Source organism: Rhipicephalus microplus, chromosome X, assembly GCF_043290135.1.
Source record: "Rhipicephalus microplus isolate Deutch F79 chromosome X, USDA_Rmic, whole genome shotgun sequence".
In the NCBI taxonomy this organism is placed as follows: domain Eukaryota; kingdom Metazoa; phylum Arthropoda; class Arachnida; order Ixodida; family Ixodidae; genus Rhipicephalus; species Rhipicephalus microplus.
In genome coordinates this window covers 57864091-58152448 of record NC_134710.1, presented here as the reverse complement: position 1 = coordinate 58152448, position 288358 = coordinate 57864091, and the positions used below count along the sequence as shown (strand labels likewise).

General features: G+C 44.5%; 3 protein-coding genes and 14 long non-coding RNA genes across 60 annotated transcripts; 3 read left to right on the top strand and 14 right to left on the bottom strand.

Annotated features, from left to right (window-relative positions):
* Positions 1–57049: 57049 nt before the first annotated feature.
* Positions 57050–64908, top strand: LOC119183664 (uncharacterized). Of its 6 annotated transcripts, none has more exons than XM_075876797.1 (10): positions 57050–57377; positions 57443–57521; positions 57764–57832; positions 58053–58124; positions 58345–58416; positions 58637–58708; positions 58929–59000; positions 59221–59292; positions 59513–59584; positions 64705–64908. In XM_075876797.1, the coding sequence occupies exons 3-10, from the start codon at positions 57778–57780 to the stop codon at positions 64731–64733; spliced, it is 516 nt and encodes a 171-aa protein (XP_075732912.1). In that variant the 5' UTR covers positions 57050–57377; positions 57443–57521; positions 57764–57777; the 3' UTR covers positions 64734–64908. The 6 variants fall into 6 exon arrangements, with proteins under 6 accessions (XP_075732912.1, XP_075732916.1, XP_075732911.1 ...); XM_075876796.1 differs by having other exon boundaries at positions 57051–57377; positions 57761–57832; XM_075876801.1 differs by lacking the exon at positions 57764–57832.
* A 169-nt stretch (positions 64909–65077) lies between these two features.
* LOC119187918 (mortality factor 4-like protein 1) lies at positions 65078–130495 on the top strand. 15 transcript variants are annotated; one of them, XM_075876786.1, is made up of 10 exons: positions 65078–65634; positions 67885–67963; positions 72934–73109; positions 84217–84314; positions 85434–85574; positions 115053–115168; positions 121252–121354; positions 124896–124965; positions 126956–127040; positions 130363–130495. In XM_075876786.1, exons 4-10 carry the CDS (start codon positions 84312–84314, stop codon positions 130442–130444), a joined length of 600 nt encoding a protein of 199 aa, XP_075732901.1. In that variant the 5' UTR covers positions 65078–65634; positions 67885–67963; positions 72934–73109; positions 84217–84311; the 3' UTR covers positions 130445–130495. The 15 variants fall into 15 exon arrangements, with proteins under 15 accessions (XP_075732901.1, XP_075732902.1, XP_075732906.1 ...); XM_075876787.1 differs by having other exon boundaries at positions 72915–73109; XM_075876789.1 differs by lacking the exon at positions 65078–65634 and adding an exon at positions 66084–66157.
* Positions 130496–133799: 3304 nt separating this feature from the next.
* On the bottom strand, positions 133800–145353 carry LOC142775398 (uncharacterized). Its single transcript, XR_012886767.1, has 3 exons — positions 145261–145353; positions 141584–141798; positions 133800–135705 (listed from the first exon to the last, which is right to left on the bottom strand). It is a non-coding gene; the product is annotated as an uncharacterized LOC142775398 (long non-coding RNA).
* LOC142775397 (uncharacterized) lies at positions 144838–268011 on the top strand. The gene is made up of 3 exons (XM_075876757.1): positions 144838–145911; positions 147572–147597; positions 260816–268011. Exons 1-3 carry the CDS (start codon positions 145902–145904, stop codon positions 261710–261712), a joined length of 933 nt encoding a protein of 310 aa, XP_075732872.1. The 5' UTR covers positions 144838–145901; the 3' UTR covers positions 261713–268011.
* LOC142775396 (uncharacterized) lies at positions 169247–175317 on the bottom strand. 7 transcript variants are annotated; one of them, XR_012886761.1, is made up of 5 exons: positions 174891–175317; positions 172979–174651; positions 171070–172739; positions 169795–170830; positions 169247–169556 (listed from the first exon to the last, which is right to left on the bottom strand). It is a non-coding gene; the product is annotated as an uncharacterized LOC142775396 (long non-coding RNA). The 7 variants fall into 7 exon arrangements; XR_012886764.1 differs by having other exon boundaries at positions 169247–170193; positions 170413–170830; XR_012886762.1 differs by having other exon boundaries at positions 169247–170830; positions 171070–171465; positions 171704–172739.
* LOC142775395 (uncharacterized) lies at positions 185657–190163 on the bottom strand. The gene is made up of 3 exons (XR_012886759.1): positions 188896–190163; positions 186984–188656; positions 185657–186744 (listed from the first exon to the last, which is right to left on the bottom strand). It is a non-coding gene; the product is annotated as an uncharacterized LOC142775395 (long non-coding RNA).
* LOC142775394 (uncharacterized) lies at positions 193991–201983 on the bottom strand. Of its 3 annotated transcripts, none has more exons than XR_012886757.1 (5): positions 200989–201618; positions 199414–200769; positions 199096–199175; positions 198141–198857; positions 193991–194395 (listed from the first exon to the last, which is right to left on the bottom strand). It is a non-coding gene; the product is annotated as an uncharacterized LOC142775394 (long non-coding RNA). The 3 variants fall into 3 exon arrangements; XR_012886758.1 differs by lacking the exon at positions 193991–194395 and adding an exon at positions 201626–201983 and having other exon boundaries at positions 197816–198857; positions 200989–201406; XR_012886756.1 differs by lacking the exon at positions 193991–194395 and having other exon boundaries at positions 197816–198857.
* On the bottom strand, positions 203008–206242 carry LOC142776856 (uncharacterized). Its single transcript, XR_012887851.1, has 3 exons — positions 206107–206242; positions 205132–205230; positions 203008–204911 (listed from the first exon to the last, which is right to left on the bottom strand). It is a non-coding gene; the product is annotated as an uncharacterized LOC142776856 (long non-coding RNA).
* Positions 206827–210083, bottom strand: LOC142775393 (uncharacterized). Of its 5 annotated transcripts, XR_012886754.1 has the most exons (7): positions 209932–210083; positions 209294–209373; positions 208975–209054; positions 208337–208416; positions 208020–208099; positions 207682–207780; positions 206827–207461 (listed from the first exon to the last, which is right to left on the bottom strand). It is a non-coding gene; the product is annotated as an uncharacterized LOC142775393 (long non-coding RNA). The 5 variants fall into 5 exon arrangements; XR_012886753.1 differs by lacking the exon at positions 209932–210083 and having other exon boundaries at positions 209294–209625; XR_012886752.1 differs by lacking the exons at positions 208975–209054; positions 209294–209373; positions 209932–210083 and adding an exon at positions 208656–208968 and having other exon boundaries at positions 206827–207142; positions 207382–207461.
* LOC142775392 (uncharacterized) lies at positions 211467–217740 on the bottom strand. 5 transcript variants are annotated; one of them, XR_012886748.1, is made up of 12 exons: positions 217266–217740; positions 216309–217026; positions 215990–216069; positions 215672–215751; positions 215334–215432; positions 215034–215113; positions 214078–214794; positions 213759–213838; positions 212483–213519; positions 212164–212243; positions 211846–211925; positions 211467–211606 (listed from the first exon to the last, which is right to left on the bottom strand). It is a non-coding gene; the product is annotated as an uncharacterized LOC142775392 (long non-coding RNA). The 5 variants fall into 5 exon arrangements; XR_012886747.1 differs by having other exon boundaries at positions 214078–215113; positions 217266–217345; positions 217585–217740; XR_012886750.1 differs by having other exon boundaries at positions 214078–215113; positions 216290–217026.
* LOC142776855 (uncharacterized) lies at positions 219133–221399 on the bottom strand. Of its 2 annotated transcripts, none has more exons than XR_012887849.1 (3): positions 221093–221399; positions 220755–220853; positions 219133–220534 (listed from the first exon to the last, which is right to left on the bottom strand). It is a non-coding gene; the product is annotated as an uncharacterized LOC142776855 (long non-coding RNA). The 2 variants fall into 2 exon arrangements; XR_012887850.1 differs by lacking the exon at positions 221093–221399 and having other exon boundaries at positions 219133–220215; positions 220455–220534; positions 220755–220902.
* Positions 221569–223322, bottom strand: LOC142776854 (uncharacterized). The gene is made up of 5 exons (XR_012887848.1): positions 223005–223322; positions 222687–222766; positions 222368–222447; positions 222049–222128; positions 221569–221809 (listed from the first exon to the last, which is right to left on the bottom strand). It is a non-coding gene; the product is annotated as an uncharacterized LOC142776854 (long non-coding RNA).
* On the bottom strand, positions 223450–224587 carry LOC142776853 (uncharacterized). The gene is made up of 3 exons (XR_012887847.1): positions 224281–224587; positions 223943–224041; positions 223450–223722 (listed from the first exon to the last, which is right to left on the bottom strand). It is a non-coding gene; the product is annotated as an uncharacterized LOC142776853 (long non-coding RNA).
* LOC142776852 (uncharacterized) lies at positions 224757–226533 on the bottom strand. 2 transcript variants are annotated; one of them, XR_012887846.1, is made up of 4 exons: positions 226195–226533; positions 225556–225955; positions 225237–225316; positions 224757–224997 (listed from the first exon to the last, which is right to left on the bottom strand). It is a non-coding gene; the product is annotated as an uncharacterized LOC142776852 (long non-coding RNA). The 2 variants fall into 2 exon arrangements; XR_012887845.1 differs by lacking the exon at positions 226195–226533 and having other exon boundaries at positions 225556–226181.
* LOC142776851 (uncharacterized) lies at positions 227781–230177 on the bottom strand. Of its 5 annotated transcripts, none has more exons than XR_012887841.1 (7): positions 230021–230177; positions 229702–229781; positions 229383–229462; positions 229064–229143; positions 228746–228825; positions 228408–228506; positions 227781–228187 (listed from the first exon to the last, which is right to left on the bottom strand). It is a non-coding gene; the product is annotated as an uncharacterized LOC142776851 (long non-coding RNA). The 5 variants fall into 5 exon arrangements; XR_012887842.1 differs by having other exon boundaries at positions 227786–227868; positions 228108–228187; positions 229702–230175; XR_012887844.1 differs by having other exon boundaries at positions 229364–229462; positions 229702–230177.
* On the bottom strand, positions 231570–235595 carry LOC142775389 (uncharacterized). Of its 3 annotated transcripts, XR_012886744.1 has the most exons (7): positions 235443–235595; positions 234167–234884; positions 233848–233927; positions 233530–233609; positions 233192–233290; positions 232892–232971; positions 231570–232652 (listed from the first exon to the last, which is right to left on the bottom strand). It is a non-coding gene; the product is annotated as an uncharacterized LOC142775389 (long non-coding RNA). The 3 variants fall into 3 exon arrangements; XR_012886745.1 differs by lacking the exon at positions 235443–235595 and having other exon boundaries at positions 233511–233609; positions 234167–235204; XR_012886743.1 differs by lacking the exon at positions 235443–235595 and having other exon boundaries at positions 234167–235202.
* Positions 239176–240695, bottom strand: LOC142776850 (uncharacterized). The gene is made up of 3 exons (XR_012887839.1): positions 240546–240695; positions 239590–240307; positions 239176–239350 (listed from the first exon to the last, which is right to left on the bottom strand). It is a non-coding gene; the product is annotated as an uncharacterized LOC142776850 (long non-coding RNA).
* Positions 268012–288358: the final 20347 nt, after the last annotated feature.

Here is a 288358-nt window from a genome sequence, read left to right as displayed (position 1 = left end):
GTCGAACACACTTTTGACGTGTCATTCAATTTATTGTCTTGGAGGGTGCACTACATGTGTTGTCGGGGGAGGGGCTGTAATTGTAGGCGGAAGCGCTTTCGTGGTTTCCGTAGAAGGCAAGTGTTGTAGCTTCGGGGAGGGGGAGGGAGGCATCTATATGCTGATTTTTTGCCCCTTCTGCCTATTTTCTTTTGCCTGCAAAGATGGCTCTGGAGTTCCATGTCAAACACGTGTAGCCTTTTTTAAAATGGTAAACATTAGGAAGTACATTGGAATTCTATAATTTCAGGGTAAGGAACATATTAGTGAAACGTAACAACGCGCAGAGTTGACATATAGTGAGCAGACAAAGAATAATAATTAAGATAGATTTATTACCAGCGGCGCACTTTGAGTAACTTATGCCGTTCCCTCCGAGCATCTCTCTGTTTTTCGATTTCTTTAACAAAAAAAAACGAAACCTCAAGAGAACATAGAACTTGACAACAGCTGTCAAAGCTGCTTTTTCATGTTGTGGGCATTCCAGCTGAGGAAAGGCCATAATGTGCAGCTGGCTTGAAAATTCAACTTGGCTTGCTTGATGTGGCAGGTTTCTGTTAAAAAAAAACAGTGAAACGTCTTCCGTAGCCTCTACAGCAGTTGACAAGTTCGCACTAGGATAAACAAGGCCTCCATTGTAAAGATGTGTTGAAGTATGAAGCAGCGTCGGCACTTGCTTCAGTTTTACTTACACAAAGGCAGCCTACGCACATTGGATGTGAGTTTTTGCAGACGATCTCTCGAGCAACATAGCCTGCGACATAGTAGATAAAAGCACTGTTACTCTTTTTTTTCGGTGTGCGATTGTTGGTTACTAGTCAAAAGTGACTAGATAACACCCTGTGCGTCATTGATACTTCCATGGTCAAAAAGGCCATCTACCTTGTCGAAAAGGTTCATTGTATGCTGTACATACACCTTGTTTAACTCACCGTCGTCTCGTCCGCTCGTCTATGAGCTCTGCGCAGAAACAGTCGCGAGCTGAGAAAACTACGCTACCAAACGGCTGGTGACCTTCCCGGCAGAGTTCGAAGCAGTGGCACCTTCGGGACCGTGTTGGCGTCGCCGTCTTTCGTAACAGTGGTTGCAGCGGTGAGATTTCGTGGCGCACTTCGTAACGTCGTCAGAGGCGCGCTTCGTAACAACGTCAAAAGATATTTGAAGCCAAGCGCAGATGTCAAGTAGAACAACAAATCAAGGTTACCCTTTATGGTAACTTTTACTCCAGAAGCTGAGCTTTATGTAAAAAAACTACCACCGGCTGGTTCTGCATGCTGCTGCCACTCTTAAAAGTACTTAAGTAATCCTGTGAGATGGTGCATGTTAGGAGTGCCTCACTTGAGTGTTTTTTTGCTTGTTTGTGACGTCATGACCCGAATGAGGCCATTCATTGTTTCCGCAAAGTCTACAGTGAGATGAGCAGTCTGATAGAACACTGAATGCACTCCTTTTACACATAAATTCCTTTCATGACATGGTCGCTAAAGAGCTGAAATGTGATGTCTGCCTTCATTTTTTCAAGACAATTTAAAAGCATAATGTGAGCATTTGTAATGCTTAGAATCACTTTCAGCGTAAATGCTGGTGCACACCGGCGACTAGCAGCGGTCGCGCGTGCGACTGGCGACCAAAAATCGACTGATGTTCAAGGCTGCATGCGGGCGACCGGAAGTCGCAAAACCCCAAGCTGCCACAATTCGGAGAGTCACGTCCGGATCTCGTTATCTGCGAGAACTCTGGAGACCGGGGCCGATCGGCTGATCGCCGCCAGCTGAGTGAGTGGAGCAAACCGAGCGCGCCGCATTTATTGTTTTCGTTCGTTCTCGCACAGCGTTCCCAACAGCGTCAAGGAGCTCGATTCAAGCGAATAACAAGAGACTGTCAAGGTGCTCGTGGGCTGTGCCATGGTGTCAGCGCTGGCATCACAGATGCCTCCAAAGAAAAAAGCCGGTAGTAGATCTGAGACGACGAGGAGTATTTCCGAGAGTCGTACGTATTCAGAAACGGTCCTTGATTCAACTTTACTGGCCGTAGCCTACAATGCAGCACAAACGCGTCTCGAACGCAGTGTCCTAAGACGGTGCTAAGCCATGAAGCGCAAACGCGTTCCAAACGCGCTGCATTGAGGGCGGTGGCAGGTCAAGTTCAAGACAAAAAAACGTTTCTGAATACGGGAAAAAGATAGTGCACAATTTATTTTCTCTTTACTTTGATGGTGTTTAGCTCGTTGCGAATGCCGCAACGTAAATTCGATACTTTGCTCGAGCTGCTGCTCCCTGCCATTTCCAAGACAAGTATTCTGTGGTGGCCATGGTGCCACAGACCCAGAGGCACGCACTCGTTTGTATCTGGTGGCAGGAAGCAAGCGGAATGAAAAAAAAACAAAAAAAATTGAGCATTGCTGATTGGTTACAGGAGCTTTGCGACTGCAGTCGCACGACTGAAAAATCGGTCAGGACGCGACTAGCCAAAGCAGTCGCTTTGCGACCGTTTGCGACCGTTCCCGATTATTTGCGACCAGTCGCAAATGGTCGCGCGACCGCTGCTAGTCGCCGGTGTGCACAAGCCTTAACACTTTCCCGGTCTGCTTCAAAATCTATACTTGAATGATGCCACTGTAGACGTCTCTGGCTCGTGTGAGATATCCTTTTCCAATGAAATAATTTCTCGCGTTTTTCAGTAAGTGTGGAAAATCCGACACAATTAACAGCTGCCTCTTCGAATCAACTGGATGCTTGGTGCTGCTCCGTACATGTCTTGAAGAACCCTGTAAAAGAAATCCTATAAAAATCTACGCTATCACACTGCATCAAATAGCGTAAGAAAACATTGTATGTGCTTAGCTCGGCAAAAACGCCCTGCCTGTCACCTGGAGATCAGCGAAGAATCCCCCACACGCACAGAATGTTCTAAGTGGTTAAAGGCCAAACCTCATAAGCGCGAAAATGCACGCGACAGCGACAAGCGACGTGACGCAGATCGGCTTCGCGCGATCAGTCGCTAGCGCAGGCAAACCTCATTCACGCGACGGCTTCGGCGAGTGAATTCCACTGTTGCTGGCATGAGGCCGTCTACTCGCATCAAGAAAACCGCGTAGCGAGCGGTATGCAATTTAAAAATAAGATATATTGTTGTGTAATGAAACGGAAAGTGTTTATTATTGCCTTGCAGCACTTTTTTATATGCACATGCGTAATAAACATTGCGTTATTTCTTGTTGCGCATACGTGACTCGGGCAGGGTCACGTGCGCCTATGTAGTCTTTGTCTTTTCCGGTATTTCGCTATTGGCTGCTTGAGCCCAGCACTTCCTGGCGATGAGCGACGGTTTCCAAATCTGGAGAACCGAGTGATCGCGCGAAAACTAGCACGCGACACGTCGTCCGAACGCCCTGTTTCGTCGCTCATAGCGTCGCTCGTCGCTGTCGCGTGCATTTTCACGCTTAGGAGGTTTGGCCCTAAGTGTTTGACGCGACTAACAGCAGAATCGAGGAGGCAGTGCTGATGGTCTTAGATCTCGCTGAAGGCCGGTCAAGTACTGACAATTTCGGGGGAGGGGAGAGGGGGGACACTTTCGGTATTACGGTATAGACCGCTTACAACATAAGTCACGGGAGTCGTGAATATTCGCACTATAAGTGTTACTACACTATATCCAAAATGACCTTTTTTAAGGGCTGCAGTTCCGCAAAACGTGTTCAGCAAAGCATCGCGAGTGCGAGAATCGAAACATGCGATGCATGGTGCTTAAACCTTCTGAATTTCAGAATGTTAAAAAAATATCTAACGTCCAAAGACGCACGTTACCGACGAAATGAACAAGAAAAAAAAAGAGCGGGCGGTGCCTAACAAGAGAAACTACTATCGCGGGAATTTGCTGACTGCTTTTTAGACCACCTCGACTATGCGCATACACAATGTCGAATCACGTCCGGAATTTAACATTATGAAAGATGCCAATCGTTGGATTTCACGGGCGCGCACCCGGATGAAAGACGTCGCTATCGAATTGCGAACCACCATTCAAGTGCTACACGTGCCACGCTCGTTTTTATTAACAATATATATGTCCCTTCCCATCAAATGGTTGATTGATATGTGGGGTTTAACGTCCCAAAACCACCATATGAATATGAGAGACGCCGTAGTGGAGGGCTCCGGAAATTTAGACCAGCTGGGGTTTTTTAACGCCAACCCAAATCTGACCGCACCTTACCATCGAGTGCAACCACCGCAAACAGCTTCGTTGATTCCGCCCCAAACCGCTACCTCAAGTGCTCGCGACCGCTTCCGAAACGCAACCAACGCCGATTAGGCCTAGCCTGCTGTTCGGTATTACCTATTAACCTATTAAGCACCGCGCAAGACCACACTCAAGCACAAAATCAAGAACAGTGTGCGCGATACGAAGTTCGCGTTCGCGGCCGTGAAATCAACAATGAAATCCGAGCAAGCTGACGTAAGACGGTGCACAGGCAGCAAAGCTGAAATCTCGCGTCTCGAAGCAGCAAAATGCTTTGCATTTATGCACAAGGTAGCAAACGTGATCCCTGTAGCAAGCACGATAACGACTACGCTTAACTTTACAGGAAACTGTTAAGCGCAGTTGATAAAGATGGGATCCCACGTGAGCCGCGCGACCCGAACACACGCTAGCGACGCTTATCCGCGTCGGCTCGAAGTAACCGCCCTCGGCGAGTCGTTGCAGCATGCCGCGGTATTTTTTCCTTTTAGTTTTCTTTTTCTTCCTTTTGTTCACTCGGCGTCCCCTCCTCCTCCGTAACGACTTCGTCACCTGCTCCACAGGGGCACGCCCAGCACGCTCCTTTCAGAGGCGCACTCGAGTCACTAACCCGATAGTCACAAAGGTCGAAGAAACACTAAAGTGCCAAACATTGTGCACGCGTATGCTAGCGTCTACGCGTCAAAAGCGTCAAATGCGACTCTCGGCGTCGCCGTCGGAGGGGCATACGCGAGGAGGCGCGAGGGATCAAGCCGGGCTTGATATTTTTGTCACGCGTACGCTACGTCACCACGCGTACAGCGGCGCCAACCAACCAGGAGCCGCGCGCCAACCAACCAGAGGCCGCGATGACTCCGAATGCTGTGCCTAATGGACGCCGCTTTGAAGGCACAGCCGAGTGCTGAAAGCAACCATGGAAACTACTCCAAACGTTCCTGAATGACCGTTTCGTAATCTAGAACGACAACAAAACGACGAGCGACTGCAAGTGCTACCAGCGTGACGCGGTTTCGTGACGAGTTCGAGCGACGCCGACAAATCCAGCGAATGCCGGCCGGCTATGCTAGCGCCGGTCCCGTCTGCGATCGTCGACCGAGCGGAAGGAGCATGTCGGTGTTCTTGTGCTTTGATCTGTCACTTTCTGTGCTAAAAACGAGTGTGAACAGACTTCGGAGGTTCGAAGGTTTGAGCGTGAGCCCTCGCCTACCGCAGAGGCAATTCAGAGCGGTGTCATCTGCATCCAGCGCAGGCCTCTACCATCTAGTTCGTATGAACCAGCACATGCGAGGAACATCGGCTGAAAAAACTCTACGGTATTTTCTGTCGCAACATAGACACCATATACGACGCCCGAAATATCGCGTAGTTCATACGGAGGACTTTTTATCTGCAGTGTGTTTGTTTTCAACATCGGTATTCATCATCGCTGAAAGCGAACCTCGCACTAGCCAACACATTTCCGTGACGTGAAAACGCACGTACTTATAGAAGTGTATTCGCGGATTGTACGACGCTGAAACATTCGTTGGCTTCGGTGCAAATCGTTTTCGTGTGTTGCCAAGCTAATAACAAGCGTGCGCTGGTTGGTAGCAGTGTGAGGTGACTTGGTGTCGGGTACCACCAACGCTGAAACATTCAGCTGTCAGCGGTCTCATTTCGATTCACGTATAAGACAGAAACTCGAGCATGCGTTGCTGTGGTGATCGAAAAAGAAAGTTGCATGATTAAGTGCTGCTGGTATTGACTGCTATTTCACTTCTCGCTCTTTCTGCTTATCTGCCACGCTCAGTAGGACATACGTTGTTTGGAGGCATTCTAACACACACATTCTTAATTTATAGTTCATTCTGATACTCATAGCTATAAGCATACAATGGCGCTTCTCCATCGTTTTACAGTTTACTATAACATAACGTGCGTTCTGTTTACAGCTGGACAGATAACTGAAAACCTTGTGAGAAGCACCTGATTTGAAATCAGCTGCACGATGACACGATTGTTAGAAGAGAAGATCACCACATGTATGCACAGAATGAATGAAGGTGCACTAGTATGGTGCTGCACTTTGTATAGAAGAAATGCAAAAAGTACCTCATGTGACTTATGAGACCTTTCAGATGTGTGCATGTATTTATCTGTTCCTCCAGACTGTAATGAGCTGAAGATATTATTCGATGGTTCCGAACATTGACTATTTTTATGTGTTTCCAAGGTGTCCTTCATTTCTATTCAGTTTTTTAGTATATGCATTAACTTGGATTATATATATGCATGCACTTAAGCATATTCAGTTTAGTTCTGTTGGAAAACTTGCCAAAACTTCTGTACGGTGCTCTGGTGCAATTTTTTGATCGGTATCTGTCCCATCAAAAATTTTTGGCATGCTTTATTGCATTATAGGGTATTTTGACAATTGATGACAAGTGAAAGCCACAGTGCTTGGCTGTAATCTCAAAACCAATGTCTGTCTCATCAAGAAGTGTCAGATGCATTTTGTAGATGATAAAGGATACTTAAACTACCAGCAAAGTACTGAAGTCTTCAACACAGCACTGATCCGCAATCACCATCCAGCTTAGAAGTCATTTGTAGAGCTCTCTAACACGTTCAAATAAGGTTATCAAACACTGGATTGATCTACTTGGTTTGATTCCTAATACCAGTGTGTCTCACTTTTCGGAGGCACTTGTATTATAATAATGTCCTATTTCTCTCATTTATTACAGGGGTGTACTCAAGGGTAGTGATATTTGTTTGCCTTGGCACACTTAATGTGATATTATTGCTTAAATCCTTTCTATTTGTATATATGTACGCCACTTTCGCAGTAGCCTCACATTGAGCTGCCGTATTTTAAAATAAATAAATATACCATCCGAAAGTATTCCACGCTGTGCTCGGTTCCAATCTGGTCACTAATATCTGTTGCATGATTTGTCGGGTGTGTTTTATTGCATTGGAGAACATTTTTGCTGCCTTCCATGAAAGGTTCAGTTACAGTATTATGACCGATATCTGTGACTTCATGAAGATTTGGGCGTCATTTGTCGTTTTAGAGAATACTTTGACAAAAGACAACGTTCAGAAGTCTTCCATACAGTGTTCAGTTCCAATATTATGACCGATATTTGTGACTTCATAAACATTTGGGTGTCGCTTGTCGTTTTAGAGAATACTTTGACTCAAGACAACGTTAAGAAGTCTTACATACAGTGTTCAGTTCCAATATTATGACCGATATTTGTGACTTCATAAACAGTTGGGTGTCGCTTGTCGTTTTAGAGAATACTTTGACTCAAGACAACGTTCAGAAGTCTTCCATTAAGGATTCAGTTTCAATATTATGACCGATATTTGTGACTTCATAAACAGTTGGGTGTCGCTTGTCACTTTAGAGAATACTTTGACTAGAGACAACATTCAGAAGTCTTCCATTAAGGATTCAGTTCCAATGTTATGACCGATATGTGTGACTTCATGAACAGTTGGGTGTCGTCTGTCATTTTAGAGAAAACTTTGACTTAAGACAACGTCCAGAAGTCTTCCATTAAGGATTCAGTTCTAATATTATGACCGATATCTGTGACTTCATGAACAGTTGGGTGTCGTCTGTCATTTTAGAGAAAACTTTGACTGAAGACAACGTCCAGAAGTCTTGCATTAAGGTTTCAGTTCTAATATTATGACCAATATCTGTGACTTCATGAACAGTTGGGTGTCGTCTGTAGCTTTAGAGAATACTTTGATTGAAGACAACGTCAAGAAGTCTTCCATTAAGGATTCAGTTCTAATATTATGACCGATATCTGTGACTTCATGAGCAGTTGGGTGTCGTCTGTCATTTTAGAGAAAACTTTGACTGAAGACAACGTCCAGAAGTCTTGCATTAAGGTTTCAGTTCTAATATTATGACCAATATCTGTGACTTCATGAACAGTTGGGTGTCGTCTGTCGCTTTAGAGAATACTTTAATTGAAGACAACGTCAAGAAGTCTTCCATTAAGGATTCAGTTCTAATATTATGACTGATATCTGTGACTTCATGAGCAGTTGGGTGTCGTTTTAGAGAATAGTTTGACTAAAGACAACGTCCAGAAGTCTTCCATACAGGGTTCAGTTCCATTATTATGACCGCTATCTGTGACTTCATTTTAGAGAATACTTTGACTAAAGACAACGACCAGAAGTCTTGCATTAAGGTTTCAGTACTAATATTATGACCAATATTTGTGACTTCATTAACATTTGGGTGTCGTATGTCCTTTTAGACAATACTTTGACTAAAGACAACGTCCAGAAGTCTTGCATTAGGGTTTCAGTACTAATATTATGACCGATATATGTGACTTCATGAACATTGGGGTGTCGTCTGTCGTTTTAGAGAAAGCTTTGACTTAAGACAACGTCCAGAAGTCTTCCATTAAAGATTCAGTTCTAATATTATGACCGCTATCTGTGACTTCATGAACAGTTGGGTGTCGTTTGTCGTGTTAGAGAATACTTTGACTAAAGACAACGTCCAGAAGTCTTGCATTAAGGTTCCAGTTCTAATATTATGACCAATATCTGTGACTTCATGAACAGTTGGGGGTCATTTCTCGTTTTAGAGAATACTTTGACTAAAGACAACGTCCAGAAGTCTTCCATACAGGGGTCAGTTGCAATATTATGACCGATATCTGTCACATCATGAAGTGTGAGGCACAGTTAGTTGCATTAGAGCACATTTCGACTATGGAAAAAGCCCGAAGGCATTCTACGCAGTATTTGGTTCCTATCTTATGGCCAATATCTGTTGTATCAATAAGAACCAGGTGTGCTTCGTTGCATTAGAGAATGTTTAGAACACACACATCAGCTGAAAGCCTGCTACTCTGGCCTCAATTGTAGTCTTATGACTGACTCAAATCTGTCAGATCATGGAGTTGCAGGCATGATTATTAAGTTGACTGATATAAAATATGTTGTGTAAATATACTGAAGGTACCAGCATATTCAAGATATTGTTAGTAAATTCGGTAGTGCAGGTATAGAAACCCGGTGGTTTGTAAACCTGATCAGGAGGGCAGCCGCCGCCTCATTCAGCGCAGAGAGGAGGGGGGGGGGGAGAGCTCAATGTCAACTCTATATATTAACATAATAGAGAGGGTAAGTCAGCCCTAGAGAGGGGCACTGGGACAAACTTTTGCCCCCCCCCCTCCTTAAGGAGAACCCTACACACGCCTATGATAGACGTACAGTATGCTAGACGCGAATGTTCATTCGCGGGAGCGGCGCACGCACCAATGTTGATTTCTTGTGCATGCCGCTGTAGTTACTTTGGGCTTTGAAATGTCAATTACTTCTAAAGTAGTCTAAACTGTGGTGGGTGAAGCACTATCAATTTTTTAACTTGTTCTCATATCGTCTAATACATATAAACCCGCTCCAGTTCACGTGCCGTTCTGTGTTGAACTTGGACAGTTCTAAGCCAAAAGGTCAAGCAACATTGTGCATCGGCCTTGGACACGTGGGCGTTAACGCGGTTGACGCGTGTCAGTGGTTGCGCGCTCTTTTCCTCCACAGGCGCGACTAGACGCTTTTGACGCGTAGGCGCGTGCATACGCGTGCCAGTGGTTGGCACTTAAGGAACAGGTTGGCAATGCATGCACTGAATCCCTCGGCTGCCTCTCTCTCTCTCTCTCTCTCTCTCTCTCTCTCTCTCTGGCGCAGCAGCAGCGCCCTCTTTTCCACTGTCTCGTGTAGGGGTGACCTAAAAAGGGCGCAAGAGAGACTGGTGTGACATGGCGTGTGGCAGCCAACCGAAGCGCACTGGAAGCTTTTCTACCTTTCTGTCTCTCATCCCTGCTTCTCTCCCTTCGCTAAATGACGGCGAACCCGTCTGTTGCGTTTGACGCCGACGTCTCGTCACAATCGATGAAGAGATGGTTCTCAAAATGACGACCCGTTTTTACAGTGAAGTTTTTATTTAGGGTTAGTGCAACATAAAAGACATAACTTTGCGGTTTGGAAGGTCGGGTTATCAATGTTCTAGTTACCGGTTCAGAGTTTTCCTGGCACCTATTTATTTCGGTTTGAGTAGAGCGTTGTTCGAGTTACCAGGCCGTGATCCGCAGTGCAAGAATTATAATTAATGTAATTGGAACTTGAATGGTATTTTTCAGTTTCAGTCATCTTTAGATGGGCGCATCCATGCTAATCGGCACTTAAACATAACTAACGACTCTGCCACTGTGATCTTTACATAAATGCTTTGAATTCTAGAAATCGCCGAGCGTGGTCGTTTGTTTTGTATACACCTGTGCATTTTTTCTTTGCACATTGAAAACGCAATCGTGCACAACAGGAGACACTATGTGCAGTTGGGCTGAACTTCATGTCGGAACATGGCTATGTGTGCCATCCGTCGTCGTGCTATAGAAGTGTGAATTAGGCGTCGAGAGCGAGGCATTGGCCTGATATTGATCTCTGTATATGAGATGCTAATGTACGTGCCAACGGCAGGCTTTTTGCCATTTTATTATGAAATCCCAAAGCCCAGCGAAATTATAGCCCCTTGGTGCTGCTTTCAAGATGTTCCGTCTCAAAACAACACAAAAAAGTCTGCATGGTTCTTAAATATTATCATAATTATTTTCGCAGAGGAGAGCAATACATTATTTGCAGAGGCAGCGCATTTGAAAGTTACTTATTTATTTATTTATTTATTTCAGAATACTGCAGGCCCGACTGGGGCCCTAGCAGGAGGGGCAAACGTGTAATCGAAAAGGCAATACATAGGCACATTTGCATACAGTGCACTGAAAACAAAAGAAAGGCAATGTCTAATTAGTGCAGCAAGGCACGAAAATAATAACACTTGGAATATCTCAAAAAGTGTAAGAAAAAAAAAGCAATATTCGCACAAAAAAGGAACATAACTAAAACAACCTAACATCAATCCTGAAGACTTTCAGGATTGATGTTTTTATACTTTGCACTGCTGACATTGGCAGAGAGTTCCACTCGTTAATTGTGCGTGGGAAAAACGAGAGCTTGAATAGGTTAGTTTTTGTGCTTTACGGGGTTAGTGATTGTTCATGTAGATGCCTTGTAGGTCGTGACGCCAATGATGTCACGTAGACATCAGTTTTTTGCTGCGATTACACAAAAACTAGATTTGATAATGCCCTCGATTATGCCTAAAACTAGGCACAGTCATTACATCCTACTTATTTTTTTTTTGCAGCCATTGTCGTCTCCTCCATGATCCACTGCGGCTGTACAATTTCTCTGGACATTGTGCCGTTTGGAGTTGTCAAAGAAACCGTCAAAGTCTGAATATTTGGAACGGAATACTATAACACTACCCAGGAAAAAAAAGAAGAATCCGGTATGTAATATGGTTATGGGCTTGCAAACGTTGCAGTTTCGTGTAGATATCCAGCACCCTTACAATTCAAAGATTGTGCATGCAAGTATGGGACTGGCACGTTATGGAAACATCCCATGCAATGTGCGTGATATCAGTCGTGAGTAGGCTGCACACTACAGAGCCATTCCGCAGTAACAGCGAAAGTCTTGTAAACCCTCTTCTTTATGCCGTGTAGGTACATTCACCTTTTTGTTTTTTGTGGTCATACTTCAGGCAGTCAGGGGCACTTGAATATTTAAAATTCGTATGCCTCCTTCGGCCAGTCAGTGACGCTTGAGTCCTGTAAATGAAAAAAAAACATTTATTTACACTCGTTTTACATACATCCTCAGAACCACACAGGTCATCTGCAACATATTGGCTTAGACAAGTACAAAAAAAGAAGTCGCATACTCCCATACATAATCTTTGAATTGTAGAGGTGCTGTATATCTGCACGAGACTGCAACGTTTGCAAGTGCATAACCATATATATATGAAATACCGGATCATTTATTTTCTGTGGAGTTGTCACAAACGATTGCAATTTTCGTATCGTCCGAGTGCCCCATCGTCCAAGGAAGGGCGCTTTTGTGTTGGGAGGACGACATCCAGCGACTAACGACCCAGCGTAACACAGCGTCGTCTTCCCTGTCCCTGTACTGAAAGGGGCGCGTGCGGTCTATAAAGAAGGAAATGACCTCCAGATGAGACGGGAGCACGCGTACGCCCCTGAAGAAGTTTGGACTGCGTCGGAATGAGCAGCTGACGTACCGCCAGCGAGAAGTGCGGTCGTCGGTGTCTCACGTAGGCGGCGAGCATGGAGTGACCCGCGCAACGTATTGAGACGGCTGCGATTCCGGGCACCCTCGTCGTCTACCAAGCCGGCGAGATCTTCAGCGGCACCCGTCAACTCCCCTACGTGTATCGAGAGCTGGCTTGGTCCATATGGAACTTTTTATTGTGACTTTTTTAAACTGTTATTTTGCTATAATCAGCATTTTTTTAAATAATTCTAGCTAGCGCTGCGTCGCACATGGAAGCTTATAGAAGCGCGAGCCTGAGCTTTTTTTTCTTCTTTTTTTTCTCGCAAATTTTCCTTGTCACTACTGTAGTTCCATCCTGTTGTTGTTTAATTAATATTCCGCGTATTTGTTTTGGTCAGTATCTTTTGTAGTGGTTTTTGGGCATATTTTGTTATAAAGCTGTTCTTTCCATCGCACGTATTAGTGTTGTTTCATCTCTGCTATTTTTTGTATTCTCCTTGTCATTGCCCTATTTTTAATAAATGATTGCTTGCGTTTATTCCAATGTACGTGCCATCTTTATGAGTACGTTGGTAGGGCCCATACATTACCACATGTGCAACCCTGCACGGGTCAACCAACCTTCAAATAAATTTGAGATGTTCCCCTTCGAGGCCTTTCAGGCGTCGCAAGCCGAAGCGTGGAAGCCTGCGAGTCTCCCCCGCGTCGAATTTAGATTGGCGGGCTTCACTCGAGGTGTGTAACAGGAGTAATATAGTATTCCGTTGCAAATATGCAGACTCTGGCGGTTTCCTTGACAGCTCCAATCAGCACATTGTCCAGGGAGATTCAACAGCCGAAGTGGATCACGAAGAAGACGACAATAGCTGCGAAAAAAAAACGATAAATATGATCTAATGACTGTGCCTAGTTCTATGCATGGCAGAAGGCAATGTCAAATCTAGTTTTTGTGTAATAGCAGCAAAAAAACTTAGAAATGTGCTGCCATTGCAAAGAAATTATGGCTCTCCTAGGGAGAAAAGAATTATGATTATATTTACAAATCATGCAGACTTTTTTGTGAAATTTTGAGACGGAACATATTAAAAGCAGCACCACCGCGCTGGGCCTAGGGACTTTATAATAAAATGACAAAAAGCTTGCCGTTTGCACGTACATCAGCATCTCAGATACAGAGTTCAACATCAGGCCAATGCCTCGCTCTCGACGCCTAATTCACACTTCTATAGCGCGACGACGGATGGCGCACATGGCCATATCCCGACATGAAGTTCAGCCCAACTGCACAGAGTGTCTCCTGCTGAACACGATTGACTTTTCAATGTGCAAAGAAAAAATGCCCAGGTGCATACAAAACAAATGACCACGCGCTGCTTTTTCAAGAATTCAAAGCATTTATGGAAACATCACAGGAGTAGACTCGTTAGTTTTTTGAAGTGCCGATTAGCGTGCATGCGCTCATCTAAAGATGACAGTAACCAAAAAATAATATTCAAGTTTCAATTACGTTCATCATAATTTTCGAACTTCGGGTCATGGCCTGGAAACCCGAACAACGCTCTACTCAAACCGAAATAAATAGGTGCCAGGAAAACTCTGAACCAGTAACCAAAACAATGATAACCCGACCTTCCAAACCGCCAAATTATTTCTCTAATGTTGCACTAACCTTGACTAAAAACTTGTTCTTCCAGATCGAAGCTACTACTTTGCTTTTGAATGCTAAATCAAAGCGCATAGAGACACATTAAGACTTCCTGATCGATATATCCTTTAGACGACTTGGTCTCTTGATGTCCGCACAGCATACTTCTCGTTACGGCAGTGAATGAGCTCTCAAAAGTCTTACGCTCATCGTCTGACATCAGGTAGTCGTGGGAGGAGCAGTCTTCATGATGTTGTAACCCTTGGAGGTACTTTCCGATCACATTCTGTCGGTCAGAAGGCTCGTCATCGTCGTACCGCATCTCCGGCCACTACAGAAACAGCCCAACGCACGCCGCGAAAGAGTAGCGCTCGCACAGCCAGAGAGAGAGAGAGAGAGAGAGAGCAAAAAAAAAAGAAGCGTATAGGGTGATCTACGCACTGAACAGAGAAACAAAAAATGAAATGGTGCCTACGCCATCGAGGTGAGGCCCCGTCTTGCACGAATTTACTGTGAAAACAATCACACCACGCGCGTGGCATTGTCAACAAAATGTTGTTCTAGCTCGTTTTCGCTCAAACATTACGTATTTTTTCTCGACTTGTTCAAATACTACGCGTATGACAAGTTAAAGGTTCCTTGTTACTGCCGAAAACAATTCGTGCGGCACAACAACGCTGATGAATTATTTGAAGGGTTTTATAGTGACGGACATTTTTACTGTATGAAACGTGCAACACAAACAAGATGCTTTCTGGTAAAGTAAGTTATTGTATACTTTTGACAGCACGCAGATTCATTTCACCCTTCTAAAAAGCTCTTCTCGTTGCCCTGTGCGGGGCGTAGTTACCTTGGCGACGGCTTTCAGCTCTCCCATAGTAGAGTACCGTTTACTCTAAATCGTTAACCACCTTTTCTAAACACACACTATGTAGACGGTGGTGCAAGTGCTGGAACGGCTTTATGTTCTCCCATAGTAGAGCGCCATGTACTCTTAATCATTACATACTTTTTTATGAGCACACGCCCGCATTTCGGACGGTTCAATGATCTCCCCTAGTGGAATGTAAAATAGTCTAAACAAGGTCCATTTAAATAGGTCGCGAAGGCTCGGGCCAAAAGTGGTTCAGAAGCTATTGCCAGCGACATCAACATGGGGAGTTATGGCAGCTGCGATTGAAGCACGACTATGTGTGGAGGGAACAAACACTAATAGTGAAAAAAGAATTTTGATTCAAAGTCGAAGCAATTGAAGGTTTTACAAATGAGATTTCTTTTCTCCAACAATATTATGTAGCTGCAATGAGCAAAAAATTTAGGATGGTTTTTATTACTACAAAAATATTAGGTAGCCTTCATGTGCGTGCGTTTCCGTGTTTTAGAGTGTAGGGCTGTTGAAGGAAGGGCCACTAACCAGGTTTGACAATTTTAAGCTGACAAGCGCAATGCGTAGACGAGGCGCTCGTGATCACGTTTGCCAAAATTTGCAACGCTACGCACCGCGGAAGTGGGTAAATTTCAAGATGAACGCTGCTCCCCCTCCCCTCTGCCGGCGCACGCCTAGATATTGAGGGCATGACGTAGACGTATGAATGGCCCTACGTACACGGCAATGCAGTGACGTTGGTCCTCTACGTAGGCGACTCTGCTCTGACGTTGTCAACAGTATACCACGTGACATGGCAAAATTATTTAACACAGTATGCGTAGTTTATGTATTTGTTGCTTTAAGAGGTCAATAAAATTTGAAATAACTAATGAGATTCCATTAAAATTGCCCGCGTTTTTCTTTCAATTTTCCCGTCAAATGCTACGGGATGCGGGGCTAATGTGGCAGCGTTTCGCATGCATTCGTGTCCCCGCGGTCAGCGCATTGAGCAGACGACCGCCGTGGAACGCTCCTACGCGTTCGCGCACTCATTATTCTCATCTATATATACTCTACCACGTCTAAGCCAGCGTTTCCAAACCATCCCGCAGAAAGGGGCAGAATACCACAAAATCATCATCATCATCATCATCATCATCATCATCAGCCTGACTACGTCCACTGCAGGACAAAGGTTTCTCCCATGTTCCGCCAGTTAACCCGGTCCTGTGCTTGCTGCTGCCAATTTATACCCGCAAACTTCTTAATCTCATCTGCCCACCTAACCTTCTGTCTCCCCCTAACCCGCTTGCCTTCTCTGGGAATCCAGTTAGTTACCCTTAACAACCAGCGGTTATCCTGTCTACGCGCTACATGCCCGGCCCATGTCAATTTCTTCTTCTTGATTTCAGCTATGATATACTTGACCCCCGTTTGTTCCCTAATCCACTCTTCTCTCTTTTTGTCTCTTAAGGTTACACCTACCATTTTGCTTTCCATTGCTCGCTGCGTCGTCCTCAATTTAAGCTGAACCCTTTTTGTAAGTCTCCAGGTTTCTGCTCCGTATATAGCTAAGTACCGGCAAGATGCAGCTGTTATATACCTTCCTCTTGAGGGATAGTGGCAATCTACCTGTCATAATTTGAGAGTGCTTGCCAAATGTGCTCCACCCCATTCTTATTCTTCTAGTTACTTCAATCTCGTGGTTCAGCTCCGCGGTTATTACCTGCCCTAAGTAGACATAGTCTTTTACAACTTCAAGTGCACTATTACCTATCTCGAAGCGCTGCTCTTTTCCGAGGTTGTTGCACATTACTTTCGTTTTCTGCAGATTCATTTTAAGACCCACCTTTCTGCTCTCCTTGTCTAACTCCGTAATCATGAGTGGCAATTCGTCCCCTGAGTTACTCAGCAATGCAATGTCATCGGCGAAGCGCAAGATACTAAGGTACTCTCCATTAACTCTTATGTCTAACTGTTCCCATTCTAGGCTTCTGAAAACCTCCTGTAAGCATGCGGTAAATAGCATTGGGGAGATTTTTGTATCCCCCTACCTGACACCCATTTTGATTGGTATTTTGTTGCTTTCTTTTTGAAGCACTGTGGTAGCATTTGATCCCCTGTATATTTCTTCCAGGATGTTTATATATACTTCGTAGACGCCCTGATTCCGCAGTGTCTGCATGACGGCTGATATTTCTACTGAATCAAACGCCTTCTCGTAATCTTTGAAGGCTATGTATAGTGGTTGGTTATATTCTGAGCATTTCTCTATTACCTGATTGATAGTATGAATGTGGTCGAGTGTTGAGTAGCCTGTTCGAAATCCTGCTTGTTCCTTTGGTTGATTGAATTCTAATGTTTTCTTTACTCTGTTAGCGATTACCTTTGTAAATAGCTTGTATACTACAAAGAGCAAGCTAATTGGCCTGTAATTCTCCAAGTCCTTGTCGCCTCCTTTCTTATGTATTAAGATGATGTTAGCGTTCATCCAAGACTCTGGTACTCTTCCCGTCAGGAGACACCTCGTAAACAGGGTGGCTAGTTTTTCTAACACAATCTGTCCTCCATCTTTCAGCAGATCTGATGTTACCTGATCCTCACCAGCAGCTTTGCCTCTTTGCATGCTCTCCAAAGCTTTTCTGACTTCTTCTATGAGTACTTGTGGGGTGTCATCTGGGTTACTGCTAGTTCTTATAGTATTAAAGTCGTGGTTGTCCCGGCTGCTCTACAGATCTCTGTAAAACTCCTCCGCTATTTTAACTATCCTATCCATATTGGTAGGTATTTTGCCTTCTTTCTCCCTTAGTGCATACATCCAATTTTTGCCTATCCCAAGTTTCCTCTTCACTGCTTTGACGCTTCCTCCGTTTTTCAGAGCGTGTTCAATTCTCTCCATGTTATACCTTCTTACATCGGATACCTTACGCCTATTAATCAACTTCGATAGATCTGCCAGTTCTATTTTGTCTGTTGTACTTGAGATTTTCATGATTTGACGCTTCTTGATAAGATTCTTCGTTTCTTGGGAAAGCTTGCCAGTGTCCTGTCTAACTACCCTGCCTCCAACTTCCACTGCACACTCCGTAATGATACTCGTCAAATTGTCATTCATTGTATCTATGCTAAGGTTGGTTTCCTCACTAAGAGCCGAGTACCTGTTCTGAAGCGAGACTCTGAATTCCTGTACTTTCCCTCTCAGTGCTAGCTCATTGATTGGCTTTTTGCGTATCAGTTCTGTCGTTCCTTCCTCAAGTCTAGGCGAATTCGAGACCGTACCATTCTATGGTCACTGCATCGTACCTTGCCAACCACTTCCACATCCTGCACGATGCCTGGGTGTGCACTCATTATAAAGTCTATTTTGTTCTTATTTTCGCAATTAGGGCTCCTCCATGTCGACTTGCGGTTTCCTCGTTTTCGGTAGAAGGTATTCAAAATCCGTAAATTATTGCGTTCTGCGAATTCTACTAGTAGCTCTCCTCTGGCGTTTCTAGTACCGATGCCATAATCTCCTACTGCCTGGTCTCCAGCCTGCTTCTTCCCTACATTTGGATTAAAGTCTCCTGAGTATTTTACCTTACTCATTGCCGATTCCACGTCTTCATAGAAGCTTTCAACTGAAGCGTCATCATGGCTGGATGTAGGCGCGTAAGCCTGTACCACCTTCATCTTTTATCTCTTATTCAGTTTAATTACGATACCTACCACCCCTTTATTAATGCTATAGTATTACTCTATGTTGCCAGCAATGTTTCTGTGAACTAGGAATTCCACTCCCAGTTCGCTTCTGTCAGCCAAGCCCCGCATGCATACTTCAAATAACTACCTCCCACATGCATACGTCAAATAACTCACAGCCCTCAGTCCCCAGCAGCTGCGAAGCAACTGACCACGGCGGTGGTCAGATCTGCAACGCAGCAGAGGGTGCTAAGAATCTCTGGATCCGGACAGGCCGCTATTGGAACCTGAACTTGGCAGCGTTTAACGCTAGAACCATATCTAGTGAGGGAAGTCGAGCTGTACTATTCGAGGAGCTAGAGGGTGCTAAATGGGATATAATAGGGCTCAGCTAGGTTAGGAGGACAGATGAGGCCTAACGTTGCTACAGAATGGGCACGTTCTTTGCTATCGGGGCTCGACCACAAAATAACACTGGTCAACAAAGCAACGCTGCTCGGGTGCTCGGGGGTTGGACTTGTTTGGGCTTGTCATGCGCAAGCCACCTTACGGTCGGGTGCTGGAGAGGGTGGGGAAAAGATTTGGCTTGTGAAGCCTACGCGGAGGAGCGGCAAGGGTTTCGAGCTAGTCTCCACTCATCCTCGTTTCGCACCGCTTCAAAAAACCTGTTTTCTCTGCTCATGATGAACCGATTCGCAAAATTTTTGTAGCAAAGTGTTCCTCATCGGACACCCAACAACTTCCACTGTCTAACTAAAATTCTGTATGGGGCCTGTTGAGTGGCCCTTTAAAAAAGTCTTCTAGGTCACACACTCGATTTTTGCGTGCAAATGCGAATTACCCGCCGAGGAACTCCACAAATAACCATATCGCGCAAAATCATGCGGCCCTAAGTTCACAAGACGTTACAGACTAACAAACCCAACGCTTCTGCGGACAAATATAGCACAGTCTCCCGACTTTCCAACTGCGTGACTGACGCATACACTATATTCTTCACGATTCACTTCATTCGATTGGTCAGCTCCTCGCTTTCAATTTCGGTCACTTGAACCGCGGAAAAATCAATTTTGCTATCTAATGATCATGTGGCTCAATTGACATTGCCGCCTTCGCGCCGAAAGACTTCTTGTGTTAAGAGTTGTGATGTGTAGGGAATTTGTAACGTTCATAGCCACTCTAAGTTGAGTTTCTCTCAAATTAGTTGCTCACTTTAGTATGTCAAGCAGTCGAAACAGACCCATAGATGGTGACACATTTGATATTCATCACATATTTGGAGCAGCCACACACGAACAGCATGTCGTCAGGAACACTTATCGAGTGACCGTAAGTCAGCAAAGCAGAAAAAAAGGGGGGAGGAGGACAGAGCCCGCCGCTATGTAGCCGGGGGTGTTGTAGTCCGTCGAGCAACGTTCAGATTGGGCGCAGGTGTCAGGGACTGTCGTGGAGAGACTGCAGTCTTTGTGGGAGGTCCCCCGCTGCCTCCAGACGCACGAGTCAAACATTCGTCGCTCTCTTCTCGAGTCCTCTTTCCATGTCCACTGGCTGCTGTCATATCAACATCGGTGAAGCCAGAATTTTCCTCGCCCTTAGGCAAGAATACTTCTATGGGGTACTCGACGTGGTTTCCTTCAGCGTGTTTTCCTTCAACGTTTGATGCTGATGATTTGTCAGCCGTAGCGTCGGGTCCAGGGCCTTTCTTCGAATCTATTTTTTTGTCTTCGCACGGGGTGCACAGACGTATCAGCGCAGTCATCTTTCCCTCTTCGCTATGACCTTGCATGGTTTCTTCTGAATTAGCTGCATCCAATATGTGTTCGGACAATGCACCTTCCCGAATAGGGCCTGCCACGCTAGCATAGGAACGCACGCATCGGGTCTCGTTGAGGCCGTAGTGATAACACAGACCGCAACGTGGAACACGGCACTCGCGACGTATGTGGCCGATGCCGCGGCACCGGAGGTAGAGCGGGGCTCTACCTGGGACGTGGTCGAGTGTGACGTCTTCAGCGACTCGAAGATGATGTGGCAAATCATTGACAGTAACGGCCACATTGAGTTCCAAGGTTACTGAGCTTGTGGTCGACCCTTTATGCATGCAGCCTTTCACCCTCCATTTGTATCGTGAAATTTGTGTGACCTTTACGAAAGGTGCCAATGTCGTTTGTACGTCGTCATCGGGTACACCATGCAGTAGCCAGTACAGCTTTAGTCAAGCACCTTGGTCGCTAGGGTCAATGACCATGCAGCGCTCGTCCTTGACAGAAATGGATTCCGTTGAAAGCATTTTTTTCTTCCTTTCCTAGTCCCTAAATGTTACAGCCCACAGATGATTCATCTGGTACGCCGCGACGGCAACCACTCCTGAGAGGAGCGCATCTTGTCAAGAGTGTCGCGGTAATACTCCACGCAATAAGGTCGTGCTTTCAAGCAATTGTGCAAAAAAAAATGTTTTCAAACTTTATTCACCTGTGGGCAGATGTGGCAATACAATCTGATAATCTTCAGCCGGCTTTTCAGCAATCTTGATACCGCGGCCTTCGGCCGCTGTAGCCGCTCCGAGGGGGCACATCTTCACACGACCGTACATTACGGTGGCTGGAAATGGGAATCCCGCTACTAGACCACACAGCGTCTCATCTAGTGTCATTTGTCCCTACTACGACATAAAATAGTAACCATTCATTACACAATGCTGATTGGGCAACAAGCGTGTGGTTTACATTCACTGCAAAGTGCATTGCGATCACCTAAACGAAGCGTCAATAATGTGCACATAATATACTTTACCGACACGTGTGTGGAACGTTCTTTGCTTAACCGCACGCAGACGTATAATGGCGTTGTGAGTGCTGTTCTACTTCGCAAAACCAATGATTTATGGCATAGTAAGTACCATGCGGAAAGCGAAAAGATCAAACGCAGGTGACGTTGTCGCCACACTGTAGTGTAATAATTTTATTCTGTTTTCAAAAATAAATTCAAGTGCACGAAAAATCACCCTTTCGATAAGAACATAAACCCACAAGGAGGAAGAAAGGAGAGGGGGTTTCTAATCCACAACCATATTATTACGGCTAAGAGATAGGCTGGCTAACACTGCTAGGGATCGTACTCACATAAATACTAAACAAAGCAAACACGGGAGCGCCCTCCCTCGCTCCGAATGGCAGGGCGCTTTTGCCTAACTAAGCGCGCTGCCGCGTAATCAGATCTGTAATTCTAAAATTAGAGGTTCAGATCCCAGCGACAGGAAGGATGCTTTTTCGCCCCCTTCATCCATTCAATATAGGCCATATTCCCTACAGTGCAGTTAAAAACAAAAATGAAATTCCTATATTTTCTTGACTTGATTTTTTCTTGGTTTTCTACCAAACAAACGAGCGTAGCGAACAGTTACTTTGTTCAAAAAATGTTGATCAAGAAAGCTAGAAAAGAAATTTTCGTGTCAAATTAAATTATTGGGTTTTACGTGACACAACCTCACACGCCAAAGCAACCCAGAACGCACCAAGACATTTTGGTTCCTGCGATTGGAGAGACTTTTTTCGACTGAGATGGAATGTTTCATGGATCACGTCACCACGGCGCACAACTTAATGTTTAACAAGACGAAATGTCCAACCGAGACTGAATGCATGTCCAAAGAGACTGAATGTCTAACGAGTCTGAATGTTCAACCGAGACGGAATGTCCAACGAGACAGAATGTCCACTAGAGAATGTCCACTTTAGAGAATTGGCCAACGAAAGGCTGTGAGCTCATGACAGGGTGTGGACTGAGTCTTCCAGTGACCATCGGTGGACTGTTTGTGTCTGTGAAATGTAAATACAACGATGACAAGACAAAAGATACTCCCAAAGAAGAGTCGGCAGACCAGAATACTTGTTGCGTCTTTCTAGTGTAAGCGCAAATTTAGTGGGACAACTTTCAATTTCCAACACAATTTTTTTCTGTTAACTAACGCTTCAATAACTACTGCTCACATTCACATATACCAGCACGATTTTTTTTCAGTATGATCACAGATGGTCGAAACTTGACTGGGTACACTTGATATGTAAAGACCCCTCGCCCCCCCCCTCCATCAGAAACACACACATACACACACACACACGCACACACACACACACACACACACACACACATACGCACACACACACACACACGCACACACCCACATACGCACACACACACACACACACACACACACACAATCTTAATCACTGATTTGTTATAAATTTTCATTTCAATATAGGTATTATACGTACATTGAAGTTCTGGCTCCATCAATATTCCATATGAAATATTGGCCTCACTTAAATTTTTGAAATATTTTTTTATTGTTGCGTGTCCTACATCATTCTTGAGCGCGCACACAAGAGTTAATTAACACTTCATTGCAATGCCGCTTCGGAGATATTGTCGTCGGGAACGTGGTGCTAGATTTTGATTGCCCCTAGTTGAGCGGATTTATTCGAGTGTGCATTCAGATCTGCATGTTCATCAATATTTCACACAGAAATTCCACGCAGACGATAAGTCTCAACGCAGATGCTAGTTCATATGCGCTCGGAGAAGTGTCTTCCTCAATGGGCTGCCAATAAAAAACATCCTCAACCGCTACTTGAAGGGAAGAAAAAATGCATCCTATAGCACCAACTCTACGTTCAGTGCTTTTCCTTTGCTGGGCTAGAAGGCCAGATAGGCATATGAGAGGTAATAAAATCACCTAGCAAAAGGTTCTTCGTTTTCGCGTATATATGCCCTGCGCTTACTATAATTCGAAAAAGTCTACGAATAAGTTCTGAGCAAGAAAAAAAGAATGAGTTTGAAGCGAATTGAACCACATTTTCCTCATCTTTCCCTCTTTTTTTCATTATCACAGCCCTAAGGATATCGGCGCTGAGAAAAATTTTTACCTAACTTGCGTTAATTTTTCTTGATTTTCTCATGTAATAAAAAGACTTAGCTGCTGCTGAAGCCCGTGGAAACCTTTGGGACTCGTGCTACAGTTATCGACTAAATTCATTTTACCTTTTGTGTTTTATACTTTGCCTACGCAGCAGTCTACAGTATTTTAACCGCAGCCTGCCAGTTACCTCGCCAAGTGATGGTACACTGAGCCATATGAAAAAAAAAAAAAAAAAAAACTTCCCGAGACTACGTTGCAGTGCGCCTTTCTGTCATCAAAATTTTGATAAACCGTGGCAGTCAACCATCCTGATACGTGTGCCGGAGAAACCGATGCAGTCAGCTGCATTTGAGTTTTTCGTGTCGTTTTGCGTCTCGCCTACTAAGAGCAATAATTCGCAAAACACTTTATCATAATAATTATAGCCAGTTCTGCGAGAGTAATCAAACATCCAATATTAAAGGGCCTGAGGATAGGGCCACCACCAGCAGCAAGTCAGGCTGACAGGAGGGCGATGAGGATGCGCAAATGTTAAAACAATACATGCGCGAACAAAAAAAGAGTAACAATGACTGCATTGAGGCTCCAACCACCGACCTCATCAGTCCTCATTGTGCCGCTCTAGCCCACTATGCCACAGCTGCCAATCGGATGGGAACGATTAGCAAGCCGGTTTCATATTGCTGTCACGCTGGACCTAACTAACATTTTTTGGCTTGTACGTTTGGACGTAACTTTTACTGCTTCTATCACTACGTCTAGACGTACCGCTAACCACTCCGACTATTCAAACAAAGCGCCAAAGCGGAAAAGTGCCTGACGTCACTTCTGTGCGGCGCAGCAGCCGTTTCTGTGTGGGTGTGGCTCGTGCGCCGCGCAGCGCACCAGTCTCTGCAAACAAAAATTGCAGTAAATGGTAATATTAAGTTAAAAGAAATACATTAGGGCTGGAGGACAGTATGCACAAACTAGGATTTTGAGTTTTAATAAATGCTTTGATGAGACAATCTTGCAATCTTGGCAAGTTGTAGACATTTAGGCAAGGCAATTCAGGTGTTTTTTTTTTTTTTGCTCAGGGCCTCGAAAATGACATCTTAACGCATGCAAGACAAATCAATGAAAAGCCAACAACTAAAAGAACTTAACGGGACAGCTTGGTGCCCTCTCATAGTAGAGTACCTAGATCTCTTAGTCGTTACCCACTTATTCTACACATAAAGAAGAGCTCGAAGTAGTCTAAATCACGGACGACTTTTTCATTTCAAACAATATTAGACGCGACAAAATAAGACTTGTCCCTTGTTCTGAACACTGATAGCATAGGGTATTAAAAGTAAAGTGAGGTCACTCTGGCTGAAAGTGTTGCCGCTACGCAGTTTCACGCCGGTCGCAAGATGGCAACAGATAACTAACTGCTTTGAAGGAAACGTGCTTCCTAGATATTTATTATCTTTTTTGGTTTATTATACGTCTATGTGTGCTTGCAGCTGCGATTGTATCTTTCACTAGCTCACATTGCGGCTCGGAATCCGTCTTTATCGCCGTCGATTGTATGGTGTGATATCGTCGGGCAGAATGAGGCATGAACTTGGGTGCCAGAGATGTGCACATAGCGTCAACGCGACGGCGACGTTTTTGCGATGCGTGCACCGTGTTCATGAGCATATAAGGCAGTGAAGTTTGGGCAGCCACAGGGAGACGCAATCAAAGATGTGCCATAACATGCCCGGTGTGTGTCGTGGTCTTCGCTTGTTCGGCTGCTCCTAGGTACAAACGCCATAAACACTTTGTGAAGTGCGTATTGTATTTGTCATTGAAGCCTTAACCTAAGCATTCTCGCATCGTGCTGTTCGGCGCAGATATCTTTTTTTGTGATCTTCACTTCGCGTATTATTATTTTTGTGGATTGCTTAACGCGCAAAAAAAAGTGGAATTCTGTGCAGCAAGTTTGTGAGACAATCGTTTCCTAGCTCAAGAAAGTGGGTTGCCGCTCGCGTTTTTGGGTTTTCTTTGTACCGCTACATGTATTCGAATTCACTGCATGAGTGAGATTTTGCGAAAAGTGCAGCTATGCTTAATAAGGTTACCTGTGGCTTTCGCAAATTGCTTAGAGCTCAAACGAGCGCAATAAGAGAGAAGTGATGAATCTAGAAAAATGTTTATTGGCTAAATCTAGTACGTAATATTTAAGTAAACAGGACAACCTCGTCAACAGCTTTCATTGCATTTAAGTTTTCTTTGTTCTCGCTGCGCCAACAGCTTGTGACTATTTTTGCAAAGGACTGAAGCTGCGGCTGTGTTGTTCAAATAGATGAAAACTGCTAGGCCTTTCAATTTACTGCAATGCTGGAGTTGTATAAGTCGTGTTTGATAGTTGAACTGAAGTGTCGTCGACTCACCGCTGCGCATAGATAGTGTCCCATGCAAGTGCAGTATATTACATCGAGTTCACGTTTGTTCTTATTGCGTCTAGCAAAAACTCGCTGAAGTCAACTGCAAAAAGACGGTGACGCGAAGTACACGTACCGCCCAACTCTTCTGACTCGACTACAAAACAAAACATGAGGTGTGTTGGGTGCAGACCACTTGAACAGACGCACTTAGATTCACAGAAGACGAAACGTGAAGTGTTCCTCAGTTAATACTGTGCTGTTAATTTCATAAATATATATTACATACGTTCGAGGGCAAAACAAGAATGTTTGTTTTGAAATGTTGTAAAGAATAATTGCTTACATCTTGATGCCGAATCTGAAACGCAATGACAGAGCAATGCAAACCCTGGTGGGTAAATTTGTCCATGTTTCATTTATACCGCCTAGTCACAAAACCCTTTTGCAATAAAGTTTGCGTACAAAAAAAATGAAGTAAGTTTCAATTAGAGATAACTTCATATCACCTTTTTTTACACGGAGCTAGCAAGCGTCGCTAATCTCAAGAACGTGATCCATCCGAAGCAGATCCAAAGTCCATATACTTCCCATAATTCCCATGGGGGTACAAGCGCCGCTGAACGAGCCTGTATAGACACTAGCGCCAGATTCCCCTCTAGGTAATATTGTATGAAACTATGTTGGCAACCGTCGCAGCCTCAGAGATCGAAGTGCACAGAAAAAATGCCTCAATGTCCATTTAGTTGCGAGAAGGAATAATCTATAGTCATCGATACCACTTCTACGTGCGGGCTCCTATCTGAGGCCATACTTTTAATTACGCTTTGTTTGCATTCATGATGAGCTTCGTGTAAGCTGCACCGCCAGAGCGGCCAACACATGATGTCAATGGATGTCTATGCACACGTTTTAATTAAAACATGGGAATCACTTGACGAGCGAAAACTTTTATTTTCAAGTGGTATTCTTGGTAAGCACGTGCCCACTTTGTTAATGTGTGATGAACGCAGGCACGAAGAGAGGTTCATTGCACTGCACGACGCTGAAATGCAGCTACCATATCATTATTGTAATTTACACACAATAATTAAACATCTATACAATAATATAAAAACACCTGCTGAAGCGTAAAGCTGCAATAAACGCACACAGCTACACATACAGTGCACAACGCCACACAGCAGTAGCTGTCTCTGCACTTGACTTTGGAATGAACCGAAAAGAAGAAAAAAAAAGTCTTTGCTGCGTTTTTTTTTTTTTAGGGGGGGGGGGTCACCTTCGAGCTATTATTCTCCTGCACACTTTACCTTGCTCTTTCGCAAAACAACGATCACAAAAAGTTGCCGCAGCGAGAACAAAGCAAACTTTGATGTAATGTAAGCTGTTTACGAGGTAGCAGTGTTTTTCTGAAAATTACGTCCTAGCTTTAGCTAATAAACATTTTTATAGATTCATCACTTTTCTCTTATTGTGCTCGTTAGAGATTTAAGCTAATTGCGAACGCCAGAAATACAATATCAGGTATAGCTGCAGTTTTCACCCAATCTCACTCATGCAGTAAAATCGAATAAATGTAGCGGCACAAAGAAAACCTAACAACGCGAGCGTCAACCGCGACGCGAGCGTCAACGCGAGCGTCAAGTTTATTTGTATTGCTTTGTGCCTTCACCATGTAATAAAAATAAAATTAGTGTTATCATTTGCTTTGTATTCCTTGTTTTCTTCATTGTTGTGCATGCCCTTCCCCTCTGAAACGTACTGTGTACCCTGAGGGTAATATATATATATATATATATATATATATTGGAGGAGCGTTTGTCGCCGGATCCGGGAATAATAGGAGAATAAAAGGAGTTTGACTCACAAGTGAAAAGATTTTTTACTTGACGTTTCGACCGTGGGCCCGGCTGACGAAGGCCGGGCCCACGGTCGAAACGTCAAGTAAAAAATCTTTTCACTTGTGAGTCAAACTCCTTTTATTCTCCTATATATATATATATATATATATATATATATATATATATATATATATATATATATATATATATATATATATATATATATATATATATATATTTGTGTGCGTGTGCGTGTGTGTGTGTGTGCGTGTGTGTGTGTGTGTGTGTGTGTGTGTGTGTGTGTGTGTGTGTGTGTGTGTGTGTGTGTGTGTGTGTGTGTGTGTGTGTGTGTGTGTGTGTGTGTGTGTGTGTGTGTGTGTGTGTGTGTGTGTGTGTCTGTGTAATACCATTCCCATGGTGTCTCCTTCTTCAGCAGCGTCGTAAGTGGGAAAACTATGTCACTGAAGTGCGGTATAAACTGGCGGTAAACGTTCGTGGTGCCTAGAAAACGCTGAAGCTCTTTCAGGGATTTCGGTCTTCGGAATAGCCATACAGCTTCTATGTTTCTTCGTATAGGCGACACTGTACCGTGCGACACTCTGTGACCCAGATATTCAATAGAATCTTGGGCGAAATGGCCCTTCTTCAATTTAAGTTTTATATTCTCTATTTTTAGGGCATGCAATAGAGCTGGGAGGTGCTGTAGGTCTGTATATAGGTGCTGAGTAAAAGTGTCTTAGAAGACTACAATATCAAAATAATTAACAAAATTCTTCAAGTTATGTTTTCTGATAACTGATTTCACAGATCTTTCGAACGTAGCTGGAGCATTTCTCAAACCGAAAGGCATAACAAGCCACTCTTAATGGCCATTGGCATGACGAAAGCTGTTTTTGGGATGTCCTCTGGGTTCATTTTGACATGCCAATAGCCTGATGTGATATCCAATGTCGAAAAATATTTCGATTTTTCCAGGTAGTCTAGAACATCGTCTATACGCGGAATAGGTTGGTAGTCAGGCACAGTGACAGAGTTAAGTTTCAATAATCAATGCGTAAACGTGTGCATCTTTCACCGTTTTTCTCTCCAAGAATGACAGGAGCCGCGTATGGCGGAAAAGGTGGACGCACTACACCTCGCTTCAGAAGTAAGTCCACTTGCCTGACAATTTCCTCTTTGTCTGCGAGGGAGCATCGATACGGTGGTCTGTGGATAGGGACGTTGTTGCTGAGGGCAATGCAGTTTCGTTCATCCATAATACATCCGAAGTCCATCTCAGACTTTAAAAAAATTTCTTCGTAACTGTGAAGCACCTCTCTCAAAGCAGCTTGTTGCGATGGTGGAAGGTGCGTGACATCAACGGCTTGGAGAGGGGTTGTATCGGCGCTGAAGACACACTTTTGAGTTTGAAAAGATTTCTGCAGAGCTTTGTTGTTTGAAGTAAAGTCATCGTGTTTAAATCCAGTGACAGGTTGAAAAAGGAGGCGTTGTCCGGGCCTAGCAAGAATTCAGTCTTCATGCCTGGTAAAACGTGTGCTTGGACTGCCCGCTTTATCTTCCCTATTTCCAACTGTATGTGTACGCGGCCCAAAGTTTTCTGTGGTTGAGGTAACTTGTTGGACACTAATGCATGGATCCTTGAGCAACAGCTGCTTGAGTTTTTTTAACAGAACTTCATTGATACAGGTAATAGTCGCTCCTGTATCCAGAGTTGCGTTCACCATGTGTCCGTTCACAAGTGCACCAAAACGTATTGATGAAGCTTTGGGCCGCCCTTTTCGTTTTCTTGGTTGTCAGTTAGAGCAGGCACCATTTCACGACGAGCGCACTCATTGTGCCCGTGAAACTTATTCGGCAAACTAGCGGATGTACAATGTCGGCACTCACGTTGAGGGGTGCGCATCGATCCTGCAGGGAGCCATGGTCGCGTAGAATGAGGCTCTCGATGCATGAGCTGCCCTTTTGACGAGTGTTGGGAAGCATCTCTGTAAACAGAGCCTTCCGCTTGCAGCAAGCCACTTGGCCGGGGTCGTGAGCGTCAATCCAGCGAAGCGCCTTTCGATCTCCTCAGGTACACCGTCGGTCAATCCTGATACTATGTGAACGTCTTTCAAGTCTGCGAGGCGACCAAGGTGTGTCTTCTCTTCGTAGTAGTGCCTGATGCGCTGTTCTCTTTTGAGCCTGCAGTGTATGAATTGGCGGAAAAGGTCGCTAATGGTGCATTCAGACGACGGACCGAATTCGGATTTGTCGTGGACGCGAACAGCTAATCCGCGGATGGTCCGCCTGCAGGCGCATCCACACGACGGACGGTGGTGTCCTAGGGGAAAACAGCCGGATTACCCTCGACAGCAGATTTGGCGCTCACCTACGCCCGCTGGCAGCAGACCGGTTTGAGAGTATTCAACATGGATGCCAACAAGAAGCGAAGCTTGGCTGCGATGTCTGTCGTGTTGTGACAAATGAACGAGTAGTGTTATTCTTTCAGGAGAAAAGGGAGTTGCTAGCAGTATATTCTTTCAACTACATTATTCCCCACTTGTAGAACTTCTAAACGTGTCTCCCGCCTTTTTTTTTTTTAGAAGCGGCACGTCGCCGGTTGCAGAAGTTGGAATATTTCACCACCATGACGGCTAAGAATCTCGCGTGTTAAGCGACGGCGGCGACATTTCCCGAACCACCAAAAGTAATTTCTGCATATTTATTCACCTGAGAACAAAGTCTCCGGAAACTAAGTAAACAATGCTCAAGCGTAGATGATGCCGACCAGTCATGCAGCTGTCCGCGAGCCATGGAGGACATGCCGCGAGCAGACGAAAAATGTACTGGTTGCCACCGAACCCAAGCTATTCCGCTGAAGTACCGGCTCTCCCCCGCCAGAATCCCGATGTGAGAAACAGGTTGGGTTCATCCGTCCGCGAGCCGCGCGGACGAGTCGCGGACGAGGGGAATCGCTGATGTGAGGTCACGTGACGCGCCGTCCGTCCCGCCACATCGGGATTCGATCCGATGTGGCGGGACGATCCACTTGTATTGCACAGTCTTTTTCGTACACTAAGCATGAAGTTCGTCCTGACCTCAAGGTCGAACACATCTTGATAAAACTCATTCTGAACGCGCACCTCAAACAGTCGGTCTTTCTTCTTAACGTATACAGCTCACCTGCCGACAGCAGACAAACCTTCATAGCTCTCTTTCAGAAGGCATGCAAGATAGCAGGCGACAACCCGCTATTGATTGCGGGTGATTTTAACGCTGCGCACTCCGATCGTGGTTACGGATACCTCCACTCGAAAGGCAAAGCGCTTTCCACGCAGATAGCACACCACTGTCTCACTCTACTCACAGACCCCCGCGTTCTCTACACACACGGGTAACTCGATAATAACAGATACTACTCCTGACTTAACACTAGTGCGAAACATCCGCAACTCTACATGAACTAACACACAGGTCAACCTAGGTATAGTGATCACTACATCTGTAGCATCACCATAGCTGCATCCAGTCCACCACCGCGTAAATTCGAGGTAGTCGACTGCATGGGATCATTTTCGCACCCTTAGAAAGCAAGATGACAAAACCTACACCTGTGTTTGAGACCTTTTCGCTCGGTCACAAGAGGATGAAACGAGAGCCACAAAGAAAATAGAAACCACTCGCGATGTAGAGTGCATGGACAGCCGACTTGCTCCCCTCATCGAGGCGCAGCAAGCGTACAGGCAAAATGGAAATCTCAAAAGCTCAACCGCCGTCTTCGCAAAAAGATCGCGGAAGTAAACGAGCAAATTGAAGAGCACAGTCGCACTTTAGCTAGACAGCAATGGGACAAGGTATGCAACTTGGTAGACGCGCAAATGAGTAAAGGATCCAAATGGAACCTGCTTGAACATCTGTTGGGGAACAAACCCACGAAATCCAATCAGCAACTCACCATAGATCGCTTGATTCATAAGTTTCACAAGGAAAATTTTACGGACGAACAGATTACACACGAGCTCGCGTCGCTCAACCTCTGTACCGAATCGAGCTCAGAGTGAGTGAGAACAACTTTATTATAGACGGGATCACAAACAAACTACTCAAAAATCTAGCGGACGAGGACATAGACCTCCTCACTAAACACGTTAACGAGGTATTCAAGTCTGGCGAAATCCCACTCGAGTGGCGCGAAGCCACCGTCGTGCTCATACTTAAGCCGGGCAAACCCCTTGAGCTTGGCTCACTCAGGCCCCTCACCTCGTGTGAGGCAAGGTGGCTGAGCATGTCATTCTCAAACGGGCCACGAAACATGCGGAAGAGAAACACCTGCTCCCTTTTAATCAAATAGGCTTCCGCCCCTCCATGTCGACACAGGACGTCATGCTTATTCTGAAGCACAATATCATAACGCGCAAGGGACACCAGGGCCACTAGAATTAGAAAAGGCATTCGACAACGTTAAGCACTCACACACACTACAAGCGATTGCTGACGCTGGACTCGGTAAACGCTTCTATGCATACGTGCGGTCGTTTCCCAAAGACTGCATAGCCACCATTAGACTAGGCTGTTTGGGTTTCAAGACGTACGACTTGGGTTCCAGAGGCACGCCGCAGGGAGCAGTTCTCTCTCGATTTCTCGTGAACTTAGCTTTGGGTGCTCTCTCGAGAGAGAATTGAGCTCAATCGATGGCCTGGGCCACGCATTCTACGCCGATGATATTACCATCTGGTGTGAGGGCGCTAGCGACGGGGCCATTGAGGGCAATCTACAGACGGCGGTGGACAAGGTGCAGGCCTTCCTCCGACAGACGGGCTTACGGCTATCGGCCAAAAAATCTCTACTTTTACTCTACAGGCCGAAACTAGGCCCTAAATGGATCCCCAACTTACCCATCTCTGTAAACACAGAAGACGCTAAGAAAATACCACAAGTCACTTCGGTTCGTATACTACGAGTGATCCTGCACGAGAACGGGAGGAACGGACTCAGCATAGAGCGCACAGCAACTAAAGCAGACTCCACGTCTAAACTAATCAAACGCGTTGCCAACAAACGAGGTGGACTATTGGAAGAAAATCTACGGCGTCTCTTCCACGCTTTTCTCATGAGCCACATCAATTACGTAGCCATAGCTCACCCCTGGACTAAAGGAGATGTGAACAAGCCTAGTCTGATCATTGGAAAGAGTATCAAACAGGTACTTGCGCTCCCCATTCAAACCAACACACAGAAACCTATGATGCTACGCCTTCATAACACTTTCAGTGAGATTGGTAAGGCCGAGAAGCTAGCCCAAATTGCTCGACTCTCCTCAACTGAGGCGGGACGTCAACTACTGACGTACCTCAAAATAAGCTCTCCAATCATCAACCAAAGATAGTGCACGCTGCCGTCAGAGCTTCGCGAACGCCTCATCGTTTCCCCGCTCCCGCGTAACATGCACCCGCAATACAAACCCGGCCGACGTAAGGCTAAAGCAGCCGTCCTCCTCAAAACGGCTGCAGCAATGCCCGATTGAGTAGCTTTCGTGGACGCCACTCAATACGTTAATTCCAAGCACTTCGTAGCAGCCGTTACGTCGCTACAAGGTGAACACCTCACTTCTCGAACACTCCTCAACACGGATGCAGACCGCGCGGAACAGGTAGCTATATATATATATATATATATATATATATATATATAGCATAAGATTTGGCAACCATGCACGGATCGCAAAACAGTCTACAGAGACTCCAAAGCCACAGCTAGGGCCTTTCGTGCCGGCCTGGTTTGAAATAAAGCAGCCCGCGTGCTCTCGCGTGCAACGTGGGCCTATACTCAACACTTGATCTGGTTCCCCGGCCACGTGGGCCAAGATGCTCACCCCTCATCCCTAACGCCAACGAGCTAGCTCTCTTCCAGGCGCGAGACCTTACTCGCCACGTCAGGAGAGAAGGCGGCCCAAGGCCCAAGGGCGAGCCATATGGCAGCGGGACCCGCTCCTAACGTACAACGAAATTTGTCAGCGCTACCGCCTTGAGCACAGAAAGTTTCCTCTACCTCATCCTCATCTAACGAGACCGCAAACTCTCACTTTACGTCTGTTACAAACAGGTGCTTACCCTTCATCATCATCATCAGCATCATCATCATCATCATCATCATCATTATCAGCCCGACTACGTCCACTGTAGGACAAAGGCCTCTCGCATGTTCCGCCAGTTAACCCGGTCTTGTGCTTGCTGCTGCCAATTTACACCCGCAAACTTCTACCCTTCACCCTTCACCTATTTCTTATTCACGTTTTATTAGTGAAATAAAGCCGGGCTGCCTTCGATGTGGGCTCCCGAGATGCAATTTGCGACAATATAGCTTCTTTAGCGCTAAATGAATGCATTGACATCTTTTGTGTGCCTCTAGAAAAAATCTTCAATTTATCTTTTTATACGTCAACCTACCCCGAACTTCTTAAATTGTCAAAGATTATCCCGATATACAATGCAGGTGACAAAAACATACCAGAAAACTACCGTCCCATTTCCATTTTAAGTATCAAAAATATTGTGTTTGAAAAGTTAATAGTTAAACAAGTTACGTCTTTCCTAGAACACAAAAGTATTCTTACAACCTGTCAACATGGGTTTAGAAAGGGCAGGTCAACCGACACAGCTGTTTTGTCACTTTTCGAACTTATCAATTTTCACCTAGATAACAGCAGAACAGTGGCAGGTATATTTCTAGATATAAAAAAAGCCTTTGATACTGTCAATCACAACATATTAATAAATAAACTAGAATGCTATGGCTTTCGCGGAATGTGTCTTGAGTTCTTTAAAAGCTATCTGGAAAACCGTAAACAAACAGTGCAATTAGCCAACACTCAATCAGAGTTTCTTACTGCAACTATAGGAGTACCCCAAGGTTCTGTTCTTGGACCAATATTTTTCTCGCTGTTTATTAACGACTTGCCTAGCGTGGTACAAAACTTCTCCATATTTATGTATGCTGATGATACAGCTCTTATATGCGCTCAAGATTCTTTTAACCAAACCATAGCATCTGCGAACTCAGAGCTTGTTGATATTCACCAGTGGTTCTTTTCAAATAGATTAACATTAAATATACAGAAAACCAAGTACATTGTGTTTACTTCAACACGCAAAACCCTTGAGGAACACACATACACACTCACACTAAATAATTCAGTGCTGCAAAAAGTACATACGATAAAATACCTAGGCGTTACCCCTTGATAAAAATTTTAACTGGAAACCTCACATTGCCGAGGTCTGCAAAAAAATTCAGTAAAGCTTAATTTCTTTTACATAAATGTCGAGACCTTTTTGATTTACCGACTTTACGTGTAATTTACTGTAGCATATTCCATAGTCATTTTAACTACTGCGTTGTCACCTGGGGTCACACATACCGCACGTACCTAGAACCAATAATAAAACTTCAGAAAAGAGCAATACAATTTATAACGAATTCAGACTATATGGCACACACACTACCACTCTTCCAAAATCTAAACATCATGCCGTTCAACACCCTAATAGATTATAAAACAGCTCTCATGGTCAATTCAAATATAAACACTAACTATCCAGTTTCCTCAGCAAACTTTTCATGTTCTAATTATGAAAGCCGTAACAAAGTAAAAAGATAATACCTGACTCAGCAAACAAAGAACGTATACGGTAAAAGAAAACTTACTGCTAATGGAGTCGCCATGTGGAATAACCTTCCACAAGAAATAAAACAGAATAAGAATTTCTCTCTTGCACTAAAAAATATTTATAAATAAATTATAGACGCCCAATAATACAATGCTAGAAATAGTTATAATAAATACATTTTCAAAAAAACTTATGTAGCACACTACTACAATACTTACGTACACGCCTATCTGCATTTATATAATATGTATGTATACATTAGAATGTATTTTCCTTCAGTCCTTAATCAGTATTGTTATGCTGTACAGATACATATGTGATGATTAGTTTACATATATCACAATGCACTCAATTATTTGTTGTGAAGTTTGATATGTTCTCAAACGATGTCTTATATGTCTTTCTTTCTTTTTTCTGTCTGCATCCATGTTCATGATCATTCGCCAAGCACTGTAAATTCATTACGTTATGTTCAGTACTCCATGTGTAAAATACTTGCATTTGTAAACTTTCTTTTGTGTGTAAATGACATGCCCTTTTATAAATTACTTTTTTTGAATGAATCCCAACTAGCCTTTGGCTAGGGATTCAGATGCAGTTTTTTACACTGTTGTATACTGTACACTAATTTTATGTCAATAAAACTCAATTCAATTCAATTCAATTTGCAACATATGGCGTGGAAATGCCCCATGCTGCGCGCGGCTGCAGGGTCTCCAGCCACGGAGGAACAGTGGACCGCTCTCCTCACAAGTCCGAAAGAGGAAGATCAACTTCGGGCTGTCCAGAGAGCCCATGACCTGGCCGTCGAGTTCCACCTCCCGGTCCCGTCGTGGATGCGGCCCGTGGACGAGCCCCTTTAGGGGCACTTGTCTTCTCGTGAGAAAATAAATTACGCTTCAGTCAGCCCCCCCCCCCCCCCTCCCGAAAACATTTTCTGGCTACGGGTCCACCGCAAGCATATCAGGTATTACTTTACATTATGCACAACATCGGCCCAAGGGCGTACATATACACATGCGTTTTTTTAGAGAAACCGAGAAAGACATAGATTTTTCTACTGCAAACATCATTAGGCTTGCTCCAATAATTTGTTCGCCAGCGTGCCCATGTCTCCAAAATACCTCAGAATCTACATATATGCCCCACTATCGTCCATATTCAGGGTTAGCTTTGGATTTCACAGGGGCTTGAATTAGCCCGTAAGAAAGTATATAGCAGCGAATTAACGATATAGGTACAGCACAACTCTTCAGTCTTAATCATACGTATGGTTTTACGTTCCAAAACAACGATAAGATTATGAGGGAAGCCGTAGTAGAGGGTTCCGGAAATCTAGACCATATGGTGTTCTTTGATGAGCACTGACACCGCACAGCAGAAGGGCCTCAAGCATTTTTGCCACCATCAAAATGCGCCCGCCGCGGCTGGGATTGAACCCGCGACCATGGGGTAAGCAGTCGGGCACAATGACCGCTGTTCCACTGAGGCGGACCGTTGTTAATAATATTATCTTGGGTTTCACGTGCCAAAACCACAATTTAATTAAAAGCCAGGCCGAAGTCGATGCATGGCTAGCATATTTTGAATCATCTGGGGTTTTTTAATGTGCAGTGACGTCGCATCGTACACGGACCTTACCCCCGTATTCTTGAGAAAGCCTATGGAAGCGCCATCTCTAGGCTGGGAAAGTCACCGCATATCAGTGGTAATTTGCTGCTATTCTTGAGGAGCGCAGTGTCATTTTTATCCGAGCAGCGGCGCAGTGCGCAACTCTGTCAGGTGAAGGGTGAAAGTCGAGTCGAGGAGCGTTTGTGAATACAGGGGTTAGCCGCGCAGCCGGAGTAATCTTGTTTCCTGTGTTCGATGTATTGCTTGCGGTAATGTGTGCCCCTCATTTATAGACCACTAATCCAGCTGAAGTAATGCGATCTGTTCACGTGACCAAGACAACGCACTTATCTGAAACACGTGATACTGCCGGCGCAGAGAGCTCACTAGATACAACTGAAAGGAGCTTAGGGAGAAGCACCTGTGTCGCCTAGAGTTACTGTATATATACAGTAACTCTAATGTCGCCGATAGCTAGCGCCAAAGCCGATGCGGCGACTGGAAAGAGAACTAGCGCTCTCACAGGCGAAGAGGAGCATTCGGCGGGCCGCACCAAAGGGTGAGATCGAGCGGCCATGCTATGGTGGCTAGAAGGAAAGGTGTCAGCATCGGCACGCCGGAGAGCGAGCGAAAATTCATCCGGATGCGGCGACGCTGCGGTCGCTTTCGAGATGTCCCTCCTCGCGCCCGCGCGCACGTATCAGTTGTTTTTGGTTGCAAGTATTTCACGCTACCATGTGGATTACAACAAAGTCTAACGGTCACAATTTTAGCGGCGTGCTGCAAAGCGTCTATTGGCACTGAAAACTAGTGTTCTCAATTAACTTCGTAGTATATCAGCTACGAAGCTTAGACGATAGACAATCAAGTGACTTGCCGTGAGCTTGACACCAAAACCAAGTCTGTGCAGTTTTCAAATTTGATGCCGTAGTGTTCTCTGTGAAGTCTCAATGCACATAAAGGTATACCAGCAACCGTTATTTTTATGACTCGCGCAATCAAGATCTAATTTTACGAGCAAGACATTTATATTCTCGAGAGCACAAAACAACATGAAAAATAAACACAACATATGCATTAAGGTTGAAGAAAACTGCAAGTTTTATGAAACTCAGCTAAAGCAAGTGAAAAAGGCAACTAAAGAGAACAATAAATATACGATGATACAATGGGCATACGTATACACATGACATTGAGATCTCAATGGCAAACATTGATACAGTAACGAACCAGTACAAGAAAAAATTAATTTCTGCATATGTGAAACACAGTCAGACAGTGACATCACAGTTGTTAATCAAAGATTTATAACAATGTGAACAAGACCATAGTAAAATCACAAGAAACAACAAAGTGTGTGCAATGCATAATAACATAAAGTAAAACCTTGTTCGCTGAGTTAACACTGACAGTTAGGTCATACGTCTTAACGTCAAGAACTTCATTTTCTTTCTCTCTCTCTCTCTTTTTTATTGGACACATTTTGCCCAGCAACGAGAAAATGCATTCTGGTCAGTGTAAAGAAACTAATTATCTGATTTGTCACTTCCAGTTTGTGGTGTTCACAGCCGACCATATTTAACCTTTTCACAGAAAGACAACAGATAAGGTCTGTTATGCCGCCACTTTTCAACTTGTTGAAACTGAAGCAATACGTAAATGCATCTTCCATAGCTTTGAGCAGGTCTGTTGAGGACTCGGACGGGTACAGAAGGCACTACTCTGCCGGAAGCAAGCTGGAATTCTGAGTGTTGCAACAACCTGCTACATTCGTTGCACTTCGACTTTTTCATCATCTTCCGGGCCACGTAGCCACTGACGTAATAAATGATCAGGGAGACGCTTTTGCGTCCAATGAGATCCGTGCGGTCAGGGAGGGCTTCACAAGCCATAATAATTTTATGAACCTCATTGAGGAGCCCCACATCAAGCAGCTCATACAGCTTATCCTGCAATTTTATTGAATTATTGTGGATGCCAGGACATAGAATGCTGATCGAAACTCCAGAAGGTATGTTTCCTCTGGAGGGTGACTAAGCCAAACTGTATAAACTGAAGCAATTCACAGAGATCGAAAATTGTGTCGGCGAAGCGTGATCATCCGAGCCAGACATTTGCTTTAGAATTCCAAAAAGATTTTAAGTGCGTCTTGGCAGAGGCGAGATGTCATCAAGAATTTATAGCCCAAGGTTTCCGTGACATATTGCCGAATGGGAAGGGTTAGAGTGACGTGGAGTCCTTCGGCAGTTGATTCACTCCGGAACCCACCCTCCTTAGGCACAGCTTTTTCCGAAATTGCTAAGAACCCATTGATAGCATGCTTGTAGTTACGGACGATGAATCTTACGTCGTAATGAGCTTCGCACACAACGCAGTTCGTTTCGTGTGGTTTGTCAGCGTGATGAATCGTACGCTTCCAGGCCTTGCGCTGTTCATCGTCGGCGGAAGCACGGAATAGAGACGTTTTCTTCCCTTGTTTTCAGGCCGAAGCATATTCCGCATTGCATCCAGGTGCAAAGCAGTGTCTTGGCTGTTTACTCATTGCTGTTGCATGGTCACATTGGCACGTATTGATCCCGAACAAGTTCAAATAGGCAAAGCGCAGAAGTTCCGACTTGCGAGCACACGAGCAAGCGACTAAAAGTGCCGTGCTAGTGGCTGGTAAGCGCTCTCGGCCAATCACGGTGGCGACTTGCGCGCCGCTCCACGGCCGAATGAAATACCAGCACGCCTCCTTTCAAGGTGCGACCGGGATGATGTTGACAGATCTCATTCTAACTAGAGGTGTGCGCCGAGGCGATTTCGACCGGCGGTGGCTTGGGGGTCGTCCAGAGTGGGCGGCGGCGGCGTTGTCGGCGCACGCCGGTTTTTTCATCGGCGGCGGCGTGCGGCCAATTTTCGTCGGCGGCGGCGGCGTCGGCGGCGCAGAAACCGAAACTGAAAATTCAAAAGGCTCTTTTGCCACAGGTTACTCAATTCGTTGAAATTCAGGGATTTTCATCCAAATAGCATAAGTGACACTACACAGATGTATCGACATCCCTATGAATGGAAAGCGTTTGGTAAAATAGTTTTTATTTTGCATTCATAAAAAATAACGCGTATTTCAATATAAGTGCATGTTCTACCGTGAATGTGCAGCACTTTGCTTTTTTTTTAATTTAAGATGCAGCAGTTTGTTGCTGTTGTTGGCTACGTCATACTTTATGAAACCTTCTTTCATTGAACAATGAGCAAGCAGTGACGCACGTCACTCATTTCGCTTTTTCCGAATCCGATCTTACTTTTACACTGTACGCTGCACAAAAAAGAAGCACCTCTGCTTCGAGTTTTCTTATTGCGATTGCATGAAACCGATTTTTTGAGTATCTGTCATGCTTTGAATGTAACTTTCCTTCAAACGAATCAAAATACCTACTTTTCACAATGTGAGAATCTTTTATGCAGCGGTATAGGATGTGGAAGGAAACAAATCTGCGCATTTATTCAACTAGTTCTCAGCGCGGTGTTCAATGAATGAAGTGTAGACATGGGCGTGGGCGAGGCGGGTGGTGCAAAAAGGACACTTGAACCATTCAAGCTCCACCAGCACTTGCTACCCACTCTAGCGACACCAACACGACCTACTCCCTCAGTCGTGATGCAAGTTGAAAGAAGGGTTTGCATCCCCCCAAGACAAAAACCTGTCGATGGTCATATGTGCAGATGAGAGCAAATGCAATATTTGCTCAGATACACAACCCATACTGGTCACGAGCTAGGCGTCCGTTGACCACGCCTGCAGAAAACGTTGACTCCCCGACCCCTTGGTGTTTGGTCAGGGGAGGGAAACACCCCTTGCAAGTGGGCCCCATTAAAATTTCTCATAAAAACGTCACAAATAAGAATGCTTGATAAGTATGTATAAAACATTCAACTGTTCAATGCTTTTTTGTAGCGTATTCACGAGCTCAATACCCATCAGATGTGCGTGAAATCGAAATAGCAACTGCCACTCTCGACTTGTTCCGGAAAAAACACAACAGAACAATGCAATTACGAGTGCTGGGAACCTTTGTTTTTTTGTATATTTGATTTCTAGGCATGATTTGAATTCTTATATAAACAAAATGAAACCTGCAACATATTAAAAAAAGGCTGCTATTGCAAGATGTGTGTTGCAAGACGTGATTTTTCTAGACTTACGTCTCTGCAAGGCCCATCTGGTGTCACAAGCTTGTAAGTGTCCCCCCTTTTCCCCACGACATCTCCCGATCCCCCCCCCCCCTCTCTAATAAAAAGGCACCAATGTAGGCCTCCGTGATTGCCTACTGGCGCGCGGTGGGCCCTTCCGGTGGCTAGGTCCAACAGTGGCGATTTCGACTTGCTTTATTGGAGGTGCTGAAGGATCAAGAAAAGGCCGATATTTGTAAATTTCTTGAGAGTTCAGGGATAGTTTCTTCATGAATACCGTGGATTATTGGACCTCACTTTGTGTATAATGCTCCAATAAAAAAAAAATGGTTTCATCCTGTGTCACTGCAGAGTCAGAAGCCATCACATGTGCAGGCATCATTAAGCTTCTATATGACATTGCTAAGGTTCAGTACATTTGTACAAATAATTCTCGTTAACTGAACATTTTGAGTATAATCCTTGCTTGGGTTAGTATGTGTGAAACATAAATTTGAGATTTAAAATTATCATTGAGGGTTTCTGCAGCAAAGACACATTGATTAAAACTGATGACTCCGGAGCTACGGCAGAGGTAACATTCGTTCTGTTTTTTTCGGTTACGGTAACAGTAGTGCGTTTCCTTTTTTATGTATCTATATAACGTGGAGCCGTGAAACGTTCCCCTTTTTCTTATTTGAGTAACGAGTGAGGTATTTAGTTACTTTTTACTGTAACGGATACATCACTAAATAGACTTACAGGAGTGATGTCGGCCGACACCGTCAGTTGTTGCGGTCAATAGGCTGGCTGTAAACATTACATGGATATATTCCTTTCACCCAGCACGTGATAGAGAAGGGTCACTCACCATTAAGGACCTCGACCTTTGAGAAATACACAACAGCTTCTTAATGATATGCATATCATCCCACCGAAGCGTGCACTTCGTTTCATTAATATTTACAGTCAACGTGAGTGCTGTCGTCACGCCGTATGTTTTAGGTAGAAATTTATCCTACTCAAAATACCCAAAGACGTCGATCCACCTTGCAACGCGTGGCCACCCACTGACGGTTCTGTATGAAAATGGCATCCACAGTGAAACATGTTGCATCTGCTGAAATTTTATCGCAACATTTTTATACTGCCACGCTCACTTGTATTTTTATGTCACTGTCTTGCGCAAAGGCACTGCCGTAGTGGTTCAGTAGCAAAGGTACTCGGCTGCTGACCCGCAGGTCGTGGGATCAAGTCCCACCTGCGGCTGCTTTATTTTCGATAGAGGCGAAAATGCTGTAGGTCCATGTGCTGCGATTTGGGTGCATGTTGAAGAACCCCACGTTGTCAAAATTTCTGGAGTCCTCCACTACGGCATCTCTCATAATCATGTGGTGGTTTTGAAACGTTAAACACCACATATTAATCAGTTTCCTTTCGCAAAGGACGCTTGGCTGTCTGCGAAAACTCTACATTATTTTAGAATCTCCTGATAAGCTTGAGACACCTACGATATGAATGCTACGCGTATAAATGGCGACGTACCTTCGCGCAGATCATTTTACCGACGACCAATGCTCTAATACCGCTATCTGTGTAAAGCACGAATTTCTAGTACTTTGCACTTTCCTATGCACATGTTCACTCAATAAAATGTGTCGTCTTGAGCAACCCACGTACCATATTTTTTGCCGTCGCAACCACGTGACAATGCCGTAAGTGAAATGAGAACGCTGAAATGATCGATACAAAACAGTGAGATGGGGCGTAACTGCACGCCCAAGTTTGATTTGAGATGCGTATACCGCAAGCTATTTTCTTCTATAGAACCAATATGATGCGGATTAGTTAAAATACTGTTAAGTTGAATGTCAAGAAAGTAAGAACACCAACTTGGAAAGAGACAGTGGAGACGAAAAGTGATAGGTATTCACGTAAAGTTTGATCGGTCATTCCACTATCTCAGGTGTATTCGAAAAATGTCGCGCTGATTTACTCTATTCAAAGCAGTCTATTGTGAAAACGTTTTGCAGAGAAAAATATTTTTATAGGTGACCGAAATTCCGGCTATAGGATGGGCCCTATATCGAGTCATAAGATAAAAGCACATTTACTGAGTGGGTCTATGTGGGCTCCATTTATTTTGCCGACCTAGTGTTCCGAATATTTAAAACCTCTTGACGTTCCGGCTTGTATAGCCGAGAATTTTATTTTTCGAATTATAAGACTGTTACTATCTCCCCCCTCCCCGGAACTCGTTCTAGGGTTGGTCCTTTGATAAAAACCAGTCATATATCTTTAAAAAATGCTTGGATATTAACTATTCATAACTCTCATTTAAGGATGTGGAAATGAAATGACCATCACTAAATGACTGATGAGGTGAAATATTAACATTAAAAAGCATAGTAAACGTGACTAAAAAGCTAATTCTACAAAAACAATATAACCTGAACTAATGAAGTCACCATACATCTAAAACCTCATGCAATGTATATTGCATACCTGCAAGGTGCAGTTATTCAAGCGCTTTTTGCACTGAAATTTGGTCACGGAGTTAATCCCGTACACGGTGGTGCTATTTTTAATTTTAACGGTTGAATATCTAACGAAGCATTAGGAAATCCTTTGCATGAAACACGTATTTTTTTGCGATGTAATTGAGCATTGTATACATTGTGCTGACACGAAGTTTAATGCAGGTGATGTCTTTATATTGTACACCGTTCGGTGACTGTGGTAAAATAGAAACAGCAATTTATGTTAATTTATGCTACAAAACTCACGTGACCTGCTCCCAGAGAACAGAAGAATGCATAACGAAGTGCGTTACTAATGAACGGAAGAATTAAATAATTCTCGGTCTTTAATGTTGTTTCTGTAGTCCAATCTACAAACGTTCGTATTAAACGAGCATGACGGTACGAAGGCATGGAATTGGGTTCTGCAGCATGTTGTGACACATGTGGCACTGCAGGTCACATTTATTACGCGACATCGGAATCCACATTGAGCTTGATCTATGATTATCTACTTAATCAACGGAGTATGAGTGCTAAGCTCCGGTTTTATTATTAATGTGGCTTCAAGGACGAGAAAGCAGCACGATTCGCGAGCAATCGAGCCGCCATTCTGTCTTTCTATTGCGTTGAACTGCTTGTGTCATCAGATGCCACTTCAGTTTTTTCTTGAATAATTGTGGCGATTGGGAAAGTTGTGAGCGCCAAACAAGACGTTAACAAGAACGAGAGAGACAGGACAGATGCTTGTGAACGTCATGTGGAAGCATTAGTTTGCGCTTGAAATTTCCCGATAGCAATGCGCCATCTGGCTGAATTTCAAGTTTTGTTAAAATGTAGCAATGGCACAGACTATGGGCTTTTGTCGTGTCATTTGCTACCAGTTAAACAGCGGCGGCGTATTTTAAGGTATTATGAAAATTGTCGCGGTCATATTTCAAGAAGGAAGGAGGCAGAAACGCACCGTTCATGTCGTACGTGATCCTTTATCACTCGCGGAAATAAATTTATTGGTCGAAGAATTCTGTTACCTGGTCGAAGAATTCTGTTACCTCTCGGCAATCAGAGAGGCTTTTAATTCTCGAGTCTCTTTATGAGATATTGCTGCCATCTTTTTCCAACAGGCTTGCAATTCTGTTGTACTGATACAACATAGCAATGACCGTGTTTTTGTAGATTTTTTTTCGTTCCCATTTAGACACTTTTCCATTCATAGACATCTTTGAAGCGCGTAAGAACTTCCCGTCGCCCCTCACATGTCGTTGCATTCGTCCAGTCCACATTGCAAACGGCTTCATGGCAAAGTTGTTTCCACGCTCAGGTTTCTCGTACCGAAGCTTTCGCGCTCTTTGTGCACTTCAAGGAATGCAGAAAGACTACAAAACAACGCAACGAGCTCTACACCATGCCATGGGGACTGGTATGGGGCAAACTTGTTGCGAGTGGTCTCGCAGTGTTCTGCCATTGTGCTTCGTTCGCTGTTCCGTGAGCTCAAGTTTGGTCGACACGCGGCGTCGCTGCGGCGCCATTGGTGTCGTGTTTCCCGTGTCTTTTCTTATACACAGTGTTCTACGAAGAAATGCCTCTGCGTAGCCGCTGGTGCGGAGGTCGCGGATTACGTTTTTCCTTCTTTCCTTCCGCAGCTGTGGTGACAATTGGTGGTTAGATTATCGGTTATTTCTTTACTTATTTTAGTTTTTTCGTTTAGCTAGTTTTCTGTATTCTTGCCCAAGAAAGGTGATTCAGAACATTTTTTTCTCGTGGGAATGATTATAGGTATGTGCGTATGTGGTTGCAGCTCCACATTTCCAAGTCGTAGGACTCGGACTGCCCTGCCGACGGCCCCTATTCTCTTTCTGCTCTAGCAGCCATGGCCGTCACGTTCTTCCAAACCTTCTCCTCCTACCTACTTCTAAACTATTTTCTCCGCTCTCCCCTTTCCCTTCAAGCGACTGAGCCGTGGTCTCGCAAGGAAAGATAGTGTCTTTTTTTTTTCCTTTTCTTCAACCACAGACTCATCCATTCAGGGGAAGCTTGCATGCAGTAACTGGTTCGGAAGGCAGGTAAGGTTCGCGGAAACTCACCTCACCCTGAGCTACCGAGCACAATACAAAGCTTAGCCGAGAGTCATGAGAAGGCTAGATTACACAGCAAGATGAAAAGAGAAGATATTTTGCCTAATGAAGTATTGCGAAAGCCACTGGGGCCATTCTTTCCTTTACCACCATCCCCACTTCTATTCGTACATTGAAGTAATGAGAAAAGTCCAACCGAAACATACTTAAAAAAAACGACGTTTTGAAGCCAATCTCTCACCCCTGAAGAGGAAGCCGGACCAGCTTTGAAACATTGGGGTTTGTTTTTTCCTTAAATATATTTTGGTTGGAGTTCTCATTCCTTCAGTTTCTATCCAAAACAGACAGGCTTATGTCGAATGTTCACCTTTGATTCCAGTCGCATATCCTCGCTGCTCCTACAAACCCCCTCACACCAAAACATTTAGAGAAGCAATGACAGGTGCGCAACCGCAAACAGCCCCTCTTCCTTCTTGGACGCTTATAGCTCTCGTGTGCGTGTGTGTGCTGGGGGGGGGGGGGGGGGTAGAGAGAGGAGTACTGACGAAAAAAATGTTGCATCTTGGTTTTTTTTTTTTTTTTGCACCAGGTAGCTAACGACCAAGTCATTATTTTATATTCGAGCAAGCAGCATACAATCCAACACAATCATGCCCACCTAAAAAGACGCAAACACAGGCGCTGTATTGCAACAGATGAGGTATTGTCGAAAGACTCAGCTTATGTAGGATAACACGTACATGTGCACTAGCACCAGAGCATACAATGAAGACAAGTTTTTCTTGCAGTGTTTTGCAGGAAGACTTGATGAATGATGAACCATGAATGCACCTTACCTGATTCGAAATTCGGGACAGGTAACAGACGTTTTAAAGAACGCGACCCTGTCAAGTCATGGTTCTCAGATTTTATGCTGCAAAAAATTTATATTACACCATTCCGCACAATGACCAAATTACAAGCGTAGGCGAATGTATTGACCAGCATAGTATCACCAAATTTAAAAATAGCACAGGTATTTACAGCAGCCAATTCATGTAGTACTCATTGTATATAGTGCTATCAGCACTATATACAAGGTGATCCAGAATTTTTTTTTCTCGTGGGAATGACCATAGGTATCTGCGTACATGGTTGCAGCTCCACATTTCCAAGTTGTACGACTCGGACTGCCCTGCCGACGGCCCCTATTGTCTTTCTGCTCTAGCAGCCATGACCGTCACGTTCTTCCAAACCTTCTCCTCCTACCTACTTCTAAACTATTTTCTCCACTCTCCCTTTTCCCTTCAAGGGACTGAGCCGTGGTCTCGCAAGAAAAGATAGTGTCTTTTTCTTTTTCTTCAACCACACATTCATCCATTCAGGGGAAGCTTGCCTGCAGTAACTGGTTTGGAAAGCAGGTAAGGTTCGCGGAAAGTCACCTCACCTACCCTGATTTGTTCCGGGTCAACGCTCTCGAGGTGCGCCAAAAGAGGCGACAACACGAAAGTCATACTTCGAATTCTTTAGGGCTGTTGGCTCCCCTCGTCAAAAACTCTTTGGACACGCCTGACTGACTGACGGCCTAGGAAGAGCTGTCGGAAATCGAGGCAGCTTGATTTGTTCGACGTGCCACGAGACACGCTGAATAATTAGCCGAGAGGTTGGGATCCGTCGTCAGGTATGTTTCTCACACTCTGTGGTGCTTTCAAGTCTTCCACTCCCCCAGGCGCTAGCCTGCCTAGCGCTGCAGACCCTATTCTGCACTTGCGATGCAACGTTATTGCACTGTGCTGTGTTGTGCGTATTATTGCATTATGACCTACGTTGTGTTTCTCTCTCGCCGTGTGACGAACTGAACGTGCATCCTTTCTATTTCCTGGGTAGAAAAGAAGGCAGTGTTTGACTTTCTCTCTCTTTCTCGTTTTTTTATCTTTATTCACGGCGCCTTGCTCCCTGCTGGGCTGCAGAAATTAGGCACCTTCTTTTAACCACTACCTCCATCATTTGGGGGACGGAGATGAAGACGACAATTTCTTTGGAATGCCCCGGACTGAATGGACATGCAGTCTGTCCATTTACAGTGATCTGCAAGGCGGCTTTCCTGTAAGGTTTATTTTCTAGCCAAAAATTATCGTTCACAGACTGCTTTTCTTCCTCATTGTGTCTTTACCTCTTCGAACTCCAGCGAATGCACGCGAGCACGCGAGTACAACAAAATGTCACTTCTCCAAATTCCAGCAAAGGCACGCGAGCACAAGATCTCAAAAAGGTGAATGGCAAAAACAAAATGAGCGAGAAAAGTAGTCTGTGAACGAGAGTTTATGGTTGGAAAACTAACCTTACAGAAAAGCTGCCTTGCAGATTATTGCAAACTGTCTATTGTTTTCTCCTGCAGAGAATTTTAGGAAGACCACGGCTTAAAACGCGAGCACCGAGACGCTCTGAACCAGCTCTCAGAAGCTATCATCAAGCTTCCATGATGCTACCTTTAGTGTGTAAATAGTGAACATAAACGTTTCTCTTATCAGCCCCGGCTACTCTGCTTGACTTCTACCTGAGACTTGGCTAGCTCCTTCGAACACATCACGAGCAAGCAGAAGGGCACGGAGTTGTAAAGATGAAAATGTGCAACATCACATCGCTTTTATTACGTGACATATTCGTTCTCCGCCGCATCCGCCCGATCGGGTCCACATATAACTTTCCCGTTTTATAGCGACGACACACCGTTGATTGCGGTCACGTCATTGAATGTCATTTAAACAGCGGTTGCATTATTTATTTGCAAATTACTTCTTCATAAAGTATGGTGAAGTAATTTATTATTTGGCCACCTGAGGAGCTTTCTAACTTGACTTATTTTTTTATCAAGACTTGAATATAATGTTAAGTTTTATTTGGTTGACTCTGAGCATTACCTTCGCAACAGAAGCACATCTGTCAGTGACAATTATTCTTAACCTCTCCCAGTGCCAGTAGGTCCGTTCAAGTTACGTCATGAAAACCAGTTTGCTGAACTATGTCATATATGACATGTCGCTCAAATGTCGGTCTCTGCATTTTTGATGAATCCAGCCATCTTTTGTAAATTGTCTACTGGCAAGTTTTTTAAATTTTGTTTTGTTCTTTTTAAAACTGGTGGTCTCAGACAAGCTTATTACGCCTCTTCTCACCACTGGATAGCCGTTGTTACGCGCGGCGCCTGGGCCGACGGGGGAGGGCCGCGTTCTTTGTTCATCAAACAAGTCACCGAAGGGCTGCCAGCCTGCTGTCCGCCGTGTACTGTCCATCTTAGCCGGGAAGTGAGGTGGCATTCCGTCACCACAAGACGTTCGACGAGACGACCACAATGGTTTCTTGGTGTCACAGGTGGAGTGTGGTGGCCACGCCCCAATCAAAGACCTTGACTTGAGCGAGTGTGAGCGGCACCGTCAGAAATGGCGTGTGTGTCTCGTGATTCAACAGCGCATTCTGGACCCATTCCCTGATTAAGTCAAAACGTACACTTTATAGTGAGCCACCCAGCTCATTCGCAAGAGACCTCTCGCCCTGTCTGTACAGAATGTAATAAATACTCTGTTAAGTTTGCCATCTTACTCCTGAGTGCACATGCGTTTTCTTTTCTGTCTCTCTACACGCCCTTTCTTGCCCCTATTTCTCAACCCTCAGTGCTAGGCAGCAAACCGGATGCCAAGATATGGTTAATCCCCCAGCCTTCCTTTCTCTCTCTTGCCATCAAACTGCCTTGGCATCTTCATCCCGGGTATCCAATGTCTTAAAAGGCCGGTACAAACAGACAAGTTAAAGAATAAAACAGATGGTGAATATTTTCTGCAGCATGTTCAGACGCTGCATATAAGTGGTCATCCTCGAAAATTATCAACTTTAACACCGCGGACAGGTGCTGATATACCCTGAGTAGGTTCGAGCATGTATTATGCTTCGACGCTTTTAATCTTCATTAAACTTCTCCCTTTCGATTTCGTCCTTCGGTGTTTTGTGTAGTTCTTCATCTAACGCCTAACCTCCCTGTCCTTCCTCATTTATTCCTCCTCCTCCCTTCATCTAACGCGCTGCATTCGTTCGTGCTGCACTGCTACCACTTCAATTCTTCTTTATGTACGCCCTGTTTCGGGCACAATTATAGGCTGCCATCTGAGGACTGATAATGATGCCGTTTTCCATCCGTATGAATATTCGAATTGTGCTATGGCGAACTCGCACGCATCAAAACGCTGGGCCATTATATTCAACGTCGTATCACCATAATCATAGCTAATTACGACACAAAAAACAGCAAAAATTGCTTCTAAGCCTAAGATGGCAGTGTCTATGCTTTACTGTAACTGTTACATTTATTTTTTGTCAATTTGTCCAATATGTCATTTCATTCAGCGGCCGCCGAACTTGTTCCGCTGTTCATAGTGGTACTCTCGGTCTCTGAAGCTGGATTAAGATAACTAAGAAGCCTGGTTTTTACTGGCTACACAAAATGTGAAACGAAGCTATAAATCACGATGAAAAAGAAGACAAATTTGTGAAAAGTCAGTACTGGCGCATAAATGGCGCGCCGATTGCGCCGATGAAAAACGTCGGTGGCGGTGGCGGCGGCGCGCCGATCAGTTCGCGTCGGCGGCGGCGGCGCGGTGAAAACTATTGGCGGCGGCGCGCCGAGCAGTCGGCGCACACCTCTATCTGCAAGGCCGCTTTCCTGTAAGGTTTATTTTCTAGCCAAAAACTATCGTTCACAGACTGCTTTTCTCCCTCATTGTCTCTTTATCTCTTCGAATTCCAGCGAATGCACGCGAGCACGCGAGTACAACAAAATGTCACCTCTCCAAATTCCAGCAAAGGCACGCGAGCACAACAAGATCTCAAAAAGATGAATGGCAAAAACAAAATGAGCAAGAAAAGCAGTCTGTGAACGAGAGTTTATGGTTGGAAAACTAACCTTACAGAAAAGCTGCCTTGCAGATTATTGCAAACTGTCTATTGTTTTCTCCTGCAGAGAATTTTAGGAAGACCACGGCTTAAAACGCGAGCAACAAGACGCGCTGAACCAGCTCTCAGAAGCTCTCATCAAGCTTCCATGATGCTACCTTTAGTGTGTAAATAGTGAACATAAACGTTTCTCTTATCAGCCCCGGCTACTCTGCTTGACTTCTACCTGAGACTTGGCTAGCTCCTTCGAACACATCACGAGCAAGCAGAAGGGCACGGAGTTGTAAAGATATAAATGTGCAACATCACATCGCTTTTATTACGTGACATATTCGTTCTCCGCCGCATTCGCCCGATCGGGTCCACATCTAACTTTCCAGTTTTATAGCGACGACACACCGTTGATTGCGGTCACGTCATTGAATGTCATATAAACAGCGGTTGCATTATTTATTTCCAAATTACTTCTTCATAAAGTATGGTGAAGTAATTTATTATTTGGTCACCTCAGGAGCCTTCTAACTTGACTTATTTTTTTATCAAGACTTGAATATAATGTTAAGTTTTATTTGGTTGACTCTGAGCATTACCTTCGCAACAGAAGCACATCTGTCAGTGACAATTATTCTTAACCTCTCCCAGTGCCAGTAGGTCCGTTCAAGTTACGTCATGAAAACCAGTTTGCTGAACTATGTCATATATGACATGTCGCTCAAATGTCAGTCTCTGGATTTTTGATGAATCCAGCCGTCTTTTGTAAATTGTCTACTGGCGAGTTTTTAAATTTTGTTTTGTTCTTTTTAAATCTGGTGGTCTCAGACAAGCTTATTACGCCTCTTCTCACCACTGGATAGCCGTTGTTACGCGCGGCCCCTGGGCCAACGGGGGAGGGCCGCGTTCTTTGTTCATCAAACAAGTCACCGAAGGGCTGCCAGCCTGCTGTCCGCCGTGTACTGTTCATCTTAGCCGGGAAGTAAGGTGGCATTCCGACACCATAAGACGTTCGACGAGACGACCACAATGGTTTCTTGGTGTCACAGGTGCAGTGTGGTGGCCACGCCCCTATCAAAGACCTTGACTTGAGCGAGTGTGAGCGGCACCGTCAGAAATGGCGTGTGTGTCTCGTGATTCAACAGCGCATTCTGGACCCATTCCCTGATTAAGTCAAAACGTACACTTTATAGTGAGCCACCCAGCTCATTCGCAAGAGACCTCTCGCCCTGTCTGTACAGAATGTAATAAATCCTCTGTTAAGTTTGCCATCTTACTCATGAGTGCACATGCGTTTTATTTTCTGTCTTTCTACACGCCCTTTCTTGTCCCTATTTCTCAACCCCCAGTGCTAGGCAGCAAACCGTATGCCAAGATATGGTTAATCCCCCAGCCTTCCTTTCTCTCTCTCTTGCCATCTTACTGCCTTGGCATCTTCATCCCGGGAATCCAATGTCTTAAAAGGCCGGTACAAACAGATAAGTTAAACAATAAAACAGACGGTGAATATTTTCTGCAGCATGTTCAGACGCTGCATATAGGTGGTCATCCTCGAAAATTATCAACTATAACACCACGGACAGGTGCTGATATACCCTGAGTAGGTTCGAGCATGTATTATGCTTCGACGCTTTTAATCTTCATTAAACTTCTCCCTTTCGATTTCGTCCTTCGGGGTTTTGTGTAGTTCTTCATCTAACGCCTAACCTCCCTGTCCTTCCTCATTTATTCCTCCTCCTCCCTTCATCTAACGCGCTGCATTCGTTCGTGCTGCACTGCTACCACTTCATTTCTTCTTTATATACGCCCTGTTTCGGGCACAATTATAGGTTGCCATCTTGGACTGATAATGAAGCCGTTTTTCATCCGTATGAATATTCGAATTGTGCTATGGCGAACTCGCACGCATCAAAACGCGTGGCCATTACATTCAACGTCGTATCACCATAATCATAGCTAATTACGACAAAAAAAAACAGCAAAAATTGCTTTTGAGCCTAAGATGGCAGTGTCTATGCTTTACTGTAACTGTTACAATTATTTTTCGTCAATTTGTCCAATATGTCATTTCATGCAGCGGCCGCCGAACTCGTTCCGCTGTTCATAGTGGTACTCTCGGCCTCTGAAGCTGGATGAAGATAACTAAGAAGCCTGGTTTTTACTGGCTACATAAAATGTGAAACGAGGCTATAAATCAAGATGAAAAAGAAGAGAAATCTATGAAAAGTCCGTACTGGCGCATAAATGGCGCGCCGATTGCGCCGATGAAAAACGTCGGCGGCGGCGGCGGCGCGCCGATCAGTTCGCGTCGGCGGCGGCGGCGCGGTGAAAACTATTGGCGGCGGCGCGCCGACCAGTCGGCGCACACCTCTACTTCTAACCACCATAGCCATGCTCCAAAGCTCTAGTAGTATATTTCTAGACACTGTACTAGTAGAGTGGCTGGAATGGGAAGGTGTGAAAAGCGAGCCGTGTTTACCTTGCCGAGCGGCGAGCGGTGCCGCAGTGCGCGAGATCTCCGCTACGCCTTGAATTAGCGCGGCGATCGGAGGCACTGCTGCTAGCAGGGCCACAGGTACGGCTGCAGGTACAGTGTACGCCAATGGTGGCTACTGGTGACTCACGGCAAGTGCTTCTCAGCATCATTTGTGTTCCGCGTGGTGCGACGACTTTGTTGTGTTTCCCTTAAAAGACTAAAAGGCGCCTACAAAGAACAAGAAAAAAACACTGCGGGCTTGTTTTGTGCCTGGGTGCAACGCGGGATACAGATCGGGGGCTGAAAATTTTTGCCTTTCTTGTGCGTTCTGGCATGCAAAGACAGGTTAGCAAAATAGGAGCGCACCATCGCAAGCTTGGACAAAGCGCTCCAGGAAAATTCCACCGTCAGCGAAAAAACATTTTGACGCATGGTAAATGTATTGAATTTATTTAAGGGCAGAGAACACTTGTGTGCATGCGTGGACGGCATCGGCAAGTTAAGATATTGAACGCTTTGTGGTGCTCTTAACATTTCGGGCATTGCTTTTTTATAAATAGATTTATTTATCGGCAAGTGAGGGTATTGAACGCTTTGTGGCACTCTTAATACCTCGGGCATTGCTTTTCGATAAATAGATTTATTTACATGAAAATTATGTCTTCTCGCTTGCTTTCTATATTCAGCGCGCATATTGCATATTCTTGCATATTGTGGAAGGACAGAAAGAATGCAGCATGATAAGACAAGTTTAGGAGATAATGTGGTACCCAGCTTAATCCCAAGCCTGCCCAAATATATATCGAAGAGTTTGCCTAAAGAATGAAAAGCACGAAATGCTGCTTCATCGGACTACGTACCAGCAAAGAAGTGGCCCGATAACCCTAATTTGTTGGAGGATCGCCCAAATGACTCGACAAGCTGCGAAGGCAAGCGACTAGAAATTGGGATCTAAAGGGACTTCTGTATCGATCAGAGTCTCTGTAAAACCTGGTAGAGACTATGCAAACTAAGTTGACACATGTGTTTAGCACACTGCGCCTTTATTCAAATTTAGTAGCCAGTCTTCTACGATCTCTAAGTGGTTTCCAGAAATTGACTGCATTGAACATTGCAAAGAGTTGAACAAAGCAGTGGTCAAATTATTTTGCGCGACGAGAGTCTTTTTTTTAAGGGTCTGAACCAAGCAAAAAGCGAGAAAAAGGTTTCGGAATGCAAGCCCTGTGTCACGTAAAAAAAATGTCCGTTAGTGATTTACTGTATTAAATTTTGTTGCAGCAATGAAACTAAATGTTGTCTTAGTTTCTACGCATGTTTAAGAATACTGCCTCAGGTGTAATACAAGTCCAGCATTCATAAAATGGCAATGCGTAACTGCACTCGGTAAGTCGCACTATCCAGGCAGATTTAGCAGCAAATGTTGTCACAATCTACCGCGGGTTAGCACAAGGCAATGTTGGCAAACCAGCATCGTCAAAGATACCACGCTCCACTAGAGCAAGCTTTTTTTTTTGACTCCGTCAAGACGTATACTTCAATGTTATAAAAAATAAAACCATTTTGTTTTCACCAAGCATATAAAGAGTGGTTCTGTCGCAACGACCCTCTGTCGAAAACTTCGCTCTAATAGAATGTTCGTTCAGCGGAAGATGCGTGTATTCATAATTGGTGAAATTTCTGTTTGATTTTCACTTTGACAACACTCTTCTTCTGGCGAAAATCTCGAAATGACCATCGCGGGTGCGTTGCAACGAAGAAAGGTGGCAGCGCCTCCGACTACAGCTGCAGGCTTGCGAGCTGGGGCCACCTTGGAGCGGCTGCTTTTCACACCTCCCAATTCTAGCCACCTAGTGCTACACGGTGTAGTGGCAGTAGTGCTAGTTCTGCCAACGCCTCCTCTAGAAAGATGCCTGAGGAATGGCTCGCGCTACCAGCGAAGTTGACCTGCTTTCAGTTCGGCGCGCGGTGGTGCTTGCGACCGACACTAACATCCTCTCTTTAGTCAAACAAGGAAAACTCATTTATCAGGCCCTACCAGCATTAATGTACGCAGATGATATAGTGCTCATGGCCAAAAACAAGGAAGATTCGCAGAGATTGATGGACATCTGCTGTAATGAAGGAGATAGGTTAGATTTCAGATTCCGTAAGGAAAAATCAGCAGTCATGATTTTCAATGACAACGAAGGTAGTGAGCTTAGAATACAAGAGGTCACGCTAGAGATAACCGATAAATACAAATATCTGGGCGTATGGATAAGCAATGGGACCGAGTACCTGAGGGAACCGGAAATATACGTGATGACTAAAGGTAACAGGAATGCAGCAGTGATGAAAAATAGGGCACTGTGGAATTACAATAGGTATGATGTTGTGAGAGGAATATGGAAAGGGGTCATGGTTCCTGGGCTGACGTTCGGCAATGCGGTCTTGTGCATGAGATCAGACGTTCAAGCAAGATTAGAAATTAAGAAACGTGGAATAGGTAGGCTTGCTTTAGGAGCTCACGGGAATACACCAAATCAGGGAATACAAGGTGATATGGGATTGACATCATTTAAGGGCAGGGAAGCTAGCAGCAAGATAAAATTTGAGAAGCGATTGAGAGAAATGGGAGAGTAGCATTGGGCTAGGAAGGTTTTAAGCTACTTGTACATGAAGAATGTCGATTCAAAATGGAGGAAGCGAACCAGGAAATTCACTGGTAAATACTTAGAAAATAGCAGGTGGCCAAACCAAAAAGAACTATCGGTTAAGAAGAAAGTGAAGGAAACGGAGACTGACATGTGGAGAATGGGCATGATTAAGAAGTCCGCACTAGAGATCTATCGAACTTTTAAGCAGAAAATTGCCAAGCAAAGGATCTATGATAATACTCGGGGTAGTTCTCTACTGTTTGAAGCCAGGACTGGAGTACTGCGAACCAAGATCGATATATCGGGCCGAATTCGATGGGGTAGACACAGTATGCAGTGTATGTGGAGAAGAAGAAGAAAACTGCCGAACACTTGATAATGTTCTGTAAAGGGCTTCACCCTATAGTTCAGGATGATGGCGCAGAGTTTTTCAAAGCACTGGGGTTTAGGGACCGGGAGGGCAAAATAGACTTTAAGCGGGTAGACTTAACTAGACGGAGGTTATCTGATTAGTGGCTAAAGTCAAGGCACGAGTGAAAATTAAACTCTTCACTGCAAAGTACGAATCCTCAAACTCACTTTTTAAAGAAAAAAAATAAATCCTGTTTTTGGTTCATTAAGTATTACGGCTTGGGAGCGCTAGCCACCGCTCGATCTGAAGGGTACAGCCATATCCATCCATTCATTCATCCATCCAACATCACGGCGGCGGACGGTACTGCAGCAAAGCGTTTTTCACCTGCAGCCCATTGGGACGCGTCAGTCCAGAGTTGTTCAAGACCGGCAACCGTACATCACTGCTTCAGAGGCTATGCAAAGTCAAAGTGCTGCGTTGTTGCGTCGTCCGCCACAAGTGACGCTAGCGACTGACAACATTCTAGAATAAAGGAGGGAAACAGTGTGCCAGCTGCTTTTCTTCTCTTGCGGCGGGCAACTTTCTAGGGTGACACGAACACGTAGTGGCCGCCGTGTTGTGCCTCCGAACCGCCTGAACTTGTGATCTGCAGTGTCTGGCGTCCTCCGTCTTCCGTCTGGTCTTCTAGGGGGGACATGTAGAGGTCGCCACTCTTCAGCCATTTAGTTCTGCTGCCACTAGCATGTGGCGCACCTGAGATTGTATATATTCTGCCCCGAATAAGGTGGGGGGTGGGGGGGTGCCTTTTTGTTAGCTGGCGCCACATGCTAGTGGCAGCCGAATTAAATGACTGAAGGGTGGCGACCTCTACATAGGGGAGGCGTTGGTTTTGTTTGATAGCCCAGGGTAGCCATCATGAATAGTTCTCGTATTGCTAACAGTGGGTGAAGTTTCGGTGGCTCTTTGTTCTCGTGCGCGCGTGGTAGCTGTGCTGGTGCGCTCGCGGGCGCGTGTTTTAGAATGAATTTACGCTCGCGAGGTTGGTTCGACTGCCAGCATGCGCCATTAGGTCGATTAGATGAGGGCAGGTAGGCAGCAGGCACTATTCGAGAGGCTTGATCATCTTACGCGAAGAAAGCAAGACGCTTAGCTCAGACGATGCACTGAGTAGTACGGGAGACGCCAAACTACCGCAGGGCAAGAACAGTGGTACGAATTTTGTGCAGCTCTTTCGGGGCCACTGATGGAACGGTTTGTTTATTCGTTTCTTCTAGAAGCCTTAGATCAGACCAATACTTGGCTGCCTTGGATCCCCTGATGACGAAGCACTGCTGATCCGGCCACTGTCTTTTGGTAAGCAAGTTCCTCTTGGGTAAGCTTTGGAAATTCGCGATAGAGAGCTCTGGCAGCAGCACTCGGATGTCAATTTATTGAACGATTTTATTGGTATTCCGGGCATATCTTAAGGTGCTGTCGATGCACTGAGTAGTGCGGTAGACGCCGAATTACCGCAGGGTGAAAACACTGGTACGAATTTCATGCAGCTCTTTCGGGGCCACTGGTGGAACGGTTTGTTTAATCGTCTCTTCCAGAAGCCTTGGATCCACTGATGACGAAGCGTGGCGGATCCGGCCACTGTCTTTCGATTTGCAAGGTATTTTTAGGTAAGCTTTGGAAATTCGCGATGGAAAGTTTTGGCAGCAGCACACAGATGTAAATTTATTGAACGATCACATTGGTATTCCGGGCATTTCTTAAGGTGCTATCGATCGACTGAGTAGTACGGTAGACGCCGAATTACCGCAGGGTGAAAACACTGGTACGAATTTCGTGCAGCTCTTTCGGGGCCACTAATGGAACGGTTTATTTAATCGTCTCTTCCAGAAGCCTTGGATCCACTGATGACGAAGCGTGGCGGATCCGGCCACTGTCTTTCGATTTGCAAGGTATTTTTAGGTAAGCTTTGGAAATTCGCGATAGAGAGCTCTGGCAGCAGCACTCGGATGTCAATTTATTGAACGATTTTATTGGTATTCCGGGCATATCTTAAGGTTCTGTCGATGCACTGAGTAGTACGGGAGACGCCAAATTACCGCAGGGCGAAAACAGTGGTACGAATTTCGTGCAGCTCTTTCGGGGCCACTGATGGAACGGTTTGTTTAATCGTGTCTTCCAGAAGCCTTTGATCCACTGATGACGAAGCGTGGCGGATCCGGCCACTGTCTTTCGATTTGCAAGGGATTTTTAGGTAAGCTTTGGAAATTCGCGATGGAAAGTTTGGGCAGCAGCACACAGATGTCAATTTATTGAACGATCACATTGGTATTCCGGGCATTTCTTAAGGTGCTATCGATCGACTGAGTAGTACGGTAGACGCCGAATTACCGCAGGGTGAAAACACTGGTACGAATTTCGTGCAGCTCTTTCGGGGCCACTGATGGAACGGTTTGTTTAATCGTCTCTTCCAGAAGCCTTGGATCCACTGATGACGAAGCGTGGCGGATCCGGCCACTGTCTTTCGATTTGCAAGGTATTTTTAGGTAAGCTTTGGAAATTCGCGATGGAAAGTTTTGGCAGCAGCACACAGATGTCAATTTATTGAACGATCACATTGTTATTCCGGGCATTTCTTAAGGTGCTATCGATCGACTGAGTAGTACGGTAGACGCCGAATTACCGCAGGGTGAAAACACTGGTACGAATTTCGTGCAGCTCTTTCGGGGCCACTGATGGAACGGTTTGTTTAATCGTCTCTTCCAGAAGCCTTGGATCCACTGATGACGAAGCGTGGCGGATCCGGCCACTGTCTTTCGATTTGCAAAGTATCTTTAGGTAAATTTTGGAAATTCGCGATGAAAAGTTATAGCAGCAGCACACAGATGTCAATTTATTGAACGATCATATTGGTATTCCGGGCATATCTTAAGGTACTATCGATCGACTGAGTAGTACGGTAGACGCCGAATTACCGCAGGGTGAAAACACTGGTACGAATTTCGTGCAGCTCTTTCGGGGCCACTGATGGAACGGTTTGTTTAATCGTCTCTTCCAGAAGCCTTGGATCCACTGATGACGAAGCGTGGCGGATCCAGCCACTGTCTTTCGATTTGCAAGGTATTTTTAGGTAAGCTTCGGAAATTCGCGATGGAAAGTTTTGGCAGCAGCACACAGATGTCAATTTATTGAACGATCACATTGGTATTCCGGGCATTTCTTAAGGTGCTATCGATCGACTGAGTAGTACGGTAGACGCCGAATTACCGCAGGGTGAAAACACTTGTACGAATTTCGTGCAGCTCTTTCGGGGCCACTGATGGAACGGTTTGTTTAATCGTCTCTTCCAGAAGCCTTGGATCCCCTGATGACGAAGCATGGCGGATGCGGCCACTGTCTTTCGATTTGCAAAGTATTTTTAGGTAAGCTTTGGAAGTTCGCGATGGAAAGTTTTGGCAGCAGCACACAGATGTCAATTTATTGAACGATCATATTGGTATTCCGGGCATTTTTTAAGGTGCTATCGATCGACTGAGTAGTACGGTAGACGCCGAATTACCGCAGGGTGACAACACTGGTACGAATTTCGTGCAGCTTTTTCGGGGCCACTGATGAAACGGTTTGACTAATCGTCTCTTCCAGAAGCCATGGATCTGACAAATATCCTGGCTGCCTTCCGTACTAAAAAAACCTCTATAATTCCATGCATGATCTGTATGTTTCAAAAAAGGAATTACAGGAGGTAATACAGGAACTGTACAGGAACCAAATGAGGGTAGATAGGCATTGCACAGGACCTACATGGTGGTATGTAGGAGCTGAATGGGACCTGGGCAGGACATATAGTGGTATGTAGGAGCTGTGTAGGGATTATGGGTTCGGTATGTAGGTCCAATCTAGCACAATGTAGGAGCTAATGGGGCTGAATGGGGGCCATACATAGGACTTGCATAGGGCTCATTGTCAAACTTAATAGTCAATGCAGGACATGAATAAACTTATTAGACCAAATACATAGGGATGCATAACATTTTTGTTTTTTTTAGCATTGAGGGGCCTAAAATACTCAGTTTTTCAGCTCCATTAGTTGGCTGTACACAACCTCACGAAATAACCAATTTTAACTTGTACATATCATGAGATGCAATTATGTGCAAAAGTGTAACAGATAAGTATATCAGATAATTACCAAAGTACATTAATTTGATTTGATCACCATAGTTATACACGTGTTACATTTGCACAAATAATGCTGTGTAGTTTATGAAAAAAAAATACTAATTCAAATATTGCTTTTGTGCTAGGAATAATCTTCAATTAGAAATCTCTAATGGTATACAGTGATTGAGTAAGTTTTTATTATATGAACAATACACAAAAAGATAAAAGACAATTCATCCTTAGATTCAGGAGAGATCCACCAAGTCTCGCTCACGTGCTCTGTCATTGCCCCAAGGCACAAAGCACAAGGGGCTATGCAGCACTACAAAGGAAGAGCGCGAATGAGCTCTACGCAGCTTCGACCTCGAGGCACAGCCCTGGCCTATGCCTCGAGGCATAAGTGCACACAACACGGTCGAGGGGCAAGGCCTCTCTGTTCTGACATAGCAACTGGCTCTGTGGTCTAAACGGAAGCACTGAAAGATTTCAATAAAGTAATTAATCTATCCAAGTACAAAACAAGTATATAAAACCTCATTAAAAAAGGTTTCGCAGTACTGGTGTTGTTGAAACAAAACTACATCAAATATTCAGTTCAGTTTTTCATGCACTGCTCGAAATGGTCGATCTAAGAGTTTGGTTCGCTTGGCACAAGCTTGCTTACTTGTGAATGGTACTTGGCTGTGTTTATTCCTCAGAATCAAAATAAGAGCAAATAATTATCAAAATTTCATTTTGTGTGCTTCCATCTGAGCCTTTGAAAACAGCTTGCCGTACGTATGCATGAAAGCATCTTCCCCACTGGCCAATTAAGTATTTCTCATGGTACTCATATCTTAAAGCAAAATTGATTCAAATATTCAGTTTAAGTTTCAACACATTAGTACTTTATATAGTGTAATGAGTGTTTGGGTGGCACAAGCTTGCTTCCTCGTGAAATGTACTTAACTGTGTTTATTGCTCAAAAGCTGAGTAAGAGCAAATAGTTCTTAAGATTTTGTTTCGTGTGCTTCCATATGAACCTTTCAAACAGCTTGTTGTACGCATTCATCTACCGCATCATTCCAACTGAAAAGCAAATGGTGACGGTACTCATGTCGTGCAAACAAGGGTGGCTCAAGTTATTGTTTTGAGCTTCCATGTATTGCTTGAAATGGTTGACAAGAGTATTTAGTGGCGCAAGCTTTCTTGTTCCCAATACGTGGCTGTGCTATCACAGAGAAGGTGCACAATAGCAAATAATTCTCCACCCTTTGTTTTGTGCACTTCCATGGGAACCTTTGAAAACGGCTTGGTGTACACTTGCATGTACAGCATCATCCCCATTGGACAGCTATTAGTAATTGATACTCATGTCTTGCAAACAAGAGGGGCTTTTTTAGCTTTCACGTGTTGTTTGAAATGGCTGATGAGAGTGTTGTTGTGGCTCAGGAATTCTCGTCTGTGGTAAATGGTTGTGTTTATCACTCAGAAGGTAGACAAGAGGAAATAATTCTCCATGCTTTGTTTTGTATGCTTCCATGTGGACCCTTGAATACAGCTATATTTGTGTGCATTCATCTATCGCATTATTCCAATTGAACAGCTAATGGTCACGGTACTCATGTCTTGCAAACAAGAGTGGCTCAATTGGTTGTTTTCAGCTTCCACGCATTGCTTGAAATGGTTTATCAGTGTGTTTGGTGGTGCAAGCTTTCTTCTTCCCGATATTTAGCTGAGTTATCACAGAGAAGGTGCACAATAGCAAATAATTCTCCACGCTTTGTTTTGTGCACTTCCATCTGAACCTTTGAAAACGGCTTGTTGTACCCTTGCGTGTACAGCATCATCCCCATTGGACAGCTATTTGTAGTTGATACTCATGTCTTGCAAATAAGAGGGGCTTTTTCAGCTTCCACGTATCACTTGAAATGGTTGATGAGAGTGTTGTTGTGCCTCAAGAATTCTTGTCTGTGATAATTGGTTGTGTTTATCACTGAGAAGGTGAACAAGAGGCAATAATTCTCTACGCTTTGTTTCGTGGGCTTGCATGTGATCCTTTGAAAAGAGCTTGTTGTACGCATGCATGGAAGCATCGTCCTCACTTGACAGATTGTCACTGTACCTGTGTCTTGCAAACATAGGTCGCTCGAATTTTTGTTTAAGTTCTTACATTGTTTGAAATTCTTCAGACTGTTTTGGTGACAAAAGCTTTCTTTTTTGTGATTAGTACTTCACCTTGGTTATCACAGAGAAGGTGCGCAAGAGTCAATATTTCTCAATGTCTCGTTTCGTGTGCATCCATCTGAGCTTTCCAAAACAGCTTGTTACAGCTTATTGCACATATGCGTGAAACCTTTCTGCCAAGCATAGAACAATATATGTGTTGCAGTACTTGTGTTCTTGAAGCAAGATGAATACCTTAAATTTTCTGTTCATGTATTCAAGCATTGTTTTAAATGTGTCATCTGATTAAATGTGTGACACAAACTTGCGAATTTTCTGTTTGTCCGTTTTGAGTTTTCTTTAAAGGCCTAGAGAACGTCATTTGAAGACTTCTCTCTGATTTTATTGAGGGACGTAATCTTCCAATGCCATGCAAGCATGGTTTGAAAAAAAGTTGGTGTACTGTAACTGCAGAGCGAATTCATTCTCCAAAGAATTGAAGAGAAGTGTTAGCCTTCTTTATTTACTTTAAGTAAGTCTTACACTTTCAAAACAAAAGCAAGAAATACTTTCTGCCCAGCTTGAACTTCCGTAATATGAGGGCAATCGAGTCTTCTAACTTCTGAATTCTTGTGTGTCGCCTCAACATCAGTATGTAAATATTATTTAGCACTCACGAGAAACACTGGATCCCACGCTAGCTTTGAGTCACATAGGGAAGCATACTGGGTTGTTTTGTGTTTAACCTATTATTAACAAGATTGTCAGTATCTATTACTCATTTTGTTTTGCACACTTATGCATGGGCGTCGGTAGGGGGAACAAATGGGGTGTTGTCCCCCTGAAGCCTCACCAGCACTTGCACTCGCGCAAGCTGCACCAGTGCTTTCGCCCTACACCAGCCATTTGCACCCCTCAAGAGAGAATCCTGCCGATGACCGTGCACTTATGGCACCGATAATACAGTTGTGTTTAAGAGCTGATCTCTAGGCGTGTGCTCATGGGTCATGCGGCGTCGCCGTCTGCGTTGGAGGCGTAACCGATGGATCGAGGACGAGAGAGTAAACGCGGGGCCTGTAAATATCAAGAGCGACTGCAGCCTCGCCTTCTTCCTCAGTCATGCAGGCTGTCTCCCCACACCTCGCTTTCGTTCCTTATGGTCGAAGTTAGTGCGCATGCAGTGCGGCAGGCTTCAATTGTCGTAAAGTGGCATTAGGTGCTCCGCTTAGTTCGCGGCGCCTTCAACGCACATAGTGGTGTGCGTGAAGCTTGAGCACTGGCAGTTTTAGTGGCAACATGTAACGAATTAATGTTACGTTTCTACAAATTGCGGAGTGCATGTGGCTGCAGTTAGCATTGCTTCAACAAGAAGCTGCACGTAGAATTTGCGTTAGGATCGAAGTATCGTAATCTTCGTAGAACTTTTTTAGTTAGTAAAACTGGAGCGTGACTGGGGAAAGTGCACTAGGAATCATTGTGGCTAAGACGAGAGGGATCACTTTTTGGCCACGGGGTAAAGCATGTGCTATTAATGGAATCACTGACTTGCAGCTCTAGAAACATAAAAATAGTGCCAGCCATTTGAAACTCTAGTGTTTGGTTAAAAGAAAAGTTGCTGGGTGATGAGGCAGTCCAGGCTCGTGCGTTACGCTGTCTCAGGTTTTAATTGTTCTTCTTTCTAGCAGCACTTTAAAGAAGCTCCACGCTATTAAACAAAGAGCTTTACACATCATTTACAACTTAGCCAAAGATAATTCTTCTCCACAGACCAGCTGTTTTTACACTATTACTTACGCTGAGTTCTTGCTTATGCAAATACAAGATAAAGAATATATTAATGCTTACAGATATAGTAGGTCAGCGAATACTCGTCTATGTAACACTTACAGCTTGTGAAAAAAATTTGAACAACACCACACAATAATTACGGAGCCCAGACGAGAATATCTCTACCATTACCTTGTGTATTGAACGGAAAATAGTCAACATCTCGCAGATCTGCACTTTATGCTTTCGTCGTTAATCTAGAATAACATAGATAACTTTTATCTTTGATTTTTTTTTCTCTGTTGGTCTCCTCCAAGTTGGGTGTACTGGTCGCGTTCTTTTGGCGATTATGTATGTTTATGTACGCCAGTTAACGCATGCCGTCACGGCATGCTGCTGAACAATATACAGCTGGGAAGCTTAGTGAAGTTCACAAAAACTTTTTTGTTTCACATGCTCTCCACTGTAGGTAGATCCAGTTTGTTACTGCATCGATGAGAATCAACGGGATCATCGCAGAATGCTTAACTACCATTTGCATTTTTGCGCGACCGGATCACAGAACGACCGGATGTTTACAAGCCATATGTCCACCACACCTGACAGCCGCACTACGAAAGCCAAAATACAATTTTTGGTAGAGTGAAAAAAATAAATAAACGATTGAAACCAATCAAGCTTACTGCGTGCTTTTTACGTGTTCAAAAAAAGAAACGTGAGTTTATGAATTTGAAATTTTGTGAATGAGTTTTCTTTTTTTGCCAGCTTCAAGTTGTTTTTTTATGTGAACTTCGAAAGAGTCGGTTAACTCCAATCGGCCAAGACAAGCCTACTTTGAAGTCATTAGCGATCAATATGGCGCTTGTAGGTTGTTTGAGTGGTTTTGTTGGTAATCTTGTGCTACCGGGTTTATACGTTTTCTAAGTGCAGCCTCTATGCAGGGGCGGCGCCAGGGGGGGGCAAGGGTGGGCTGGAGCCCCCCCAAAATTCTCGCCTGCCCCCCCTATGCCCACCCAAGTGCCCGGAAGCATATATTGAAAACCTAGTAGGAGCCGAGCTAGCTTGCCCCCCCGGAGGAACTCGCTTTTCGTGGTTGCCCCCTCAGTATAAATATCCTAGCGCCGCCCCTGCCTCTATGCCTCTTTGAACTGTGCGGCAGGTGTAAAACAGATGTGGTTCAGTAAAACTGTGAAGAGTCATTTGAAATGTGGGGTGCAACAAAAGTCATGTTCGTCGTTTGCGGAGACGGTTACCGCGCCGTTGTGGACAACCTCATTAAAGGCTTCATTTCGCTGAGCGTTGCAGATATGGCGAAAAAAAAAGGGCCTTTATCGGCAAAGTTAGCAGAGTAAGGACACCAATAAAAGCTACTTTCACGGGGATGTCCACCTTCTTCGAGGTGAGTGGGATTTTATTTTCCATGACGTTTTCGCTGGCGTGCGTTTAGGCGAACAGAAGAAGGCACAACGAAACGGGTGTCTAGCGGTTATCTAGACGTAACGATATAAGCCGTTAAAGTAAGTAAAAAGTAACACGTGGATTTACGTCCAGCGTGACAACAATACAAAACCAGCTTGTTAAACCCACCAAACCAATCGGCAGCAGTGGCGTTGTGAGCTAACGCAGCATGTGCAGAAAAGTGCGGTCGTTGGTTCAAGCCCTAGTAGAAATTTTTCATGCATTTTTTTTTTGCGCAAGTATTTTTTGAACAGTGCAGCATTATTGTTCCAAAGGCATCGCTTATATATATATATATATATATATATATATATATATATATATATATATATATATATATATATATATATATATATATATATATATATATATATATATTCACTAAAGAAAATAGCCTTCGTGGCCGTGGCCGACGCGCAAAACCGCGTTGCTACCGCGCCGTACAGTTCTGCTGTAACAAAATAGTGAGTGCTAGCGACGAAAGCGCACCGCGAGATTATCCCAGCATGAGCGCTATTGGGAGCTTTTCCTGTAGAGAGTGTGTATTAACTCTATGAGTCGTAGAGTTTCTCACAGAAAACTATGGACTCAGTGACAATTCGTTTTGTGTTCTGGGGTGATCTTTTCATGTTTTTATCATTACACTCCTAAAAATATAGATATAATGAGTCAGATAGATGTCTTTTTGTTGCTGAACAACCACCGTAATCTATATTAATCTATATTGCAAGTGTACGTCTGATGTGACGCGATGTCTGATGTCTGCTGTGTCTGATGTGATGTATGTCTGATGTGACGCGATTGCACTGTTGTCAATACAAGCGTAAAACAGGCTTTCAGTGCTCAATATCAGTGCAAGATAAATTAGAGGTTCTGAAAAAATGTAAACTACACGGTCAATCAAGAATTATTCATGATAATGTATATAAATTGATGATAAATTCTTCCGAAATTGCTGCCGTCACCTGTAGCCTAATTTCGCGGCTACAGGCTGCTACAAGTGGTGATGCGCTACAAGTAGGTGGCGCAGGCCAACGTTTAGAGATACTTCCACAGAACACCTTTATAGATACTACATTGGCGCGGGCTGTGCCGTTAAAATTAGGCAGATGAGGTTTTCGGACGACGAGATATTTACATGTCGTGATGCGGGACAGCTACTACTGTTACCGTATGGGCGTAACCCTTGCATGCAAATCCTACTTGCATCCAGTTAAAGAGCCGCTGTTTACCACTAACCGCAATGTGAGCAGGGTTCCATCATGATTGCTCTCTTTGTTGACCACTTCATAGAAGCTAACGAAAGGCAGCACCCGATACAGTAGAGTGGTATCGGCAACGTCTTTTAAAAGTTCGTTAGCTGCTCTGTCTCAACAGAGCTGCTGATACGAGAAAAAGTCCGGCACAATAAACGACGTAGCTTTCAACACACAAGTGATTCCGGTAAATTGGTGAGTCCGAGCTTATGACCGCTTAATTCGGCGAGCAGCAGTGCCAAACGTTACCGTTCTGCTGCCGTAGCAGATGCAAACGTCACCGTGGGACCGTGAACCTAACACAAGCAGTCGCTGAAGTTATGTCTGGATGTAGCGCTATCGTTTGCTATAGTTATGGCTGGATGTAACAATAGCGCTGGCTATAGTTACGTCTGGACGTAACGATTGTGGTGGCTATAGTTACGTCTCGACATAATGATTGCGGTGCTTCTAGTTACGTCTCTATCCACACCGACAACGAGACATGTTTGAGTGTGTGTGTTTTATTTTTTATTTGCGACATTTTGTCCGTGTGTTGTGTATGTTGGCGTGCTGCACCTGATACCGCGCGCTCGCATCCCTCCCATAGGATCTTTCGATCGTGATCATGACGGATCTGGATTAAAATGTCTCTACTATGTGCGACTTCACAGCGACATATATTGTAGCTGCCACTGTTGAGAACATCAAAAAACCACATTCGGGTCAGCCCTGATGGTGCTGGAAATGTCCGGTGTGACACGAGTAGAGTTATTAATATATGAACAAGTCGACATCGCTATTCCTGACGACCAACCTGCATTACATTGCATTTATTTATATTTCGCATGTAATAGTCACACATTCTACGTTTTCATTTCTGTGTGGTTGTTTATTGTAGCCTGCTCTACAACTTTGTGTTCTCTGGTTAAACTATATTTACTGACCTCGTGCAGACGAAGAAAAAAACGACTCGCTGTGCAACACAATCTTTTCTACCAGAATGGCTGTGAAAGGAACGTCAAAACTTGAAAGGTAAATGTGCTTTAATAGTAAAACTTATTTTAACAACATATACAAAATGCTAACTTCCAATGTACTGGTTGCTTTCTCAAGCCGCACGTCTATACAATAGTCACTCATTCAAGTACATTTGTGCTAATTGGCTAGGCAAGGGTCACTCATCTTATGTTACATTTTTTTTTTCAAGTTCTGTTCAGTCGCAAAGTAGTAACCAGAGCGAAAATGAAGACTGCTTCATTTGAAACATTTACCTACATATACCAGCTACATCTCTACATATTTGTCATTTTGAGTCAGACATGTGTCAGTGTGTAGCACCAACTCATTTATTTATTTATTTCACTATACTGCAAGCTAGCATAGCCCAAGCTGTCGGGGAATTACAAGAAAGGAGAATGGTACAGAAATATTAACAATACTAGCACCACACACACGTACGTCAGTTTGGCCAGGATGATTCTTACAAAAAAAAAAGAACAACACTAATAGTTAGCAACCACACTTTTGACCTTGTAATGTAAGAATTTCAGTGGTTTAGTATTCAGCACAACAAATGTTGATAAAGGGCTTCGTTAGAACTGTCTGCCTTGCTACTTCCTTTACTCTCCTAGATGTTCAGTAAGCGAGTCTGCAGCAAGCAGCAGAGCGGAGAACAAGACTGGTGAAAGCACAGGCCTCCTAGCCAGCATTTTATGTTAGCAAAGATATGGTAATCACAGATGGCTAAGTCGAGTCTGTATGGTGATAAGTGACTGAAAACTTCCCCACTCCTTCCTCTGTGGCCCCTTGTTGTCATGGAAAAAAAAAAGACAGTGTCTTATGACAACATCTCTCTTTGCTTATTCTTAATTGGGCTCTGTAGGCATTTGAGAGTTAGAACTACAATGCTGCAGTGAGGGTTATGTCATGTCCCGTGAATAAGTGAGGCATAAACTTGCAAAGGCTCATAAGATGCACGCAGTCCACACCAGCTACCATTTCAATGGCTCTCCGTGCGCTGCATCACTCCTTGGGTATCGGCGTTTATCGGTGTCACTCGCTTTCTTCATGGTAACCCAACGCGTTTGCTGCTGATTTCTTGCACACTATAGCACGGCCGCACCTACGACTGACCACGAAAGAGAAGCATGTGTTGTGATTGCCAAATAATATTTTCATTTGAAGTGACAAACAACCGACTGTATGTGCTATCACAATTATGTGTTTTTTTTTAAGTGGCATGGCCTCGGTTGTCACGTGTTTCAACTAATTTTACACTTGCATATTAACGCACGTCACTGACTAATGTGCTTATTTTTATGTGTTTGCTTCAGTGAGGGCATTCAGCTGTTTTTGCATTTGCAGTTGCACCTCTGTCGCTGTCTCAGATTGTTGGGTATACAGTATCTTGTATCAATTCACCGTGTGCAATGGGTATCATATGTTATTAAAACTACGTATTCAGCGGTGACGGCCTGGCAAAATGTTCAAATGTTCGTGAATGACATCGACTAGAATGCTGTGCTGAAAAAGCTTCCAAAGCGAAATCTGTCTGCGGTAACTTTTTTTTAGTAATGTCGAGCTTCTTTGGCATTTCCGCTTTGCATCGTGTTGGTGAACAAGCTGGTCTAGGCGACGCTCACCTCACAGTCAGGCACCGTGCTTGTTAAGCCTAGTTACCTGCTCTGCTTGCATGTGCACGAGATCAGGTATGAATAAATTGACTGCTACATAATAAATGCTTAGAGGAACAGTTGAAATCACTAGTGACACATTGTATACCTGTTCTATAAGTAGAATAGTGGGGTGCCTTTTCTTGTCTGCATAGCGTTACTGACAGATCATTTTCTTTAACTGGTGCGAGGTCGTCGCCTTCTTAACCACTACTGATTGTGTATACATCGCTGCAATTGGTGCCGTGGATTCCACGGTGTCACCCCTAGCATGATGTCAAGGGGCTGTTGGCTGCTCGATCTTGCTATTTTCTGTATCAAGCTCAGAGCTGGCTGCACTTTGCATGGCGGCTGTGGGTTTTAGGGCAAATGCCATATGCTTGTTGTAGCTGCGTAGATAGTGATTGTGGTTGTACTGATGAAAACTACACTTCTAAATGACTTTCGTACTTCAGTCTTGACGCCCTAGATTCTCTTTCGACGTGCCGATATGTTGATGGCACGCAGTCAACCTGCCATGGAGCACCTGTAGGTAAATACCGAATGTGTCAAACGAAACAATCCATGCAGGATTTTGGATAAATATTGCCCACCTGACGCTAGGCATCCAAAGGCTATACCACTCACCATGTCTCTCCACAAAATCCACTTCAATTTACTATCTTCGTTCTAAGGGAATCTGAACATTTTTTCCAGTTTGGCGCTGTTTTCAACAGCTGCACAGCCGACTATGATTGTGCAAGTGACTAGTTTGCAACACAATTAAAAGAAAAGCCCTGTCTAGGGCTGCAAAAACGCGGCCAGCGAAACAGCGTGCCAAGGATATATTGAACTAGAAGCCGATGCAGATGGCGAATCTCATGAGCCTTTGTGGGTTTATTCCTCATTTATTTTAAAAACCAAGGAAACACCACCATTTCTCTCCCCAAACACAGCAGCCATGCACTTCTTAAAGAAGATTCACATGAACTTCTTTACGCTCATGGAAATGCTTTCACTGTTTGTATTGCACCTTCATTTCTTCAGTTTTAGAGTGGACTGATGGCTTTTTGCTTGTGATTATTCTGTTCAGAGACTCTTCTCTTTCATCATGGTAGTGCTAGATAAATGTGAAAATGGCACCTGTTTGTAGTTTTTTTCATGATCAGTCAGCATTTTAGGAACTGAATTTGCACGCAGTTTGCTGCACTGGAGTCTCTCTATGTGCAACCATGGTATGCCATTTGTGCTGTATTGAGCTGACTGCAATATTTTGGGAAATGAATTACTGAGCCCAAAAACTCTGACCCAATAATTTTCCCAAATTATCTGATCCGTTCAGTCAACAAGATCATTGTTTTACGCTTGCTTCATTCCCAGTCAGTCTGCATTGTAAACATTGTGCATCATGCTTCTTATTTCCTTCACTACTGCAGTGCTTTGCTCTCATGTATTTAAAGTTGTGCTGTACACATTGCTCAATATTCGATGAATTTCAGCTGCACTGCACTGCTCAGCACCCTGAAATTGAATTATAGCACACATTTCACACTTATCTGAGGCATGTTTACATGGGTGCTTTGCATCAAGAACTGAGAGCTGTGGCCTCATAAGATAGACAGGCACACTAAGGAAATCGTACAACACATATGCATTGCATCATGAAATTTTAATTGCTTTTTATTTGGGGGCCATTGTGATTTTGAAAAACATAGGCATCGTATTTTGTGAGCTAAAATGTTTCTCTGGAGTGTCAACATGCCAAAGCAAGCTTCTCAAGTTACACTCATGGTGACTGTATATTTGTTATGTCCATAAAGCAGTTAATTTTGTTATTATTTACATTAATTCATGTGGCTAAATCACTGCATAAACAGCATGCAAATGTGATGTGCAACAATTGCATAGTTATAAATTTAGGAGCACATGCAGCTGTTGCAGTCAGCAACACAGCAGGCAGTATGATATATGAGAAGTGAACATTCATGGCTACCTATGAAGTAGTAGATGACTTAAGTAAGGCGGTAGTTACTGTAACTCTAGTTTTGAGGTATGTGTTACTGGAAAGTACAGACTTCCTAGTATGTTGTTTTCCGAAAAATTGTCAGCAAGTGCTCCTGGAGAGTGAATGAATATTCGACAAAGTTTGAAGAGCAGACCCTTGCTCAGTCATTGGTCAATATTTAACAAGAAAATGGAAGAATCACTGAGAATAAAAAATGCACATCTGTGCTTCTACTTAAGCACTTTCTTGAATGCCCATGCACACACGGCTTTATTTCGCACTCACTTGACAAATAGAAACAGTGAAAATGGTGGTAGAGGAGAAAGGCTACTTATTTAACACCTTTTGAAGAAAGTAAGGAGGTGCTTGCTCTGTTAGGAGTGCTTACTCTGTATTTTATGGCATTTAGAGCATCTCTATTGAGTGGTAATATTTTGGGTCTATACATACACTCCCAAGACTCCCCCTTCCCCTCCAAAAAAAGTCACAGAAGGCAGCCATTCAAGGAAGAAAAAGAGCTTCGAAGGATGGCTCTAGCAATTAGAAGCTTGTTTGCTTGAGCCTCCTCCAGAAAGAGAAGAAAATTATTACAATAGAACGAGTGGCTTGAGCAACAAATAGAGGCTTTGGAGGAAAGGAATGGCAGACTTCAGAACCTCTCTCAGCCATAGGTTGGCAAACTCCCTCACAAGCCGATTCACTCAAACTCAGATTGGGCCATAAATCAGAGTCTGAATGAGCCATATGTGCAAATACGTTTTGTGATAGAGTGAGCTTCACATTTTTTTTTGGTCGGCCTGTGCTTTCAACACACCCTCGACAATTTAAAGATAAATTATTTGGTGAGCCTGTAGTTTGCACTCTCTAATGTTTCATTAATCTCTGGTTAACACTAGCCCATCTGCTTTATGTAGATAAGGCCGAAGCTAAAAGAAACATTTAACTTTGCGCCTGTATGGTAATCAACAACTTTTTTGGTGTGTTCATGAAACAATTAGGAGTCCAGTTTCTTGTCTCCTCTCATTGTTTCTCAGCACGACGGCGCATACCTCACCTAGTACCTAGTCTATTGGTGGCCATAATACTATGATGTTGTATCTATTTATCATTTTCTTTAGCCTGTGAGCTATCTTGTGAATGTAAGGACTAGCCACGACACACCCGTTACTTGCTACGCTTCTCACTTCACTTATTATATTCACAGAATCCCAGCATGAATCTGCACCAACAAGCTCAGCTGTTCGTCACTCTACGTTGTAAATTTCTATAATGTAGTGAACTATCTTTTTTATGATTTCTTGGTACCTATTATCTGTCATCCCTTAAGTTTCAGTCATATCCTCCAGGTCAGCCACCTTCGGCACAAACACTGCAGCTGCTGCCACCACCACCACGGCCTAGATTTCACTTCAGACATTGCTACATCACAACCAGCATTACCACTTCTGAGTTTCTACCACAGTCCTTCCCAATGATGCCTCACCTTGACAGGGCTTCACATGCTTCCAAAGGAAGCTAACAGGCAAGTGTGCACTGTTAAGAAATTTAGATTTCAATGGCATTGATGTTTTCAATGGGCAGATTAATTGACAAGTCTGTCAACTTCATGCTTTTTGAACAGGGTTGTAACTACGTGCGTGTGTCACTGCAGGGAACAAAGTTTATGTCAATTTCAAAGTAGCTTATTTTTATTTTATTTTACAATACTGCAGGCCCCTTCTCGGGCCCATGCAGGAATGGGTTGAACATGAATACACAAAAATGGGAGGAAAAAAATAGAACTTATGTACAGAGCAAGTAAGAGCAAGAAATATGCATATTGTACAGTAAAGAAAATGTTCATATAAGTTCCGAATTCTGTTCATGAATTTGACAGAAGAACAGTTCTCAATATCAGCAGGCAGCATATTCCATTGCAAAATGGTGTGCAGAATTAAATAATATTTGTAAGGGTTATGTTAATAATTTTGGGCATGAAGGAAGCAGGGCAACAAAAATGTGAAAAAAAGTACTTTTTCATTGTTTACTAGATATGAGAGCAGATTCTTTTTCCACAATTTTTATGTACCATGCAATCCTGAACAACTGCTCCCACTATGGTGAAAATTACGAGATTTGCAAGGGGTTGTTGCTCCGTCTTGCATCAAAAATCAAGGTGGTGGTGGTAAAGACACATGTTTCCAACGAAACTGAAACACTTTAATAAATATGCATGCATTCACTATGATTCTGCAACCTCGTTGTGCTTCTAAGTAAAGAAAGTGAAGGAAACTGCAGAAATGGCAGAAAGGCGGTGTGGGGGAGGTGCTTGCTCAGTTGTTGGTGCATGTTTTAAATATCTTAAATGAGAGAGAATGGCACTTGCTTAGGTGTGGGTGCATGCTTGAGATATTACAGTATTGCTCCTTATCCTGCGTATCTTTTTTAATCAATAAAAAAAAGTGACCTGAAAGCAAATGGCCCTTTTACAGATGGTATATTTGTAGCTTCTTTTCTTTGTAGATTCACAAAAAGCATGAAGTTTAGCATTTTTTAGGGAAAAGAAAAAGCCGTCCAACTAGTAATGTTTAAGCTGTTACCGAAGTCACACACAGTGAAATAGATAAGTTGGCACAGTAAAAAAAAAAATAGGTCGGCACTGAAAAAAATGTGCAATTTCCATTGCATAAATTGAACTCCATCTTCTCCAAATGGCATTTTTTTGTTATGTCAGTATGATAATTTCAAAACGGCAAAAGATGTCATGCTGATTGTTAGTGCACACAGTATGATAATTTCAAAACGGCAAAAGATGTCATTATGATTGTTAGTGCACATACTGAAGCAACACATGGTGGTGTACTGAACTGAACTTGATGCTTTAGAATTACTTTCATTTAATCTATAGAAAAGTGTGCAAGATTTATCTAAAATTATGTACAGGAGTAAAAAAAATTCATTTTTTTTTGTAAAATAAACCATACTTTGGTTCGGTCAATACAACACAAGACTCTGAACAAATTAGTATAAACATCTGGTCGCTATCATTAATACATGCTCAGAAATGATTGCAATAGGGTAAAAAATACATGGAAATCTGGGACTTGCCCGTTTTTCTCTAAGTGACACAGTGCTCTGAAATAAGGCAGAGTTTACATACACCTGCAGACTTGTCTTGTTCAATAATGGCAAAGTAGATACATGGTCCTGGAAAGTTATTGTCAGAACCCTAATAGGAGGCAGTAACCGGGTAGACTCATATGGCTGAATTAACAGCCCCCAAAATGCACTGCCAAAGCTTGAACAGTTTAATATCAGGTCCTTTTAGCAGGGGTGCAACAGCTGCGCCAATTGCGCCAATTTGATACACTTCCCGATTGCTGCACCGAGCTGCACCAAAATTCCCAGCCAGCCTCGATCTTTTTTTCAGGTGTTCTAATTTTGGTGAGCAATGCAGGCCATGTTGGCCACCTGCAGCTTTGCGCCATTAGTCAAAGCGCAGGTGGGACACTTCACATTTTGCTCAGTTACTCATGCATTTGTACACCGTTCAATTCTGAGTACCAGTATAATCACTGACCTATAAATAAGCTACTGCAATCATTTGAAGCAGTGTGCGACATTTATGCTTTTCTACAGGAACAAACTAAATTGTGCACCAGTTTTTTTTTTTTTTTTTTTGCCATCCCTACTTCTTGGTTTCACGAATCTCCCAAATTTCAAGGTCACGATCTCGGCAGATTGGTATTGAAATTCTCAGAGTTTGGCAAATGATTTAACAGGTGCAGTAAATGATAATATGGACTTTATCATTGGTTCTTTAGCGAGGTGGTTCAAAATACTACCTTCATTGAAATAGTAGTAAATAGTATGCTCATACTATACAATTTAGGTTATGTTGAATTGTTTATACATGTTTTTTTCTCTAAATGTAAGCCTTCTTTTTTATACTGCTCCAAATTTGCTACGTCGTAATAAAAATGCATGTTTTTTTTCCATAACCAGCTACGAACTTGGAATTTAGTGCTCCAAAAGTAATATTTTGCTGCTCCAAAAATTGCTCCAACTGATATTTCGGCTGTTGCACCCCTGTTTTAGCACACCAGCAAATGCCGGTCGGCGTCCAAAGAGAAAGTCTGAGCTCAGAGTGCTGTTACAAGCACAATGCAATGAATGAAATAAGAGCAAATTGGAATGCTATACAAAGATTAGCAGCTAACTCTTCAGATTCAATCTCACAAAATGAAACACTGGTTAAAACAAGGTGAGTGCTGCTGAGAGTGAAGGGGGTTTTTGTGCTGTCACTAGTCTCAACGAATAGAAAGTGCTGAGAGCACACCACGTAAACAAGTTGTGTAGTGATTTATCCAAATAGCACGTACCAGCACTCGTAACTGCGCCCTCATGTTCAAAGGTAGCAGCTGTTAAAAGTGTCCATATAATTGCCATTGCAATAATTTATTCTAAATGAATGTCTAGTTAATCCACTGAACAACTCAAATGGGTTTAACAATAATGGTGAAACAATCAAGTATTGCTCATCACAAGCATGAAACTGAGGCACTCCAGAATACTCAATCGTTCAAGCAATGATTTCATCACCAGCCCGACTAGTCCCTCCATGTAGACTGCAGTGTTAACCAGGGGCTCCCCTGCTGCTGTCAGTGAATACTTGTTTCTCCTCAGTCTCACTGTGTGAGACCCCCTTTCAAAACACCTCCTCAGTGACTGCACAGCATCATCTATTAAGTCTTCATCATAGACTGACTGACTGATGCCCTAATAAGGTGGCATTAGGAGCTGTTCGGTATGCAAAACATCACACTGTGTTGTTTCTAATTTTTCTTTTTTTTTCTGGTCAGTGTTTTTGTCAGCAGCGATACAAGATGACCGATGGCACTGCTTTATAATGCAACACTTCTCTGGCCAACCGAAGCACTCTTTTACATCATAACACATTGCCTCACCAACTGAACCACTTCTGCATTTACCCTGTCTCTGCGTGAATATATTGAGCAGCATCCTGCTTAGGTTAAAAAGAAATCTGGGAGTCATTCACACTCACTCATGAAATATATTTTTTCCATAGGCCTTACTCGTGGACTCAGACTCGCGGCTCAATGCAAATCTGACAAGTCAGGTGAGTCAACTTCCGAGTCTGTTAAAATATGATTATCTTTTCCACACATGGTTTCAATACTCCTTAACAGCAATATGTTGCATAATTGGTGCTCCAGTTGATGATCTTTTTCACACATGGCTGCAATGCTCCTTAATAGCAATGTGTTGCATAATTGGTTCTCCAGTTCTCCACCTTTCAATCTTATACCTTTATATAGTGACTGCAACCCAGCAAGGCCATCTCTATTCAAAGAGATGGCGCCTCAGATATTTTCATGAGAATGTTTCAGGAAAAAAATTCACAGGAGGGTATGTTAAGGCACCTCGACTCTCCCCCCCTCCCCCACCTTGTAGTTCTTGCCTCTCAGTTATAAATATTGAGTAGGCGTACAAATGCTTGTGCATTGAGATATGTGTGAGCTGTGAAAATTGAGAGCTCAAGGCGCAATGCCATGTGGAGGGAGGCCACTACACTGCCGCTAGACACTGCAATGTGCCAACTGGTGCACCGATTATGCAATATGTTTCTTTTATGGGGCATTGAAACTATATGTGAAAAAAATAATAATATTTTAACGGACCCGGAAATTGACTCACCAGATTTGGTCAGACTTGCATTGAGCCGCGAGTCTGAGAGAGGCCACAAGACAAAATATATTTCACAAGTGAGTGTGAATTATTTCCAAGTTTTTTTTTTTTGCAAACCTCTGCAGGGCACTGCTCAACATGAGTGAACAGAGACAGGGAAAATGCATAAGTGGTTCGGTCGGCCAGAGAAGCGTTGCATTTCAAGTAGTGCCATCGGTCATCATGCTTGTGATGCGCTGCAGACTAATACACGCACCAGAAAAAAAAACACAGGGTGATGTTTCATGTACAAACTAGCCCCTATTACTGCTTTATTTAGGCATGAGGCACTTAGTCTACGAAGAAGTGAGAAGACATGACGCTGCGCAGTCACAGAGAAAGTGTTTTGAAAATGATCTCGGGCAGGGACACTGAGGTCAAACAAGTATTCACCAGCTTCCAAAAGGAAACCGCTGCTCGGCAATGCAATCTGCGTGGTGGGACTGGTTGTGCTGGCGAACATGAAATTATTGCTTGAAGTGTTTTTTTTAATATTCTGGAATACCCGAGTCTATCTGAACACAATTTGATTGTTTCCTCAATATTGATAAACGCATCTGATTTGTATAGTAATGTAACTAGGTGTGTGCATGTATGTAAAACGGATGGGTGGATAGATATATGGTAGAACTTTGTAGTACTGAAAGACGTGGCTAGCACACAGTGAGCTGTTGATACTTTATTCATTTAGAATACATTATTGCAATGGCAATTATATGGGCATAAAGGAGCAGTTGCAAGTGCTGGCACGTGCTGTTTTGATAGCTATCTCTAGACGGCTTGTTTACATGGTGTGCTCTCAGCGTTTAGTTTTTGTTGAGACTACTAACAGCACGAAAAACCCTTCAGTCTTGGGAGCGCTCATGTTTGCTTTAACCAGTGTTTTGTTTTGTAGAGTTGATTGAAATTGAATCCAAAAGAGGTAACTGCTAATCTCGATTCTCAATTGCTATAACTCTTTAACAAGGCTGCCAATAGCTGCCATGTGTACCCTGGTCCGAGGAGTATTGACATGACTTATCCATGCATAGTAAAACAAAGGCTAAGCCTTGAAAGGAACAAGTTCCTTACTTGCTTTTCTCATAGCACTGCGTGGCTTTCACATGACATTGTGTCCTGAGTTCTCTTTTTTTTGTGCTTTTGAACCAGCGTTTGGTGTGAAGCATGCTGTCTATTGGCGTGGTGCCTTCTTTCAGACGAGGGTGCAGGAGCATGCATGCTTCAGAGAAGCAGCTGTTGGTAGCTCGTGTAGCTGCAAAGGGCTCATTAGGGGCTGTGCTTGGGGGCTTTTTTAATGTTGTTTAAGTGCTCCTTTGTGTCAGCTTTGGTTATATGCTTGTGTGGAATCGCCTTATTTCATGGCTGACTAAACTATCCAATTTTTTGCTTTTATTTTTTGGGGACTGCCGCTTACAGTTTGGCCCTTATAAATAACTAGGTAGGCAGCTGTGCTTTTTTTTTTTGAAATTTTTGTCTGCTGTTGATGCATTAGTACTCATCACTACCAGTTCCACGACACTCCTCATACAGCCTGAATATGTCATTTACACTGCTGCTGCTTGCACTTATCTTTTTTGTATGCATGTACTCTATTTGCTCACATAATAATTGCACTTTCTTCATTTTTGGATAATTTATTGATTTAAAGGTGTGGTTTGTACAGCGGGTAAAGTTTTGGAACAGGTCGACTAAATCTGAAACTGGAAGCTGGAATTGTGATGGCTATGATGTGCCATAACCAAACCATATCAGGTTGAAGAGTGCCTACCTTCATGTTACAGGCGCATTTTCGCATTGCCTTTTAATGAAGAAGCCCTGAAAAGCCTTTCCAAGTAATCATCAAATGTCTTCATTAGGGAACCTAATTCATCCCAAATTGACTGTTGGGAAAATTTTTGAAATCTGCGAAGTACTAGCAAAGCTCCAGGAATTTGTCGCATGCTTTACGTGCTTTCTTTCATCTTTTGTTCGAGTGAGCACACTCAAAGCCATGCAGGAGGGGAGGCTAGGGGGCAAGAAGCTATGCCTATTTATCAACGTGCATCCTGACCTTGAGCGCTTTCATTCCCCCCTTTTTTTTCTTCAAAGATGGGGCTTCTCAGTGTAATCACGAACAGGTGCACGGGCATGTGGCAGCCTCCCGTTGTGGTTGTAGACATTGCACTTGCCTCTGCCACATCTATTATCTTGTGAGAACCTGCCTTTTCTAGAGCCAGTACATTTGCGGCCGTAGCAGAGCCAAAAAGGCAGCTTTCACGTAATACGAATGTGATGAGTTGAAACATATTAATAATTTGGAGGGTCCCTTTCAGTCAGACATTGACCGTATTTTTTGTCTTTGGTGAGCTAGAATAGTTCAAATAGCAAAATTTGCCATATGAATTGAATTTAATAGCAAAAATTATTCGAAAGATATTCAAAAATATGAATATTTGGGTACCCCTACTTATACTTTACTTCACATTTTTACTCCATTTTTTGTTCTCAGTAGAAACGACGTGCCATTATAAATGCTGTGCTAAGGCCCCAGATCAGAACTCATGCATGTGCCTAGAGCTGCACGCATGTTCTTCTGCGAGACCTTCTATTTACCTATTTGAATTCAAAATTGTGAAACCGCTTTGATCAATTTTCACTATTGAAACTTTATTCTTCAAAGTAGTTAGACTAGTAAATTTTGACCATAATAGCAATACTTTGAGAGTGAGTGTAACGATGTTAACCTCCCACACACAAAAAAAGGATTACATAGACATTTTTCCAATGCAGATTCATCTGAGAGGCAAAAGAAGGAGTAGTGGGCTTGGCTGCGGTCGTAATGCAAGGAGGCCACAAAGCTCCTGTGGAGTGTCCTCGAGCTTCAGAATAAGAGCCTCATAGTAGCCTCACGTTGGAGTATTTGCGCATCAAGAGGACAGATAGGTGCCCTTGAACAGGGTCCTGACAGTGAGAAATTTGAAGGTTGTGGCTAGTGATTATTGCTTAAAGAGGTACTGACACAAATTTTTGTCTTGCATTATTAACATTGTTGATAGCCTATTAGTCACAATGTGGCGAATTGCTTGCTGCAGCATGGGAGAGATGGACAATTGCTGTCTGTTTATTACAGCCTAGTTTTATCTGCACAGCTCCGAGAACATGAGCCACATGGTGCAACAAATGCCAGCTAGCGTGCAAAATGGTACACATAAAACGGGGTTTCCTGGTGTAAGTAGCACTCGCACGGCTGGTCTATCAATAGTGAAGGCGGGCGGTGACAATCGATGCAGGAATCAAGGCGCTGGGGCAAACAGCTCGTGCTCGGCGCTTCTGGCTTAAGAGATGGCCCACTATGGCGTATTGTTCTTCTTCCTCCTTACACACAGAACACTGATGCACTTCCGTGCTGCCTGTATTGTGTGCTCATTTTTTCGCTGCTGCATATGCAGCACAATGTCGTCATCAACTTAATCGTTGTCGTTTGGGTGTAAAGACTTTCTTGAGGCATCCTAACGTTCCACATGTTTACATCAGGCATAGGCACAGAAGTCACTGAATAGTAGCCTGCTAGCACAAGCGTAGCCAAAGAGCAACAACGACTATGATGTCAATAATGTAGCTGTGCCAACTCTGAGCGCGGCCACAATCGTGGCGCCTGAAAGTTGGGACTCAGCGTCAGGTCACTTTCAGTTATCTGTGATGCGAGGTGCAACATATAGCACTGGATCAGGCACGCAAACTTCAATATTCATATAATTGGCCGTCTAAGCTATAATTGTTCGTTAAATTTTGTAGATACAGTAAAAGCTCGTTAATTCGAATTCCACGGGAATGCTGAGCAATTTCGAATTAAACAAAATTTGAAATAATGAAAGTGAGCAAAAATGGGTGGATTTCGGGGGTGGGGGCACGAAAAATATTTATTGGCCAAAAAAGTCGGTGATGACCATCAGCTTCTTTTCTCTGAATGCCACAGCTGCGGCTCTCTGTTCCAGCGCGCGGACGCGGCGCAGGGAATCCTCTTCATCCTCTTCAAAACTGAAGAATAGACGCGCCACATTAAGTGCCTCCATCACCGTAGAAGCTGACGGGCACACAGGCGCTTCGTCATTTTCGTCTTCCTCACCTTCTGGCTCTTCAGCATCAGGCTGCGCACCGGCTACTTGAGCGATAATGTCCTCATCAGTCAGGGCACCACACACCGATGCACCGGTGTCAACTTCAACATAATCGGCAAAACGTACGCCCCGAAGAGTGTCGCGCAATGCCACTGGCATGAGCTCCTCAGCCCCATCCACGTCGACGTCACAACTATCTTGCGCACTTCCAGCTGCAAATCCACCGTGGCGGAAACAGTTTGCGATTGTGGTCACGGTCACCTGTTCCCATGCGCGCACCAACATGTGCATGGCAGTGAGCAGCGTAATGCCGAAGTCCTTCCTGTCGCCCGCGCACAAAATCATTCTCTCCAGCACGTGACGCCTATAAAAGCACTTAATGTTCCTTATCACACCCTGGTCCATTGGCTGTAGGGCCGCAGTCGTATTTGCCGGTAGGAACACCAACTTAGTTGCTCTCAGCTCAACGTCGACTTTGTACGCCGAACAGTTGTCGACGACAAGAACACGTCTGCCGCCTAGTTCCATTCGCCTGTCGAATTTCAGTAGCCACTTCCTGAATAGGTCACCTGTCATCCAGGCTTTCTTGTTTGCGGCGTACTCCGTCGGCAGTGAGCGAATGTTTTTGAAGCACCGTGAACAGTGACACGCGGCACAGCTGTCTCCCTTGTAGGTGATCGTCTTATCTGGCTGCAACTTGAAAAATAACGCTGTCTAGTCAGCGTTAAACACATCCTGTGGTGAGTAGCTCTCCAAGTACTGCTGCAGGGTGTCGCTTCTCCAAGTTGCGCATGTTTCGGCGTCCACTTCCTTTGCTTCGCCGGATAACGTGCGGAATACGAGATTGTGCCGCTCCCTGAAACGATGAAACCATCCCTCGGAGGCGACAAAGTCTTCAATGTCCAAGCGCAGGGCGAAATTGGCTGCCTTGGCCACGATGATAGGGCCGCTCAATGCGATACTCTGGGCTCTCATTTTTTTAACCCAGATAATCAAAAGCTGACTCCAGTTCCGGGAACTTCGCTGTCCTTAGCCTTTTTCGACTGGCGCCAAAATCCTCGGCTTCATAGGCGTTTTCAATGGCCGTCCTGTTGCGTATGTAGGTTGACAACGTGCTCGGAGGTATGCCGTGCTTCCTCGGAATTTCGTATTTGCTCGAGTTCCCTTGGTCAACCTTTTGCAAAATCTCCACCTTCTCCTTGACAGTCTTCGCGCAGTAGTTTCCCCACGGCATCTTGCAACTTCGATGCGGAATAAGACGGCTTGACGGCGTTAACGAACAACGTGCTCGAGGAACAAAGTGACGCTGCCGGGAGCGGCCTAGGACTGCGAGGACTACTCCGCCGACTCCTCAGCGTCCCGTGGGTCCCGCGTACAAGTGGCGCCAGGCGCTGAGATAGCAGGAGGGCTACGGAAAAAAAAAAAAAAAAAAATTGCTCCCTGGATTTTGGAGGCCATACTTTGCTCGCCCTTTGCTCGGAGGCCACTTGAAGCTCGAAAAACTGGTCGTGCCACCTATCGTTCGACTGTAAAAGCTTCCACTAGTGTTTGACGATGATGACGCTCCACGGCGCGCGCTTCGAATTATCCGTAGAGGCAGCAATTTCTGTTCGAATTAACGAATCGTTTTACACATGGTCTCCTATGCACTGCGAACCGGACTGCGACGATCATTTCAAATTATCCAAAATTTCGAATTAATGAGGTGTGAATTAACGAGCTTTTACTGTATATGCATGTTCAAGGCAATCGGTGTCACAGGCTATATGAGTCACAAAATTTTGTGTCAGTACTCTTTATGGTATTTTGCTTTATTTCAACTTACAGGTAAACAAATAAGTAAAATATTGAGTAAGTGCTGCATGTATTTGCCCATGACTGTGCAGATGGTTTTGCAAAATTTGTGAATCAGCCAGCAGATATGCACGCACCTAGCCGGCTGAGAAAGATAAAAACACTTCCTTGCAAAATGTTTAATCATATAAATAAATTTGACGATGCAAAAATATTTGTCTTGTGTTTCTCCAATGTCCCGACTCTACACTACATGCAACACTTTGTTCCACCCATTTAGTCTACTGCACTTTCGAAGCACCATTAAATTGTCCATTGCGGCATATTCGTATTTTTTACACTTTATAAACTGGCATTGCCTTATTATCATGCTTAGGCAAACATTACTTATGACCCTTACTGCTTGCCCATAGGAACCGGGGATGTTCTGCAGAAGGACTTGTTTTTGGGCTAGTTTATGCTTGCTTAAAATTATGTGGTGTGTGGTTCTGTGTTACCGTTCTTTTTTTTTGCACTACGTTATGATTTTGAGCAGGAACAGGAGAATTCATGAGATCCCTATCACCTATATTACCCACAAACCCTATAACTTCTGTATGGCCCATATACGCCATATGCCCTATGGTCCATAAGCCCTATATACCTCATATGGGCCGTAATCTCTATACCTCCTATATAGGCTGTAATCCCTGTATAATGTGTATCCAATAATATCATATGATAAAGGTAGAATTTTCAGTATGGTTGGATCCCCTGATGACGAAGCATTGCGGATCCCGCCACTGTCTTTCGGTTTGCAAGGTCGTCTTGGGCAAGCTTTGGAAATTCGCGATGGAAAGCTTTGGCAGCAGCACTCGGATGTCAATTTTTTTAACGATTTTATTGGTATTCCGGGCATTTCTTGAGGTGCTATTCGACGGCTTTCGTTAGCCGTTTAACTGAGGCGTGCGTGGGACTTTCGCACATGCTCATGATAAAATTGGTCTCTGAAATCTGATTTTCTTCTCGCAGATGACCAGCAGTTATGGACAGCAGAAGTGGCAGTTCTATGGCCCAGAGAATTGTCAGTCGATGCAATAACATCAAATACAAAGGACTCTGTTAAGATGGTCAGTGCCTGCATGTGCTTCGTTCTGCAAGTAGGAATTCGTTAACGTGGTACATTTTAAAAGGAAGACTGTGTATTTGGGCTGTCTTCTCGGTTGCTTGTGTTTCTTTTCGCAAGAGTGCGCTTTCGCGTCGAGTGTGCGCTGTGGGGTACTGCATCTGCCTTAACCGTAATGGTTTATCACAAAAGTTCGCTTTTTTTTTTGCAATAATAATAATCGTACTTGTAGCTTTGCAGGTAAGGAACGATTTATATTCGCAAAAAGCGTTAAATTGAGCTGTGCACAAGTACAGTAATGCACGCAAGAAGTTGGCGGTCGAGTTATAGATATCCTACGGTCATCCCTACTGAATAGGTGTGATGGCCAGTGCGACCATACAAGCTCTTTCTTGGATATTTTTAAAATGTATAGTTTGCAGTATTCAATTGTTCACTCTGACAGTGCGTCCCGTGGGGCTTTTCCCACGCTCGTCTTCACGATCAATTGCTTCTCATTAAAATTTTCAATGATAAAAATACAAGAAGGATGTATTTACATAGAAGAAATTCCGGTAACTTGCTTTACACAAATATGAAACTACTTGCACGCTAATGCTCAGGCTTTTAAGTTCTCTCTTAGAGTTGTGCTTCATGTCCTCACAAATGCGCTGTTTAATGAGCTCAATTGCCATATTCAGGGTCTAGCAAACTTCAGGCTGTTGACCCTCGCTGCAATGTTGAAGCGTCCTGTTTGGCTAGGATAGCCGAGCGGCCACAGTGGAAAGGCCTTGATCCCGGATTCGAATCCCAGATTGCGATGGGCTTTTTCCTCAATGGGAAACCTTCGTTTCCCAGAAATATGTGTGGATTTTTTTCGTAGTGTCATTTATAAATGGGTGGACGACATTTGCTAAGCCTTGCGGAGCAGTGCAAAGCTTCCCTTGTTTTTGTGTACACTTAGCCTCATTATAACGAAGTTGCATCTTACACGAAAATAAGTCTGTTATATCGAAAAATTTCTTCTGTAAAAGTATGATTTTAACACTATAGTAAACGCAAGATTCTTCAACTACTTTGTTATACCCGATATTTTGTTATATCCGGTTCCGTTATATTAAGGTTTAAATGCATTTGTTTCCAGGCTCTCGTGGCCAGTGCACCACGCCTTCGCAACGATGCCCATGAAGGAGAGGCTGCCTTCATTCACAAGTCCCTGAACACAGTGAGAGCTGAGGGAGGGAAACGAAGAGGTGCGCAAGACCACGACTGGCCGACTGCTCAGGTGAATAGACGAGTGCCTTGTTCGCCGGGATCGTGCGCTCTTGTCGAAGGCCGAGAAGTATTGGCTTTACAAAACTATTTAGAGGTAACAAAGTAACCATGCGTGTATGTCTGTCCAATGTTTAGCATGTATATTATTAGATACCCTGAAAGGCCCGCTGTAGAGAAACTTCACGTCAATTAAAGGGGCACTGAAGGGAAGAACAATTTTTCTCATATTACAGTAGAACCTCATCATGAAGAAGTGGGATGTAGCAAGCTAACAAATATAACGAAGCAATTGTAATTCCCCTTGAAATTCCCATAGACGCCCATGTATTTAAAACATCATTTTAACAAAATGAAAGCTTCTTCACAGTGGATATACGAACCATTCTTTGTTCACACTGAGCATTTACTGATCATTTTAGTATGCATCAATTCAACATCTTATAGCATCTTGCACTCCCCGAGAGTTGCCTGCCAACACGCGCGTTGGTGCGAGTCTCCCTGCCTCCCCTTTCCTTGGGGACTAATCGACTCGCCCCCGCAGCAACTCATGCGAGCATGTGCATCTACTGGCCTGCCGTCTCCTGTAAAACTCGTTGACCCGCCCGTGCATGTGGCCTCCTTCCTTTTCTCTTCAGCTCTGCACTGGGACAGCGGAGATTAAGGCTTCTTTTCTTTTCGTTTTCTGTGGAAGAGCTACACCACCTCTATTCGCAAGTTTCAGGTACCGTGACGCCGCTGAGCGGTGAAGGCTGGAAGCTGTGTTGAGATAATTGAAGTTTTGAACCTGCTTCGAACAATATACACTGCTGCTTGTTTTTCACGCGTTTGTGGTCTTTTTTCAACGTTGCGAATGGTATTGATATTGCCGTAACCCTTCAAGCTTCTTAAGTTAAAAGGAAAGTAGAAAGAAAGAGAAAAGGTTGACTGATTGCACTGCAAGCTTCGATGCTCTGGGAGGAAAATTAGGCATCCAGTTCAAATTAGTGCCCCAAAAGCCATCAGGGATTAAGAAGGTTCTATTTAGCAGGCAAATAACCAAGGCTCGTGAATGCATGAAGCACTCATTTTCTGCACCAGTACAGCAACTTTCAGGTTTGCAGTTCTCGTGCCTAGTTCGTCTGCTCGATACAATACAATTTTGCACATATATATCTTCCCAATATGTTACCCGGCATTTATTTAGTTAATATATTATGTTAGCACTCCCCTACTTTCTCAAAAACAAATCCAAGGGCTATTAAAGCGCGAAAAATTGAGTCTTCGCCAAAAGTGTACTTTCCGGTATCATTTCTTGTGAGGCGATAATTTGAACGACAGCCATGTTCGATGTATAGTTGCGCCGCCAATAGGTCGTGAAAGTTGTGACTCAGTTTCCGCCGCTAGACACGTGATGGACAACGGCAGTGGCAAATGTAAGCGTGAAAATATAGTAATTGCGCAGAAGTCGGCAATGTTGAAAACTGTCGAGTCCAGTAACCCGGCCCTGACGTCGAGGGACGCTCTCCTTGACGCCAGCGTTGTGCCTGGCTGCGACACTTTCTGCTTGTACATCGGTGCTGATAATGACGTGGTGACAACCAACTAGTTGTGACATGTGGGAATTGTGCGTACAATGATGGGGGTGCATGACGACAGTGACGAATGTGTTGAAACCCTGAAACTTAATGTTGGCGATGATCTTTCTAGAGGAGACCAACGTCTCCTCTAGAAAGATGCCTGCGACTTGAGCCGAAGAGCTGGTTCCCGACCCTCTCCTGTTCTCTCTTCTTCCGCTGCCCCAACCAGTGTCCGCTGTGAGCGCTCCTTACGGTGGCCGCTTTAAACCTTGTTGCTTCTGATATCAAAGCATTGTGTATTGCCTTCTCAGAGGCAACAAAGTCATGCCTCAGTGATGGCGTCACTTTTGAATCTGGTGGAAGTACTTGGATCGATGGATGGATGGATGGATTGATGTATTGATATGGCTGTACCCTTTAGATCGGGCAGTGGCAAATGCCACCTAGCTGTAATACTTAGTGAACAAAAACTAGATTTATCTTTTTGTCCCCTTGAAATTGTAAAGTTAACGACTTAAATATGCAGTGAAGAATTTAATTTTCACTTGTGCCTTGATTGAAGCCACCAATCAAATAACCTCCTTCTAGTTATTTCTACCCACTTAAAGTCTATTTTGCCTTTCCTGTCCCTAAACCCCAGTGCTTTGAAAAACCCTGCACCATCCTTCTGAACTATAGGGTGAAGCCCTTTACAGAACATTATCAAGTGTTCAGGAGTTTCTTCCTCCTCTCCACATGCACTGAATACCGTGTCTACTCCTTCGTATTTAACCCAATAAGTTTTGGTTTGCAATACAGTAGAATCTCGACGATGCAAATCTCACGGAGTCACACAAAATATTTGTAATAGCCGAAATTGAAATCGTCAGAACACATGCAGAACTACCCAAATTAACACTGAGTCGGAGGCACTCATTTTCGGCACTAGAGAGAAATTTCTTTTTTTGGAGAAAAAAAATCTCGGATGTCTTTCTGCTTCTTTTTTTTTTGTCAAGTCACTAAGCAGACTTCCCTTGAATCCGTAAAAACGCGTGCGCGTGTCGTCACTGATTTCTTCGGCAACCATAGCACGCCTCACGACGTCGAGCGCGTGCAGAGTTTCAGCCGCCGGTGGAGGTCCTTCGTCGTTGCCCTCGTCTATTTTCTCGCCATCATCGCTGGAATCGGCAACCTCACACGTGGCCTCGTTGACAATATCTTCCACCGTGGGCACACCACAAGTGGTAAGATTGTCATCCGCCGTGCAAAGGTCATCCGAACACCTGCCATCAAGGCATTCCCAACCCTCAATGGGCTCCTCCGACTCTGAAAGGACCTCTGGCACCTCTTCGGGAATCCTTAAGAAGCCGCATTTGCCAAAGCAGCTCACAAAGGTGGTCGGCGTTACTCTATCACAAGCTGTTGCTATAAAATGGACGGAATTCAAAAGGCTTATTCGCCGGCCACCTATGTCTTTTCTGTCGATTTCGGCAAGGAGGGGGCGCACAAGAGTGCTCTTAAAGTGGTGCTGGACGTTTTTTATAATCCCAGCATCAGGCAGTTGCAAGTGCGTCGTCGTGTTTGCTGGCAAAAAACAAAACAGCTAGACGTTTTGAAGCGTCACTTGCTTCTGGTGGGGGGCGCACTAGTCAGGAATCAGAACCACGACCTACTGTACTCCTGACCTGCCCAGATGTCGGGGTTCTTATGGGAGCGCGCGTGTCCCCACTCTCGTTCAATCACTCACCATTGATGGCGCTACCTATAACCTGTTCGTCTGCTACTCTTCGACTGTTTGGACAGTGCTGGAGTAAGAATGCCTGCATTCTGTGATGAACTGCCTGCATATATATGACTATTTCTTCATTTAGATGGCGGGTAAAGTAAGCTTTTCAGTGCGGTAATTTATTTATTGCTCACTGGTTGAGAAACATGGGAACCCGTAGACTCGCATAGTGTAGGACAACCTATGTGTTGTCGCCATTTAATTGCCAACGATTTCTGAATGACTCTTACTATATTTATTTCCGAATAATTTTTTATTTGTGCATAGTAATAACACAATATGTGTGCTCTATTGGCCGAAATATGATGACAAATGCTGAAAGTGACGTCAGTAACTTGTGCCACACCACTCGTAGATTATGGCCCTAATGGCAGAAAGTAGACACTAAACATGGGTGGTGGAGAGGGGCTGTCTGGGCAGTTCAGGTCATGATCACAGCAGTAGGTCATGATCTCAACAATCTTCTGATTCTTGCAGGCCATTCCTTTTTCAAGGAGAGACAGAGATTCTTTTAACAGGGCCGCCGTCATCCACGCTTTTTGTTTGCGCGATAGACACATGGAAATGGCTCTCGCGCTAAAGCTACACTAAAGGAAACTATTACGTCGTCGTTGATTGATGAAAAATGGCGATCCAGAAACCTCATAGTGTTACTTTTGTGCCAAGGAAGCGCCTATTTTGAAATAAATTCGCGTTTTAGTGGTTCACATCGGGTTAGCACACTTCAAATTACCCACCTCTAGAAGCGTATCGACCGGACCGGCTCACGTCACTGTTGCCGTGGACAGTGTTGCCCGGCTGTACTGCGCTAGGAGCAGCAGACCGAAAGTAGCGGGAGCCACAGTAGCAACAACGGGCATTGATTGATTTCCCGCCATTGGCTTCGAGATTGTAGACATGTTTGTTTCAACTGTGCCCCGCCAGATAGCACTACCTGTCCCGTGTAACCACGCGAAAATTGAATTTTTGAAGCACTTGCGCCATTCTCCATACTAACTTCCCAGTGGTTCTTTTTTCATGAAAACGAACAAGCAGCACCCAGTTTCTAACAACGGTCTCGTCAGCCTTCTTAGCTTCCACGCAGACTCTTTTGTACACGAGACCGTGTCTCGTTTGAAACGGTGCAGCCACCCACCTGAGGCCTGGAATCCGTCGATGTGCAGAGCAAGTGTGATCTCGTTGGCTTTCTCACGGAAAGCTTTGCCTTCAACGTTCACACCGGCTATAGTACCCTCCTTGAACCAGATTAAAAAAGCTTCTTCAAGCTTCACATGTTGGGCTGTCTTTGCTTGCTTCGGGTTGACACCGAACCAAAGCACATTTTTCATTATTGTGTCCCGCTGTCAACAATTGTGCTCAATGTCGACGTAGCGAGGCTTAGCTCCCTAGCCAACTCCGTGTGTTTTCTTTTGGGATCCTAATCGACCTTTCTGAAAATGTCCAGTTTCACCTTAAGGGGGGACACTGTACTTGAGACGAAATGCCAGATATTTTCTAATGTTTATAAAGAAAATTCACAGTGTGATTGAGTTTTTGATGCTGGTTTCAAAAGTGTAATTACTGTGTCTCTAAACCAATTAGTTTTTGAGATAATATAAAATTAATCACCTATTGTTTGCCGGTATAATGACACAAGAAACTTGTGATGCTAAGCTACTATTGGCACATGCCTGTGTACTAATGAACATAAGCTACACAACGGTAGGAGTGCTTTCTTGAATTGATAATTTTAGCAAGGTTTATCGCATCTTTCATTTTAGTGTTGCAGACACATCCACTTTATGCTCCAATTTCTGGCGAAAAATAATTTTTTGAAGATCTCAATCGAAATTTCCAACCTATCATTGTGTAAACTAAAGATACAGCTACATGTCACAACAAAAATTTCAGTCCTAGCTGCTCTGGAGACAGAGATATCTTTTAGACAAATTTGCAACTGCAGCAAAATTTGAATCCTGTGAAATCATGCAAAAACACAAGTCTATTTTGGGCAGACAGTATCACGTAAAAGCTGTTTATTTACAATGATTTGCAAATTCAGCTTTCTTGGTTGGCACCAGGCATGTGGTCCTTCTAATTTGTGTCACCTAAATGGCGTTTTTTCAATGCCCGCTGCATGTTTTCCGCAGAGGCACACTTGCGAGCTGATGCGGTCACTGTGTGCTCGTCTGCCGACTAGGCCGCTTATCAGTTCGGTGATGCCCATGTGCGACGAATGTGCGCGCGTAATCTGTGATCCGTCGTATAATAAAGCGGTTTTCCAGCTTGTCCAGATTGAGTTGTTGATGTCGCAGACTGAACTCGTGCACTCGCTCATCAATTTCAAGGCTCCAAAAGCAGCGAGGTGTTAGTTTCATTTTCGAGTGGAGGCCGTGGCGCAATATGTTCATCGTTGCGGACGCGTCATTACAAGCACTCTACCTGTTGCCAGTAGCCTTCATTGTGTGGGTGGCGAGCACGTTTACTGTAAACGGATTGATTTTCTGTTGTTTGCCAACGCGTGGCAAACTCCACTCTGACGACCCGGCACGCAGTTCACGTCAGACGGGGGGAACCCGCGGCATCAGCGCGTTTAGTGATAAGACTAGGCTTCCGTTCCATCGTTGCAAAGATTGCTATCTCTCGTAGCTTCACTTCTGCTTTTTTACTTGCCGTCCTATTGTTGAGGCTGTTGAGGCTTCACTGTTGAGGCTTCAAAACACTGCAGCTTTCAGCAACGTTGTCGACAATCGACGGGCTTGTACGTGAGTTAAGCCTACACTGGTGACTCGGCGAGGGCCGTTGAGCGCCGCGAGTTTGCTATCCTTCCTGTCCTGAGTGATAGCGTGGCTCTTTCTGAAGTTCACAGCAAACGAACGACCGCCACACCCGCTTCACAAATTAGTGCGGCGACGAACTTCTTTACTGCGGCAGGTAGTCGACAGCACCATGACAAAATGGCGCATGTCCGTGCGCGTCACAACGAAGAAGCAGACGCCGGAAACGCCACTTGGCCAATCGGGTGCCTAGGTTTTGTCACGTGCCCGAAACAGCCAATAGAATCACGCGGTGGTGCTTCTCAATGTCGCGTTTTTGCTGAAAAACCAATGAGCAAGGCGAGCCACTAGTAATTGAAAATTAAAGATGAAGAACGACCCTTTCAAATGAGACCAAGATGACCACAATAGCTCATGTGTAACGGCAACGGTTTGGCGTGGAAAAAGCGCAACTTTAGCGTCTATTTCTGCTTAGATACATCTCACAGGGGTGTTGTAAATTGATTTTGTGCCAGAAATAACGACGCGAGAAGCTAGAAACTTCTCAGATGAGTGCAAAAATAGTTGCAGATTATGAAAATGTCGAACTTCAAAAAGTCAGTTTTTTTCGCGATTTTTGGCCTTTTAAAACCTGTGTGCCCCCTTAAAGGAGAGAGCTTTCCGCTTACGAGACATAGCGTGCTGCGACTCCGCAAAAAGGCACAACAAAGCAAATACGTGTGCTCGACTCGGCACAACAGTGTCGACAGCCTCCGCACTACAGTAGCCACTGTGTCCGCACCAGAGAGAACACCTATCACCAAGCAAAACGGAGATTGGATTGGATTTGTCTGCCCACCGTGGCCAGCGCCATCTGGAGCTTTCAAGGGAAAGCAAAAGGCGCACTGGCGCACTCCGGCGTCCAAGATCGCGCAGATCTTGAAGCCTGTCGCCCGCTGCTAGCAGGCGGTGCTGACAACGTGCCGATTTGGCAGCGCGGCATGCATTATAGCGCGTGCATGCACGCTGCTTGCTTCCGCGGCTGTTGATGGGGTGGCGTTTATTCGTATTGAATGACTCGGGTAAAAAACTTATTTGTAGCAACCGTACTCTAGCACACTGTATATTAATGGGCCTCTGCCGGGATTACAAAAATTCGTATCACCCCGAATTTCATATCAGCCGTGATCGTATCATCGAGATTCTACTGTACTCCTGTCCTGGCCTAATAGAGAACTACCCCGAGAATTATCATAGATCATTTCCCTGGCAATTTCCTGCTTAAAAGTTTATAGATCCCCAGTGCCGACTTTTTATTGATGCCTATTCTCCACATGTCAATCTCCAGTTTCTTCACCTTCTTCTTAACCGATAGTTATTTTTGGTTTGGCCCCCTGCTATTTTCTAAGTCATCAATTTTCTGGTTTGCTGCCTCCATTTTGTATCGACATTCTTCATGTACAAATTGCTGAAAGCGTTCCTAGTCCAACGCTCCTCCCCCATTTCTCTCAATCGCTCAAATTTTATCCTCCTGCAAGCTTCCTTGCCCTCGAATGATGTCCATCCCATATTGACGCATATTGACGATATTTTGCTTATAATACCGCTGTGCAAGAGACCACAGACCTAACATCATTCGAGCTTGTTTATGGCCATCGTGTCACAACACCATTAATTCATTCATTCATTCATTCATTCATTTTTATTTTCTTAAGAACCCCACTCGGGGGTATTACATAAGGGGTGGATACACAGGAAAAGAGAACATTTGAACACGTTAGTTTTCGCAGCATAAGTGATTTGTAAGATTTGTCGCGAAGGATGATGGGCAGGTGGTTGAAGCAATGGAGCAGGGAAGGTCGTTCCAATCCTTGACGGCGCGGGGAAAAAAAGAAGCGGAAAAAGCGGCAGTTATGTTACGATAACGGGACACTTGAAGTGGATGGCTTGTGCGGTGTGAGATGTATGTCGGGGGGAGGATGTAAGGAGCTGCATTGAGAGAAGAATGAAAAAATTTATGAAAGAGAGAAAGGGTGGCGATACGGCGGCGAACAGAGAGGGGTGATAAACCGGATTGTGCTTTCAAGGATGAAATACTGATGTCGTATGAGTACTGGGAGTGAATGAATCTAGCGGTGCGATTTTGGACAGATTCGAGGTCGTTAATGAGGTATGTTTGGGACGGGTTCCATATGGGGGAGGCATATTCGAGTTTCGATCTGATGAGGGACTGATATGCTAGCAACTTCACATGTTTTGGTGCATGACGTAGGTGACGCTTCAAGAAGCCCAGAGTTTTATTTGCCGATGAAATGACGTTAGTAATATGCGCATTCCAAGTGAGATCGCAATACAATGTGACACCTAGATACTTGTAGGATGGTTGTGATTGTACAGGGGCGTTGGCGATATGATATGAAAAAATGAAAGGATTCTTACGGCGGGTAAACGTAACAAGTTTGCATTTGTTAGGGTTAAGAAACAAAAGCCAATTATCGCACCAATCTTGAATGTGGTTAAGATCGTTCTGGAGAAGATTTTGGTTGTGAGTGTTAGTTACTGTCCGATAGATTACACAGTCATCTGCAAACATGCGGATTTTGCAGGATATGCTGAGGGGTAAGTCGTTGATGTATATCAGAAACAGGAGGGGGCCAAGAACTGAACCTTGAGGTACGCCTGATGTTACTTTGAGGTAAGCAGAAGATTTATTATTGACATGCACAAACTTAGAACGGTTAGTTAGAAATGCTTTGATCCAATTTAGTACACTTGGGTCTAAGTTTAACTGGGATAGTTTTAGCATTAGTCTTTGGTGGGGTACTGTGTCGAATGCCTTTGCGTAATCTAGAAAGATTGCGTCAGTTTGTAAGTTGTTGTCAAGGTTAGCATGCAGATCGTGAAGAAATATTGCTAGTTGTATTTCGCAGGAGAATCCTTTCCTAAAACCATGCTGGCTGGGTTGAAAAAAGTTGTTGGAATCTAGAAAGTTTACAATCTGAGAGTAGATGACATGTTCCATGATTTTGCACGGGACGCTTGTTAAAGAAATGGGACGGTAGTTCAATGGACAGTTCTTATCACCTGATTTGTAGATGGGAACGACCTTGCCCATGTTCCAGTCATCTGGAAGAAGGCCTGTGGAGAGCGACTGCGCATACATCAAGCACAGAAATGGGGCGATGGTGTTATGGATATTTTTTAACACTTTTGAGTTAATATCGTCGACGCCACCTGATGAGGACAGTTTCATGTTTTGAATAATACTTGAAATACCACCTGCGCAAAAAACAATTGAGCCCATAGAGGATGTCAACAGCACCGGGGCAGGAGAGGAAGGTACGCTAGATTCGTTAGTAAACACAGATGAAAATGCGCTGTTAAAATGCGCTGCACATTGATCATCTGAGAGCATGTGACCAGAATCATTAGTAAGGTGAATGGTGCTGGTAGGCCGAGGGTTCACTATCTGCCAGAATTTACGTGTGTTATTGGTTAGCATGCCTGGTAAATCCTGGTTCAAAAACGTATATTTTGCGTTACTAATAGCGGTAGTATATTCTTTTTCGGCTGCGTTGTATTTCGCCCAAGCTTCAGGCGTCTCGTTTGCTTTTGCTGCGCGAAAAAGTTTGTAAACCAGGGTTTCTGCGGCGTGCTACGGAATGATGTTGTGGGGATAAATTTGCTAATTAATTTATTCATCTTATTTTTAAAAATATCCCAATTATTGCTCACAGATCGGGAGTGAAAGCTATGTTCGAAGTCTGGAAAGAAGTGTTTGAGTTCTTTGTTAATGGCCTCATAATTACCTTTATCGTATAAGGTAATTGTTTTCTTGAGTTTGTCGCGCCGCTTAAGAGGGAAGGAAAAAACTGCATGTATTACTTTGTGGTCACTAATTTCGGGTAGGTATGAAATGGACGATAAAGAATCTGGGCGGTCGGTTAGTATTAAATCTAGGATGTTAGCACAGCCGCCTGATATGCGCGTGGGCTCTGACACAAGTTGAGATAAGTTAAAATTCAAACAAACGTCTATGAAATCTTTCGTTTCGACATCGTATGCCGACGAGGGTGCAGGGTTATGCCAATCAATTTTCGGGAAGTTAAAGTCCCCAAAAAGTAAAATGTGAGCGTTAGGGTAGGTGGTCGTGAGTGTGCTCATTATATTGTTTAAATCAGGTGAAAAACCTGTATTGGTGCTCGGTGGCCTGTAGCACACCCCGAGTAGGAATGTTTGAGGGGAAGCGTGGCAAATTAGCCACAGAATTTCAAAGGCAGATTTTATGTTAACAGCAGAACAGGGTAGTTCTGGGCCAACAGCGATTAGCACACCCCCGCCCCGGCCACGTTTGCGGTCGGTGCGGAATAACTGATAATTGGGTAAATCCGAAAGCACTTCGGCGTCAGTAACTTCATCGGTTAGCCACGTTTCTGTTAGTACCAAAATATTACTGTTGGAAGACGCCACAACGTTTGACACGAGTTGGCACTTCGGCATAAGACTACGAACATTAGTAAAGATAACAGAAAAAGAAAGTTCACGACGTGTTTGGATTTGGCGGTGGTGTGGTTTATTCTGCGGGCGCGGTGATCGCTATGCGACTTCTATAACCGATTGTGATCCGTGGTCAAAAATGTACCGTTTAGAACCCATATACAAAGTTTTGAAACGGATCTGAAATTTACCTGATTTCTGCTTAGCGAAAGCAACGAGATGACGGCGGGCAGTACGAACTGAGAGGGAGTAATCTTTGCCAATGCTGAAATCTGTTCCTTTCAATTTTTTGGCATTTGAGAGGGTGTTTTCTTTGGTTTTGTAGAATGTGAACCTGACAATTATCGGGCGGCAACGATCATTGGTGTGGCGGCCGAGGCGATGCACTCGGTCAATTTCTTTCGGGTCAATTTTTATTTTCAAGGGTTCGAGACAGTGGTTAATGATAAGTTCTTCTGTTTCAATATTTGTTTCTTTGGCGTTAGTATATGGAAGGTTATAGAAGATTAAGTTGTTGCGGCGTGACCGGTTTTCTGCGTCATCCAGCCGTTTTTCAAGTTCGGACACTAAGTGCGTGGTTGCGGTAGCTTCGGCTTGAATTGCGGCAATGTCAGCTCGTATGGGCAAAATATTTTGGTAATGGCGTTCTAGTTCGGTCATACGCTTTCCTAGATCCGACAATGTTTTGTCGGTTGTGAGGAGTTGCTGCTTTACTTCTTCGAAATCGGAAATTAGTTTGTTTTGTCCAGCGCTAATCTTTCCGAGTTCTGCGAGAATTTCGTTCATTTCCGGACCAGGGTTAGTTTCAACGTCACCAGATAACAACAAGAGTACGGAGTAAACGGCATATAAACACTCGGCAATGATAGCGACAAGACACTGTGGGCCCGGCAGCTGGACTAGAAAGTAATCACTAGATTTTTTTGCGTAAAGACTGCTGTGCTTACTAACCTGCATTGTTGGGAGGAACGGGTAAGCGAACTGCATTGTGTCACAGCTGCCAAGCCCACAAGCTGACGCCGGTGACCGTTCGCGATATATGGGTGCTCGGAGTGGTGATGTTGACTTCGATGGGGCTGTCCAAGGTGAAGTGGGGGAGGAGTAGTCAAGCCACGGCGCTGGCAACAGCGTTGGAGCGGTAGCCCGCCAGCTCTCACGGAACCGCATTCGCACGCAGCAAGATATCGACGCTCGCCCTTACAACCAAGGCCGTAGGAACGTCTACTGTCAACCAGGTGAAAATGTATGGGTGTGGACACCAGTTCGACATCAAGGGCTTTCGTAGAAGCTATAGCGACGCTACTTTGGGCCTTACAAAGTTGTGCGCTGCCTCAGTGACGTGAATTACGAGGTAGTTCCTCAAAGCTCGGATACCAGTTTAAACAGAAGACGTCCACGTCCAGAAGTAGTCCATGTAGTATAGATGAAACCGTACCACGCCTGCGAGTTATGAACACTTCAAACGTTTTTTTATTACCCACAACAGCGCGGGCTTAGGATTTTTTTTTTTTTTTTCATTGACGTGACCATCTTTTTTCATGGCCATCTCTAGCATTTTAGTCAATCAACCGGGACGGTCGCTATTGAAAGGGGGGAATCGACGCAAAGTAGGCTGGCAACTATAGTGGCCAGCCTTTGAGGAGGATAACGAAGTGCTTCTGTAGGCGCGTGTTCTGGTGTTCGTGCTTTCTGGCCTTTGATCAAGAAAGTAAACGCCCTGCTTTTGTGCCTGCGTCCCTGTGCCTTTGTTACAATATGACCTTGTACTCCCTGATTTGGTGTATATCCGTAAGCTCCTAAAGCAAGCCTGCCTATTCCAGATTGCTTAATTTCTAATGTTGCTTGAGTCTTTGATCTCATGTGAGAGACCGCATTGCCGATAGTCAGACCAGAAACCATGACCCTTTTCCAAATTGCTCTCACAACATCATACCTATTGTAATTCAACACTGTCCTGTTTTTATCACCACTGCATTCCTGTTACCTTTAGTCGTTACGTATATTTTGTGTTCTCTTAGGTACTCGGTTCCATTGCTTATCCACATGCCCAGATATTTGTATTTATTCGTTATCTTTAGCGGGACTTCCTGTGTCCTAAGCACACTTCATTCATTATCATTAAAGATCATGGCTGCTGATTTTTCCTTACCGAATCTCGAATCTAACCCATATGTCTTATTACCGCAGTTGTCTTTCTTGTTATCGGCCATTAGCACTACAGTCGAACCCCGCTACAACGAAACAGTCGGGGCGCGAAAGAAATTTCGTTGAAGCGAAAATTTCGTTGTAGCGAAATTAAAAATTATAGCTGATCTGAGCTAGCAACCAAAGAATGTTTATTCTCAAAATTAAAAAATGTATGCTGCTTCCTATTCTTTCCCAGCAGCGTCACGACGTGATTCTCACCCATGCATAGCAAGGCCATGGTGAAAAGCATGCTGAAATGCCTGAAATTGCCTTCGTTAACGAACCAAACAGTTGCATTGTCACGTTAACACCAGCAACTGTTCGCCGTCAAAAGTATCCGACAAAGCCAAGATGAAGGCATGGTACCATGGAGCGGCGACTTTTGCATTATTCTATGCCATTCTTATCATCCATCACTCGCGGCTAGCTGATTTTGTTGATAATGCGGACGAACAGCCGCTCTGATTAGTTATCACACTGGCCAAGCACGAACATAATGATAAGCATCAGAAGCGGAAAAGGCATCGCTCCGCGGTTGAACCCAGCAGCTGCGTCAAGGAAACCATGAACAGAGCGACTGAGCTTCAACTTCGGATTGTCTGCGGCTCAAAAGCAAGCCAGTGACAAAAGCAGGGAAGTCTCATTGCTATCGCTATTGAGCAATGGCGGCGCCCATGCTTGCTGAATAGCGGTGGTATGGCGTCGGTTTCTGGTGGTGCCAACGCGTGTTTTAACTTTGTTGACAGATTTTCAGGCTGTGAAAATTAAAATGTGAAAGATTGGGTTTACTGCATAGAAATAAGTATCTGAGCCTCGAGTTGCATTGTAGAATTTCGTTGAAGCGGGACGATCGAAAAAAAAGTGTTCGTTGTGGCGACAATACTTATGCATTGAGTCCTATGGACTGCTGACATGGAATCGTGAATTTTTCGTTGTAACGAAAATTTCATTGAAGCGGCATTCGTTGTAGTTAAGTTCGACTGTATATCATCTGCGTTCATCAATCTAGTAGTGCCTGTTCAATCAGTTTTCCTTGTTTGACGAAAGAGAGGCTGAAGCCAAGTCCACTCCCCTCTAATTTGGCCTCTAATCCTTGTAGGTACATCATGAATAAGAAGGGTGACAGATGACACCACTGCCTTATCTCCCGTTTTATCTCTGTGGGCTCGAAAACCTGTATCTCCCGTTTTATAACAACCTTGTTACTTTTATAGATAGTATGCTTTAAAATATTGGTGACTACATCTTCCACACCTAGTGTGTCCAGTATTCCCCACAAGTCCTCTTGAACCACGCCATCGTACATTCCCTTGATATCCAAAAATGCTAGCCACAGGGGCCTGTGTTCCTTTTCTGCTATTTCGATGCACTGCGTCAGTGAAAACAGATTGTGTTCCAATCTCCTTTGTTTCCGAAACCCATTCGGCAGTTCCCCCAGCACGCCCTCATTCTCAATCCATGCCTGCAGTCTTTTCTTTATAATCTGCATCATGAGCCTGTAAACCACTGATGTCACTGTTATAGAATGGTAGTTGTTTATGTCAGTTTTGACCCCCTTTCCTTTATGGATCATGCTCACCCTGGTAAGTTTCCATCCACTAGGGACTTCACTAGTGTCGGCGCTAAGTGCTCCTTGCGGAAGAAGCACTGAACCACGAGGAACGTCCCGTCCCCATGAGAAAGCATTTGATGTCACAGGCATTTTTTTAGAGGAGATGTTAAACAGACCTGCTGTGCTGTGCCGCTTCTTAAAATGAAAGGGAGGTCGGACTCGAAATAGCTGCTGCCACTGAAACGGCAGTCATCCACGTAAGGAATAGTTGGCAAAAGTCTATTAAGGGGAGACACTCTTGAAAAAACTTTTTTTTATTTCTAGTCATAGACACTCGAAAATTTCGTGATATAGCTTATCATGGAGATATCAAATATGCAATCATTCTATGTGTACCTGCTATAGTTATTGAGTTATGCTATACACAATCGCAAAAAGTTACATGTTTTGCGGGTACTCTTTCATGTACTTAACTTTTAGTAAAAGCATTGTCTCTGATCTTATTTGACTCTAGGTAGATTGTAAAGTGCAAATACTTATCCAGATATGTCACAGAAATATTGCAACCAAGGAAAAAATTGTATTGAATGACTAATTATTTTCAATCTTCTTTGAAACAATAACCTAATATTTTCACAACTAATTCTGGCAGGCATTGCAATTTCAAGTAGATATTTGCATTCTGCATGTGTTGAAGAATATGCGTACCAAGTTTCGTTAATATACAATACGTATAAGTGTCTAAAAGGCTGCCCGGCAAATGTAAAATAGTAAAAGAACAATGAAAATGAGGAAAACAAGTTAGAAAGTTTGGAAAGTTGGTATTTATTAGGAAACTATTAGGAATTTATTAGGAAAATTAGAGGTGGGAGAAACATCAGAACTTTAAGTATTTTACTAATAGTTTTCTATTTAATTCAATTAAAATTAGAATCTTACTGTTCGAACTTCCCGAAGACATGCAGTCAAGGCCAGATTGGCAGTGGCTTCTTCAAATTTTACAGTGAAAGTGGTTATGAGATCAGAACAAGAGTCGCGCTCGGCGCTGTAGTTCTCGGCCGCCGCCGCTACTCGGTGTCCGTAACCAGTGTTGAACGGAAAAAACCTCAGTAAGTAAAAAAGACCCATCACCAGGGTTCGTAACGGTTCTTGAAAACCCTTGAATTTTGAAATGGCATTTTCAAGGCCTTGAAAACGCTTAAATTTGTTTGAGGTCCGTAAAAGTCCTGTAATTTCGTCAATCAAAGCTCGTTCAGCCATTAGCGAGTGTATTTTTTTGTGCACCTGGCAACTATTTACTCTCTAGCCAACAAACTATCTAAGCCTATCTGTTTCTCTAGCCATATTGCAGTGTTGTAGTACAGTGTACTCTTCTAGTACACTGTAGTTGTGGTAGTGCTTGCGTGGTTCATCAGCAATGACGGAGCTAAGTCTGGCTTTTTTGTGGAGACTACAAGTGTGCGCGGATATTTGCTGTTGCATCGCTTATTGTGGAACTATGCCGGGCAAGTGCAATTCCAGCTGTCTTGGTTATGCATTGCTGCTTATAGGGAGTGTATTGCACAGGATACGTCAAATTGGGTCAGGCTAATACCCCTGTCACACGGCACCCGCGAGGACCGTTTAACTCCTTCGTCCTTACGACAACGAAGATGCGGTCCGTGTCTCACGGCCATCCTTACGCAAATGAAAGTAAACGGACCATTTCGCAAAGAACGTTCAACGATCTCCCTTCACAGTGAAACGAGGTACTCTCGTCCCCAGCAGTCTAGAGGTCAGAGAAAAATTTCAAGCACTAAGTCGCCGCAGTGAAAAGAATAATACATTCTGGCAATATTAAACGTTCTTTAGTTGTAGTACTCATTCACAATGCGTGTTTGTATATATTTCCGCCCACCAGAGTTCACTTACTCTCGACACCGATGCCCTACACACCGTGCCTCGCGAGTCGGGCCGGCCAGCGCCATTGAAAAATATTTCGTCCATGCGTGTGGTTGTGGTCGTCACTGTGTCACTCATGGCTGAAGAACACAAAATGTGCGCTCACAAGGCAAGGAAGCACAAGAACTTTTGTACACGAGCATGTACACAGGCAACAAAACAAATAAACGCACAATGTGGCCAGCATCATTAGCAGCATCGTTAGATTTAGCAAATTCGTTTTTATTGAAAATTATTTTTAATGGTTTGTTAGCCTCTTACCAACTTAATAGGGCTTTTTCGTAAAAACCGCATAACGAGGATTTACAAAAAAATCCATAGAGATGAAATTAGAATACTTTTCTGAAAATCAAACACCGCCAGCTGAGCCCCCTCATGGCAACTGTTACAACCTTGTCATTGCCGGGTGATACTGCCACAACTCCTTCTCCGTCGAACTACCTAGGGCAGATTTACGCTGACGGTGTTCAACGGAGTTTAGTGGTGGCCGTAAGACAGGGGTATAAGTTTTCCCATGTGGGAAGAGCTTTGATGTGTCATCAGTGGGGAAGTCTGCCCTTGAAATTCACATGAAGAGTACGAAACACATTTAGAACACAAAAGCGACCACAATCCACGGTAACTTGAGTACAAAATACAAAACCGTACAACCAACCGTACAAAATAAAGTACGAATTTGTATGCTGTAAGGAGTCGCGTTGTCATTTTCCGTGGTTTTAAAGTTATTTTAGGTCCTTGAAAGTCTTTCAAAACCGGGAATTTTGTTTCACTCAGGTGCTATGAACCCGTTCAAACCCGGGTCCACTGTGTGCCATCCCAGTGTTTTTACCACTGAGCCACGCCGTTGATACAGTGTCACGAATAATCATTTAAAACGAATTTTATGATATAACAAAGTATTTTCGTGGCAGATGTTACTTTGTTAAAATGAGGTCAGAGGGTATATGAAAACAGCACACCAAATGTAGATAAACTATAAGCTTCAACAAAATTAATCAAGAAAATAAAAAAAATATGTTAACGGTCATGTCCCCTGAACAAGCTTTTAAGGGGAGATGCTACTCGAAAAACGATTTTCTTTAATAGGAGTCTGAATTTAACACAAATTGGCATGCTAGTAGAGGTTTTTCTCCTCTTTTCAAATATGTCATTTATTTTCATGTAGATTGCTTGGTTTTCTTTCTGCAGGTCAGATACTGCAAAATTATGGCCATTGTTATGCAACAATTCTGACCTATAAAAATTTGAGATAAAGCATGCAGATATAGCTGACTATGATCCTCCGGAACTGTAGAGTGCAAAAAACTATATAAATTTTGTGTGTAAAAAGGTGAAATACAATAATAAAATAGAAAAATTTACTATGCCTCTCGTTGCCAAGGGCTTTCAATGTTATGTAATTTTTGAAAAACATAATCAAGCAGCACTGACAATCTGAATAGATACTTGCACTCTATGGGCCTTCATCATGCTATGTGCAAAATTTCATAGAGGTATGACAATTCTAAGTATACTAACTAGCGTGTATAAGAAGTACAGATCACACAAAACTGCAAAAGGAGAAAAACGCATTTGAAAGTTTGAAACCTTTTTTTTATCACAGAGTTGTTAGAAATGCATAATCTTTGGCCATAATGTTCAACAGAACTTTGAAAAGCACTGCAAGTTACTAGAACTGTCCTGCAGCATAGGTTGTGCCCTCACGGTCCTTGCGAGCACTCTCTTCTAGCCGTGCCCTTTTCACTCCACGACGACGGTGGGCCCTTGCTTCTGCTGTCAGACGCTCGGACATTCTCTTGATGCGCCTCGCATCGCGGGAATCACTGAAAGTGACTAGATCTCTAGATGGCAGTATGTTGAGCTCTTCCAGGATGTGCTCAAAAGTAGCATGACCCATGTTGAACCACAGGATTGCCATAGCTGCGGCAGTCTCGACAACCGTTCGGGAGACAAACTTTAGTCTTGGGGCAAAGTAGCCAAATTTTGCTGTTCAGGGATTCCGATGCGTTCTGGGTTTTTCCTTTGATGCATCGAGCAAGGAGCTTCTCATCCGTTAGCCGCTTATAAATGGGCAAAACAACCAATCCCTGTGCTTTTGTCAGGAGAGGTGTGTGGCGTGGTGCAGGTTCACCAAGTGCTTCAGCGCGTTGATGTTTGCACCACGACTCTATTCCTGCAGGGCAAAACTTGTGGCTGCCAGCATTGTCAGTAGAGCATGAGTGGAAGTACGAAGCCCATACTGCAGTGTACATATCCCGTACACTCCCCCTGTAATGGCTGGCTCTTTCATTTTCTGCCCTCGTGGTAATGGCACATGCAGCTTCCGTAGTGCGGTGCCAAGTCTCTTGGCCACATGATTAGTGCAGTCTTCTTTTTTTATATTGACAGCACCATAGACTTTTGACTCTGCAACTGCACTATATGCTTTGCTGTCACCGTCACTCAAGAATGTCATGAAATGCAGTGGGGTGTCATAAGTCAATGTTCTCTGCCAAATGCGCATTGCAGCCTCCGTTTCCATGGCATGGGAGGAACAGTCTGCATTTTTTTCAGAGACTGGGCCATGGAATGCCTGCCACACTTCCTCCTCTGGGCCCATATCCTTGTGTCTACTGCATGTCAGGCAGTAATTTGATATGACCTCGAAGTCTAAGCAGAGGCCAGTATTTAAGGAGATAACTGCGCCAATCCCGTTGTGGCTTTTGTGGCCCTTCTTCTGCCAAGTGTCGTCGAACATAACAGCCACATCAGTTTCGCCTGCTACTTCTTTCGTCAACTCTCTGGATCGGCGCAAGTTTTCACTCACAGCTGCCATGGCAGCGGTGTGCACCTTCTTTGCTATCGAAAAAAATCCTCGGTGGTGCATTGGCTTTGGGAGTCCAATAATGGAGCAAAATCTCAACAATTGCTCATGCCCAATGCCGACAGCGCGTGCAGCCACCACCGCCTTCACATTTACAGTGAAACTATCTCGGGAGCTCCCACTGTCGTACCGTTGGCTCACTCGGCTGCTGCCGTCCGCCGTAACACGCAGTGACGTATAGGAGCACGAAAGAACGGTCGCTGAGCATTCGCTGTTTTCGCAATGAAGTTCGGGGAGTGACGAAAGTCCCTGGCGCTTTTCTGCCGGCTCCCGAACGGCAAGTTTTTGAATACCGCAAGCATGGCATGCCGCACCTGCCACAAGTGCCGTCAGCAAGAGCGTGTCGCACAAAACTGTCGTTGCACAAACCTCATCGCGCTGTCTTTCGTCTTTTTCGAAGAAGCCGAGCTTCTTTTCCGAAGCACTGACAAAAGAAAGCGCAGCGTCAATCCCTTCATCGCAGCCACTGTCGCTCGCGCACTCGTCGATGCCGCCGTCAGGCCTAGCACACGTAGGCGCGTTCTCGTTAGTCGCCGTCGTTCGGGGCGCTTTACGCCGCCTTCCCTTGAACTTGTGCTTCGTTCGAAACATCTGCGGTCTCACGTTGCACTTTTTCGGGCTTGTCATCGCGAAAATATGCGTAGACGCGCAGAAAATCAGACGGACCAAATGCCGATGGCCGCCACCAACACAGCTGACAATGACTCGGTAGCCAATGGCGATGCGGCTTAGAGTGCCGCGCGTTTCAAACCGCTCAAACCACATGATAAAAAGGCCTCGTTTTTTATTTTTTTTGCCCACGTACGAAACTGGCGGTCGTCGGAGCTGTAAGAAGAAGGCCGGACGCAACTCTCCCAACCGATCGCGATGGCGGGCGGCACTGCCACGGGGAGCAGCGCGCAGTCAAAGATGGCCAATATCAGCGCAAATTCACGAAATTTTGAGCCACCGCGATGCCTTCATACACATTTTTTTGCATTTTGCGGTTTGAATTTAGTTTTGAAATTTTCACAGATGAAAGAAGAAGGTTTGAAGATTACAATGCAATCAAAATCAGAAATACGAGAAATTTCGCTAAAAACGCGATTTTTCGACTCGCATCTCCCCTTAAACCCGACCCAACCATTTGATGAGCGGCTGGCTTCTCTTCTACGCGACCACTCTATCCACATTCTCCTGGCCGATAAGGAAGGTGGTTTACGGTTTTACTGAGCAAAAATATTTGAATCAATGTCAAGAGAAGCGATTTCTGCAGTCGATTCTCACTCCAATGTTTCATTGAGTAAACAGCAGTCTACTATGCAAAAAGACTGTGTGACAAGCTTAACCTTACAAATTTGGTTAAGGCAATCAATAACAGCAAAAACAATTTTTAAATTTCTTTCTTAGTGCAAAAATGCACAAGGTAAATGTACCTTTTTGAACCATTGTCAATGAATCTGAATCAGCGTAATCTCAAGCTTTTAGTAAAAAAGGACCTTTTTTATCGTGACTAAATCTAACCAGGTTTTGGACGTCTTTATTACTTTCACTGACAAGTGCTATCAGGCTTTATCGATTGGCATCAAAGATCTTTTTTATACCCTGCCTCATAACCTAATCCATGAGTGTGTTGAGCATTCTACTGAGAAACACGGTTTCATTGCTTTCCAAAACTCCGCAGAGATTTCTGCTAGCGGTTTCTTAGAAATTCCAAGCTTTTATTATCAATCTATGTATGAAATGTTTGAAGGGATCCCACACCTACAGAAGCAAGGCGTATGCACTAGTTCCTGCATTGCTCGGTTCTTAGAGACCCACTTCATGCTCAATTCAATTATGAACTCAATGGCTCGATCACCGATAAAAATGTTCTTAGTATATTCCAATATGTATCTCATGATTACCTAATTGTTTTAAATCGTGACCTGCGTGACATAGAACTAGAAAGCAAAGTGCTACTTGATGTGTTTTCTAATGTGATGAGCCCATTTAGCCTAACCCATGAACTCCCAGTAAATGGCCAAATAAGATGTTTAGATATCCGATTTCGTTTTGTAGGTGTGAGCCTCTGCTGGTGCAATGAACCATGCACAAACATACCACTTCTGCCTTTGAAGTCCGCCTTGTTAAACGAGCTATAGCCACATCGTGCCTCAGGCACTCTGGGCAAACTGTGGGCAAACCTTGCCCACAGCGTCAAGCTGAAAGGCTGACTGGTGCTGGCCATCTCAAGCTATTCTCCATTTCAGTTGCAGACAGCCTGCTTAAGAAGGTACACCACCACCCGCAAAGTTGAGAAGCCATTGCACCACACAGGCAGAAGGTACAGATATTAGCAAAGCAAGTTGTCCAAACAAGCTTGCACATGTTGGGCTGTAGCAAGAATAGAGGGAACATTTATATAGCTGAAGCGTTCTTCAGAGCGAAGGGCTGTTAGGGCTTCATCGACTACCCGCTTAATGGGGCCTAGTTCAAGGCAACCACTAGGCTCTTCAAGGCCTTCTCAAAAAGTTGCGATTCTAATGACCGATCTGGTATTGTGTTGGTCTATATTAAGTTCACTTCACTGGGATATGAAGTACACTCGTACACAATATGTGTAAGTGTTGGCACCACTACGCTCCAGGGGTACTTGTCTCGGTACACAGTGGAGTGTAGTAGTGAGTGTGTCAGTAAATTTGGGTCAATGCGTGATCCCAATCTCTGGGCTTTGAGGATGTCAGCTCGACTGAATAGTAGCTTACAGATTCATCCCATGGTGCTTCTGTCACCCAGTATGTATTCGCATGGGGGGCAGCCTCCATGTCGATTTCCTGGTACAGCAGTGTGTAGAGAGCACCTAAAGATGACGTGTTCTTCCGTAATATGACAGTTTAGGATTTTGGTGGCAAGTCAATGACAAATGCCTCCACATAATTCAAGAAAAATTTAAGTCGTTCCATCAACGTAAAGGAAAATACGCACTGTTTTTAACTAGGAATGCTCACTTCTATGCCTGCAAGAAAAGCAAACAATGATATGCATTAACAAGTTCGGTTTCACTGCTATGCACGTGCGCTGCGGAGAAGCATGAGGTAAAGTTAATTGAAAAATGACTTGACTGGCATTCACACGTTCGGCTTCATAGCCGTGCACGTGCACTGCGGAGAAGCACACAGTAAATACGAATACAAATTTACTAAACTGAAATGCACAATTCCGGTTTCACTGCCTTTGTACGTGCGCTACGGAGAACAAAGGTGTTTGTTCAACGTGCTTGAAGCAATGATTTTAGTTTTCTATGGAACTAAGCGCAGTACAGTTCCACAAAAGCGTGCGTATGTATATTTCAACCTAATCATTTGGGGCTATTACAATTACACCAGCGTTATTCTCCAATGCTAAATGGCCGATGCCAAACACAGTTTGATTTCGCCATTCTCGCATATCAGCGTGATTAGAGGATGGCTCGGAGCAAGTTACACAATTTTTCAGGATGCTATAACAGGTTTCAAGGTGCCAAGGAATTCAGCAATTTAATGTTTATCTACATTGGAAGCCTCTGGGAAAGTGTTATCAAATCCCGGCAGCATAGCTCTTTATTATGTCACGCTGTCTGATATGAAAGGTATTTCTGGCCATTACATAGTGGATAGCGATCAACCGTGCAGAGGACAACTAAACAATTTACTGTTTACCTTTTGTGGCAAGGCATCGCACTGCAGCTCGCTACGTCTGTCGATCGAGCAAGTAGTACAGTAACCCCGGTATTGACAAAATGGCTGCGAGGCAGTGATTTGCGTGCTACGTTGTCTACTAGAGAGCTGTACGATTCGCGGAGACAAGGCACGGTGTAAGAAAAACTTCGCTTGAGCAAGGCCAGAGAACAGCAGGGCGCGAGCTTGAGACAGCAACACGCCAGCGCCTACACATCTAGAGACAAATGCACGAAATATAGTAGTCTTTCTCGGTTGTACCAACGCCGCCTAGATTTCCCGTGCCTGCCGGATTATCAGTGGTCGCTTGGGAAGCGGCGGTCGTCAGAACTACAGTAATGGCGCCACTCAAATAGGGGTGTCTTCAAATAAGTTTTTACGTTTTTGGAGCTTCTATGCAACAAAAATAAGGTTAAAAAGTTCTAAAAAGGCGTAAACATAATCATAATAAACCCTAGGTAAGTGACGCCGTCATTCAACAAGCAACTAGCAACTTTTTAAATACAAGGCATCCTCTGAAATTAATAGCAAACGCCGAAATTGCCAATCTTAAAGGCCGAGTACAAAACCGTTACCCCTACGTAGGCAGCGCCGCCATAGATGACCGGCGTTTCGCGCTCATCCGGCAGGCACAAGAAATCTAGGAGGCGTTGGTTGTACCTAAGCAACACGACGCAACGTCCTTAGATTTTTTGCGCATGCACAAAACGAGGGCTACTCTTTAGTGGGCAACATTGTGCATCAATTTTTTTGCTGCCAACATTGTGGACATTGTCTAAGTTCGAAGGTCTCGTCTCTATTCTTATAAGGTCCGTTCGATTCGCCTGCACCTTGGAACCAGTTCATGGGATGCTGCACCTTGCCATTCGTTTCATGGTGCAGCATTGACGGCCTCTGAACCCTGCCATTCGTTTAGAAAGGTACAGAAAAGGGGTAGCACTGGTTCACGATTTTCTTGCACCTCCTACGCTGACGGTGCCGGCTTGGTGCAGCCGCGCGAGTAGCTGAGCAGACGACGCAGCACTTAGGCGTAGGTGGCTTCAAGGCAAGGTTCCTTTTGGCGTTGCATAAGTGGTTGCCAGATTGGGAGGGTCAGTGTTGCCAAACTGCCGCTAAATTTGACTGCAAATTTTTTTTGTAGTTGTGGTTTTTTTTTGTGAGAATTTGGTGCCATCCGCGGTGCATTTCGTGAACAAGCGACGCTAAATGAACCGCGCCTAGCAGTAGTCGAGCGTGGCGCTGCTGTGCAATTAGGAGGCCGTTTTAATTAACGGAATGAACCACGCCTAGCAGAAGTCGAGCGCGGCGCTGCCGCGCAAACAAGAGGCCAATTTAATTAACGGAATAAACCGTGCACTACAGAATTCGTTTTATTTACAGAATGAACCGCGCCTAGCAAAAGTCGAGCGCGGCGCTGCTGTGCAATTAAGAGGCATTGTCTCTCTTACATGAAAACCAAGGAGGGCACAGAGAAAATATTTGGTTGCCAGCTCACATAATTTAGCAATCGAGTTCGGTTGATCTATAATTTAAGTTCCTGTAAGATTATTGCTACATCTAATTTAGAATAGCTTATATTTAGAGCTTGTATTGGTAGACACCCGTAAAAAGTTCCTAAATTTAAGAGTGCATGCTGAAAGATTGTGCAGGTTAGAATGAATTACTTAAGCGATGTCGTGAGGTATTGTAAAATTTCATGGTAACGTAGCTTTTGTCTGCTTGTCATAGTAATGCGGACATACTGACATAATTTCGCTTGGGCCCTTCTTTCAAAGAATTAGATACCAAAGTGACAAGGTCAGTTGTGCCTGCAAAAACTCACTCTCATGATTGTAGAGGGCATATGTGCAGTTGTGGACATGTTAAATGTGAGAACTAGTTTGATACGACCCCAGTGGCGTTGCATTACAGAGCAGTGCTGTGTACATAGGACACCAGCAGTCATGGCCGCACTCCAATAGGTGTGGAGTCCAGCTTGTGTTGGGAGTACTGACAGTTAGGCGAATTGGTGCTTGTTCATGATGAGTGAGGAACACGAGACGAGGATTTGTGGTGTCTTTTTCTTGTGTGCATTTCTGTGAGGCATTGAGTATGGCTCGCCTTGTATGCTTAGTCTGACTCGTATATTATCATTGGCAGCTGGACAAGCAGCAGTGCATGATTATGCCCTCAGCGTATCGCTCACAGAAGGCATTCTACTGTGTAATTTTTTCTGCTTTGCATTTAGTCTGTCCACAGCTGTGCATTGCGATTCACTCGGTGGTGCGGAGTCATGTTGTGCCATACGGTGCTCTCGTTACAATGTTCCAAGCACTTTGCATTCCCACCAAGGCCGTGCTTTTCTTGCCCTCGTCTTCCTTAGTGTTTTATTTTTTTCTTGCTTCAGCCTTTTCCGATTTATGTCTTGTTCAGCATAACTTGCACAAATTCGCAGTAAAAGCCAATATAAGCTTTGCCATGTATGTGCATTCTGTCAAGTGGCATAACAATGCTCAATGTTAAGACAACAGTAACAATTACAAACCATATGCTTTACTAAGCACCCACCATCAGAGGGAGGTAGTTGCTCTCTAGTTCATGGGATGCTGCACCTTGCCATTCGTTTCATGGTGCAGCATTGACGGCCTCTGAACCCTGCCATTCGTTTAGAAAGGTACAGAAAAGGGGTAGCACTGGTTCACGATTTTCTTGCACCTCCTACGCTGACGGTGCCGGCTTGGTGCAGCCGCGCGAGTAGCTGAGCAGACGACGCAGCACTTAGGCGTAGGTGGCTTCAAGGCAAGGTTCCTTTTGGCGTTGCATAAGTGGTTGCCAGATTGGGAGGGTCAGTGTTGCCAAACTGCCGCTAAATTTGACTGCAAATTTTTTTTGTAGTTGTGGTTTTTTTTTTGTGAGAATTTGGTGCCATCCGCGGTGCATTTCGTGAACAAGCGACGCTAAATGAACCGCGCCTAGCAGTAGTCGAGCGTGGCGCTGCTGTGCAATTAGGAGGCCTGTGTTTACTTAAACTGTTGTGTACCTACAGTAACTAATTGCTCAGGCCCCTTGTTCCATATGTGAGCACGCTCTCTCTAATATGACACAAGTGCTGTATTAGAAATAAGAACATGTTAATTTCTTCACGAAAATGTAGCATCTGTGTCACTCATCTCCGTAGAAACAAGCTGTGGCAGCCAACAGATTGCTTACAACAAAAAGCAGAATTTGAAATTTTTGCATACACCTCGCTGCTTCATGATTTAGAGTTGTGCTGCAGATGAGGATGAGAAAGGGACTACAGGACAGGTGGTGCGCGAACCCACAAGTGGTTTATTCACATCTTGCAAAGTGTCAGATAGGATGGATCAGGTGGAGGGTAGGACATCATTAAAAGACTAAATGTAAACAAAGATAATTCACGCATATGGCAAATGCCATTGTGTATGTCACATTCTTGAAATTTTCCACAATTTCTTGGTCACCACATAGTTAGCCCATGGTGGTGGTGAAGACGTTAGGGAGATAAAGAAAAGCCCTTTTTATCATAGCTGCAAAACAGGAGTGTATCAGTACACTCTTATTACACTTAAAACTGGCAGAAATAAAATTTGTAGAAAGTGACATATGCGAAAAGTTTGTATGTGCTTATGGTGGCATATGCAATATGCGTGCAATATCTTTGTTTACCTTTATTTAGTCTTTTCTGATGACCCCATCCACCATATTTCCATTTCTATTCTCGGTTATCTTACTGCGCCCTAGTATGGGCAAAAACGTCTGCTCAGAACCTCAACAAACTAGAGATGTTACAGAAAAAAGTTCTTAGAATATTCGAAAATTTTTATGGGCTTCCTAGCGAACTACGTACTCATCAGCTCTTTATAAATCATGATCTTATTAGAGCATGTTACCTTTACGCATATAAACTAATACTTTATACTCAGAAAAACAAACTTTATCGGCATTCAGTTGACAGCTCATGCTGATACACTCTCCGAAATCAACTAAGACCAGTTCCCTTTTCTCGCACATGTTACAGAGAATGCCTTCTACACCACCAGATACCAACAGTATTGAACAAATTTTTAACTGGTATTGACTTCGAACTGCCTGAACGTAAATTCAAGATACATGTGCGAAGTATGTTGCTACAGATATAGAAACTGCTCAAATAGCACTAGCTATCTTATGTTATCATGTTTTTTTACGTGTTCTTCTTTTGTATAAAAATAGTTGTTTTTGCACATGTGTGTACAAGATTTGTGACCCATGTGAAATTGTGTGTTTATTTTGTTCACTAAAAGGAAAAAGAACTAAGCTTTTATTTTGCCTATGCATGTACAGTGAATTACGCGATATTTTTGTAAAATGCCTGCTGCTCTTGAAGGGTTCTTGGGCTCTCTCAAGATGTCTCTGACATCTTTTCGCCTAAGGACCTTCGACTTGATGTTGTTGGAAATAAACTTGACTTGACGGTCCCGTCGTCCTTAAGTTCGAAAAAAAAAAATATCAGATTGGTAACCTATATTTAACACTTTGCAAGATGTGAATAAACCAGTTGTGAGTTTGCGCACCACCTATTTTCCATTCGCTTTTTTACCCTAGTCTCGTCATTCGGAGTGCAACAAGAAATCAATTAGCCCAATTAATTGCTCTGCTGACTCAGAAAATTGACATGAGTGCTAACTAAAACTCGTGCGTCTACTACTTTCAGGAGCTGGAAATTTTTTTACAGATCAGTGTTATTAGCGAGGATGACAAGACGAGGATGAGTGACACCTTGCTGCTAACACCGATCTGCAAAACATTTTCCAAGACCTGAAAGTAGTGGATGCAAGAGTTTAATTTAGCACACGTGGCAAAGATCTGAGTGACACATGACAATGGAATGAAGATGATGTGTCGTTCTTATGCAACCTATACCCTTCGACATAACTTTTGTTAGTAAGGTGTACCCTCCAACGAGCTAAACAGTTTTGTGTAGTTTTTATTAATGTGCATACTTTTGCTTAGCTAAACTTTAAGACAGCTACACTTCACAACTCATGGAGGTATGATGGCTTCAATACAGATAAAACTTTCAGATCTCGTCGACAGTGAATAACAACGAGGACTGCCAAAAAGAAAAGAAAAATGAAGGTTCATGTTTACCAATGTTCTGCATTGCTTTCCAGAAAGGGGAAAAAGAACAAAGCTACTAAACCAAAAAAAGAGGTAAAGAAGGAACGCAGTAAAACTCCATCCCTAGAAAAGCCCCAGAAACAGAAAGGTTATGTGTTAAGGCTCTCTTGTCTGCTTTGCACAGTTCTCATAGAATAGAAACACTAATTTAGGTTTAAGTAGCACCTATAGTCGGGTGCACACCTATACCTGTGTTTACTTGTGTCAGGAACACTATTGCCTCATACACTTATATCAGTGTCTACATCACTTTTTGTGGCTAGCTTCGCAGCAATACAACATGGTTGTCTCAAACGGTTCCACATACCACTTGTTCCATTTGAAGTTATGATGTCACATGTCATATTGTAAGCATTATACGTTGGCTATTCACTTTGCAAATTTTTTTTTATATTGCGTGAAATTTCCTCCACACACCGTGGATATTTGTAACTTAATTATTCTACTCGTAGAATGCCTTGTTCGAAAAATCAGTTATGAGAAAGCATCACGTGGAAAGGAGGTTCGTGGAGGTAAAAAGGAACTTTTTCATAAATGTTTCTTGGCCTAGCAGGCCACTGCAGAGCTGTTCTTTTGATGTTTCATGTTCATGTGCTGAAAGTTGTAAATATGCCATCACGCTGTGATATGCTTGCCTTGTTATCTCAGGTGGTGAGGCAAGCTTCTTAGTAATGTGTTGGCCTAGGGGGCTAAATTTTAAACCAGGATGAGTTGTAACAGCAAAGCTGTAAATCAAATTACAAAGATGGCAGTGGTGTTGCTAAACAAGTTGCTGCGCCATTGGCTAGCAACTTCCGAGCTTAGCACGTGCCCTACCAACTGTCTAACGATAACGATGGCAGTGGTGCTGAAAAAAAAAAAACTGTCACTTTGTTGCCTAGCAACGACTGAGCACAGCACGTGCTCTGTGATAGAGACCGCTGCATGGCGTCTTATGGCAATCTGAAGCCATGGGATGCAGAGCGTAGCTCGAGTGACGCCATGCATAGTTGTGTTCTGTGATGGAGACGAACGTGCATAGCGTCCCATAGCAGTTTAAAGCCGTGGACATGAAGAGAGAAAACTAGAAAGAGGAAGCAAGCATTGAGACTAAATACTGCACCGTCTGACCAAGCCGCACATGCACGTTAGCCAGCCAGGGCCATTGATGCAGACGTGTGACAACTCCACTCTACAGTGCATTTCCTGGCTGTGCCCAATTATGCAGAGACAGCCATGGGATGCCTTAAAATACTGCGTACTCTCAAGGCAGATGACTCGCATCTTGAAGCTAGATGTGACGATTGACTGGAAGTACAAGCTGCACCCATGCTTCGCTCAGCCAGGCTTTGCGGGGCTCAATGCAAACTTCCTGATTTTGTCAATCTTTCATTATTGATTAACCCATTTGCTGAGAAAGCCGTGTGCATTTTTTTGTATGTTTGTGCTACAAATGGGTATATGACAGTTTTTGTTATTTTTTACGAGTTGTTTGCTATGGTGGCATTTTGGCTTAATCTGCGCATGAGGAGGCTTCAGTTTCCACGTCAATGTGCTTGACTTGTCATGTGAACAGGTGCTGCAGCGACGGCGGCAGCTGCTTCCCACCAGCCAACTGCTAGTCAGGCTTCAGAGTCTGGTGGCGAAAGCCAGAGAAAGAAACGAAGCCGCCTGGACCCCCATGTTGAGTCGGTGAGATATTCTAACCACACTCTCTTTAAACTTTGAGGTGTGAGAAAACTTTGGCGTCAGCTAGCCATTGAAGTCGAAGCAGTCATGGATGGAACTGCTCCCTAAATCTCGAAAGAAGCTCCATTGTGAAATTTAATTTTGGATGTGTAGTGTTTTGCATTGTGATAAGTTGCAGCATTAGCCTACATTTTTGATGGAGCCATAAGTGTATAATTACTATAAAGCATGTCTAGTTTCACTATAGCTGTGCCAAAGGATTTTTCCTCTAAAGGAGGAAGCATTCTTGTCTCGAGTAGAGATCAAGGTGCGGATACCAGAGGAACTTAAGCCATGGCTTGTAGACGACTGGGACCTTATCACGGAACAAAAAAAGGTAATGGCTTATTACTTTACTGCATCGGACAGCTTTCAATGAAAGCCTGATACTCTGTGTCAACCACATAAAGAAGATTAAAAAGACATAGTATTTCACTGCTCATATTAATGACTAAAAATTACTCATTAGAATCCGAAATTAGTGTGGAATGTGGGTGCTGTGTAGCCTACATAGACTTGCATATTATAGAGGCCTGTGACATGAATAGAATTAGTCTGCAATACCAGGTTCTGTCATTAGTGTTCCTTTTAAAATTTTCTTCATTAATAATAATGCCGTGCCCCGCCACGGTGGTCTAGTGGCTAAGGTACTTGACTGCTGACCTGCAGGTCGCGGGATTGGATCCCGGCTGCAGTGGCTCCCTTTTCGATAGAGGCAAAAATGCTGTAGGCCCGTGTGCTCAGATTTGGGCGGACATTAAGGAACCCCAGGTGGCCGAAATTTCTGCAGCTCTCCTTTACGGCGTCTCTCATAATCATATGGTTGTTTTAGGACAGTAAACCCCACATATCAATATCAATAATTGATGGATTATTGATGAATTATTGATGGATCAGGAAACGAGGAATCTAAATAAACGTCAAATCACGAAAGTTTCAAGTACAACAGACAAAATAGAACTGGCAGAGCTTTCGAAGTTGATTAATAGGCGTAAGGTATCCGATGTGAGAAGGTATAACATGGAGAGAATTGAACACGCTCTGAAAAACAGAGGAAGCGTCAAAGCAGTGAAGAGGAAACTTGTGATAGGCAAAAATCGGATGTATGCACTAAGGGACAAAGAAGGCAAAATAACTACCAATATGGATAGGATAGTTAAAATAGCGGAGGAGTTTTACAGAGATCTGTACAGTAGCCGGGACAACCACGACTTTAATGCTATAAGAACTAGCAGTAACCCAGATAACACCCCACCAGTAATGATAGAAGAAGTCAGAAAAGCTTTGGAGAGCATGCAAAGAGGCAAAGCTGCTGGTGAGGATCAGGTAACATCAGATCTGCTGAAAGATGGAGGAAAGATTGTGTTAGAAAAACTAGCCACCCTGTTTACGAGGTGTCTCCTGACTGGAAGAGTACCAGAGTCTTGGAAGAACGCTAACATCATCTTAATACATAAGAAAGGAGATGACAAGGACTTGAAGAATTACAGGCCGATTAGCTTACTCTCTGTTGTATACAAGCTATTTACAAAGGTAATTGCTGCCAGAGTAAAGAAAACATTAGAATTCAATCTACCAAAGGAACAAGCAGGATTTCGAACAGGCTACTCAACAATCGACCACATTCATACTATCGATTAGGTAATATAGAAATGCTTAGAATATAACTAACCGCTATACATAGCCTTCATAGGTTTGATTCAGTAGAAATATCAGCCGTCATGCAGACACTGCGGAATCAGGGCGTCGATGAAGTATATATAAACATCCTGGAAGAAATCTACACGGGATCAACTGCTACCATAGTGCTTCATAAAGAAAGAAACAGAATACCAATCAAGAAGGGTGTAAGGCAGGGGGACACAATCTCCCCAATGCTATTTACTTAAGAAACTCGGCTGCTGACCTGCAGGTCGCGGGATTGAATCCCGGCTGCAGCGGCTCCATTTTCGATAAAGGCAAAAATGCTGTAGGCCCGTGTGCTCAGATTTGGACGGACATTAAGGAACTCCAGGTGGTCGAAATTTCTTAAGCTCTCCTTCACGGCGTCTCTCATAATCATATGGTTGTTTTGGGACAGTAACCCCACATATCAATATCAATAATTGATGGACTATTCGTTGATTATTTTTTTTTGTAATTGGTGTTCTGATGTTAAATGTTCGATTGCTGTGTTTGCATGCCGCTTGTACAGCTTCCCTGCAATGTCACTGTGGACCATATTCTCGCGGATTATGTGAAACAGAATACGTCAGTAAAAGGAATTTCATCTAACAAGTGAGTAACCTTACTTTAGCTTACCTGTGGTGTATAACTCTATTTGCCTGTAGCTCGTTTCTCTATTGACTGCCCTGTGAAGACATTATGCAAAATTTGCTGCCATATAGCGGCCGCCTTGCGCATTTCCACTCCATATGTGCTCGCACTCCGCACGAACACATACAGAGCATACGCATCGACATGTGGCGGCTGTAAAAAACTGCAATGCCAACATGTTTTCGTGGGCCGTCTTGTTCAGGGAGATGATACTGGGATGCTTGAAATACAGTTTGCTCGCAAATAACCTCCATGTCATTTCTTCGCGGCCGACGAGAAGCGCCAGATCACTCCATTGTTCCAGCCACTGCTTACGGCTAACATGGTGTTTACGTTCGCTGTTCATAATAGATGTGGTATGTGAAAGCATTGGCACTCGTAGGAGAACACTTTTTTGTGTCATTCCGAAACCGGACGGTGTTCGGGCTGTGTGCTTGCAGGCACTGACAAACCGGCTTTGTGTATGAGCTTCAAAGCTGCATTGGGGCTACTTGCACATGCTTCCACTGCTTTTGACAACATTACTGTGTTTTATTATATTGTGATAACAATTATAGATGTTTGTCAGGGAGCTCATGCACATCATCGATTATTAGTGAACCAAGTGATTGAGCGCATTGTTCGTGGTCCATTTTTTTTTATTGTGGAGTTTAACAAGGTGAAATGAAGTTTAACAAGGCTTATCAATAAATACATATTTTTCAAGCATTCATGTGCTATAACTAACTACCAAGTTCATAGGGGCGGCCTGGACTGCCCTCCTCTTACTTTTAACACAATTGAGTTCAACAGCTCGTTTGCAAAAATTTCAGTGTCTGTGCCGGTATCATTGCTTGTGAGTAAAAAATAATAATCTTGTCCGTGACCGCAAAATCAAGAAATAAATTATCGGGTCCGAGTAAGGATCCAAGTCTGGCTGTTTGTATGGCAAGCAGGTGTTCTACATCACAGATACGCATCTGCTTGGAAATACGGTGAAAAAACTTTCGCTGCTTGAAAATGCAGTGAAAATAACTTCAATTGTTCACAAACACGGGAGGTCTGTATACGGCCTTCATAATACAAGACATAATATTGCAGTAATAATGCATGATACAAGCATACATTGCCATTGGGCATCAGAACATGTGATTATTTTAACGGCTTCGTGGTTTAAAGCCGGCCACCCATTACAAAAGGCACACAAATTAGTGGGCGTATTCTCTTAAGTCCACGTTGTGGTGCATAGCAAGTTTGAAAACATTTGACATGCATAATTGCTTGTGGTTTAAAGTGTGCCACCCATTACACAGAATGCAGCCATATGCAAAAGCTTCACTGACTCAAGCCACTTTCATCCTTATCAATTACATTGTATTCATCCACAATTGAAACTTTTGTAGTAACATCATGCAATAAGAAGTATGCATTAAGTGGTTGAAGTATGCACTCGCTACAGGATAATGCTATTGCGTTCAACTCTTGAAGGCGAAGCTTAAGGGTCCTAAAATTTTTTTTTCAGTGTACGCTCAAATAAGAGTGGATAACAGGTTCTCCCAGAAGCTGATTCCTTTTCGCAAAAACTTGTATCCACCCGTGTGTGCCATGAAAGGTTAAGACGTGCGTGTATGTGGCACTACTATTCGTTTGAAACTAAAATGAAAAAAAAAAAAAAAAAAACTGACCAGCAAAAACGTTACATTTTACCACGGGGTGTGTTATCATTGTGTGTTATCATTGGTTATGTGCTAAAGTGGTTTTGCAAGTGTTCATTCAGTGACGGAAAACTACATTGCTGCAACAGGTTGAAATTAGATGCCAGTGGGCCTTAAAAGCAACAATATGAATGCGAATATTCTTAGCGTACCGTGTTATTTACGAGCACATGTCCGAAGGATTTTTCACAAAATACCCCTACTTCTTATGGTGGTATTGGGGATGTTTTTTGGGAGATTTGCGGCTGTGCCTGCACAATCGGGAGGTTTGTCAAGAGTGTCCCGTGCAAATCAGAAAGCTGGCAGGTGAGCGCGTCCCCAACAATGAAGCACATTGATGTTTCAAGGCCTAACTACTTCGCCAAGCAAATCCACTTTTTCTTTCTGTCCTTGTTCACCTTTTGTGAGATGTCTGATTTTAAGGTCATGGCTTGCATCGACAGGCGTGTGTGAACGCAGTAGTACAATGACGTTGCATCGAGCACAGCAGCCCTCATTGACAAATTGAAAAAAAGAAAAAGGAAAAAAAAAACGATGCAAGCGCAATCTGTAATCTAAACGCAAGGGCACATGTAGGCACATTTACTCCTCCAAGATTCGCACTCGTGATCTTGGAGACTACAGCGTGCTGCACAAGCCCGCACTTCCGTTTTCCACACCCTCACACTGTGATTGCCGCATAGATTTTTCGACCACGCGGGCAGCACCCGTTCGTACCTGCATGCTAGCATATGTTCAAATCAAACTTCGCAGGGTAAAAATCAGTTAGCAACAACCCTACTTCATTACATTGCAGGCTAATAAGCCTTAACCGGGACCACAGGAAAATTCGTACCACACCGTAATTGGTACAAGCTGTGATTGTAACACTGATGTTTTACTATGCATACATACTGTAATCTTGAAATAGAAGCTAGCCAGCTTACCGGCACGTCCCTATTCTGTTCAATGAAACTTGTGAACTTCAAGATGCCCGTTTCTAGATCTGCAGTGGAGTAGACGAGTTGCAAAAAAGAATCCATTTGCAGTGCCATCAGTACATTTGTGCAGGAAACAGCCAATGGTTACCATTGTGCATGAGCATTATCTTGGGTTTGGTTGGCATGAATGCCACATGGATTACACAAAATGTTCACACTGAAATGAAACCTCTATATCACCTTTATACTTCTTTTAACTCGCATAAGCACTGCGTCCTTGTGTGTTTTTAAAGTTTTTTTCATGCTTAGTGGCAGCTCAGGCTATCGCTACTTGAATAATTCGGGGCTTTTTACACTGGTGGTGGTATTTATGCAGCTTGTCTATGCATGAGGAGGGCTTCAATAAATGGAATATAGATGCACTATTGGAACATTTCTTAAAAATTCAAAGTGAAGCTTTGATAACTCATAGATTTTGGGGTTTTATGCAAGTAACCAGGCATCCATGAGGGTAAGGAAATGAGGCCTTTGAAGTTGCACCGGCTTGTCAGTGACCAGCCATTTTTCATATAGCAATCTGATCTTTGGTGAGGTGACTTGTCATTTCACATTGTTAAATTTCATTGTTGCGCGGGCACGCACGCATGACCGTTGTTGTTGCTTGTGGCAACTAAAGTGCTGTGCTGCTAAGTACGTGGATGAAAGTCCAATTCCCAGCATGGAGGAAGGAAACAGTTGGGAGGATTCATTGCACAATGTGATGAAAAGAAGTGAAGAAAATTACTTTTAGTACACACACACACACACACACACACACACACACACACACACACACACACGCGCGCACACACACACACACACACACGCACGCACGCACGCGCACTAAGCTTCGCTAGCCCCCCTTTGTCCTGACAGAGCGAGCGCACCTGGATTTCTTTCTCTCTCTCTCTTTTTTTTTCAAAAGAAGTTACATTCAGTGGCACTTTCTTGTGTTTACTGTTGCTTGAAGCATTGTTACTGAAAAATTTCCATTATAGTCTGTATTGCTCTACTTAGGATTTCTTCTGTAGAAAACTGCAAAAAAAAGGTAAAAAAGCCCTTATTTCTCTTTACACAGGGAGAGTGCCATCATCGAGGTGACAAATGGTCTCAAGGAATACTTTAATGTGATGCTAGGAAGCCAACTTTTGCACAAGTTTGAACGTCTTCAGTATGCTGATGTAAGTTTGGTCACCAATAATGGAATTTGTAGATGACTTGTCCTAAAATAGTGCTTTTCGGCTATCTTACCCTGTTTATTAGTTTATTATAATTATAATTATAAGTTATTATAATTATAAGTTTATTAGGTGGAATATGTTTGGCCACGGTGTAAGATATATGTAGTACTTTAAGTGGGGACCCTTGCGGGATGCAATTGACCATATAAAGTGACAATGTCTTGTGTGCACCAGTCAGCTGGCGGTGGGATGGTGCAACTTCAAAACAAAATGCATTATCATAGCAACTGCCAATTTGTAGAAAATCTGAATTTCTTTGTCAGTGAAATGCACAATCATTGATATTACGGCATAGAACAAATTGTTATCATTGAGGCACCCAAGCAAGAAAGCTGCTGTAAAAGGCAGGGTTGAGTTTGACTGTAGCAGTTCAACACATTTCCACACTATCAGAAGTGCCTGAATGGCGTGCACTAGATATAGACATCTTCATTACCAGGATGTATTTGTTTTGCGGACTTCAAATATTTATAGAGCTGTCAAGCTGCTAGCAAGACTTCTGAAATGACGCCTCTGTTCAGTTTTTCTCATCAAAAACACTTTGAAACAGCACACTGTGGTAGAATGCTTTACTATGCTGGATTTCTGGGTTCAATTACAGCTGAAACCCTAATTTTTATTACTGACATCTTTATTCTTGTGCTGTGTTTGAGTTTGGTGAGGGACGACTCTGGATGCTAGAATGCGTGTTTAAGAACCAACATGAGCAGTATCACAGTCGAATCTCTCAATAATGAATTCTGCTGCAAAGAAATTTCCGCCATAATGAATGATTTTCGATTCCCCATTAGCCACCCATAGAAAGCAAAGTTAAAAATGGCTCTTCTAACGAATACCTTTCCTGGATATTTCTGCTTTAACGAAGTTTTCCGAGTACAACCCCATAATAAATAGAAGCTTGCCTCGATTGCCGCGAAATTCCACTCGACCATTTCTCGACGTCTGACACCCAGAGCGCAAGGCAGTATCACAACAACTGTGTTTTCAACAGATACACACTTTCTGCCACCACACGCACATCCTGCTAAATATATCGTCATTGAGATGCTTTGCGACAGCTCGCCCACCCACCATGATGCTGCCAATAGATCTGATGCAGGTACGTATGGGCTGCGGCATAATCGCGATTTCTAAGAAACACCGCCATATATTTTGACGTCGTACTCAAAACTAAACTACTGCTTGTCGTCACCAGCCCTGCGATCGTGAATAACAACTACACCGCATGAAGGCGCACACCCGAGCAGCGCGCACTTCGTCCCAGCGTGACTGCATTCTGCTGCAATTGCTGTAAACACAAATGCTGTGGTGTCGAACACAATCATGGCCGTCCACGAAAGTACGCGGGCAGTGAACACGCACCGACTCAACCCAGTATTTCTTTCTGTAACGATGCGAACAAAGATAGCAATGACGCAGTTCTTAAGTCACGTGCACAGCCAGCACAGCGCGCACAGATTGAAAACGAAGCTAGTATTGCTTGCAGGAACCGCTGTGCAGGAAACCGTGCATGGTTGGTTGCTATCGTCTTGTTGATCGATAGCGAATATCCTCTGAAGGTGCGCAGTTAAAACAGCCGTAGATTAAAGGCAATAAAGTCATAAGACAACACAAAGCATTATGGCTTTCCTGTTGTTCACTTATGGCCATGGTAGTGCGGAGCTTCATCACAGTTAATTGCAGTTATCAGTTGGTCTCTAGCTAAGCTTTGGCACGCTCATTCGCAGCGATGTGCACTCAGCACGCCTCGTCTGAATATCATATTTTCTTCTGTTCAACTTACCTCTGCATATAACTGGCATCCCCAGCCGCAAACCACGGGAGGAAGAAAAAACTACTCGCGTATTGACGCTAGGCTGCCTTCATTACATTGCCGTGAGCCGTGCTGTGAAGCCCACTTGCGTGCCAAAATTCTTGTGAAATTCGCACCCCAACTTCAGCTCAAAATTTTTTATATATTTTGTGATCACGTTATACGCGAGAAAATACGTTCACTTAGTGCTCGGCCAGGCACGCCTGAGTTGGCGAGAGTTCAATGCATGCGCTTGAAGAAACCAAAGGACGAGTTATCGTCAGATCTTACCAAATTTTGTGGTTTGTATATGAATTTCGCTACAACGAAATTCCGCGACTATGAATTTTTTCACACGTCCTATCAATTTCGTTGTAGGGGGATTTGACTTTAGTTAAAGGGGCCCTGACACCGAATTTTCGCTCATAATCTGTGTCATATAGGTCAATACTTGGGTGTTCACAAACAAGCTGGCAAAATTTCAGTGCAGTAGGTCAAGAACTTAATTTATAATGAGCATTTTTATAAACATGCAAGTGGCCCAAGAGTATGACAATAGTGGTGTTTTTGCCAGCCATGACGTAACAAGCCACTTCTTTTTTAAACGTCTGTATTTGGCCAATGATATTGCTTCATGGTCAGCTGTGCATGCAGTGGCAATATTGGAGCTGTCTTCATTTTGGCATTAAAAATTGATTTGTTTGCAGCTGCTGAAACTTGGGTAGAACACGATAGCTCCCCTCCGTGTGTCACTTGACATCACCCACGCTATGGCAAAATGGCGGTCGCCGATGGTGGGCTGGGTTTATAGCCAGTGGCTTCAATGGCTCATTTTGCAATGAAGTATATTTCTACAGGCCATTTTTTATACACGTATAGGCACAATATATTTTCTACTTCTGTATTTCACTGAAGAACACATTTTGGTGGGCAACCACGCTGTGACCCCATTGAGTCTGAAGGATTTCCATCCTTGTAGAAATGGCCTACACCGGTGCACATATTAAAAAAAAAAAACTGAATGCTTATATCAGACGTCTTTTAGTACGTGTGAGTATGCATTTGTATGTGCATACCTTAAACACTACCAAGCGAAAAAAGATTAATTACATTAACATATACAGGAAGGCAGGGATCACAAATGCCATTTAGCATGTGCTCTTGCACACAAAATATTACCGTTATTCCACAACTTTCATATTTCACTGTGTATGTTACATGTGAAAAAAAAGTGCCCCAATTTTTTTTCTGTGCAAATTGTGTGACTTTTGTTCACACATATTCATATTTGTAATGGTTTTTGCATCATACAACAAGCAGTTTAAATTGCTGTACCTGCAGGAAGATAATTCCATTTGGCTGTTAAACTTCCCAAAGCTGCACTAAAGCTCTGTATGTAGCGATGAGATTCACAAATGCATTTAGTTTGCATTCTGCCCCCTCGGGAAGTACCTGTTCACACTGGTTGGGAATTGAACCTGCAACCATTTAGTACTCTGCAGCAATATACCACTGCCGCTAAAGCAGCTCAATGAGTAATGATGACTCTTATATTGCTAATTGCTTTTAATAAGAGTTTAACTATGTCACATTGGATGTCATAAAGTGGTGCTAGCTTGGGCTCCATAATCATGTGCCAAGTAGGTATTGTGCATTGTGATCTGAGTTAATGTTCTATTGTATATGCAGGCTTTAAATGAAAGGCCGGATACCCCTATCTCACAAATATATGGTGCCATTCACCTGCTAAGGCTATTCGGTGAGTTGCCCTTTTGCGAGGCATTACTCTGCAATGCCTGAGCAGTAGACTCAAGGTCACATAAAGTTTCGTACAATAACCTTGAGCTGAAACTGGCGCTGCACTTATTCAGCCACCATGGTATTGATAAGAAGTACAGGCTTACAGGCTTCAAATTGGATTGAATTAGCTAGCAAGCCCCGCCGCAATGGTCTAGTGGCTAAGGTACTCGGCTGCTGACCCGCAGGTAGCGGGATCGAATCCCGGCTGCGGCAGCTGCATTTCCGATGGAGGCGGAAATGTTTTAGGCCCGTGTGCTCAGATTTGGGTGCACGTTGAAGAACCCCAGGTGGTCGAAATTTCCGGAGCCCTTCACTACGGCGTCTCTCATAATTATATAGTGGTTTTGGGACGCTAAACCCCCATATCAATCAATTAGCTAACAAACTGTCTACAGTTTTTTTTTCTGCTGTTTGCTTTGTTTTTTGCATAGAGGGGTGCAGTGCAAGGCGCTCAATTAATGATGCTTTTGTGTTTGAAACAGGCTGAAGACCACTAGGTTTCACGGTTTGCTGTGACGTTGCAGCTTTACGGGTTGTACTCAACAGCTGTACTAAAGTCTTTTGCACTCACTGCTATGCATAGATGTAGCGTCTCATGCCAGTGCAGTAAATCGCACACAGTTCATGTTTTTTGATAAGTACACCTTGTTGAAGGTCATTCAAATCGGCTGCAAATTGACATGGACTCATCATCACGCTCCTCTGCCTCTGTTTATGTGTTTAAGGCAGATTACCGATGCAAATGCATCTCTCATCGCAGCAGATAATAAGTTAACATTTTCTCGCCCAATACAGTATTTTTATTTATATAGATAGATGATGCTTGCTTCGGAGGGAAAAACAAATGTGTTGATATTTAATAAAATAATTCATTATTTGTTGATGCCATATCCGGAGCGCAGTTACAGAGCAATGCATACCCTGATGGTTAAAATTGTTCAGGCTATACTTAAAAAACATGTTCATGTTAATGTTCTGCAATACGTTTTAGTTTAAGTAAGTATTAAGTGAAAATAATGTAATAACCTTTTGTTTTGAAACTCTTAACAAGCGTTGCAAATCTCAAGAACGAAATCCATCTGAAGCCTATACTTTTCAACATTCCCATGGTGGCTCAAGCGCCACTCAAAAAGCCTGCATGGACACTAGCATCAGATTCCCTTATGGGTATTATAGTGTGAAACTTTATGCAAAATTACTACTCATATAGCATATTGGTTGGAAATTATAGTAGAAGCTACAATCTTCAAATGCATATAGTAGTATTGCATGTTCGCAAAGACGCATCCCATCTCACTACGACACGTCACACTATGCACTGCTCTGCATGGGCACCATTATTTCACTTTGTAGGACAAACCATGGGCACTGCCTAACGTATACAGCCATGTTGCAATGCAGGCAAAAGCGTCTACAGGCATTGTGGCACCGTCTCTCAAAGGAAGCCTAAGACTAGCTCAAACAGGATTTCAGATAAAAGTGACTCCTCTGGAAGTGTGAACTTGTGCATTTTTTTTTTCTTTTGTGCAGTTAATGGCAGTGCCATTGAAAATTTTCTTGTCAACTGCAGACATATACATGTATATATATATATATATATAATATATATATATATATATATATATATATATGTGTGTGTGTGTGTGTGTATGTGTGTATGTGTGTGCATACACTGCAAACATATACGTGTGTACTCTACGTTTTGGCCGTGGCATGGCCAAAACGTAGAGTAAACAACTATCAAATTTTCGTAAGTGTGCTCCTTTAATTCTTAGCTATATTTGCACCGGACCCACAGAACTTGTATATATACTCACACAAACTTGCTTAAAAGTTTGGACATTCCTCGCAACTCTGACAAATTAAAAGTTCAGGTTCTACATTTATTGTACAAGTGGTTATTGCTGCAGGAATATTAGCTTATGGAGGAAGCTTATCTTATATTTCAGTCAGGCTTGGCAGCATGTTGGCTTGTACCCCGCTGGACGAGAAGAGTGTGCAGCTTCTGCTACATCACATTCACGATTTTCTCAAGTGAGTTTCATTCTGTTTTGTCATATTGATCACGGTGGTGATCCAGCCAGTTTACGATTTGGAGTAGGAGGAAATGTGTGTCGGAGCAGGTTTGGAGCAAACAAGGTGTAATTTACGATCATTCAGTGCAAAAAAAAATAATCTTCAGTGAATATTCTTATTAGTGTGCAAACTGAAAATGCTCCTGCAATATAAGCCCGGAGACAGCCGACATATAGAGAGCAGCCATTAAGGGGGCAGACTGGTCTTAGACATTTTTTGTTTATTTCTTCAGTGATCTTGATCAAACTGCACAGGATTATGCACTTTTTTCTGCTGATTTCAAACATTTAAATAGTTTTCCTGTCACTCATCTTGTTCCTGAGATAAGTTCACCCCCTATTGTTTAAGGCCGCCATAGATAAAAAAGTGCTTAATTATAAGCGATATTTAAGACCCTATTGTTTAAGGCCACCCTAGATAAAAAAAGTGCTTAATTATAAGTGATATTTAAGATATGCCAACATAGACTAATGACTGTAAATTGAAAGTATGCAAGTTTTTTTTTGGGGGGGGGGGGGCCTTGGTTATTTCAAAGCAAAATAAACTATCCATTTTCAAAAGCAGTTGGAATTGTGTTACAATATTGATGTGTAATTAATTAAAAAGGCGTGTGCTCTAAATTCTGCTCCCATACTCGCATTCTACGCACATACAAGTTTCCATTGCAATAATCATTATTGTTGTACCTGTCCTAGCTGCAGAGATATTGAGGCCTCAAAATTGAACAGTCGTAAAAGAGAAATGAAAAAAAACTGAAAATGCACAGCTTCTTCAAAAAGTAACAATCATGGGGCGCATGTTTTGCAATCCTCATAAGGGTGCTCATAAATTCATTACAGAGCTTCTAACATGGGTCCCGGCAAATTATAAGGAAGCGCTAAAGTCCGTTCCCTATTTTTTTTTGCAGGTTCTGCATGTTAACAGCACCGAGAATCTGGACAGTTAGAATGACATTACAAAAAAATTGCCACTTCCTGGTGTGTCAAAATTGGCAGAGAGAAAAATGCTTGCCAGTTTTAAAAAATGAATTTTTTTGTCACTTTTTGGTTCTAAAGACCAGTCTGCCCCCTCAATCAGGTTCTTTACACCAAAGTGTTACATTATGAGCACTGCACAAGTCGTGCGTGACGTGCAAAAGCGACAAGGACGGTTACATGTGTTAGTGACAAGGCAAGCATGCCACATACTGCTTCTGCAATATGACAGGTGTCAGGAGGTCATTCCGAGGAAAAGACCGTAATCAGAAAACCAGCAGTCTAACAAAGAATGAAAATGAAGTAAACGCGATAAAGTAAGAATATACTGTTCGAAATTGATTGCATAGACAGTGCATCAAATAATCACCACTACTTTTCATGAATGATGCTCCATCTTATTCAATAATTGTTAGAGGTGTGAGCACAGAGTGACATTTTCTTTTTAATTTAAAGAACTTCAGCCCTAGCACTTCCAGTTTTCTAGATTAACAAAAAGAAAGTACTCTAAAAAATTAAACTGGCACAATGTAAACAGCCTATACGAAGGGGGCAGGGTGAGAGATCCATCTAAACATGAAGGGGGGGGGGGGGGGTGTATTTCTGCGAGGCAGTCATGAAGGAGACATCCGTTTGTTGAAATGTTGGCTTTAGCAATGCCACGTGTTCACGAATTTTACACCTAAATATGTTGTCAAGGTTCGATGGGTGGGTGTGAGCCCATGCTACTCACATGGTTGGGGAATAACTATGGTGTCTGCGAACAGGCGAAATGACAACAAACTTGTTAGCTAGGAGGAGTGCTACCATTTTTTTCTTTTATTTGGGAGAGAGCGGGGAGAAGGAAATCAACGTCGGATTCGCGTACAAACGGCGGCCAAGCTGAGCCCGCTTGCAAGCGCAGTTGTCAAGTGTGAGGGAATCACTGGGAAACATTTACAAGCTGGGGAAACTTATTTGACCTTTTATTGTGACAGCAATATACAGAGAGTCTCAACAGGTTTTGCAGCAGCCGTCATGTAGCTTATAAAGTCCAAATTGACAAGATCCCCCAGCGTAAGCTGGGGCGACGAGTGTGGTTGCATAGGATATCAAACGAGCCAGCCCTTGCAGTGTAACTGCCTTTTTTTTTGTCGACTGACGACAATACACTTTATTGTTCAAACAGCGTTAAGGATGCATAAGAGCACTTGTTTTTTATAGGTGGCTAACTTCGCGGCTCAGTTACTTTTAATGTGCACTGGCTAACCGTGGCATTTCATCGGTTTTGCAATTAAGACGTGCAACAAGCGCTCTGACATAAGAAAGCGGCAGCTGTACCACATCGTGCCAGACGCACCCTACGTGGATATTTATGCTTAACTTTACATTAGGCATACCGAAAAACGTTGCTCAGCACGACATAGCAGCCTCAATTTTTTTTTTCTTTGTCAAAATCAAACAAGATGTTTCATGCCGAATTCTAATTTGCGTAAATAGGCTGTTGATAGCACACAGTGCCGATACCTGTTGCCCATTGGCGGTGGTGGATACGTTATGGTACCCCACATCAGTTGCGAACGAAAAAAAAAGTCACTTTTCTACGTGTTATCGCCAGTTTTATAACAAATACGAGAGGTTATCAACCGCATGCTAAACTTTCAACTACGGAGACGCCCACAGCAGCACAGATACTTCGGTTAGGAGCAAGCAAAGCGAATTGGCGGCATTGTGAAAAGCTCTAATGGTGTTTGTTGCGACGACCAAGAATAATTTTTGGCCTTAAACGATCTGATGCGGTGTAAACAGGTGAACTAGTGAAGTTTGGCACAGTTAGTACTCGTGTGTGCGCAGCAAGGCGCAGGAATATAGAATTGATGCAAATGGTGCTATTGGGTCACCACTGTATACATATAATGCCTTGAAATAGTGAAGCATACATCGCTACGTGAATGTGTTTAGTTAATTTCAACAGTTACTTTGCTTCGAGATCTATAGTGCAGGTGCAGGTTGAAAACGTGTGCACTTCTCTTTAAATCATTATGGTTCCTCACATTTAGCTTGGCATTGTCTCTTGCTTAGCATTGCCTCTCGCTATAAAAAACTGGTCTAAGGAGGTTATCAAATGTCTGTGTGTGTAATGGTTGCATGACACAGTTGTGTGTGAAAGTATTTTTGTGCGTTACTTTATATTGACAGAAAAAACCGTGAGTTACTTTATACTGTTCACTAAAGTAGTACTTCACCGTGGGAGCACTGCCTGCCTTCATTTTCAACATCTACTCTATGTATGCAAAAAAGAAACATATTGTTTGTTTATGTTCTAGGTACATGGCTAGGAACTCGCAGCTGTTCAGCCTGAATGACTACACAATAGCACCTCCCGACTACCAACGGAAAGCCATCTGAAAAATGTAAATCTGTGCTACAGAAATAAAATCTACAATCACTTTGTCAAAATAGTCTTCCCAGTACTTGCTGCATTCATTTACCCCTTTAAATGATGTATCCCATGAACAAAGACCCCAAGAAAATAATGATAACAATCGTGTAATGGCTGTATGTGACTGATTGCTACCATAGCCCCCATGTTAACCGCATTTAGGTTGTATGTTTTGTTCAGATATAGTGTTCATTTTCAAAGTTTATTTCTCATCCCTGAATAGTGTGTTGGACAAATTTTATTTACCGAAGGTGTGCATGCTCATAGTGAAATTGTGCAAGTTTCAAATATAAGATTTTCAAACTCCCTTCATCGGTCCATTTCCTCGCGTTGGTAAAAATTCTTTTACCATAAATAAAAATGGTCTATAGTTGAAATGTGGCATGCATTTTGAGGTGGAAGCACAGTAGACTTTATCAAAAAGACATGCCAGTTATCATAACAAGGCTTGCTGCTGATTCTAGTACTATGTTCATATGGGTCCACCAGCGCATGTTACACTTGAAGTATTGGAATAGATTAGGTGTAAATGTCAGACACAGAGGTGTTTCAGGGAGATGTTTACCGTCAAGCTTAGTAAGACCGTGGCTTCATACCACCCTTTGAGATTCGACTATATGCATTCTTCTTAAAAGCACATGAAGTGCAGCAGAATAAATCTGAAATTGCAAAGTGCGTGTAATCCCTCATTGTATCACAATTAAAACTGTGCGATGATGGAGGAAAAACTCCCCCTTGCATTTTCAACAACAAAAACCTTTACGTAGCAAAGTTCTATCTACAGCCGATAACATGGTTAAATCATTGATTCAATTAAAGGGCACAAAAGAGAAAAGAAGACAAATTACTTGTGCCTTTTTGTAAATATCAAATGTACTACTGCTACCTAGAGAAGAGAGAACATAGCCTAAAAACTCTCAGAAAATCTTAAAAACAAAAAAAAAAAAGAAAACAGGTAGAAGTTCCCAAGCCAGCTCACCATGTAGTCATATAATTTTGCTGTGTCTGCTTTGGGCTTACATAATCATTTCCTCTCTTGTTTAAAGTAGATTCCAAGAAATATGCTGGGTCTGCCATCCCATCATTCTTGCTACAGTCACTGCCTCTGGTTTGCAATTCAAACACAGATCCCGTTTCCCTATCACACTTTTGTAGATTTCACTCTTGTTAGTGTGATTATTGAAACAAAAAATATTAGTTTTACACACACTCTCAATAAAGAGTGGATGATTGTGGTAAACTAAATACTCCTAAGTGGCTCTTCCAGGTGCTAAAACTTTTAAGACAGCCGTTAATATAAAGCCGTTTCTTTTTGCCATTCCTTAACCTTGTTACAACAGCACTGTCGTGCATTTCCTCTTTACAAGAAGACTGTTTAGGGCAAGCCTAAAAAATATCCTACATGATTCTGTAATGAGAAATCTTTTCTACGATCCAAATTTATTACAGACTTCAGATTGCACATACGTACTTGTCATTACATAATAGGTGGTATAGAAGAACTTGACACATCACATAGTAATTGGAATGTGAAGACTTACAATCACAATAACCATCACCAGTGTTAGGATTGTAATCTGCCATTTGAGCCATAAATTTTCACACTCGTCATCACAAGATACAAAGGCAAGCGAACAAGGGAGCACGTAAGAGATTTCCATCTACTGTTCTCGCATGTTTCGAAGATATAATTGAAGCTCATGTGCTGTGATTGAGATTTTACAATTTATTAATTTATTATTTACAGGCAATGACAAAAAACACTTTCTGTACGCACATTGCCAAACAGGCTAAGGAATATCGGATAGCCCAGTTGATTGTGCAATTTCATTTAGTTCAACCCACACAATAACATTCCTCTTGTGAATAGAATGTTTGAACATCATTACAAGTCCATATGGTATGCAGCGTTGGAATCTGACATTTTTATATGAGAGTACACTTAGTGCTTCCTTGGATAGTTTCTGCCAGTTGAGAGATGTGTATAAAGGGTCAGGTTGATTGAACAATTATTGAAATTTGCATGACAAATATAAAAATTAGGTGTGAATTAGGCATCCCTCCACACCGCAAGATTCTAATGTCAATTTCAACCTCGTGGTCTCCATTGCTACGCTGCGCATGTCACAGAAACAAGTAAAGCTGCAAAGCAAAAAAGCAAAGTTCAAAGAAATAAGTTTACAGTTACACCATCACTCTTGAAAGAAGATATAGTAAGGTTTATGACGAGCAGTTATTTTATCTTAGCATTATGGAGTCTGCCACACAAATTACCTATTGGCTGCTGAAACCTGGCACAACCTGGAATTGATGGTATGGTGACCCAGATAAAGTGAGGTCACATGGACGCGACGTTCAAGGAGCAATTTTTTGTTTTACATATTTGTCCACAGGTAACGTTCACTGACATTAAGTTCATGCAATCCAACAACATGGCTTATAATGTCTTAATGGTTAAATATTTCGAAGCTCGTGTTCGGTATAATGAGATTAACAAGTCAGGTTTGCTCTTAATTGACAGCTGATGTTATTTTCAAAGGGAATATATTGGCCTGACCACTTGACCTAAATGGTCAAACCATTTGGATTTAGATTGTTACTAAGTGGACAGCACCCACAACTTGTAGGCGGGGATTGCTAGTACGGGATCCCATTGTAGGCAGTTGCCTCGCGATATGCATCTCACGATGCTCAAATGAGTCAATGGCCATGGACTTCGGGTATATGGCGTGGCCATTTGGATATGTGGCATCATTTGTAGAAGGAAAAGGAAATGATTTCTACCCGACTAGGGGACGTCATTTGTTACAATTTTTTTCTCACGCATTCTCAGAAGCCTCAACTACTGGTCGGCAGTGTTTTCATGCTGAAAATAATGTTCTAGGGCCAAAAACACAGAGATTACAAGCTTGACTACATATGCAAGCCTGATTCTACCTCCATTTTTGTGGTTAATGTATGAGCACACAACAATGTTATGGGTATGAAATGTAATGATTTGCGAATACGTGAAAAGCCTCATAGAAGACGCTTTTGAAGTCTGCGATATGATGACAATCGGTTCGACTGGTGCCTGAAAAATGAGATTTGCACACAAGACCTGTCTTTATGATACTTGAAATACTACTTCATTTATTACATAACAACTGCAATGTGCGGGAACAATTGCCACAGCACTGGCGTAACAAGGGGAAGGAGAGAGGGCAATCCCACCCTCCAAAATTTTCAATTTTGCATTCATATTTATGCAAACGCATGCACGAGCATACACTGAGTACGGTTTATCCTCCCCCCCCCCCCCCCCCAAAAGAAAACCCACCGCAAAACTGTTCTAGTCCACGGTATATATAAACGACATAACCTCTTGTGTGCACGAAAGCGTTGCTATTCGTTTATTTGCGGACGACTGTCTTCTGTACAGAGCTGTTGAATCAACTAATGACCAAATTACCCTCAACGACAGCCTGAATTTAATATCTAATCGGTGCAACATTTGGGGAATGAAGCTTAACCAAACTAAAACTGTGTACATGCGCATAACTAATAAAAAATGTCCTCTTATGTTCAATTACTCCGTAAAGGGAGTCGAATTTTCTCAAACCAATAGCTTTAAATATCTCGGCTTAATATTACAAATAATCTAACCTGGTCAATGCATATCGACAAAATCTGTGCATCAACTCGGCGTAAGCTCGGCCTCTTACGTCACAAACTAAAAAAATCCCCCTCCCATGTTAAACTTCTTGCATATAACACGCTAATCAGGCCTCGTCTTGAATACGCGTGTATCGTTTGGGACCCGTACACTAAAAAAGACATTAACAAACTTGAACAAATTCAGAGGTTGGCTGTACGGTTCATATATAATCGTTACCGCCGACATGACTCGCCTACCTCTTTAATGCAATCAAACAACATCATGACCTTACAGAGCCGCCGTAAAATAACAAGACTAAAATTTCTTTATCAGCTTTGGAACCGTTAACTTGCACTCGACCCCGCTCCTTATCTAAACCTTTTGCCCCATAGACCCACCAGGAACTTTCACCCTTTTAAATTTAACTCGATTTTTGCACGCACAAACAAATTCAAACATTCCTTTTTCCCGTGCACCATAAGTGATTGGAATGCCTTACAATATGAAACCTTCTTATCAAATAATGTTCTTCAGTTGTTTAACCAGCTCGCAGAATAAATTTGTAACGGTGCCTTTATCCTGTGTTTGGTTTCCCATATCTAGTTGTGTAAAATCTGAGCTACGCTACTGTTATGATCATTGCTGCCTTACCTTCTTATGTGCCATATGTCTGAAATTTGCACTGATTAGTTCTCTCCTGTTCTCTGGTGTTTTCTTCGATTGCTCATTGCTTATTTCTTTCTTGCTCTCAATTTGTATTTCTTTTTTTTTGTTTTTGTTTAAATCTGGTTTTCATCATTGATATACAAACAAACCACTCCTGCTTGGGCCGCCCTAGGCCTGCAGTATTGTATAAAAAAAAAAAATTTCGAGCTGCACACCGACCCACCCGCTTAGCACACTTTTCAGGACTAAGTTGTTTTGAGCATCGAGGTCTTCTGGGGACTTAGCACTCACGATTCAGCAGTTCATACTTTTGAGCATGAGGTAATTAATAAAACCACACACATCGTTTACATGCAACGGCTATACACACGGAAATTCTTCGTGCCGCTCAGTCTGTGCCATGGAGGTTTATGGTCTGCGCACGCTCAAAAAGCAATACAAGATCTTTCTATGAGAGGCAATCCAGCCACTTTGAATGCATTCCAGCCACTTCGGTGATTAACGTATTGGGCTGAAGCACATCTTGTTTAAGATTAGAAGGAAAAAAAAAATTTAACTGTATCTCAAACAAAACAGAAAACTAACGATTCCCGTCACATAAATACATTGATCACCGTTATGAAAATAAATCTGAAACAATAAAGCCGACATGAAAGTGCTTTTAATAATAATACACCCAATACTATGCTATTAAAAATTAACACTGTCTACTTATTAACATTCAAAAACAAGCAACTCGTGTCCCACACGACTTGGCCGTTGCTGGACACTGGCCTGGGAGGTCAGGAGCGTGCCGAGAAGGCTCCCACCCATGGACGGCTTGAACCTCTGCTCACGGTGCATGCCTGTGTCCACTACATAAGTCACATCTTTGATGATAATGGACTTCTCGGCAATGTTGGTAGAGGATCACTTTGTGCACATCTGAAAAGGCAGGACGAGGCAGGAGTGAGGACGACTGGTAAAAAATGTGGCTATAGTTTGACTGTAGTCACAATTGATATCATTCAAACCTCCTTATAAAAAAGTTGGATCTTACCGAAATAGTTATTATACCAAAAATTCATTATATAGGTATATGCCCAACACTACATTGCAAAACTATATCTGCATTTACTTCACTATAACCAGTATTTTGTTTTATCCAGATTCGTTATATCGTTGTTTGAATGTAGTAATACCGAATATTCGCTGTCGCAATCGACAAAAATCGGCACCAGCAATCAGCTGCCTGGCTCGCAGCATGTAGAAGCAAAAATCCTGTGCCAAACCATGCGTGAACAGCATTCTTGGGTAGCTTTTGGCGTAGTTCAAAATCCTCCGCCTAATGCAGCTTCAGTACCACGGAACCTGAGAAAGTGCACAACACACAGGCCACCCAGAGATTCCCTTGGCAATTATGCACATGCAGAGACGGTGGCGCCCTCTCTTATGCAGCACAGGTCTCAGCCAAATGTCCTATAAACATTATTCACAATGCTTCCTGGTTATTTCCATGGGATACATAATTTTAAACCTTTATAGTTTATTGTGCAGTGGTCTTAAAGGGACACTACAAAGACAATCCACTTCCTCTAGATTTACAAAGTGCACTCTGATAACTCTAATGCCACATATTTCCCTATCATAAGCTCCTTATTAGCAGAATATCAAGGGTGAAGTTTCATTTTGAAATTTCGTGCCAAGATCTTTGCACATGTAATAAATTTCAATATATATTTTCAGTATTTAGGTGACTTTAGCTCGAAGTTTTCTGAAACTTCGTACGCTTAGTCTATGACACCCAAAGATTACAATGTACTTATTTTTATCGACAGAAAGCTGCATAGTACCCAGTATATGTGTTCGAAATTTCCTACATCACAGTGTTTGGTGCGAGAATTTAAGGTGGGGTTGCCAACTACATTTTCTTTTCACGTGTTTTCTCACTTACTAAGCATCGAAACACAGTAAGAGTACTAATATGCGAAGAATCACTTTGCTCTTTATACCCGGCGACAACTTTCTGTGGCAGCACGGCCAAGGCTACGTGGGCGGAGCCTATGCACATGTGCTACTGCGCCAAGTAGTCCGACCGCTTTGACGGGTGTTTCGGTTTCGATTTCACCAGCGCAGTCCGCGTCTCGCAGTCCGCGTCGGCTCGCGTTTGCTCGCGTTTCGCTGCAGGAAACGCGAGTCGCATCTTTGGGAACTCGAGAGCAATTTTTAATAATATTGTGACGTGATTTACTGACGCGTGGACCCAGGTTGCTGGGTGAATGATACATTCAATTATTCATGTAATGGTTACACAACTCATCATGCACGTACCGTTTTACATACCACTGGTTACATCTTGAGCCAGTTTTGCAGCTGTCGGGAGTTCATTCCTCAGAAAGTATTGATGCACTTTTCTTCGTAGAGCTGCGAGGGAGAAGCTGTCATGAAGCTCCAGTCTTGTCTTCCCGGTTTTCGCACGGTCATCCATGGCGGGGAGGCGCAGGCGCTTGCGCTTCGGTGACTTCAGGGTTCCACTGTTAACGTCGAGCTTAATCCGGAAGACACTGCGCTCGCTAACACCAGTGAGCTCGCTGACTTTCCGACATGCGGCTCTCACAGACAGCTGCGGGTCGCTTTTCCTTACTTGCGCGTAAACGTTGTACGCCACCTTCTTGGCCTGTACGGACAGCTTTTGATTTGACAACGCCTGGTACGGCTGCGCAGCTGGTGGACTCGGGGCACGCGGCGGTGTTTCCCCCGTAAGCGACGTTGACGAGCTGTAACCGGCGGACGCCATCTTTGACAGTGAGGAATGCGGGGAGGTAAAAAGGCGATGGAAGCCAAAAAACCCAAAAAAAACCTGAGAGAGCGTGAAACGAAATTTTTTCTACTGCGTAACGCTTTTATTCACTAATTAAAAAATAAATCCGCAAAAAATGTAAGTGACGAATGGTAAAACCTTAGTTACCCAGAACAGTATACAAACGTTTTCGTTGAGGGACTACATGCTGTGGCGCAGTAAGACAAGCGTGCTTCCGCTCCGTAGCCTTGGCTGTGCTGCCACAGAAAGTTGTCGCGGGGTATAGTGTCCCTTTAAGCAATGTTAGCCTTGTGTTAGACTTTTGTTGACGACTGCAGTCAAGCAACGTAAGGCAGTGGATGGACAACAAACAGGGTCCTTTTAAAGTGCTACGCACTTAGGACAAATAATTCTAGTTTTCATACCTAAAGAGGTTATCTTCTCTATCCTAGCAGCATTTCACACGACACATGCTGAAACATGATATGTTGAGAATCGCAACAGAACAAAGTCTGACAAAACAGCTGTACGCATTGCAGAGGAGTGCGACAATAACTGAATTTTGAACCTCACGGCCACATAAATATAAAACGTGTAAGTAAATTACTTTTCAATATATATTTTGCTTTTTATGCTACCTTTTAGAGGGACTGTCTACCGCTCGGAAAAAATTTTCTGATTCTGGCGCCAATGAAAAGATCATTCATCACATTGGCGGCAACAAGCATGCTTTTGTGGCAGAAAAAAAAAAATCATAATTTTAACATGATGTTGAAAGTCGATAAAAACTGACCACTAGCGTCACCCAACACGGAATGTGGTCAATCTTGACAATCTATAGGTAGGACGAGAAATTGGCACAGGTAGAATCATTTTGCTTAAGGACAAACACGTTAAACTAGAATTTGTATTTTATGTACCTGAGGCAGCTTTGTCTTGCGCCAGAGACCAATTATCACTTTTTTTTTTCTCACGTGTTCAAATTGGCGCCCAGTGGCGCTGCCGGCAGCGTGTTCGCTTGCCTGCATGCCTGCCTGCAAACGGCAGAGAAACACTACCACAACGTCCTTTGCGGCTCACGAGAAGAAAAAAATATTGTGCACATGCCTAAAATGACCATAACCAAACTTGCTGAAGCCTGCGAAAACCGCACACGGTTTCAGTTTTTTGATTTTCACCTGCACCCACCAGTATTTTCGGCATTCATCCCACCGATAGAAGGAGACATGAGGCAGACAGAAAAATTCAGTTTTTACTTTTTCCGCAGAATTTTTCGTCTGCTTTGTCTAACGTTCTGTAGGAGTGTTTCGCACAAGTGTAACAAAGTGGTATGATGTTTTTATTTCGTAATTCATTATGAGTATGCATATATACGTTTCTTTTTATACGCGCTCCGCGCTTGCCGCTCCCTGCTGCCGCTGCTTTTGGTTTCTGCCAGTTCGCACATGCACTCATTAGTGCAGATGTACAGGTGGCGCTACGCATTGTGATACGCACCGAGAGAGGAAGAAGCATGTGCGAAAGCAGGAAGAGGAGCGGAGGAGTTATACCACCGCATTGCATGATGCGCGTTGCATGATCTGTCCCATGCGAAAGCGTGGGGTGGCAACGGAGTTGGGTGTCGACTGTACTTCATGAGTGTCGACTGTACTTCATTCTTATTGACCGGAAACTAAGTAGGACCAATTAGATGCCTTCAAAATTTCTTATGTCACGGTGTTTGGTGGAGAAATCCCAAAGTGGTGTCACCACCCACATTTCCTTTTCACGCAATTTCTCACTAAGCGTCGTGTCGTGGTAAGAGTGTGTTTTTAGGATTGTAAAATTGTGTTTTACTAATACGGTAAAAATCCGTTTGCTCATAGTGTGCTTTGAAACGTGGCACGAGGAAAGAACGTCTGTGCATGTAACACTCACCGTTTGCAACTATTCTAGACCGATTACTGCAAGTAGAGCTGCAAAGAGCCAACCACACCCTAGCTCTTTTTTTCCGAAACTTCGAAGCACCCTCTACGTGCCCAGAAGGCAACACACGCACTTGAACACTGTTGACACTGTTGCTGATGATAATTACTTAAACCCAAACCTCATTATAGCAAAGTTGCTTCTTTCACAAAAATAGGTTGGTTATATCGAAAAATTCATTATAAAGGTATATTTGTAACGCTATATCCAGCACAAGACCAGTCTTCCTTTACTTTGTTTGTTATATCCGGGTTCGGTATACCGGCGTTTCAGTGTATCTCTAATTGCATCATAATGGATGGACAGACACAAAATGATTGCTTTGAAATCATTGCGCAATCAACATGTTTTCAAACCTTGTGCAATATTACTCTTCTGCCACTCAATATTATATGCAATAAAACAACTCCCGACACTCTGCAACGTTTGTATTATAAGGTAGTTTTTTTTTTGTCTCTCCGAAACAGTTTTGAGCTCTAGCATGGCTCTGTGGTGGAACACACGCTAGCCAAGCAGAAGACCCCAAGCAGAAGCAGAAGACCTATGGGGTTCGATTCCCCATAGGGCAAAGTCCTTTGTCTATTGGTATCTATCTCGATTTTTCGTTCACAACTAACGAAGCCGAAACCAGAATTTCTACAGAGAATATATAAAACTTTAACAGTTAACCTGAAAATACGGCATAAATGTATGTGCGAAAATATGCCATACATGTGTATTAGTAACACTGGATCTATGAAGGTCTATTTTTCATTTACTTAGTTGAAATAGATCATTCTGCATATCTACATTCGTTACATTCAGGTCCGAGCAATAACACACAGCGCAACACAGCTTTGTCAATATCTTGCACTGCCTTGTTAAAACGTCATGGATTTTTATGCCACCTAATCAAATCTTCTTAAACCAGAAAGTTTCCTAAATTAGGTTCACTCATATGCACCAGATCATGCCAGCATTACACGTCAAATGCCATTTATTTGTGCAAGCATCCTGCAATACTAATTGGCAAGAAATGTTATGGACCTTTGGTGGTTCAACACACCTTTGAATAAAAAAAAAAAAATCTGCAGACCCTCAGATTACATGCTCCTGGTGGGAACTGTCCTAGGATGACATTCCAAGATACGCTTCTTATAGGCGTCTACACTCAAACCTGGATATAAGTATTGGTTATAACGAAATTTTCAAAAAATTCCTTGCAATATATAGATTTATAACAAATGTTTCGATATAACAAACTTATTTTCCTGTTAGGTGCAACTATGTTATAAGGAGGTTTGAGTGTATGCCACTTCTGTGTCATCTCATTATGGAATGCTCTCATTAAGGGGTTCAACTATATTGAGTGACCTGAAATAATGTTCCATAACCTAAACCAGTTCTTTGTATGTCGAGGTTGAAAGAGTTAATTAAAGAGAGCAACATCCCTTTACGGGGTGACAATGCTCTTAAATATAATTTTTATTTCTTGATTTAGTTAGGTGAAACTTTGTGAGCTTATGTATATCTGTGTGCTGATTTACATAAGCAATTATTTTTACAATAAGTAGTTTTCAAACTGTAAATTATATCCTGTACTTTTTGGGGAGCAATTTTTTCTAAAGCGAGAGAGTTGCAGAGTACATCCGCATATCACAATAATGTGGAATCAGAACTGTGTCCAGTGCAACAAAAATGAATGTTTTAAAGCCACCCCAAAAGGCAGACAAAATATTCTGAATTTTAAAAAACTATACATTACATTAGAAAAATTATTGCATAGACTCAAACCTCAATGCAACAATTCGCCTACAATAAATTATGGGTAATAATGAAGTAGGTGACCAATAGCTTTGCCAATGATACAGTTTCACGTATCATCATTGAAAAGGATTTTTCTGATAAAACAGAGTATTTTCGTGGCAGATGTTACTTTGTTAAAATGAGGTCAGAGGGTATATGAAAACAGCACACCAAATGTAGATAAACTATAAGTTTCAACAAAATTAATCAAGAAAACAATCAAATATTTTAAGGGTCATGTCCCCTTTTAAAGGAAGCAAAGTACAAGCTTACTGGCCTCGTCTCTTCGCTCTGTAGCTACCCGCTTCACCACGGATACAGCGGCGAATCTCCTCGGCTGGGTGATCACAATGTTGCAGCGGGAGCCCATTCCCTTGCGCACCCAATGCTCGAAGATGAACTGGGGCACTTGCGTGGTCTTGCCTGACCCCGACTCGCCGCAGATCACAACCACTCGCTTGCGACTGACGGCACTTAATATTTCTTCCCTGCAGTGTGAGAATGCAAGACCAGTGTTTTTTGTGTGCCGATCATCGCGAATTCACGACATACCGAAAAATTTCAAGCAAGCAAGTCACAAAATGCCTCATCATCATCATCATCATCAGCCTGTCTACGCCCACTGCAGGGCATAGGCTTCTCCCATGATCCCCCAATCAACACTGTCTTCTGCTTTCCGTTGCCACATTATACCTGCGAACTTTTTAATTTTATTGGCCCTGTTAACTTTCTGTCTCCCCTTCGTGCCTTTGTTTTCTCTGGGAATTCAGTCAGTTACCCTTAATAACTAGCGGTTATCCTGCCTACGTGGTATACACACCCGGCACAGGTCCATCTCTTCTTCTTATATTAAACTAGGATATCCTTAACCTCGGTTTGTTGCCTGACCCACTCTGCTCTCTTCTTGTCTCTATTACACTTATCATTTTCCTTTCCATCGTTCGCTGCGTCGTTCTCAATTTAGCTGAGCCCTCTTCGTAAGCCTCCAGGTTTTTGCTTCGAAGGTAACAGTACCGGCAAGATGCTATTGTTATATAACTTCTCGTTGAGGGTTAGTGGCAGATTATCATTCATGACTTGAGAATGCTTGCCGAATGTGATGCATCATATCTTTATTCTTCTAGTTAGGCTCCCTGTCCTAAGTAGACATATTTCTTTACAACTTCCAGGATCTCTCCACCTATCGCAAAGTGCTGTTTTCTGCCGAGACTGTAGCATATTAGTACTTTAATTTAGTGCATATTAATTTTCACACCTATTCTTCTGCTTTCCATGTCCAGTGAGCTGTAATTCGTCCATTGAGCTACTCATAGAAGCGATGTCACCAGCAAATGACAGGTTACTAAGATACTTTCCATTAACGAAATGCGTGCCACCTTTAATGCCGGCTGTCAAGTACTCACGAGGAACGTAGCTTTCAGAATGAGAAATCTAGCGCTGTCTTATGTAAGGTATTTCATACCAGAACCAACTTATTCGTAGCTGATGGCTGAGAGTGCGAAGCACGTGCAACGGCTCTCACTTTTTTGTTTGTTCTTGCCTGGGTAACGCAAGTTTTATCGACAACAAATTTGTTTATTTGGTGTGCACACATCGAAGATGTGCCACACGACATGTTACTTAGTGTTGGAGTACGCTTTTTCATACAAGATCATTACTTCTGTGGAATGTGGAGAATTTGCGCAATACCTAAAAGAATGCAATGAAGTTGTTTTGTACATATTTAATGTCAGAATATATAAAACGTTGCTATTTAAAGCTAGAAAATACTTTTTTATTTTGTTCAAACGTTTCATAATTCAAACAATAAAGGGGGGCTGAAAAATGTTCGCGGCTGAGATCAATCCTGCGGTATTGATTCCCGTGAATACGCGTACATCATCTTCAAAATATAAACAGCCAATATAGCAAGGAAGGTACTTTAAATCAACTTTGTAGTTTGCTTCAGCCATTGACTCCATCGCGCTACTGACACCCTAAAAGGTGACCCTTAGGGGCTCCATGCTTCCCTCCCGTGATCACGCTGCAGCAAGGTATGACGTCATAGCCGTCATTTTTCTTTGCTCGCGTTTGCTCCAGCAGATTTCTACTCTGCAGCTACTCGAGAGTCCGTGGCCGCGGTGCACGAGTTGATCACTTTCCTGTTCGAGATTGATGTTCTATTTGCTGTTCGAAAAAACTTCACGCGAACCGCCTGGAGCATTGCACCCGCAAGGAGGGAATTGTTGAATCCGGTGGCTTGTAGTTTTCGAAACAGAAACTGGTTGGTAATAGCGAGCCTGTAATTAGGGGAACCTTAAACAATGTTTTGAAGTTTTGTCAGCAATTACGCTAGAGCGTCATCAAACCGTTTGAATCACAAATTTAGTGTCACCCCGTGCAGAAAGGCCACTACGGACAATAATATCATAAACACGATCTCCCCTGTGGCTAGCCTCATCAACTCATAAGGCCCGCTGGTTTCACTGGCGATCATAGAGCTCGTACGAGCGCGTTAGATTAGGGCTATTACCAATTTAGATCTCAGAGATTGCACGCCAACAAGTTGGGCGCATTGTCAAAGGTCATCAGACAGCGCGCCGGCATCACGCACAATGTATCGCGGATTGGTTCATATCTGCTTCGACAGGTGCTGCCACCCTACCACCAGAATTTGCTTCAACGCATTCTACAGCACATGACAGCAAAACAGATCAGTAGACACAGTGACTTCAAATGGCCAGAGTATGTCACTCTGGGAATGGGCGGTAGAAAACACATTTGGCCGAGTCACAGCGAGCTGCGCCGATCTGCAGCGATTCGCAGCTTTAAAGTGTTGTAATAAATTACACAGTTTATGCAGAGAGCTCAAATCGATCTCTAAATGACCCTTACAACTTGGTATACTGGTCAAATGTGTTGGTACAAAATCACTTAAACTGTTTTAGGATCCCTTTAATTATACATCGCGCTGCGCAGAAAAGAACATGTTATGACTAACAGGCCACCAGTACAGAACAGTGCGAATTCCGTTAATGCCTGGCTGCTCAGGCTGTTGTGCCGCATTGGATATGCAAGGTGAATGCTACATTAGAGGGCTGTTCCTAAAAGCGGGCATTTGCACTGCGCCAACAGGAACCACTGAAAATTTTCATTTAAACTGAGCATTTCCTCACCACAAAAGGAATGTTACAAGATTTTAGAATGCTATTTTAACAAACCATGCCAGCTCCATATTTTACGCAAATCAATCATATAATCAAAGCGTCATATAATGAAAAAACTAAGATTATAGGAAGTGCCCCTCAATGTACAGACTGCCTGAATAAGCGCTCGGCACGACCTTGTGCCTCTGCAAGGAAGGTAGATTAAATTATTCTAGCCACTGGCTGCTATTGACCGCATTACTTAGTTGAAAGAGGAGCGAGCGAATCTTTATTCTCAACCTTAAAAAAAAAATCGAATCTAGCGTGCAGCTTTCTACTAATAAACAAAAAAAATTGCCTGCGTGTGAAAACGAAAGCTAAACCGCATTGCACACAGCCTCCCGTCAGACAAGGTGCCATCGCTATCATATAGGTGACAGACCATGAGATTGCGTAGTACGTAGAATGCCTTCGTGCTCGACTGCACTTCACGCATTGTAGTTTGTTGATTTGTGAAGTGCAACTGATGGTGTCTCGCTCATAATATGAACATTGACTTCAAGTGAAAGTAATCTTGCACGGTGAAAACAACTGTGTCATGCCCTTATGCGTGAGCAAGCCTGTGACTGCGAATGCAACAAAGGCAGAAGATCAGCTGTATGTCGACCAAGAAAAGCTGCCACGTACTGAAAACGTGAAAATATCAGCCTTTGGCCAACTGAAGCTGCTCTGTGTGGACAGAGCTTGACTAGGTAACGACTTCGGATGCGTATACATGCAATGGAGGCGTGTAGAAATGAATCATAGAGTTTCATGAAATGATACCTAGAGGGTAATCTGGCGCTATTGTCTATGTGGACGGCTTGAGTGGCGCTTGTACCCCTATGAAAATTATGGGAAGTACATGCTTTGGATGCGCTTCAAATGGATTACGTTTTGGAGATTCGCGACGCCTCTTTCCCGAGTGTACAGCAAAGTCATATGAACTTGCATTTAATTGAAACTTGCTTCAATTGTTTGCATGCAAACTTTATTGCAACAGTTTTTGTGAAGAGGCTGCAAAAACGAAACCTGAGGAAATTTAATCATCATGGTTATATGCATTGCTCTGCCACATCGATGCAGATTTGGCAACAAGATTTATTAAATTATTTTTTACAATGCTTGAAAACAAACATGCTTGTTTTTCTCTCAAAAGAATTATCTATTCATGGAAATAACAGTACAGTATCAAATGAGAAACAGCTAACGTTTCGTCTTATCCGATGCTAGGTACATCTGTCTAAGTGGTCTGCACCAAGTGCATCTCCGGTTTGTTGTGAAGTCAAGTCAGCGGAGCGTGACGGTGCGTCTACTTAGCTTCGCCATCATTTTGCAGTCGACTTAAAACGAGTTTAGGCAAGGCGCGTTCATTAAAAAACGTTAAATCGGCGAAATATCCTGCACTGCCACGAGACGCTTCATCTATGCATAGCGGTGAGTGGACTGTCATTAAACTGTCAAATAAGACTCATAAAGCTTCAACGTCACCGAACATTTCAGACATAAGTAGTCTTAAGCCTCTTTGAACAACAATGACACTGCTTCAGCTTTTCACCGCACCCCACTACCTGCGTTGCACGAAGAAGAAAACTCAAACTGTAAAAACAAGTCTGTAGACAGTTCGTTAGCTAACCCTATCAATCCGACGCCTGTACTCCCCATCATTCCCATGGAGGTACATGATCGCAGTGCCAGATTTCTCTCTAGGTATTATTGTATGAAACTCTATGAAGTGCATGAACTTCCAGGAGAACACATTTTCCATTCTAAGAAGACACCTTGTCTCGCACTCTATTTTTCCCATCGTCAGCCTAAGGAACGCAAGTTCATATTTTGCACTCATGAATATTTGGTCCACGTTTGATTCGAGCAAAGGCGTTTTTCTCTTTTCGACAAAAATCTGTAAGTCCTCGTAAGATCTAGGGGCGGTGATAAACTGCGTCGCGTGACCAAGGTTTTCAATACATTCTTTTTAATGAAATTTGTTTTTCCAGGACCAAACTAATTCGACATAAAATGCGGGTCGACATGACATCGGGGGCGTATAGTCGAAGATCCACTGCATTTAGGGATTGTTGCTCTGAAATGTTGTTGGCCAGTGTGCTGGCCAACAACATGCACAACAGTGTGCTGGCCAACAACAAACTCCAGGTGGTCGAAATTTCCGGAGCCCTCCACTACGGCATTTCTCATAATCATATGGTGGTTTTGGAACACGGGCTTTGAAAACCCTAAAAAGAGTAGTACTGTAATGCCTGAGAATGCATTGCATATATTTTGAATGCCGCTACACTAAAGCTACGCTTTCAGTATTGAAGGGGAGGCTTTTTTGTCATGTGTAAGGGCAGTGCGATGTCACAAGAAGACAGCCATACTAGCGGCAGACCTGCTGTCTGCTTGTGGTACACGAAAACAACGATGAGTGCACAGTCTCCAGCGACTCGGACAGTGATTTCTGTAATTTAGGCTGCGTGCAGGAAACAAAGTTCTTAAACCAAGCCATCAACATATACTAATTATGTCAGGTGGTTTAGGAATTATTTATTAACGTTGCATTTTAAAGTCAAGCATAAAAAAAATTTGCAGCACACCTGAAGTAACCCTTAACATCTCAGAAAAGTTATGCCTTTCGAAACAGAAGCCAATTTTCACTATTGTATTTCATTGATGCTCTTTGGTAGGGCTTCAGATTTCAGAGCTGACCTTTCGGAGTGTGCGTCAAGCACCTCAAGTACAGCATTTGGAAGCAAAATCTAAGAAGGTGACACCGCCTTTCCTCCATGATTTCAACCACATGATTTACACCGTAAGCAAAGCCTGAAAGACAGATTAGCCGCAATGCAGAAAAGTGATAGGGTGAAGCACATAAAAAAATGCCAGGCCTGCACGGAACGTGCAGCACAGTGAAAGCTAGAAGAACGGCCTTTCAGAGCCTTTTAACACTCTTTGGGATGCTACAAGCACACTGCTAGGTACCCGATTCGCCATAAAGAATCAAATTTTGTGTAGTAGGCCGGCATTCACTATTCTAGGCTTTGGAGAATAGTGGCCACAGCACATGTGTTAGAAATTTTGTGCAATTTTTTTTATGCAGTGGCTGACGATGGAATATGGCTGAAGGTGAGGCATCATTGAGAAGGACTGTGGTAGGAGCTCAGAAGTGGTAATGTTGGTTGTGATGCAGCAATGTCTGAAGTGAAATCTAGGCCGTGGTGGTGGTGGCAGCAGCTGCAGTGTTTGTGCCGAAGGTGGCTGACCTGGAAGATATGACTGAAACTTAAGGGATGACAGATAATAGGTACCAAGAAATCATGAAAAAGATAGTTCACTACATTATAGAAATTTACAACGTAGAGTGACGAACAGCTGAGCTTGTTGGTGGAGATTCATGTTGGGATTCTGTGAACATAATAAGTGAAGTGAGAAACGTAGCAAGTAACGGGTGTGTCGTGGGTAGTCCTTACATTCACAAGATAGCTCACAGGCTAAAGAAAATGATAAATAGATACAACATCATAGTATTATGGCCACCAATAGACTAGGTACTAGGTGAGGTATGCACCGTCGTGCTGAGAAACAATGAGCGGAGACAAGGAACTGGACTCCTAATTGTTTCATGAACACACCAAAAAAGTTGCTGATTACCATACACGTGCAAAGTTAAATGTTTCTTTTAGCTTCGGCCATATCTACATAAGGCAGATGGGCTAGTGTTAACCAGAGATTAATGAAACATTAAAGAATGCAAACTACAGGCTCACCAAATAATCTATCATTAAATTGTCGAGGGTGTGTTGAAAGCACAGGCCGACCAAAAAAAAAATGTGAAGCTCACTCTATCACAAAATGTATTTGCACATATGGCTCATTCAGATTCTGATTTATGGCCCAATCCGAGTTTGAGTGACTCGGCTTATGAGGGAGTTTGCCAACCTATGGCTGAGAGAGGTTCTGAAGTCTGCCATTCCTTTCCTCCAAAGCCTCTATTTGTTGCTCAAGCCACTCGTTCTATTGTAATAATTTTCTTCTCTTTCTGGAGGAGGCTCAAGCAAACAAGCTTCTAATTGCTAGAGCCATCATTCAGGGTTCTTTTTCTTCCTTGAATGGCTCCCTTCTGTGACTTTTTTTGGAGGGGAAAAGGGAGTCTTGGGAGTGTATATATAGACCAAAAATATTACCACTTAATAGAGATGCTCTAAATGCCGTAAAATACAGAGTAAACACTCCTAACAGAGCAAGCACCTCCTTAATTTTTCAAAAGGTGTTAAATAAGTAGCCTTTCTTCTCTACCACCATTTTCACTGTTTCTATTTGTCCAGTGAGTGCGAAACAAAGCCGTGTGTGCATGCGCATTCAAGAAAGTGCTTAAGTAGAAGCACAGATGTGCATTTTTTATTCTCAGTGATTCTTCCATTTTCTTGTTAAATATTGACCAATGACTGAGCAAGGGCCTACTCTTCAAACTTTGTCGAATAATCACTCACTCTCCAGGAGCACTTGCGGAGAATTTTTCAGAAAACAACATACTAGGAAGTCTGTACTTTCCAGTAACAGATACCTCAAAACTAGAGTTACAGTAACTACCGCCTTAAGTCATCTACTACTTCATAGGTAGCCATGAATGTTCACTTCTCATATATCATACTGCCTGCTGTGTTGCTGACCGCAACAGCTGCATGTGCTCCTAAATTTATAACTATGCAATTGTTGCATATCACATTTGCATGCTGTTTATGCAGTGATTTAGCCACATGAATTTATGTCAATAATAACAAAATTAACTGCTTTATGGACATAACAAACATACAGTCAGCATGAGTGTAACTTGAGAAGCTTGCTTTGGCATGTTGACACTCCAGAGAAACATTTTAGCTCACAAAATACGATGCCTATGTTTTTCAAAATCACAATGGCCCATAAATAAAAAGCAATTAAAATTTCATGACGCAACGCATATGTGTTGTACGATTTCCTTAGTGTGCCTGTCTATCTTATGAGGCCAAAGCTCTCAGTTGTTGATGCAAAGCACCCATGTAAACATGCCTCAGATAAGTGTGAAGTGTGTGCTATAATTCAATTTCAGGGTGCTGAGCAGTGCAGTACAGCTGAAATTCATCGAATATTGAGCACTGTGTACAGCACAACTTTAAATACATGAGAGCAAAGCACTGCAATAGTGAAGGAAATCAGAAGCATGATGCACAATGTTTACAATGCAGACTGACTGGAAATGAAGCAAGCGTAAAACAATGATCTTGTTGACTGAACGGATCAGATAATTTGGGAAAATTATTGGGTCACAGTTTTTGGGCTCAGTAATTCATTTCCCAAAATATTGCAGTCAGCTCAATACAGCACAAATGGTATACCATGGTTGCACATAGAGAGACTCCAGTGCAGCAAACTGCGTGCAAATTCAGTTTCCTAAAATGCTGACTGATCATGAAAAAAACTACAAACGGGTGCCATTTTCACATTTCTCTAGCACTACCATGATGAAAGAGAAGAGTCTCTGAACAGAATAATCACAAGCAAAAAGCCATCAGTCCACTCTAAAACTGAAGAAATGAAGGTGCAATACAAACAGTGAAAGCATTTCCATGAGCGCAAAGAAGTTCATGTGAACCTTCTTTAAGAAGTGCATGGCTGCTGTGTTTGGGGAGAGAAATGGTGGTGTTTCCTTGGTTTTTAAAATAAATGAGGAATAAACCCACAAAGGCTCATGAGATTCGCCATCTGCATCGGCTTCTAGTTCAATATATTCGTAGCACGCTGTTTCGCTGGCTGCGTTTTCGGAGCCCTAGACAGGGCTTTTCTTTTAATTGTGTTGCAAACTAGTCACTTGTACAATCATAGTCGGCTGTGCAGCTGTCGAAAACAGCACCAAATGGGAAAAAATGTTCAGATTCCTTTAGAACGAAGATAGAAAATTGAAGTGGATTTTGTGGAGAGACATGGTGAGTGGTATAGCTTTTGGATGCCTAGCGTCAGGTGGGCAATATTTATCCAAAATCCTGCATGGATTGTTTCGTTTGACACATTCGGTATTTACGTACAGGTGCTCCAAGCAAAGATTCATGACAGGTTGACTGCGTGCCATCAACATATCGACACGTCCAAAGAGAATCTAGGGCGTCAAGACTGAAGTACGAAAGTCATTTAGAAGTGTAGTTTTCATCAGTACAACCACAATCACTATCTACACAGCTACGACAAGCATATGGCATTTGCCCTGAAACCCACAGCCGCCATGCAAAGTGCAGCGAGCTCTGAGCTTGATACAGAAAAAAATTCCGCCATATCCACGAAGTGAATGATGATGAGTGGGCGAAGCTCCGGAGGTAAACCTGGTAAACCATGAATCCTCTGTACATTTTGCCCACTCGATTTTATTACATCGCTCCCCCTAGCGTACGTCGCCGCACTAAATCGAACGATTGCCTTCAACCAATGACACGCGCCATATGTGACATCATTCCTATTTTATAAGATCTCGCGTCTTTCATCAACTACAAGTACCGCTTTCTAGTTTATAACATCTTGCATCTTTTCATCATCAGCTACAAGTACCACCATCTAGTAAACACTACAAGAACTAAACGAGAGGTGGCTATATACAGGAGACGGTACCGCCATCTAGTGAACACTGCAAGAACTAAACTAGAGGTGGCTACATACAGGGGACCGTACCGCCATCTAGTGAACACTGCAAGAACTAAACTAGAGGTGGCTACATACAGGCTACAGGGGACGCACAGCCCACGCCCTAAGGAGCTTCGCCCCTAAAATAGCAAGATAGAGCAGCCAACAGCCCCTTGACATCATGCTAGGGGTGACACCGTGGAATCCACGGCACCAATTGCAGCGATGTATACACAATCAGTAGTGGTTAAGAAGGCGATGACCTCGCACCAGTTAAAGAAAATGATGTGTCAGTAACGCTATGTAGACAAGAAAAGGCACCCCACTATTCTACTTATAGAACAGGTATACAATGTGTCACTAATGATTTCAACTGTTCCTCTAAGCCTTTATTATGTAGCAGTCAATTTATTCATACCTGATCTTGTGCACATGCAAGCAGAGCAGGTAACTAGGCTTAACAAGCACGGTGCCTGACTGTGAGGTGAGCGTCGCCTAGACCAGCTTGTTCACCAACACGATGCAATGCGGAAATGCCAAAGAAGCTCGACTTTACTAATAAAAGTTACCGCAGACAGATTTCGCTTTGGAAGCTTTTTCAGCACAGCATTCTAGTCCATGTCATTCATGAACGTTTTAACATTTTGCCAGGCCGTCACCGCTGAACACGTAGATTTAATAACATATGATACCCATTGCACACGGTGAATTGATAAAAGATACTGTATACCCAACAATCTGAGTCAGCAACAGAGGTGCAACTGCAAATGTAAAAACAGCTGAATGCCCTCAGTGAAGCATACACATAAAAATAAGCACATTAGTCAGTGACGTGCGTTAATATGCAAGTGTAAAATTAGTTGAAACACGTGACAACCAAGGCTATGCCACTTAAAAAAGACACATAATTGCAATAGCACATACAGTCGGTTGTTTGTCACTTCAAATGAAAATATTATTTGGCAATCACAACACATGCTTCTCTTTCCTGGTCAGTCGTAGGTGCGGCCGTGCTATTGTGTGCAAGAAATTAGCAGCAAAGGCGTTAGGTTACCATGAAGAAAGCGAGTGACACCGATAAACGCCGATACCCAAGGAGTGATGCAGCGCACGGAGAGCCATTGAAATGGTAGCTGGTGTGGACTGCGTGCATCCCATGAGCCTTTGCAAGTTTATGCCTCACTTATTCATGGGTCATGGCATAACCCTCACTGCAGCATTGTAGGTCGACCTCCCAAATGCTTATAAAGTGCAATTAAGAATAATCAAAGAGATGTTGTCATAAGACACTGTCTTTTTTTTTTTCATGACAATATGGGGCCACAGAGGAAGCAGTGGGGAAGTTTTCAGTCACCCATCACCATACAGACTCGACTTAGCTATCTCTGATTACCATATCTTTGCTAACATAAAATGCTGGCTAGAAGGCCTGTGCTTTCACCCTGTCCTGTTCTCCGCTCTGCTGCTTGTTGAAGACTCGCTTACCGAACTTCTAGGCGAGTAAAGGAAGTTGCAAGGCAGACAGTTCTGATGAAGCCCTTGATCAACATTTGTTGTGCTGCAGAAATTTGCAGCATACGCGTTGGGTTACCATGAAGAAAGCGAGTGACACCAATACCGAAGGAGTGATGCAGCGCACGGAGAGCCATTGAAATGGTAGCTGGTGCAGACTGCGTGCATCCCATGAGCCTTTGCAAGTTTATGCCTCACTTATTCATGGGACATGACATAACCCTCACTGCAGCATTGTAGATCTAACTCTCAATTGCCTACAGAGCCCAATTAAGAATAAGCAACGAGAGATGTCATAAGACACTGTCTTTTTTTTCCATGACAACAAGGGGCCACAGAGGAAGGAGTGGGAAGTTTTCAGTCACTTATCACCATACAGACTCGACTTAGCCATCTGTGATTACCATATCTTTGCTAACATAAAATGCTGGCTAGGAGGCCTGTGCTTTCACCAGTCTTGTTCTCCGCTCTGCTGCTTGCTGCAGACTCGCTTACTGAACGTCTAGGAGAGTAAAGGAAGTTGCAAGGCAGACAGTTCTAACGAAGCCCTTTATCAACATTTCTTGTGCTGAATACTAAATCACTGAAACTCTTACATTACAAGGTCAAAAGTGTGGTTGCTAACTATTAGTGTTGTTCTTTTTTTTTTTCTTTGTAAGAATCATCCTGGCCAAACTGACGTATGTGTGTGTGGTGCTAGTATTTTTATTATTTCTGTACCATTCTCCTTTCTTGTAATTCCCCTGCAGCTTGGGCTATGCTAGCTTGCAGTATAGTGAAATAAATAAATAAATAAGTTGGTGCTACACACCGACACATGTCTGACTCGAAATGGCAAATATGTAGAGATGTAGCTGGTATATGTACCTAAATGTTTCAAATGAAGCAGTCTTCATTTTCGCTCTGGTCACTACTTTGCGACCGAAAAGAACTTGAAAAAAAAAAATGTAACATAAGATGAGTGATCCTTACCCAGCCAATTAGCACAAATGTACTTGAATGAGCGACTACTGTATAGACGTGCGGCTTGAGAAAGCAACCAGGACATTGGAAGATAGCATTTTGTAAATGTTGTCAAAATCAGTTTTACTATTAAAGCACATTTACCTTCCAAGTTTTGACGTTCCTTTCACAGTCACTCTGGTAGAAAAGATTGTGTTGCACAGCGAGTCGTTTTTTTTCTCCATCTACACGAGCTCAGTAAATATAGTTTAACCAGAGAACACAAAGTTGTAGAGCAGGCTACAATAAATAACCACACAGAAATTAAAACGTAAAATGTGTGACTATTACATGCGAAATATAAATAAATGCAATGTAATGCAGGTTGGCCGTCAGGAATAGCGATGTCGACTTGTTCATATAATAATACCTCTACTGGTGTCACACCGGACATTTCCAGCACCATCAGGGCTGACCCGAATGTGGTTTTTTGATGTTCTCAACAGTGGCAGCTACTATATATATCGCTGTGAAGTCGCACATAGTAGAGACATTTTAATCCAGGTCCGTCATGATCACGATCGAAAGATCCTATGGGAGGGATGCGAGCGCGCGGTATCAGGTGCAGCACGCCATCATACACAACACACGGACAAAATGTAGCACATAAAAAATAAAACACACACTCAAACATGCTTTCGTTGTCGGTGTGGCTAGGGTTACGTCCAGACGTAACTAGAAGCAGCGCAATCATTATGTTGAGACGTAACTATAGCCACCACAATCGTTACGTCCAGACGTAACTATAGCCAGCGCTATTGTTACATCCAGCCATAACTATAGCAAACGATAGCGCTACATCCAGACATAACTTCAGCCACTGCTTGTGTTAGGTCCACGGTCCCACGGTGACGTTTGCATCTGCTACGGCAGCAGAACGGTAACGTTTGGCACTGCTGCTCGCCGAATTAAGAGGTCATAAGCTCGGATTCACCAATTTAGTGGAATCACTTGTGTGTTGAAAGCTACGTCGTTTATTGTGCCGGACTTTTTCACGTATCAGCAGCTCTGTTGAGACAGAGCAGCTGACGAACTTTTAAAAGACGTTGCCGGTACCACTCTACCGTATCGGGTGCTGCCTTTCGTTAGCTTCCTTGAAGTGGTCAACAAAGAGAGCAATCAATCATGATAGAACCCTGCTCACATTGTGGTTAGTGGTAAACAGCGGCTCTTCAACTGGATGCAAGTAGGATTTGCATGCTAAGGTTACGCCCATACTGTAACAGTAGTAGCTGTCCCGCATCACGACATGTAAATATCTCGCCGTCCGAAAACCTTATCGCCTAATTTTAATGGCGCAGCCCTCGCCAATGTAGTATCTATAAAGGTGTTCTGTGGAAGTATCTCTAAACGTTGGCCTGCGCAACCTACTTGTAGCGCATCACCACTTGTAGCAGCCTGTAGCCACGATATTAGGCTACAAGTGACGGCAGCAATTTTGGAAGAATTTATCATGAATTTATATATATTATCGTGAATAATTCTTGATTGACCACATAGTTTACATTTTTTCAGAACCTCTAATTTATCTTGCACTGATATTAAGCACTGATAGCCTGTTTTAGGCTTGTATTGACCACAGTGCAATCGCGTCACATCAGACATACATCACATCAGACACATCGGACATCATACATCGCATCACATCAGACGTACACTTGCAATATAGATTAATATAGATTACGGTGGTTGTTCAGCGACAAAAAGACATCTATCTGACTCATTATATCTATATTTTTAGGAGTGTAATGGTAAAAACATGAAAAAATCACCCCAGAACACAAAACGAATTGTCACTGAGTCCATAGTTTTCTGTGAGAAACTCTACGACTCATAGAGTTAATACACAGACTCTACAGGAAAAGCTCCCAATAGCGCTCATGCTGGGATAATCTCGCGGTGCGCTTTCGTCGCTAGCACTCACTATTTTGCTTCAGCAGAACCGTACGGCGCGGTAGCAACGCGGTTTTGCGCGTCGGCCACGGCCACGAAGGCTATCTTCTTTAGTGAATATATATATATATATATATATATATATATATATATATATAAGGGAAAGAAGTGTATACCTAAGGGCTCGTTTTTCCGTGTTTTTAACACAATAATAATGAGATATAACAGACAGTAATGCCAAGGAATGTACAGGGGAAGTTATTAACATTAATGGAATGTAAATAAGAAGAAAGAAAAGTGGATGAAAAAATTACCAACTGTAAGCAGGAATCGAACCTACGACCTTCGAATTACGCGTTCGATGCTCTAACCACTGAGCTATTACAGCGGCCCTCCCTCCATCCACTTTTTTGGGTTTATCTGTGAATTTAGAAGTAGGAGCGACAGTCAGCGCCATCTATAAGCCAAACAACGAGTGTGAAAACACTCTTATGCGCATGTTTGGCGTCACGTAGCACGTGAACTTATTATGAGCGGGCAGCTGATTAATTGTCCCTCTTATACAACCTAAACACACCAAGTCTGCCAGTACGAGACCCTCGTTCAATGAAATAAGGGAAAGAAGTGTATACAGCGGTTAGAGCATCGAACGCGTAATTCGAAGGTCGTAGGTTCGATTCCTGCTTACAGTTGGTAATTTTTTCATCCACTTTTCTTTCTTCTTATTTACATTCCATTAATGTTAATAACTTCCCCTGTACATTCCTTGGCATTACTGTCTGTTATATCTCATATATATAAATATATATATATATATATATATATATATATATATATATATATATATATATATATATATATATATATATATTGTGGGCATTTAGTATACCAATCCTCTTCATCTGTACATTATCATCATTATCATGTATTGCTCATGCATTCTCATCGTCGTCACGTATCATCATCATCTTGGTTCGTGCATCTCCGCTGTCGGCTGCCGGTTCCTCGGGCCTAACAAAGGTCTTCCAAACCAAGACTTCATACGTGGTGGAGCGTGCTGTTAGATCCCTCGTCATCCTCTCGACCACTCTACCCCCTGGAGCTACGTTCAGGTCGCCGCTTGGGCCAGGTGTCCGGAAATATGTCGCACCAGGAAGAGGTCGGTGCTGCAACCGTTCCCACTCCGCCACCGCGTGCCGCACCTTTTCACGTCATTAACAGCCTCCAGCGTGAGCCCCACCCCTTCGCCAGTATGCGTGGGGAAGATGTGGAGGAATGGCTGGACAATTTCTAACGTGTCGGCGCTGCTAACCGGTGGGATAACACCTACGAACTCGCTTACGTGTCATTCTACCTCACGGGTGTCGCGAAGACGTGGTTTCTCAACCACTTCATTGACATCCCCGACTGGTCAGCCTTCAAAGATCAGCTTCGCCATGTCTTTGGCACACCGACTGTTCGTTCGGCTCTCGCAAAGAAAGTTCTCGCGGCTCGGAAACAGCACATCGGGGAGTCGTATACATCCTACATCGAGGATGTCCTTTCACTTTGCCGCCGGGTTGAAACCCCAATGACAGAGTCAGACAAGGTACGCCAGCTTCTTAAGGGGATTGCACCCGTCGCATTCAATGCCCTTGCAATCCAGAATCCAGCTACTGTTGCTGACGTTGCGACAACCTGTCAGCGCCTCGAAGAACTCAAGTCTATGCGCCTACAACCGGACAGTGACGCGGCCCGTATTATGGCAGATCCAAACCTACGAGACACAATAAGGGTGATTATACGCGAAGAATTAGAATCGATGGGATTCACACTACCTTCAGTGCGTCCCATTCAGTCTTCTTCAACGTCATTGCGGGATGTCATCAGGGAGGAGCTCACGTCCATGACCCACATGGCCCACCTGCAGCCCACTGTCGCTCGTACTCTCCCATCGTTCTCGCATGCCGTCGCCGCCACCAACGTACGCGTCGGTTGCTGCCGCACCTCCCAGAAGCTTTCCCACGAGCTTTCCATCACCACCGCCTGAGCCATCATCTGTCCCTCTCACTGCTCTTTCTCCCGGCGCATCTAACACAAGCTACTACCCTCCTTATCGATCGACTCGCCCTACGTGCTATTATTGCGGCTATCGTGGTCACATTTCACGCTTTTGCCGCAAGCGCCAGCAAGATGAGCGCCGAGGGTACGACATACGCGAACGAGACTATACCACAGGAGCCTTGTACCAGGGCCGTCGTTATTCGTCACCGCCGCGTCGGTCTCCATCTCCGCCAGCATCCGGTGAACTGCGCAGTAGTCATCGATCAACCAGACGCCGTTCACCATTGCCCTACCGTCGCTCCTTTTCAGCCTGCTTCCCTCGCTTTTGATTGGCGTCCGGAAAACTAAGCGATGCAGTTTTTGGAGGACAAACTGCATTCCAACACAGTACTCCAATTCCTCCAGCGCGCCCTTACAATATGATTGCAGTCTCAGTTGAGGGAGTGGACGTTGATGCTTTGGTGGACACTGGGGCTCGGTTTTCTATTATTCGTGCTGATTTGTGTACCCGTCTTCGAAAAGTCACGACACCTTATGATGGACCAACACTGGTTACAGCCCAGGGAACAATGATTCGCTCTTCCGCTCTCTGTACTGCCCGTGTGCTAATCGACGACATTCTTCATCATATACAATTCGCTGTGCTATCCCCGTGCTCCCACGAACTCATTTTAGGCTGGGACTTTCTTTCATCTGCTTCCGCGGCTATTTGTTGTGCACAACGTGTCGTCCATCTTACTGACACAGACCACTTGCTTAGTGAAAAAACCTACAGGCCACTTCGACTCGTCGCTGCTGTAGACATCGAGTTACCCCCAAATGAACATCAATTAGTCACTGTTTTGTCCAACGACGTTGACTCTGGTGACATTTTGGTCACTCCATCGCCCCGTTGCCTTAATAAAGGCATAGCTCTCGCATCAGGTGTGGCTCGCTTCAACAATGGATCAGCTGTCTTCGCTGCTACGAACACCACGCCAGATAAAATTTTACTGCCGCGGGGCACTACTGTCGCCTCTGTTGCCGATCTGGAGCCTGTGTGCGTCGTGCCTTTTACCCCTGCCTCCCCTAAAGGCCATCCTGGAGATCATGCTGCTTCCTCGGCGTTTACAGCAACCATCAACAAGGACTTGACAGACTCACAGAAGCAGCAGCTGCTTGATTTGTTGCAAAAACATGCAAACTCTTTTGACGTTCATTCATCCAGCCTGGGTCAGACAACTGCTACAGCACATCGTATTCAGACCGACGGAACATCCATTGTGCATCGTCGTCCATACCGCGTCTCCCTAGCCGAACGGAAAATCATTGAGGAAAACGTAGACGATATGCTGCAACGGGAGATAATCCGACCCTCAACCAGTCCTTGGTCGTCTCCAGTGGTTCTGGTGCGTAAAAAAGACTGTTCCGCACGATTTTGCGTCGATTACTGAGCACTCAATAAGATCACTAGGAACGACGTATACCCCATGCCACGTATCGACGACGCCCTCGATTCCTTACAAGGTGCTGAATTCTTTTCAAGCCTCGACTTGCGTTCCGGCTATTGGCAAATCCCCATGCACGAAGATGATAAAGAAAAAACGGCGTTTGCAACCCCGGACGGCCTATACGAATTCAATGTTATGCCGTTTGGTCTATGCAATGCGCCCGCAACTTTTGAGCGCTTCATTGACACCGTGCTGCGTGGCCTGAAATGGAAGACTTGCCTATGTTACCTCGATGACATTGTTGTCTTTTCATCGACGTTTCCTCAACATCTGCAACGCTTGGACGAGATTCTGACTTGCCTTGCGGGCGCTGGTCTTCAAATTAACACCAAGAAGTGCCATTTCGCCAGCAGATCTATCAAGGTCCTCGGTCATGTTGTGAGCAAGGGCGGAATTCGTCCAGACCCTGAGAAAACTGCTGCGGTGCTTCGCTTCCCTCGCCCTGAGAAGCCGAAAGATTTGCGAAGTTTCCTTGGTCTCGCCTCTTACTTTCGGCGATTCATACAAAACTTTGCCTCCATAGCCGCACCACTCCATAAGCTACTTGCTTCTGGTACGCCCTTTCAGCGGTCTCAGGAATGTGAATCGGCTTTCGACAGGTTGAAGAGTGCCCTCACGACCGATCCTGTACTTTCTCATTTTCACGATGGTGCACCAACCTTCCTCCATACAGACGCTAGCGGCCACGGTTTAGGAGCCGTCCTCCTCCAGCGCGACAACTCTTCGCGAGAGCGAGTCGTTGCGTACGCCAGCCGCATCATCTCCGCAGCCAAGAGGAACTACACGATCACCGAGAAGGAGTGCCTCGCCATCGTTTGGTCAGTGCAGAAATTTCGTCCCTATAATCACGGCCGCCATTTCACCATTGTGACCGACCACCACGCTTTATGTTGGCTTTCAACACTCAAGAACTTGTCGGGACGCCTCGGCCGCTGGATTCTACGCCTACAGCAGTATGATTTTGCCATCGTATACAAGTGTGGCAGGAAGCATAGTGACGCCGACGCTCTTTCTCGCTGCCCACTACCAGCGACTCCACTCGATTGGTTTCCGCAATCAATTTGCACAACACGACCTCGGAGTCCACGTCTACGGCGGTTTCCTCTCTCGCCTCTATGGACCAGCTGCCTTCGGACGACCCGCACGATTTTTCTTCTCGACAGCTGGCTGACCCATACTGTCGACGTATTATAGGCTACCTCACTGGCAGTTCCCGTCCACCTAACGCGAGGCTCCGTCGCCAAGTCTCGCAGTTTAAGCTGGACAACTCGGTGCTGTACCGCAAAATTTACCATCCTGACGGTCAGCGCTGGGTTCCCGTTCTACCCCGATCGCTTCGGTCCGAAGTCCTCAGAGCACTTCATGACCATCCGACGGCTGGTCACCTTGGTTACCACAAAACCTACGATCGCCTTCGAAGTCGGTTTTATTGGCCAGGTATTACCACTCGTGTAGCTCGGTACGTTGGGTCCTGCACTACCTGCCAATGTAGAAAACTACCCACATCTGCTCCAGCCGGTACACTACAGCCTCTTCCATGCCCAGCCACACCATTCGAAGTTGTAGGCATCGATCTTTATGGCCCCCTTCCAGTCAGTGCTGCTGGAAACCGATGGATAGTAACAGCCGTTGACCATTTGACGCGCTACGCCGAGACGGCATCTGTCACTACCGGTTCAGCTTCTGAAATTGCCGATTTCATCCTCCGAGCCATTATACTTCGTCATGGTGCTCCACGTGTATTGCTCAGCGACCGTGGAAGGGCCTTCCTTTCACAACTAGTGAACGAACTTCTTCGCGCCTCTGGCACAGCTCACAAGACTGCCTCTAGTTATCATCCCCAAACTAACGGCCTCACTGAGCGATTCCACCGCACTCTTGCTGACATGATCGCCGCCTACATTCAACCAGACCACAAGAACTGGGATGTAGTTCTACCATTCGTCACTTTCGCCTACAATACGGCTATTCAGCGGACAACCGGCTACTCAACATTTTACCTAGCTTATGGACGCTCCCCTACTTCTTTGCTGGAGTCTCTTTCTTTACCTGCCATGCGGATTCATCTCCATCCTCTTCAGAGGAATACATTTTGCGGCTGGCAGAGAGCTGCCAACGCGCTCTTTTTTTTTTTTTGCCATATCGGCAACGCTCAGCGAAATGAAGCCTTTAATGAGGTTGTCCACAACGGCGCGGTAACCGTCTCCGCAAACGACGAACGTGACTTTTGTTTCACCCCACATTTCAAATGACTCTTCACAGTTTTACTGAACCACATCTGTTTCACACCTGTCGCACAGTTCGAAGAGGCATAGAGGCTGCACACAGAAAACGTATAAACCCGGTAGCACAAGACTACCAACAAAACCACTAGGACAACCTACAAGCGCCATATTGACAGCTAATGACTCCAAAATAGGCTTGTCTTGGCCGATCGGAGTTAACCGACTCTTTCGAAGTTCACATAAAAAACCAACTTGAAGCTGGCAAAAAAAAAAACTCATTCACACAATTTCAAATTCATAAACTCGCGTTTTTTTTTTGAACACGTAAAAAGCATGCAGTAAGCTTGATTGGTTTCAATCGTTTATTTTTTTTTTCACTCTACCGAAAATTGTATTTTGGCTTCCATAGTGCGGCTGTCAGGTGTGGTGGACTTATGGCTTGTAAACATCCGGTCGTTCTGTGATTTGGTCGCGCAAAAATGCAAAAGGTAGTTAAGCATTCTGCGATGATCCCGTTGATTCTCATCGACGCAGCAACAAACTGGACCTACCTACAGAGGAGAGCATGTGAAACAAAAGAGTTTTTGTGAACTTCACTAAGCTTCCTAGCTGTATATTGTTCAGCAGCATGCCGTGACGGCATGCGTTAACTGGCGTACATAAGCATACATAATCGCCAAAAGAACGCGACCAGTACACCCAACTTGGAGGAGACCAACAGAGAAAAAAAAATACCTATCAAAGATAAAAGTCATCTATGTTATTCTAGATTAACGACGAAAGCATAAAGTGCAGATCTGCGAGATGTTGACTATTTTCCATTCAATACACAAGGTAATGATAGAGATATTCTCGTCTGGGCTCAGCAATTATTGTGTGGTGTTGTTCAGAATTTTTTCACAAGCCGTAGTGTTACATAGATGAGTATTCGCTGACCTACTATATCTGTAAGCATTAATATATTCTTTATCTTGTATTTGCATAAGCGAGAACTCAGCGTAAGTAATAGTGTAAAAACAGCTGGTCTGTGGAGAAGAATTATTTTTGGCTAAGTTGTAAATGATGTGTAAAGCTTTTTCTAATAGCGTGGAGCTTCTTTAAAGTGCTGCTAGTAGGAAGAACAATTAAAACAAGAGACAGCTTAACGCACGAGCCTGGACTGCCTCATCCCCCAGCAACTTTTCTTTTAACCAAACACTAGAGTTTCAAATGGCTGGCACTATTTTTATGTTTCTAGAGCTGGCACATGCTTTACCCCGTGGCCAAAAAGTAATCCCTCTCGTCTTAGCCACAATGATTTCTAGTGCACTTTCCCCAGTCACGCTCCATTTTCACTAACTAAAAAAGTTCTACGAAGATTACGATACTTCGATCCTAACGCGAATTCTACGTGCAGCTTCTTGTTGAAGCAATGCTAACTGCAGCCACATGCACTCCGCAATTTGTAGAAACGTAACATTAATTCGTTACATGTTGCCATTAAAACTGCCAGTGTTAAAGCTTCACGCACACCACTATGTGCGTTGAAGGCGCTGCGAACTAAGCGGAGCACCTACAGCCACTTTACGCCAATCGAAGCCTGCCGCACTGCATGCGCACTAACTTCGACCATAAGGAACGAAAGCGAGGTGTGGGAAGACAGCCTGCATGACTGAGGAAGAAGGCGAGGCTGCAGTCGCTCTTGATATCTACAGGCTCCGCGTTTACTCTCTCGTCCTCGATCCATCGGTTACGCCTCCAACGCAGACAGCGAAGCTGCATGACCCAGGAGCACACGCCTAGAGATCAGCTCTTAAACACAACTGTATTATCGGTGCCATAAGTGCATGGTCATCGGCAGGATTCTCTCTTGAGGGGTGCAAATGGCTGGTGTAGGGCGAAAGCACTGGTGCAGCTTGCGCGAGTGCAAGTGCTGGTGAGGCTTCAGGGGGACAACACCCCATTTGTTCCCCCTACCGACGCCCATGCATAAGTGTGCAAAACAAAATGAGTAATAGATACTGACAATCTTGTTAATAATAGGTTAAACAAGAAACAACCCAGTATGCTTCCCTATGTGACTTAAAGCTAGCGTTGGATCCAGTGTTTCTCGTGAGTGCTAATTAATAATAACATACTGATGTTGAAGCGACACACAAGCATTCAGAAGTTAGAAGACTCGATTGCCGTCATATTACGGAAGTTCAAGCTGGGCAGAAAGTATTTCTTGCTTTTGTTTTGAAAGTGTAAGACTTCCGTAAAGTAAATAAAGAAGGCGAACACAAGACACTTCTCTTTAACTCTTTGGAGAATGAATTCTCTCTGCATTTACAGTACACCAACTTTTTTTGAAAACATGCTTGCATGGCATTAGAAGTCCCTCAATAAAATCAGAGAGACGTCTTTAAATGATATTCTCTAGGCCTTTAAAGAAAACTAAAAACGGGCAAACAGAAAATTCACAAGTTTGTGTCACACAATTAATCAGATGACACATTTAAAACAATGCAAGAAAACATGAACAGAAAATTCAAGGTATTCATCTTGCTTCAAGAACACAAGTACTGCAACACATATATTGTTCTATGCTTGGCAGAAAGGTTTCACGCATATGTGCATTAAGCTGTAACAAGCTGTTTTGGAAAGCTCAGATGGATGCACACGAAATGAAACATTGAGAAATATTTGCTCTTGCGCACCTTCTCTGTGATAACCAAGGTGAAGTACTAATCACAAAAAAGAAAGCTTTTGTCACCAAAACAGTCTAAAGAATTTCAAACACTGTAAAAACTTAAACAAAAGTTCGAGCGACTTATGTTTGCAAAACACAGGTACAGTGACAATCTGTCAAGTGAGGACGATGCTTCCATGCATGCGTACAACAAGCTCTTTTCAAAGGATCACATGCAAGCCCACAAAACAAAGCGTAGAGAATTATTTCTTTTTGTCCACCTTCTCAGTGATAAAGACAACCAATTATCACAGACAAGAATTCTTGAGCCACAACAACACTCTCATCAACCATTTTAAGTGATACGTGGAAGCTGAAAAAGCCCCTCTTATTTGCAAGACATGAGTATCAATTACAAATAGCTGTCCATTGGGGATGATGCTGTACACGCAAGGGTACAACAAGCCGTTTTCAAAGGTTCAGATGGAAGTGCACAAAACAAAGCGTGGAGAATTATTTGCTATTGTGCACCTTCTCTGTGACAACCCAGCTAAATATCGGGAAGAAGAAAGCTTGCGCCATTAAACACACTGATAAACCATTTCAAGCAATGCGTGGAAGCTCAAAACAACAAATTGAGCCACTCTTGTTTGCAAGACATGAGTACCGTGACCATTAGCTGTTCAGTTGGAATAATGCGATACATGAATGCATAAAATATAGCTGTATTCAAGGGTTCACATGGAAGCATACAAAACAAAGCATGGAGAATTATTTCCTCTTGTCTACTTTCTGAGTGATAAACACAATCATTTACCACAGATGAGAATTCCTGAGCAACAACAACACTCTCATCAGCCATTTCAAGCGATACGTGGAAGCTAAAAAAGCACCTCTTGTTTGCAAGACATGAGTATCAATTACTCATAGCTGCCCAATGGGTATGATGCTGTACATGCATGTGTACACCAAGCCGTTTTCAAAGATTCACATGGAAGTGCACAAAACAAAGCGTGGAGAATTATTTGCTATTGTGCACCTTCTCTGTGATAGCACAGCCACGTATCGGGAACAAGAAAGCTTATGCCACTAAACACTCTTGTCAACCATTTCAAGTAATACGTGGAAGCTCAAAACAATAACTTAAGCCACCCTTGTTTGCAAGACATGAGAACCGTGACCATTTGCTTTTCAGTTGGAATGATGCGGTACATGAATGCGTACAACAAGCTGTTTGAAAGGTTCAGATGGAAGCACACGAAACGAAATCTTAAGAACTATTTCCTCTTACTCAGCTTTTGAGGAATAAACACAGTCAAGTACATTTCACGAGCAAGCAAGCTTGTGCCAGCCAAACACTCATTACACTATTTAAAGTACTAATGTGTTGAAACTTAAACTGAATATTTGAATCAATTTTGCTTTAAGATATGAGTATCATGAGAAATACTTAATTGGCCAGTGGGGAAGATGCTTTCATGCATACGTACAGCAAGCTGTTTTCAAAGGCTCAGATGGAAGCACACAAAATGAAATTTTGATAATTATTTGCTCTTATTTTGATTCTGAGGAATAAACACCGCCAAGTACCATTCACAAGTAAGCAAGCTTGTGCCAAGCGAACCAAACTCTCAGATCGACCATTTCGAGCAGTGCATGAAAAACTGAACTGAATATTTGATGTAGTTTTGTTTCAACAACACCAGTACTGTGAAATCTTTTTTAATGAGGTTTTATATACTTGTTTTGTATTTGGATAGATTAATTAATTTATTGAAATATTTCAGTGTGTCTGTTTAGACCACAGAGCCAGTTGCTATGTCAGAACAGAGAGGCCTTGCCCCTCGACCGTGTTGTGTGCCCTTATGCCTCGAGGCATAGGCCAGGGCTGTGCCTCGAGATCAAAGCTGCATAGAACTCATTCGCGCTCTTCCTTTGTAATGCTGCATAGCCCCTTGTGCTTTGTGCCTTGGGGCAATGACAGAGCACGTGAGAGAGACTTGGTGAATCTCTCCTGAATCTGAGGATGATTTGTCTTTTATCTTTTTGTGTATTGTTCATATAATAAAAAATTACTCAATCACTATATACCATTAGAGATTTCTAATCGAAGATTATTCATAGCACAAATGCAATATTTGAATTAGTGTTTTTTTTCATAAACTGCACAGCATTATTTGTGCAAATGTAACACGTGTATAACTATGGTGATCAAATCAAATTAATGCACTTTGGTAATTATCTGATATACTTATCTGTTACACTTTTGCACATAATTGCATCTCATGATATCTACAAGATAAATTGGTTATTTCTTGAGGTTGTGTACAGCCAACTAATGGAGCTGAAAAACTGAGTATTGCAGGCCTTTCAATGCTAAAAAAACAAAAATGATATGCATGCCTATCTATTTGGTCTAATAAGTTTATTCATGTCCTTCATTGACTATTAAGTTTGACAATGAGCCCTATGCAAGTCCTATGTATGGCCCCCATTCAGCCCCATTAGCTCCTACATTGTGCTAGATTGGACCTACATACCAAACCCATAATCCCTACACAGCTCCTACATACCACTATATGTCCTGCCCAGGTCCCATTCAGCTCCTACATACCACCATGTAGGTCCTGATCAATGCCTATTTACCCTCATTTGGTTCCTGTACAGTTCCTATATTACCTCCTGTAACTCCTTCATTGAAGCATACAGATCCTGTATGGAATTATAGAGGTTTTTTTAGTACAGGAGGCAGCCAGGATATTTGTCGGATCCATGGCTTCTGGAAGAGACGATTAGTCAAACCATTGCATTAGTGTCCCCGAAAGAGCTGCACAAAATTCGTACCAGTGTTTTTGCCGTGCGGTGATTCGGCGTCTCCCGTACTACTCAGTGCATCGACAGTACCTTAAGAAATGCCCGGAATACCAATAAGATCGTTCAATATATTGACATCTGTGTGCTGCTGCCAAAGCTTTCCATCGCGAATTTCCAAGGCTTACCTGAAAATACCTCGCAAATCGAAAGACAGTGGCCAGGTCCGCATTGCTTCGTCATCAGGGGATCGAAGGCTTCTGGAAGTGACGATTAAAGAAACCGTTCCATCAGTGACCCCGAAAGAGCTGCACGAAATTCGTACCAGTGTTTTCACCCTGCGGTAATTCGGCATCTACCGTACTACTCAGTGCATCAATAGTACCTTAATAAATGCACGAAATACCAATAAGATTGTTCAGTAAATTGACAGCTGAATGCTGGTGCCAAAGCTTTCCATCACGAATTTCCAAAGCTTACCCAAGAGGAACTTGCATACCGAAAGACAGTGGCCGGATCCGCAGTGCTTCGTCATCAGGGGATCCAAGGCAGCCAAGTATTGCTCCCATCTAAGGATTTCTAGAAGAAACGAATAAACAAACCGTTCCATAAGTGGCCCCGAAAGAGCTGCACAAAATTCGTACCACTGTTCTCGCCCTGCGGTAATTTGGTGTCTCCCGTACTACTCAGTGCATCGATAGCACCTTAAGATATGCCCGGAATGCCAATAAAATCCTTCAGTAAATTGACATCCGAGTGCTGCTGCCAGAGCTCTCTATCGCGAATTTACAAAGCTTACCCAAGAGGAACTTGCATACCGAAAGACAGTGGCCGGATCCGCAGTGCTTCGTCATCAGGGGATCCAAGGCAGCCAAGTATTGCTCTCATCTAAGGTTTCCTAGAAGAAACGAATAAACAAACCGTTCCATCAGTGGCCCGAAAGAGCTGCACAAAATTCGTACCACTGTTCTCGCCCTGCGGTAATTTGGTGTCTCCCGTACTACTCAGTGCATCGATAGCACCTTAAGATATGCCCGGAATGCCAATAAAATCTTTCAGTAAATTGACATCCGAGTGCTGCTGCCAGAGCTCTCTATCGCGAATTTCCAAAGCTTACCCAAGAGGAACTTGCATACCGAAAGACAGTGGCCGGATCCGCAGTGCTTCGTCATCAGGGGATCCAAGGCAGCCAAGTATTGCTCTCATCTAAGGTTTTCTAGAAGAAACGAATAAACAAACCGTTCCATCAGTGGCCCCGAAAGAGCTGCACAGAATTCGTGCCACTGTTCTCGCCCTGCGGTAATTTGGCGTCTCCCGTACTACTCAGTGCATCGATAGCACCTTAAGATATGCCCGGAATGCCAATAAAATCGTTCAGTAAATTGACATCCGAGTGCTGCTGCCAGAGCTCTCTATCGCGAATTTCCAAAGCTTACCCAAGAGGAACTTGCATACCGAAAGACAGTGGCCGGATCCGCAGTGCTTCGTCATCAGGGGATCCAAGGCAGCCAGGTATTGCTCTCATCTAAGGTTTTCTAGAAGAAACGAATAAACAAACCGTTCCATCAGTGGCCCCGAAAGAGCTGCACAAAATTCGTACCACTGTTCTCGCCCTGCGGTAATTTGGTGTCTCCCGTACAACTCAGTGCATCGATAGCACCTTAAGATATGCCCGGAATGCCAATAAAATCGTTCAGTAAATTGACATCCGAGTGCTGCTGCCAGAGCTCTCTATCGCGAATTTCCAAAGCTTACCGAAGAGGAACTTGCATACCGAAAGACAGTGGCCGGATCCGCAGTGCTTCGTCATCAGGGGATCCAATGCAGCCAAGTATTGCTCTCATCTAAGGTTTTCTAGAAGAAACGAATAAACAAACCGTTCCATCAGTGGCCCCGAAAGAGCTGCACAGAATTCGTACCACTGTTCTCGTCCTGCGGTAATTTGGTGTCTCCCGTACTACTCAGTGCATCGATAGCACCTTAAGATATGCCCGGAATGCCAATAAAATCGTTCAGTAAATTGACATCCGAGTGCTGCTGCCAGAGCTCTCTATCGCGAATTTCCAAAGCTTACCCAAGAGGAACTTGCATACCGAAAGACAGTGGCCGGATCCGCAGTGCTTCGTCATCAGGGGATCCAAGGCAGCCAAGTATTGCTCTCATCTAAGGATTTCTAGAAGAAACGAATAAACAAACCGTTCCATCAGTGGCCCCGAAAGAGCTGCACAAAATTCGTACCACTGTTCTCGCCCTGGGGTAATTTGGTGTCGCCCGTACTACTCAGTGCATCGATAGCACCTTAAGATATGCCCGGAATGCCAATAAAATCGTTCAATAAATTGACATCCGAGTGCTGCTGCCAGAGCTCTCTATCGCGAATTTCCAAAGCTTACCCAAAAGGAACTTGCATACCGAAAGACAGTGGCCGGATCCGCAGTGCTTCGTCATCAGGGGATCCAAGGCAGCCAAGTATTGCTCTCATCTAAGGTTTTCTAGAAGAAACGAATAAACAAACCGTTCCATCAGTGGCCCCGAAAGAGCTGCACAGAATTCGTACCACTGTTCTCGCCCTGCGGTAATTTGGTGTCTCCCGTACTACTCAGTGCATCGATAGCACCTTAAGATATGCCCGGAATGCCAATAAAATCGTTCAGTAAATTGACATCCGAGTGCTGCTGCCAGAGCTCTCTATCGCGAATTTCCAAAGCTTACCCAAGAGGAACTTGCATACCGAAAGACAGTGGCCGGATCCGCAGTGCTTCGTCATCAGGGGATCCAAGGCAGCCAAGTATTGCTCTCATCTAAGGTTTCCTAGAAGAAACGAATAAACAAACCGTTCCATCAGTGGCCCGAAAGAGCTGCACAAAATTCGTACCACTGTTCTCGCCCTGCGGTAATTTGGTGTCTCACGTACTACTCAGTGCATCGATAGCACCTTAAGATATGCCCGGAATGCCAATAAAATCGTTCAGTAAATTGACATCCGAGTGCTGCTGCCAGAGCTCTCTATCGCGAATTTCCAAAGCTTACCCAAGAGGAACTTGCATACCGAAACACAGTGGCCGGATCCGCAGTGCTTCGTCATCAGGGGATCCAAGGCAGCCAAGTATTGCTCTCATGTAAGGTTTTCTAGAAGAAACGAATAAACAAACTGTTCCATCAGTGGCCCCGAAAGAGCTGCACAAAATTCGTACCACTGTTCTCGCCCTGCGGTAATTTGGTGTCTCCCGTACTACTCAGTGCATCTATAGCACCTTAAGATATGCCAGGAATGCCAATAAAATCGTTCAGTAAATTGACATCCGAGTGCTGATGCCAGAGCTCTCTATCGCGAATTTCCAAAACTTACCCAAGAGGAACTTGCATACCGAAAGACAGTGGCCGGATCCGCAGTGCTTCGTCATCAGGGGATCCAAGGCAGCCAAGTATTGCTCTCATCTAAGGTTTCCTAGAAGAAACGAATAAACAAACCGTTCCATCAGTGGCCCGTAAGAGCTGCACAAAATTCGTACCACTGTTCTCGCCCTGCGGTAAGTTGGCGTCTCCCATACTACTCAGTGCATCGATAGCACCTTAAGATATGCCCGGAATGCCAATAAAATCGTTCAGTGAATTGACATCCGAGTGCTGCTGCCAGAGCTCTCTATCGCGAATTTCCAAAGCTTACCCAAGAGGAACTTGCACACCGAAAGACAGTGGCCGGATCCGCAGTGCTTCGTCATCAGGGGATCCAAGGCAGCCAAGTATTGCTCTCATCTAAGGATTTCAAGAAGAAACGAATAAACAAACCGTTCCATCAGTGGCCCCGAAAGAGCTGCACAAAATTCGTACCACTGTTCTCGCCCTGCGGTAATTTGGTGTCTCCCGTACTACTCAGTGCATCGATAGCACCTTAAGATATGCCCGGAATGCCAATAAAATCGTTCAATAAATTGACATCCGAGTGCTGCTGCCAGAGCTCTCTATCGCGAATTTTTAAAGCTTACCCAAAAGGAACTTGCATACCGAAAGACAGTGGCCGGATACGCAGTGCTTCGTCATCAGGGGATCCAAGGCAGCCAAGTATTGCTCTCATCTAGGGATTTCTAGAAGAAACGAATAAACAAACCGTTCCATCAGTGGCCCCGAAAGAGCTGCACAAAATTCGTACCACTTTTCTCGCCCTGCGGTAATTTGGTGTCTCCCGTACTACTCAGTGCATCGATAGCACCTTAAGATATGCCCGGAATGCCAATAAAATCGTTCAATAAATTGACATCCGAGTGCTGCTGCCAGAGCTCTCTATCGCGAATTTTTAAAGCTTACCCAAAAGGAACTTGCATACCGAAAGACAGTGGCCGGATCCGCAGTGCTTCGTCATCAGAGGATCCAAGGCAGCCAAGTATTGCTCTCATCTAAGGTTTCCTAGAAGAAACGAATAAACAAACCGTTCCATCAGTGGCCCCGAAAGAGCTGCACAAAATTCGTACCACTGTTCTCGCCCTGCGGTAATTTGGTGTCTCCCGTACTATTCAGTGCATCGATAGCACAAGATATGCCCGGAATGCCAATAAAATCGTTCAGTAAATTGACATCCGAGTGCTGCTGCCAGAGCTCTCTATCGCGAATTTCCAAAGCTTACCCAAGAGGAACTTGCATACCGAAAGACAGTGGCCGGATCCGCAGTGCTTCGTCATCAGGGGATCCAAGGCAGCCAAGTATTGCTCTCATCTAAGGTTTCCTAGAAGAAACGAATAAACAAACCGTTCCATCAGTGGCCCGAAAGAGCTGCACAAAATTCGTACCACTGTTCTCGCCCTGCGGTAATTTGGTGTCTCACGTACTACTCAGTGCATCGATAGCACCTTAAGATATGCCCGGAATGCCAATAAAATCGTTCAGTAAATTGACATCCGAGTGCTGCTGCCAGAGCTCTCTATCGCGAATTTCCAAAGCTTACCCAAGAGGAACTTGCATACCGAAACACAGTGGCCGGATCCGCAGTGCTTCGTCATCAGGGGATCCAAGGCAGCCAAGTATTGCTCTCATGTAAGGTTTTCTAGAAGAAACGAATAAACAAACTGTTCCATCAGTGGCCCCGAAAGAGCTGCACAAAATTCGTACCACTGTTCTCGCCCTGCGGTAATTTGGTGTCTCCCGTACTACTCAGTGCATCTATAGCACCTTAAGATATGCCAGGAATGCCAATAAAATCGTTCAGTAAATTGACATCCGAGTGCTGATGCCAGAGCTCTCTATCGCGAATTTCCAAAACTTACCCAAGAGGAACTTGCATACCGAAAGACAGTGGCCGGATCCGCAGTGCTTCGTCATCAGGGGATCCAAGGCAGCCAAGTATTGCTCTCATCTAAGGTTTCCTAGAAGAAACGAATAAACAAACCGTTCCATCAGTGGCCCGTAAGAGCTGCACAAAATTCGTACCACTGTTCTCGCCCTGCGGTAAGTTGGCGTCTCCCATACTACTCAGTGCATCGATAGCACCTTAAGATATGCCCGGAATGCCAATAAAATCGTTCAGTGAATTGACATCCGAGTGCTGCTGCCAGAGCTCTCTATCGCGAATTTCCAAAGCTTACCCAAGAGGAACTTGCACACCGAAAGACAGTGGCCGGATCCGCAGTGCTTCGTCATCAGGGGATCCAAGGCAGCCAAGTATTGCTCTCATCTAAGGATTTCAAGAAGAAACGAATAAACAAACCGTTCCATCAGTGGCCCCGAAAGAGCTGCACAAAATTCGTACCACTGTTCTCGCCCTGCGGTAATTTGGTGTCTCCCGTACTACTCAGTGCATCGATAGCACCTTAAGATATGCCCGGAATGCCAATAAAATCGTTCAATAAATTGACATCCGAGTGCTGCTGCCAGAGCTCTCTATCGCGAATTTTTAAAGCTTACCCAAAAGGAACTTGCATACCGAAAGACAGTGGCCGGATACGCAGTGCTTCGTCATCAGGGGATCCAAGGCAGCCAAGTATTGCTCTCATCTAGGGATTTCTAGAAGAAACGAATAAACAAACCGTTCCATCAGTGGCCCCGAAAGAGCTGCACAAAATTCGTACCACTTTTCTCGCCCTGCGGTAATTTGGTGTCTCCCGTACTACTCAGTGCATCGATAGCACCTTAAGATATGCCCGGAATGCCAATAAAATCGTTCAATAAATTGACATCCGAGTGCTGCTGCCAGAGCTCTCTATCGCGAATTTTTAAAGCTTACCCAAAAGGAACTTGCATACCGAAAGACAGTGGCCGGATCCGCAGTGCTTCGTCATCAGAGGATCCAAGGCAGCCAAGTATTGCTCTCATCTAAGGTTTCCTAGAAGAAACGAATAAACAAACCGTTCCATCAGTGGCCCCGAAAGAGCTGCACAAAATTCGTACCACTGTTCTCGCCCTGCGGTAATTTGGTGTCTCCCGTACTATTCAGTGCATCGATAGCACCTTAAGATATGCCCGGAATGCCAATAAAATCGTTCAGTAAATTGACATCCGAGTGCTGCTGCCAGAGCTCTCTATCGCGAATTTCCAAAGCTTACCCAAGAGGAACTTGCATACCGAAAGACAGTGGCCGGATCCGCAGTGCTTCGTCATCAGGGGATCCAAGGCAGCCAAGTATTGCTCTCATCTAAGGTTTCCTAGAAGAAACGAATAAACAAACCGTTCCATCAGTGGCCCGAAAGAGCTGCACAAAATTCGTACCACTGTTCTCGCCCTGCGGTAATTTGGTGTCTCACGTACTACTCAGTGCATCGATAGCACCTTAAGATATGCCCGGAATGCCAATAAAATCGTTCAGTAAATTGACATCCGAGTGCTGCTGCCAGAGCTCTCTATCGCGAATTTCCAAAGCTTACCCAAGAGGAACTTGCATACCGAAACACAGTGGCCGGATCCGCAGTGCTTCGTCATCAGGGGATCCAAGGCAGCCAAGTATTGCTCTCATGTAAGGTTTTCTAGAAGAAACGAATAAACAAACTGTTCCATCAGTGGCCCCGAAAGAGCTGCACAAAATTCGTACCACTGTTCTCGCCCTGCGGTAATTTGGTGTCTCCCGTACTACTCAGTGCATCTATAGCACCTTAAGATATGCCAGGAATGCCAATAAAATCGTTCAGTAAATTGACATCCGAGTGCTGATGCCAGAGCTCTCTATCGCGAATTTCCAAAACTTACCCAAGAGGAACTTGCATACCGAAAGACAGTGGCCGGATCCGCAGTGCTTCGTCATCAGGGGATCCAAGGCAGCCAAGTATTGCTCTCATCTAAGGTTTCCTAGAAGAAACGAATAAACAAACCGTTCCATCAGTGGCCCGTAAGAGCTGCACAAAATTCGTACCACTGTTCTCGCCCTGCGGTAAGTTGGCGTCTCCCATACTACTCAGTGCATCGATAGCACCTTAAGATATGCCCGGAATGCCAATAAAATCGTTCAGTGAATTGACATCCGAGTGCTGCTGCCAGAGCTCTCTATCGCGAATTTCCAAAGCTTACCCAAGAGGAACTTGCACACCGAAAGACAGTGGCCGGATCCGCAGTGCTTCGTCATCAGGGGATCCAAGGCAGCCAAGTATTGCTCTCATCTAAGGATTTCAAGAAGAAACGAATAAACAAACCGTTCCATCAGTGGCCCCGAAAGAGCTGCACAAAATTCGTACCACTGTTCTCGCCCTGCGGTAATTTGGTGTCTCCCGTACTACTCAGTGCATCGATAGCACCTTAAGATATGCCCGGAATGCCAATAAAATCGTTCAATAAATTGACATCCGAGTGCTGCTGCCAGAGCTCTCTATCGCGAATTTTTAAAGCTTACCCAAAAGGAACTTGCATACCGAAAGACAGTGGCCGGATACGCAGTGCTTCGTCATCAGGGGATCCAAGGCAGCCAAGTATTGCTCTCATCTAGGGATTTCTAGAAGAAACGAATAAACAAACCGTTCCATCAGTGGCCCCGAAAGAGCTGCACAAAATTCGTACCACTTTTCTCGCCCTGCGGTAATTTGGTGTCTCCCGTACTACTCAGTGCATCGATAGCACCTTAAGATATGCCCGGAATGCCAATAAAATCGTTCAATAAATTGACATCCGAGTGCTGCTGCCAGAGCTCTCTATCGCGAATTTTTAAAGCTTACCCAAAAGGAACTTGCATACCGAAAGACAGTGGCCGGATCCGCAGTGCTTCGTCATCAGAGGATCCAAGGCAGCCAAGTATTGCTCTCATCTAAGGTTTCCTAGAAGAAACGAATAAACAAACCGTTCCATCAGTGGCCCCGAAAGAGCTGCACAAAATTCGTACCACTGTTCTCGCCCTGCGGTAATTTGGTGTCTCCCGTACTATTCAGTGCATCGATAGCACCTTAAGATATGCCCGGAATGCCAATAAAATCGTTCAATAAATTGACATCCGAGTGCTGCTGCCAGAGCTCTCTATCGCGAATTTCCAAAGCTTACCCAAGAAGAACTTGCATACCGAAAGACAGTGGCCGGATCCGCAGTGCTTCGTCATCAGGGGATCCAAGGCAGCCAAGTATTGCTCTCATCTAAGGTTTTCTAGAAGAAACGAATAAACAAACCGTTCCATCAGTGGCCCCGAAAGAGCTGCACAGAATTCGTACCACTGTTCTCGCCCTGCGGTAATTTGGCGTATCCCGTACTAGTCAGTGCATCGATAGCTCTTTAAGATATGCCCGGAATACCAATAAAATCGTTCAATAAATTGACATCCGAGTGCTGCTGCCAGAGCTCTCTATCGCGAATTTCCAAAGCTTACCCAAAAGGAACTTGCATACCGAAAGACAGTGGCCGGATCCGCAGTGCTTCGTCATCAGGGGATCCAAGGCAGCCAAGTATTGCTCTCATCTAAGGTTTTCTAGAAGAAACGAATAAACAAACCGTTCCATCAGTGGCCCCGAAAGAGCTGCACAGAATTCGTACCACTGTTCTCGCCCTGCGGTAATTTGGTGTCTCCCGTACTACTCAGTGCATCGATAGCACCTTAAGATATGCCCGGAATGCCAATAAAATCGTTCAGTAAATTGACATCCGAGTGCTGCTGCCAGAGCTCTCTATCGCGAATTTCCAAAGCTTACCCAAGAGGAACTTGCATACCGAAAGACAGTGGCCGGATCCGCAGTGCTTCGTCATCAGGGGATCCAAGGCAGCCAAGTATTGCTCTCATCTAAGATTTCCTAGAAGAAACGAATAAACAAACCGTTCCATCAGTGGCCCGAAAGAGCTGCACAAAATTCGTACCACTGTTCTCGCCCTGCGGTAATTTGGTGTCTCCCGTACTACTCAGTGCATCGATAGCACCTTAAGATATGCCCGGAATGCCAATAAAATCGTTCAGTAAATTGACATCCGAGTGCTGCTGCCAGAGCTCTCTATCGCGAATTTCCAAAGCTTACCCAAGAGGAACTTGCATACCGAAAGACAGTGGCCGGATCCGCAGTGCTTCGTCATCAGGGGATCCAAGGCAGCCAAGTATTGCTCTCATGTAAGGTTTTCTAGAAGAAACGAATAAACAAACCGTTCCATCAGTGGCCCCGAAAGAGCTGCACAAAATTCGTACCACTGTTCTCGCCCTGCGGTAATTTGGTGTCTCCCGTACTACTCAGTGCATCGATAGCACCTTAAGATATGCCCGGAATGCCAATAAAATCGTTCAGTAAATTGACATCCAAGTGCTGCTGCCAGAGCTCTCTATCGCAAATTTCTAAAACTTACCCAAGAGGAACTTGCATACCGAAAGACAGTGGCCGGATCCGCAGTGCTTCGTCATCAGGGGATCCAAGGCAGCCAAGTATTGCTCTCATCTAAGGTTTCCTAGAAGAAACGAATAAACAAACCGTTCCATCAGTGGCCCGTAACAGCTGCACAAAATTCGTACCACTGTTCTCGCCCTGCGGTAAGTTGGCGTCTCCCATACTACTCAGTGCATCGATAGCACCTTAAGATATGCCCGGAATGCCAATAAAATCGTTCAGTAAATTGACATCCGAGTGCTGCTGCCAGAGCTCTCTATCGCGAATTTCCAAAGCTTACCCAAGAGGAACTTGCATACCGAAAGACAGTGGCTGGATCCGCCGTGCTTCGTCATCAGGGGATGCAAGGCAGCCAAGTATTGCTCTCATCTAAGGATTTCTAGAAGAAACGAATAAACAAACCGTTCCATCAGTGGCCCCGAAGAGCTGCACAAAATTCGTACCACTGTTCTCGCCCTGCGGTAAATTGGTGTCTCCCGTACTACTCAGTGCATCGATAGCACCTTAAGATATGCCCGGAATGCCAATAAAATCGTTCAATAAATTGACATCCGAGTGCTGCTGCCAGAGCTCTCTATCGCGAATTTTTAAACCTTACCCAAAAGGAACTTGCATACCGAAAGACAGTGGCCGGATCCGCAGTGCTTCGTCATCAGGGGATCCAAGGCAGCCAAGTATTGCTTTCATCTAAGGTTTTCTAGAAGAAACGAATAAACAAACCGTTACATCAGTGGCCCCGAAAGAGCTGCACAGAATTCGTACCACTGTTCTCGCCCTGCGGTAATTTGGCGTCTCCCGTACTACTCAGTGCATCGATAGCACCTTAAGATTACCCGGAATGCCAATAAAATCGTTCAGTAAATTGACATCCGAGTGCTGCTGCCAGAGCTCTCTATCGCGAATTTCCAAAGCTTACCCAAGAGGAACTTGCACACCGAAAGACAGTGGCCGGATCCGCAGTGCTTCGTCATCAGGGGATCCAAGGCAGCCAAGTATTGCTCTCATCTAAGGTTTTCTAGAAGAAACGAATAAACAAACCGTTCCATCAGTGGCCCCGAAAGAGCTGCACAGAATTCCTACCACTGTTCTCGCCCTGCGGTAATTTGGTGTCTCCCGTACTACTCAGTGCATCGATAGCACCTTAAGATATGCCCGGAATGCCAATAAAATCGTTCAGTAAATTGACATCCGAGTGCTGCTGCCAGAGCTCTCTATCACGAATTTCCAAAGCTTACCCAAGAGGAACTTGCATACCGAAAGACAGTGGCCGGATCCGCAGTGCTTCGTCATCAGGGGATCCAAGGCAGCCAAGTATTGCTCTCATCTAAGGTTTCCTAGAAGAAACGAATAAACAAACCGTTCCATCAGTGGCCCGAAAGAGCTGCACAAAATTCGTACCACTGTTCTCGCCCTGCGTTAATTTGGTGTCTTCCGTACTACTCAGTGCATCGATAGCACCTTAAGATATGCCCGGAATGCCAATAAAATCGTTCAGTAAATTGACATCCGAGTGCTGCTGCCAGAGCTCTCTATCGCGAATTTCCAAAGCTTACCCAAGAGGAACTTGCATACCGAAAGACAGTGGCCGGATCCGCAGTGCTTCGTCATCAGGGGATCCAAGGCAGCCAAGTATTGCTCTCATGTAATGTTTTCTAGAAGAAACGAATAAACAAACCGTTCCATCAGTGGCCCCGAAAGAGCTGCACAAAATTCGTACCACTGTTCTCGCACTGCGGTAATTTGGTGTCTCCCGTACTACTCAGTGCATCGATAGCACCTTAAGATATGCCCGGAATGCCAATAAAATCGTTCAGTAAATTGACATCCGAGTGCTGCTGCCAGAGCTCTCTATCGCAAATTTCCAAAACTTACCCAAGAGGAACTTGCATACCAAAAGACAGTGGCCGGATCCGCAGTGCTTCGTCATCAGGGGATCGAAGGCAGCCAAGTATTGCTCTCATCTAAGGTTTCCTAGAAGAAACGAATAAACAAACCGTTCCATCAGTGGCCCGTAAGAGCTGCACAAAATTCGTACCACTGTTCTCGCCCTGCGGTAAGTTGGCGTCTCCCATACTACTCAGTGTATCGATAGCACCTTAAGATATGCCCGGAATGCCAATAAAATCGTTCAGTAAATTGACATCCGAGTGCTGCTGCCAGAGCTCTCTATCGCGAATTTCCAAAGCTTACCCAAGAGGAACTTGCATACCGAAAGACAGTGGCTGGATCCGCAGTGCTTCGTCATCAGGGGATCCAAGGCAGCCAAGTATTGCTCTCATCTAAGGATTTCTAGAAGAAACGAATAAACAAACCGTTCCATCAGTGGCCCCGAAAGAGCTGCACAAAATTCGTACCACTGTTCTCGCCCTGCGGTAAATTGGTGTTTCCCGTACTACTCAGTGCATCGATAGCACCTTAAGATTTGCCCGGAATGCCAATAAAATTGTTCAATAAATTGACATCCGAGTGCTGCTGCCAGAGCTCTCTATCGCGAATTTTTAAAGCTTACCCAAAAGGAACTTGCATACCGAAAGACAGTGGCCGGATCCGCAGTGCTTCGTCATCAGGGGATCCAAGGCAGCCAAGTTTTGCTCTCATCTAAGGTTTTCTAGAAGAAACGAATAAACAAACCGTTACATCAGTGGCCCCGAAAGAGCTGCACAGAATTCGTACCACTGTTCTCGCCCTGCGGTAATTTGGCGTCTCCCGTACTACTCAGTGCATCGATAGCACCTTAAGATATGCCCGGAATGCCAATAAAATCGTTCAGTAAATTGACATCCGAGTGCTGCTGCCAGAGCTCTCTATCGCGAATTTCCAAAGCTTACCCAAGAGGAACTTGCACACCGAAAGACAGTGGCCGGATCCGCAGTGCTTCGTCATCAGGGGATCCAAGGCGGCCAAGTATTGCTCTCATCTAAGGTTTTCTAGAAGAAACGAATAAACAAACCGTTCCATCAGTGGCCCCGAAAGAGCTGCACAAAATTCGTACCACTGTTCTCGCCCTGCGGTAATTTGGTGTCTCCCGTACTACTCAGTGCATCGATAGCACCTTAAGATATGCCCGGAATGCCAATAAATTCGTTCAATAAATTGACATCCGAGTGCTGCTGCCAGAGCTCTCTATCGCGAATTTCCAAAGCTTACCCAAGAGGAACTTGCATACCGAAAGACAGTGGCCGGATCCGCAGTGCTTCGTCATCAGGGGATCCAAGGCAGCCAAGTATTGCTCTCATCTAAGGTTTTCTAGAAAAAACGAATGAACAAACCGTTCCATCAGTAGCCCGAAAGAGCTGCACAAAATTCGTACCACTGTTCTCGCCCTGCGGTAATTTGGTGTCTCCCGTACTACTCAGTGCATCGATAGCACCTTAAGATATGCCCCGAATGCCAATAAAATCGTTCAGTAAATTGACATCCGAGTGCTGCTGCCAGAGCTCTCTATCGCGAATTTCCAAAGCTTACCCAAGAGGAACTTGCATACCGAAAGACAGTGGCCGGATCCGCAGTGCTTCGTCATAAGGGGATCCAAGGCAGCCAAGTATTGCTCTCATCTAAGGTTTTCTAGAAGAAACGAATAAACAAACCGTTCCATCAGTGGCCCCGAAAGAGCTGCACAGAATTCGTACCACTGTTCTCGCCCTGCGGTAATTTGGCGTCTCCCGTACTACTCAGTGCATCGATAGCACCTTAAGATATGCCCGGAATGCCAATAAAATCGTTCAATAAATTGACATCCGAGTGCTGCTGCCAGAGCTCTCTATCGCGAATTTCCAAAGCTTACCCAAGAGGAACTTGCATACCGAAAGACAGTGGCCGGATCCGCAGTGCTTCGTCATCAGGGGATCCAAGGCAGCCAAGTATTGCTCTCATCTAAGGTTTTCTAGAAGAAACGAATAAACAAACCGTTCCATCAGTGGCCCGAAAGAGCTGCACAAAATTCGTACCACTGTTCTCGCCCTGCGGTAATTTGGTGTCTCCCGTACTACTCAGTGCATCGATAGCACCTTAAGATATGCCCGGAATGCCAATAAAATCGTTCAGTAAATTGACATCCGAGTGCTGCTGCCAGAGCTCTCTATCGCGAATTTCCAAAGCTTACCCAAGAGGAACTTGCATACCGAAAGACAGTGGCCGGATCCGCAGTGCTTCGTCATCAGGGGATCCAAGGCAGCCAAGTATTGCTCTCATCTAAGGATTTCTAGAAGAAACGAATAAACAAACCGTTCCATCAGTGGCCCCGAAAGAGCTGCACAAAATTCGTACCACTGTTCTCGCCCTGCGGTAAATTGGTGTCTCCCGTACTACTCAGTGCATCGATAGCACCTTAAGATATGCCCGGAATGCCAATAACATCGTTCAATAAATTGACATCCGAGTGCTGCTGCCAGAGCTCTCTATCGCGAATTTTTAAAGCTTACCCAAAAGGAACTTGTATACCGAAAGACAGTGGCCGGATCCGCAGTGCTTCGTCATCAGGGGATCCAAGGCAGCCAAGTATTGCTCTCATCTAAGGTTTTCTAGAAGAAACGAATAAACAAACCGTTACATCAGTGGCCCCGAAAGAGCTGCACAGAATTCGTACCACTGTTCTCGCCCTGCGGTAATTTGGCGTCTCCCGTACTACTCAGTGCATCGATAGCACCTTAAGATATGCCCGGAATGCCAATAAAATCGTTCAGTAAATTGACATCCGAGTGCTGCTGCCAGAGCTCTCTATCGCGAATTTCCAAAGCTTACCCAAGAGGAACTTGCACACCGAAAGACAGTGGCCGGATCCGCAGTGCTTCGTCATCAGGGGATCCAAGGCAGCCAAGTATTGCTCTCATCTAAGGTTTTCTAGAAGAAACGAATAAACAAACCGTTCCATCAGTGGCCCCGAAAGAGCTGCACAGAATTCGTACCACTGTTCTCGCCCTGCGGTAATTTTGTGTCTCCTGTACTACTCAGTGCATCGATAGCACCTTAAGATATGCCCAGAATGCCAATAAAATCATTCAGTAAATTGACATCCGAGTGCTGCTGCCAGAGCTCTCTATCGCGAATTTCCAAAGCTTACCCAAGAGGAACTTGCATACCGAAAGACAGTGGCCGGATCCGCAGTGCTTCGTCATCAGGGGATCCAAGGCAGCCAAGTGTTGCTCTCATCTAAGGTTTCCTAGAAGAAACGAATAAACAAACCGTTCCATCAGTGGCCCGAAAGAGCTGCACAAAATTCGTACCACTGTTCTCGCCCTGCGGTAATTTGGTGTCTCCCGTACTACTCAGTGCATCGATAGCACCTTAAGATATGCCCGGAATGCCAATAAAATCGTTCAGTAAATTGACATCCGAGTGCTGCTGCCAGAGCTCTCTATCGCGAATTTCCAAAGCTTACCCAAGAGGAACTTGCATACCGAAAGACAGTGGCCGGATCCGCAGTGCTTCGTCATCAGGGGATCCAAGGCAGCCAAGTATTGCTCTCATGTAAGGTTTTCTAGAAGAAACGAATAAACAAACCGTTCCATCAGTGGCCCCGAAAGAGCTGCACAAAATTCGTACCACTGTTATCGCCCTGCGGTAATTTGGTGTCTCCCGTACTACTCAGTGCATCGATAGCACCTTAAGATATGCCCGGAATGCCAATAAAATCGTTCAGTAAATTGACATCCGAGTGCTGCTGCCAGAGCTCTCTATCGCAAATTTCCAAAACTTACCCAAGAGGAACTTGCATACCGAAAGACAGTGGCCGGATCCGCAGTGCTTCGTCATCAGGGGATCCAAGGCAGCCAAGTATTGCTCTAATCTAAGGATTTCTAGAAGAAACGAATAAACAAACCGTTCCATCAGTGGCCCCGAAAGAGCTGCACAAAATTCGTACCACTGTTCTCGCCCTGCGGTAAATTGGTGTCTCCCGTACTACTCAGTGCATCGATAGCACCTTAAGATATGCCCGGAATGCCAATAAAATCGTTCAATAAATTGACATCCGAGTGCTGCTGCCAGAGCTCTCTATCGCGAATTTTTAAAGCTTACCCAAAAGGAACTTGCATACCGAAAGACAGTGGCCGGATCCGCAGTGCTTCGTCATCAGGGGATCCAAGGCAGCCAAGTTTTGCTCTCATCTAAGGTTTTCTAGAAGAAACGAATAAACAAACCGTTACATCAGTGGCCCCGAAAGAGCTGCACAGAATTCGTACCACTGTTCTCGCCCTGCGGTAATTTGGCGTCTCCCGTACTACTCAAAGATATGCCCGGAATGCCAATAAAATCGTTCAGTAAATTGACATCCGAGTGCTGCTGCCAGAGCTTTCTATCGCGAATTTCCAAAGCTTACCCAAGAGGAACTTGCACACCGAAAGACAGTGGCCGGATCCGCAGTGCTTCGTCATCAGGGGATCCAAGGTAGCCAAGTATTGCTCTCATCTAAGGTTTTCTAGAAGAAACGAATAAACAAACCGTTCCATAAGTGGCCCCGAAAGAGCTGCACAAAATTCGTACCACTGTTCTCGCCCTGCGGTAATTTGGTGTCTCCCGTACTACTCAGTGCATCGATAGCACTTTAAGATATGCCCGGAATGCCAATAAATTCGTTCAATAAATTGACATCCGAGTGCTGCTGCCAGAGCTCTCTATCGCGAATTTCCAAAGCTTACCCAAGAGGAACTTGCATACCGAAAGACAGTGGCCGGATCCGCAGTGCTTCGTCATCAGGGGATCCAAGGCAGCCAAGTATTGCTCTCATCTAAGGTTTTCTAGAAGAAACGAATAAACAAACCGTTCCATCAGTGGCCCGAAAGAGCTGCACAAAATTCGTACCACTGTTCTCGCCCTGCGGTAATTTGGTGTCTGCCGTTCTACTCAGTGCATCGATAGCACCTTAAGATATGCCCGGAATGCCAATAAAATCGTTCAGTATATTGACATCCGAGTGCTGCTGCCAGAGCTCTCTATCGCGAATTTCCAAAGCTTACCCAAGAGGAACTTGCATACCGAAAGACAGTGGCCGGATCCGCAGTGCTTCGTCATCAGGGGATCCAAGGCAGCCAAGTATTGCTCTCATCTAAGGTTTTCTAGAAGAAACGAATAAACAAACCGTTCCATCAGTGGCCCCGAAAGAGCTGCACAGAATTCGTACCACTGTTCTCGCCCTGCGGTAATTTGGCGTCTCCCGTACTACTCAGTGCATCGATAGCACCTTAAGATATGCCCGGAATGCCAATAAAATCGTTCAGTAAATTGACATCCGAGTGCTGCTGCCAGAGCTCTCTATCGCGAATTTCCAAAGCTTACCCAAGAGGAACTTGCATACCGAAAGACAGTGGCCGGATCCGCAGTGCTTCGTCATCAGGGGATCCAAGGTAGCCAAGTATTGCTCTCATCTAAGGTTTTCTAGAAGCAACGAATAAACAAACCGTTCCATCAGTGGCCCCGAAAGAGCTGCACAAAATTCGTACCACTGTTGTCGCCCTGCGGTAATTTGGTGTCTCCCGTACTACTCAGTGCATCGATAGCACCTTAAGATATGCCCGGAATGCCAATAAAATCGTTCAATAAATTGACATCCGAGTGCTGCTGCCAGAGCTCTCTATCGCGAATTTCCAAAGCTTACCCAAGACGAACTTGCATACCGAAAGACAGTGGCCGGATCCGCAGTGCTTCGTCATCAGGGGATCCAAGGCAGCCAAGTATTGCTCTCATCTAAGGTTTTCTAGAAGAAACGAATAAACAAACCGTTCCATCAGTGGCCCGAAAGAGCTGCACAAAATTCGTACCACTGTTCTCGCCCTGCGGTAATTTGGTGTCTCCCGTACTACTCAGTGCATCGATAGCACCTTAAGATATGCCCGGAATGCCAATAAAATCGTTCAGTAAATTGACATCCGAGTGCTGCTGCCAGAGCTCTCTATCGCGAATTTCCAAAGCTTACCCAAGAGGAACTTGCATACCGAAAGACAGTGGCCGGATCCGCAGTGCTTCGTCATCAGGGGATCGAAGGCAGCCAAGTATTGCTCTCATCTAAGGTTTTCTAGAAGAAACGAATAAACAAACCGTTCCATCAGTGGCCCCGAAAGAGCTGCACAGAATTCGTACCACTGTTCTCGCCCTGCGGTAATTTGGCGTATCCCGTACTACTCAGTGCATCGATAGCTCTTTAAGATATGCCCGGAATACCAATAAAATCGTTCAATAAATTGACATCCGAGTGCTGCTGCCAGAGCTCTCTATCGCGAATTTCCAAAGCTTACCCAAAAGGAACTTGCATACCGAAAGACAGTGGCCGGATCCGCAGTGCTTCGTCATCAGGGGATCCAAGGCAGCCAAGTATTGGCCTCATCTAAGGTGTTCTAGAAGAAACGAATAAACAAACCATTCCATCAGTGGCCCCGAAAGAGCTGCACAAAATTCGTACCACTGTTCTCGCCCTGCGGTAAATTGGTGTCTCCCGTACTACTCAGTGCATCGATAGCACCTTAAGATATGCCCGGAATGCCAATAAAATCGTTCAATAAATTGACATCCGAGTGCTGCTGCCAGAGCTCTCTATCGCGAATTTTTAAAGCTTACCCAAAAGGAACTTGCATACCGAAAGACAGTGGCCGGATCCGCAGTGCTTCGTCATCAGGGGATCCAAGGCAGCCAAGTTTTGCTCTCATCTAAGGTTTTCTAGAAGAAACGAATAAACAAACCGTTACATCAGTGGCCCCGAAAGAGCTGCACAGAATTCGTACCACTGTTCTCGCCCTGCGGTAATTTGGCGTCTCCCGTACTACTCAGTGCATCGATAGCACCTTAAGATATGCCCGGAATGCCAATAAAATCGTTCAGTAAATTGACATCCGAGTGCTGCTGCCAGAGCTCTCTATCGCGAATTTCCAAAGCTTACCCAAGAGGAACTTGCACACCGAAAGACAGTGGCCGGATCCGCAGTGCTTCGTCATCAGGGGATCCAAGGCAGCCAAGTATTGCTCTCATCTAAGGTTTTCTAGAAGAAACGAATAAACAAACCGTTCCATCAGTGGCCCCGAAAGAGCTGCACAGAATTCGTACCACTGTTCTCGCCCTGCGGTAATTTGGCGTCTCCCGTACTACTCAGTGCATCGATAGCACCTTAAGATATGCCCGGAATGCCAATAAAATCGTTCAGTAAATTGACATCCGAGTGCTGCTGCCAGAGCTCTCTATCGCGAATTTCCAAAGCTTACCCAAGAGGAACTTGCATACCGAAAGACAGTGGCCGGATCCGCAATGCTTCGTCATCAGGGGATCCAAGGTAGCCAAGTATTGCTCTCATCTAAGGTTTAATAGAAGAAACGAATAAACAAACCGTTCCATCAGTGGCCCCGAAAGAGCTGCACAAAATTCGTACCACTGTTCTCGCCCTGCGGTAATTTGGTGTCTCCCGTACTACTCAGTGCATCGATAGCACCTTAAGATATGCCCGGAATGCCAATAAAATCGTTGAATAAATTGACATCCGAGTGCTGCTGCCAGAGCTCTCTATCGCGAATTTCCAAAGCTTACCCAAGAGGAACTTGCATACCGAAAGACAGTGGCCGGATCCGCAGTGCTTCGTCATCAGGGGATCCAAGGCAGCCAAGTATTGCTCTCATCTAAGGTTTTCTAGAAGAAACGAATAAACAAACCGTTCCATCAGTGGCCCCGAAAGAGCTGCACAAAATTCGTACCACTGTTCTCGCCCTAGGGTAATTTGGTGTCGCCCGTACTACTCAGTGCATCGATAGCACCTTAAGATATGCCCAGAATGCCAATAAAATCGATCAATAAATTGACATCCGAGTGCTGCTGCCAGAGCTCGCTATCGCGAATTTCCAAAGCTTACCCAAAAGGAACTTGCATACCGAAAGACAGTGGCCGGATCCGCAGTGCTTCGTCATCAGGGGATCCAAGGCAGCCAAGTATTGCTCTCATCTAAGGTTTTCTAGAAGAAACGAATAAACAAACCGTTCCATCAGTGGCCCCGAAAGAGCTGCACTAAATTCGTACCACTGTTCTCGCCCTGCGGTAATTTGGCGTCTCCCGTTCTACTCAGTGCATCGATAGCACCTTAAGATATGCCCGGAATTCCAATAAAATCGTTCAGTAAATTGACATCCGAGTGCTGCTGCCAGAGCTCTCTATCGCGAATTTCCAAAGCTTACCCAAGAGGAACTTGCATACCGAAAGACAGTGGCCGGATCCGCAGTGCTTCGTCATCAGGGGATCCAAGGCAGCCAAGTATTGCTCTCATCTAAGGATTTCTAGAAGAAACGAATAAACAAACCGTTCCATCAGTGGCCCCGAAAGAGCTGCACAAAATTCGTACCACTGTTCTCGCCCTGGGGTAATTTGGTGTCGCCCGTACTACTCAGTGCATCGATAGCACCTTAAGATATGCCCGGAATGCCAATAAAATCGTTCAATAAATTGACATCCGAGTGCTGCTGCCAGAGCTCTCTATCGCGAATTTCCAAAGCTTACCCAAAAGGAACTTGCATACCGAAAGACAGTGGCCGGATCCGCAGTGCTTCGTCATCAGGGGATCCAAGGCAGCCAAGTATTGCTCTCATCTAAGGTTCTCTAGAAGAAACGAATAAACAAACCGTTCAATCAGTGGCCCCGAAAGAGCTGCACTAAATTCGTACCACTGTTCTCGCCCTGCGGTAATTTGGCGTCTCCCGTACTACTCAGTGCATCGATAGCACCTCAAGATATGCCCGGAATGCCAATAAAATCGTTCAGTAAATTGACATCCGAGTGCTGCTGCCAGAGCTCTCTATCGCGAATTTCCAAAGCTTACCCAAGAGGAACTTGCATACCGAAAGACAGTGGCCGGATCCGCAGTGCTTCGTCATCAGGGGATCCAAGGCAGCCAAGTATTGCTCTCATCTAAGGTTTTCTAGAAGAAACGAATAAACAAACCGTTCAATCAGTGGCCCCGAAAGAGCTGCACTAAATTCGTACCACTGTTCTCGCCCTGCGGTAATTTGGCGTCTCTCGTACCACTCAGTGCATCGATAGCACCTTAAGATATGCCCGGAATGCCAATAAAATCGTTCAGTAAATTGACATCCGATTGCTGCTGCCAGAGCTCTCTATCGCGAATTTCCAAAGCTTACCCAAGAGGAACTTGCATACCGAAAGACAGTGGCCGGATCCGCAGTGCTTCGTCATCAGGGGATCCAAGGGAGCCAAGTATTGCTCTCATCTAAGGTTTTCTAGAAGAAACGAATAAACAAACCGTTCCATCAGTGGCCCCGAAAGAGCTGCACAGAATTCGTACCACTGTTCTCGCCCTGCGGTAATTTGGTGTCTCCCGTACTACTCAGTGCATCGATAGCACCTTAAGATATGCCCGGAATGCCAATAAAATCGTTCAGTAAATTGACATCCGAATGCTGCTGCCAGAGCTCTCTATCGCGAATTTCCAAAGCTTACCCAAGAGGAACTTGCATACCGAAAGACAGTGGCCGGATCCGCAGTGCTTCGTCATCAGGGGATCCAAGGCAGCCAAGTATTGCTCTCATCTAAGGTTTCCTAGAAGAAACGAATAAACAAACCGTTCCATCAGTGGCCCGAAAGAGCTGCACAAAATTCGTACCACTGTTCTCGCCCTGCGGTAATTTGGTGTCTCCCGTACTACTCAGTGCATCGATAGCACCTTAAGATATGCCCGGAATGCCAATAAAATCGTTGAATAAATTGACATCCGAGTGCTGCTGCCAGAGCTCTCTATCGCGAATTTCCAAAGCTTACCCAAGAGGAACTTGCATACCGAAAGACAGTGGCCGGATCCGCAGTGCTTCGTCATCAGGGGATCCAAGGCAGCCAAGTATTGCTCTCATCTAAGGTTTTCTAGAAGAAACGAATAAACAAACCGTTCCATCAGTGGCCCGAAAGAGCTGCACAAAATTCGTACCACTGTTCTCGCCCTGCGGTAATTTGGTGTCTCCCGTACTACTCAGTGCATCGATAGCACCTTAAGATATGCCCGGAATGCCAATAAAATCGTTCAGTAAATTGACATCCGAGTGCTGCTGCCAGAGCTCTCTATCGCGAATTTCCAAAGCTTACCCAAGAGGAACTTGCATACCGAAAGACAGTGGCCGGATCCGCAGTGCTTCGTGATCAGGGGATCCAAGGCAGCCAAGTATTGCTCTCATCTAAGGTTTTCTAGAAGAAACGAATAAACAAACCGTTCCATCAGTGGCCCCGAAAGAGCTGCACAGAATTCCTACCACTGTTCTCGCCCTGCGGTAATTTGGCGTATCCCGTACTACTCAGTGCATCGATAGCTCTTTAAGATATGCCCGGAATACCCATAAAATCGTTCAATAAATTGACATCCGAGTGCTGCTGCCAGAGCTCTCTATCGCGAATTTCCAAAGCTTACCCAAAAGGAACTTGCATACCGAAAGACAGTGGCCGGATCCGCAGTGCTTCGTCATCAGGGGATCCAAGGCAGCCAAGTATTGGCCTCATCTAAGGTGTTCTAGAAGAAACGAATAAACAAACCATTCCATCAGTGGCCCCGAAAGAGCTGCACAAAATTCGTACCACTGTTCTCGCCCTGCGGTAATTTGGTGTCTCCCGTACTACTCAGTGCATCGATAGCACCTTAAGATATGCCGGGAATGCAAATAAAATCGTTCAATAAATTGACATCCGAGTGCTGCTGCCAGAGCTCTCTATCGCGAATTTCCAAAGCTTACCCAAGAGGAACTTGCATACCGAAAGACAGTGGCCGGATCCGCAGTGCTTCGTCATCAGGGGATCCAAGGCAGCCAAGTATTGCTCTCATCTAAGGTTTTCTAGAAGAAACGAATAAACAAACCGTTCCATCAGTGGCCCCGAAAGAGCTGCACAAAATTCGTACCACTGTTCTCGCCCTAGGGTAATTTGGTGTCGCCCGTACTACTCAGTGCATCGATAGCACCTTAAGATATGCCCAGAATGCCAATAAAATCGATCAATAAATTGACATCCGAGTGCTGCTGCCAGAGCTCGCTATCGCGAATTTCCAAAGCTTACCCAAAAGGAACTTGCATACCGAAAGACAGTGGCCGGATCCGCAGTGCTTCGTCATCAGGGGATCCAAGGCAGCCAAGTATTGCTCTCATCTAAGGTTTTCTAGAAGAAACGAATAAACAAACCGTTCCATCAGTGGCCCCGAAAGAGCTGCACTAAATTCGTACCACTGTTCTCGCCCTGCGGTAATTTGGCGTCTCCCGTTCTACTCAGTGCATCGATAGCACCTTAAGATATGCCCGGAATTCCAATAAAATCGTTCAGTAAATTGACATCCGAGTGCTGCTGCCAGAGCTCTCTATCGCGAATTTCCAAAGCTTACCCAAGAGGAACTTGCATACCGAAAGACAGTGGCCGGATCCGCAGTGCTTCGTCATCAGGGGATCCAAGGCAGCCAAGTATTGCTCTCATCTAAGGATTTCTAGAAGAAACGAATAAACAAACCGTTCCATCAGTGGCCCCGAAAGAGCTGCACAAAATTCGTACCACTGTTCTCGCCCTGGGGTAATTTGGTGTCGCCCGTACTACTCAGTGCATCGATAGCACCTTAAGATATGCCCGGAATGCCAATAAAATCGTTCAATAAATTGACATCCGAGTGCTGCTGCCAGAGCTCTCTATCGCGAATTTCCAAAGCTTACCCAAAAGGAACTTGCATACCGAAAGACAGTGGCCGGATCCGCAGTGCTTCGTCATCAGGGGATCCAAGGCAGCCAAGTATTGCTCTCATCTAAGGTTCTCTAGAAGAAACGAATAAACAAACCGTTCAATCAGTGGCCCCGAAAGAGCTGCACTAAATTCGTACCACTGTTCTCGCCCTGCGGTAATTTGGCGTCTCCCGTACTACTCAGTGCATCGATAGCACCTTAAGATATGCCCGGAATGCCAATAAAATCGTTCAGTAAATTGACATCCGAGTGCTGCTGCCAGAGCTCTCTATCGCGAATTTCCAAAGCTTACCCAAGAGGAACTTGCATACCGAAAGACAGTGGCCGGATCCGCAGTGCTTCGTCATCAGGGGATCCAAGGCAGCCAAGTATTGCTCTCATCTAAGGTTTTCTAGAAGAAACGAATAAACAAACCGTTCAATCAGTGGCCCCGAAAGAGCTGCACTAAATTCGTACCACTGTTCTCGCCCTGCGGTAATTTGGCGTCTCTCGTACCACTCAGTGCATCGATAGCACCTTAAGATATGCCCGGAATGCCAATAAAATCGTTCAGTAAATTGACATCCGATTGCTGCTGCCAGAGCTCTCTATCGCGAATTTCCAAAGCTTACCCAAGAGGAACTTGCATACCGAAAGACAGTGGCCGGATCCGCAGTGCTTCGTCATCAGGGGATCCAAGGGAGCCAAGTATTGCTCTCATCTAAGGTTTTCTAGAAGAAACGAATAAACAAACCGTTCCATCAGTGGCCCCGAAAGAGCTGCACAGAATTCGTACCACTGTTCTCGCCCTGCGGTAATTTGGTGTCTCCCGTACTACTCAGTGCATCGATAGCACCTTAAGATATGCCCGGAATGCCAATAAAATCGTTCAGTAAATTGACATCCGAATGCTGCTGCCAGAGCTCTCTATCGCGAATTTCCAAAGCTTACCCAAGAGGAACTTGCATACCGAAAGACAGTGGCCGGATCCGCAGTGCTTCGTCATCAGGGGATCCAAGGCAGCCAAGTATTGCTCTCATCTAAGGTTTCCTAGAAGAAACGAATAAACAAACCGTTCCATCAGTGGCCCGAAAGAGCTGCACAAAATTCGTACCACTGTTCTCGCCCTGCGGTAATTTGGTGTCTCCCGTACTACTCAGTGCATCGATAGCACCTTAAGATATGCCCGGAATGCCAATAAAATCGTTCAGTAAATTGACATCCGAGTGCTGCTGCCAGAGCTCTCTATCGCGAATTTCGAAAACTTACCCAAGAGGAACTTGCATACCGAAAGACAGTGGCCGGATCCGCAGTGCTTCGTCATCAGGGGATCCAAGGCAGCCAAGTATTGCTCTCATCTAAGGTTTCCTAGAAGAAACGAATAAACAAACCGTTCCATCAGTGGCCCGTAAGAGCTGCACAAAATTCGTACCACTGTTCTCGCCCTGCGGTAAGTTGGCGTCTCCCATACTACTCAGTGCATCGATAGCACCTTAAGATATGCCCGGAATGCCAATAAAATCGTTCAGTAAATTGACATCCGAGTGCTGCTGCCAGAGCTCTCTATCGCGAATTTCCAAAGCTTACCCAAGAGGAACTTGCATACCGAAAGACAGTGGCCGTATCCGCAGTGCTTCGTCATCAGGGGATCCAAGGCAGCCAAGTATTGCTCTCATCTAAGGATTTCTAGAAGAAACGAATAAACAAACCGTTCCATCAGTGGCCCGAAAGAGCTGCACAAAATTCGTACCACTGTTCTCGCCCTGCGGTAATTTGGTGTCTCCCGTACTACTCAGTGCATCGATAGCACCTTAAGATATGCCCGGAATGCCAATAAAATCGTTCAGTAAATTGACATCCGAGTGCTGCTGCCAGAGCTCTCAATCGCGAATTTCCAAAGCTTACCCAAGAGGAACTTGCATACCGAAAGACAGTGGCCGGATCCGCAGTGCTTCGTCATCAGGGGATCCAAGGCAGCCAAGTATTGCTCTCATCTAAGGTTTTCTAGAAGAAACGAATAAACAAACCGTTCCATCAGTGGCCCCGAAAGAGCTGCACAGAATTCCTACCACTGTTCTCGCCCTGCGGTAATTTGGCGTATCCCGTACTACTCAGTGCATCGATAGCTCTTTAAGATATGCCCGGAATACCCATAAAATCGTTCAATAAATTGACATCCGAGTGCTGCTGCCAGAGCTCTCTATCGCGAATTTCCAAAGCTTACCCAAAAGGAACTTGCATACCGAAAGACAGTGGCCGGATCCGCAGTGCTTCGTCATCAGGGGATCCAAGGCAGCCAAGTATTGGCCTCATCTAAGGTGTTCTAGAAGAAACGAATAAACAAACCATTCCATCAGTGGCCCCGAAAGACTTGCACAAAATTCGTACCACTGTTCTCGCCCTGCGGTAATTTGGTGTCTCCCGTACTACTCAGTGCATCGATAGCACCTTAAGATATGCCGGGAATGCAAATAAAATCGTTCAATAAATTGACATCCGAGTGCTGCTGCCAGAGCTCTCTATCGCGAATTTCCAAAGCTTACCCAAGAGGAACTTGCATACCGAAAGACAGTGGCCGGATCCGCAGTGCTTCGTCATCAGGGGATCCAAGGCAGCCAAGTATTGCTCTCATCTAAGGTTTTCTAGAAGAAACGAATAAACAAACCGTTCCATCAGTGGCCCCGAAAGAGCTGCACAAAATTCGTACCACTGTTCTCGCCCTAGGGTAATTTGGTGTCGCCCGTACTACTCAGTGCATCGATAGCACCTTAAGATATGCCCAGAATGCCAATAAAATCGATCAATAAATTGACATCCGAGTGCTGCTGCCAGAGCTCGCTATCGCGAATTTCCAAAGCTTACCCAAAAGGAACTTGCATACCGAAAGACAGTGGCCGGATCCGCAGTGCTTCGTCATCAGGGGATCCAAGGCAGCCAAGTATTGCTCTCATCTAAGGTTTTCTAGAAGAAACGAATAAACAAACCGTTCCATCAGTGGCCCCGAAAGAGCTGCACTAAATTCGTACCACTGTTCTCGCCCTGCGGTAATTTGGCATCTCCCGTTCTACTCAGTGCATCGATAGCACCTTAAGATATGCCAGGAATTCCAATAAAATCGTTCAGTAAATTGACATCCGAGTGCTGCTGCCAGAGCTCTCTATCGCGAATTTCCAAAGCTTACCCAAGAGGAACTTGCATACCGAAAGACAGTGGCCGGATCCGCAGTGCTTCGTCATCAGGGGATCCAAGGCAGCCAAGTATTGCTCTCATCTAAGGATTTCTAGAAGAAACGAATAAACAAACCGTTCCATCAGTGGCCCCGAAAGAGCTGCACAAAATTCGTACCACTGTTCTCGCCCTGGGGTAATTTGGTGTCGCCCGTACTACTCAGTGCATCGATAGCACCTTAAGATATGCCCGGAATGCCAATAAAATCGTTCAATAAATTGACATCCGAGTGCTGCTGCCAGAGCTCTCTATCGCGAATTTCCAAAGCTTACCCAAAAGGAACTTGCATACCGAAAGACAGTGGCCGGATCCGCAGTGCTTCGTCATCAGGGGATCCAAGGCAGCCAAGTATTGCTCTCATCTAAGGTTCTCTAGAAGAAACGAATAAACAAACCGTTCAATCAGTGGCCCCGAAAGAGCTGCACTAAATTCGTACCACTGTTCTCGCCCTGCGGTAATTTGGCGTCTCCCGTACTACTCAGTGCATCGATAGCACCTTAAGATATGCCCGGAATGCCAATAAAATCGTTCAGTAAATTGACATCCGAGTGCTGCTGCCAGAGCTCTCTATCGCGAATTTCCAAAGCTTACCCAAGAGGAACTTGCATACCGAAAGACAGTGGCCGGATCCGCAGTGCTTCGTCATCAGGGGATCCAAGGCAGCCAAGTATTGCTCTCATCTAAGGTTTTCTAGAAGAAACGAATAAACAAACCGTTCAATCAGTGGCCCCGAAAGAGCTGCACTAAATTCGTACCACTGTTCTCGCCCTGCGGTAATTTGGCGTCTCTCGTACCACTCAGTGCATCGATAGCACCTTAAGATATGCCCGGAATGCCAATAAAATCGTTCAGTAAATTGACATCCGATTGCTGCTGCCAGAGCTCTCTATCGCGAATTTCCAAAGCTTACCCAAGAGGAACTTGCATACCGAAAGACAGTGGCCGGATCCGCAGTGCTTCGTCATCAGGGGATCCAAGGGAGCCAAGTATTGCTCTCATCTAAGGTTTTCTAGAAGAAACGAATAAACAAACCGTTCCATCAGTGGCCCCGAAAGAGCTGCACAGAATTCGTACCACTGTTCTCGCCCTGCGGTAATTTGGTGTCTCCCGTACTACTCAGTGCATCGATAGCACCTTAAGATATGCCCGGAATGCCAATAAAATCGTTCAGTAAATTGACATCCGAATGCTGCTGCCAGAGCTCTCTATCGCGAATTTCCAAAGCTTACCCAAGAGGAACTTGCATACCGAAAGACAGTGGCCGGATCCGCAGTGCTTCGTCATCAGGGGATCCAAGGCAGCCAAGTATTGCTCTCATCTAAGGTTTCCTAGAAGAAACGAATAAACAAACCGTTCCATCAGTGGCCCGAAAGAGCTGCACAAAATTCGTACCACTGTTCTCGCCCTGCGGTAATTTGGTGTCTCCCGTACTACTCATTGCATCGATAGCACCTTAAGTTATGCCCGGAATGCCAATAAAATCGTTCAGTAAATTGACATCCGAGTGCTGCTGCCAGAGCTCTCTATCGCGAATTTCGAAAACTTACCCAAGAGGAACTTGCATACCGAAAGACAGTGGCCGGATCCGCAGTGCTTCGTCATCAGGGGATCCAAGGCAGCCAAGTATTGCTCTCATCTAAGGTTTCCTAGAAGAAACGAATAAACAAACCGTTCCATCAGTGGCCCGTAAGAGCTGCACAAAATTCGTACCACTGTTCTCGCCCTGCGGTAAGTTGGCGTCTCCCATACTACTCAGTGCATCGATAGCACCTTAAGATATGCCCGGAATGCCAATAAAATCGTTCAGTAAATTGACATCCGAGTGCTGCTGCCAGAGCTCTCTATCGCGAATTTCCAAAGCTTACCCAAGAGGAACTTGCATACCGAAAGACAGTGGCCGTATCCGCAGTGCTTCGTCATCAGGGGATCCAAGGCAGCCAAGTATTGCTCTCATCTAAGGATTTCTAGAAGAAACGAATAAACAAACCGTTCCATCAGTGGCCCGAAAGAGCTGCACAAAATTCGTACCACTGTTCTCGCCCTGCGGTAATTTGGTGTCTACCGTACTACTCAGTGCATCGATAGCACCTTAAGATATGCCCGGAATGCCAATAAAATCGTTCAGTAAATTGACATCCGAGTGCTGCTGCCAGAGCTCTCTATCGCGAATTTCCAAAGCTTACCCAAGAGGAACTTGCATACCGAAAGACAGTGGCCAGATCCGCAGTGCTTCGTCATCAGGGGATCCAAGGCAGCCAAGTATTGCTCTCATCTAAGGTTTTCTAGAAGAAACGAATAAACAAACCGTTCCATCAGTGGCCCCGAAAGAGCTGCACAGAATTCGTACCACTGTTCTCGCCCTGCGGTAATTTGGCGTATCCCGTACTACTCAGTGCATCGATAGCTCTTTCAGATATGCCCGGAATACCAATAAAATCGTTCAATAAATTGACATCCGAGTGCTGCTGCCAGAGCTCTCTATCGCGAATTTCCAAAGCTTACCCAAAAGGAACTTGCATACCGAAAGACAGTGGCCGGATCCGCAGTGCTTCGTCATCAGGGGATCCAAGGCAGCCAAGTATTGGCCTCATCTAAGGTGTTCTAGAAGAAACGAATAAACAAACCGTTCCATCAGTGGCCCCGAAAGAGCTGCACAAAATTCGTACCACTGTTCTCGCCCTGCGGTAATTTGGTGTCTCCCGTACTACTCAGTGCATCGATAGCACCTTAAGATATGCCCAGAATGCAAATGAAATCGTTCAATTAATTGACATCCGAGTGCTGCTGCCAGAGCTCTCTATCGCGAATTTCCAAAGCTTACCCAAGAGGAACTTGCATACCGAAAGACAGTGGCCGGATCCGCAGTGCTTCGTCATCAGGGGATCCAAGGCAGCCAAGTATTGCTCTCATCTAAGGTTTTCTAGAAGAAACGAATAAACAAACCGTTCCATCAGTGGCCCCGAAAGAGCTGCACGGAATTCCTACCACTGTTCTCGCCCTGCGGTAATTTGGCGTCTCCCGTACTACTCAGTGCATCGATAGCACCTTAAGATATGCCCGGAATGCCAATAAAATCGTTCAGTAAATTGACATCCGAGTGCTGTTGCCAGAGCTCTCTATCGCGAATTTCCAAAGCTTACCCAAGAGGAACTTGCATACCGAAAGACAGTGGCCGGATCCGCAGTGCTTCGTCATCAGGGGATCCAAGGCAGCCAAGTATTGCTCTCATCTAAGGTTTTCTAGAAGAAACGAATAAACAAACCGTTCCATCAGTGGCCCCGAAAGAGCTGCACAAAATTCGTACCACTGTTCTCGCCCTAGGGTAATTTGGTGTCGCCCGTACTACTCAGTGCATCGATAGCACCTTAAGATATGCCCAGAATGCCAATAAAATCGATCAATAAATTGACATCCGAGTGCTGCTGCCAGAGCTCGCTATCGCGAATTTCCAAAGCTTACCCAAAAGGAACTTGCATACCGAAAGACAGTGGCCGGATCCGCAGTGCTTCGTCATCAGGGGATCCAAGGCAGCCAAGTATTGCTCTCATCTAAGGTTTTCTAGAAGAAACGAATAAACAAACCGTTCCATCAGTGGCCCCGAAAGAGCTGCACTAAATTCGTACCACTGTTCTCGCCCTGCGGTAATTTGGCATCTCCCGTTCTACTCAGTGCATCGATAGCACCTTAAGATATGCCAGGAATTCCAATAAAATCGTTCAGTAAATTGACATCCGAGTGCTGCTGCCAGAGCTCTCTATCGCGAATTTCCAAAGCTTACCCAAGAGGAACTTGCATACCGAAAGACAGTGGCCGGATCCGCAGTGCTTCGTCATCAGGGGATCCAAGGCAGCCAAGTATTGCTCTCATCTAAGGATTTCTAGAAGAAACGAATAAACAAACCGTTCCATCAGTGGCCCCGAAAGAGCTGCACAAAATTCGTACCACTGTTCTCGCCCTGGGGTAATTTGGTGTCGCCCGTACTACTCAGTGCATCGATAGCACCTTAAGATATGCCCGGAATGCCAATAAAATCGTTCAATAAATTGACATCCGAGTGCTGCTGCCAGAGCTCTCTATCGCGAATTTCCAAAGCTTACCCAAAAGGAACTTGCATACCGAAAGACAGTGGCCGGATCCGCAGTGCTTCGTCATCAGGGGATCCAAGGCAGCCAAGTATTGCTCTCATCTAAGGTTCTCTAGAAGAAACGAATAAACAAACCGTTCAATCAGTGGCCCCGAAAGAGCTGCACTAAATTCGTACCACTGTTCTCGCCCTGCGGTAATTTGGCGTCTCCCGTACTACTCAGTGCATCGATAGCACCTTAAGATATGCCCGGAATGCCAATAAAATCGTTCAGTAAATTGACATCCGAGTGCTGCTGCCAGAGCTCTCTATCGCGAATTTCCAAAGCTTACCCAAGAGGAACTTGCATACCGAAAGACAGTGGCCGGATCCGCAGTGCTTCGTCATCAGGGGATCCAAGGCAGCCAAGTATTGCTCTCATCTAAGGTTTTCTAGAAGAAACGAATAAACAAACCGTTCAATCAGTGGCCCCGAAAGAGCTGCACTAAATTCGTACCACTGTTCTCGCCCTGCGGTAATTTGGCGTCTCTCGTACCACTCAGTGCATCGATAGCACCTTAAGATATGCCCGGAATGCCAATAAAATCGTTCAGTAAATTGACATCCGATTGCTGCTGCCAGAGCTCTCTATCGCGAATTTCCAAAGCTTACCCAAGAGGAACTTGCATACCGAAAGACAGTGGCCGGATCCGCAGTGCTTCGTCATCAGGGGATCCAAGGGAGCCAAGTATTGCTCTCATCTAAGGTTTTCTAGAAGAAACGAATAAACAAACCGTTCCATCAGTGGCCCCGAAAGAGCTGCACAGAATTCGTACCACTGTTCTCGCCCTGCGGTAATTTGGTGTCTCCCGTACTACTCAGTGCATCGATAGCACCTTAAGATATGCCCGGAATGCCAATAAAATCGTTCAGTAAATTGACATCCGAATGCTGCTGCCAGAGCTCTCTATCGCGAATTTCCAAAGCTTACCCAAGAGGAACTTGCATACCGAAAGACAGTGGCCGGATCCGCAGTGCTTCGTCATCAGGGGATCCAAGGCAGCCAAGTATTGCTCTCATCTAAGGTTTCCTAGAAGAAACGAATAAACAAACCGTTCCATCAGTGGCCCGAAAGAGCTGCACAAAATTCGTACCACTGTTCTCGCCCTGCGGTAATTTGGTGTCTCCCGTACTACTCATTGCATCGATAGCACCTTAAGATATGCCCGGAATGCCAATAAAATCGTTCAGTAAATTGACATCCGAGTGCTGCTGCCAGAGCTCTCTATCGCGAATTTCGAAAACTTACCCAAGAGGAACTTGCATACCGAAAGACAGTGGCCGGATCCGCAGTGCTTCGTCATCAGGGGATCCAAGGCAGCCAAGTATTGCTCTCATCTAAGGTTTCCTAGAAGAAACGAATAAACAAACCGTTCCATCAGTGGCCCGTAAGAGCTGCACAAAATTCGTACCACTGTTCTCGCCCTGCGGTAAGTTGGCGTCTCCCATACTACTCAGTGCATCGATAGCACCTTAAGATATGCCCGGAATGCCAATAAAATCGTTCAGTAAATTGACATCCGAGTGCTGCTGCCAGAGCTCTCTATCGCGAATTTCCAAAGCTTACCCAAGAGGAACTTGCATACCGAAAGACAGTGGCCGTATCCGCAGTGCTTCGTCATCAGGGGATCCAAGGCAGCCAAGTATTGCTCTCATCTAAGGATTTCTAGAAGAAACGAATAAACAAACCGTTCCATCAGTGGCCCGAAAGAGCTGCACAAAATTCGTACCACTGTTCTCGCCCTGCGGTAATTTGGTGTCTACCGTACTACTCAGTGCATCGATAGCACCTTAAGATATGCCCGGAATGCCAATAAAATCGTTCAGTAAATTGACATCCGAGTGCTGCTGCCAGAGCTCTCTATCGCGAATTTCCAAAGCTTACCCAAGAGGAACTTGCATACCGAAAGACAGTGGCCAGATCCGCAGTGCTTCGTCATCAGGGGATCCAAGGCAGCCAAGTATTGCTCTCATCTAAGGTTTTCTAGAAGAAACGAATAAACAAACCGTTCCATCAGTGGCCCCGAAAGAGCTGCACAGAATTCGTACCACTGTTCTCGCCCTGCGGTAATTTGGCGTATCCCGTACTACTCAGTGCATCGATAGCTCTTTCAGATATGCCCGGAATACCAATAAAATCGTTCAATAAATTGACATCCGAGTGCTGCTGCCAGAGCTCTCTATCGCGAATTTCCAAAGCTTACCCAAAAGGAACTTGCATACCGAAAGACAGTGGCCGGATCCGCAGTGCTTCGTCATCAGGGGATCCAAGGCAGCCAAGTATTGGCCTCATCTAAGGTGTTCTAGAAGAAACGAATAAACAAACCGTTCCATCAGTGGCCCCGAAAGAGCTGCACAAAATTCGTACCACTGTTCTCGCCCTGCGGTAATTTGGTGTCTCCCGTACTACTCAGTGCATCGATAGCACCTTAAGATATGCCCAGAATGCAAATGAAATCGTTCAATTAATTGACATCCGAGTGCTGCTGCCAGAGCTCTCTATCGCGAATTTCCAAAGCTTACCCAAGAGGAACTTGCATACCGAAAGACAGTGGCCGGATCCGCAGTGCTTCGTCATCAGGGGATCCAAGGCAGCCAAGTATTGCTCTCATCTAAGGTTTTCTAGAAGAAACGAATAAACAAACCGTTCCATCAGTGGCCCCGAAAGAGCTGCACGGAATTCCTACCACTGTTCTCGCCCTGCGGTAATTTGGCGTCTCCCGTACTACTCAGTGCATCGATAGCACCTTAAGATATGCCCGGAATGCCAATAAAATCGTTCAGTAAATTGACATCCGAGTGCTGTTGCCAGAGCTCTCTATCGCGAATTTCCAAAGCTTACCCAAGAGGAACTTGCATACCGAAAGACAGTGGCCGGATCCGCAGTGCTTCGTCATCAGGGGATCCAAGGCAGCCAAGTATTGCTCTCATCTAAGGATTTCTAGAAGAAACGAATAAACAAACCGTTCCATCAGTGGCCCCGAAAGAGCTGCACAAAATTCGTACCACTGTTCTCGCCCTGCGGTAATTTGGTGTCTCACGTACTACTCAGTGCATCGATAGCACCTTAAGATATGCCCGTAATGCCAATAAAATCGTTCAGTAAATTGACATTAGAGTGCTGCTGCCAGAGCTCTCTATCGCGAATTTCGAAAACTTACCCAAGAGGAACTTGCATACCGAAAGACAGTGGCCGGATCCGCAGTGCTTCGTCATCAGGGGATCCAAGGCAGCCAAGTATTGCTCTCATCTAAGGTTTCCTAGAAGAAACGAATAAACAAACCGTTCCATCAGTGGCCCGTAAGAGCTGCACAAAATTCGTACCACTGTTCTCGCCCTGCGGTAAGTTGGCGTCTCCCATACTACTCAGTGCATCGATAGCACCTTAAGATATGCCCGGAATGCCAATAAAATCGTTCAGTAAATTGACATCCGAGTGCTGCTGCCAGAGCTCTCTATCGCGAATTTCCAAAGCTTACCCAAGAGGAACTTGCACACCGAAAGACAGTGGCCGGATCCGCAGTGCTTCGTCATCAGGGGATCCAATGCAGCCAAGTATTGCTCTCATCTAAGGTTTTCTAGAAGAAACGAATAAACAAACCGTTCCATCAGTGGCCCCGAAAGAGCTGCACAGAAGTCGTACCACTGTTCTCGCCCTGCGGTAATTTGGTGTCTCCCGTACTACTCAGTGCATCGATAGCACCTTAAGATATGCCCGGAATGCCAATATAATCGTTCAGTAAATTGACATCCGAGTGCTGCTGCCAGAGCTCTCTATCGCGAATTTCCAAAGCTTACCCAAGAGGAACTTGCATACCGAAAGACAGTGGCCGGATCCGCAGTGCTTCGTCATCAGGGGATCCAAGGCAGCCAAGTATTGCTCTCATCTAAGGTTTCCTAGAAGAAACGAATAAACAAACCGTTCCATCAGTGGCCCGTAAGAGCTGCACAAAATTCGTACCACTGTTCTCGCCCTGCGGTAAGTTGGCGTCTGCCATACTACTCAGTGCATCGATAGCACCTTAAGATATGCCCGGAATGCCAATAAAATCGTTCAGTAAATTGACATCCGAGTGCTGCTGCCAGAGCTCTCTATCGCGAATTTCCAAAGCTTACCCAAGAGGAACTTGCACACCGAAAGACAGTGGCCGGATCCGCAGTGCTTCGTCATCAGGGGATCCAATGCAGCCAAGTATTGCTCTCATCTAAGGTTTTCTAGAAGAAACGAATAAACAAACCGTTCCATCAGTGGCCCCGAAAGAGCTGCACAGAATTCGTACCACTGTTCTCGCCCTGCGGTAATTTGGTGTCTCCCGTACTACACAGTGCATCGATAGCACCTTAAGATATGCCCGGAATGCCAATAAAATCGTTCAGTATATTGACATCCGAGTGCTGCTGCCAGAGCTCTCTATCGCGAATTTCCAAAGCTTACCCAAGAGGAACTTGCATACCGAAAGACAGTGGCCGGATCCGCAGTGCTTCGTCATCAGGGGATCCAAGGCAGCCAAGTATTGCTCTCATCTAAGGTTTTCTAGAAGAAACGAATAAACAAACCGTTCCATCAGTGGCCCCGAAAGAGCTGCACAGAATTCGTACCACTGTTCTCGCCCTGCGGTAATTTGGCATCTCCCGTACTACTCAGTGCATCGATAGCACCTTAAGATATGCCCGGAATGCCAATAAAATCGTTCAGTAAATTGACATCTGAGTGCTGCTGCCAGAGCTCTCTATCGCGAATTTCCAAAGCTTACCCAAGAGGAACTTGCATACCGAAAGACAGTGGCCGGATCCGCAGTGCTTCGTCATCAGGGGATCCAAGGTAGCCAAGTATTCTCTCATCTAAGGTTTTCTAGAAGAAACGAATAAACAAACCGTTTCATCAGTGGCCCCGAAAGAGCTGCACAAAATTCGTACCACTGTTCTCGCCCTGCGGTAATTTGGTGTCTCCCGTACTACTCAGTGCATCGATAGCACCTTAAGATATGCCCGGAATGCCAATAAAATCGTTCAATAAATTGACATCCGAGTGCTGCTGCCAGAGCTCTCTATCGCGAATTTCCAAAGCTTACCCAAGAGGAACTTGCATACCGAAAGACAGTGGCCGGATCCGCAGTGCTTCGTCATCAGGGGATCCAAGGCAGCCAAGTATTGCTCTCATCTAAAGTTTTCTAGAAGAAACGAATAAACAAACCGTTCCATCAGTGGCCCGAAAGAGCTGCACAAAATTCGTACCACTGTTCTCGCCCTGCGGTAATTTGGTGTCTCCCGTACTACTCAGTGCATCGATAGCACCTTAAGATATGCCCGGAATGCCAATAAAATTGTTCAGTAAATTGACATCCGAGTGCTGCTGCCAGAGCTCTCTATCGCGAATTTCCAAAGCTTACCCAAGAGGAACTTGCATACCGAAAGACAGTGGCCGGATCCGCAGTGCTTCGTCATCAGGGGATCCAAGGCAGCCAAGTATTGCTCTCATCTAAGGTTTTCTAGAAGAAACGAATAAACAAACCGTTCCATCAGTGGCCCCGAAAGAGCTGCACAGAATTCGTACCACTGTTCTCGCCCTGCGGTAATTTGGCGTATCCCGTACTACTCAGTGCATCGATAGCTCTTTAAGATATGCCCGGAATACCAATAAAATCGTTCAATAAATTGACATCCGAGTGCTGCTGCCAGAGCTCTCTATCGCGAATTTCCAAAGCTTACCCAAAAGGAACTTGCATACCGAAAGACAGTGGCCGGATCCGCAGTGCTTCGTCATCAGGGGATCCAAGGCAGCCAAGTATTGGCCTCATCTAAGGTGTTCTAGAAGAAACGAATAAACAAATCATTCCATCAGTGGCCCCGAAAGAGCTGCACAAAATTCGTACCACTGTTCTCGCCCTGCGGTAAGTTGGCGTCTCCCATACTACTCAGTGCATCGATAGCACCTTAAGATATGCCCGGAATGCCAATAAAATCGTTCAGTAAATTGACATCTGAGTGCTGCTGCCAGAGCTCTCTATCGCGAATTTCCAAAGCTTACCCAAGAGGAACTTGCACACCGAAAGACAGTGGCCGGATCCGCAGTGCTTCGTCATCAGGGGATCCAAGGCAGCCAAGTATTGCTCTCATCTAAGGTTTTCTAGAAGAAACGAATAAACAAACCGTTCCATCAGTGGCCCCGAAAGAGCTGCACAGAATTCGTACCACTGTTCTCGCCCTGCGGTAATTTGGTGTCTCCCGTACTACTCAGTGCATCGATAGCACCTTAAGATATGCCCGGACTGCCAATAAAATCGTTCAGTAAATTGACATCCGAGTGCTGCTGCCAGAGCTCTCTATCGCGAATTTCCAAAGCTTACCCAAGAGGAACTTGCATACCGAAAGACAGTGGCCGGATCCGCAGTGCTTCGTCATCAGGGGATCCAAGGCAGCCAAGTATTGCTCTCATCTAAGGTTTCCTAGAAGAAACGAATAAACAAACCGTTCCATCAGTGGCCCGAAAGAGCTGCACAAAATTCGTACCACTGTTCTCGCCCTGCGGTAATTTGGTGTCTCCCGTACTACTCAGTGCATCGATAGCACCTTAAGATATGCCCGGAATGCCAATAAAATCGTTCAGTAAATTGACATCCGAGTGCTGCTGCCAGAGCTCTCTATCGCGAATTTCCAAAGCTTACCCAAGAGGAACTTGCATACCGAAAGACAGTGGCCGGATCCGCAGTGCTTCGTCATCAGGGGATCCAAGGCAGCCAAGTATTGCTCTCATGTAAGGTTTTCTAGAAGAAACGAATAAACAAACCGTTCCATCAGTGGCCCCGAAAGAGCTGCACAAAATTCGTACCACTGTTCTCGCCCTGCGGTAATTTGGTGTCTCCCGTACTACTCAGTGCATCGATAGCACCTTAAGATATGCCCGGAATGCCAATAAAATCGTTCAGTAAATTGACATCCGAGTGCTGCTGCCAGAGCTCTCTATCGCAAAGTTCCAAAACTTACCCAAGAGGAACTTGCATACCGAAAGACAGTGGCCGGATCCGCAGTGCTTCGTCATCAGGGGATCCAAGGCAGCCAAGTATTGCTCTCATCTAAGGATTTCTAGAAGAAACGAATAAACAATCCGTTCCATCAGTGGCCCCGAAAGACCTGCACAAAATTCGTACCACTGTTCTCGCCCTGCGGTAAATTGGTGTCTCCCGTACTACTCAGTGCATCGATAGCACCTTAAGATATGCCCGGAATGCCAATAAAATCGTTCAATAAATTGACATCCGAGTGCTGCTGCCAGAGCTCTCTATCGCGAATTTTTAAAGCTTACCCAAAAGGAACTTGCATACCGAAAGACAGTGGCCGGATCCGCAGTGCTTCGTCATCAGGGGATCCAAGGCAGCCAAGTTTTGCTCTCATCTAAGGTTTTCTAGAAGAAACGAATAAACAAACCGTTGCATCAGTGGCCCCGAAAGAGCTGCACAGAATTCGTACCACTGTTCTCGCCCTGCGGTAATTTGGCGTCTCCCGTACTACTCAGTGCATCGATAGCACCTTAAGATATGCCAGGAATGCCAATAAAATCGTTCAGTAAATTGACATCCGAGTGCTGCTGCCAGAGCTCTCTATCGCGAATTTCCAAAGCTTACCCAAGAGGAACTTGCACACCGAAAGACAGTGGCCGGATCCGCAGTGCTTCGTCATCAGGGGATCCAAGGTAGCCAAGTATTGCTCTCATCTAAGGTTTTCTAGAAGAAACGAATAAACAAACCGTTCCATCAGTGGCCCCGAAAGAGCTGCACAAAATTCGTACCACTGTTCTCGCCCTGCGGTAATTTGGTGTCTCCCGTACTACTCAGTGCATCGATAGCACCTTAAGATATGCCCGGAATGCCAATAAATTCGTTCAATAAATTGACATCCGAGTGCTGCTGCCAGAGCTCTCTATCGCGAATTTCCAAAGCTTACCCAAGAGGAACTTGCATACCGAAAGACAGTGGCCGGATCCGCAGTGCTTCGTCATCAGGGGATCCAAGGCAGCCAAGTATTGCTCTCATCTAAGGTTTTCTAGAAGAAACGAATAAACAAACCGTTCCATCAGTGGCCCGAAAGAGCTGCACAAAATTCGTACCACTGTTCTCGCCCTGCGGTAATTTGGTGTCTCCCGTACTACTCAGTGCATCGATAGCACCTTAAGATATGCCCGGAATGCCAATAAAATCGTTCAGTATATTGACATCCGAGTGCTGCTGCCAGAGCTCTCTATCGCGAATTTCCAAAGCTTACCCAAGAGGAACTTGCATACCGAAAGACAGTGGCCGGATCCGCAGTGCTTCGTCATCAGGGGATCCAAGGCAGCCAAGTATTGCTCTCATCTAAGGTTTTCTAGAAGAAACGAATAAACAAACCGTTCCATCAGTGGCCCCGAAAGAGCTGCACAGAATTCGTACCACTGTTCTCGCCCTGCGGTAATTTGGCGTCTCCCGTACTACTCAGTGCATCGATAGCACCTTAAGATATGCCCGGAATGCCAATAAAATCGTTCAGTAAATTGACATCCGAGTGCTGCTGCCAGAGCTCTCTATCGCGAATTTCCAAAGCTTACCCAAGAGGAACTTGCATACCGAAAGACAGTGGCCGGATCCGCAGTGCTTCGTCATCAGGGGATCCAAGGTAGCCAAGTATTGCTCTCATCTAAGGTTTTCTAGAAGAAACGAATAAACAAACCGTTCCATCAGTGGCCCCGAAAGAGCTGCACAAAATTCGTACCACTGTTCTCGCCCTGCGGTAATTTGGTGTCTCCCGTACTACTCAGTGCATCGATAGCACCTTAAGATATGCCCGGAATGCCAATAAAATCGTTCAATAAATTGACATCCGAGTGCTGCTGCCAGAGCTCTCTATCGCGAATTTCCAAAGCTTACCCAAGAGGAACTTGCATACCGAAAGACAGTGGCCGGATCCGCAGTGCTTCGTCATCAGGGGATCCAAGGCAGCCAAGTATTGCTCTCATCTAAGGTTTTCTAGAAGAAACGAATAAACAAACCGTTCCATCAGTGGCCCGAAAGAGCTGCACAAAATTCGTACCACTGTTCTCGCCCTGCGGTAATTTGGTGTCTCCCGTACTACTCAGTGCATCGATAGCACCTTAAGATATGCCCGGAATGCCAATAAAATCGTTCAGTAAATTGACATCCGAGTGCTGCTGCCAGAGCTCTCTATCGCGAATTTCCAAAGCTTACCCAAGAGGAACTTGCATACCGAAAGACAGTGGCCGGATCCGCAGTGCTTCGTCATCAGGGGATCCAAGGCAGCCAAGTATTGCTCTCATCTAAGGTTTTCTAGAAGAAACGAATAAACAAACCGTTCCATCAGTGGCCCCGAAAGAGCTGCACAGAATTCGTACCACTGTTCTCGCCCTCCGGTAATTTGGCGTATCCCGTACTACTCAGTGCATCGATAGCTCTTTAAGATATGCCCGGAATACCAATAAAATCGTTCAATAAATTGACATCCGAGTGCTGCTGCCAGAGCTCTCTATCGCGAATTTCCAAAGCTTACCCAAAAGGAACTTGCATACCGAAAGACAGTGGCCGGATCCGCAGTGCTTCGTCATCAGGGGATCCAAGGCAGCCAAGTATTGGCCTCATCTAAGGTGTTCTAGAAGAAACGAATAAACAAACCATTCCATCAGTGGCCCCGAAAGAGCTGCACAAAATTCGTACCACTGTTCTCGCCCTGCGGTAAATTGGTGTCTCCCGTACTACTCAGTGCATCGATAGCACCTTAAGATACGCCCGGAATGCCAATAAAATCGTTCAATAAATTGACATCCGAGTGCTGCTGCCAGAGCTCTCTATCGCGAATTTTTAAAGCTTACCCAAAAGGAACTTGCATACCGAAAGACAGTGGCCGGATCCGCAGTGCTTCGTCATCAGGGGATCCAAGGCAGCCAAGTTTTGCTCTCATCTAAGGTTTTCTAGAAGAAACGAATAAACAAACCGTTACATCAGTGGCCCCGAAAGAGCTGCACAGAATTCGTACCACTGTTCTCGCCCTGCGGTGATTTGGCGTCTCCCGTACTACTCAGTGCATCGATAGCACCTTAAGATATGCCCGGAATGCCAATAAAATCGTTCAGTAAATTGACATCCGAGTGCTGCTGCCAGAGCTCTCTATCGCGAATTTCCAAAGCTTACCCAAGAGGAACTTGCACACCTAAAGACAGTGGCGGGATCCGCAGTGCTTCGTCATCAGGGGATCCAAGGCAGCCAAGTATTGCTATCATCTAAGGTTTTCTAGAAGAAACGAATAAACAAACCGTTCCATCAGTGGCCCCGAAAGAGCTGCACAAAATTCGTACCACTGTTCTCGCCCTGCGGTAATTTGGTGTCTCCCGTACTACTCATGTCATCGATAGCACCTTAAGATATGCCCGGAATGCCAATAAAATCGTTCAATAAATTGACATCCGAGTGCTGCTGCCAGAGCTCTCTATCGCGAATTTCCAAAGCTTACCCAAGAGGAACTTGCATACCGAAAGACAGTGGCCGGATACGCAGTGCTTCGTCATCAGGGGATCCAAGGCAGCCAAGTATTGCTCTCATCTAAGGTTTTCTAGAAGAAACGAATAAACAAACCGTTCCATCAGTGCCCGAAAGAGCTGCACAAAATTCGTACCACTGTTCTCGCCCTGCGGTAATTTGGTGTCTCCCGTACTACTCAGTGCATCGATAGCACCTTAAGATATGCCCGGAATGCCAATAAAATCGTTCAGTAAATTGACATCCGAGTGCTGCTGCCAGAGCTCTCTATCGCGAATTTCCAAAGCTTACCCAAGAGGAACTTGCATACCGAAAGACAGTGGCCGGATCCGCAGTGCTTCATCATCAGGGGATCCAAGGCAGCCAAGTATTGCTCTCATCTAAGGTTTTCTAGAAGAAACGAATAAACAAACCGTTCCATCAGTGGCCCCGAAAGAGCTGCACAGAATTCGTACCACTGTTCTCGCCCTGCGGTAATTTGGCGTATCCCGTACTACTCAGTGCATCGATAGCTCTTTAAGATATGCCCGGAATACCAATAAAATCGTTCAATAAATTGACATCCGAGTGCTGCTGCCAGAGCTCTCTATCGCGAATTTCCAAAGCTTACCCAAGAGGAACTTGCATACCGAAAGACAGTGGCCGGATACGCAGTGCTTCGTCATCAGGGGATCCAAGGCAGCCAAGTATTGCTCTCATCTAAGGTTTTCTCGAAGAAACGAATAAACAAACCGTTCCATCAGTGGCCCCGAAAGAGCTGCACAGAATTCGTACCACTGTTCTCGCCCTGCGGTAATTTGGTGTCTCCCGTACTACTCAGTGCATCGATAGCACCTTACGATGTGCCCGAGATGCCAATAAAATCGTTCAATTAATTGACATCCGAGTGCTGCTGCCAGAGCTCTCTATCGCGAATTTCCAAAGCTTACCCAAGAGGAACTTGCATACCGAAAGACAGTGGCCGGATCCGCAGTGCTTCGTCATCAAGGGATCCAAGGCAGCCAAGTATTGCTCTCATCTAAGGTTTTCTAGAAGAAACGAATAAACAAACCGTTCCATCAGTGGCCCCGAAAGAGCTGCACAGAATTCGTACCACTGTTCTCGCCCTGCGGTAATTTGGCGTATCCCGTACTACTCAGTGCATCGATAGCACCTTAAAATATGCCCGGAATGCCAATAAAATCGTTCAATAAATTGACATCCGAGTGCTGCTGCCAGAGCTCTCTATCGCGAATTTCCAAAGCTTACCCAAAAGGAATTTGCATACCGAAAGACAGTGGCCGGATCCGCAGTGCTTCGTCATCAGGGTATCCAAGGCAGCCAAGTATTGCTCTCATCTAAGGATTTCTAGAAGAAACGAATAAACAAACCTTTCCATCAGTGGCCCCGAAAGAGCTGCACAAAATTTGTGCCACTGTTCTCGCCCTGCGGTAATTTGGTGTCTCCCGTACTACTCAATGCATCGATAGCACCTTAAGATATGCCCGGAATGCCAATAAAATCGTTCAATAAATTGACATCCAAGTGCTGCTGCCAGAGCACTCTATCGCGAATTTCCAAAGCTTACCCAAGAGGAACTTGCATACCGAAAGACAGTGGCCGGATCCGCAGTGCTTCGTCATCAGGGGATCCAAGGCAGCCAAGTATTGCTCTCATCTAAGGTTTTCTAGAAGAAACGAATAAACAAACCGTTCCATCAGTGGCCCCGAAAGAGCTGCACAGAATTCGTACCACTGTTCTCGCCCTGCGGTAATTTGGCGTCTCTCGTACTACTCAGTGCATCGATAGCAGCTTAAAATATGCCCGGAATGCCAATAAAATCGTTCAATAAATTGACATCCGAGTGCTGCTGCCAGAGCTCTCTATCGCGAATTTCCAAAGCTTACCCAAAAGGAATTTGCATACCGAAAGACAGTGGCCGGATCCGCAGTGCTTCGTCATCAGGGTATCCAAGGCAGCCAAGTATTGCTCTCATCTAAGGATTTCTAGAAGAAACGAATAAACAAACCGTTCCATCAGTGGCCCCGAAAGAGCTGCACAGAATTCGTACCACTGTTCTCGCCCTGCGGTAATTTGGCGTCTCCCGTACTACTCAGTGCATCGATAGCACCTTAAGATATGCCCGGAATGCCAATAAAATCGTTCAGTAAATTGACATCCGAGTGCTGCTGCCAGAGCTCTCTATCGCGAATTTCCAAAGCTTACCCAAGAGGAACTTTCATACCGAAAGACAGTGGCCGGATCCGCAGTGCTTCGTCATCAGGGGATCCAAGGCAGCCAAGTATTGCTCTCATCTAAGGTTTTCTAGAAGAAACGAATAAACAAACCGTTCCATCAGTGGCCCCGAAAGAGCTGCACAGAATTCGTACCACTGTTCTCGCCCTGCGGTAATTTGGCGTCTCCCGTACTACTCAGTGCATCGATAGCTCTTTAAGATATGCCCGGAATACCAATAAAATCGTTCAATAAATTGACATCCGAGTGCTGCTGCCAGAGCTCTCTATCGCGAATTTCCAAAGCTTACCCAAAAGGAACTTGCATACCGAAAGACAGTGGCCGGATCCGCAGTGCTTCGTCATCAGGGGATCCAAGGCAGCCAAGTATTGGCCTCATCTGAGGTGTTCTAGAAGAAACGAATAAACAAACCTTTCCATCAGTGGCCCCGAAAGAGCTGCACAAAATTCGTACCACTGTTCTCGCCCTGCGGTAATTTGGCGTCTCCCGTACTACTCAGTGCATCGATAGCACCTTAAGATATGCCCGGAATGCCAATAAAATCGTTCAGTAAATTGACATCCGAGTGCTGCTGCCAGAGCTCTCTATCGCGAATTTCCAAAGCTTACCCAAGAGGAACTTGCATACCGAAAGACAGTGGCCGGATCCGCAGTGCTTCGTCATCAGGGGATCCAAGGCAGCCAAGTATTGCTCTCATCTAAGGATTTCTAGAAGAAACGAATAAACAAACCGTTCCATCAGTGGCCCCGAAAGAGCTGCACAAAATTCGTACCACTGTTTTCTCCCTGCGGTAATTTGGTGTCTCCCGTACTACTCAGTGCATCGATAGCACCTTAAGATATGCCCGGAATGCCAATAAAATCGTTCAATAAATTGACATCCGAGTGCTGCTGCCAGAGCTCTCTATCGCGAATTTTTAAAGCTTACCCAAAAGGAACTTGCATACCGAAAGACAGTGGCCGGATCCGCAGTGCTTCGTCATCAGGGGATCCAAGGCAGCCAAGTATTGCTCTCATCTAAGGTTTTCTAGAAGAAACGAATAAACAAACCGTTCCATCAGTGGCCCCGAAAGAGCTGCACAGAATTCGTACCACTGTTCTCGCCCTGCGGTAATTTGGCGTCTCCCGTACTACTCAGTGCATCGATAGCACCTTAAGATATGCCCGGAATGCCAATAAAATCGTTCAGTAAATTGACATCCGAGTGCTGCTGCCAGAGCTCTCTATCGCGAATTTCCAAAGCTTACCCAAGAGGAACTTGCATACCGAAAGACAGTGGCGGGATCCGCAGTGCTTCGTCATCAGGGGATACAAGGCAGCCAAGTATTGCTATCATCTAAGGTTTTCTAGAAGAAACGAATAAACAAACCGTTCCATCAGTGGCCCCGAAAGAGCTGCACAAAATTCGTACCACTGTTCTCGCCCTGCGGTAACTTGGTGTCTCCCGTACTACTCAGTGCATCGATAGCACCTTAAGATATGCCCGGAATGCCAATAAAATCGTTCAATAAATTGACATCCGAGTGCTGCTGCCAGAGCTCTCTATCGCGAATTTCCAAAGCTTACCCAAGAGGAACTTGCATACCGAAAGACAGTGGCCGGATACGCAGTGCTTCGTCATCAGGGGATCCAAGGCAGCCAAGTATTGCTCTCATCTAAGGTTTTCTAGAAGAAACGAATAAACAAATCGTTCCATCAGTGGCCCGAAAGAGCTGCACAAAATTCGTACCACTGTTCTCGCCCTGCGGTAATTTGGTGTCTCCCGTACTACTCAGTGCATCGATAGCACCTTAAGATATGCCCGGAATGCCAATAAAATCGTTCAGTAAATTGACATCCGAGTGCTGCTGCCAGAGCTCTCTATCGCGAATTTCCAAAGCTTACCCAAGAGGAACTTGCATACCGAAAGACAGTGGCCGGATCCGCAGTGCTTCATCATCAGGGGATCCAAGGCAGCCAAGTATTGCTCTCATCTAAGGTTTTCTAAAAGAAACGAATAAACAAACCGTTCCATCAGTGGCCCCGAAAGAGCTGCACAAAATTCGTACCACTGTTCTCGCCCTGCGGTAATTTGGTGTCTCCCGTACTACTCAGTGCATCGATAGCACCTTACGATGTGCCCGGAATGCCAATAAAATCGTTCAATAAATTGACATCCGAGTGCTGCATCCAGAGCTCTCTATCGCGAATTTCCAAAGCTTACCCAAGAGGAACTTGCATACCGAAAGACAGTGGCCGGATACGCAGTGCTTCGTCATCAGGGGATCCAAGGCAGCCAAGTATTGCTCTCATCTAAGGTTTTCTAGAAGAAACGAATAAACAAACCGTTCCATCAGTGGCCCCGAAAGAGCTGCACAGAATTCGTACCACTGTTCTCGCCCTGCGGTAATTTGGTGTCTCCCGTACTACTCAGTGCATCGATAGCACCTTACGATGTGCCCGGAATGCCAATAAAATCGTTCAATAAATTGACATCCGAGTGCTGCTGCCAGAGCTCTCTATCGCGAATTTCCAAAGCTTACCCAAGAGGAACTTGCATACCGAAAGACAGTGGCCGGATCCGCAGTGCTTCGTCATCAGGGGATCCAAGGCAGCCAAGTATTGCTCTCATCTAAGGTTTTCTAGAAGAAACGAATAAACAAACCGTTCCATCAGTGGCCCCGAAAGAGCTGCACAGAATTCGTACCACTGTTCTCGCCCTGCGGTAATTTGGCGTATCCCGTACTACTCAGTGCATCGATAGCACCTTAAAATATGCCCGGAATGCCAATAAAATCGTTCAATAAATTGACATCCGAGTGCTGCTGCCAGAGCTCTCTATCGCGAATTTCCAAAGCTTACCCAAAAGGAATTTGCATACCGAAAGACAGTGGCCGGATCCGCAGTGCTTCGTCATCAGGGGATCCAAGGCAGCCAAGTATTGCTCTCATCTAAGGTTTTCTAGAAGAAACGAATAAACAAACCGTTCCATCAGTGGCCCCGAAAGAGCTGCACAAAATTCGTACCACTGTTCTCGCCCTGCGGTAATTTGGCGTATCCCGTACTACTCAGTGCATCGATAGCACCTTAAGATATGCCCGGAATGCCAATAAAATCGTTCAGTATATTGACATCCGAGTGCTGCTGCCAGAGCTCTCTATCGCGAATTTCCAAAGCTTACCCAAGAGGAACTTGCATACCGAAAGACATTGGCCGGATCCGCAGTGCTTCGTCATCAGGGGATCCAAGGCAGCCAAGTATTGCTCTCATCTAAGGTTTTCTAGAAGAAACGAATAAACAAACCGTTCCATCAGTGGCCCCGAAAGAGCTGCACAGAATTCGTACCACTGTTCTCGCCCTGCGGTAATTTGGCGTCTCCCGTACTACTCAGTGCATCGATAGCACCTTAAGATATGCCCGGAATGCCAATAAAATCGTTCAGTAAATTGACATCCGAGTGCTGCTGCCAGAGCTCTCTATCGCGAATTTCCAAAGCTTACCCAAGAGGAACTTGCATACCGAAAGACAGTGGCCGGATCCGCAGTGCTTCGTCATCAGGGGATCCAAGGTAGCCAAGTATTGCTCTCATCTAAGGTTTTCTAGAAGAAACGAATAAACAAACCGTTCCATCAGTGGCCCCGAAAGAGCTGCACAAAATTCGTACCACTGTTCTCGCCCTGCGGTAATTTGGTGTCTCCCGTACTACTCAGTGCATCGATAGCACCTTAAGATAAGCCCGGAATGCCAATAAAATCGTTCAATAAATTGACATCCGAGTGCTGCTGCCAGAGCTCTCTATCGCGAATTTCCAAAGCTTACCCAAGAGGAACTTGCATACCGAAAGACAGTGGCCGGATCCGCAGTGCTTCGTCATCAGGGGATCCAAGGCAGCCAAGTATTGCTCTCATGTAAGGTTTTCTAGAAGAAACGAATAAACAAACCGTTCCATCAGTGGCCCGAAAGAGCTGCACAAAATTCGTACCACTGTTCTCGCCCTGCGGTAATTTGGTGTCTCCCGTACTACTCAGTGCATCGATAGCACCTTAAGATATGCCCGGAATGCCAATAAAATCATTCAGTAAATTGACATCCGAGTGCTGCTGCCAGAGCTCTCTATCGCGAATGTCCAAAGCTTACCCAAGAGGAACTTGCATACCGAAAGACAGTGGCCGGATCCGCAGTGCTTCGTCATCAGGGGATCCAAGGCAGCCAAGTATTGCTCTCATCTAAGGTTTTCTAGAAGAAACGAATAAACAAACCGTTCCATCAGTGGCCCCGAAAGAGCTGCACAGAATTCGTACCACTGTTCTCGCCCTGCGGTAATTTGGCGTATCCCGTACTACTCAGTGCATCGATAGCTCTTTAAGATATGCCCGGAATACCAATAAAATCGTTCAATAAATTGACATCCGAGTGCTGCTGCCAGAGCTCTCTATCGCGAATTTCCAAAGCTTACCCAAAAGGAACTTGCATACCGAAAGACAGTGGCCGGATCCGCAGTGCTTCGTCATCAGGGGATCCAAGGCAGCCAAGTATTGGCCTCATCTAAGGTGTTCTAGAAGAAACGAATAAACAAACCATTCCATCAGTGGCCCCGAAAGAGCTGCACAAAATTCGTACCACTGTTCTCGCCCTGCGGTAAATTGGTGTCTCCCGTACTACTCAGTGCATCGATAGCACCTTAAGATACGCCCGGAATGCCAATAAAATCGTTCAATAAATTGACATCCGAGTGCTGCTGCCAGAGCTCTCTATCGCGAATTTTTAAAGCTTACCCAAAAGGAACTTGCATACCGAAAGACAGTGGCCGGATCCGCAGTGCTTCGTCATCAGGGGATCCAAGGCAGCCAAGTTTTCCTCTCATCTAAGGTTTTCTAGAAGAAACGAATAAACAAACCGTTACATCAGTGGCCCCGAAAGAGCTGCACAGAATTCGTACCACTGTTCTCGCCCTGCGGTAATTTGGCGTCTCCCGTACTACTCAGTGCATCGATAGCACCTTAAGATATGCCCGGAATGCCAATAAAATCGTTCAGTAAATTGACATCCGAGTGCTGCTGCCAGAGCTCTCTATCGCGAATTTCCAAAGCTTACCCAAGAGGAACTTGCACACCGAAAGACAGTGGCGGGATCCGCAGTGCTTCGTCATCAGGGGATCCAAGGCAGCCAAGTATTGCTATCATCTAAGGTTTTCTAGAAGAAACGAATAAACAAACCGTTCCATCAGTGGCCCCGAAAGAGCTGCACAAAATTCGTACCACTGTTCTCGCCCTGCGGTAATTTGGTGTCTCCCGTACTACTCAGTGCATCGATAGCACCTTAAGATATGCCCGGAATGCCAATAAAATCGTTCAATAAATTGACATCCGAGTGCTGCTGCCAGAGCTCTCTATCGCGAATTTCCAAAGCTTACCCAAGAGGAACTTGCATACCGAAAGACAGTGGCCGGATACGCAGTGCTTCGTCATCAGGGGATCCAAGGCAGCCAAGTATTGCTCTCATCTAAGGTTTTCTAGAAGAAACGAATAAACAAACCGTTCCATCAGTGGCCCGAAAGAGCTGCACAAAATTCGTACCACTGTTCTCGCCCTGCGGTAATTTGGTGTCTCCCGTACTACTCAGTGCATCGATAGCCCCTTAAGATATGCCCGGAATGCCAATAAAATCGTTGAGTAAATTGACATCCGAGTGCTGCTGCCAGAGCTCTCTATCGCGAATTTCCAAAGCTTACCCAAGAGGAACTTGCATACCGAAAGACAGTGGCCGGATCCGCAGTGCTTCATCATCAGGGGATCCAAGGCAGCCAAGTATTGCTCTCATCTAAGGTTTTCTAGAAGAAACGAATAAACAAACCGTTCCATCAGTGGCCCCGAAAGAGCTGCACAAAATTCGTACCACTGTTCTCGCCCTGCGGTAATTTGGTGTCACCCGTACTACTCAGTGCATCGATAGCACCTTACGATGTGCCCGGAATGCCAATAAAATCGTTCAATAAATTGACATCCGAGTGCTGCTGCCAGAGCTCTCTATCGCGAATTTCCAAAGCTTACCCAAGAGGAACTTGCATACCGAAAGACAGTGGCCGGATACGCAGTGCTTCGTCATCAGGGGATCCAAGGCAGCCAAGTATTGCTCTCATCTAAGGTTTTCTAGAAGAAACGAATAAACAAACCGTTCCATCAGTGGCCCCGAAAGAGCTGCACAGAATTCGTACCACTGTTCTCGCCCTGCCGTAATTTGGTGTCTCCCGTACTACTCAGTGCATCGATAGCACCTTACGATGTGCCCGGAATGCCAATAAAATCGTTCAATAAATTGACATCCGAGTGCTGCTGCCAGAGCTCTCTATCGCGAATTTCCAAAGCTTACCCAAGAGGAACTTGCATACCGAAAGACAGTGGCCGGATCCGCAGTGCTTCGTCATCAGGGGATCCAAGGCAGCCAAGTATTGCTCTCATCTAAGGTTTTCTAGAAGAAACGAATAAACAAACCGTTCCATCAGTGGCCCCGAAAGAGCTGCACAGAATTCGTACCACTGTTCTCGCCCTGCGGTAATTTGGCGTATCCCGTACTACTCAGTGCATCGATAGCACCTTAAAATATGCCCGGAATGCCAATAAAATCGTTCAATAAATTGACATCCGAGTGCTGCTGCCAGAGCTCTCTATCGCGAATTTCCAAAGCTTACCCAAAAGGAATTTGCATACCGAAAGACAGTGGCCGGATCCGCAGTGCTTCGTCATCAGGGTATCCAAGGCAGCCAAGTATTGCTCTCCTCTAAGGATTTCTAGAAGAAACGAATAAACAAACCTTTCCATCAGTGGCCCCGAAAGAGCTGCACAAAATTCGTACCACTGTTCTCGCCCTGCGGTAATTTGGTGTCTCCCGTACTACTCAATGCATCGATAGCACCTTAAGATATGCCCGGAATGCCAATAAAATCGTTCAATAAATTGACATCCAAGTGCTGCTGCCAGAGCTCTCTATCGCGAATTTCCAAAGCTTACCCAAGAGGAACTTGCATACCGAAAGACAGTGGCCGGACCCGCAGTGCTTCGTCATCAGGGGATCCAAGGCAGCCAAGTATTGCTCTCATCTAAGGTTTTCTAGAAGAAACGAATAAACAAACCGTTCCATCAGTGGCCCCGAAAGAGCTGCACAGAATTCGTGCCACTGTTCTCGCCCTGCGGTAATTTGGCGTCTCCCGTACTACTCAGTGCATCGATAGCACCTTAAAATATGCCCGGAATGCCAATAAAATCGTTCAATAAATTGACATCCGAGTGCTGCTGCCAGAGCTCTCTATCGCGAATTTCCAAAGCTTACCCAAAAGGAATTTGCATACCGAAAGACAGTGGCCGGATCCGCAGTGCTTCGTCATCAGGGTATCCAAGGCAGCCAAGTATTGCTCTCATCTAAGGATTTCTAGAAGAAACGAATAAACAAACATTCCATCAGTGGCCCCGAAAGAGCTGCACAGAATTCGTACCACTGTTCTCGCCCTGCGGTAATTTGGCGTCTCCCGTACTACTCAGTGCATCGATAGCACCTTAAGATATGCCCGGAATGCCAATAAAATCGTTCAGTAAATTGACATCCGAGTGCTGCTGCCAGAGCTCTCTATCGCGAATTTCCAAAGCTTACCCAAGAGGAACTTGCATACCGAAAGACAGTGGCCGGATCCGCAGTGCTTCGTCATCAGGGGATCCAAGGCAGCCAAGTATTGCTCTCATCTAAGGTTTTCTAGAAGAAACGAATAAACAAACCGTTCCATCAGTGGCCCCGAAAGAGCTGCACAGAATTCGTACTACTGTTCTCGCCCTGCGGTAATTTGGCGTCTCCCGTACTACTCAGTGCATCGATAGCTCTTTAAGATATGCCCGGAATACCAATAAAATCGTTCAATAAATTGACATCCAAGTGCTGCTGCCAGAGCTCTCTATCGCGAATTTCCAAAGCTTACCCAAAAGGAACTTGCATACCGAAAGACAGTGGCCGGATCCGCAGTGCTTCGTCATCACGGGATCCAAGGCAGCCAAGTATTGGCCTCATCTGAGGTGTTCTAGAAGAAACGAATAAACAAACCTTTCCATCAGTGGCCCCGAAAGAGCTGCACAAAATTCGTACCACTGTTCTCGCCCTGCGGTAATTTGGTGTCTCCCGTACTACTCAATGCATCGATAGCACCTTAAGATATGCCCGGAATGCCAATAAAATCGTTCAATAAATTGACATCCAAGTGCTGCTGCCAGAGCTCTCTATCGCGAATTTCCAAAGCTTACCCAAGAGGAACTTGCATACCGAAAGACAGTGGCCGGATCCGCAGTGCTTCGTCATCAGGGGATCCAAGGCAGCCAAGTATTGCTCTCATCTAAGGTTTTCTAGAAGAAACGAATAAACAAACCGTTCCATCAGTGGCCCCGAAAGAGCTGCACAGAATTCGTACCACTGTTCTCGCCCTGCGGTAATTTGGCGTCTCCCGTACTACTCAGTGCATCGATAGCACCTTAAAATATGCCCGGAATGCCAATAAAATCGTTCAATAAATTGACATCCGAGTGCTGCTGCCAGAGCTCTCTATCGCGAATTTCCAAAGCTTACCCAAAAGGAATTTGCATACCGAAAGACAGTGGCCGGATCCGCAGTGCTTCGTCATCAGGGTATCCAAGGCAGCCAAGTATTGCTCTCATCTAAGGATTTCTAGAAGAAACGAATAAACAAACCGTTCCATCAGTGGCCCCGAAAGAGCTGCACAGAATTCGTACCACTGTTCTCGCCCTGCGGTAATTTGGCGTCTCCCGTACTACTCAGTGCATCGATAGCACCTTAAGATATGCCCGGAATGCCAATAAAATCGTTCAGTAAATTGACATCCGAGTGCTGCTGCCAGAGCTCTCTATCGCGAATTTCCAAAGCTTACCCAAGAGGAACTTGCATACCGAAAGACAGTGGCCGGATCCGCAGTGCTTCGTCATCAGGGGATCCAAGGCAGCCAAGTATTGCTCTCATCTAAGGATTTCTAGAAGCAACGAATAAACAAACCGTTCCATCAGTGGCCCCGAAAGAGCTGCACAAAATTCGTACCACTGTTCTCTCCCTGCGGTAATTTGGTGTCTCCCGTACTACTCAGTGCATCGATAGCACCTTAAGATATGCCCGGAATGCCAATAAAATCGTTCAATAAATTGACATCCGAGTGCTGCTGCCAGAGCTCTCTATCGCGAATTTTTAAAGCTTACCCAAAAGGAACTTGCATACCGAAAGACAGTGGCCGGATCCGCAGTGCTTCGTCATCAGTGGATCCAAGGCAGCCAAGTATTGGCCTCATCTGAGGTGTTCTAGAAGAAACGAATAAACAAACCTTTCCATCAGTGGCCCCGAAAGAGCTGCACAAAATTCGTACCACTGTTCTCGCCCTGCGGTAATTTGGTGTCTCCCGTACTACTCAATGCATCGATAGCACCTTAAGATATGCCCGGAATGCCAATAAAATCGTTCAATAAATTGACATCCAAGTGCTGCTGCCAGAGCTCTCTATCGCGAATTTCCAAAGCTTACCCAAGAGGAACTTGCATACCGAAAGACAGTGGCCGGATCCGCAGTGCTTCGTCATCAGGGGATCCAAGGCAGCCAAGTATTGCTCTCATCTAAGGTTTTCTAGAAGAAACGAATAAACAAACCGTTCCATCAGTGGCCCCGAAAGAGCTGCACAGAATTCGTACCACTGTTCTCGCCCTGCGGTAATTTGGCGTATCCCGTACTACTCAGTGCATCGATAGCACCTTAAAATATGCCCGGAATGCCAATAAAATCGTTCAATAAATTGACATCCGAGTGCTGCTGCCAGAGCTCTCTATCGCGAATTTCCAAAGCTTACCCAAAAGGAATTTGCATACCGAAAGACAGTGGCCGGATCCGCAGTGCTTCGTCATCAGGGGATCCAAGGCAGCCAAGTATTGGCCTCATCTAAGGTGTTCTAGAAGAAACGAATAAACAAACCATTCCATCAGTGGCCCCGAAAGAGCTGCACAAAATTCGTACCACTGTTCTCGCCCTGCGGTAAATTGGTGTCTCCCATACTACTCAGTGCATCGATAGCACCTTAAGATACGCCCGGAATGCCAATAAAATCGTTCAATAAATTGACATCCGAGTGCTGCTGCCAGAGCTCTCTATCGCGAATTTTTAAAGCTTACCCAAAAGGAACTTGCATACCGAAAGACAGTGGCCGGATCCGCAGTGCTTCGTCATCAGGGGATCCAAGGCAGCCAAGTTTTCCTCTCATCTAAGGTTTTCTAGAAGAAACGAATAAACAAACCGTTACATCAGTGGCCCCGAAAGAGCTGCACAGAATTCGTACCACTGTTCTCGCCCTGCGGTAATTTGGCGTCTCCCGTACTACTCAGTGCATCGATAGCACCTTAAGATATGCCCGGAATGCCAATAAAATCGTTCAGTAAATTGACATCCGAGTGCTGCTGCCAGAGCTCTCTATCGCGAATTTCCAAAGCTTACCCAAGAGGAACTTGCACACCGAAAGACAGTGGCGGGATCCGCAGTGCTTCGTCATCAGGGGATCCAAGGCAGCCAAGTATTGCTATCATCTAAGGTTTTCTAGAAGAAACGAATAAACAAACCGTTCCATCAGTGGCCCCGAAAGAGCTGCACAAAATTCGTACCACTGTTCTCGCCCTGCGGTAATTTGGTGTCTCCCGTACTACTCAGTGCATCGATAGCACCTTAAGATATGCCCGGAATGCCAATAAAATCGTTCAATAAATTGACATCCGAGTGCTGCTGCCAGAGCTCTCTATCGCGAATTTCCAAAGCTTACCCAAGAGGAACTTGCATACCGAAAGACAGTGGCCGTATACGCAGTGCTTCGTCATCAGGGGATCCAAGGCAGCCAAGTATTGCTCTCATCTAAGGTTTTCTAGAAGAAACGAATAAACAAACCGTTCCATCAGTGGCCCGAAAGAGCTGCACAAAATTCGTACCACTGTTCTCGCCCTGCGGTAATTTGGTGTCTCCCGTACTACTCAGTGCATCGATAGCCCCTTAAGATATGCCCGGAATGCCAATAAAATCGTTCAGTAAATTGACATCCGAGTGCTGCTGCCAGAGCTCTCTATCGCGAATTTCCAAAGCTTACCCAAGAGGAACTTGCATACCGAAAGACAGTGGCCGGATCCGCAGTGCTTCGTCATCAGGGGATCCAAGGCAGCCAAGTATTGCTCTCATCTAAGGTTTTCTAGAAGAAACGAATAAACAAACCGTTCCATCAGTGGCCCCGAAAGAGCTGCACAGAATTCGTACCACTGTTCTCGCCCTGCGGTAATTTGGCGTCTCCCGTACTACTCAGTGCATCGATAGCACCTTAAGATATGCCCGGAATGCCAATAAAATCGTTCAATAACTTGACATCCGAGTGCTGCTGCCAGAGCTCTCTATCGCGAATTTCCAAAGCTTACCCAAAAGGAACTTGCATACCGAAAGACAGTGGCCGGATCCGCAGTGCTTCGTCATCAGGGGATCCAAGGCAGCCAAGTATTGTTCTCATCTAAGCTTTTCTAGAAGAAACGAATAAACAAACCGTTCCATCAGTGGCCCCGAAAGAGCTGCACAGAATTCGTACCACTGTTCTCGCCTTGCGGTAATTTGGCGTCTCCCGTACTACTCAGTGCATCGATAGCACCTTAAGATATGCCCGGAATGCCAATAAAATCGTTCAGTAAATTGACATCCGAGTGCTGCTGCCAGAGCTCTCTATCGCGAATTTCCAAAGCTTACCCAAGAGGAACTTGCATACCGAAAGACTGTGGCCGGATCCGCAGTGCTTCGTCATCAGGGGATCCAAGGTAGCCAATTATTGCTCTCATCTAAGGTTTTCTAGAAGAAACGAATAAACAAACCGTTCCATCAGTGGCCCCGAAAGAGCTGCACAAAATTCGTACCACTGTTCTCGCCCTGCGGTAATTTGGTGTCTCCCGTACTACTCAGTGCATCGATAGCACCTTAGGATATGCCCGGAATGCCAATAAAATCGTTCAATAAATTGACATCCGAGTGCTGCTGCCAGAGCTCTCTATCGCGAATTTCCAATGCTTACCCAAGAGGAACTTGCATACCGAAAGACAGTAGCCGGATCCGCAGTGCTTCGTCATCAGGGGATCCAAGGCAGCCAAGTATTGCTCTCATCTAAGGTTTTCTAGAAGAAACGAAAAAACAAACCGTTCCATCAGTGGCCCCGAAAGAGCTGCACAGAATTCGTACCACTGTTCTCGCCCTGCGGTATTTTGGCGTCTCCCGTACTACTCAGTGCATCGATAGCACCTTAAGATATGCCCGGAATGCCAATAAAATCGTTCAGTAAATTGACATCCGAGTGCTGCTGCCAGAGCTCTCTATCGCGAATTTCCAAAGCTTACCCAGGAGGAACTTGCATACCGAAAGACAGTGGCCGGATCCACAGTGCTTCGTCATCAGGGGATCCAAGGCAGCCAAGTATTGCTCTCATCTAAGGCTTCCTAGAAGAAACGAATAAACAAACCGTTCCATCAGTGGCCCGAAAGAGCTGCACAAAACTCGTACCACTGTTCTCGCCCTGCGGTAATTTGGCGTATCCGGTACTACTCAGTGCATCGATAGCTCTTTAAGATATGCCCGGAATACCAATAAAATCGTTCAATAAATTGACATCCGAGTGCTGCTGCCAGAGCTCTCTATCGCGAATTTCCAAAGCTTACCCAAAAGGAACTTGCATACCGAAAGACAGTGGCCGGATCCGCAGTGCTTCGTCATCAGGGGATCCAAGGCAGCCAAGTATTGGCCTCATCTAAGGTTTTCTAGAAGAAACGAATAAACAAACCGTCCCATCAGTGGCCCCGAAAGAGCTGCACAAAATTCGTACCACTGTTCTCGCCCTGCGGTAATTTGGCGTCTCCCGTACTACTCAGTGCATCGATAGCACCTTACGATGTGCCCGGAATGCCAATAAAATCGTTCAATAAATTGACATCCGAGTGCTGCTGCCAGAGCTCTCTATCGCGAATTTTCAAAGCTTACCCAAGAGGAACTTGCATACCGAAAGACAGTGGCCGGATCCGCAGTGCTTCGTCATCAGGGGATCCAAGGCAGCCAAGTATTGCTCTCATCTAAGGTTTTCTAGAAGAAACGAATAAACAAACCGTTCCATCAGTGGCCCCGAAAGAGCTGCACAAAATTCGTACCACTGTTCTCGCCCTGCGGTAATTTGGCGTATCCCGTACTACTCAGTGCATCGATAGCACCTTAAGATATGCCCGGAATGCCAATAAAATCGTTCAGTATATTGACATCCGAGTGCTGCTGCCAGAGCTCTCTATCGCGAATTTCCAAAGCTTACCCAAGAGGAACTTGCATACCGAAAGGCAGTGGCCGGATCCGCAGTGCTTCGTCATCAGGGGATCCAAGGCAGCCAAGTTTTCCTCTCATCTAAGGTTTTCTAGAAGAAACGAATAAACAAACCGTTACATCAGTGGCCCCGAAAGAGCTGCACAGAATTCGTACCACTGTTCTCGCCCTGCGGTAATTTGGCGTCTCCCGTACTACTCAGTGCATCGATAGCACCTTAAGATATGCCCGGAATGCATATAAAATCGTTCAGTAAATTGACATCCGAGTGCTGCTGCCAGAGCTCTCTATCGCGAATTTCGAAAGCTTACCCAAGAGGAACTTGCACACCGAAAGACAGTGGCGGGATCCGCAGTGCTTCGTCATCAGGGGATCCAAGGCAGCCAAGTATTGCTATCATCTAAGGTTTTCTAGAAGAAACGAATAAACAAACCGTTCCATCAGTGGCCCCGAAAGAGCTGCACAAAATTCGTACCACTGTTCTCGCCCTGCGGTAATTTGGTGTCTCCCGTACTACTCAGTGCATCGATAGCACCTTAAGATATGCCCGGAATGCCAATAAAATCGTTCAATAAATTGACATCCGAGTGCTGCTGCCAGAGCTCTCTATCGCGAATTTCCAAAGCTTACCCAAGAGGAACTTGCATACCGAAAGACAGTGGCCGTATACGCAGTGCTTCGTCATCAGGGGATCCAAGGCAGCCAAGTATTGCTCTCATCTAAGGTTTTCTAGAAGAAACGAATAAACAAACCGTTCCATCAGTGGCCCGAAAGAGCTGCACAAAATTCGTACCACTGTTCTCGCCCTGCGGTAATTTGGTGTCTCCCGTACTACTCAGTGCATCGATAGCCCCTTAAGATATGCCCGGAATGCCAATAAAATCGTTCAGTAAATTGACATCCGAGTGCTGCTGCCAGAGCTCTCTATCGCGAATTTCCAAAGCTTACCCAAGAGGAACTTGCATACCGAAAGACAGTGGCCGGATCCGCAGTGCTTCGTCATCAGGGGATCCAAGGCAGCCAAGTATTGCTCTCATCTAAGGTTTTCTAGAAGAAACGAATAAACAAACCGTTCCATCAGTGGCCCCGAAAGAGCTGCACAGAATTCGTACCACTGTTCTCGCCCTGCGGTAATTTGGCGTCTCCCGTACTACTCAGTGCATCGATAGCACCTTAAGATATGCCCGGAATGCCAATAAAATCGTTCAATAACTTGACATCCGAGTGCTGCTGCCAGAGCTCTCTATCGCGAATTTCCAAAGCTTACCCAAAAGGAACTTGCATACCGAAAGACAGTGGCCGGATCCGCAGTGCTTCGTCATCAGGGGATCCAAGGCAGCCAAGTATTGTTCTCATCTAAGCTTTTCTAGAAGAAACGAATAAACAAACCGTTCCATCAGTGGCCCCGAAAGAGCTGCACAGAATTCGTACCACTGTTCTCGCCTTGCGGTAATTTGGCGTCTCCCGTACTACTCAGTGCATCGATAGCACCTTAAGATATGCCCGGAATGCCAATAAAATCGTTCAGTAAATTGACATCCGAGTGCTGCTGCCAGAGCTCTCTATCGCGAATTTCCAAAGCTTACCCAAGAGGAACTTGCATACCGAAAGACTGTGGCCGGATCCGCAGTGCTTCGTCATCAGGGGATCCAAGGTAGCCAATTATTGCTCTCATCTAAGGTTTTCTAGAAGAAACGAATAAACAAACCGTTCCATCAGTGGCCCCGAAAGAGCTGCACAAAATTCGTACCACTGTTCTCGCCCTGCGGTAATTTGGTGTCTCCCGTACTACTCAGTGCATCGATAGCACCTTAGGATATGCCCGGAATGCCAATAAAATCGTTCAATAAATTGACATCCGAGTGCTGCTGCCAGAGCTCTCTATCGCGAATTTCCAATGCTTACCCAAGAGGAACTTGCATACCGAAAGACAGTAGCCGGATCCGCAGTGCTTCGTCATCAGGGGATCCAAGGCAGCCAAGTATTGCTCTCATCTAAGGTTTTCTAGAAGAAACGAAAAAAACAAACCGTTCCATCAGTGGCCCCGAAAGAGCTGCACAGAATTCGTACCACTGTTCTCGCCCTGCGGTATTTTGGCGTATCCCGTACTACTCAGTGCATCGATAGCTCTTTAAGATATGCCCGGAATACCAATAAAATCGTTCAATAAATTGACATCCGAGTGCTGCTGCCAGAGCTCTCTATCGCGAATTTCCAAAGCTTACCCCAAAGGAACTTGCATACCGAAAGACAGTGGCCGGATCCGCAGTGCTTCGTCATCAGGGGATCCAAGGCAGCCAAGTATTGGCCTCATCTAAGGTTTTCTAGAAGAAACGAATAAACAAACCGTCCCATCAGTGGCCCCGAAAGAGCTGCACAAAATTCGTACCACTGTTCTCGCCCTGCGGTAATTTGGCGTCTCCCGTACTACTCAGTGCATCGATAGCACCTTACGATGTGCCCGGAATGCCAATAAAATCGTTCAATAAATTGACATCCGAGTGCTGCTGCCAGAGCTCTCTATCGCGAATTTTCAAAGCTTACCCAAGAGGAACTTGCATACCGAAAGACAGTGGCCGGATCCGCAGTGCTTCGTCATCAGGGGATCCAAGGCAGCCAAGTATTGCTCTCAACTAAGGTTTTCTAGAAGAAACGAATAAACAAACCGTTCCATCAGTGGCCCCGAAAGAGCTGCACAAAATTCGTACCACTGTTCTCGCCCTGCGGTAATTTGGCGTATCCCGTACTACTCAGTGCATCGATAGCACCTTAAGATATGCCCGGAATGCCAATAAAATCGTTCAGTATATTGACATCCGAGTGCTGCTGCCAGAGCTCTCTATCGCGAATTTCCAAAGCTTACCCAAGAGGAACTTGCATACCGAAAGACAGTGGCCGGATCCGCAGTGCTTCGTCATCAGGGGATCCAAGGCAGCCAAGTATTGCTCTCATCTAAGGTTTTCTAGAAGAAACGAATAAACAAACCGTTCCATCAGTGGCCCCGAAAGAGCTGCACAGAATTCGTACCACTGTTCTCGCCCTGCGGTAATTTGGCGTCTCCCGTACTACTCAGTGCATCGATAGCACCTTAAGATATGCCCGGAATGCCAATAAAATCGTTCAGTAAATTGACATCCGAGTGCTGCTGCCAGAGCTCTCTATCGCGAATTTCCAAAGCTTACCCAAGAGGAACTTGCATACCGAAAGACAGTGGCCGGATCCGCAGTGCTTCGTCATCAGGGGATCCAAGGTAGCCAAGTATTGCTCTCATCTAAGGTTTTCTAGAAGAAACGAATAAACAAACCGTTCCATCAGTGGCCCCGAAAGAGCTGCACAAAATTCGTACCACTGTTCTCGCCCTGCGGTAATTTGGTGTCTCCCGTACTACTCAGTGCATCGATAGCACCTTAAAATAAGCCCGGAATGCCAATAAAATCGTTCAATAAATTGACATCCGAGTGCTGCTGCCAGAGCTCTCTATCGCGAATTTCCAAAGCTTACCCAAGAGGAACTTGCATACCGAAAGACAGTGGCCGGATCCGCAGTGCTTCGTCATCAGGGGATCCAAGGCAGCCAAGTATTGCTCTCATGTAAGGTTTTCTAGAAGAAACGAATAAACAAACCGTTCCATCAGTGGCCCGAAAGAGCTGCACAAAATTCGTACCACTGTTCTCGCCCTGCGGTAATTTGGTGTCTCCCGTACTACTCAGTGCATCGATAGCACCTTAAGATATGCCCGGAATGCCAATAAAATCATTCAGTAAATTGACATCCGAGTGCTGCTGCCAGAGCTCTCTATCGCGAATGTCCAAAGCTTACCCAAGAGGAACTTGCATACCGAAAGACAGTGGCCGGATCCGCAGTGCTTCGTCATCAGGGGATCCAAGGCAGCCAAGTATTGCTCTCATCTAAGGTTTTCTAGAAGAAACGAATAAACAAACCGTTCCATCAGTGGCCCCGAAAGAGCTGCACAGAATTCGTACCACTGTTCTCGCCCTGCGGTAATTTGGCGTATCCCGTACTACTCAGTGCATCGATAGCTCTTTAAGATATGCCCGGAATACCAATAAAAGCGTTCAATAAATTGACATCCGAGTGCTGCTGCCAGAGCTCTCTATCGCGAATTTCCAAAGCTTACCCAAAAGGAACTTGCATACCGAAAGACAGTGGCCGGATCCGCAGTGCTTCGTCATCAGGGGATCCAAGGCAGCCAAGTATTGGCCTCATCTAAGGTGTTCTAGAAGAAACGAATAAACAAACCATTCCATCAGTGGCCCCGAAAGAGCTGCACAAAATTCGTACCACTGTTCTCGCCCTGCGGTAAATTGGTGTCTCCCGTACTACTCAGTGCATCGATAGCACCTTAAGATACGCCCGGAATGCCAATAAAATCGTTCAATAAATTGACATCCGAGTGCTGCTGCCAGAGCTCTCTATCGCGAATTTTTAAAGCTTACCCAAAAGGAACTTGCATACCGAAAGACAGTGGCCGGATCCGCAGTGCTTCGTCATCAGGGGATCCAAGGCAGCCAAGTTTTCCTCTCATCTAAGGTTTTCTAGAAGAAACGAATAAACAAACCGTTACATCAGTGGCCCCGAAAGAGCTGCACAGAATTCGTACCACTGTTCTCGCCCTGCGGTAATTTGGCGTCTCCCGTACTACTCAGTGCATCGATAGCACCTTAAGATATGCCCGGAATGCCAATAAAATCGTTCAGTAAATTGACATCCGAGTGCTGCTGCCAGAGCTCTCTATCGCGAATTTCCAAAGCTTACCCAAGAGGAACTTGCACACCGAAAGACAGTGGCGGGATCCGCAGTGCTTCGTCATCAGGGGATCCAAGGCAGCCAAGTATTGCTATCATCTAAGGTTTTCTAGAAGAAACGAATAAACAAACCGTTCCATCAGTGGCCCCGAAAGAGCTGCACAAAATTCGTACCACTGTTCTCGCCCTGCGGTAATTTGGTGTCTCCCGTACTACTCAGTGCATCGATAGCACCTTAAGATATGCCCGGAATGCCAATAAAATCGTTCAATAAATTGACATCCGAGTGCTGCTGCCAGAGCTCTCTAACGCGAATTTCCATAGCTTACCCAAGAGGAACTTGCATACCGAAAGACAGTGGCCGGATACGCAGTGCTTCGTCATCAGGGGATCCAAGGCAGCCAAGTATTGCTCTCATCTAAGGTTTTCTAGAAGAAACGAATAAACAAACCGTTCCATCAGTGGCCCGAAAGAGCTGCACAAAATTCGTACCACTGTTCTCGCCCTGCGGTAATTTGGTGTCTCCCGTACTACTCAGTGCATCGATAGCCCCTTAAGATATGCCCGGAATGCCAATAAAATCGTTCAGTAAATTGACATCCGAGTGCTGCTGCCAGAGCTCTCTATCGCGAATTTCCAAAGCTTACCCAAGAGGAACTTGCATACCGAAAGACAGTGGCCGGATCCGCAGTGCTTCATCATCAGGGGATCCAAGGCAGCCAAGTATTGCTCTCATCTAAGGTTTTCTAGAAGAAACGAATAAACAAACCGTTCCATCAGTGGCCCCGAAAGAGCTGCACAAAATTCGTACCACTGTTCTCGCCCTGCGGTAATTTGGTGTCACCCGTACTACTCAGTGCATCGATAGCACCTTACGATGTGCCCGGAATGCCAATAAAATCGTTCAATAAATTGACATCCGAGTGCTGCTGCCAGAGCTCTCTATCGCGAATTTCCAAAGCTTACCCAAGAGGAACTTGCATACCGAAAGACAGTGGCCGGATACGCAGTGCTTCGTCATCAGGGGATCCAAGGCAGCCAAGTATTGCTCTCATCTAAGGTTTTCTAGAAGAAACGAATAAACAAACCGTTCCATCAGTGGCCCCGAAAGAGCTGCACAGAATTCGTACCACTGTTCTCGCCCTGCCGTAATTTGGTGTCTCCCGTACTACTCAGTGCATCGATAGCACCTTACGATGTGCCCGGAATGCCAATAAAATCGTTCAATAAATTGACATCCGAGTGCTGCTGCCAGAGCTCTCTATCGCGAATTTCCAAAGCTTACCCAAGAGGAACTTGCATACCGAAAGACAGTGGCCGGATCCGCAGTGCTTCGTCATCAGGGGATCCAAGGCAGCCAAGTATTGCTCTCATCTAAGCTTTTCTAGAAGAAACGAATAAACAAACCGTTCCATCAGTGGCCCCGAAAGAGCTGCACAGAATTCGTACCACTGTTCTCGCCCTGCGGTAATTTGGCGTCTCCCGTACTACTCAGTGCATCGATAGCACCTTAAAATATGCCCGGAATGCCAATAAAATCGTTCAATAAATTGACATCCGAGTGCTGCTGCCAGAGCTCTCTATCGCGAATTTCCAAAGCTTACCCAAAAGGAATTTGCATACCGAAAGACAGTGGCCGGATCCGCAGTGCTTCGTCATCAGGGTATCCAAGGCAGCCAAGTATTGCTCTCATCTAAGGATTTCTAGAAGAAACGAATAAACAAACCATTCCATCAGTGGCCCCGAAAGAGCTGCACAGAATTCGTACCACTGTTCTCGCCCTGCGGTAATTTGGCGTCTCCCGTACTACTCAGTGCATCGATAGCACCTTAAGATATGCCCGGAATGCCAATAAAATCGTTCAGTAAATTGACATCCGAGTGCTGCTGCCAGAGCTCTCTATCGCGAATTTCCAAAGCTTACCCAAGAGGAACTTGCATACCGAAAGACAGTGGCCGGATCCGCAGTGCTTCGTCATCAGGGGATCCAAGGCAGCCAAGTATTGCTCTCATCTAAGGTTTTCTAGAAGAAACGAATAAACAAACCGTTCCATCAGTGGCCCCGAAAGAGCTGCACAGAATTCGTACTACTGTTCTCGCCCTGCGGTAATTTGGCGTCTCCCGTACTACTCAGTGCATCGATAGCTCTTTAAGATATGCCCGGAATACCAATAAAATCGTTCAATAAATTGACATCCGAGTGCTGCTGCCAGAGCTCTCTATCGCGAATTTCCAAAGCTTACCCAAAAGGAACTTGCATACCGAAAGACAGTGGCCGGATCCGCAGTGCTTCGTCATCACGGGATCCAAGGCAGCCAAGTATTGGCCTCATCTGAGGTGTTCTAGAAGAAACGAATAAACAAACCTTTCCATCAGTGGCCCCGAAAGAGCTGCACAAAATTCGTACCACTGTTCTCGCCCTGCGGTAATTTGGTGTCTCCCGTACTACTCAATGCATCGATAGCACCTTAAGATATGCCCGGAATGCCAATAAAATCGTTCAATAAATTGACATCCAAGTGCTGCTGCCAGAGCTCTCTATCGCGAATTTCCAAAGCTTACCCAAGAGGAACTTGCATACCGAAAGACAGTGGCCGGATCCGCAGTGCTTCGTCATCAGGGGATCCAAGGCAGCCAAGTATTGCTCTCATCTAAGGTTTTCTAGAAGAAACGAATAAACAAACCGTTCCATCAGTGGCCCCGAAAGAGCTGCACAGAATTCGTACCACTGTTCTCGCCCTGCGGTAATTTGGCGTCTCCCGTACTACTCAGTGCATCGATAGCACCTTAAAATATGCCCGGAATGCCAATAAAATCGTTCAATAAATTGACATCCGAGTGCTGCTGCCAGAGCTCTCTATCGCGAATTTCCAAAGCTTACCCAAAAGGAATTTGCATACCGAAAGACAGTGGCCGGATCCGCAGTGCTTCGTCATCAGGGTATCCAAGGCAGCCAAGTATTGCTCTCATCTAAGGATTTCTAGAAGAAACGAATAAACAAACCGTTCCATCAGTGGCCCCGAAAGAGCTGCACAGAATTCGTACCACTGTTCTCGCCCTGCGGTAATTTGGCGTCTCCCGTACTACTCAGTGCATCGATAGCACCTTAAGATATGCCCGGAATGCCAATAAAATCGTTCAGTAAATTGACATCCGAGTGCTGCTGCCAGAGCTCTCTATCGCGAATTTCCAAAGCTTACCCAAGAGGAACTTGCATACCGAAAGACAGTGGCCGGATCCGCAGTGCTTCGTCATCAGGGGATCCAAGGCAGCCAAGTATTGCTCTCATCTAAGGATTTCTAGAAGCAACGAATAAACAAACCGTTCCATCAGTGGCCCCGAAAGAGCTGCACAAAATTCGTACCACTGTTCTCTCCCTGCGGTAATTTGGTGTCTCCCGTACTACTCAGTGCATCGATAGCACCTTAAGATATGCCCGGAATGCCAATAAAATCGTTCAATAAATTGACATCCGAGTGCTGCTGCCAGAGCTCTCTATCGCGAATTTTTAAAGCTTACCCAAAAGGAACTTGCATACCGAAAGACAGTGGCCGGATCCGCAGTGCTTCGTCATCAGTGGATCCAAGGCAGCCAAGTATTGGCCTCATCTGAGGTGTTCTAGAAGAAACGAATAAACAAACCTTTCCATCAGTGGCCCCGAAAGAGCTGCACAAAATTCGTACCACTGTTCTCGCCCTGCGGTAATTTGGTGTCTCCCGTACTACTCAATGCATCGATAGCACCTTAAGATATGCCCGGAATGCCAATAAAATCGTTCAATAAATTGACATCCAAGTGCTGCTGCCAGAGCTCTCTATCGCGAATTTCCAAAGCTTACCCAAGAGGAACTTGCATACCGAAAGACAGTGGCCGGATCCGCAGTGCTTCGTCATCAGGGGATCCAAGGCAGCCAAGTATTGCTCTCATCTAAGGTTTTCTAGAAGAAACGAATAAACAAACCGTTCCATCAGTGGCCCCGAAAGAGCTGCACAGAATTCGTACCACTGTTCTCGCCCTGCGGTAATTTGGCGTATCCCGTACTACTCAGTGCATCGATAGCACCTTAAAATATGCCCGGAATGCCAATAAAATCGTTCAATAAATTGACATCCGAGTGCTGCTGCCAGAGCTCTCTATCGCGAATTTCCAAAGCTTACCCAAAAGGAATTTGCATACCGAAAGACAGTGGCCGGATCCGCAGTGCTTCGTCATCAGGGGATCCAAGGCAGCCAAGTATTGGCCTCATCTAAGGTGTTCTAGAAGAAACGAATAAACAAACCATTCCATCAGTGGCCCCGAAAGAGCTGCACAAAATTCGTACCACTGTTCTCGCCCTGCGGTAAATTGGTGTCTCCCGTACTACTCAGTGCATCGATAGCACCTTAAGATACGCCCGGAATGCCAATAAAATCGTTCAATAAATTGACATCCGAGTGCTGCTGCCAGAGCTCTCTATCGCGAATTTTTAATGCTTACCCAAAAGGAACTTGCATACCGAAAGACAGTGGCCGGATCCGCAGTGCTTGGTCATCAGGGGATCCAAGGCAGCCAAGTTTTCCTCTCATCTAAGGTTTTCTAGAAGAAACGAATAAACAAACCGTTACATCAGTGGCCCCGAAAGAGCTGCACAGAATTCGTACCACTGTTCTCGCCCTGCGGTAATTTGGCGTCTCCCGTACTACTCAGTGCATCGATAGCACCTTAAGATATGCCCGGAATGCCAATAAAATCGTTCAGTAAATTGACATCCGAGTGCTGCTGCCAGAGCTCTCTATCGCGAATTTCCAAAGCTTACCCAAGAGGAACTTGCACACCGAAAGACAGTGGCGGGATCCGCAGTGCTTCGTCATCAGGGGATCCAAGGCAGCCAAGTATTGCTATCATCTAAGGTTTTCTAGAAGAAACGAATAAACAAACCGTTCCATCAGTGGCCCCGAAAGAGCTGCACAAAATTCGTACCACTGTTCTCGCCCTGCGGTAATTTGGTGTCTCCCGTACTACTCAGTGCATCGATAGCACCTTAAGATATGCCCGGAATGCCAATAAAATCGTTCAATAAATTGACATCCGAGTGCTGCTGCCAGAGCTCTCTATCGCGAATTTCCAAAGCTTACCCAAGAGGAACTTGCATACCGAAAGACAGTGGCCGGATACGCAGTGCTTCGTCATCAGGGGATCCAAGGCAGCCAAGTATTGCTCTCATCTAAGGTTTTCTAGAAGAAACGAATAAACAAACCGTTCCATCAGTGGCCCGAAAGAGCTGCACAAAATTCGTACCACTGTTCTCGCCCTGCGGTAATTTGGTGTCTCCCGTACTACTCAGTGCATCGATAGCCCCTTAAGATATGCCCGGAATGCCAATAAAATCGTTCAGTAAATTGACATCCGAGTGCTGCTGCCAGAGCTCTCTATCGCGAATTTCCAAAGCTTACCCAAGAGGAATTTGCATACCGAAAGACAGTGGCCGGATCCGCAGTGCTTCATCATCAGGGGATCCAAGGCAGCCAAGTATTGCTCTCATCTAAGGTTTTCTAGAAGAAACGAATAAACAAACCGTTCCATCAGTGGCCCCGAAAGAGCTGCACAAAATTCGTACCACTGTTCTCGCCCTGCGGTAATTTGGTGTCACCCGTACTACTCAGTGCATCGATAGCACCTTACGATGTGCCCGGAATGCCAATAAAATCGTTCAATAAATTGACATCCGAGTGCTGCTGCCAGAGCTCTCTATCGCGAATTTCCAAAGCTTACCCAAGAGGAACTTGCATACCGAAAGACAGTGGCCGGATACGCAGTGCTTCGTCATCAGGGGATCCAAGGCAGCCAAGTATTGCTCTCTTCTAAGGTTTTCTAGAAGAAACGAATAAACAAACCGTTCCATCAGTGGCCCCGAAAGAGCTGCACAGAATTCGTACCACTGTTCTCGCCCTGCCGTAATTTGGTGTCTCCCGTACTACTCAGTGCATCGATAGCGCCTTACGATGTGCCCGGAATGCCAATAAAATCGTTCAATAAATTGACATCCGAGTGCTGCTGCCAGAGCTCTCTATCGCGAATTTCCAAAGCTTACCCAAGAGGAACTTGCATACCGAAAGACAGTGGCCGGATCCGCAGTGCTTCGTCATCAGGGGATCCAAGGCAGCCAAGTATTGCTCTCATCTAAGGTTTTCTAGAAGAAACGAATAAACAAACCGTTCCATCAGTGGCCCCGAAAGAGCTGCACAGAATTCGTACCACTGTTCTCGCCCTGCGGTAATTTGGCGTATCCCGTACTACTCAGTGCATCGATAGCACCTTAAAATATGCCCGGAATGCCAATAAAATCGTTCAATAAATTGACATCCGAGTGCTGCTGCCAGAGCTCTCTATCGCGAATTTCCAAAGCTTACCCAAAAGGAATTTGCATACCGAAAGACAGTGGCCGGATCCGCAGTGCTTCGTCATCAGGGTATCCAAGGCAGCCAAGTATTGCTCTCATCTAAGGATTTCTAGAAGAAACGAATAAACAAACCTTTCCATCAGTGGCCCCGAAAGAGCTGCACAAAATTCGTACCACTGTTCTCGCCCTGCGGTAATTTGGTGTCTCCCGTACTACTCAATGCATCGATAGCACCTTAAGATATGCCCGGAATGCCAATAAAATCGTTCAATAAATTGACATCCAAGTGCTGCTGCCAGAGCTCTCTATCGCGAATTTCCAAAGCTTACCCAAGAGGAACTTGCATACCGAAAGACAGTGGCCGGATCCGCAGTGCTTCGTCATCAGGGGATCCAAGGCAGCCAAGTATTGCTCTCATCTAAGGTTTTCTAGAAGAAACGAATAAACAAACCGTTCCATCAGTGGCCCCGAAAGAGCTGCACAGAATTCGTACCACTGTTCTCGCCCTGCGGTAATTTGGCGTCTCCCGTACTACTCAGTGCATCGATAGCACCTTAAAATATGCCCGGAATGCCAATAAAATCGTTCAATAAATTGACATCCGAGTGCTGCTGCCAGAGCTCTCTATCGCGAATTTCCAAAGCTTACCCAAAAGGAATTTGCATACCGAAAGACAGTGGCCGGATCCGCAGTGCTTCGTCATCAGGGTATCCAAGGCAGCCAAGTATTGCTCTCATCTAAGGATTTCTAGAAGAAACGAATAAACAAACCATTCCATCAGTGGCCCCGAAAGAGCTGCACAGAATTCGTACCACTGTTCTCGCCCTGCGGTAATTTGGCGTCTCCCGTACTACTCAGTGCATCGATAGCACCTTAAGATATGCCCGGAATGCCAATAAAATCGTTCAGTAAATTGACATCCGAGTGCTGCTGCCAGAGCTCTCTATCGCGAATTTCCAAAGCTTACCCAAGAGGAACTTGCATACCGAAAGACAGTGGCCGGATCCGCAGTGCTTCGTCATCAGGGGATCCAAGGCAGCCAAGTATTGCTCTCATCTAAGGTTTTCTAGAAGAAACGAATAAACAAACCGTTCCATCAGTGGCCCCGAAAGAGCTGCACAGAATTCGTACTACTGTTCTCGCCCTGCGGTAATTTGGCGTCTCCCGTACTACTCAGTGCATCGATAGCTCTTTAAGATATGCCCGGAATACCAATAAAATCGTTCAATAAATTGACATCCGAGTGCTGCTGCCAGAGCTCTCTATCGCGAATTTCCAAAGCTTACCCAAAAGGAACTTGCATACCGAAAGACAGTGGCCGGATCCGCAGTGCTTCGTCATCACGGGATCCAAGGCAGCCAAGTATTGGCCTCATCTGAGGTGTTCTAGAAGAAACGAATAAACAAACCTTTCCATCAGTGGCCCCGAAAGAGCTGCACAAAATTCGTACCACTGTTCTCGCCCTGCGGTAATTTGGTGTCTCCCGTACTACTCAATGCATCGATAGCACCTTAAGATATGCCCGGAATGCCAATAAAATCGTTCAATAAATTGACATCCAAGTGCTGCTGCCAGAGCTCTCTATCGCGAATTTCCAAAGCTTACCCAAGAGGAACTTGCATACCGAAAGACAGTGGCCGGATCCGCAGTGCTTCGTCATCAGGGGATCCAAGGCAGCCAAGTATTGCTCTCACCTAAGGTTTTCTAGAAGAAACGAATAAACAAACCGTTCCATCAGTGGCCCCGAAAGAGCTGCACAGAATTCGTACCACTGTTCTCGCCCTGCGGTAATTTGGCGTCTCCCGTACTACTCAGTGCATCGATAGCACCTTAAAATATGCCCGGAATGCCAATAAAATCGTTCAATAAATTGACATCCGAGTGCTGCTGCCAGAGCTCTCTATCGCGAATTTCCAAAGCTTACCCAAAAGGAATTTGCATACCGAAAGACAGTGGCCGGATCCGCAGTGCTTCGTCATCAGGGTATCCAAGGCAGCCAAGTATTGCTCTCATCTAAGGATTTCTAGAAGAAACGAATAAACAAACCGTTCCATCAGTGGCCCCGAAAGAGCTGCACAGAATTCGTACCACTGTTCTCGCCCTGCGGTAATTTGGCGTCTCCCGTACTACTCAGTGCATCGATAGCACCTTAAGATATGCCCGGAATGCCAATAAAATCGTTCAGTAAATTGACATCCGAGTGCTGCTGCCAGAGCGCTCTATCGCGAATTTCCAAAGCTTACCCAAGAGGAACTTGCATACCGAAAGACAGTGGCCGGATCCGCAGTGCTTCGTCATCAGGGGATCCAAGGCAGCCAAGTATTGCTCTCATCTAAGGATTTCTAGAAGCAACGAATAAACAAACCGTTCCATCAGTGGCCCCGAAAGAGCTGCACAAAATTCGTACCACTGTTCTCTCCCTGCGGTAATTTGGTGTCTCCCGTACTACTCAGTGCATCGATAGCACCTTAAGATATGCCCGGAATGCCAATAAAATCGTTCAATAAATTGACATCCGAGTGCTGCTGCCAGAGCTCTCTATCGCGAATTTTTAAAGCTTACCCAAAAGGAACTTGCATACCGAAAGACAGTGGCCGGATCCGCAGTGCTTCGTCATCAGTGGATCCAAGGCAGCCAAGTATTGGCCTCATCTGAGGTGTTCTAGAAGAAACGAATAAACAAACCTTTCCATCAGTGGCCCCGAAAGAGCTGCACAAAATTCGTACCACTGTTCTCGCCCTGCGGTAATTTGGTGTCTCCCGTACTACTCAATGCATCGATAGCACCTTAAGATATGCCCGGAATGCCAATAAAATCGTTCAATAAATTGACATCCAAGTGCTGCTGCCAGAGCTCTCTATCGCGAATTTCCAAAGCTTACCCAAGAGGAACTTGCATACCGAAAGACAGTGGCCGGATCCGCAGTGCTTCGTCATCAGGGGATCCAAGGCAGCCAAGTATTGCTCTCATCTAAGGTTTTCTAGAAGAAACGAATAAACAAACCGTTCCATCAGTGGCCCCGAAGGAGCTGCACAGAATTCGTACCACTGTTCTCGCCCTGCGGTAATTTGGCGTATCCCGTACTACTCAGTGCATCGATAGCACCTTAAAATATGCCCGGAATGCCAATAAAATCGTTCAATAAATTGACATCCGAGTGCTGCTGCCAGAGCTCTCTATCGCGAATTTCCAAAGCTTACCCAAAAGGAATTTGCATACCGAAAGACAGTGGCCGGATCCGCAGTGCTTCGTCATCAGGGTATCCAAGGCAGCCAAATATTGCTCTCATCTAAGGATTTCTAGAAGAAACGAATAAACAAACCGTTCCATCAGTGGCCCCGAAAGAGCTGCACAGAATTCGTACCTTTGTTCTCGCCCTGCGGTAATTTGGCGTCTCCCGTACTACTCAGTGCATCGATAGCACCTTAAGATATGCCCGGAATGCCAATAAAATCGTTCAGTAAATTGACATCCGAGTGCTGCTGCCAGAGCTCTCTATCGCGAATTTCCAAAGCTTACCCAAGAGGAACTTGCATACCGAAAGACAGTGGCCGGATCCGCAGTGCTTCGTCATCAGGGGATCCAAGGCAGCCAAGTATTGCTCTCATCTAAGGTTTTCTAGAAGAAACGAATAAACAAACCGTTCCATCAGTGGCCCCGAAAGAGCTGCACAGAATTCGTACCACTGTTCTCCCCCTGCGGTAATTTGGCGTCTCCCGTACTACTCAGTGCATCGATAGCTCTTTAAGATATGCCCGGAATACCAATAAAATCGTTCAATAAATTGACATCCGAGTGCTGCTGCCAGAGCTCTCTATCGCGAATTTCCAAAGCTTACCCAAAAGGAACTTGCATACCGAAAGACAGTGGCCGGATCCGCAGTGCTTCGTCATCAGGGGATCCAAGGCAGCCAAGTATTGGCCTCATCTGAGGTGTTCTAGAAGAAACGAATAAACAAACCGTTCCATCCTTGGCCCCGAAAGAGCTGCACAAAATTCGTACCACTGTTCTCGCCCTGCGGTAATTTTGTGTCTCCCGTACTACTCAATGCATCGATAGCACCTTAAGATATGCCCGGAATGCCAATAAAATCGTTCAATAAATTGACATCCGAGTGCTGCTGCCAGAGCTCTCTATCGCGAATTTCCAAAGCTTACCCAAGAGGAACTTGCATACCGAAAGACAGTGGCCGGATCCGCAGTGCTTCGTCATCAGGGGATCCAAGGCAGCCAAGTATTGCTCTCATCTAAGGTTTTCTAGAAGAAACGAATAAACAAACCGTTCCATCAGTGGCCCCGAAAGAGCTGCACAGAATTCGTACCACTGTTCTCGCCCTGCGGTAATTTGGCGTCTCCCGTACTACTCAGTGCATCGATAGCACCTTAAGATATGCCCGGAATGCCAATAAAATCGTTCAATAACTTGACATCCGAGTGCTGCTGCCAGAGCTCTCTATCGCGAATTTCCAAAGCTTACCCAAAAGGAACTTGCATACCGAAAGACAGTGGCCGGATCCGCAGTGCTTCGTCATCAGGGGATCCAAGGCAGCCAAGTATTGCTCTCATCTAAGCTTTTCTAGAAGAAACGAATAAACAAACCGTTCCATCAGTGGCCCCGAAAGAGCTGCACAGAATTCGTACCACTGTTCTCGCCTTGCGGTAATTTGGCGTCTCCCGTACTACTCAGTGCATCGATAGCACCTTAAGATATGCCCGGAATGCCAATAAAATCGTTCAGTAAATTGACATCCGAGTGCTGCTGCCAGAGCTCTCTATCGCGAATTTCCAAAGCTTACCCAAGAGGAACTTGCATACCGAAAGACTGTGGCCGGATCCGCAGTGCTTCGTCATCAGGGGATCCAAGGCAGCCAATTATTGCTCTCATCTAAGGTTTTCTAGAAGAAACGAATAAACAAACCGTTCCATCAGTGGCCCCGAAAGAGCTGCACAAAATTCGTACCACTGTTCTCGCCCTGCGGTAATTTGGTGTCTCCCGTACTACTCAGTGCATCGATAGCACCTTAGGATATGCCCGGAATGCCAATAAAATCGTTCAATAAATTGACATCCGAGTGCTGCTGCCAGAGCTCTCTATCGCGAATTTCCAATGCTTACCCAAGAGGAACTTGCATACCGAAAGACAGTGGCCGGATCCGCAGTGCTTCGTCATCAGGGGATCCAAGGCAGCCAAGTATTGCTCTCATCTAAGGTTTTCTAGAAGAAACGAATAAACAAACCGTTCCATCAGTGGCCCCGAAAGAGCTGCACAGAATTCGTACCACTGTTCTCGCCCTGCGGTATTTTGGCGTCTCCCGTACTACTCAGTGCATCGATAGCACCTTAAGATATGCCCGGAATGCCAATAAAATCGTTCAGTAAATTGACATCCGAGTGCTGCTGCCAGAGCTCTCTATCGCGAATTTCCAAAGCTTACCCAAGAGGAACTTGCATACCGAAAGACAGTGGCCGGATCCGCAGTGCTTCGTCATCAGGGGATCCAAGGCAGCCAAGTATTGCTCTCATCTAAGGCTTCCTAGAAGAAACGAATAAACAAACCGTTCCATCAGTGGCCCGAAAGAGCTGCACAAAACTCGTACCACTGTTCTCGCCCTGCGGTAATTTGGCGTATCCGGTACTACTCAGTGCATCGATAGCTCTTTAAGATATGCCCGGAATACCAATAAAATCGTTCAATAAATTGACATCCGAGTGCTGCTGCCAGAGCTCTCTATCGCGAATTTCCAAAGCTTACCCAAAAGGAACTTGCATACCGAAAGACAGTGGCCGGATCCGCAGTGCTTCGTCATCAGGGGATCCAAGGCAGCCAAGTATTGGCCTCATCTAAGGTTTTCTAGAAGAAACGAATAAACAAACCGTCCCATCAGTGGCCCCGAAAGAGCTGCACAGAATTCGTACCACTGTTCTCGCCCTGCGGTAATTTGGCGTCTCCCGTACTACTCAGTGCATCGATAGCACCTTACGATGTGCCCGGAATGCCAATAAAATCGTTCAATAAATTGACATCCGAGTGCTGCTGCCAGAGCTCTCTATCGCGAATTTCCAAAGCTTACCCAAAAGGAACTTGCATACCGAAAGACAGTGGCCGGATCCGCAGTGCTTCGTCATCAGGGGATCCAAGGCAGCCAAGTATTGCTCTCATCTAAGGTTTTCTAGAAGAAACGAATAAACAAACCGTTCCATCAGTGGCCCCGAAAGAGCTGCACAGAATTCGTACCACTGTTCTCGCCCTGCGGTAATTTGGCGTATCCCGTACTACTCAGTGCATCGATAGCACCTTAAAATATGCCCGGAATGCCAATAAAATCGTTCAATAAATTGACATCCGAGTGCTGCTGCCAGAGCTCTCTATCGCGAATTTCCAAAGCTTACCCAAAAGGAATTTGCATACCGAAAGACAGTGGCCGGATCCGCAGTGCTTCGTCATCAGGGTATATAAGGCAGCCAAGTATTGCTCTCATCTAAGGATTTCTAGAAGAAACGAATAAACAAACCTTTCCATCAGTGGCCCCGAAAGAGCTGCACTAAATTCGTACCACTGTTCTCGCCCTGCGGTAATTTGGTGTCTCCCGTACTACTTAATGCATCGATAGCACCTTAAAATATGCCCGGAATACCAATAAAATCGTTCAATAAATTGACATCCGAGTGCTGCTGCCAGAGCTCTCCATCGCGAATTTCCAAAGCTTAACCAAGAGGAACTTGCATACCGAAAGACAGTGGCCGGATCCGCAGTGCTTCGTCATCAGGGGATCCAAGGCAGCCAAGTATTGCTCTCATCTAAGGTTTTCTAGAAGAAACGAATAAACAAACCGTTCCATCAGTGGCCCCGAAAGAGCTGCACAGAATTCGTACCACTGTTCTCGCCCTGCGGTTTTTTGGCGTCTCCCGTACTACTCAGTGCATCGATAGCTCTTTAAGATATGCCCGGAATACCAATAAAATCGTTCAATAAATTGACATCCGAGTGCTGCTGCCAGAGCTCTCTATCGCGAATTTCCAAAGCTTACCCAAAAGGAACTTGCATACCGAAAGACAGTGGCCGGATCCGCAGTGCTTCGTCATCAGGGGATCCAAGGCAGCCAAGTATTGGCCTCATCTGAGGTGTTCTAGAAGAAACGAATAAACAAACCTTTCCATCAGTGGCCCCGAAAGAGCTGCACAAAATTCGTACCACTGTTCTCGCCCTGCGGTAATTTGGTGTCTCCCGTACTACTCAATGCATCGATAGCACCTTAAGATATGCCCGGAATGCCAATAAAATCGTTCAATAAATTGACATCCAAGTGCTGCTGCCAGAGCTCTCTATCGCGAATTTCCAAAGCTTACCCAAGAGGAACTTGCATACCGAAAGACAGTGGCCGGATCCGCAGTGCTTCGTCATCAGGGGATCCAAGGCAGCCAAGTATTGCTCTCATCTAAGGTTTTCTAGAAGAAACGAATAAACAAACCGTTCCATCAGTGGCCCCGAAAGAGCTGCACAGAATTCGTACCACTGTTCTCGCCCTGCGGTAATTTGGCGTCTCCCGTACTACTCAGTGCATCGATAGCACCTTAAAATATGCCCGGAATGCCAATAAAATCGTTCAATAAATTGACATCCGAGTGCTGCTGCCAGAGCTCTCTATCGCGAATTTCCAAAGCTTACCCAAAAGGAATTTGCATACCGAAAGACAGTGGCCGGATCCGCAGTGCTTCGTCATCAGGGGATCCAAGGCAGCCAAGTATTGCTCTCATCTAAGGATTTCTAGAAGAAACGAATAAACAAACCGTTCCATCAGTGGCCCCGAAAGAGCTGCACAGAATTCGTACCACTGTTCTCGCCCTGCGGTAATTTGGCGTCTCCCGTACTACTCAGTGCATCGATAGCACCTTAAGATATGCCCGGAATGCCAATAAAATCGTTCAGTAAATTGACATCCGAGTGCTGCTGCCAGAGCTCTCTATCGCGAATTTCCAAAGCTTACCCAAGAGGAACTTGCATACCGAAAGACAGTGGCCGGATCCGCAGTGCTTCGTCATCAGGGGATCCAAGGCAGCCAAGTATTGCTCTCATCTAAGGTTTTCTAGAAGAAACGAATAAACAAACCGTTCCATCAGTGGCCCCGAAAGAGCTGCACAGAATTCGTACCACTGTTCTCGCCCTGCGGTAATTTGGCGTCTCCCGTACTACTCAGTGCATCGATAGCTCTTTAAGATATGCCCGGAATACCAATAAAATCGTTCAATAAATTGACATCCGAGTGCTTCTGCCAGAGCTCTCTATCGCGAATTTCCAAAGCTTACCCAAAAGGAACTTGCATACCGAAAGACAGTGGCCAGATCCGCAGTGCTTCGTCATCAGGGGATCCAAGGCAGCCAAGTATTGGCCTCATCTGAGGTGTTCTAGAAGAAACGAATAAACAAACCGTTCCATCTGTGGCCCCGAAAGAGCTGCACAAAATTCGTACCACTGTTCTCGCCCTGCGGTAATTTTGTGTCTCCCGTACTACTCAATGCATCGATAGCACCTTAAGATATGCCCGGAATGCCAATAAAATCGTTCAATAAATTGACATCCGAGTGCTGCTGCCAGAGCTCTCTATCGCGAATTTCCAAAGCTTACCCAAGAGGAACTTGCATACCGAAAGACAGTGGCCGGATCCGCAGTGCTTCGTCATCAGGGGATCCAAGGCAGCCAAGTATTGCTCTCATCTAAGGTTTTCTAGAAGAAACGAATAAACAAACCGTTCCATCAGTGGCCCCGAAAGAGCTGCACAGAATTCGTACCACTGTTCTCGCCCTGCGGTAATTTGGCGTCTCCCGTACTACTCAGTGCATCGATAGCACCTTAAGATATGCCCGGAATGCCAATAAAATCGTTCAATAACTTGACATCCGAGTGCTGCTGCCAGAGCTCTCTATCGCGAATTTCCAAAGCTTACCCAAAAGGAACTTGCATACCGAAAGACAGTGGCCGGATCCGCAGTGCTTCGTCATCAGGGGATCCAAGGCAGCCAAGTATTGCTCTCATCTAAGCTTTTCTAGAAGAAACGAATAAACAAACCGTTCCATCAGTGGCCCCGAAAGAGCTGCACAGAATTCGTACCACTGTTCTCGCCTTGCGGTAATTTGGCGTCTCCCGTACTACTCAGTGCATCGATAGCACCTTAAGATATGCCCGGAATGCCAATAAAATCGTTCAGTAAATTGACATCCGAGTGCTGCTGCCAGAGCTCTCTATCGCGAATTTCCAAAGCTTACCCAAGAGGAACTTGCATACCGAAAGACTGTGGCCGGATCCGCAGTGCTTCGTCTTCAGGGGATCCAAGGCAGCCAATTATTGCTCTCATCTAAGGTTTTCTAGAAGAAACGAATAAACAAACCGTTCCATCAGTGGCCCCGAAAGAGCTGCACAAAATTCGTACCACTGTTCTCGCCCTGCGGTAATTTGGTGTCTCCCGTACTACTCAGTGCATCGATAGCACCTTAGGATATGCCCGGAATGCCAATAAAATCGTTCAATAAATTGACATCCGAGTGCTGCTGCCAGAGCTCTCTATCGCGAATTTCCAATGCTTACCCAAGAGGAACTTGCATACCGAAAGACAGTGGCCGGATCCGCAGTGCTTCGTCATCAGGGGATCCAAGGCAGCCAAGTATTGCTCTCATCTAAGGTTTTCTAGAAGAAACGAATAAACAAACCGTTCCATCAGTGGCCCCGAAAGAGCTGCACAGAATTCGTACCACTGTTCTCGCCCTGCGGTATTTTGGCGTCTCCCGTACTACTCAGTGCATCGATAGCACCTTAAGATATGCCCGGAATGCCAATAAAATCGTTCAGTAAATTGACATCCGAGTGCTGCTGCCAGAGCTCTCTATCGCGAATTTCCAAAGCTTACCCAAGAGGAACTTGCATACCGAAAGACAGTGGCCGGATCCGCAGTGCTTCGTCATCAGGGGATCCAAGGCAGCCAAGTATTGCTCTCATCTAAGGCTTCCTAGAAGAAACGAATAAACAAACCGTTCCATCAGTGGCCCGAAAGAGCTGCACAAAACTCGTACCACTGTTCTCGCCCTGCGGTAATTTGGCGTATCCGGTACTACTCAGTGCATCGATAGCTCTTTAAGATATGCCCGGAATACCAATAAAATCGTTCAATAAATTGACATCCGAGTGCTGCTGCCAGAGCTCTCTATCGCGAATTTCCAAAGCTTACCCAAAAGGAACTTGCATACCGAAAGACAGTGGCCGGATCCGCAGTGCTTCGTCATCAGGGGATCCAAGGCAGCCAAGTATTGGCCTCATCTAAGGTTTTCTAGAAGAAACGAATAAACAAACCGTCCCATCAGTGGCCCCGAAAGAGCTGCACAGAATTCGTACCACTGTTCTCGCCCTGCGGTAATTTGGCGTCTCCCGTACTACTCAGTGCATCGATAGCCCTTTAAGATATGCCCGGAATACCAATAAAATCGTTCAATAAATTGACATCCGAGTGCTGCTGCCAGAGCTCTGTATCGCGAATTTCCAAAGCTTACCCAAAAGGAACTTGCATACCGAAAGACTGTGGCCGGATCCGCAGGGCATCGTCATCAGGGGATCCAAGGCAGCCAAGTATTGGTCTGATGGAAGGCTTCTAGAAGAAACGAATAAACAAAACGTTTCATCAGTGGCCCCGAAAGAGCTGCACAAAATTCCTACCACTGTTCTTGCCCTGCGGTAGTTTGGCGTTTCCCGTACTACTCAGTGCATCGTCTGAGCTAAGCGTCTTGCTTTCTTCGCGTAAAATGATCTAGCCTCTCGAATAGTGCCTGCTGCCTACCTGCCCTCGCCTAATCGACCTAATGGCGCATGCTGGCAGTCGAACCAACCTCGCGAGCGTAAATTCATTCTAAAACACGCGCCCGCGAGCGCACCAGCACAGCTACCACGCGCGCACGAGAACAAAGAGCCACCGAAACTTCACCCAATGTTAGCAATACGAGAACTATTCATCATGACTACCCTGTGCTATCAAGCAAAACCAACGCCTCCTCTAGAAAGTTGCCTGCCGCAAGAGAAGAAAAGCAGCTGGCACACCGTTTCCCTCCTTTATTCTAGAATGTTGTCGGTCGCTAGCGTCACTTGTGGCGGACGACGCAACAACGCAGCACTTTGACATTGCATAACCTCTGAAACAGTGATGTACGGTTGTCGGTCTTGAACAACTCTCGACTGACGCGTCCCAATGGGCTGCAGGTGAAAAACGCTTTGCTGCAGTACCGTCCGCCGCCGTGATGTTGGATGGATGAATGAATGGATGGATATGGCTGTACCCTTTAGATCGAGCGGTGGCTAGCGCTCCCAAGCCGTAATACTTAATGAACTAAAAACTGGATTTATTTTTTTTTCTTTAAAAAGTGAGTTTGAGGATTTGTACTTTGCAGTGAAGAGTTTAATTTTCACTCGTGCCTTGACTTTAGCCACCAATCAGATAACTTCATTCTAGTCAAGTCTACCCGCTTAAAGTGTATTTTCCCTCCCGGTTCCTAAACCCCCAGTGCTTTGAAAAACTCTGCGCCGTCATCCTGAACTATAGGGTGAAGCCCTTTACAGAACATTATCAAGTGTTCGGCAGTTTCTTCTTCCTCTCCACACGCACTGCATACTGTGTCTACCCCTTCGTATTTGGCCCGATATGTCTTGGTTCGCAGTAATCCCGTCCTGGCCTCAAACAGTAGAGAACTACCCCGAGTATTATCATAGATCCTTTCCTTGGCAATTTCCTGCTTAAAAGTTCGATAGATCTCTAGTGCGGTCTTCTTAATCATGGTCATTCTCCACAAGTCAGTCTCCGTTTCCTTCACTTTCTTCTTAACCGATAGTTCTTTTTTGTTTGGCCACCTGCTGTTTTCTAAGTATTTACCAGTGAATTTCCTGGTTCGCTTCCTCATTTTGAATCGACATTTTTCATGTACAAGTAGCTGAAAAACTTCCTAGCCCAATGCTCCTTCCCCATTTCTCTCAATCGCTTCTCAAATTTTATCTTGCTGCTAGCTTCCCTGCCCTCAAATGAAGTCCATCCCATATCACCTTGTACTACTTGATTTGGTGTATTCCCATGAGCTCCTAAAGCAAGCCTGCCTATTCCACGTTGCTTTATTTCTAATCTTGCTTGAACTTCTGATCTCATGCACAAGACCGCATTGCCGAACGTCAGCCCAGGAACCTTGACCCCTTTCAATATTCCTCTCACAACATCATACCTATTGTAATTCCACAGTGCCCTATTTTTCATCACTGCTGCATTCCTGTTACCTTTAGTCGTCACGTATATTTCGTGTTCCCTCAGGTACTCGGTCCCATTGCTTATCCATACGCCCAGATATTTGTATTTATCTGTTATCTCTAGCGTGACCTCCTGTATTCTAAGCTCACTACCTTCGTTGTCATTGAAAATCATGACTGCTGATTTTTCCTTACGGAATCTGAAATCTAACCTATCTCTATTATCGCAGATGTCCATCAATCTCTGCGAATCTTCCTTGTTGTTGGCCATGAGCACTATATCATCTGCGTACATTAATGCTGGTAGTGCCTGATCAATGAGTTTTCCTTGTTTGACTAAAGAGAGGATGTTAGTGTCAGTCGCAAGCGCCACCGCGCACCGAACTGAAAGCAGGTCAACTTCGCTAGTAGCGCGAGCCATTCCTTAGGCATCTTTCTAGAGGAGGCGTTGGCAAAACTAGCACTACTGCCACTACACCATGTAGCACTAGGTGGCTAGAATTGGGCAGTGTGAAAAGCGGCCGCTCCATGGTGGCCCCAGCTCGCAAGCCTGCAGCTGTAGTCGGAGGCGCTGCCACCTTTCTTCGTTGCAACGCACCCGCGATGGTCATTTCGAGATTTTCGCCAGTACAAGAGTGTTGTCAAAGTGAAAATCAAACAGAAATTTCACCAATCATGAATACACGCATCTTCCGCTGAACGAACATTCTATTAGAGCGAAGTTTTCGACAGAGGGTCATTGCGACAGCACCACTCTTTATATGCTTGGTGAAAACAAAATGGTTTTCTTTTTTATAACATTGAAGTATACGTCTTAACGGAGTCAAAAAAAAAAAGCTTGCTCTAGTGGAGCGTGGTATCTTTGACGATGGTAGTTTGCCAACATTGCCTTGTGCTAACCCGCGATAGATTGTGACAACATTTGCTGCTAAATCTGCCTGGATACACTGTAAACCAAATTACACCCATATAGGTGTTTTATAGTGTCTATAACTCACAGCCCAACACCCCACGAAATCGGTGTATCAAGCAGGGCTACACCTATATCGTGGGGCGGATTTCCGAATTTACACCCTATGGCACAAACATTTTTTCGGGTGGAAAGACAAATGTACACCCAAGTGGCCTTAAGGGAGTGAGGGTGTAATATTGCTATGACACCCTTAAAAAACAAAAGTAGTGTAGGGGTGTAATTGCTCAAACAGCAAAAAGGGTGTGGGGGTGTTCATGCTGAATAATGCCCCAACACCCATGCAAAAAATACCATAATACGAAAGTTACCCCTTTCCAGTAAGATCCTGTGGAAGCACGTGAAAGCTTACCCTTTAGCTAGACCTTTCATGTGCAGATGTCCTATTGTAGTGGCTCCTGCCACAGTGAGGTAATCCTGGCCTTAGCACAGCTTTTATGGTGCATATACGAAGCACGGCATATAACACGTAATCCTAGCTTAATGCAAAGGCATCACACAAAATGAGCTGCCACACATAACAAAACGTTCACAAAGTCATGCCATTGTGCAAAACGAAATCAAGCTTTATTTTATTAGGCACAGAGAACATACAGGATTCAGAGACAAATTGTACCTTAATCAAAAGCCTTTTTCAATTGTGCAAAGCAGAATGCTATTTGCTACAAAAGAAGACCGGAAATCAGACGTCAATGGTACGGCATGGAGCTCTAATGACCAATGCATGCATATCAAATACAACAAAAGAGCCTTTATTTGCACTTAAAAATGAAGAACTAACTTTAACATGCTTCAATGCAGCACAAAAGCACAGTGCAGTGAAGCATACAAACAGCAGGAAGAGTAGTGCAATGCAGCATGCCTTGTTTCACCAATATACTGAAATAATATATTGACACGTGCGGTTCTTTTGGTTTACGAAGGAAGACGCTATCACTTTCTGTTAAGCGCAACGCAGGCCGCGTTTATCTTGTATGCCACTCTGGAACGCGTTACGACGCGTGTATAAAAAACTGACACGTGCGGTTTTTTTCGTTTGCGAAGGAAGACGCTATCACTTTCTGTTAAGCGCAACGCAGGCCGCGTTTATCTTGTATGCCACTTTGGAACGCGTTACGATGCGTGTATAAAAAGCCGGCGCAGTGCGCCACTGGGGGTCTGCGTTGCGCTTAACAGAAAGTGATAGCGTCTTCCTTCGTAAACCAAAAGAACCGCACGTGTCACTAGTGACACGTGCGGTTCTTTTGGTTTACACACGTGCGGTTCTTTTGGTTTACGAAGGAAGACGCTATCACTTTCTGTTAAGCGCAACGCAGGCCGCGTTTATCTTGTATGCCACTCTGGAACGCGTTACGACGCGTGTATAAAAAACTGACACGTGCGGTTCTCGAACCAAGTCCTTGCGGCGTCTTCCAGGTAAAAATACACGACGCAGCTTGTCGTCCGGGTCCCACTTATTGAGGGCTGCGACGCGGTCGTAAATGTCAAGCCAGCTTTCCGGGTCTTCGTAGGTCGATCCGCGGAAGGTAGGCGGCTCTTTGGGCTGGTTGACGACCACGGTTGCCGAAGACCTTGCTTCCGTCATCGTGGATGCCGGCTTCGTAGCAGCCTTTGTTTTCTTGTCCTTGTCGGGGAGCGGCAGGTATTCGGGCGGTAGTCCTTGTTGTCTTCGGCTCACTCGAACGACCGGGTCGGCGGCGTCCTCTTGGCGGCTTGGGCTTGGCTCACGGCTGGACGGGGGCGTACGGTACATGGACAGAGAAGCACCTCCACCAGATGTCACGAGGTTGTGATACACGCAGCACTTGAGAGGAAGCACGCAGGAGTCAGGGCGGTGTCAGGCGAACTGTTTATTGGGCGAACTTGTGCCCAGCAAAACAGGGCCAAACACAACTCACAGCAACAGCGGCGTCAACAGTCGTCGGCCGACGAAAAAAAAAAAAAAAAGACCCCCAGTGGCGCACTGCGCCGGCTTTTTATACACGCGTCGTAACGCGTTCCAAAGTGGCATACAAGATAAACGCGGCCTGCGTTGTGCTTAACAGAAAGTGATAGCGTCTTCCTTCGCAAACGAAAAGAACCGCACGTGTCAGTTTTTTATACACGCGTCGTAACGCGTTCCAGAGTGGCATACAAGATAAACGCGGCCTGCGTTGCGCTTAACAGAAAGTGATAGCGTCTTCCTTCGTAAACCAAAAGAACCGCACGTGTCAATATCAATGCACACTACAATTACCACAATGATACGCCACAGTTTGCCACAGTGTTGTGGCATGCCTCATGCATATTATGCAAGGCTAGTGGTATTCTAATGAATGTAATGACAAAACAGTCTTAAAATGGCATTTTCATTTCACAATAACCCTTGTGTGTTCAGACATTCAGAATACTGGGGAAACAATAATACAGGTGTGAAAACAATAGGCAAAATTACAATAGCTTAACAGTGTCACTAGATACTAACCACTCAGAATAATTGATTTAAAGATGTAAAATATCAAGCACATCACATAATATGTCCCCCTGAAACAATGCAACATCAAAGAACATAAAATGGGCACACAAAAGCAGGGTGAAAGAGTAACCACTTACAGCTAACAGAGGTGGAGCAGCCAAGCTATCATCTGGAGCAATATTTTGGAGCATCATATCTTGCTTTTCTAGGGAGAAAATCTAAATTTGGAGCAAGTTTCAGGAAAAACAAACACAGCATTTTTGAGCTTGAAATTTCAAATTTACAGCATTGATTGATATGTGCAGTTTAACGTCCCCAAACCACCATATGGTTATAAGAAACAACGTAGTGGAGGGCTCCGGAAATTTTAAACACCTGGGGTTCTTTAACGTGCACCCAAATCTGAGCACACGGGCCTAATGCGTTTCTGCCTCCATCGGAAGTGCAGACACCGCAGCCATGATTCGATCCCACGACCTGGGGGTCAGCAGCCGAGTACCATAGCCCCTAGACCACCGCGGTGGGGCTCCAAATTTACAGTAGTACAACAAATTATACTGAATCACACACACAAAAAAGTATATGTAGAAATTATTTGAGATATGCTAATTCATTCAAAATACACGAGAGTGAAGCTATTTCAACAAAAGCACTCTTGAACTGTCCCAAAGTGCAAACAATGCTATCCTCCCTATATACGAATGCTCCTCGACTCGAATCTCATCCTTCACTTGTACTAGCTGAGCACAGCGCCACCGCTTGTCTAAAAATGACGCTGCGTTTCTTGAGAATCGCAGCAGATTATCCCTGATATTGAGTGACTTGCTCTGCCTAGAGACTGCGCTGGAATCAATTTTCTCAAGTCAAGGTGAAGCATTTAGTGAAGGGACGTTCTAAAATACGGGTGTAAAACTCGCAGTAGCATTTGGTGAGCTTGTCCAACTGTTTGACAGGCGACCCAGAAATTCCAGATATTCGTAAAGGAAAAGCTCAAGGGGGTGGCGAAAAGAAAAAAAGTGGCATACGATTTTCTTTATCGTCGCTTAAGGCTGCAAAAACCTCATAAATCACTCTGAAAGACGGCCAGCACTTATACTAGTACTCGTTATTGAATGGCATCTGCATGGCAGAGTAATATAGGGACAAAAATATTTTGTGTCCTGTAAATCAAAAAGCACTTTTCCGCAGAGCGAAAGCGTATTCTGGCAAAAGCGACCTAAAAAGCGTTATGGACGTCCTAGAAAGGGGGGGGGGGTAGAAATTTCTTTTAAACCGTTCTACTCTTTTCTTTTGCTGTGAGGTTAGAATAGAGTCAATTAAAAGTTATAATTACGGTTGGCACATCTGTATTAGATTAGATGATGATGACCCCGCCTCGATGGTTCAGTCGCCAAAGTACTCAGCTGCATTTTTCATGCAGGCGGAAATGCTGTAGGCCCATTTCCTTAGATTTGGGTGCACAAGAGCCCCAGGCGGCCGAAATTTCTGGAGCCCTCCCCTAAAGCGTCTCATAATCAAATGGTGGCTTTAGGACACTAAACTGCACACATCAATCAATTGGATGGTGATGCGCAAACTTAAGTTGAATAATGGATCTTATGTTTCTTGATAAAATTAACAATACTGAGAAATAATTGAGGCTGGTTGGGCATTTCATAATGGTTTTGTGCAAAATTAGGAAATTGTATCCAATTGACACAATTGGCATGGCTGCTGTTCTCTTGAACATGCAAATATGAATACGAAAATATCATGTAATATTTTGCTACAGACATTAAACATGTGCTGTGAATAGACATGAATGCCTGAATTGAATAGTCAATTTCACGTCGAAACCACGACCGCACAAAGAAAACACATGAACAGGATGGGTGCTCACTAGCAGCTGTTTGTACCTTATATTAATATATATACTATATATTCATACGTACAACCTTAAAAAGGTGGCGAGCCGGCATGAAGTACTGATTGTGTTCGTGCCCCAAACAAACTAGCAAAATTGCGCCGGTGCATCGCTGAAAATCATGCTGAGCAGCTGAAAGGCTGTAAAAAGAAGCATGCGTGGCCATTCACGAAGTCTGCCACTGATGGTTTACAAAATACCCCTATCGTGCAGAAAGACACATGTTAGCCAGACGACGAGGCGCTGCGTCAATGATCGAGCGAGGGAACACGCCCTTGCGGCAAAGAATAACGACGGTGCCCGTTCAAGAGCACATGTCACTTCATGTGGATTCACACCAAGAGCCATTTTGATGGGCATTCACAAAAGAAAAGGGGTATCAATTACGTTAGCAAAACTTCACTCATCATGTATGAGCTGGAAGCACGGTATCTAGCGATCATGTGTCCTATAGCGTGATTAGGTAAGGGACGGCCCAAGTAGGTTGCACAAGCGTTGACAAAAAGTGGGTTTATATCAGCCTATTTTCTCAAGAAATCAACAATTGCAAATGAGTGCCCAATCCGTTTATGTGTTTTCTTCGTTTGTGTGGTCGTCATTTTGGCACAAAATTGACTAATATTTAATGCAAACATGCACTAACTATCCCAACAGCAAGTTCTACTACATACTGATGCTACTGCTGCACATGTAAACAACAATAGCACGTGCAGTTAGTTCCCTTAGAACTGTGAAAAAAGCGGCACTATACAGTGCCTCAGAGGAGGCACTTTCAGTATATTTTTTGGTAAAGAAAGGGCTTAACAAGCATAGGACCTTTTTCTGTGTTCACGACACACTGTTAGGGTGATTTCACGCTAAACGCCCAGCCGTTTTGGCGACCATCTCAAATGCATTCGAAAAATATTGTGCTGATTAACTGTATTGAAAGCAGTGAAACGGTAGGATATTTCGGAGAGAAAAAATGTTTGGTCGCAATGTTGCCGTCGGAACTTTCCGGGATGTCGTTTGGGTGTGTGTGAAAAAATTTATTTTAAAAGTACGTTCTATACCAAACTTGGTCTACATGTTGAGTAAAGGTTCTTGTGTAAGGTGTTTGAAGCTCAGTAATATTATTGCAACTATACTGGCACATATGCTTCTAAGAATTTATCCAAAATGTGCTATGTTTGCAATTTCTTTATTGCAATACTGCAGTTTGTATGAATATCTGTGTAGTGAATACCTACTCCACGCAAGGTATATTTTGAGAAAAAAATATTTGAGACTTATCAAGCTGGTAAACTTTATGAGAAAAAATCATAAATTCTACAAAATCGTAATTTTTGATCATATTCAGATGCGATTTACGCCATGTGGTGGCTTAACTAAAAATTACCTTTATACATAAATTGAAAGCAAATGAACACTTCTTTTCATATCATTGAATTTTTTGTTTTAAGGAAGAAAATATTTTTTTTAGCATTCCCATTGATGCCTATCTTCCCATTTCGTCATACGACAGCTGCCACCTTGAAATTTCTTATTTTCATCAATGGGAAAGTTCAAAACTTATTTTCTTCCTTAAAACAAAAAAATGTAATGATAACAATTGGCACATGAAAATACCTTTTTTGTCCTTTCGATTCAGGTTTGAAGGTCATATTTATTTAGACCACTCCACAGTGCAAATCGGTTTTCAATATAAACGAAAATGACGAATCTGCGAAACTCGTAATTTTTTCTCGTAATGTTTAGCAGCTTAAGAAGTCTCATATTATTATTTCCTCAAAATATACTTTTTGTGTAGTTAGTATTCATTAGTCAGACATTAATAACACATGTTGGCTAAGTTCTTGAAGGCGTAGTAGACGAAGAAAGTGCTTAACAGCGCAAATGACAAGAAAGAAAAGATGAGACGAGAACAGAGCCCTGAACAAACAACCAAAGCTTATTGCAAACCAACTGCAATATACAGAAAACAGAATCTGCGCATAACCACGCATTATAAGCAGAATTGCACATACATGTACCATACGGCCTACCTTATCGACAACCGGTCGTATAAGGGGACCCCAGATAACTAACTTCACAGCAGTTAAAAAAATTGAGGGTGCGCTAAGACAGGAAGCGCCAAGTTCTTGAATATAGAAAGCTTCACTAATGTCGTGCTCGCGCCGATTTTTATATCCCCCGTAATCAAACACTTGTCAAGAATTGGCTGTCAACAAGACTTATTCCAATGGTCTACCAAGTGGCTGGGAAGGAAACCTTTTAGAGAGTTAGCGTGCTCCCTCAACCGATCATTCATGCATCACCCTGTTTGGCCGATGTCCACAGGTAAATAATATCTTGTAGAGAATAGCTAAAACACATTCAACATGGTGTATAGCGTGTTTCTTAGTGCATGCTTCTTTCTCAGGTCCTTCACTGTTGACCCTGCGACATAGGCCAGCGAGCTTGTCGCGTGCGCACAACGCAACTCTTACACCTATTTTTCCAGCGACCTTCTTTAGCCTATGAGAAACTTCGTGTACGTAGGGAATAACAGCCTTGCTAGAATGAGGCTTGTTGAGTTAGCTTTTGCTTTGTGTCTCATCAGGCAATCTTAGTGACGTTAGGAGAGTCTCGGCAATAGAAGTTAGCAGGGGATTAGAAAAGCCTGCTTGTTGAAGGCAGTGAACTTAGAACGAGAAACTGCACTCTATCTGGCGGTGACAAGAGTCAGTTAGAATTGCCTTTAGGCAGGAAAAAGCGATGCTTCGCTTGACTAGCTTAGAATTAGTGGACGTAAAAAGACGGCTTTTCCTTGAGAAAGGTTCGTACCGCCAATATACATGGTCAACCAAAAAACCACGCCCAAGTCAAGGCATCGTAACTTGTCGTCATGAATCGAACTCCGACATTAATTCCAGTTGCATCATTTCACGCCAAAAAATGTCAAATATCTCACCGGTGCAGATGTGTGCAATGGCTCAAGTTTAGCACCGGTTCTTTGTGACTTTTTACTCGCGCGGTATGAAAGAAGTCTCATGGCTAACTTTGATCACACGAGTACAGTTAAAGTGTTCGACTACGTTGACGACTTTTTAGTGCTTTACCGCATCGATCAATCTGACCCTCGGCGAACCACCGATAAGATATTTGAAGTTTTTGGGTGTGAAATGAAGAAACTAGAAATAACGTCGGAGTTTATTTCTGACGACAAGCTACGATGTCTAGAATTAGAAATGCTTTTTTTTGTTCATCATGTATGTTGGCGGTACGAGTCATTCTCATGAAAGAACCTCCTTTTTACGTCCGCCCATTCTAAGCTGGTCAAGTGAAGCATCGCTTTTTCCTGCCTAAAGGCAATTTTAACTGGCTCTTGTCACCGCCAGATAGAGTGCAGTTTCTCGCTCCAAGTTCACTGCCTTCAACAAGGAGGCTTTTCTAATCCCGAGCTAACTTCCATTGCCGAGACTCTCCTAACGTCACTAAGAGTGGTTGATAAGAGACAAAGCAACAGCTAACCCAACAAGCCTCATTCTAGCAAGGCTGTTATTCCCTACATACACGAAGTTTCCCAAAGGCTAAAGAAGGTCACTGGCAAAATAGGTGTAAGAGTTGTGTTCTGCGCATGCGATAAACTCGCTGGGCTATGTCACAGGGTCAATAGCGAAGGACCTAAGAAAGAAGAATGCACTAAGAAACACGCTACGTGCCATCTTGAATGTGTTTTAGCGATTCTTTACAAGATATTTTTTTACTTTTAGGCATGGTTACATTGGCCAAACAGGGCGATGCATAAATGATCGGTTGAGGGGGTACGCTAACTCTCTAAAAGGTTTCCTTCCCAGCCACTTGGCAGACCATTGTAATAAGTCTTGTTGTCAGCCAATTCTCGACAAGTGTTTGATCACGGGGGATATAAAAATCGGCACGAGCACGAGATTAGTGAAGCTTTCTATATTCAACAACTTGGTGCTTCCTGTGTTAGCGTAGCCTCAATTTTTCTTAACTGCTGCGAAGTTAGTTATCTTGGGTCCATTTACATGAAAGGTTGTTGATAAGGTAGGCTGTATGGTGCATGTATGTGCGATTCTGCTTATGGTGCGTGGTTATGCGCAGATTCTGTTTTCTATATATTGCAGTTGTATTGCAATAAACTTTGATTGTTTGTTCAGGGCTCTGTTCTCGTTTCTTCTTTCCCTTCTTGTCCTTTGCGCTGTTAAGCACTTTCTTTGTCTACCATACAGCACGACCAGTCGTATCAAGCACATTGTTAGTCTTGGAGGCGTATGTGCCAGTGAAATTGCACTAATATTACTGCGCTTCAAATACTTTACACATGAACTTATACTTAACATGTAGACGAATTTTGGTATCGAAGCAATGAGCAGTACTTTTAAACTACCTTTTCACAAACCACACTGAAACGATATTCCAGTAAGTTCAGAAGGCAAGTACGTGACCGAAAATTTTTTTTCTTTTGAAATTATTTTACTGTTTCACTGTTTTCAATGCAGTAAATCATCACAATTTTAATACATTTGAGATGGTCGCTAAAATAGTTGGGATGTTTGGCTTGGATTGACCCATTAGTGGATCAACCTTTTAAGCTGGCGACATGTAGGCCATCTCCAGTTTTTCATACAACTGTAACATTATGCATTGTACACAGTTTTCTACACGCACTGCTGTTGATCTGATGGCAAACTGATACTTATATTGAAAATATAAATAGGTATATAGGACACATAGCTCGAGATGAAGCCTTTCCCATCAGAGCAATGTTCCTAAAATGTACAAGATATTTGGTGCACCCTATGAGTAGCGTCCACCACTGCTGCGACCCTTTGAGTGAGGTCGTGAGCCCGGAACAGCTGCTTTCAGGTTGTGATGAAGAGTGCACTGCATTGTCAGCACCCAGTCCATCGTAGAAGACGTAGTGTGCTTTCCTTTCAACATTCTGCATGTAAGAGATGCACAACATTCAACTAAGCATTTAAAAAATACTGGGAACAATCAGAACCTCATTATGATGTGTCATATAATAAAAAGCTCCAGCTTCTCCACTTTCAGCTTTACCACTATTCACTTTTAAGTTTACAAGCATCTGTGCATATTAGTGTGCGAATGCAAGTGCCATGTTTGAGTATGGTTTTTTCACCACCGTGGTGGTGGTGAAAAAGTGCTTCTCTCTTGAATCATGCACCTACCAAGAAGCTTGAAATATACTGGGAAGCTCAAATTTCAGCGTTTATACCAAGTTTTCTTGCTAAGCTAGAATACGCTAACCAATAGGCCACTACAATGGTTGATACAAAAAATTATATAAACCCATTCAGACAGAAAAGTAGCAATATTTATCATTTACTTTGAAGGATCGTTGTGTAGACATGTACACATCACAGATGTACAATCTACTGTGTGAAAATAGTGTAAAACATCGAGCAAGCCCCAATATGGAAGGATCAACAGCACTTACAATATGACAACCGCTGCTGGAAAAACAGCATTGTGTATTTGTGGAAGCTCACCTCTAAATTTCTTCTCCAGTTACATAAATTTGGTGTACTCGATAATTTTATGTCTTTCACAGGTTGCTTATTGGTCAACAAAATGATTACTTTAGGCCACGAGTAAAACTGACTACTCTCAAGAATAAATAAGACGTGCTAACGCTATTCTTCGAGTGCATGCATAAGCAGCTCATTCGCAGTTGAATTTTTTTAATTCATAAAAACAGCCATGCAACAGATAATGTATCACAAGTAAGTTAAATATATGCTCAATAAGCTCTGAACTGTTGGACCATAAATATGTGTAATTTAAAAAATGCACGACATATTGGAGAAGTAGCTAACAGGAATATATGCATGGAGGGCTTATCAGTTGGATCAGTGTCCTTACATTCGTAAGGATGAAACCTGCACAGATAAAATGCATGAAACAGACAAGAGCTGTTAGGTCTGCCTGCTTTCATTTACAGCCACCTGTGTCGCCATCTTCATTTTGTTTTCCGCGAGCGTGTTCTTTAGTGGCTAACTATGCCTACACCATTATCATCTGTGCTGTATCAGTCTAACTGAAAGTTTTGTGTGCGTGTTTGTTGGTACACTTTGGCTAAGCTTTCATATGTAACCACATCGCAATACCCTACACAAAAATATACAGAAATATTCTATTCTACAATATTCTATGTGCTGCAGTACAATGGTGCAAAAATGCAAGAAGATGTGTGCAATTGAGTGTGGCTGTTCAATCCCTTATTAAAGCAGATCAATATTTCTATATCCTGATTATTTACGATATACTAGTATAAATATAAACAAACCTATCAAGGCATAAAAAGCGCGAATCACTGATTAAACAAGGTACATATAAATTCTTTGGTTAGCTGCACGATTTTTAACAAAACACGTCACGCCGCTGCAAAGCGCAGGCATCAAAGGGGTACTGATACAAAGTTTAAGTATTTTTCAATTGTTGCTTTAAATAGCGTATTTACTCGCATTAAAAACGCACCCCTATCTTCAGTCATTGAAATCTGGATTTTTTTTTTCTCCCGCGTAATAAACGCGCCCCATTTGTCCACTGCAGTCCCGCTAACTGACAACTGGCGCCTCTTTTACCGTTGATCTGCTTCGTTTTTATTATTATTATGCCATTTCTTTCGCCCACCTCGGCTCGCTCAGCCCCCCCCCCCCCCTTTGTTTTCTCACCCGCTGCCGAATGCCGTAAGGTTTATCTGCGCGGGGCACATCCCCCCGTTTTCTTTAACCATGCCCCAAAGCGAGGTTCACGAACACTGCGACTGTTGAGACATCGCAGCTGATAAGCACACAGCGAGCGAAGGTCACGAAGCTACCGACGCCATGAGACGGTCGCTTCCTGCAATTACGAGTATCGCGGGCAAATCGGGAGTTGGCAGGCAGGCACGCATTTCTGCACTTCGTTGTTCGCATACACGAAAGCTTACCTTTTCAGCAATAGCACGAAATCCAAAAGCGTTCTCCATGTAGCTCCCAGCGTACACTCCGTTGATTGCTTGATCGGAAACACTGCTTGCGGCGGGCACAAGCTTCAACGAAAGCCGTTGACAGAGGACACACACTCCGCCGCACCGAAGTTGTTCTGTACTAGCCGACACGCCACAGATTGCAGTGACACGTACTGTATCTACTGTAAGCACAAGTTAAACTGTGCAAGCCGTATAAGTACGCGTTTCTGACAAAGCAAGTGAATAGTAAAATAATAAACCACCGTCAGCCTGCAGCAAACACGCACACGACATGTTACCACCCAATTCAAAGTCTGCCTGTTGACGATGGCGATGTGCAGTTGCCCCGAGACCTCAAAACCGAAACCGAAACCGAAACACATAGCAGTACCGTTTTATGATATAATTTGCAAGCTATGTCAAGCCTCCAAGATATAGTGTAATATTTCATGCTTGACAAGATATTTATTTGCTAGCAGAGCTTCAAAGTCTTTTTTTTTTGCCACTGACGTGTGCACCTGGCAAATGCGTAGCCTTCGTAATGTACATTTTTTTTTTGGCAATGGCTGCTGCGCCGCGCGGCGCTCCAGCCATGCCCACACAGAACTGGCTGCTGCGCCGCACGGAAGTGACGTCACAAAAATTGTCATGACATACGTCGTTTCCGATTTAGCGCGTTGTTCGAATTTACCGAATCGGAACGTGGCTCAGCTGGCCAGCAGACGCTCACTTGCTGCTGCTGCTGCTGGAGTACGGCTGGTTGCTGCTTCTGCGAGCTGTCTACAGGCCTTGTTCTGCTACATATTCGCAAGCCTCGAACATCATCTTTATCTAAGCTCAACCGCTTATTTTCACTGCTATTTTATATTTACTAACGTTGTTTATATCCATCCCAATACGTATTTTTGTGATTTTTCGCGTATAGGCTGATTTAGCAGTATCTGTGCGTGGCCCTTTCTTTGGTCATCCGTGTTAACGTGCTTCGTATCTGTGTCGTAGTGCATTTGCGTAGTTGACAGCCGTGTTTTAGACTAAATATTCACTTTCTTGTTTCTTTTTTTTTCATGGTGTAATTCTGAATTGAAAGTGTGCGCAACATGACGCGTGTGTTAGTAGCGGGCGATTCAATCGTGGAATACGTCGACCAGTATTTCCCATCGCGCCGTGGCTTGTCTGTTAGCGTTGCCGCACACAGAGGAATAAGGATTGAGCACTTGCTCTCAATGATTGCTGACAAGCTGGCCAGTTTTGATGTTGTCATTGTACATGTTGGCACGAACGACACTGTTGACAGTGTCAACATGTGTATGGACAAATATCGCCAGCTCGCTCAGGGAATCATCGAAAGCAATCCCACGTTGCATGTAGCTTTTTCTGCCATTCTTCCTCGGGGGCAGAATCGGTACCGCCAAGGGGAAGAACAGTTGTGTGATGTTTGTTATTTAAATGACCACTACAGGAATGTGAATGCCGCACTCGCACAGCTTTGCCTGGAGAGGGGCTTCACTATCCTGGATAGTCTTGTGGACAGCTGGCCTGGATTCCTGAGCAGGGATGGTGTCCACCCCAGCCGGCTTGGCAACAAGGTGCTGGCAGACTTCCTGCACCGTGAGGCCTGTGCCTTGTCCACCCAACTAGAGAGGAGACACATCCAACAGTCCTACAAGGAGTCCAAGGCATCTGCATGGAGTGGGTGGGCTCGGCAGGAGCACTTTTCCATCAACTTGGAAGTCGATTTTCCAGCACTTGGTATGCATGCAGTTCAATATTCTCCAGCAGTAGGTGGACCTTCTGCTGCACCAGCTCCTGTCTGGAAAACCAGCAGTGCTCTCATGCAGAGACACGACACTGACCAACTGGCCAGTACCATTCATGGTATTGGCTTTACGCTCGTTGGCGGTGTCCGCGTTCGCTGCAAGGGAAGCAAGGCTTGGTGGACCTGGGACAGCCTGCCTTCCCCCATTTTCCATGGCACAAGTGTACCATGCAAGGGAAACACTGGGGAGAGGCCTATTCAGCCAATGATCCCTAGTCGAAGTGCAAGCACCACTTGTGACAGGAAAATAAGGAGAGCCTCACAGGAGCATGAGAGTGCTCTTGTGCGCTCTTCTGTGGGGGAAGAGGAGGCCAGTGCTGGAAAAGCAGCTGTGCCACAGGCTGTCGGCCAGTGTGGCGACAGTGAGTGGAAACTGGTGCAGTCAAAGAAGAGCCAGCGGAAGGCTGCGGCACTGCACAAGCAAGAACAGAGCTCTAAACTGTGTGCAGACAGTGAAGGCAAAGTTCTTGCTGTGACAGCTGCCAAGTCCATCAGGTCCACTTCACCTATGACAGCAGTTGTGAGCCAGAAACAGATTGTCTGCTTCTTCCGCTGTCTGTGGTAGAAAGCCTGAAGGACGAGCCAGTGTCTCGCACAACGTCATTCGTGATAGTTTTAAAAAGGTGCAGCGTGTTCCTAGCAAGCAGTTGAAAGACTGCTCAGTTAGTTCCGCGACTCACTGTGAATCTGTCACGAATGACGCTGTGAACGAGGTTTCTGTCTGCAAAAGCCATCTACCAGCACTGACTCGGGATTGCATGCGAATTGAGCGCGATCCTGGCACAGAGGCTGGTGACCCTATGGAAGCTGGGTGCACTGCAGCTGTGCAGTACAAGTATTGTGAGGCTGCTTTGACATCCAGAAGCAGGCCTGTCAGCCTTGGTGCCCAGGCTATTTGTGTAAACACTGGTGCCAACCCAACCGTCCTCAATAACCCAGTAAATACACTATATGGTGGGGGTAGCAAAGTTTATTTAAATGCAACATTTGATAACTTTCCTTCTTTTAAGAAAAGCTTTGATGAGTGGTGCAGGGAGGGCAGGCATGTAGTCATGATAAATAAGAGTAATAAAAGTCCATTCACATCAGAAGATAAGGACTTCGAGTATATTAGGATTAAATATAGCTGCATTCACGGTCGCACAATAAAGCCCAGGGGGATAGGAAAGCGACCAAAGCAAGCTTACAATGGTACTGGCTGTGAAATGACAGTATCGGTAAGCCTATGTAAATCGCCTACTCTGCACTACAAGATAACTAAACTACAAGCTAAGCATAACCATCCCACAGAATATTATGATTTGTATCCTCAGAAGAGGCTCCTGAATCATGGAGAAAAAGAAGAATTCTTTGACTTAGCTAAATGTAATATTGGCGCAAAGGATTTTAAAAACTTGGTCGAGCAAAAAACTGGTAAGAAGTTAACTACAAAGGACATTAATAATTACAAGCAACGATTTTCTATTCCTATCCGCAATGAGCAGGCTCATTGTGAAATGGTTTTAGAGAAGGTAGAGACCTTGCTAAAAAATAATCCAAACTGGGTTATTCACTATGAAATGAATCAAAATAACCTGCAATTCATACTTCTTCAAACAACGCACATGCGTGAGATTTTGGAAAAGTATCCAGAGATTCTATTTATTGATGGCACATATAAAGTGAATATTGAGGGTTATATTCTTTACTCTATATTAGTTCAAGATGGTCGTGGTCGTGGGAGACCTGTGTGTTATGCCTTCTTACGAAATGAGACGACTGAAATTGTTGAGCCCATGTTCACAAAGTTTGTAGATTTCAACCCATTTGTTGTGTCTGCTTGCAAAGTAGTGATGATTGATAAAGATCTCAATGAACTGCGCATTTTAACCAATATTCTTCCTAATTCTAACATACTTTTGTGTACGTGGCATGTGTTGCATTGTTTCCAGCAAAAGGTTAATGAAAAAGCTAGACAGCAACGTGATCAGTTGCTTCCTCTCTTAAAAAGCTTAGTTTATTCCCCCACTGAGCAAGACTACTTCGATAAGCTTGCTAACCTCCAAGCTATGACTTGCACAGATTTCATTTCTTACTATATGCATAACTGGCACTTGTGTAAGGAAATGTGGGTACATGCATATCGGCAAGCCCTTCCTACATTTGGTAATAATACTAATAATCGCATTGAGTGCCACAATCAAAAGATTAAAAATTATCTCTCTTCAAGCATGCATTTGGTTCAAGCAATAGAAGCATTGGTAGGTTACATTGATAATGATTCTTTATCTCTACAGTTCTCTAAGCTTAAAGAAATGAAGCTGAACCTAAACATAAATGATTTCAATGACCCATTTCAGCTAGAATTGTCCCGTAATTGCACTTCTGAGGCTACAAGTAAAGTACTAGAGCAGTATGAGAAGTTTAAAAATGTAAGTTATCAAGTCACTTCCACTCCTAATTCTTATGTTGTAGTTTCACCAAGATCACAGTACAGTGTTTCATTGTGCTTGGCTTCTTGCACATGTGCTTTTTATAACCAGTACACTCTGCCTTGTGCACATATTTTAGCAGTGCGTGACTTTACTAAGCAAGATCTTTTCGACAAGGCTTGCATACCAGACAGGTGGTGCAAGGATCATTTCCTGAGTGACAGCTGCACAACCTCTAGTGCCACACCAGTGGTAACAAGCAGCATTCAGTCACCACCCTGTGTGAAGCTTGACACTGCACAAGAGAAGTATACTTATGCTTATAAGAGTCTTTGCGAAATGTCAAAAACCGTGGCTAACGTATTATCTAATTGTGGTGAGAAGGAGTTAATGGAAAAACTTTCGTCCTGCGAGGCTTTCTTCAGAAATTTAACCACATTTCCTCGTAACCAAACTTCAGCAGCCATAAAGGCTGCACCAGCTCAGTTAGCACAAACTACTGCCACAAGTTATCTTGGGCATTCTAACAGTACAAAACTTGTGGTACCTTTGGTTAAAGCAAGAAGGGGGCGGCCAAAAAAAGTGAGAGCTGTCAAGCGTAAATTTTTCCCAAATCAAGTAAAAAAGGTAGGCCTTGCAACTGTTAAAGTAGACATGCTAAATGTCTACAAACGGTATTCTCTTTCAGATGCAGATTTAAATGTTCTGGTACAGGGCACCTCCATATCAGATAGCGTAATCAATGTCGCACAGTATTTAATTCAGAAAAAGTATCCTACTTGTGTCGGCTTTCAAGATGTCTTACTGGGCCGATGTTTACAATTCACTCAAATCAAAGGCCCTTTCGTTCAAATCTTGCATGTTCAGAACCCCAATCATTGGCTTACAGTAACAAATGTTGGTGCGGACAAAAACACAGTCTTCATATATGATTCAATTGATCAAGATACCCCTCCTGACGCTGTTAGGCAAATCTGTCATATTCTAAAATTACAATCGCCAACATTAACCATTCAAACAATGAAAGCACAAAACCAGTGCAACACACTTGACTGTGGCTTGTTTGCAATTGCCAACATGTATTATATAGCGTCAGGCAGAAAACCAGAAACTTTGAACCTTAACCAAGTTATGCTACGCAAACATTTGCTGCAATGCATACAGAATGGTATGATCGAAGACTTTCCCCTCATAAACTCCATGGCTGCTCGCGTACAGCCAAGAGATAGTATTTACAAGTTGCATTGTGTCTGCCGGCAACCACAATATAGTGGGGTAGTATTGGACATTACTTGTGCAAGTTGTTCAAGAGGATTTCACGGAGCTTGTCTCGGCTCTTTAGCAGCTAACTTGGACAAAAAAGTATTCGTCTGTTCTCAGTCACGTTTGCTGGTTGCCAAGGAAAAGATACATTCTTCTAATTAATAATAGCATTCCATTTTGGTGTAGACATATGGCAAAATTTCTAAGCATTGTTCATGTCTCCTCGTCTAATTTTTGCTTTTCTTTAAAGGGCCACTCACCGGGTTTGGCGATTTTGAGCTGACAAGTGCAATGCGTACATCGGGAGTTTATGGTCACGTCTGCCAAACATTGCAACTCTATGCGACGTGGAAATGGGTCAAATTTCAAAACGAACGCTTCTCCCCCTTTTTTTGGGGGTCGCGCCCCCAGAGAAGGAGGTTATGATGTGCAAGTATGAATCGCCCTACATACACAGCAGTGCAGTGACGTTGGTCCTATATGTATACGACTGTGCTCTGACGCTGCCAACAGTGGCACGTGACATGACGGAAATTATTTAACGTGACATGCGTAGTTAATGTAATTGTTGCTTGAAGAGATTAATAAAACTTGGGATACATATTGAGACGCAATAGAAGAATGCGTTTGTCTTTTGCATTTTTTCCCCGTGAATTCCAACGAGATGCCGAGCTAATGTGCTGGCGTTTCGCATGCGTTTGTGTCTCCGCGGTTACTGCATCAAGCAGACTCCTGTCCTGGAAAAGAAATTAATGGCCCTGCGCATTCGAGCACTCATTATGCTCATCTTTTCAACCGCATCAAAGCCAGCGTTTCCAAACAATGTCGCAAAAACAGGCAGTAGACACAATACAATGCTGGTCAACAAAAAAACACCGCTCGCGCGCTCGAGGGTTGGGCTTGTTTGAGCACGTCATGTGCATGTGACCTCTTGGTTGGATGCTGGAGAGGGTAGGAAAGAGATTTGGCTTGTGAAGGCTACACGGGGGAGTGGCAAGGGTTTTGAGCTTGCCTCCTTTCATCCTTGTTTCCTGCTGTTAAAAAAAGAAGAAACTGTTTTCTCAGCTCGTAATGAACCGATTGAAAAACTTTTTGTGGTATAATGCTCTCCGTTAGATACACAACTTCCACAGTTTGTTATGGGACCTGGTGAGTGGCCCTTTAGGGACTGACTTCAGGGATCGAAAGTATGAAGTTAGGCATGTTGGTAATGCATAACGGATCACATAGCACAAAAATTTGACCCAGGACAAGAGAAGGAACAAACACGAGTGCTCACTTCCAAGAAGATTTATCTTGAAGAGCAAACACATATATACTCCTGAAATGTGAAAATCAGGCAAATCATTCAAGACGCCCACAACTGCCATGCGCAAATAAATATCTTACATTTTCAAAAAAGACAATTTGACAAAGCCCGAGACATAGTGCTGATGCAGTTCAGCTCTAGTCTACAAATCCTCTTTGCCTCGATAATTTCTCTTGTCATTTTATTTGTTGTTTTTTCTTCCAGCAATAATGATGTCCCGCAAAATCATTTTGCAGCCACACGTGCTGCAATAAACACCCTTGTAACCTCAAGAATGGTCGCAATCGTTTCTTGGCCTTGCACTGTAGCAGGTGTGGCTCCAAACCACTTTTGTGTGACACCATTATCATTGGGAAAAAAAAAACTACAAGAGAAATTGTCGTGCCGAAAAAGATTTGTAGACTAGAGCTGAACTGCATCAGTACTTTCTCTCACTCTGTCTCTAGGGATTTGTCAAAACGAATTGTCTTTGCTGAGGATGTAAGGTTTTCGTGCATGGCAGTTGTGGGCTTTTTGAATGATTTGTCTATTTTTTGCATTTCAAGAGTATATATGTTTGCTCTTCAAGATAAATCTTGTTGGAGGTGAGCACTCGTCTTTGTTCCTTCTCTTGTTCGGGGTCAAATTTTCACATTATGTGATGAGTTAACTTTCTGCATGCACCACTTTATTTTTTTTCCTTGTTGTAAGCTAGTGGTGGAGCGTTAACTAGAAGTACATAAAAACATTGCCAAATGTATGTTACCCCAACGAACCAAATTCCTTTGTTGAGGCAATCCTTTCTGTGGCATTCCTTCTTTATTGACTTCTCATCACGTCAAACCTCACACCTGTCTCTTTCATAAAAGTTCTAGAACTAGTTCTTGCTTTGTTTTGTTTTTTTGCCAAAAGTAGAAAACTTCCCTTTGTTGAGCAAATTTTCCTGAACTAAAATATATTCATATCTAATGCACGGAATAAAAAATAAAAAACAAGAAAATTTATAGGCTGATCAGTAAATGTCAATTGAATAAGGATTTCGGAAATAATACCATGAATGGCACACAGCAAATACTCATGCATGCAGCCTTTTACCATGTGCAGCTATAAACTGCAAACAAAAAGTATCAGATATTGTATATGATTTGCTTTTTTTTCTTTTCAGCAACAGTAACTTGCCTTTTAAGAGAAAAATATGAATATAAAATTTTCAAAAATAGTCATTTTTGAAAACCTGTCAATATATCAAAATGGTTTAGTTGATTCATGATTATGCAAGCAGTTCTTGCATGCCTGTGGCACTGGGATTGTTAATGTAGGCAGGCTGAGTTTGTAATGCTCTAAAGCCTCAGCATTTTAGTGTTATATTACAATATAACATTCAAATATTTTATGAATGCAACTATGAAATTTGCTCACAATGAGTTTGCTACAAATTAAGCAACCAAAGTCTGTGTATATATTGCCCACATTAAGGTCACACTGCCACAAGTCTCTAGGCGGAGCCTGACCGCTACAGAGCGCGTTCTCGGGTGGCGGATAGAGAAAAGTCTTGCAATGAAGTGATGCTAAGCAGCTTCTATTAATAAACAAGACTGGCACTTGTGCCCGCGTACCAACAGGCAGAAAATACATATGACAACAGGAGTCTTTTCACTGCTGTGGTGGGCAAGTTGAAAGTTTCAGGTGCCATTTTTTAAACTCTTTGATTTATCTGTTGTTTTTTTCATCTGTTTTCTTCATCTTGTACAGGTCCAGTACATTGTGGACTCACCCTGTTGTCAAGTCATCAGGAAGTTGGATGATGCTGTCTTCTTCTAGCTAAATTATGCAACTACTAAGAAGGGGATCAGAATTCTATTTTGTAGCAGTTATTTTACAAATAAATGTTAGTAAAATTTTTCTTGGTTGTAGTAGTGTCATTGTGTACTCACGGACCATAACATTACATAAGACAGGAATTCAAGTGCACAGCAAAAAAGTGCTGCTATGAGCACCTGTTATCAACATCAGCTGGTCATTCTTAATTTTGGTCTTTTATTTATCGCACATCGAGTAGCCGCAATTGCTTGGTTTACAGGCTGAGAGAAAATTTAGCTCCCTTTCTTACACGCCAAAGGTTGCTGGCAGTGAAACAGCGTTGTCAGCATTTTGATAGATACTTTGAAAATGAACGTGAAAACGACGGAGGGACAAGACAAAGGCGAAGTACTGAGTCTTTCTAATCTCGTGTCTCCGTCGTGTTCGTGGGCGTTTTCCAAAAATGCATAGTTTCCAACTCGACCTTACTGATATATTGTGAAAACTTTATGAAAACATGAATCCCCGAAGTTAAGTATAAAACTTTCACATAGAATGCATCACTTCTAGCGTCAACAGTTGAGCTATTACAAAACTTTGATAAGTCGCAAGGCACGTAAAAGCAAGTATGGTCAAGCTTCACTGCCTTGTGAAAGCACTGCGGTAAAGCCAGCGTGAGCAGAAGAGCATTACATGATACGAAATGAACGCATGTACAGGCCACTTGTGCATCAAACAAATATAAGCATTTGCGACTGCTCAGGCCAAGTATGCATCTTGGCACGTCCGTTTCAGGCAAACAAAAGGACAAATACCAAACTATGATCAAGCTTCACCGCATGAAAAAAGCACTGCGGTAAAGCCAGCGTGAGCAGAAGAGCATTACATGATACGAAATAAACGCATGCACAGGCCACTTGTGCATCAAACAAAAATAAGCATTTGCGACTGCTCAGGCCAAGTATGCATCTTGGCGAGTCCTTTTCAAACAGACAAAAAGACAATTACCAAAAGATGATTAAGCTTCACTGCATGGAAAAAGCACTGTGGTAAAGCCAGCGTGAGCAGAAGAGCATTACATGATACGAAATGAACGCATGTACAGGCCACTTGTGCATCAAACAAAAATAAGCATTTGCGACTGCTCAGGCCAAGTATGCATCTTGGCGAGTCCTTTTCAAACAGACAAAAAGACAATTACCAAAAGATGATTAAGCTTCACTGCATTGCGAAAGCGTTGCGGTAAAGCCTATAAGTAAATGATGTGCAGCAATCAAAGGATATATGCCTTATTCGTCGTACGCACCTGTTGGTGTATTAAAGCTGCTCACATTTGACAGGCTATTATGTGAGTGAGAGGCAATACCTGATGTGATAATAGCTGTTACATTTCTTCAATTGCTCACTTTGGGAACTATAGCTGGTTGATCGCAAGTTGAATTTGCATGAGTCCTTGAGTAACTTAGCCACGTGCCATCTTCGCACATGATGTCTTAGCTGTCACCGAGTTATATAGATACATTGATGTGGCGTGGCTTTGATTGCGCGCGCAGTGCTGTTTAGGTTAACTGCTGCAGATGGGGAATAAATATTTAAAATCTCGTGGTACGCGATGCATTTGGTAAGGCATGCAGGGCTTATTCCTAATGTACGGCTCCTGCTTACGAGCTGCGCAGTCTGCGATCTGCGCCGATAGACAAACTGATGGTGGAAGAAAAATTGCTCTCTCCCACTAAAGGGAACCATGCATACGTGTGAAGCAGCGGGCGCTAACGCTTACACAGGCGGCGCCGTGGACGCTGGCTCTCATCGTGGCGTTGCGCAGGAGATCAACCTGGGGACGAGGCGCTAAGCACGCAGTGATGGACCGGTGTTTCTTTCTGTAACATGCCAATCACTGCTAATGGGTGAGAGACACAAGACTCTTATTAAATGCAGAGACCCTCAGTACATTTTTAACTAAGTATAACGCGCACTCTGCTCATTTTCATTGTTCAACAACGCACAAGAGAAATCTATCACCAGCGCTACCTTGGAGGTCAATATCCAGTGCCTAATACGGGGTGGCCAGTGAACGGTTGGGCAGTGCTAGCAGTCATTTTTTTTTTTTTTTTTAATCAAGGAACTCGCTATCAGATGCTGCTTGCGTCGATGGTGCGAGTCGAGAGAAGGGGGAGTGTAGGAGAAAAGAGAGACGAGGAGGGGACGCGCATGCGCAGCAAGGGTGGTCACGCCGCACACAGCATTGAACTCGACCATAACACGCTTGGCATCTAAAGTGGCCCCAGTGTACGAGAGAAAATTGCTGGATCTGCAGTCGAAGATTTTCCGCCAAGGAAATGTAGGCTGCAGACTCTGGATCACATTACCGGCTGCCATTTGGTTCAGCACATTAAAAGTATCAGTTAATTTACATGGAGCATACTACGAACTATAGCTACATGTACTTTATAAATGTACCCGCAAAATCACCTGTAAATTTACACGGTGGACACTAATCCAGAGTTCCCGCCTGTTTCTGAAGCATTGTTACAGCAGAACACTGAAAAACATTGCTGCAGGTGCATATATATATGTAACGTAAGAAGGTAGCGATAGTTAGGAGTTAGTAGTAGAGGTCGAGAAGGAAGAAGTGAAAATGGAATAAACACGGAGTATGAGCCAGGCCACGTCTCCGATTCATCATAGCGTCACACAAGTCGACAGGATGGAGACCTGCCTGCCCCTTCATCAGTCGCTCAGCATCGACGCAGTTCTACAGAAGACACCCTGCCCATACATTGACTACCGAATCATCGCCTAGAAGGACAACGACCAGCACCATGACAGAACCATCGGCTGACCTCGACATCCCCAAGTACACCGGATCAGCGGACGACGGACCCGTACAGGACTGGTTCAACCTATTCGAGGTCCACGCCGCCGCTGCATCCTGGTCGGAACGGGAGATGGTTACGAACTTCAGCGACTACGTCACTGGTGAGGCATTCAAATTTTACCTGATTCACATTTTCGAGAACGACGAGTCATGGCAAAAAATCAAAGAGGAGATGATTACCCGTTTTAATGATTATGACCAAGACTTACTCATTGGCAACCATCTAGAGACAACTGCACACTATCGTCAATTTCCTAAGCAGTCCTCATGCATTCGAAAGTCCAGCGCGAATCGACAAGTGCCTCAAGACGAAGTGGCACATGCGTTTACTTACAGAAGGCCATGCGTATATTCGGAAAAACCTAACCGTCAAGCGCGCATCCCTTCTGCGCGAAAGTCAGCATTTCCGAAGTCATCGCTTCAACATACGACACGAGACGTCGCTCACCCTACTGATGCCTTTCATGCTTCGTCTGGCATACATGGTCCACCACCTGGTTTTCTACGACGCAGCTCTTCAAAGGCTCCTAACAGTCACTATTCGTGTCATAAGGACGCCTTGTTCATGGTAGACCAGCTGACACATGAGGAAAATGCCGAACAACGCCATGACGACTCAAAGAGTGAAAATCAGTCTTCACACATTGGATCAGCTTATTTTCCATCCAGCACAATTGGGCTACCTCCTGGTTTTCCGCCACTTGGCTCTTTCGTCGCTCACAACGCCCACCTCACATCTAGCACGCTCACAATGGTCGGGATAGAGCTGTGGAGCTCGGAGAATACTCAGCCAAGCCCTGAACCTACCATCCAGATTCAGACGCAAGAACCACTCGCAGCGAACAGTGAAGAAGCCCCTGATGATGTATCTATCAACTCTGAAGCATTACCTTCATTACCCGAAATGCAGCACAACAGCCTAGAGACTACTACCTGCCCACTCGACACCACATTCAATTGCCCAGAAAGTCAGTGTCATGGTAAAAAAGGGCTGCCACCTCAAGTCTTTTCGCAGCAACATCATCAATTCCAGCAAGTCCAAGAACAACAGAGATTCCAAGGGCTATACCAACAAGGACGACGACGAATGGAATCATCTTCGGAAGAACACACGCGGTTTATGGAAAGCCGTTTACAAACGTGTCAACCAAGCCAACGACATATTCAAGATTTCTCACTCGAAACAAAGAAAGCATCGAATCCAAGATATTTTCCCAAGGAACGTCGAGTAAGCTTTCTTCAGTCGAGATCAAGACTCAGGCAGCACGACATACAACGTCGAGAAAGGCGCCGAACCCTACCCTGTATTTCGCAAGGACGCAGAAATCACCGCACTAGCCTCGGTCAACAAGCACGCAAACGGGTGGCGATGCATGGGTTCCAATCAAGACAAATAGCACGACACCTGCGCAAATCATCCAGCCAATGCTTCAAAGCCATCACACCACGTTCATTCATCGCAAGAATACCGGCTGTGTTTCCATCTGATTTCACGCTCAAAGCATGCTTATGTTGTCCAGAGCGCAACAGCCAGCCTCGCCCTCCAGAGCTGTACTTGATACCCAGGATTGCTGTCCTCTCCTGTGAAGCTATAGTGTGTTAACGGAAACTTCCTCGGACTTGGAATGATCTTCTCTTTTTGACAGTGTTCAGTTCTAAGCCGTGCATGTTCAGTTTTCATTCGTGTTCATCTGACGCGACTTCTTTCGGGGGGAGGGGGAATCCTGTAACGTAAGAAGGTAGCGATAGTTAGGAGTTAGTAGTAGAGGTCGAGAAGGAAGAAGTGAAAATGGAATAAACACGGAGTATGAGCCAGGCCACGTCTCCGATTCATCATAGCGTCACACAAGTCGACAGGACGCTATGATGAATCGGAGACGTGGCCTGGCTCATACTCCGTGTTTATTCCATTTTCACTTGTTCCTTCTCGACCTCTACTACTAACTCCTAACTATCGCTACCTTCTTACGTTACATATATATATATATATTCACACAGCAATTCATACACGCCATTCTAACAACCTGACATATACACATGGCCCCACTCATGGGTTGGCTGCTGTGAGGAGCATGCACAGTAGCTTTCCTTGACACTCGCAGTGCATCATGTTACTGTAATATAAACAGCGTCATAAGGCTAGACTATATTTTAGTTTTATGACATTCTTTGGCTCCCAAGGAGCAGGATGCTTTTCTTGAAAAGAAAAAGAAAAGGCAGATCCCATGCACAGTATACAGGAATCGATGCATAATGCGAAGCAGCCAGGAAGGAGGAAACCATGCTGTACAATTAAGACGTGGATATTATGATTTGCATGTTAGGAAATGTCATTTATGGTCATCATACAGTGGTATGCAATGCAAATTTCACTGTATATTAAGTTAGCGAAATTACCGCAAGCACACCAAGAGCCCGGCATGTAAATCACGTGGTGCATGATTGTATTTCATAATTTACATGTTACCATTTCCTCTTTATGTTCATCATGCAGTCACGTCCATAGGTTGACGAACTCACCCACGAGTCGACTCAATCAAACTCAGATCAAGCTGTGAGCCTCAGTCTGAATGAGCTGCATAAGTTTTGCTGACCTATGGTCACGTCATATTAATTTTGGTATAAACCAAGCTATAGCAAAATAACCGCAAGCACACCATGAACGTGACATGCATGTGAGCCCATTCGTGACATGCATGTCATGGTTTTTCCATTACCACACCATTAATTTATGTTATTTGCACAAAAATATCTCGTCATATCATATTTGGCATATATCTATGTAATGAAACGGCTGCGAGTGTACCAATCAATGTATAACGGTATGTATACCAATTTTGTTGTGTACATTCTTTTAATGACATGCTAAGGAGTGCACAAGGTCGTAGGCGGCTAGATAGATAGGTATATATATATATATATATATTGAGAGAGAGAGAGAGATCGTTTGATTGTATGATTGATTGATTCAAAGTCACAGAAGTTCACTAAGAAACGCATTGCACTTGAAGTTAAACAATTGTAAAAGGTCAGCTTTTATTAGTATATTGCGTGAATGGCACCAGTGCTCTATCTGGCTTATTAAATGCATATTATTTAATTTATTGTTATATAAATATGAAAAACACACCCATTTCATTTGCAGAACCCTCTGAAGAAAGTAGCATGTTATGATCGTAAATCTGTAATGGCTGGATGGCTCATTGAGATGTTGTCACTCTCTTACCACATTGCTTGTATTGCCTCTGTTGGCAATAAAACGCCAATGACAACGCCATTTCGTTCATAGACATGCCAAGCTTACTGCCTACATCCCAGATCAGTGGGCTGGGGCTGAAGGCTGCTGTTGCGAACGCGTGTTGCCACTTGCATTACATCGTCAAAAAGTTTACAGTGTTACAAAATAGAAAAAAAATAAAGTATTTCTCGAGTTCAAAAAACAATACTTCCCTGTAACTTCACATATTTTTAGGTAATATATATAACTTTATGAATACTTTTAGTCCACTAAGTGACACTGAGCTTTCTTCTAAAAAAAAAGCGAAATTGGAATTTATTTTTCAGTCGATATATCTTGAGCACCTTAATCGTTTTTACTTCATAGCATGTTGAACAGGCTGCTATGACATATTATTTGTGCCGTTTTATTTTGACATGCTTCTACAGTGAATATCGAATTTCACAAATTTATTCAATTTGGCTCGTGCCAAAATCTCTTAATGAGTTTATATACATAAAAAAGTAATTTATTTACAGTTACATTATCTCATTAGCTTGCCATAAACACCATTTTATCGAGTGCATCCTATAGACATTCTTTGAATGAAAATTGTTGTTTGATACTCTCTAGCTGAGTCGGCGAAAAGCTATAAACTAGCACGAACAGGCAAGAAAATTTTCGTCTACAGAAATTAGCAAGCAGAGCAAGTTTTAAACACAAAGAAAAATTTGGTGATTTTTTAGCCAGATTTTGCAAAAAGCTGTTGAAGAGTGAGTATCATTTTAGTGGAGAGTTGTAGATGTTTGTCTGGCTTTTCGCCTGACATGTTACTCCAGATACTGGGTGATAACTATGATATATGCAGTGATAAACACATAACACATACACTCACACATGTGCACTACACTATTTACGATGTTTCATTCAGATTTGGGGCCCAAAAGAATGTCAGTAGCACTTTTGTGGCATGTAACGCACTGGAGCTACTTTGCTATGGGCCTAAAATATCTGGTGACTCTCCTTAAAAAGTATAAGTGATTGCTGTCTATATCTAACAAATTCTGGCCTTTTGGATTATATTTATCATACCTTTATCTCGTGTTTGTTTGATACTATTGAGATTTTGCTGTAATTTTAAACAATCAAAAAATATTCCCCTAGAGTTATTCAAACAAAAGACCAAATTGAATGGTACTGCACAATATTACTTGCACTTTTCAAATACTTTCACACCATTAATTCTGACACGTCAACTCTACCATGCTGTGTCCAAACTTTTATTGCATGACTTCATCAGTGTACTGTTATCATTTACTTTAGAGTTTTGCCTCTAAATTTAGGTTACAGACTTTAACAAAGTAGTACGACCTTTTCGAGACAGTGTATTGAAAGGCTCCAGACAATTTGAACCCCATTGGGTTCTTTATTGTGCCCTAGTATTCCACCTGACGTGGTTCTCTAGGATTTCACTTCTACAGAAATGCAACCATGGTGCCTGGATTAATCAAAGCTGCATCTATTGGGTGAGTAGGCGAGTACTGTATGAGCCACTGAAGCGGCACCACCTCTGAAAATATAAGTGCATACATGTGCACCAGCCTATACATGCAAATGCTTCTCTTGAATAAAAAATGATTTTTTTGTGGCTAAAGTATTTTCTCGCTATTTTTTTCTTCAGGCTTAGAAATGGCATAAAAAAGACATTCACGAACTTTATTGATAATGACTAACCAGCCTAAAAATTCATAAAGCGGTTTCATTTAAAAGGGAAGGAGACTTTGGTACATTAGAATTGTCATTTACTGATTTTCTTGCAAGAAATGCCTCAAGGCCCTTACTTGTAGGGATATATTACATAAAGAGGAGGGAAAAACAGATAGGCTATAGCATCAATAAACAGCAGAACAACAATACTCATCAAACAAACACCTAAAAAAGTGTGACATAACAAACAAAATATACAAAAATGCAATTCTTAAAATAGAAAAGCTCTAGTGAGACAGCCTACAAATGGGTAATATTTTTAATAAGTTTATTAAATTTAAGTGTATTAATTTTAGTTGTAATATAAGGAGGCAGCCAGTTCAACTCGATAATGGTTTTAGGGATGAATGATTTAGCAAAGATGGAAGTACTGCAAGCTATGTGTTTAATTTTGAAAGGACGATGGTGATGTGGAAATATGATTGGAAAAAAAATGAAGTAATGAGTGGCAGTATATTTTATAAAAAAGAGGTAAACAAACTAGTGTACAATGATGGTAAAGGTTATCAAGACCAGCACAAGCCTTTAGGACTGACACACCAATGAAATGGTAGTAATCAGAAAAAAAAAAAATCTGTTACATTTTTTTGGAGAGATCGATGTTACCTATGATGTAGGCCTAATTCAGGTGCCACATCTACGAAGTATACTCTATATTTTAGGATGAATTAAAGTAAAGTGGGTGAGATTAAGCACCTGTGCAGGAGCATGTTGTAGATTACAATTTGAGAGGCAGAGAGGTAGTGGCAACTACAAAGCGAAATAGGTATGACGGCTCCATGTCAGGTCAAACATAGAATGAACATTTAAATAGTTGTCAGTGCAAGCTGAATCAACATTTATGTATTTGGAGTATGTGAAGTTCAGAAAGCAGCATAAAACTTTTTGTAAACGTGACAAGTTGAGCCTTACACTTATTTAGAAATGTAGCCATGATGAGCACCAAGTTGTAATTGAACAGAGGTTGCTTTATAATAACTGATAGCCAGAGTTACTTTTCATGGCTCAGTACACTACAAATGAGGTCATCAGTGAAAAAGTCTAGTTTGAGAAAAAATACATTCAGGCAAATCATTAACAAATATTAGAAAAGAACAGGGGACCAAGGAAACTTCCCTGCGGAGTGCCGAATGTTACTTGAGCTGTCGAAGAGTAAGAGCCATTAACAGAGGTGAATTGACTGTGATATCAGAGGAACCCTTGTATACTAAGATGTGTGTGTGAATGTTCAGTTGTGTTAACTACAGAGTCTATGGCCCGTATTCACAAACCAACCTTGGCCTTTCCTCGAGTTCTCCTCAAGCTTTCTTACCCTCTACTTGTGTTATAAAGGCACAAAAATGGTAAGGAGGTAAAAAACTACAACAAGACTGGTTCACGAATACTGGCCAACATTGTACATCAAGGGCAATAAAGGCTTACAACCGATAACAAAAACTTGAGGTAACACCGAGGATGGTTAGTGAATACAGGCCTATGGTCGGAGACCCAATCAGTGCACCGAAAAAACTGGGAAACAAGGTTTCTACTTGAAAGCCAGTGTCTATTAATAAGCCATGAGTAAATTATGTCAGCTGATGATCACAAGGAAATTCCTTACAGAAACTGTGCTAATTAAACATGATGTAATCTTTGAAATAATTATTTATTTGAGTTTGAATGATGCCTTCGAGGAGCTTGGAAAAAGTGTAAGTGAAAGAAATGAGTCTGTAGTTTAGAGAATCAGGGCAGGTGCCTGATTAGAACATTTCATAACTTGGCTTCACACCAGTGATGAGGAATGCAGCAAAAGGATAATGATCAATAAAAAAAGTGCAGTAAAGGCTTCAAAAATGCTTCCAAATATATTTTAATATATCGTGGCTAAAAACAAGGATTGATTGGTTGATTTGTGGGGTTTAACGTCCCAAAACCACCATATGATTATGAGAGACGCCGTAGTGGAGGGCTCCGGAAATTTCGACCACCTGGGGTTCTTTAACGTGCACCCAAATCTGAGCACACGGGCCTACAACATTTCCGCCTCCATCGGAAATGCAGCCGCCACAGCCGGGATTTGATCCCGCGACCTGCGGGTCAGCAGCCGAGTACCTTAGCCACTAGACCACCGTGGCGGGGCCTAAAAACAAGGACATCTATACTTGCAGCATTTTTATTGTTTCTAAATAAAGAAAAAATACCATCTTTACTGACGACTACAAATTTATTGCATAGAATAGAGAAATCATGAAATGAACTAAAGATTCGAAAAGGAGTAACCATTTCAAGAGTGAAAACAGATGAGAACGCTTTTATAATAAGATAGGCAGAATAGACGCCATTCAGCTAGTCAATGTTCAGATGGATCAGGATATAAATGCGGCTTATATTACATTCCAAAATCTCCAGGGTTTATTACATAGCACAGTGGACACGCAGGGGCGTCTGCATAAGCAGGCGTTTAGTGTGTAGTGACACCACGGACCCGAGCTAAGGGGGGGGGGGGGGGTTCTCACCAGAGATGGATTGGCCACCCGGGTGCAGTATCTGGCCACTACCTCCCACATGCATACGTCAAACAAATAACTCACGGCCCTCAGTCCCCAGCAGCTGCGAAGCAACTGACCCCGGCGGCGGTCAGATCTGCAATGCAGCAGACGGTGCTAAGAATCTCTGGATCCAGACAGGCCACCATTGGAACCTGAACTTGGCAACGTTTAACACTAGAACCTTATCTAGTGAGGGAAGCCTAGCTGTACTACTCGAGGAGCTAGAGGGTGTTAAATGGGATATAATAAAACTCAGTGAGGTTAGGAGAATAGATGAGGCCTATACGGTGCTACAGAATGGGCACCTCCTTTGCTATCGAGGCTTGGCTGACAGAAGAGAACTGGGAGTGGGGTTCCTAATTCACAGAAACATAGCTGGCAACATATAGGAATACTATAGCATTAATGAAAGGGTGGTAGGTATCGTAATTAAACTCAATAAGAGATACAAGATGAAGGATACAACCTTACGCGCCTACATCCAGCCACGATGACGCATCAGTTGAAAGCTTCTATGAAGACGGACGTGGAATCAGCAATGAGTAAGGTAAAAACACACTATACTATACTGATGGCAGACTTTAATGCAAAGATAGGCTGGAGACCAGGCAGTAGGAGATTATGGCATCGGTACTAGAAATGCTGAAGGAGAGCTACTAGTAGAATTTGCAGAACGCAATAATTTACGTATTTTGAATACCTTCTACCAAAAACGAGGAAACCGTAAGTGGACATGGAGGAGCCCTAATGGGGAAAGTAAGAACGGAATAGACTTTATAATGAGTGCACACCCAGGCATCGTGCAGGATGTGGAAGTGGTTGGCAGGGTGTGATGCAGTGACCATAGAATGGTACGGTCACGATTTCACCTAGACTTGAAGAAGAAACGACAAAACTGATACGCAAGAAGCCAATCAGTTAGCTAGCACTGTGAGGGAAAGTAGAGGAATTGAGAGTCTCCCTTCAGAACAGGTGCTCGGCTCTTATCGAGGAAACCAGCCTTAGCGTTGACGCAATGAATAATAATCTGAAGAGTATCATTATGGAGTGTGCAGTGGAAGTTGGAGGTACGGTACTTAGACAGGAAACTGCCAAGCTGTCCCAGGAGACGAATAACCTCATTAAAGAGCGTCAAAGCATGAAAGTCTCAAGTACAACAGACAAAATAGAACTGGCAGAACTTTCGAAGTTGATTAATAGGCGTAAGGTATTCGATGTAAGAAGGTATAACATGGAGGGAATTGAACATGTTCTGAAAAATGGAGGAAGCGTCAAAACAGTGAAGAGGAAACTTGGAATAGGGAAAAATTGGATATATGCACTAAGGGACAAAGAAGGCAAAATAACTACCAATATGGATAGGATAGTTAAAATAACGGAGGAGTTTTACAGAGATCTGTACAGTAGCCAGGACAACCTCGACCTTAATACTATAAGAACTTGCAGTAACCCAGATGACACCCCACTAGTAATGATAGAAGGAGTCAGAAAAGCTTTGGAGAGCATGCAAAGAGGCAAAGCTGCTGGTGAGGATTAGGTAACATCAGATCTGCTGAAAGAAGGAGAACAAATTGTGTTAGAAAAACTAGCCATCCTATTTACGAGGTGTCTCCTGACGGGAAGGGTACCAGAGTCTTGGAAGAATGCTAACATCATCTTAATACATAAGAAAGGAGATGACAAGGACTAAAAGAATTACAGGCTGACCAGGTTGCTGTCCGTAGTATACAAGTTATTTACAAAGGTACTTGCTAACAGAGTTATTAAAACATTAGAATTCGATCAACCAAAGGAACAAGCAGGATTTCGAACAGGATACTCAACAATCGACCACATTCATACTATCAATCAAATAATAGAGAAATGCTCAGAATATAACCAACCACTATTCATACCCTTCATAGATTACGAGAAGGCGTTTTATTCAGTAGAAATATCATCAGTCATGCAGACACTGCGGAATAAGAGCGTCGATGAAGCATATACAAAGATCCTGGAGTACATCTACAGGGGATCAACTGCTGTCCTAATGCTTCATAAAGAAAGCAACAGAATACCAATCAAGAAGGGTGTAAGGCAGGGGGATAAAATCTCCCCAATGCTATTTACCACGTGCTTACAGGAGGTTTTCAGAGGCCTAGAATGGGAACAGTTAGGGATAAGAGTTAATAGAGAATACCTTAGTAACCTGCGCTTCGCCGATGACATTTCATTGCTGAGTAACTCAGGGGACTAATTCCAACTCATGATTAAAGAATTAGACAAGGAGAGCAGAAAGGTGGGTCTTATAATTGATCTGCAGAAAACGAAAGTAATGTACAACAACCTCGGAAGAGAGCAGTGCTTCAAGATAGTTAATAGTGCACTTCAAGTTGTTTATTTATTTTTATTTCATAATACCCCTAAAAGCCCCCGAAGGGGTATTACATAGGGGAACGGACACATGAAACAAATTTTTGTACGCTTATACAGTCTAAAAACAAGATTAAACAAAATAATGAAAGCGAGCTAAATACAAAAAGCAACAACAACAACCAAAATCAGATACTATGAAAAAAAGAAAAATTAAGTAGAGATGAAATATTGAATACTGGAAACATAAATTAAGGGCACTAACAAATACAGTATACAAGGAAAAAAAACTAAAATGATGGCATGATCTTAAGATACAAAAGTTCGTAATTAACACATAAATAATACAAATCAAGCGTGTACAATGGTCGTGAAAAACATTAACACATGATAACAAGAAAAATAAACACTGATGTACATATGAAGAAGCTTAATGAGAGTACGCGCGGTGGATATCTAGTCGGAAATGTTGAGTAAAAGTTCGTTAAATGTTGGGAAATCTGCTTGAGTGGCAATGTGGGATGGCAAGCTATTCCATGCAACTATTGTTCGGGGAATGAAGGAATTAGCGTAATGAGCTGAGTGACAAGTTATACATTTTATCTTGAAGATATGGTCTGTGCATGGAAAGATGACTGTTGGTGCTTCGAAAATGCGGTGAAGGTATGGGTGATGATAGAGCTTGTGGAGAGGCGAAAGGCGGGCAGTTCTGCGGCGATGAGTTAAGTCGTCAAGCTGAGCGCGAGTTTTTAGTAAAAGACTATGTCTACTTAGTGCAGGTAATAACCACGGAGCCGAACCAAGAGATTGAAGTAACTAGAAGAATAAGAATGGGGTGGAGCACATTTGGCAAGCACTCTCATGTTATGACAGGTAGATTGCCACTATCCCTCAAGAAGAAGATATATAACAGCTTTAACTTGCTGGTACTTAGCTACGGAGCGGAAACCTGGAGACTTACAAAGAGGGTTCAGCTTGAATAGAGGATGATGCAGCGAGCAATGGAAAGAAGAATGGTATGTGTAACTTTAAGAGACAAAAAGAGAGCAGAGTGGATCAGGGAACAAAACGGGGTTAAGCATATCATAGTTGAAATCAAGAAGAGGAAATGGACATGGGCTGGGCATGTAGTGCATAGACAGGACAATTGCTGGTCGTTAAGGGTAACTAACTGGATTCCCAGAGAAGGCATGAGAGTTAGGGGGAGACAGAAGGTTAGGTGGGCAGATGAGATCAAGAAGTTTGTGGGTGTAAAGTGGCAGCAGCAAGCACAGGATCGAGTTAACTGGCGAAACATGGGAGAGGCCTTTGTCCTGCAGTGGACGTAGTCAGGCTGATGATGATAGTGCACAGCACCTCAACTGACGGCTTGAGGCTTTGAGCATTTTTCTGTAATCCATATCACTTGCTGTTGAATTCCCAAGGATTAATAGGGTACAGTGTAGACCTACACAGACATTTTTGTTTCTTCTTTTTATTGGCTCTTTGAGGCAAAAATGCACATTTACTACACCGTACTTTTGTAACAGGTATGTGTCATATCATGAGTTCGGGTAGTTTTGAACGGCGTCTAATTTTGTTTAAAAAAATGGGGAGAACATAGAGCTAAAAGGCTCTCAGAAAAAGAAGTTTCAAGGTTTATCTCATCAAAATCAGAACCTACAATTTGTATAGGCTTCGTGATAAACTGAGTTAGGTGAAAGTCTTAACAAGCTTTTATAGTAAGGCATGGGCTACCTTATCACTAGCCAAGATAGATAAAGTGACAAAACTGAAGCCTGGAAGTTTAAAATCGCCGAACTTTATAACTAACACTAAATTCGGCGTAGGTGAGGAGGCGACAAAATTTGTCAGTAGACCATCATATAAGGTCAGGAGGATTTTGCCCGGTCCTTTAGACCCACATGTTTTTGTCCTGCCACTGTTGAGCTTCAGTTATGAACTAAGTAGCCAAGAAGGGCATCTCTTAATCTGTCTATGTTATGAGAGATTAAAATGCATGTGTCGTATCAGTTTAGGTCATCGTGCACAATGAATGCATGGATCCGATGCAAGCAAATCAACGCAATACAGGCATCACACATGAAGCAAGCACTTCAGCTCCTTAGTCAGACATATGATCGCAGCACTTCCAACCATGCCCTGGTCACCTCAATAGCGAGACGTGAAGACTTCGTAGATCATGTGAGTTTTTCGACAAAATTGTAGTGCTTTTGTAATCTAGCTGCTATAGGCAACATTAAAAGAGGCTCTCGTGCAGTGCCACGATTGCCGGCCTAATGCTGACTGTACTAACATTGTCGTCACAGGTGAAATTAATGAATTAGTGTGGTTTTAATGTTGGGTGTTGTATTAATTAAATTGATGGCAACCTGTACAGTATGGCTGGTAATTCAAGTAGTAATGGGTTAGTCATCTTTATCTCATTTGTGAAGAAAGGTTGGATGAAAACAGCTTGTATACCTTTCTCTTATGTTGATGATAATAACCTTTCTACTTGGAAAAGGTTTCTACATGCATACGAAGCTACAATAGTCAGCCCTGTCCATAGCTGTACAAGGTTTGCAAGTCCTACCTGCGAACCAATCGCTGCACTATAACACGCTAAAAAAGAAAACCGAAGAGCACCTGCAAGTGCTTTATATGGCAGTCTATTTGCGAACATATTCAACTCATACTTAGTGGAAGTGCAGCAGCACATCGTAGCCGCATGAATTAAGATGTGTAACCCTGGGCATGAGGAAGGTCAAGCTGGTTTGCTTGGTGGTCCAGACACGACTACCTGGTCTAGAGGCACAAGCGACAACATGGCCAACATTCCAGATTTGTTTAAAAGAAATAAGCGGACCATCTCTTCCTCAGAGTGTAAGCATGTAAACATTTTAATATCCAGTGCAAGGGTATAGTTAGCACAGAAGCTTAACGTGGCATGCATAGCACGTACATAAATGACTTTTTGTTAACTTTTTCATATAAGGCGATCAATAATGTGCTGCATGAAAACTGAAAATTGCATACGCAAGTTGGATCGCATTCTTGATTTTAGCAGCGCACTGAAAGATCCTCGTCCCTCAGAGCACTGCTGAAATCAATAACAACAATGTACTGTCTGCGACACAAGTTAACAAGTTTCTCCTAAGCACATATTGGACTGATCTTCCTGAATGCCGCCTCTTTTGATTTCGAATGTTTGATTATCCTCGCAGAATAGGACATTTATACGCTTGTTCAACAATCGATGCACTTTCTTGCCGAGACGTACAAGGACACACAAAACTCCAGGCCCGTAAGCGAAAACGATGCAACTGACTGCATCGTTTCCTCCGCCACTGGATAAGCAATGCTGTTCACGCTATTTATTGAGGCTCTGATGACAGAAAAACGCGTTGCAGTAAACGTGGTACCAGAACAGCGTCACTGGACGCATAGATTTCGCGAACGAAAGGCAAGCATGCCCATTAATTTGACACCAGACCACCGATTTCCTCTCTGTCTACAAAAGAAACACTCTGTCGACAGGCAAGGATGCACATTAATTTGACGCCAGACCACCGATTTCCTTTCGGTCTATCAAAGAAACACTCTGTTGACGTTGCAATGCAGATTTATCACACCCTGTTCGGCGAATGCTGTTGACATGGCACATTGCGATGTAGAACGTACACATGTACTGTACAATATTGTGTGCGATACTGTACGTATGTGTACTGTATGTGTACAATAATGTACACATGTACTGTATTAGGGTAGTCGTAGGATCAAAATACGCTCCAAACCGAAACCAGGGGCAAACCCGCTGCACCCTCGAGCACAGAACAAACAATCAACTTATTTTCCTTTTAATAATACTTATAAACCAACAAATAATTTATTAGGTTGTTAAATTGAGCAATATATACTAATATTACAAAAACAGTATACAAAAACAAATATTTTTATTCAATGCGTTAATAATTAGTTTATGCACTATAAAAAACACGTCAAACACTTGTTTAATAACAATTTTGTGAGTTTATTGCATTATAAAGTAATTATTTGCACTATTAAATAGCTTTACGTTAACTTTTTTTAAAGTGACGTCACTTCCGTGCGGCGCAGCAGCCAGTTCTGTGTGGGGATGGCTGGAGCGCCGCGCGGCGCACGAGACCGCTGCCTTTTTTTTTCCCGGGTGAGGCGTTATTGCGGCGTTGTTTCGACATTTCGGAGTCAAAATTTGTTACTTGCGGAACATAGATATAAATAAAAAGTTAGGGAAGGGTGGCAAGGAGGTTGTTCCATATTTGACACATCTCCCACTCTTTTTTATGTTCGTTTGAGGAGATATTTTTTAATTCAAAATGGGGCAAATGTAGAACCGAAACAAGCTCAACTAACGCTGCCTTGACATATACGTAGTGTCAACGTTCTTCTTGAACAGTAATATTTATAAATAATGTTTTAATATTACTGTTTTAGAGGAAACGTGAACGTATGTATGAGCCAATTGAGTGTCATTTGAGCTACTTTCGGGTCAGGATTTGGCCCATTTCGCAAAAAAAAAAAAAAAGAAAGCTTGCGATTCAGATCCGCACGTATGCAACTACAGGCAAAAATTTACATACAAATTGGGCCAGGCCCCCTTTTTTCCTCTTTCTGTTCCCTTGCACGCATAAATCTTAGCAACACCCCTGCTGTGCTATTAGCTTCTTTTAAATAACACTCTGCCAATCAGCAAGAACCGGGGGCTTTGCTTTTTTTACCGACAAAGTATGAAGGACGCTTGCTTTTATTTCAAGTCTTAAATTTTGTGTGAGCATACCAATGTGCGATTATCAGTGCATTGTAACTTGACAGTAACAACTGTTAATTACAATGCTGCAATTAGTCAACTACTCTGTATCTTTGTGGCACGGGTACATTGCGCTAGTGTTGTCTACGATCGTTCACGTGTATATTATACGACGCGCAAGCGTGCATTTCAAGTAAATATAAAAAGAGCACTAAGTGCCCACAGATTGGTGCGACCCATTGGAAGAGTTCACCCGTGCTTAGCGTATGTGCGCCAAGCTTGTCCTGCGGCGCAGCATGCGTGCACAGCAGCTGCATCAGAGTAAGCTTAGCCTGTTAATTGCAAACATGCCTAGTTGTGTGGCAATGCGAATACTACAAACATTCAATTTGAACTGACCCATGTTCATAGATCTAAATATAACTCACTGAATAAATCAGGGACCTGTGTATTGATGCGAAATACTTCAGTGTGAGGAAATATATGGACCCCCATTGTAAAAAATTGGTCCCGTATCTCCATGTTTCTGCAAATGTCGTCAAAAGACGATAGTCTTGCGTGTGGAGAGAGTGAACAGGACATTTATTTGGTGTTCTGCGCAAGAAAGTCGGTGAGTGGTATTCTGTAGGCACTGCGTTTGAGTGCCTCGAGCGTACAGCTAAGGCGAAAAAGAACATCAAATCATGTCGCACGTGAGACATGAGCGCCATCTGGCAGTCTTCCTAGAAAACAAAGCGTGTGTCTTTGATAGGGGTGTGCCCGCCCATCTCAGAGGTGATAAGGTGTAGAACGCAAGGCGACGGGTAGATTCCACCACCTTAACAAAGCGTTGGAAACACTCCCTGTTCCGTGCAAGCATTGCATGGTCAGCGCAGCGTGATAAGCGCTACGGCGCTTAATATTACTAATGTGTGCTTTTTCTAGTAAAAGACGCACATGCAGAATATATACGTGTTGTTATGGTGCCACAAACATTCGCAATCATGGCTTTTTAATTGACGATTGCACAAGCATGAACGCTCAATCTTGAGCAACACTGGTGGGCGCTGCGGATGAGGTCGGCCATTTCAAGTACCAGATGCCGTATAGAGTGGACAAACCGACAAATGTACAGACAGACAGACAGACAGACAGACAGACAGACAGACAGACAGACCAAAAAGACTATCGTCTTTAATAAATCAGGACCTCTGGTACAAAAAACTTAGTGTGATTTCAAATGAGAAAGCGCGCACGATAGCCTGTCGAAAACCGTGTGTAATCGTTTCATGTTATGTTTAAGTGCAACATAATCTCTTTTACTGATGTCTCTGTGAAAATTAGGGAAGAATGGACATAAGCGGCAGCAAAATATTTTTAGTAGGAATCCCAAAAAGTTAACCCATGAATTAAGTCAATGAACTTGCGAGGAATCTTCTGAATATAATAAATAGGGGGTGATTTAATAATTATAATACATAGCACGATATATTTTGGCGATTGAATTATGGGAAATGAAAACGAATGCCGCAACATCAATCTTTTCACCAGACTTTTGGCATGCGGTTTGATTGCATCCGTTGAGATGTGATATGTATTGATGCTCTAAACTATATACATATATGATAGGTGTAACGTTCAAGGAAACACCCTTGGGTGTAATTTGCTAACATATACCTATAATACACCTAAAAATGAGAAATGGGCGTACAAAAGGTGGAATTGCAGAACTTACACCCATGCGGATAAGTTTGGCAGAAATAATAGGTGTAAGATGGGTGATTTATTCAAAAATCCACCCTTAAGGGTGTGAAATGATTTGCAGTGTAGTGCTACTTACCGAGTGCAGTTACGCATTGCCATTTTATGAATGCTGGACTTGTATTACACTTGAGGCAGTATTCTCAAACATGTGTAGAAACTAAGACAACATTTAGTTTCATTGCTGCAACAAAATTTATTACAGTAAATCACTAACGGGCATTTTTCTACGTGACACAGGGCTTGCATTCCAAGACTTTTTTTTCGCTTTTTGCTTGGTTCAGACCCTTAAAAAAAGACTCTCGTCGCGCAAAATAATTTGACCACTGCTCTGTTCAATTCTTTGCACTGTTCAATGCAGCCAATTTCTAAAAACCGCTTAGAGATCATAGAAGACTGGCTACTAAATTTGAATAAAGGCGCACTGTGCTAAACACATGTGTCAACTTAGTTTCCATAGTCTCTACCAGGTTTTAATGAGACTCTGATGGATACAGAAGTCCCTTTAGATCCCAATCTCTAGTCGCTTGCCGTCGCAGCTTGTCGAGTCATTTGGGCGATCCTCCAACAAATTACGGTTATCGGGCCACTTCTTTGCTGGTACGTAGTCCGATGAAGCAGCATTTCGTCCTTTTCATTTTTTAGGCAAACTCTTCTATATATATTTGGGCAGGCTTGGGATTAAGTTGGGTACCGCATTATCTCCTAAACTTGTCTTATCACGCTGTATTCTTTCTGTTTTTCCACAATATGCAAGAACTATTGCGCGCTGAATATAAAAAGCAAGCGAGAAGACATAATTTTCAGGTAAATAAATCTATTTATCGAAAAGCAATTCCCGAGGTATTAAGAGTGCCACAAAGCGTTCAATACCCTCACTTGCCGATAAATAAATCTATTTATCAAAAAGCAATGCCCGAAATGTTAAGAGCACCTCAAAGCGTTGAATATCTTAACTTGCCGATAGGATGATACCACGCATGCACACAAGTGTTCTCTGCCCTTAAATAAATTCAAAACTTTTACCATGCGTCAAAATGTTTTTTTCGCTGACGGTGGAATTTTCCTGGAGCGCTTTGTCCAACCTTGCGATGGTGCGCTCCCATTTTGCTAACCTGTCTTTGCATACCAGAACGCACAAGAAAGGCAAAATTTTTCAGCCCACGATCTGTATCCCGCGTTGCACCCAGGCACAAAAC

Coding starts and splice junctions, on each gene's coding strand:
- LOC142775397 (XM_075876757.1), top strand. Junction 147,598..260,815: donor ACGATGGAATATGGCTGAAG/GTGAGGCATCAT, acceptor GCACTCGCACAG/CTTTGCCTGGAGAGGGGCTT.
- LOC119183664 (XM_075876797.1), top strand. CDS start 57,778: ATGACGAAGCGTGGCGGATCCGGCCACTGTCTTTCGATTTGCAAGGTA. Junction 57,833..58,052: donor GATTTGCAAGGTATTTTTAG/GTAAGCTTTGGA, acceptor CGTCTCTTCCAG/AAGCCTTGGATCCACTGATG. Junction 58,125..58,344: donor GATTTGCAAGGTATTTTTAG/GTAAGCTTTGGA, acceptor CGTGTCTTCCAG/AAGCCTTTGATCCACTGATG.
- LOC119187918 (XM_037436021.2), top strand. CDS start 113,450: ATGAAGGTTCATGTTTACCAATGTTCTGCATTGCTTTCCAGAAAGGGG. Junction 113,586..115,052: donor AAAGCCCCAGAAACAGAAAG/GTTATGTGTTAA, acceptor TCATGTGAACAG/GTGCTGCAGCGACGGCGGCA. Junction 121,355..124,895: donor AACGTCTTCAGTATGCTGAT/GTAAGTTTGGTC, acceptor TTGTATATGCAG/GCTTTAAATGAAAGGCCGGA.